This window comes from Poeciliopsis prolifica, unplaced genomic scaffold, assembly GCF_027474105.1.
Source record: "Poeciliopsis prolifica strain line A6 unplaced genomic scaffold, Auburn_PproV2 SCAFFOLD010, whole genome shotgun sequence".
In the NCBI taxonomy this organism is placed as follows: domain Eukaryota; kingdom Metazoa; phylum Chordata; class Actinopteri; order Cyprinodontiformes; family Poeciliidae; genus Poeciliopsis; species Poeciliopsis prolifica.
Window position 1 is genome coordinate 4,890,001 of NW_026562385.1, and position 212,150 is coordinate 5,102,150.

Sequence of the window (212,150 nt, forward strand, 5' to 3'; positions counted from 1 at the left end):
GACGTGTACCTAATCCAATAATACAACCTTCTGCAAGACCACTTTGTGATCATGCTCCATTGATTTCTGGTAATGTTGCATAAAGAAATTCTTACAATAAGGCTTAATTAAAACCAATCTGCAAAAAGATTCATTCGCAGTTGTCGTAAATGTTTGATGGCTCATGGCAGCACAAACAATCTAATTCTGACCATTATTGATGGACGTTTAGCTTAATTAACCACGACCGTGCTATGCTAGGTGAATATGGTCTTGGTGTTGTTAAGTTTTATGGAATTAATTGCCAGTCAAAATGATTTCCAGACTGTCCTTCAGGACAAAATGATCTCTTCTCATAAATAAAGACTCAACACTCAAGTTTCTATGAAGAGTCATGATTACTTAAAATGAAATTGAGCATTCTCCCGGATAGCAGAGAATGTCATCGAAACAACTGAAACTGAGCTGTTAAATCAAAGGAAGACTAATTTGTTAAATAAATAATGACAAGACTGTCCATTTTACAAAAAAAAAAAAATGCATTGATGAATCAAAGCATGCTAGTTTTAACAGTGTGTTAAAGTTAAAAGGAATGTTCATATTTCATTATATAATCTAAAATATTCTACCAAAATGTGACTCAACCTGACTTTGTGCACATTTTTTTTCAAGCCATGAAACTGGAGCTACCTGTGCCCCCTGATGGGTGGATTTTGTCATTGCCAAAATCGGTTTGGCAGTGATAATTTTCTCCAAACCATAATTGTATCTTACTTGAGAAAAAATAATAAATTATTTGTTTTGCAGAAGAGATCATTTTGTGCTCAGGGACAATTTGTAATATGTTTTATTTATGTGTAAAATGTTTTGTTTTTTTTTTATCTTTTTTTGCAAAATTTTGGCATAGTTAGCCGCCTGCAGTTTTGAGCATGCTCACATTTGTGCACAAATCCAGCACTCCCACATTTGTTGCTATGCCCAGCATTTTTTTTTTCTATTTTGCTTTTGATTAATCTGTCCAATGTAGCTTTGAGCAACTGTTGGACAATAGCTATTTTCTCAAACAATCATTTTACAGACGTCGACAGGTATGTTTTCTTGATTTTTCCACTTTAAAGACTGGCAAATAAAAATAGGCCTATGTTTCACAAACTATTTTTATCAGGGAAATAATTACTTTTTGAACAAAATGGACATTCCTATATACCTTTTACAAAAAGTAAAAGTATAAATTTCAAAGATTCATTTTTTTTATAGGACCTGCTCAGGAGTTTCTATAATAGACACCAGAGATTATGTAAGATTCAGCTATTTCTTCACATTAGATTAGTTCTACACCAAATAAATATACTGAAACTAAAACTGAATGTATCTATATTCAATAGTGTGAGATTATGCTTATTATACAAAAGATAAATTTATTTCAAACCATTTCAGTGATTTTTTTTTTCTTTTTTTTTTTTTTTACCAGCGATGGCATTAAATTGGGAGGATGTATGAGAGTAGGGATTCCAAGCTTTTCCTGCCAATCTGTAGGCATATATATTTATATTTGCATTACTCTTCATTACATGAACCGCAGAATGTCTTTATCCCAGTTGTCTTAGTCAAACTAATCATCCTGGTCGTGCAGCTTTCTGGCTGCTGAGCTCGTTGTTTCAGTTTCATGCCTCCCACAGTGTGAACTCATTCTCATCCACATGTGTCCACTCAGTCTTCACTGCTGGTAGCTCAGACAGTGTTTTGCCAATATAAACACATGGCCCACTTAGTAGTACAAAGAAGATAGATGAGTGAAAACTGAGTTGGTGGAATGCATAAAAATGTGCTGCTCATCACTGAGACTGCCACATATTTAACGATGTAACATCTTCAAGGTCTAAGGACTACCTACTTACAATGTAAAAATACTTAAAATTATATCTGATTTCTAAAACTAGAAGACACTACGATGGACTGCCGACCTGTCCAAGACGTGTCCTGCTCTTGGTCAGTTACTCCTGAAGTTCAGCACCATCCTAATTACCCACTAATAACATTAATGCACAAAATGTGAATATACACAATTTGTAGATAAATGTTTTACAGATAAGGTATATCTGCAACTGCAATGACTGAGCACATTGTCATCTTCCTAAAATTATTCCCTAAGTAATTTTTTGCCAAAAAAATTAAAGTGATTTGTTTTAGTAAGGTGACAGTTGTGATTTAATGTGCCTTGATTGATGATTTGTGTAATACAAGGCTACACAAACCCTTCATTTAATTGTAATCTTCTTGTTGACCTATTTATTTTTCGAAGCAACAAGTACACTTCAGATTTGATGCATATTTGCAAGCAAAACGATTTAAAATCAATGCATAAAAAGCTTTACGATGCACAAAAAGCTTTACGATGCAAATCTGTCATTGACTGCAAGAAAGGAAAATCAGGTTGTCACAGATTAGCGTAAATATCTAGCATTGTAATATTTGTCTTGTTTATTCAACAAATATGATCTGTTCGCCTCAGAATGTGGGATGATCCCGTATGACGTAAAAACAGAGTTTTTATATGTGTTGACAAAGCTAACTTTGGATCTGAAGCACTCCTTCTTGACTTTGTCTGGAAAACATTTCAATTTAGTAAAGAGAGTGAGACAAATTTTTAGCAACAGAAGCTGAATGGAGCAGATGGATGGTTGCCTGTGAGGAGCAGAGAATGCCTCCCATGAATTTGTCTGTCATGGGGGGAGGCGATATAGGCCTGCACCACTGCAGATGGAGACTGAACATCACCAACTTTGACTCTCAAGATCAATTAAAAAAGGATAAGAATAATTTGTTCTCATAGAGCAGGAAAATTAGTTTCAAAACATGTCAATTTTCTTTCTGTAGTGATAGTGATATTAAAGTCTCATTAGATTTTGGAGAACACTAAATCTCCACATTTAAATAAAAAAAGTCCCTGCTGTGAAATGTTTCACTGAATTTTATCCTCCTACTTAAATGTCTTATTTCCAAAACATCATTATCACTGTAACATTGATCCTCGGCATTTTTCATGCATTTCATACATTTTCCAGCTGTTTGTAAGTAAAGTATGGTAATTAAAAAAAATAAATAAATTGACAGAGGCACTTTTGATAAGAAGACGAACATGAAATACTGGTGGATTGTCAAGCAAAACCTTATCCCGCTAAGGAAATCAAACTATTTTGTTTAAAATCACCTGATTTTAATCCAGCGAAAAGTCCAAGGCAATTCAAATTGCACAGAGAACTCCCTAAGAAGCTTCAAGAGATGAAAAAATTTGCTTGAAGATGTCCCTGCAGAAACAAACGTTTCCACCAAGCACTTAATAAAGTGATAAAATGCATTTACTGAATAAAAGTTGACATCTTCAACAGATTTCTTCTCACTATAATGTATTTTTTTTTTCTAAATGAAAGCGTAGACACATCCATGGAGTGAAATACAACTTTACAGAGTATGAATATCTTCTTTGTGTGATCAATTTTGAGTTTTAAAGGACACCCACATAAGATCTGTAGTACTAACACTTTGTGAAATACAGCATCAATAAAAAAAAAAAAATCCTCCAACTCACCGAAGACCCGATATCACTGGCAATATGAGGAGAGTTAAAAGTAAATGACCAAGGGTTAGAGGATCAAGATATACTGTATATCTATCTATATATATATATGGATATATAGATTTTTTTTTTCACATTCAGGGAAGGTTTTTTTTATTATTTAATATCAGATGAAAGACTTCGCTCAAGGGAAATAAAAGTGGAATTAGCTTTCGGTGTCTCTGTTTGTAACTGTTTGCACCCTTTGTGAAAAAGAGATCATTGGGCAGAGGGAGGGCGCCCCCACAGTGAGTTTGGAGCAGTGGCGCTGACAGGATGGAGAAGAGAGAAACTGGGTCACAGAACAAAGGAGATGATTTTCAGGTTTTCTCAGAGTTGCACATGAACCTGATTTATGGTGAGTGTTTAACAATGCTAAAGAGTCTGGCTACGTTCTGACATGTCTTATAAAAACCCTATTTGGGACATAATCACCAGCTTGCAAAGCAGTGAATCTATTTCACACACTGCCAGAAAACAATTCTGTTCCCATCATATATTATTTTCCAGGCTGTGAATCTTCTTCTCTTTTTTTTTTTTTTTACTGAGATCAAAAGAGCTCATACTGTATCCCTAGCGTATGCCCTATTTTTCACTCTTGTGCCTCGAGCTTGATATTCCAATGATGTGTCTCGGTTGGGGATAAGGAGGAACAACTTAGCAAATCTGAAAATTCAAAGATATCTAATGACAATTAATCTGAGCTTATTTTGTTCTTGATTTGTCCCAGAAAATGGCATTATGATATCATATACACTCAGGAGTAGAAGTGATTAAGAAAAAAAAAAAAAAGAATCTAGAAGCAGAAAAACTAAAAGTTGCGATAGAAGAGTTTAGATACAGATAGTTTTTAGGTTTGTTCAGCAGACTGCTGAGGCGTCTGAATAATTTACTGGGTGCTTAAATAGCTCCTTGCTTCAGGTGAGTGAGTTTGGGCGGCATAAACTGCGAGGCATTTTTGTGGGCCTCAGACAGAGAGGCTTTTGGGATTTGGGGTAATTGGTTAAATTAACTCAGATAAGATGAATCAACTCTCATCTTTTTCATAGAATTACTCTTGACTTATTTTTTTTTTGTAACTTGAATTTGACTTTGTTTCACGTCCTTTTTTCTCTCTAAAGATCTCAGATTGTACTTTATTTGCTTTCATTCACCTTCCTTTCTATTTTTTTATTTGTTTTTTTTTTTGCATTTTTCTCACATTCTCGTCTTTCTGCTTTGTGCCTTCGTTTCTGTCTTATACTCCCCACCTCTTTTCCTCCCTACAGCACTGCTATCTGGTCTCCATGAAACCATTAATAATGCAACAAAGCTTGGGTGCACTGAAGCTCATTTTTAAGTGTTTGTTTGTGCATTGAAGTCCGAATCATAAGCCTTCCTCACAAGCCTTTAATCATGTTCAACAATGACAGCTTACTTTGGCCTCACTTTCAAATTTGTCAAGCAGTGTAAATAAAAAGACAATTACACATTCTGGTTCAATTTTTTTGGCAATTAAAAATTAATTTCGGACAGTCCTGGGTACTGTTTGTTGCATCCTTTCAGCCGGCGATCATTATTTGCTCAGAGGTTTTTGAAGTCTGGTTTCCTGATTTGCATGCAAGTGTATTACACATGAAGGGATTTTAAAACAAGAGCTACTTTGGTCAGGAGGATAAGTTTTCTATGTTGAGTTGATTAACATTGCTGCATGTATAGCATTCTTTTTGCTCAATGTAACCACTACTTAATCAAATTAAAATGAAGCCAGTAGGAAAGTTACTTACGCTCTAGAATCACACAGGAGGATAAGCACATACGTTTTAACAACTCAAGTTTATTTCTTCCCCCCACAAACACAAAAAAATAATAATCTAGGTAACATCAATTACCAACAAATAACAAAATAAATTGTTCACTCTTGTAGACATAAAATTAATGTTCAAAAATCAGGGTAGTTTTCTAAACTGTAGCTTTAAAAGTCACAATTGTTTCCCCCTCGCCCTACCTAAAGGAGAAAATTACATCTTCCAGTTAGCCCTTTGAAAAGGAAGCTGGCGTATTGGAATGACCCTTTGAAAGTTCAGACCTAAATTCAACTAGGAATGTGTGGCAAAGACTAAAAAAATACTTTTCAAAGATAATCCAGTCTTACTGCTTAAGCTGTGTTGCAAAGAGAAATGACAAATAAATTTCTTCAAGACTTAATCCTGATAGATTTCAGCTGTAATTGCAATAAAGCCTGGTGTTAGTATCAAATACGGGGCGTATGCAGCATGATTTTCAATTATTTTCCTGCCATTTCACATTTGTCCACTAATTTGTATTGGTTTGTAATTTAAAGTAAAACACATTGAAGTTTATCGTTGTAAGAATGTGAAAAAGATGAACTTGTATTTTACTGTAAGATGAAAACGACAAACTTGCTTTGGTAAATGTTATTTTTGTTGTGTTCTTTCTTTAAGATGGAACATATTTTAGATTAACAGACATAAAGTAAATCAGTTTTGAAGCAGGACTGATGTACCAAGCTGAACATGTTCATGTCTTTTGTTTTTGTTGCTTTTGTATTTATAATTTTTCATTATTTACAGTTTTTTCTGTTTTGGCGCAGTTTGATGGTATTTCAGTCATCACATACTTTCATCTAGGTTATGAAAGTATATGACGACTGAAACATCACATGATGTTTCTGATGATTGCTAGGTGAAGAACATTGTTCACCCAGTAAAAAGGAACAAAGAAAGTAAAGAAAAATTGGAAGGACAGATGGATTGCTATAAACTAACTTTTAAACTTGGTGTTGTGAGTAAAACAAAGATATTTGTTACTGTTCTAAAATATGACAGATCAATTAGCAGCCAATGACACATCCCTTGTTTGACATTTTTTGGGCCAATATTGCATTTTCTGTGTATCCACTTGAAAAAAAATGTTTAGCTCTACAACTTCACATTCCTCCACTTTCCATCCATCATGACAGATATTGGCAAGGCAAAAGAGCTCCAGGCGAAAGTCAATTAAAGCAATACTCTCCATGAAAATTTCATCTAGGAGATTGTGAAACTTTTCGTGCAGTTCGTCATTCAATGTTTGTCCTCAATTTCTTGCTTTGCCTGTTCTTCCTCAGAGTAAAATAATTGGAGCAAAAACCCTTTAAATCCCCCTTCTTGATTACAGTGTGGACATTGCACATTATACAGCACTCTCTTTTCTTTACTCCTTCCATCTCTAAATCTGTAAAAAACTAGACACATTGCTACACTTTTTATGAAAGAGTCTCATGAAAATTCATAAAATCTAAAACTGTCTTTTCACTGCTGTTTCCTATACTTAAAGTTTCTAATCCTTCTGAAGAAAAGTTTAGAGAAAGAGGTTAAAATATTCCTTGCAGTTTAGTTTCTCCACAATAATTTATACTAGTTGGCATGTGCCGTATTGTTTACATGAGTGGGAGTAAGTATCTTGTACGTAAAAGATTTGAATTTTTTTCGTTTTCATCTCCTCTTATCTCAGATAGCAGTAGCAGTTGGGTGGTATGAATGTGGTCATCTGTTCCTCCTCCATCCCTGACACTGTACAGTATGATTTCCATGAGAGCTGGACGCTGAGATGAATTTTTAGGGACATTTTTCAGATACAATACTCGGCGTGAAAAAGAACTCAGTTACTCCAAAGAGACAGAATCCGCAATAAGTCTTCTTAAAGACTTGCTTTGTCTTTGATGCTTGCGTGCACGCACAGAGAGACTTGCAGGCAGATATAGCACAGACTGTCCTCTTAGATCATCCAGACATCAGTGACCTGTCATACCGTAGTCCCTGCTGTCAGTCCGCAGCAGAGGGGGATAAGTCTTTCTAGCAGCAGGCGAAGACAATGATACCTTGCCGCCCTCTGAAAGAGCAAGAACATCAAATACACACGTATGCATGCACACATGCTGGATACACACCATGGAGCTAGTCGTTGTGAAGTCAAAGGAGAACTTCTGTCTTTAAGTTCACTCGTCACATTGCCAGATATACACGCCGCTGCACCCAGTTGGGAATACAGGAATAACACGCTGAAGACAAAACAAGAGTTCAGGAAAGAAACTAACAGTACAGACAGCCACTCTGGCAATGTTTTCTAACTTAATGATCCTCCCCCCCTTATAGTGATAAGTTTTATGCAAAAGTTTTTAAGAATGCCAAAGAATATTTCACACACAACATTCAACACTTTCCATGCCCCACTTTGAGTCTAAACTCCAAAAGAAATGTAAAAAACACACCCAAAACAATCAATGACTGACTCATCATCTGCTGAATCATAATTCCGAGCAAACTACTGCTCTGAATATGATTTATTTTAAGTGCTTTTTTCAGAGCCTGCTCAAGTACGAGCTGTTGTGTCTTTATTTTGTCTGCTTGTTTAGCTTGTAAGACGCAGAGGCAGAATGTGGGCGAGAAGAAGTAGATTATGAGCCAACAGCGGAGGTGGCCTATAGAGCTGAATCAACTCTATTGACACAAACCTAATTTGCTGATCCCAGCACTTGACACTTACAGGGGGGTAGTGCTGCAAACACTTCAGAAGACCTTCAAACCTTAAGCTGAAGTTTAGAAATTGATTTCTAAAACCAAATTTTGGCTCTTACTCATGAAGAAGCTCTAGTCCTGAGCTGTGGAAGAATGTGTGTATAATAATGGTAAATGTGTGTGTTGTTTTTTTTTTTGTTTTTTTTTGTAATGCTTATGTTTAATTGAATTTTTTTTAATTTTTTGTAATGTTTGAGAAAATGGAAAATATATTTATGCTTACACAGGCCTCAAAACAACATTTTATTTCTAGATGTACACTAAAGAATAACTTAAGTCCTAAGAAATATAAACTAGAGTAACAAAGTGTAACTAAACACAAGCAGTAAACACAAACCAGAATCACTAAGGAAGGGCTGAACGAAAGTAAGACAGAAACCAGTCTGATCTAACGAAAAAGAAAGTAAGAAAAACAGAATAAACAAAACTCAAAAACAACTCAAGATCCTCGCAGTTTTATACTGGAAAAAGATGTGTGTAAATAAAATGAAGTTAAGCAAAGTTATTACATATTTATTTAGGATAAAGCCGAGATTTTTAAAGATTTTCAAGTCAGAGAGGCAGCAAGGCTGTGCTAGCTGCTCTTGTTTGCATAAAGGAAACAAGAGCATAACATTAACTTAAGCCTTTCTGCAGCAAGGCATAAATTAATGATTTTGGTAAGAAATGTAGAGGAATAAATAAAGTTGAACTTGATGGAAACCATTGGGAATTCATGCAGAATTATGGGATCAAAAAATGGCCTTAGTATTTGCTTTATGTATGTAAAGAACCACAAATCAAGTCTTTCTAAATATGAGAAAAAATATATACCTAAAGCTTGAACATTTGCTAAATTTTCCAGATTTTTCCCTCTTCTTCATTCAGGAGAATTTGCATTGAAATTACCTGCAATATGTTATCATTGCCCTTTAAATTGGAAAGTAGCCAACATTTTGTTATTCCACAGATGCAAGAGCAACCAGAAAATGAATAGATTTATATTTTATTGGATCAATGATCCATTAAAATTTAAATCAGAGATGCTGGGTCTATACAGCTTCTCTGTTTTGCCATCTATTTGCTCTGTAATTTACTATTGTACCCAGGGGTTTTGGTGAAGTAATTACTTTACTTTAAAAAGGCTAAATGGGTAATTCTAATTCAGAAAATGTGTCCCAAAAGACACAAAAGCTTCAGTAAATGCTTGGTCTAAAGCTCAAGCTTTTCAGAAATAGGAAGAGCTTATTTTGTTAATGTTTTTACCCAAGTCTATCAATTTCTGAAGGGCCATTTAACCTGATGTGCTTACTTTTTGGACATCATTTTTGTTCATTCTTAACTTGCTTTGCAATGGCTTTTTTTTTCTGGATCTATTGTGCTCTATTTTTCAGCTAGGACAGGTGGTGATTGGGCTCTCTTTGTTCACATTGCAGGCATATATTTGTTGAATGGTTTTAGTGTGGATTAGGAACCAAATGTTATTTTCTTCCCCTTAGTTGCTGACGGATATATGAAAAAAAAAACATATTCTATATAGATGTGTAGTGATTACTGATTTCTACATTATGTTTAAATTAGAAGAGTTGTAATAACCTGTTGATGATGTATAAAATGCCTTGAAATATGTTTTTTCACTGCAATAACATAATTTCCCATTTACAAAATGTATGATTTAGACAGAAGGGACAAAGATCCTTCTCTGAATGTGCTTCAACATTGCAAAATGCTGTTCAAGAAGACTCAAGTGCTGCTTTGTTGGTAAAGTAGATTGTTAAAGTAAGCATTATTAAGAACAATTTCTTAAGATGGGATTTTTTTTTTCTTACTAAATAAATGCCCTTCAAATAGATGTTGGATTTTTCTGAATGCCTCAGTGTGTGCCGCTGCAGTAAAGATGAATATATACATTTTTAACAGGAGGGCCAATAAATGTGGCCAACACTTTATCTCTGCACATCTCTGAGCAGAAGTTGTGTGTCTAACAAATATCACAAACCAGTGTCGCTGTGACGCTTGTGAATGCAGCATAGTCAACAACTCCACTACAGTACTTAAATTAACTTAGTCTGCAAGGCATTTTAAAACAAATTCATTTGATAATCTTTACTATGCACTCCGCTCTTATTGTTTCATTCACAGCCTGCCCTTACAAAACTCAACAACACCCACTGGCAACAAGCTTCTCCATCAGTGATGAAAATATCAACATGCCTTATTCTGCCAAACCCCAAAGACTGAGTATGTTTTGTTATCCCCTAATTGGAAGAGTAATAAAAGGATAGTTCAAATTTTATTCAAGTTTTTTTGTTGCAAGTACTTGTAAGAGTTCCTTTAATTTAACCATATTTAAAAAATTAAAAAAGTCACATTGTGGTCAATTTGTAGAGGAGAGAAAATCCTTATAGCTAAAGCTAAAAAATTGTAGTTGGCATGAAAATGCGGTCACCAGGACCATATGGGCACACCTATGCCCTAAGTTTGGAGCTGATGAGGTGCAACATGAGGAATTCATTATGACTGGCAATGGTTGTATATAAGGACAGGCTATTAATAATAGCTTCATGACCAGGCTGGATACAATTGTATCACAGACCTTGAGCCTGACATGTCTGATGTAAACAGTGATTAGCCTGACGGCTCTGTAGACACCTTAGCAATTATACAAACTCAATGGGAAATCATATACGTCTACTACAGATAAAGAAGCTGTAACCGACAATAACTTCAAAGAACCTCACCTTAAAAATGTGAATCTGAAAAATTCTTTAAGATTCAGAGCATGCGGTTTTTGAGGACTAAAAGAAAAAAAAAACTCAAGTAGGCACCTGTTGATTTGTTTTGCATACATTTTATGGAGTCCCATTTCTCCAGACATAGAACCTGAATTAATAAAATGAAATAAAATTTAAAAAAAGCTCAAGGAGAAGGGTTGATTTGTTGATGATAATCAGGCAGGTGGTCAAGGACCGACTGATTGAGGCTTTATTATGCATTCCCGACAAGCAGTGGTACAAATAATAAAATAACAGCCTCACTGTATGTGGCTCAGCCATGCAGGAAAAAAAGAAGATCCACATCCTGAGGTTCAAACAGGTGAGAGTGAAGCAGACAAAGAAAATCAGCGCAGTGGTGTGTTGAGGGATGAATGCTGTGGTGAATAAAAAGAAAACCAGGCAGAGAGCGAGGGCTTTGAGCAGTTTTCATGTGTGTGTGTTTTAGTCTCAGCGTGTAATACTGTGGGTAAAATTAGGAATTAGAGCAGGGTGGAGAGGAGAGTGTCTGTGGGCTCTCGGTGTGGGTCAGTACTCAGCGCGCAGCCTCCCTCCCTGTTTCCCTCGGAGACCGCTGTAAAAGAATATCTGATGGTGATGCAGAGAGTGAGGGGAGAGGCTGAGAGGACAAAAAGAATAAGATATCACTGGCATTCAGAGCCAGTGGGTGTTATTTTATGCCAACAATCTCCACACTTTCTATTTAAGACATTTGGTTTAATGCTGTACGGTTGGGGGGAGGCGGTATAAACAGCAGAGAGAAAAAAAAAAAGTGCCAGAAAGTTATTATGACTGAGATGGGAAGATGGAAGGTTGGGATTTATGTAAAATCCATTGACAGAGTTTGTTGCCGACAGGAAGGACTTTGATTCTGAATAATTCAAGCTCTGTTTTTACACTGGTAGACTTTAGGTTTGATGAGTTTCAGCAAATAACATGAGAGGGGCATTAATATATTTCTTCTGCTTCATGAAGGGGTGGCCTAACGTAAAATTGAAAGATATCTTCTAAAAATGTAGTGTGCATTGACTGCATTCAAAGACAGACTTACACAAACAGAGTCTTTATAACATTTCCTTCAATGGCAGCTTGTTTCTACTTTTCTGGCATGCTGTTGCTCTTACTTATTCATCCCTGAAGTGCAGCCAGAAGACGATGTCTTCTGTCTCATATGGGATTAAAATACCAGTAAACACAAGTTGTAGTTGTGATCAATGCATCATTTAGATGCTGAAATCAATTTCAGGATAGACAGGCAAAATATGAATGCGCAGAATCAGAATTTTGATTAGTCACGTAGCTTGGTGATGGCATTTAGGAGATTAGAAATGAGGAGTGACAGGCGGGGTTCATACTTGCTTTGATGACGTTTTTTGATGCTTTGTCCTAGTTTGTAAATGTATGGTTCAGTTATGAAACTGAAAGTTATTATGGAAGTGAACCTGCAGTTAGTTACAAAGCAAGGAAAAAGCAGCTTTTAAATTAGAGATTCTTTGTGATCTGAATTAGACGTTTACCTCTGAAAAGCAGAGTTGACCTATTGTATCGACATTGAGCTGACTCATCAGAAAACCCAGAAGTTTTTTCACTTTAAAGTAATTTTTAAAAAACAGTTTTCTTCAGGGACATATTTTGAGTTTTATTCAAGTCTTATTTATGATCAGAATAGATGTCAAACGAATTGATCCTTTTTAGTTGAAATAATGACTTTTTTTCTTGTCGTTGGAGCTATGGCTGGAGGAACATGACAAAATGCAAATAAAAACCTTAAGAATAGCTGTTCGTCTGTTAAAATGTACATAGTTGTTAAACATGAAGGTTATTAAGTTAACTTATCAAACTCATGTTTCAAAATCTGGCTATAGTAAAACATGTATTCAAGTCCATAATTTACAGTATTAAACTTGCTTTGAGGTCAAATATTTATAGGAAAAAAATGAGGCTTCATAACAGACTTTTCACTTTTTAATGTCTGAAAATATTTTAGGTTTGCTGTCATAAATTTAAGCCTTTAATTATGATTTGTTTTGACATCCGATAATATCTAAGTTTTGTTGCTTTTTTTTAATATGTAAAATTATTCTGCACATTTTCTGAAAGACACTCCTCTGTGACCACAATGTTTTTATTTTATTCTTTATCAACAACGGCCCTAGAGTTTGTTGCATGTTGCATGCTAATGTTAGCCTTGCACTTCAGCAAATTGCTGAAAACACTTTTACCAGGACCAAGACTTTAATCTACTGACCATTGTAGCTCCGTGCCATGCTTTATATACAGTGCAGGAATATGCACAATTCAGATAACGAGGAGTTAGAAGATTATAGCCAAAATCAAATCAGTTTCACCGTGTTTTGGTGAAGTAAAACATGTTTTGGAGAAGTATTAACATAAAATTCTGCTGAAGGAAAATATCCATACCTATCAGGAACACAGGATAAAAGTGATTACAGTATCCAAAGCATCATTAGTGAGAATTTGGTACTAATAAACATATTAGTACCAAATTTTGTAAACTTGCATTTTGCTGTACTAAACTTTTTTCACTGTTCTCTTTTGAAAGTTTAAGGTCCTCTTATGAGAAATCAGAGGAAATGTTGGAGTGACCAAAGTTTACTCAAACAGTAAAAAGTATAGAGTAGTGGTGTGCCACTTCTCCTTCTTCCTTTGCTGCATAATGATGGACTTGAAAGGACAAGAAAGCAAAATCAAGCTGTTTGGAAATATTTCTCACAATGGTGTTATGGAAACTTAGGAAACAACACATGTTGTTCGTCCTAAATTAATGCTATTTTAAAACTAGAGTTAATAAGTTTACATTTGTAATAGCCACCTAAATGTGGCTATTAAATGTCTGAATATGTTATTTCATGTCATTTTTATTTGTATAGTAAATTTCACCAATAAGGCAGTTTCTTGATAAAAAAGGGAACCCGGCAAGCAAGAAACACATTACATGAGAGTGAAAACATAGAGAGTTATCAAAATATCTATGTTCCATTTATTATTAATCAAAGCCAAATCTATGTGTGTGTGTTTCGTCTGGATTTAAAGGAACACAGTGTTGCAGCACTTCTGCATCTTTCTAGACGTTTGTTCCAGATTAAAGAACTGAAATGTGTTTTTCCATGTTTGGTTCTGATTCTGGGGACTTGAACAAGAAACCTGAGTGGTCGGGAACGTTGATACAACAGCAGCAGCCTTTTTATGTATTTTGGTGTTAAGCCATTCAGTGACATAAATTGTCATAAGTTCTTTTGACGTCCATTCTCTGAGCTATAAGGAGCCACTGAAAGGACTTTGAAGTTATTGTTTGATGATAGTTTGTGCATGTGCTGTTTTAACAATATTTATAAAATTATATTATTTTCCATATCAGTCCCTTAACATGTTTGTATACATGCAGTCAGTTCTAAAGTCTTTTCAAATTACAAAGGTTTTAGCAATAATCCTTTCAAGAAATTTTAGAAGATTGTAATTTTGTACTTCTTAATCTTGATTTTTACTGTTCCTAAATAAAATACCACAGTATTCAAATCTAGTGCTTCACTTTGGCTCTTTATTTTTTAAATTAAATTATAATCAACATTCCTTTACACATGCAAGGTTTAGCCAGCCATTATTAACTGTTCTGCGGAGCACCGTAACAGAAACGTGCCCAGATAAACTGACCAGCAGTGCCACATCTGTGTCACAGCCTTATCATTTAATTTCTGGGATAAATTCTGCTCTATTTGTCTCACAGCTGTCTAAAATCCGGTCGTTGCCAAATCCTCTGCCAGACAACAAAACCCAACGGATACCGGATGGAGGGAGAGACGGCTGCACATGTGTGAGTGCAAGCTTGGGCGCTTGGGCGTGTGGGCGCGTGCGTGTGTGTGTGATGTGGGCAAAAGAATGCAGGAGCAGGAAGGAAAGAGGTTGAGTCAGCAGCACGGAGGACACAGAGGAGGTACGCGGCCTTCTGGGGATGGAAGCATCTCTGACAACTTTCAGAAACGCTTCACACTAATGATGACCACGCTGCGAGATGTGAAGGACCAATTGTGGAAGAAGAGAAGTGGAAATTTTACCACGGAACTAATTAAAATTTTGTTTTTTTTCTCTGATTAATTTTTTCATATTCAATTAGTTGCTGCTTCCAGTAGTAGATTTGCATATTTTCTCTCTGGGTGTTTAGGTTAATTGCCTGCTTGCGAGCTGCTTCAAACTTCTAAGTATAAGCTGTCACCCACACATTGACAGCATCAGGAACTGCAGTCACCACCAGGTGATTTGACTATTTGGAAGGGTGGCTACTCATCCGCAAAATGTTACAAAAGTGTCTCACTGAGTTATTTTTCACTAATTTGGAATGCTCCCTGAGTTTGCCATAATTTTATCCCAATATAGGGGATGTTGAAATGTAGTAGAACATAGTCGTCAGGGTTAGGGCTGCTTAAAACAGACCATTTCTAATTCATATGAGTTAAAATACGAAGGAAAACGCCAAAGTGTTTTAAATCTTCGCAAATCCTCCAATTATCCTTGAAACATTAGCAAGTGTGCAACCTTAATTTCAGTTCAGCGGGATAATCGTGTGCAGACACAGAATTACACATTAGTAAATACCATCCACACATTCACAGAAACAGATGCCACCACCCAAAACACCAACCACTGAGGCTGCCAAGAACACAGAGGGCTGCAGGCCAGCGCACGATGGAGAGCATCAATAATGTTCGCTCAATGACATTCAAGCTGTTTATCAGCAAAAACACCACTTGCTCTTTGTATATCACTGTGTTAACATTATATCTGTTTCTGAGTTTTTTGCTAAGCAAATCAAAAACCCCACGCTGCTTTTTCCAAGCCCATCAGTCTGGCATGTCTGGTATGCTTGAACGAGAGCCGGCCCACTGCAACTATTATATGACATTTGTTGGCAAAGCTCTGATCAGAAAAGCAAACAGATAAACTTTCTTTGCTTTTGGGAGGTAGAGTAGTGAATAGATTTTAAATATATTAGTTCAAAAAAAAACAGTACAAGTCACCCATTTAGAACAACGTTGTAAGTAAGATGAAACTAAAAATCCAAACAATAATTCTGGTGAATTGAAAATATGTCCAGATGGGAATCATTGAAAGTTTCAGCTTTGCAGGTCAGCCACTAATCAGTGATTTCTGAGAAGGGAAAATATCTCCTAGTACTGCTGATAAAACCACATCCCAGGTGCAGATGATGGATGCTGGCATACTCAAGGGAAACTTGACAGTATTTGCCATTCAGCAGAAAGATACCATTGAATACACAAAGGTAAAGCACCGCTTGGTAGAGCACAAATCTTGAAATAGTGGAAAAGCTTGACATGGCATTTTGTGGTAGGCTGTTTTTGCCCATGCAATAAATTAAATTAAAGATCTGCAGGATAAACTCTCAACATCAGTAAGTCAACAAGTTACCATTTCATCTACATAAGAATATTACTCAAACATGTTAGATTAAATTTAGTTCAAATCTTGTAATCTTAGCATGCAGTTCTGGAAAACTCACCCAAAGATACTTTTGCAACATAAATATCAGAGTTCAAGAGTCAGTTTTAAGGTGATGGGTTCGGGTTAGGGTTGAGTTACTTTAATTCTATCCAATCTTCCAGATTATCTGGCGCTTTAAGTTATCTGAAATCAAATTATTATTTCCCTAATTAGCAACAAAATATGTTGGAACTGCTGTACAGCTGGAGTCACTTCAAGCATTTAGCTCACAGAAGTGAGTTTGTCTTTATTGGTAAGGACTGAGCGTGTGCATGGTGTGACATGAGGTTAAGAAATGCTTTTTTTGTTGCATTGATCTGTGTTTGTGTGCTATATACGAAGTCTGTAACTTTCAGTGTTCATGGTGGGGATTTTGTCAATTTTTTTAAAACAATCTGTAGCCGTCCAGCTAAAGTTGAAATTGCAGCTGCAACATTGCGAGTTACATTATTTACCATAATGTGACAAGTGAGTATGTCTTACCTTTTTCAAAAAATATATTTTGAAGTAGATAACAAAAACTCAGACATCATATTAATGAGATTTTTATGACATTTTTGACTTTTTTTTTTGTCTCCACTGTGAGGTCAGACATCAGGCAGACATTCATTATATAAAACTAGGGATGTAACCTAACCTACACAGTTCAGTATCATTATGCTATGCTGCACCACTGATAAAAATGAACTATTTTCTTTTGTTAGCTAATCTCATGAGACAGATTCAAAAAATATGAATGTGGGCTGTTGGTGAAGAGAATAATGAGATTATGGTCAGTGCCTTGAAACTATTATTGTTTAATCAACAGGACAAATTGCATCTTAGAAAGAAAATTAACACAGGATGAACAGAAGATGTTGGTACCAAGAAACCTATTAATCAGTTGAAAACACTGTATGTAAGGATGACCGGAGTTTCATGGATTACAAATGCATCATTATTTCTGAAGAAATACGTTTTGCCAACTTGCGTATCCTTCAAAATATTGAATGACCTCTCGATAGTCATACAGATGACAATGCAAATAAAAATGTAAGTTATTTCCTATATTTCAGAGAGGTATAATGAAGTTCTCTTATCCACATAATTTATTCAAGCAGCTGGAGATTAGAGAGCACTTAGAAGGAGAGAGGACTCTTTCATTGTTCTTGTTGCGCAATCAACACAAGGACTCTCAGTGTGACTCTAGAGCAACTGATCACAAGTTAATACATCATTTTTAAAAGTCTGATCAGGTTTTTTTTTCAACTATCTCTTAGACATAAAAGGCTTTAATACTACAGTCCAGTTCTGTCTGACTAATTTAAATATAAATTAACAATCAAAAATAAAAAAAGATAAACTCAAGTGAAGAATTAAGTGTTTTCACTTTTATCCATCCTCAGGGATGCATCATCTTTCAGCTGAATCATCAGCAGAAGACTTCTACAGATGAGTCATGTTTTTGACTCAATTGATTGAAGGTCAATAGTAATGATTTAATCTCAAAATATTAAGACATTAAAACAAATTAGTTGTTTCTATTAAACTCAGATTGTCATACAGCACACTTGCTGTTCGAATATTTGTATGAAAATCAATTTCTGACTTCTCAGAACAATAATAAACTCCTTTTTCCTGAGGTGGATTTGACAGAACAGCTGGATGCAAATTCCACTTTGTTCTTTTAGACTCTCTCAGTATTGGAGGAGAAATGCTGAAAAATACTACCCTTGGTCTTTCTTTTACTTTACAAGAGGACATTTTACAAAGCATGTCTACTATTCTCTCCAGAAGTGCAGTGTGTACAGTGTTCTGCTCTATTTTTTAATACCAGAAAGCAAATAGAGATTTATTTTAATAAGTAACTAACACAGTACATCTGTGAATCTTGTTCATTTTGATATTTACTCTATTTGATAAAATCTTGCAGGACATATTTAAATTTGCCATATTATATTCACATAATTACCCTGCTTCACATAGAAGAATGAAAATAAAGCACCTCTAGACTATTTTTTGCCCTACTGGTGCAAGATTTGAAATATGTCTTCCCATAAATGCATCTTTCATCACAAAAGCATAATGTCAAACAGAAAATTTTGTGGAAAACACTTTCATTTTAAATGTTTCATTTAACATTTATTCAGCAGGGTAGAAAATCCCACATTGTGAAATTGTTTATTAAATAAAATAAGCAGTGATAAACTGTATTGGAGCAGGGCTGTACATTAACGATGCAGAGTAGTGGCTCTGGAGAACTGGAACTGGATGTACATGTGGGCACATGCCCAGGGCTGTGTTAATTGTGCTCTGAGCAGGTTTTCTATTGCTTTTATGCATGTGCAGTCAGTAGTGAATTGGTATCCCCCCAAGTCTTGAGGGCGCAGAAAATATCAAAACTGGCATCTGTACTTACTGCAGGACTGCACAGCATTTTATCATTGAAATGATTAAAGAGCACGAATTTACAAAAACCTTCACTGGTGACAATAACCAGTTACTAGATATGGAGTATTTGAGACAGTTAACTCAGCTGTCTTTAGTATAGAACAGCTTTTTTCATAAGATCTAATGCGGCCTCATCACTCCCTTTCACTCACCTCCCTGCCACACACACACAAATACTCACACACCCCATCCCACTGATAACTGAACAACAGGGACCAGGATAAAATAAGACACTAGCAGAGCAGTAGGAGGTCGTACAGCTAAAAAAAAGAAAAAAAGAAAAAGTAAGCAAAGAAAGTAAAAAACTTGCCTGTCAGGTATTATGTAAATCTTTTTCTCCATGGAGTGTTGCTACAAAGAACTAAACTGTGTGTAGCTATATAAAATTAAATAACTTTTTCAACCGCATAACTTTAAATGTGCACTGAAACTAGATGATGATAATCTTTGGTAAGATTCTGACCTTTTCCCTCCGATGTGAGAACTATGATCTAAGATCACAGACTCGCATCCTGTTTGACATGACGTGGCACTTACAGCCTCCTGTGATTGCAAAGCTGTGTGGCAAGAATTGCATAATCTCTCGTCAGGCAAAGTTGAGGAGTCTTGCTTGGTTGTCACAGGATAAAACATTCTTCGTTCATTCTTTGTAGTTTCTGGGGTTATGTTGAACAGGATTAACAGCAGTTGTCAGTGTGCACAGCATGAAAAGTAAGTTCTGTATAATCTGTGCGGGGGGAAAAAAGCCCCAAAAAACTTAAAATTTAATATTCCCGAAGTTATTCATGCTGCAGCGAGTCCATTCGGCAGCTGGTGTTAAAATGTGAAGCCTTTTTGGAAGACATGACAAAGGAGCGGCTGCTGCCTTTCTCTTGGCTTCCGCCTGGCGGGCTGCACTGCTTCACAGTTGGTCCGCACAACATCTGGCAACGTCACACATCCAGAAGGTCCCGTCTCAATCTGTTGTATCCCCAAGGTGTGGACTGTTGCAGGCCACTTCCGCTCCATATGCCCTTTGTCCTGTCCGTTCTGAGTCCAACTACAACATACAGCTGCTGAACCTTGGCACGCTTGATCCCCTGTGGCCAACTTCTAATCAAAAGCAGCCAGGGCTGGCAGGCAGCACCTGCAGTTAGGATTTTATGAGAATAGCAGCAGACCTTTTGGGATCCTCATAAATGTTATTTGGGCTGAGAATTTCAAGCATGAGTTAACACTTCCACAGATGTGTTAACTAAATGGCATTGTTGTTGAAGCTTAAGAGCCATGGATTAGTACCATTTACGTTGGTCCTGTGCTGCTGTGCAGTGAGTCTATCATGAATCCAGCTTTATGAAATTTTATTTATTTTTTGCTTTGGAGGACATCGATCGTGCGAATAGAAGGGGACTTGCTGCTGCAGACACTGAGAAAAGGATGACTGGAAGAAAAACACAAAATAGGATTCAGTATGCAGCGACCTGAGATTTAGACTGCTGTGACAGTTCACCTTTCAGAACAAGTTACAAGCTGAGACTTAAACCCCAGGGAACATCTGTGGAAAGACCTGATGGACATAGTGCTAGCCATCCAGTCTGACAGAAGTTGAGAGCATGAAAGGGAAAAACTTGCCAGGATCCCAGGGTGCAGAACTTGTTGAGATTCACAGGGGTGTTGATTTGACTTACTGGAGTTGGTTTTTACTTTGGTTTTGTTTACAAGTTCCACTCTGGAGTTTGTATATTTTTATTAACCAAAGAAATATACAAAATAACTTCTGTAAAAACAGTAGAAATTAGAATACATTTAATTCTAAATTCAGCATTCAATATCTTGCAAATTTAGCCCTACCACTTGAAGTTTTCTACATTTTGTTAGCACAAACTTCAATTTATTTATTGGAATTACCAATACAAAGCAGTGCTTACTTGTGAAATATAGGAAGAAAATAGAGTATTTTTCAATGCGAAAATACAAATTTTAAAAAGTACTCCTTGCATTCAATGACTTTATTCTTCCACCATTGCACCCACAAACGGTATGTCTCTGCAAACATTCACCATATAGAAACTAAAACTTAATCTTAACTTAATCTGTCACAATCAGTTTTCCATTTTTTCCTAATTTAAACTTAATTAACTTAAGTTCTGGACTTGGACTGGGCCATTCCAACACTTGCACACTTTGGCACTTTCCTCGTGCTTGTGGTCATTGTCCTTATGGAAGACCTCTCTGGCTGTCTAACTGTCTTTAACATTTACTTTATATATCCCACCTTTTTTTAACTTTATCAAACTTTTACCTGTTTATTTTTTATTTTTTATTTTTATGTTTCTGCTTAAGAAAACTTCAAAAAGTATGATACTGCCATCACCGTGTTTCGTTGTTTCAATGGCGAGAGCTACTTAGTGTTGGATGTAAAATGTTAAAATGTGAAAATGTTAAAAAGTTAAACGGTATTAATACAAGGTTAAGACAGTATAACTGGACTCAAATACATTAGATTCAGTGACTTTCCATAGAAAATACTTTTCGTCTATTTCTACGACATCTTACACTGAAGTTCAGTAAAAACCCTCAGTAAAAAAAAAAAAAAAACTGGGCTAACATGTCGTGTTTGCACCTTGCCCTGGATACTGATTTGATTTGATTCACTGCAGTGAAGTCTGTTTCAAGTGCTTAGTGCATCAGTCTTTCTGGAATTTTACATCTATCTATCTATCTATCTATCTATCTATCTATCTATCTATCTATCTATCTATCTATCTATCTATCTATCTATCTATCTATCTATCTATCTATCTATCTATCTATCTATCTATCTATCTATCTATCTATCTATCTATCTATCTATCTATCTATCTATCTATCTATCTATCTATCTATCTATCTATCTATCTATCTATCTATCTATCTATCTATCTATCTATCTATCTATCTATCTATCTATATCTATATATATAATATATATATAATATATATATATATGCATGTATCTGAGCTCATTTCACTTATCTCTTTATCATGTTTGATTGAAAACTACTTTTATTCTGTTGCAGGAGGAGAGGTCCAAGACTCATGAGGATGGACTGCTCTTGCTTTGAAGGTTAACTGATTTCCTGCAGACCGAGTTGTTTTTCTGATCACAAAGCTGCGAGACGAGGCCAGCGGTTCTCCAAGGGTTGGGAAGCAGACGACATGTGAATCCTTCTGAACTTTGCAGAGCTCAAACTAAAGAAAGGGATAAAAGTTATTTTGCAGCTTACAGGAGCACAGAGTGTTAGTACAAGGACCATATGCTTCTGATAATAACTGTGGTGATTGTGCACACAAGCAAGAATGTATTTTTAATATTTAACATTGAAGGTGCTGTCTCTTTTTCTTAACGGAACAGACTTGAGGGTACACACACACACACACACATATATATATATATATAAAAGACAAACCAAACAGACTAATGCAGGCTCATGTCTCACGGCCCGACGTTCATGGAGAACCATGTGGCATTTGTGGGCGGCCATTCCCTATAGCAGTGTGTGGATTACATAATTGCAACCTGCGCGGCTCCCTGTTTGTTTTCATTTACAAATAGTCATTAGATGCTGCACTATAGCTGGAAATTATTACTGTTTTGCATGATGCAATTCTCAAAGCTTGACAGGAGCACAGAGTGTTAGTATAAGGACCATATGCTTCTGATCAAATAAGTTCAATCAGTGAATCTTTTGGAACCATTAAAGATCTGTTTTAATGTAAACTGGGTCCCAATTTTTATGTCATGGCTATCTCATGAGCTCAAGATAAGTTTGTACACGTTCAACAGTCTTACCCACACTCTTTTTTTCCAAAGTAAGCTCTTGAACAGTTTAATAGTATTCTCTAGACAGACAGAGATTAAGTTCTTTTCAATTTGAACTGGATGAATCTCTCTATCACCTCTGGTTCAATGCCACACTTCACATCAAAGAAAATGGCAGGCTTATGAGAAAGTCAATCAGTCCTTGCCACCATTTTTTTTTTTTGCAGAAGAAATCTGCAACACATTCTAGGGCAAAACCTTGAATAAAAGGCCAACAAACATAAACAGGAGCTGAAATAATTACCTGATTTCTCTTGGATGTTCTACATGGGATTGATTTAGCAGGAAGGAGAGATTACCATGTCTATTTTTCTACGCCATATCCTCCTCCACTAGCTCATTTAAAGAGCCTTTCATGAGCAGAATGCATGTCGGTGTTACGAAACCACGCTTCAGTAAAACAAAAACAGGTTGCCTTGAGAGGTCTGCTCATCATTTGGTTTATGTAGTTAGTACTGGCTTATCATTTTTCTTTGTATAATTACACCTCCAAAATAAGAATAGGAGATAACATAAATATGTTTTTAAAAATAAACTACATTTCACAGGAAGCCTACTCCATAACATAATTTAGACAAATATACTTGATGTTTTTACACTTTCCCAAATTGTTATCAGTGATTGTGTTGTAGATTATATTGGAATTAAATAGTAAAGTAAAGAATTATTTGCAAACCTCAAACCAGGATTGTATTTTTTTTTTTACAAAAAATATCATACAACACTTTATAAATATTATATTTCTAACTATGAGTATGTAAATACACAATTGCTTGCATTTTATGATATTTCTTTAGGCAAGTGTAACATTGGTACATTCCTAGAAACTGGCGATAAATGCAAAGGACTGTTAAGTCAGTAATTTAGCTCAGTACATCAAATTATTATGGGGAAGAGTACTGCAAACCTGACCAGCATTGTCCAGATCGGTTTAGGGGAAGCCAAGAGTAAAGGAGCAAAATTCAGACTTCCAAAAATCATCAGCAAATAAACACACTTAGTAGAGCAAAGAAAACTCAAACTCAATATATGGTTACAGCTATGCACAAGGCACATTCAAATGGATTTGCTGCAAAACATTAAAGCAGTCTGCAGCATATTGTCGAGTATGAGTAAATCTGACAGATCGGCCCACAATATTCCTCTTTGTTGTTGTGGCATAAGCAGGCAACAGCTGATGTGTGAAATGAATGAAGTCATTCAATAAGTGAAGCAGCAGCAGGAAGCGTGCAGGAAATAGAATTATTTCCCTGCAAAGATATCCTCAAGCGACACCACTGTTGGCAGATGTGCCAGGTTATGAAATGCTCTGTGCTCTGGGTTCTGAGCAAAGATTTAAAAGGGGGTGGCGGGCCCTCACACAGTCACAGGTGCATTAGTCTGACAAGTATGACACATTATGTGAGTACACCCTGCGTTCTTCCTCCTTTCATTTATTTTATATTTCCCATCAGCCAAATGCATTTCACATTGTCATTTTCTGTCTCTTTTTGACATGAGGCACATAAAATGGAAGACTTTCCAAAGCTCATTTCACAAAATGTTACTTATTTTGTAATTCCACTAATCATATCTCCTCTGCTATTCCTTCCATTTACATGTGAGTGCGTGTTTGTGAGCGTGAATACACTGGGCACCCTTGTTTGTGAAAGATCTCTGCAGGCAGCTGGCAGCCGTGATGGATTCTGATTCACAGGAGCACTGGCCTCAGTCATGCTGCTGGAGGTAGCCAGCAGCAGGTGGCTCCGAATCAGGGGAAAGAGTTGGCGGCAGGAACAGAGGAAGACAGAATCATTGTTTTGAACAATGTGACCAACTGAGTGATCTGACAGCCGTTGGACTGTGTCATGCAGCCTGAGAGAGCTCCTGTGTGCTCGGCATCCATCGCACTCATGTCACACTCAACAGGTGCAACTAAAAGCGGAGAGTGACACACACACACATGATAAGTGTGTGTGTGTGTGGGTGCGCGGGGAATTGATGCTACTTAAGGTTTTTTCTATCTCTGAGGCAATGCTGCCAGAAGCAACAAGTGCTCAGAGCTGCACCTTGATTTTTTGCTGATGCAGTGGCATCAGCAAAACCTGAAATATGGTTTCATACCGGAGATCACATTTTTTAAGGTATATTTGCTTGGGTGACCCTGGAACCAATAAGGAAATATAAAGATTGTGTATAGGATGATTTGTCGGGGAAAGGCAGATAGAAATTTAGAACATTATAAATAATTTACTTTCCTCAGACGTTGTAGCAAACTTCAGCAGTCAAAGTCAAGCACTTTCATTTTCACCTATCTTCACTCTCTCATGATACATGAGTGATGGAAGACAGGAAAAGATGTGGAAGTTGAGAAAATCCCTTTGGGGAAATTTCATATTGACTTCCATGAGCTTCAGGAGGGTTCAGTGGACTTCTAAACTGCAGTGCACCATTGCAGATAAATAACTTTGTAGAAGAACATAAATACCCACGAATGCAGGACCTTTTATTTGTTTTATTTGATCATATGTAATGCAACAATAATTGATTTCAGCAGAACAGGAGCTTTGTGTATTCAGCTCAAGTGGGACACAGTAGCCAGTATTATGACATCTAATATTTGTTTATTCACTTTTATATCCGTTTACAGTTATTTTATTTTCAATCCATGTTCCCCTTCTATTTAGTTTATAGATATATTTGTTTAATTTTTGCATTTGTTTTGAACCTTTTCATCCTTCTCATTACGTCTTCCCCTGTGATCAGAGAGCACACTTCAATGTTTCTCATTAATTTAATTCACCTGCTTCCTTCTTCTGTTCATCACTCCTCCCGGTTTCTTAAAAGTTGTTGCCTAAAGGCCTGTATGTCGGGAAAAACAGAAAGATTTGATTATTTTCTTGAGGTGAAAATACACCAAATGCTTTCTTTTAGGACTTCAGAGAAGCCGACTGGAACCATAAGTTGTGATTTAATGAAAGAAACTTTAACTTTTGGCCACCCAGCTGGACACTTATGCATTTCAACACGGATCAGTTTCAGACCAAGCTGTACCAGGGAGGTTAAATTAACTGCAACCGACTGCAGTTGAGGCAGGCATTTTTATTTTTGTGTTCATTAGTAAACCAACTGCAGGCTCAAAGTGATATAGTTAAATTTTCCTGTTGATGTGAGATTTTCTCTCGATTATTGGCATTGCAACAAATATTTAGACAATTATTTTTGTAGAAAAAAGTTTTAGAAAGTAGAGAAAATTTTTAAAAAGCAAAATCAAAGCAAAGCATTAAAGACATTTTTTGTATTTATCTTTATATTTTCAAGCTACTTTTCTGAATTTGTCATTTATTTATTTATTTATTACCTCTTTGATCATTTTTAAGTGATCTTTCTTTCAATGTTATGACTACTGGTTCTCATCATAATGGGGACAATGGTGGCAAGGCAAGTAGGAATTAATCGTTTAATTGTTGGAAGGTCAGTTTGAGCTCCTGCTCTGTCGTTCTCTGTCATTGTGTCGTTGGGCAAAACACTTCATTTGCCTTATCTGTTGCTGGTGGTCAGAGGTCCCAGTGGCACCGGTGCATGGCAGCCCCAGGGCAGCCGTTGCTACAATGTAGCTTCCCTCCATCAGCGTGTGAATGTGTGTGTAAATAGGTGAATGATTGAATCCAGTGTAGAGCACTTTGGGGTCTTCTGGACCTGATAAAGCTTCATACAAGGTCAGGTCATTTACCATTTTCATCTTAATTGATTTTTTTTCTTCATGTTTTCTTTGTGGCGTGTGTTCATTTCCATTGATTCAGATACTTCACAAACTGAAAACCATAAATTCTTACTTATTCAGACTCTCAGCGGGATTCTAAAATATATAATATTTTATTTCTATTGAGTTACACTCCATTACTGCAGCTCTATTCGTCTGGATACTGTGGGAATCAATGCCAGAACCTGTTAGAGCAGAAATCACCAAACCAACCCAGTTTTGATACGTATTAATTTGGATAGTTGAAACTCAATGTGGGATAAGAGTTCAATCCCCGCTGACATCCTAAACCTCCCTGAAGCGCTTAAGAAAGTAAAGTTCCTTCTCCCCACGCTCACCAGTTGCAACATGAAAGGAAATAACTTTATCCCATCAACTTTGAAGTGAAAGCTGTCATCTCTGCTCCATCTTCAGCACGTCTCCCTCTTCACCTCTGCCAGATACTTCCTCTCCGAAGCTGGGCGTGCTGGACTTGAGGGTAACTGGGAAAGAGAGGGTGAGTCCAGGATAAGATCACCATGGTGAACGTCTGCCCCTGCTCCCATGAGACCTGCCACATCCGAAGCTATTTTCCTGGGTACTGACTTCAACAGCCATTCCCTGTCAGGTTGGACTCTTTGCGCCCCCTTTGTACGCTGGCTATGTATTAATGCCAGCTGACATTTAGCTGCTAAGGCTCTGTGAGGAGATTTTGATATGATGGGCCTTGATGGACAGCATGGTAATTTTGCACAACAAGCCAAAGGCTGTCGCAGTCACAAGGCTCCAGGTTTTAAGAAAATATATTGACAAAATAAAGATTGATGAGGCTGTTTCGGGAGGGAAAATATGTCTCTGTGCTACATGACAGCTGTGCCTAGCTTGGTTCATTCTCTGAATGAAGAGAGCATCTCACTTTGAAATTTCTTTCCACACGCCACAGTTTGTGCAAGATTTCTGACAGACAGCCGCTGCCTTGTCTCAGTTTTAGAAAACATGACTGGAGCTCAAATCAAAAGTCGCTATGATGTGTCTCATTGTGAAAGGGGCTAATGGCTTCATCTGTCACTGTCAAATATTTGCTTGCAGATTTACGAAATGCGTTGTTAGGATGCCGTCTCATCATCGTGTACATTGCATGCGCTGGCACTGCGGAGGGATTTCTCCTGGATATGAGGAGAAATGATCCCAGCTTGAGAAAAGAATTGGAAACCACAGTTTTCAGAGTTTGACATGTCTCCACACAAATGTAAGATACTGGAGTGAAAGATAGATGGTAACATGAGGTCTACTTGGTCTCCGGCTGACAGATTGAGCAAACTGAGCAAGTCACATTTTTTTTACCTGTTCAATTTTCTGTTTGTGACAGAATAACTTCCCAGACAGATGAAGATGGGCACTAAAGGATTCTTTCAAAACTACTTCTATTTTCCTTTCAGATTTTATCTTCCTGGAACAAAAACTGAACCACAGTCAAACAACACTGACATATTTTTTCACTGAAAACATTGTTTTCCGTTAAAGTAATCATCTAATTTTCTCTTAGTAATGTGAAAAGAGAAGGTTGAAATTGTTATTTAAATGAAAAATTATTAACTTCAACCCCAAATTGACACTAGCATAACAAAAAAAAAATCTTTCCTTTAAATCAAAAGTTGCATAACTCTCTCATTTCCAGTCTTAACCTGCATATTTTGCCTAATGGATCATTTGGTTTAACTCAGTGGGTCACCAGACCGAGTTATAGCTTTAGTTAAAATAATGTAGTATTCTGTCCAGCAGAATTTGCTCACTGAGAATCCAAAGAACTGTGTAATTGTGAAGTGGAATGTGACAGTTTTAATTTACAACTACAAGTGGCCATTTGCACTTATTCCCCAGAGTATTTATATAATCTCATTTTGCTATGTCTTTTCAAGTCTCCAACAGCTTTGCCCTTCGCAAAACAGCTTCAACTCAGTCAGAGTGGAGGGAGAGGATCTGTGAAGTTCAATTATGAAACATGGCACAGAAAAGATTGTATGGTTTCTTCATTTTGACTAAGCCATTCTAATGTTTCTGCTATATTTAGGATTGCTGTCCTTCTCTAAAGCGAACCTCAGTCCCAATCTCAGTTCTTCCCCAGCCTGAAAACGCGTTTCTTTCCCAGTGTCGCCTCGTGTTTAACTCCATCCGTCTTACCATCAACTCTCCAGCTTTCACTGCGCTGAAGAAGACTTACCCACAGCATGATGCTGCCATCACCATTCTGCTACCACAGAGGTGTGAATGAGGTGGAGATTGCAGCATTAATTCTCCTCCTCAAATAGCTGCTTTCTATTAGGTAATCTAAGCTGGGGATCTCTGAAGCTCTTTAGAAATTTCACCACGGATCTTCATATTCTGACTGATTCTCACATTCCCTAGTCAGTTAGTTAACATTAAGTTTTATCATATTGTTTTACGGCCTAAAATGTTCAAAGGTACGGGGAGAAGGAATTAAACATGTTCCATGAAACTTTGCATACTTTGAGGCAACCAAATAAAGGAAGCAACACTTTTCTTCAGTCAAGCTGTTACTGTGATAGACGGTAACGCTGGGAGAGAGAGAGAGAGAGAGAGAGAGAGAGAAAAAAACACCCTTGTGAAGTCCTCTTTTTCTTTGACATCTGCCATCTTCAGTACATATCTAAAGAACTCACGTATAGTCAATGAGATGTACTCAAAGCATGTCATGGCATGACTTAGATCCGCTGGGATTCGGCGGATGACGCAGGCTGAGGCTGAATAACCGGAGCGCACGAAGTGATGAGCGGAAGCGCCAGTGCGCACCTCCCCTATAATAATCTGCTGAGCGCCGTCGCTGTCTCTTCAGCATCGTTCACTGACAATTCAACGGAGCGGAGAGGAGAGACAGGCACCGCTGAGTTCTCTGCGACCTTCTGAGGATTGTATTGCTGGACAAAGCAAGCCCAACAGGGTTTAACTTTGTTTTTTCTTGATTTTTTTTTTCCTCTGGAGTAGACTTGTCAGAGTCTGAATTCACCGAGTTTTAAATGCTGGAAGATTTGGTTGTCTTTGTGTGTATGCATGTACATTATAGCGGACCGACCATGTGGTTGATGGACAAGTAATACTATGGGGTTTCATTGCGGATTTTTTTTTTTTTACCCAGATCGCTTAATAAATTTTAGTTTTTTTTTTTTTTTAACTTTGGATGTGTTAATTTATTTTTATACTAAATTTATGAAATCGGTGTAAAAAGTTTATTACATAATTTCAGGTGCTTTTTTTTGTGAAACCTTTCTGCTTTCCTGTTCCTAAAGGGAATAGTAATTCCCATTTCATCCAAGATGCTGGCTTTAGTTTTTGGACTTCTGTACCTGGTCAGCGGGCGCGCGGTGAGCAGCCAAGATGTAACAGGTAGTCGGTTCGTGTGCAACGCAATCCCCCCGGGCGCGGAGCCCGGCTGCGGGTATGGCCCCACAGGCAACCGCGTCCAGAGCAGCAGCCCCGTGGAGGACGAACTGCGCAACACCATCATCCAGCTTCGGGAGACTATCCTGCAGCAGAAGGAGACCATCGTGAGCCAACAAGGAACCATTAAAGAGCTCAACTCCAAGCTGGCGCGCTGCGAGGCGGCAGCCGATGAGATGGCGCAGGGTAAGTCCCGGGGTCAGGGCTCCAGAAGGAAGGAGTACGGGAAGAACACCATGGGAGACCTGCCCCGGGACCCCGGCGAGACTATAGACCAACTGGGCAAAACCATGCAGACCCTGAAGGGTCGGCTGGAGAATTTAGAGGTAAGTCGGCACAAACATGCAACAGCATGACACTGAAATCCACCATTTTATATCACACGTCCCTCGTGACAGTAAACTCAACTGTCAAAGGTTGCTTTTTTTCAGTAATTATGTTTAGTGAAACTCAGACTTTATGTCGATGCATTACAACCAAAGTGTTATATTACCAGCACTTATTTTAGTACATTTTGATGATTATGGCTTACAGTGAATGAAACCTGAAAATATCAGTTTCTCAGAAAATTGGAAAATTATGTAAGACAAATAGTTTTAAATACAGATTTTTAATATATAAAGAATCATCATATTATTGCCATGTTGTGGCCCATGCACACCGCTCACTTGACAGATAACAAAGGCACAAAAGATAATTGCTATAATAAGCTGTTTCTTCACAGTCTGCTGTATCCACACATACTAATTGAAAGTTTAGTGGAAGGAAAATATGTGGTAGAACATCTTTTAGATTTTTTTGGCATACAGACCACTTAATAGCTTAGGAGAGACTCATAAAAACAAGTGATGTAAGGTCACTGGATTCAGTGATTCAAGAGTAACCACACAACGACATATCCAGGACACTTCATAATTTAAGACACTACTGAACTAGAGACAACATTAGGTGTCTTGCCTGGGCTAAGGAGAAAAATAACCCAGCTGTTAATGATCTAATAGATTAAATTAATGTCATAATTCAATAAGAAATTCTAAATTCTTCTAACCTTCTTTCTGTTTACAAATATTATGACCATGCTGATGGGTCCAGTGGGAGCTAATGCTGATCTTACAGTGCCTGCTATAATGACCACGGTCTTGACTGACCGTCAAACTCACCTGACCTAAACCCAAAATGAATGAATGGTATAAAAACACCACTCTTGATATAAAATGATAACATGTCTTACTTAGACTAATTCTTTAGAATCCTACCACATTACATATGAGTTACAACAAATTTTAACTTACTGATTATGTGTCATTCATTTGATTTGTAAACATGAGTTGTAAGAATGCCTGTGCTTGGGGCCCCCTAATGGCTTGGAGGCTCTAAGCAGATTCTTTGTTTCAAATTGTAAACAGTCATGCCAATGTTACATCGCTCGTTATGGGTTATTCTGGTGCTTGGGAATTCTCAAACCAATCAGGTCAAAAGGTCAGGTTTTATGCATGTACCGTCTTGATGCTTTTATTGACCCAAAGACATCCACTGAGAAAGATTAATGTGTCAGATACTATTGAAAAGAAAAACACATCTTGTCAAAGGTGAAGTATTCCACATGATGGAGGGAATTGCAATGTATTCCTGAATAATGTATGAGTCTTTCCTATGTGGGATTCACACACTTGTTTATTTGCAGTTGTGTGACTAATTATTCTTAGCAGATGATTGAATTAATTCCCTGAGATTTTAGTTGGTCTACAGCAATAAAATTTTCAAACCAATTCAAATATTTAGCGCTTTTGTCATGCCACATCTGAGACTTTTGCTTTTGCTTATGGCACTTTATTCACTTGTTTTGCTGTTTATTATATTTTCTAGAGGGCTCAAGGGTCACGCTCAGCCACTAATGAGGTGACCTGGAGAACTATTTGCAAATAAGCAGAAGGCTTGTGTTCTGAATTTATTATCATGGACAATATGCTGCATCATTGATCAATCTCTCTGCTGCCTTAACCCTTGTCTACCTCTCTCATTTGATAAAAGTCTACCACTCTAATCAAATTAAGGATATGCTTCTAGAGAATATGCATATTTTGCTGAATTCCAAAAAGGTCTATTTTAAACACCTTTGATTGGCTGAACCTTAATTATCATTACTCATCATGTCCTGGGTTCATGTTTCCACAAGAAGTGGACAGTTTCTCACTTATCTGATTTTCAGTTAGATGAAAATTTGCATATCTCTGGAAGTTCTTTACATTTTACCACATCTGGGCCACTAACTTCAATAAATCATTGAAAAGTAGAAGAAAATTCTAAGTTTTTCTCAACATGTTTTTTACTAACAAAAATTTTAACTATGTGGCAAGCATTTGCATTTCTGCCACTAAAGGCTTTGCACATGGAAAATGTCTGGGAACATCTGCTTTCAAGTCTTGTCACAAAATGTCATAATTTTCATTTGGAGGTCGCACTGTACTTTGACTAGGCTGTTCTAACACATGATGTTGAACTGACCTCATGTACCCCATTCATTGTAGCTCTATTTGTATGCTTAGAGTTGTTGTGTTGCTGCAAGGTGAACTTCCATGTTGGTCTTTGGTCTTTTGCTACCTCTGACACATTTTCTTTCAGGATTGCCCTCTATTTTGTTCCATTCAACTTCCCATCAGCTCTAACCAGTCCCTGTACTATTCCTCAAGAAAAGCATAATCCTAGTGTAGAAGCTATGTTTTCGGGGACATGCCCAATGTTGCCCATTTCAATACCTGATCAGGGCACAGCCACTTGGATGAACTGGATTTTATGTACGAGGATATAAGCAAAAGAGTTCAAATACAAATGCACGTTGAAAGTCTAAGATTTCGATTTGCAAAAAATGCTGGAAGCATGTATGATTTTCTTCAACTCATTACGCACTTGTGTTTGATCTATCACATTACATCCCAATGAAATACATGAAAGTCTACTGTTGTGATGCAGTAAGACTATTTTTGGAAGGCACTGGGTTTGCATACACGAACAGTTGCCTTCTGGACCAAAAACTCTCTAAATGCCAGAAGCATTTAGATGGTTGAATTTTTCTGTAAAATAGTAATCAGACTGGGATGTGCTTCAGACTGCCAGCAGAGTAATATTTGTAATGGACATTTGAGGGCAGTTTTTTTTACTTGCGTGGGCACATGATGTTTCCCATGTTCCACAAAAAAAAAAGAAACAAACCATCTGTCATTGTATTGTCAACTTGGGGTGACGTCCACCTTTAATACCCTGCACACAGCCACGGGTGTTTGGCAGGTCGCCCATACAAGCCACAGGGACATGCTGTCTTCATTTAGAGATTGATGCATCAAAGACAATGCTGCCAAAAAGACAGAAGAGCTGTCTGATCAGCCATCTACTGCACTGATGGCTTGCAGGATTTAATGTCTGTCCGTCTCTAATCTCTGTCTGTGTTGTGCCTCTCAGCAGCAAAGCCTGCGCCTCCCCACCACAAACTCATCAGGAGCCTCGGCTCTGACTCCCCTGCCACCAGAGCTCCGCGAGCTGCTGCGCCAGCGTCTGGGGGCACTGGAGACCCAGCTCCTTCGTAAGGTAGCAGAGCTGGAGGAGGAGAAGAGCCAGCTCTACAATGAAACCGCGGCCCACCGCCAACGCACCGAAAGCGCTCTCAACTCCCTGATGGAGAGGATCGCAGAGCTCGAGAAAAGTAAGCATGATGCATCAGGAGCTGTGAAAAATTGTGCAAATTTTTATGCCAATTTTATAATTATATATACATTTTGCTTTACTAATTTAGCAGCAATATCTGAAAAGGTTTCAATGATGTAAAGATTTTTCTTCACTCTCCTTTTGCTCATAGAGCTATTCTGATGAATAGCTCTATGTAAGGCTCTTAAATGTAAGGCTTGGAAAGCAACTGCTAAATGTTCTTAATTAGTGTAAAAACTATTCAACAAGCGTCCGTCCTCCTGGGTTGCTCTTTGATGGTAGATGTCAAAACACTGAAAATGTTTCCACCAACAGAAGAAAAAAATGCTTAAGAAGTCTATTTCACATTTCACTGGACGTTTCTTCAAGGTTTAGCAGAATCAGTCAGGGGCTGAGGCAAGGATAGTTTTTATAGCTGATGTTAATGTCTCAGTTGCGTAGAAGAGCATGTGTACAATATCACATTTTGACACGGAAGCCTCTCAATGCAGAACCTGTTTGTGAGTTTTATTTAGTTCAATTTCTATCACATCAGTGTCACAGGTTTCCTGCTGTGAGTTTGCGGGATGGGATTTGCCGTGTTGTTCTGTGAGATAGAAAGGTAAGGATTTTACCTATAAATAAAGCTGCTGCAATGGCTTTGTAAGGCAATTTTCCTCTCCTCCCTGGACTTGCTCTGCAATGTGCAGAGACGGTGAATCTACTTTTTATTTAAAACTGACCTTGTCGGAAAATAGTATTTTTTAGAAGAGGTTGCATGATGGGAAATGCAGCACAAAATTAATATGCACATTATATCTGAGATTTTAGTTCTTGAGAGGGAAAAAGATGAACATATATGTGGCAACCAGAGCCGAACATCAAGGGTTCTCAGTAGTTTACATTCACCCATCATGCACCCAAAAACATTTTTTCTAGTATTTCTTTTTGATCCTTGTGATGATTTATTTGATATTTTCATGTTCCAGTGTGAAATAATTTATACAACTTGCACTCTCAATGAATTTTAAAAACAGGAATTAGGTTTGTTTTTATTGTAAATGTCTCCTGAATTATACACTCAGCCTCAAATACACATGCATAGCTATATGAATGATTGGTCAAAGTGGCCACTCTTCTCAGCAGATTTGGTGGAGTTTATTTGAACTGGTTGGTTTGCTGGCATGAAAGCAGATTACACAGCAGGTTGTGTGTGTGAATCTTTAGTTGATGACTTGAAAGATATGATAACAACCTCATCGTAAAACATCAAAGTAAAAAATTTATTAATATTGTGGTATAGAGTAGATGTGCACTCATGGCATTCAGTTAGTCATAAAAAAAAATTAAACCATACTTGGAAGATTTTATGTCAGACAAAATATTTTTAAATATACATTTTGATATTAAATGGAAGTTCAGATTGACCAAATGAGATTCTTATTTGTGGCCAGTGATTGTTCATGAAACAAGACCTTAATCAATATGCAGAAACATATAAATAACTGATAATAGAGAAAGCATGGAATAGCGTTGAATCTTTCTGATAGGACCCGCTGCCTACAAATATTACTTCAAGAGTTCACCAATAACTAATCCAGCAGGTCGTACAAAGGTCTTTCTCATGTTGAACAAAAAACATTTTTTATAATCCCCAAGACTTTTGGGATAACATTTCTGTGAACTAATGTGGCCAATGTGAAATTTTTATGTGTGGTGTTTTTGTATTGACTCGAAAAAAGTCAGACCTAGTCAAAAGTCTGGTCTTAAAAGGAATAGAATTACAGTAAGTAATCTGTTCATCCTTCACAAAGCTGTAATATGAGTGAAATAAAACTATTCTGTCACGTAGACAGGGTCTAAACACAGCGGCTAAACTAAATGCATCAGTTGAAGACTGATTTCCACTGTTGGAAGTTGTTGCCACCAAGTGTGAGCCAACAGTTACTATGTTTAGGAGGCAATTATTTTCTCACATGGAGCCACTTTGGAGAACTCTGTTCGCTTGCTGAATGAAACCATCATTTTAAAAACTACATTTCTTTATTTACTCACGTTAAATTTGCAATCTATAAGGTGGAGAAAAATACTTTTCACAGTATTGTATGGGGTGTGACACTGATATCAGAGGAAAATAAACGTGTTGTAGTTATAATGTGTGGTTACTGCAGCGTATTTACTTGCACTAATTTAAAACTACATTTTAAAGATGAAACGGGCATTGGAAAAACTATAATTTCTTGTACAAGCTAATAGTAATAATGAAATTTAATGATAGGTTATTGTTTTATAATGAGACAATACAAACGTAAGGACAGTAAGTGCCACATTATTGATTTTGAATGTTTGCTGCTTCTTTTTCACTTTAATGCTAATTGTTCAACAGTGGTATTTGCATGCACAAGTGCACAAGTTAAACAAATAACTTTTAAATGTTATACTTGTTCTCCATTTAAGATTAGGATTCTGCAATTAAAAATTATTTTCAGATGTTTTCAGCCACTAAAATACCAAATTATGAAAGTGTCTTAGACACACATTAAAATATTTCAGACACTTCCACGCATTCTGTAAAAGCTAGTATTAAACTAGGTCTACAGAGATCTCGGTGAATAAATTACTGAAGGTTATTGGGTTTGCAACTCACTTCAAATTGTTGCGGTAACAGAGAAATTGCAGGGAACATCAAAACAACTAGATCTCTTACATTGATTAATGTTCATGAATCTAACATCAGAAGGACACGGAACAAACAAAAGTGGATATGGCTGCAAAAAATAAATAAATATTTTTGCTAAGAGAACCTCAGGCTCATTGAAGCTTTACAAAAATCCAAAGTATGAATTTTATTAATTTAGACTGATGGTTTAAACCAGGCATACTATTTTAAAACCTATTGGATTTGTGTGATAAGATAGTTTAATAAAAGGTAGTGGTGTTAATATTAGGGTTTCAGTCTGTTCAAGGAGTAGTTATTATATCCATAAATTCTCTACTCTGTCACCATCCTAATGGTGACAGAGTAGAGAATGTTTGAAATCCCAAGCAAATATTGTAGTCGCAAAGCGATGCCATTGTCTTAAGTTGTTGTACTAAAAATGTTCTTAACCTTAAATATAGGTTAAAATGTGTTGGAGAAACATAAATTGAGAATCAAATAGGAGAAAAAATCCACTATTGTCTTAAAGTAGTGGTTCTAGCCATAGTAACAATTTACAATTCTTCCAATATTTTGGAAATATTTTGATGCTACTTTTGGCGCATAAATGATGGTTCCATTAGATTCTGAGCCCAAAAGATTCTGTTCTTTTCCAGCTTGTTGGTTTGGTTTCTTAACTTGATAATGATACATATTGATTATTTTTGGGATAATTTTTTTATTGCAGTTTGAGACCTTGTCTTTCCCTACTTTCTCACATTAATGTTGCTATATAATATTCATCATTAAGCATAAAATGAGATGAAAGCTAATCATGTTTCTGCTCAATTATATATATTTTGTCTGTCCATAGGTAATAATGCCTTTAAGTCTCCAGAGGACTTCAAGGTGTCCCTCCCTCTTCGCACCAACTATCTGTATGGACGCATTAAGAAGAGCCTACCAGAGATGTATGCCTTCACTGTTTGCATGTGGCTCAAGTCCAGCGCCAGTCCAGGCATAGGAACTCCTTTCTCTTATGGCGTGCCTGGACAAGCCAATGAGATAGTTCTGATTGAATGGGGCAACAATCCTATTGAGTTACTGGTCAATGACAAGGTAAGTCTACAAACAGAAGCAAAGTTTATTCTTCCTTATATTTTCCACACACACAGTTAAGCCTAGAATTGTGCATCCGCTTGGCAGTTTTAGATTTTAAATTATATTTTTGCATTATATCAATAAAGCACTTTTTGTAATTGCTTTAACTGGTATTTTGTTGATGCACGTCAAATCTTTAAGACTAGCAGGTGTCTTCCCCATCACTCTAATCTCTAAATCTCTCTACAAATCAGTTTGAAGTCGAGACTGTGACTGAGTCACTCCAAAATTGTACAATTACTTCCAGTCACAAGAAACACAATAAGTAAAACTAAAGCACTACTTTGATCTGCTATTTGTCCGATTATTTTTCTGGTAAACTTTACATTCTGAGCTAAAAGGGGTTGGTGGGGCTGTGGGTGACACTTGAAGGACCATTTGTAGAATATTTTAATAGACAATTATGAAAGAGATGTTCAGCTACTTTTACATTGACACAAAATATTAAATATCATCTCAATCACCATAAAAAATTTTAATTAAAATATATTTAAAGAATAAGGAATAATCCAAATATTTCACAGTCTAATGGATTAGAAACACACTAAAAATTATATTAATAATAAACTACTTTTAGCTCACTTTAAAAGCATAATTTCTTTTAAAAACCAAAGCAAGGAAGCAAGAAGGAGAGATGTTACTTCTTATGTCTATTTCTGAACTGAGTGTGCAAAAAAGCACTGTTGAGCTTATTGGTGCCTCCTGGTGGCATGGATTAAAGGAGAATCTCCTGGCAGCTGTAACACTATCAGTTTAGAATAAGCTTGCAGAGGGAGAGGATTTCTGTCTTGGCTTTGAAACGGCTGATTTTCTGTAAAAAAAATATATTTTTAAGAAAATGCTGCGTTATTCACTTGCCAACACAGTTGGTTCAGTTATGACACTGATAAAATAAAAATAAAAAAAGACAAAGTATAATTACTCTAATTTGCATCTCTGTAATGTGAAACAAGCAGGTGGTTCATGTGAGTTCATGTTGAGAAGGAAATTATTGAACATTAACTCTGAATACTAGAATTTGTACCGTATAAACATTTAATATGGCTGACCCACATTCCACTCAAACCCAGAGATAACTGTATTCATTAGAGAATAGGGGCTGCCATGTGTGCTCATTTGATGGCCTTATATTTGGACTTCATTCCTTACTCTAACCATACAGACAGTGCAATTTCAATTATCACAGCACTCAGTATGGTTAGACAAGGGACACGCATAATTTCTGACATTTGCTTTGAAGTACTTGCATTGTCACAGTAATATAAGCTGCAGCAATAAATTCAGTTTTATGCATAATGGCTCAGTTGCGCAGATTCTTCATTAAAATTATTCCAAACTGGTATTCCTAGCCGACTCTCTTGTTTACACTGGGTGTTATTGGCACAGGCAGGTCTCCCCGCAGTTTTCTTCTCACTATGCATTATACATGGGTTCACGTCAGCTGGATGAGAGAGACAGTGGAAGGGATGAGCGTGTGATTGGAAGAAAGTAGAAAGGGCTGAGAAACTGCAGTGCTTTGGAGGTTAATAGAGACCAAAAACGTGAAATACAGCAAAGACGGCACTTTCTATGGAAGGTTCCCATTGGAAAATGATGAAAATTTAAAAGGAAAAAGACAAGATTTGTGGAAATAAAATAAATTAAATTACGTTTAGTAAATTTGAGGATCGTGTGTGATCATGTCCGTGTTTTCAATTTACCTACACTGTCCAACAAGCTGCATTGTTTATGCTGCTCATGTTACTGCATGTTAAAAAGGAAGCGGAAGGTTAGCTCAACAATATTTAAAAGTGCAGAGTTGTCTTGTTTTATTTTTATGTGTTATTATGCAGTTTCAGAGTCCCACTTGTTACACATCAGCTTCTTCCCCCAGATTTTGCTTCCCTTTGCGCAAGGAGATTGTTGATGTCCCCTAATGTTGCTTCCAGCATAATCCTAAACAGACTTGTGCTTTTCCTCCAGCCCTGCACAGAACAAACAGAGAAATATTGTGCCATATTACACGTGTAGTCTGATGCTCCTATCCCTAATGCTCTTTGTGTTTTCTGAGACTGTTTTCCAAAGGAGAAAAAAACTAAACCCTCCAAAAATGTTTAAATGATTTTCAGAATCTCTGAGGCTGATGCAATTTTGTTGACATCATCAGAGATATTACCTAGATTTGCTCATACTTGCTTTAACTTACTCAAAAATTCTCATGGGAAAATGTGTTACTTACTACCAATATAAAGATGTAGAAAAACCCTAAAATTAATTCATCTCAAATTCATTTCAACACCATAGTAGAATAATCTTGCAGCTTTAAACGTCCAACTTTAATTTTGAGTATATTTATTCAGAGAAGAAAAATGTTGAATAACAATTAGATTGTTGACAACCTTGCTATAAACCGTCTTTCCCACTGAAACAGTCACCTTTTAAGGTAAAAGGTGACTCCATGCGCCGATCTTAGAAAGATCGGAGCATGGAGGGATTTCTGATTGGTGATCTTTCCACAATTTCTCTTGTTTATCCAAATTCAGCTCACTCCGCAGACTTTCACAGATTTTAAATTTGGGCACTGAGATTTCAATGGGAGAAATCTGTGTTTTGTGAACCACTTCTGCTTTGATATAGCCAGGTCTCTTGGATCAACATTCTGTGCACAGACCCAAAGTTGACAGGTTTTCAAGTCCAAGCAATTTTTATGTAAACTCTCCTGGTATCAAAAAATGTATGACACCATAAACTCTTGAAAATATTCTCAAGGCCATTAGGAGATAATTATGTCCACAGCATCAACTCTATCATAGATGTGAGCTAAATCTTTGCTTTAGGTCAGACCCTTCTGGAGTATTTGTTGCTGAAAATCTCAATCTGAAGCTCACCTGACCAAAACCTACACGTTCATTGCAAAGGCGATGAAAGATGTATTTATTTGAAGGCACTTCTGAAATCATTCCCAAGAGGATCAACATAATTGTCCTCATCTGCATCTGTCTTTGTTCTAGGCATCAATTATTTTCTGGTTTCAAGGTATGCTTATGCCATAATTTCAAAACCACAAACATTACATATCAAACATATCAGACAACACACCAATGACAGAGACATTGCAAAGTTTTCTCCGATTTACTGGACAACTGTCAGTCACCTGAAGGTCCAAGTTGCAGCATAGCAAATACAAATCATAGCTGCCATTTTCTTCATCCATCTAACTTCTTTAGTGCTAGAAATGACCTAATACAAAATTCCATTTGAGTCTCTACCTCTTCTTGAAACAGTCCAAAAAAAACCCCCAAAAAAAACAGCCATTTTCTGGCAATAATCAAATGTTTTGGTTCCTGAAAATGAGCAGTTACAAAAACCTCCCAAATATAAAGTCACAATAGGCAGATACTGCCCCTCACCTAGCAACCTTGGCTAAGCCCAGCCCGTGCCGACCGAAGCAGAATTATTCCCACTTCATTGCTGAAGATGAACATGTTTGGTCAGCTGGTTTTCCCTTTGTATGCACTGTACAATGACTACAGGAAAAGACAAGTGCTTGTTGTTGACTTACCATTCAGAAACCATTTGTTGCTTCCTTGATGGTTGTGCAGAAGGCTCCACTTCTTCAACTTCTGGATCTAACTCAGGGTCAAAGATGCACGGTTGTACCAGTGTGCATCAGCTCGCAGTCACTTTCCTATGCATAAAGTGTGAGTGTAAATACTGAGTTGGCAATGTGGCCAGCAGCAGCTTATTTACATAAAAGTGACAAGAAGTCCTAAAACAGCTCATTCTGAAACAAGCTCAAAATAGGCAGAACTGAGGGGAAATCTCATTATCCTAGAATGATTTTGTGCAAAAAATAAAATTAACATGTTTTGTATATCCCATAGATGTATGCTAACCTGATTAAAAGAAAGACCTTTTTAGTGTGCACGTCTTTCATTGACTTCTGCAACGGGCATTGAGAGTAAGAATATCTGTTTTTAAATTAAAATGCCTACTGCAGGCACAGTGCTGAGTCAATCAGTAGTTACTGCCAGGTTGTTTTGCTCTCCATGGTACATAGAAAGAGCTGACACTGTCATGAAATGTGGGGCTTTGATTTTAGGATCACAACGTTAAATCCATCCGTTCTGTTGGACACCATGATCATGCTAAAAATTGGGAACTTAATGACAATCCTAAGACGAAAAAGATGAAAAAGATTAAATTAGGCAAGTAATTTCATTTATTGATGAGGATGATTAGTGGAAGAAGGAACAGGCAATTCTGTTGTCAAAAAAGGAACAGATAGAGCTCAATAACATAACATACCAACAACTCAAAACATGAGTACCAGAGCAGAGAAGTCAGATAGAACTCAACGTCCCACAGAACATAAAAAATATACTATGATTCCAGCATTCCTGCTACAAATAGCATCTAAATGCAGCCCCCAACCTTTTTATTTTTTGGAACAATTTCCCAATGCTGGCCTGAGGCAAAGATGTTATTATTAAGGTATTCTGCTTTGGAAAGCTTTCATAAAACCTTATATGAATGAAAGCATTGTTATGAAATAATGACTCAAAAATATTATCTTTTATATTTTGAAAATGCAATCATTTAACTAAACACAAGTGAGTCATAGTTTGTCCTATGAATATGATGCGTGAATGCTGTGATATTTAAGTGATGAGGAATATTTGACAAGAATTTATTTTCCACTTTAATATCCAAAAGCTTTGGTTTGCCTGCATGATAGACACATACAACACTCGGAGCATTCCCTGTAGTCCTACTAATGAAACCACACCACCTGGTGTCTGTGATGAGGTCAGTATGCTTTGCAATTACAAGTGAGTAGAATTTTATTTTCAATCATTTCCATTTTCTCAGGTCTCTTTGCATCCAGAGCTAGATCTGCTGTGAGACATATGACTACGAATCAGTCCTTTAGGCTCATAATAAAAAAGTCTAATGAGTTACAGTGCACTCTCATGATCTTGTGCTAAGTGCCGAATCCTCAAAAGACAATGATGTCATTGGTTTGTAAAATAACTGGTTGTTTTCCTTTGATCTATGAACAAAGCAGAAACCCATAAGAGGACAGAGTTTTGCTGTTAGCATTTTGATTGCTTTGAAGGATGTTCTATCCCTTGATGTCACCTAGGTAATCTAAATTTGAAATGTCTCTCTTGCTCAGAGAGGTCTCTGTGGGGAGCTGCTTCTTTTGAAGCTGTAACCCTTCTAATTGCTGTCCTTGTTTCTAGCATGCCACATTTTAACTCATGCCGTTCCCCAACCCATCCTGCTTCCTGTTTCCCCTGCCGCTTATCATCACCATCTCTTTTGACCTGTGTCTGTGACTCACATCATCCTTTCCTCTGCCCTTAACTTCTACTCAGGTGGCCCAGCTCCCTCTGTCAGTGAGCGACGGGCGCTGGCACCACATCTGCATCACCTGGACGACCAGAGACGGCTTCTGGGAGGCTTATCAGGACGGCGAGCGGCTCGGCACTGGAGACAACCTGGCCCCCTGGCACCCAATTAAACCTGGAGGGGTGATCATCCTGGGCCAGGAACAGGTGAGCCTGAAGGCTTAGTCAGTGTGTATGTTTTTGTACCAGTAGGATCGTCTGTGTACTCTCCCTCATCCTGAGTGCCAGAGGCACAAAGCGGGGAGCACAGGGGAAGAGGCATTGAGTCTCTTCTCACGCTACTGTGGCCCTATACTATATATCATTCATCTACTCATGAACCGCTCAAAAAAACCCATGGGACATGTCACGGAAAATCTCCAGTGATTCTCGCCAAGAAAGTTGCATGTGTGTCCTTAAGGAAATTCAAAAGAACATGTGAATAAAGTGTACTGAGATATGTATACTCAGGAAGAAACAGTTCAGAGCCTGAGGGCTTGACATTGGTTTCCTTTTCACCAAGAAGCTCAATTGAGATTGCTGCAGATTGCACAAGGATTGGAGGATGATCAACACTTTACGATGGCTTAAAGCTTTAAGATGGCCATAAGCCATCTTAAAGCCACAAGGCAGACTTTTCTAGTCAACATGGTTAAACTCTCTTGACTGGACATAATGTTATTGTCACATAAGTAACAATAAGTCATGGACAGTTTTATGTTTGTTCTGCTCTTTTGTTTTCAATTCTACTTGTTTTAGGTCAAAATTGCCTTCCAAGCTTCCTCCGCTCTATACTTTTGATGACGATAGGCAACTCAAAAATTTTCACATGTTTTTGTTAATTCATTTTCTCATTATTGGTTTTTCCCATCAAATTCTTTCTTCACATATTTTCACCTGTTTTGTGAAAAGCCGTAGCAAATAGTTTGAGTCTCTTGAAATTATTCTGTTTAGATTCCATGAAAATGGAACGTGGTTACAATAAAACAGAATTGATTTGTAAGAAAAACAAGGGCACACTCCAGAGGGCAGAATGCATTATTAAAGATCTTCAGCAAACATTTCAGCTAAAATAATCATGAAGCTATACATGATAAGTGCTGGCAAATCATCTTGAAATTGACAATTTTTTTACAAGTGAAGAAATGGTAAGCAAGCCAGTAAATTTGAAGAGTCAGACCAGTTAAAGTTCTTTTGATCTTCACTGTCATCGCCATCATTTGATTCACCTTCACAGTCAACGGCAGCATCCATCAATGCTTGGAGTGAAGTCAGATTCAAATTCTTGCTCAACCTGGGAAGGTTGGCTGATAATCAATGGTGAAATCTATTCCACATAATACAAACAAAAACATGAGGTTTGTGAGGCTCAGGATTCTTCGGAAGAAATAGAAGATAATTACTTACAATGTTAATATTTACCACATGGAAGTAGTACTTGATATACTGTTCTTAAACTCTATGTAATGTAAATTTTGTTTTGTCTTTCAAATAAGGACATCGTCGGAGGGCGTTTTGATGCTACCCAAGCCTTTGTTGGCGAGCTGACCCAGTTCAACATGTGGGACAGAGTACTGCGGCCCGTGGACATCATGGGTTTGGCTAACTGTTCGGCCTACATGCCGGGGAACGTGGTTCCTTGGATTGACGCCAATGTAGAAGTGTTTGGTGGTGCAAGTAAAGCTGCTCTCGAAATCTGCGAAGACCGTGCTTTTGATTCCTAAGAATGCAATTCAAGGAGTCCTGCATGGCCAAAGGGATCTGAATTTTGAATATTCAGATATTGCCTGACCCTAAGGGTACCATTGGACCATCCACCACGGTCTCTAAGGCTTGGTGTTTATTGGATTTAAATGATCATGTGCTCATCAAATTTGAACCCTGAAGACATTCCAGGATACTTCAAATTGATTGATTCCTCTGCAGAGAAAGACACTGAACGCTGTTTAATCTGTCTGCTGTTAAGATATGACCTGCTGTTGTCTTGTTTTTATTTTTTCATTCGCAAGCTTACTTGTCACTTGACAACTCTTTGAAAGCATCTCACGGTGGTTCTGTTGCTTATTTTGACAACATTGCACTGTTTCCCTTGTTGAATGTGACCTCAAATAGGCTTTGATGTGCTGCAGAAAACTGTGGTCGAGCACTACATGCTCTGAGTTTTTTTGGCTGTTCGAAAAGCAGTGAGACGCCAACGAAAATGAGGCGGATGCCTATGAGTTTGAATTTCACTATTGTCCAAAATAATATGCATGAGGCTGAGCAGTGCATGCTTTCTGTCAACATGCACAGTGAGTATGCTGCATCAAAACAGGGCAATGCAGCGAGCTGCCAACATTATGTAAGAACTTGTATGTGTGTGCGCGTGTACGTCCCTGTGCTTACGGCTTGTCTTGCGTGTAAAACAGACCAGAAGCTTATAAGGGAGAGAGAAGGGACATTTTTTATTCTTGCAAATCTATGCTTAATACCTCATTGCCCTTTGAGCAGCTGCCATGCTCACGAACAGCTTTCTGAAAGGGCTGGCTCTGCCCAGGTTAACAGCGACATCAGACAGCTGCCCAGTCCTGGCTAAATGACAGATCTATGGATGCCAGCTGACCACTCGGTGAGGACAGAGACTTGTTCTGGCCCTCAAGGACAATCCCTATCTCCCCATGTGGGTTGTAATTATCCAAGTTTATGAATGAATGCAGCATTGAGTGCTCCTGGTCTCCTGATGTTTCTGTAAGTGTGTTATTAACGATAAAACATTCAACTGTAGGGGCTTTGTCAGATGGGAGCAGCACTCTACAAACGTTTTGAATGTTACTACTACATGAAGCTTGGTCCTAAATGTCTCATTCTTGACAGATATTAAGGTTTTGATCAACTGATATATATTTTTAAACAGAATGGAGTGTATCTAATGTATTTTGACATTAATAATGAATAAAACTCATACTTTTTGGAGCTTAAAATTTGTTGTTAATGTTGAAATGGACAGCTTTTAAGGACCCTTTTTTCCCCCACTGAAGTAGAAGGAACGTAAAGAAATAATGCTAAAGATGAAAGCCTTTTTGACTTGCAGTTTTCTTTGAGGTCTGACTCACCAATCAGCAGTTTCAGGAATCCTTAGATTTCTTTGAAGAATTTTAACACACAGAAAAGATTTTTTTAAAAATGCGTAGCAGGTGAATTAAACAGAAAATGAAGGTATTTCTGCACAAGATTACTTCAGTTTGTGGATCAAAAAATGTGTGACTTTTTGTGACTTTTTTTTATTATCAGAAATAGTTTATGTTTTACTATAGGGCACATCTGAGATAAGTACACCCCCCAAAAAATCTGTTTTTCAGTATTTGAATGGCTCAATATCAATGAGTTGAAAAAAATGGTCTTGATTCTGATCTCTGGACATCTCTTGATAAAAACCTAATTTTTGTAGAGTTTGGGATTAAACATTAAAATATTAGTTTTCTTTTGATTAAAAACAATAAAAGTAAGTATGTATTAACACCAAATGCTGAAAAATGTAATAAATTAAATCATTTTGTGAACTCTACTTTTGAATGTTTCTGTTAGCAATGCTTTATTGTAAAGATATATTTTTTTTTCTTTTTCCTGTTGAAATTGTCTGTTCTTGTTCTATCTGCAAATAACTTATCACAAGCAGTCATGCAAAACAGCAAGAATGCTACAAATGCTCTGTTGGACTGGTGAATGGCCTTTTGTGAAAACCATATGTGCTTTTTTTGCGAGTGGAGACTTCAGACTTTCTGTCAGCTTTTGTAGCACACTTTCATGACAGCGCAGAAATGCCGAAAATGTGTTTGTGTTCCGCAAACTTTAACCACATGAAATTCTGCAACTGTCTGTCATTATAACTGATGTATTTTTGCACCCAATAAAAGAATAAGCAAGCTCCTGAGAAGTGACATTTGATACAGCAATTTCAGAAAGTGACAAAACAACTCAACCGTTTTCAAAGTTGAAATAGATAAATACAAAATTCTAGGAAAATGCCAGACTAAAAATATAAATGCTGTTTTCAAAAGGATCAAGTGAAAAATCCAGACGTGACTTTGGTAGAAGGTTATACCACAGCCTGGAGGCAACAGCAAGTAATGGTTTACTTGTTTCTGTTTTTAGGCTTTTCAGGAAATAAAGGTAAAATGTTGAGTCTCAATCAAAATCTAATTTCTGCCTTCTTAAGACTTTCCTTACATCTCAAGATATCGTACTTAAAATACTCAACTCCCACTCACACAGTCTGTTGGTCTAAATCAAGGACTTTGTAAGAAAAATACTGCACAAGAACAGCTAATCGAGCTAAATATAAAACTTTTTTTTTTAATTATTTTATTTAAATTCAACTAAATCTTCCTCCCAAACACTACAACAGTCTCAAGTTATTTCACACCCAGACAAGATTTTGTTTTTTTGTAACCAGTTGTGTTTTAGATGCAATTGAAATACCTAAACTGTTGAAGGTAAAGTTTCATTACATGTTGAGCCTTTAGGTCTATACTACTTGTTTCTCAATCTTTCATGTTTAATAATTATGTGTCTGGATAGATCTTACAGATGACCTGTCCATAACAGGACCAACATATTGAGACAAAGTAATACTTATTTTATAGTTTGGCTCACAAAAAGATGATTTTTTATTTGTAGTAGTTGCTATTTGAATCTAAACAGAAAATGTTTTATTGACATGATACATTAACTGTTCAAAAACTTATGATGGTAACACAAATTTGATATTTTTTAAAGAGTGAAATACTCTCAGCACTATCCACAAGATTGTCTCTTTAACAGAGCTAACTTTTTCACACCGTTCACATTATGTTATTTAAATCAAGAAGCAACAATTTGTCCACTCAGTAGAAATATCATTTGCAGGACTGGCTAAAAATCTCATTAGATTATAGGTCCTCTCATCTGGACAATGAAATGTCAGCAGTGGAGAAATCCTCTGGACTGGCTGCCATCCAATTGGAAATGAAAAAAAAAAAAAAACCTGCCCTGTGGATTATGGAAGCTGCTGCAATGTAGGACACTGTGAGCCTTCTCCTCTCTTCGTGCTGTGTGTTGGTGTTGACGCATCAGGGTTCCCTTTATTTAAAATCTGCCTCCCCAAAGGCAACTCACAATGTCTGTTAATATTAATTCTGTAGTTCTTGTTTTCTTTTGTGTCTTAGTGTCCCTAATTTTTATTTTATTACCGCTCCAGTCATGCAGATAATAATGCTCTGAAATTTTAAGTACAAATTAAGTATGAATACATCTACGTGGTTAAATAAATGATAAACTAGTTTGATTAAAACACATGTCACCACCATACCAGAAACAATAGCAACATAATTACTAACAAATTTAGTGTGATTTATCAACTCTTTTTAACAATCTGCTGTGTAAATTGTAAAAATTATAAAAATCAATAATGCATCTTTGCATGGTGACCTTTGAAAGCTTCTGAAATCAACAAATACTTTGTTTCATTTTGCATTTACTGCATCAAAAATCTGATTTTGCAGTACAATTAGAATGCCCAACTATAGTCACAGTGTAATTGAAATTGTACAGTAATTCAAACATGTCTGTTTTTGGACTAAGGAGGTAATATGGGGACCATGAAAACCTCCACACATGCACAGGAAGAAAGCCACACATCTCAGTTACAGATTTAAACTCGCAACCTTGGTGCTGTGTTGCTAAGCACCGCTCCACTGTTCACCCTCATAATTATTTCTTTTCAAATATCGGCAGTTTTTGTTGTCACACCAATGCAGCTAGTTGAACTAAATTAAGATAAAAATTATTTTCACCCCTAACGGCAAAGCAGATAAATTATAAATATTTTCAAAATTGATACATAATGCTCTCTTCTTTTGTTAATGGTGACACTCAAACAAAAAGTTTTTCAGGCAGACTTCTTGGTTTCTGTGCTAAAATAATATTAAACAACTGTTTAAGAAAGATGTTAGAGGTAAATTAATGTTTGATTAAAAAACAGTCTTCATGTAGGAGTTTTGCAGTTATAATCTGTCTCTTTGACAGCAGAGTGACTCAACAGGATAAAACACAACATGTGTATGGATGTCTGCGTATTCAGGCTCGTGGCTGTGAGCTTTGTTTGTGTGCCGAGTCTAAGAAATGGGATTCGTTGTAGTTATTGAGTTTTTCTCCCACTGCGGTGGCGTTTGAAAATTCCTGCGGGGTTTCTGAAGAAATGATCTCCACAGCTGCTGCAGATGTAATGATAACAGTACATCACCAGAAACATATTGCCACTTTAGTACTGCTGCCAGCTTGTCTATTTGTTTATTGCATTTGATCAGATAGAGTGACAGTGAATAATTATTTGACCTATTCTTCATTAGAGCTCTTCTTCACATCAATATGTTCTTCACTCGCTGCTTTGGATTGTCTGCTTTCTGCAACATTGCCCAAGGTTGTGTTGGAGTGTGAAAACACACAATTAAAATCAAATCACTCTGAGTGCATTCGATAAGTCATTGTATACATGCACATATCTGCGAGGGGTGAAGGAGCTGGGTGTAAGGAATCAAAGTTTCGAGCACAGTGTTTGTCCACATGCAATGTCCCTGATGGAACCTAACAGGCAGCACAGAAAAGAGTCTGAGAAAAACAAGTTTTTTTTTTTTTTTTTGTTTTTTTTTTAATGAGACTAGAGGAGAACTTTGACTTTGTAATTAAAGTTTGTGCAGAAAGCAGGGCTGTCTAGGCCTTTTGGGAGCTTTGGTTTTCTACGATGTCACATACTATTACGACCCAGAATCCCCCTTCAGGTTGTATAATTTCATTTATTAAAAAAAAAAAATACACTCTGAATTTCAATAAATGCAGCTCACATCTCTGACACAAAACTACTCTGTGTGTTTTGGCTGTTTGACTGTTTGGCTTCTCTAATTAATTTTAAAACACGTTAATTCATGTCATGATTTGTTGCAGCTGTTAAGATCTCAGTTAATGAACGAGAAAATGAAATATACAGCTGGATACTGACATTCACAGTTTAATAGCTCACACAGCCTTTTTTATTCACTGATATTATATCAGACTAAAGTTATTAGGGTCATATAAGGTTACCAAAAATATTTCTATTAGCTAAATACCAAAACCAGAACAAAAACTTTAACATTCTTTGAAATTTGTTTGCACTTTCTTTTGTAATTGGTGGAATAGTCTTCAAACTTTGTGACTCGGGTCACATATTTAGGGTTTTCTCCCTCAAGCCTCTCACAAAAGTCTGTAGGAATGTTGGTCCATTTTGGTCTCTTGGTAAATGAGTCTGGTTTTTAAGCTACTTTGGCTGGCAACATCTATGCCAACATACAATATTTTCTTTGGTTTGTTGTCCTCATGCCACATGATTAATATGGTGATGTCCTTATAATGTATTGTTCATTCATAAAGCATTTCAGTCCACTTGGTTTGTTAGAAGGTAGGATTTGAAAATATGTTCAAATATATTTCAGATCAGATATTTGTGCAGACAAAAAGAGAACATCTTAAAGTGGGGCTTTTACGTTTCCCCTTATCAAGTTTTCCAGTCAAAAATCCCAGACGTAGCTGTAAATTTAAACTTTCGTTGTAGGGATATTTTATATCATCCTGTGCAAGCTTAGATAATTTTGAACAGCTTGCGCTCAGGCTACACCGTTTACTTTCTGGCTGTTTTTCATGCTCTCAGTGTGCCTATCCGAGACTGAAGAGGAGCTGGGGGATTTTTTCTGGAAAATAACATTTGTTTTTCATGACAAACTAAAGATGAACTGGCATCTCCAACCAGCATCAGCAGACTCTTTGAACCTTAAAGAGAATAGATTGCAAACCGTCATGTGCAGCTGCTGTTTTCCCTTATGTGGTGATGCATTTGTGCATACATCACACTTTTGTGCTCATTTCTTTGAAACCTACTTTATTTTTATAAAGCAAACACTGAGAACATTAGATAGAAGTAAAAGGATCTATGCTTGCTATTTTGCTATTTGAATAGGTAACAGACCAAACCAAGTCTAGTAGAAAGACACTTTATAACCTTTTACTTGAACTGTAAGATTAAATATAAGAATAATATTTTCAATTTCAAGATCAGTTATGATTAGTAAAATGTATGTTTTCTGGTTTTGCTAAATGTCAAAATAACAAGAGAGAATGCTATTTAGAGAATTTTTTTATAAGTTTATTTAAGCCAGAAATTGTTGTACAGCTTGCTGCATTAGATCATTGATCAGCACCAAGCTCAATGTTTTGGTCAAACAGTTGCATCTTTTCTGTATAAACAAACACCCTGGAAAGTTCAGACCAATCTGTTATGGGCCCATGTGGAGGGCCCATAAACAGGACATGTCCAAACTGCTACAGACAATCAGAGGATTATCAAGGCTGACAGTTCAAAGGTCAGGAGAAGGGTAGCTTGCATCCACAAACTGCTGTAAGCAGGTTAAATAAACCCAGAGAGACCATCGGAAAAAGAGACTCAATTATCCTCCCTGTGTTTAAAGGAAACTCAGCTGACTTCTGAATCTTCCTCATATGAAATTGGGTATTTGATGGATTATGCTGATGTCCCACAAGAGTTTCAATTTAATTATAACATGTAAAGTCATAATTAAACTTTAGTCTTAATAGAAAATACTGTGACGATCACTATTGATACACATTAAGGTATTTCAGCGCTGCAATATTCTGTGTCATATTCATCTAGTGATTACTCAGTGCCATAGGTCTTTTACAGACTTAAAAAAAAGGCTGAACTGATGAAAGATTTTCTTTTAAAGCCAAACACAACAACAACGTCTCAGTAAATGACTGACAGATATAGTGTCCATACATTAAGGCTGACTCACTTTATTATCTTTGGTTATAGGCAGGTTTACTGTCAGATATAATTTTGTAAACTAACCCATGCGGGACGCGTTTGTCTAAATCTTGGGATGATAGAGAACACAATGTCCTCTACAGGGCACACCAAGCTCTCCTTGCAGCTGCACAAAAAATGCAACAATTGTCTTAAGACAGGGCAGTGACTCTTGTACAATAAAAATCATATTCTGCTGTAATGGGTAGGAACACAATGTAATCCAAGAGCAGTAGGTGTGAAAATGAAAGTTTTTCTACATTTTTTAAGACATTTTGAAGCCAATTATCACTTTCTGGACTAGATGTTGAATACAATTAGTCACTGTTTTATTATGTGATGTTGATTCATGAAATAAATTCCCTCAGTTGCCCAGTTATATTGTAGACATGTGACTCTTTATGATCCTTTTATCTTTGTAGAATCTAATCTCATGTTGGTGGCTTGACTTCCCCCAGGAGGGCCCAGGATAAGTGTATTATCTAGATCATTCCACTGCTGCTAACGAAATCACCAACAGCCAACGTTTCCTTACCCAAGAGATAAACCCATCCTGCCTGCAACTAGCTGAATGAGTGTGTGCACACGCATGCATGCACTCTCTCTGGTGCGATTAAAGCCCTGCTCTCCACTGACATTAGCAGATCATGTGGCTTTCATCAGAAAAGGGATTTCAGGACAAAAAACATTAAACCTGTTTTTTTTTCTCATGAGCATAAATCCATGCAGGATCTAAATATAGACCCTGGTTGTTTGCTTACTATTTTTGAATGTGATCTCCCTGCCCCTGCTGGCTAAATGTAAGCCCTTCCTGATTCTGCACCAAATTCAAAGTTTATTGCTTCACTCAGAACAAAAGATAGAGCAGGGGCTGCAGGTTCGTAAGACAGATGGGGAACAAGGCTGAGCATGATTCAGGGAATAGTAAGAGGGAAAAAAACAATAGCTTGAATTAGACGTATGAGCTTCTAGCACTGAGGGAACCAGTGGGATCAGCAGATTCACCATTAGCATGAAAAATAACACCAGTGTGTTGGAGAGTTTTGTGAGCAGAATGGATATGTTTCAATATAAGTGAGCCAGTTTTGTTGCCTAGATCCATCACATTCTGCCTCCTGTCTCCTATGGACTCTAACCTCAAGTCGTCAATGAGGAAAAATGGACACATGACAAAGGGACAATTGAATGGTGAATGGACCAGGCTCCATACTGTTAAAACCCCTGTAGACTGCATTAACGAGTAAGCCAACTGTGTCAGGTAGTTCTATTCATTCTTCTAGCACAATTTTCTTCTGAGTGACAAATCCAAAATAAATCACACCTCTTTACATTCCATGAGCAGAACAGTGAAATGTCATTGAAATGCACAGCAGGGCAATGCATATGGTTTGACAGGCACTTGGTGAAGGGTTGGTCTGCGCTAGAGAACCCATCGGTCACCTCAGTTCCAAAGGCCATGATTGATCACAGCAACAACTCTTATGAGCGATTATGCTGATGTCCCACAAGAGTTTCAAGGTTGCTTACATCTACAGCACTAAATTTTGCATAATTGAGAACATTAAGTATAGACAAGCAGTATGTCCCAAGGACATCAACAGCAGTTTCTTTGGGCAATTTTCAGCGGTGGACAAATTTCATAAAGTTATACAGATATGGAGAAATGTTTTATTAATGAAGTAATCCTGATTCTTGATTTTATGACCTGTGGTTACGATATGAGCGGAAAGATGAATAGGAACATTATTTTAGATTTTTGGATAGAGACATAAATGATACTGTTTAGACTTTTTACTTGATAAGACTTTGAAAACAATGGACAAATAAAATAATTTCAGTTCTGTCTGATTAATGTTAAGCTGATTAAATCAAACATCAAAATGCATCACCTTATGCGTTACCTCACTGAGAATATCTAATTTCGCTGTAAAATTTAAATAAGTTAATTTTTTATAAATCAACTTCTCAAATTTTAATATGTTTAAGAAGTTCATTAATTTCAGAAACTCTATTGAAGAAATCAAATACATAATGTTTAAATTTTCAAGTCTTTTTTGCTCTTAATTATAATTTTCTGTCAGAGCCACTGAAAATATGGCATTTAAAATTAAAATATTACATCAGACCAGTAAAAAATAAAGTTCAATACAGAAAAGTGGGCTTAACAAAAAATAACTTAAGAGTTTCATTTTTAAGAGGGGCCTCATAAACATTAAAAAAAAAATTCCAAAGGTGCTTTTAATCTGATAAATTAGCTTCATCCGAAAACATCTATTTTATTCAATAAGACTGGACATTGCAACAATTCACAATGATGACAACCAACAAAGGCACTTTACTAGAAAAACTGATCCAATTCATAATTATGTAAAATCTAATTTTGTGTATTGATTCAGTTCAAAATAATACAGGTCTTTCCACAACCGATCACACAGACAGATTCAGTTACAGAAATTCCAATTTTTCATTTCTTGCAAATACAATTAAGTTAGATGGCATTGTTGATTAAAAAAAAAAAAAAGGTTGCTGGTAAAAAAGTTAACCAACTACGAAAGTCCAGTTGAGTTTAACAAATCCCAGAGTTTACACAAATTGTTTAAGTTTCACTACAAGTAAGTAGAGACGCTGGAAAGTAATGACTGTATGACTATAAACAACATGGTGGAAGCTTAGAGAACAGAACAAAGAGAGAGCATACACAGAATACAGAGTACATGTCGCTAACTGCAATAATTACTTAATCAATGGCTTCAACTAGAAAATAGACATGACTAAAAACAGAACCAGTAATTGTGTCAACAGGAAAGAGAAACAAGGAGAGTCTGAATTGGTGTCTCAGTGCCATTGTCCAGGAAGAAGAGAAGAGTACATTCAGTGAAGAAAAAAAACAGAGCATGCATGGTTAATGGCTTTAATAGCTGTTTCTATGACTTCATCCAGGATACATACAGATAAACATGGATGCACCCAGCCAGGGCAGCAAAAGACAAAAACAGAAAACCACATTAGATGAATGGCAGCAAAAGAAGCTCATAGTTTCTAAGATCTTTTGCATGATCACTTCATGGTAAAACAATTTCAGACAAATATTTAAAGGACATGTTGCTTTGTTAAAGGAACTAAAAAAATACATAAATAAAGTATACTGTGCTCTAACAGGAATGCCTTTATGTGTTAGTTTACTTCCCTATCAAAGTCAAGTTGGCTCCTTCCTTATTTTGAACTAACTAGTACCTTATTTTCAAGTCACTTTTTATATCCCCTTAGTTTTTATTTCTCATATGAGATGGCATTCATTTTATGACCCATCACATCACATGTAGTATCCCTAATGCACTCTCATGGGATTTATGGATTATTGTCACATGGTATGCAGCTGAAGGGACTGAAACGTGCTACGTTATTTCCTCTGGTGTTCACAGAGTGCAAGCAGCAGTGAGAAAGATTTGTGTAAATATGTGCACGCTCAAACTGGAATTACACATTCGGGGTTGATAGGACTTGGAAAAATGCCCAGGCATGCGCGACCTTAAACAGTCTTCACTTTTTTTTATTTTCCACATAAATTAGATATTCCACAACACATTGCTATGTCTTTTTAGTTTTATTAATCTGTAGCAAATCTTCAAATCCTTATTTAACAATACATATTAAAGTTTAACTATGAAGGACGGTACACATCCACAAGTGTTGAGGTAGTATTACACAAGCAGTGCAAAGCTTCCTTCTTCTGCCACAATGACACTTTCCAAATGAGCTGTAGATTGGGAGGGATTAGGAAGGTGTAATTAACCCACATACAAACCCGGAGTATTTAGAGAAGGCATCAATATGACAGAGACAACAACTAGCACATGCGTGTGCATGTGTCGATGTGAGGAGCTTTCAAACAGATTGAGCCAAAAGTCCTGCTTGTGCAGTGCTTTGTAGCTAAAAGTGACAGGTCTCATCTTGTTCAGACGAGAATCGTAGGCGAGATGTCGCTGTGCCGCATTACAAGCTTTCACAGCTTTGAGATGTTTGGTGTGATCAAAACTGAAATCCACAAGGGGCTCTGCATAAAAACAGTGATTATGGAATCAATGTTCATGCTAATGCCTGCTGCCACAAGGCTTGGCATAGAGTTTCTAAATGACAACTGTTTGTAACTTTGAATTATTTCCCCTGCTTGAGGCTGGAGACGGCTGTGAAGACTGCGTCAAATTCTGGCTCATCTTTTCTTGTATCTCATCTGGGAGAATAAAGTGCATTTGTGATCTGTGACATTTCTGAAACTGAATGGAGGTTTCCACAGTTTTGACAGAAGGTGATGTATTTGTCACTGTTGCAATCACGACTACGTGGCCTGTTTACTGACACAGTGTTTGGTATTAATTGCAACTAATCAGGGCGTACACTTGATGGCATTTACTGATTACATTCACCGTCTGGATACAGGATTGCAGTTCATGCATTAGCCTAAATAAATCCCATGTCCAAATGTTGAATTGTCTTAAAAAAAGATACAACTTATGACAAAACATTATTGCTGCTGTTGAGTAAATGTTTTGTGGTGGTACAGAATCAGAAAAGGGTCCGTATAACTGGAGACCTTAGATTCAACTAACATAGCTGATTTGTGAGATGTGTTGCTCTTGACATTTTGACTGTTATTACATTTTCACACACTGCTGATCACAATATTACCCAGAGCAGGAAGTCGCTGCCGTGTTTCCCTTAAGATCCTAGACCTTTTTAATCCTATATTTGATTTGTTATGGTTCCTTCCTGTAAAATTGTTTTAGAAATGTCTTGAAATTACTTTTTTCTTCAGTAAAGCAGAATAATTTCACATTTCAGCTTTTAAATTCATTAAAAGCTGAAATGTTTTATAATTGTTTTTAACAAAATTACCACATTTTTAACAAAATTGCTGGTGGCATTTTTTGATTTTATATTTTACTTCTCCCATCAGGATCTGGGTTGTGTGTCGTATGCTTTGTGCGGGTTGCACTGTACAGGTGGATCTTTTGCTTCCTGCAATTATTCAATCATCAAAAGGAGCTGCTGGACAATATCTGGATGCCTGATGATTCACCCTATAGACATCTTCCTCCTCTATGTGCCACAACAGCTGCACATCCGCCTGCATGTCCGCTCCCCAACCTCTCCACTGCTCAGAGGTCGCCACCAGTCCTGTCCACATTTGGACACGACTCCTGCAGATCTCTGTCACTAAATCGATTCCTTTACCACCATCTCACTATTTCAGCCCTAAGCCCTTTGCACTTTTTTCTTTCTTCATAAATGAATTGTTTTTTTTTTTCTTATTTTATTTTTTACATTGTGTCCTATCCATGATTATGCGTATGTGCTAGAAACCTACCTAGAAATATAATCTCAAGTGATTTACCTGTTGAATGAATATAACACGGCACATATCTTAAACATAGCCTTTTGGTATCATCGGATATTTATACAAGAACATTAAACATTACTAAAAAGCCTTTAAATCACAAATGTATAAATGTTCATTAAATTCTAGTGGGACTTTAACTGGAATCACATGTTTTGTTCAAATGTATAAAAACTTTAGCTTTTTTGCCTGATTGTCAGCTTTTTTGAACAAAACCATTGGATAAATCACAAGAAAGTCACTGATTGTTGGCAGCAATCATGCTTGGAGAAACTTAAAAACTCAATGAAGAAAGACTCTAGGCCAGGATTCAACTCCAGGATCTTCTTGCTGCAAGGCAATATCGCTACAAACTGTTCCATCATCCAGCCCTCTGGCACTTTTTTGTAACATATCTGCAAGGACAAACAGGTATAGACAATGGGTGGATCACACTACTAAAAGTTCTTTCCAGTCCATCACAGAGCCATCATAGTCAATAATCAAGCTAACATGCAAGTGTGAGGCTGATAGAAAAAAGGTGAGGAAAAGAAAAGCCTTACATGAACAAAGTGAACGTGCAATCGCCCCTCAGTCGCTCAGATTTGAGCCCAGAACTTTTGTTCTGTTAGAGAACAATGCTAACTATATAACCTTGAGGCTCGGAAAGTACATCATGTAACAAAAAGCTTCCAGGGACTAATTTGCTTCCTGCAGCATGCTTTGCATTAGATCATTTTTTGCAGTATCTAAGTATAAAACTGAAGGATACCCGGACAGGTGACTCAGCGCTTTTGAGAAGCAGAGGTTTCTCCTCGTGAGCATAAAAATTTATACCTTACTTCTTGTCAGTTCTGAATGAAAATGAGTACAGACACATGATTCTGTCATAGAGGAATGAGGGAATGGACATTAAGTCTATGTTGACCTTTGAAACCACCTTCTCCAAAGCTTCATTTCAGTTTTAGATTGATGCCCAAGAATTGTATGCTTTGGAACAAACTTTGATTCCAGGAAGTTGCCTCTGAACAGCACAGCTGAAGGAAGGCTGTTTATGTGGTAATATTTTTATCTTTTAATCATTTTTTTCTGTTGAATTTTAATATCTGAAACAGCTTATTCTTTCTGTTCAATATCAACTAGTATAGACTACATGGAGCAGTAAGCTCATTGTCTACAAAAATACAAATAAAGACAACAAGAGTTTTAGTCCTGGGTCATCACACTGTCCCAGCTGACAGACTAGATTTTACTTGAAAAAAATAATGAGCTCCAACATAGCAACCCTTTGGAAATAGGTTTTTTGCACACCAGGATGTGGTGTTGGTTGAAACTGATGAGTATAATGAGATGTTTTGTGTCTTTGCCTTCCACAGTTTCATTCTGTCCTCGCACTATTTAAAGATCAGCATGACTGACGTCAATAACTTAAGACACAAAGAGTTTCTGAGAATTATGACTGAAATAAATACGCAGGCAAAGGTGATTACATTCTCTGTGTTGTAAAAGGTAAACTCATTTACCTTCTTCAAGGGCGAAAAGCATTTTTTTTTTAACTGTTCCCATTGTCTGTTCACTGCTTCTCTGAAAATGCTGCTGTGAAAAAAAAATGGTGTGAAAAGGAGGTGGCCTTGCTGGCAGAGCATAAGCAGGCTCTGTTGAATGCGTTCGTGCACTTAGGTGTTTAGTCACAACAGATGAGGAGCTGTCCCTCAGAGCACATTCACAAGAGAGACTATAAATGACGGGAAACATTAGCAGAGAGTACAGACCAATACAACTAAAAGCTGCATAAAAAAACAAGCCTTGGGAATGGGATAGGATTTTCTCTTTCAATATAGTGACACCTATTTTTGCTAATCAGCTAATGCTGGTAATATAAATTCTCCCATTCTCATTGACAGTTTAACAAGATCTGTGATCGAACAAATAGCCAAAATCCATTCTCTGATTGGGAAAAAAGTGTAACAGTGTCGGCTGGTGAAATATTGATTTTAGTTGTTCTCAGTCAACTATTTACCAAGAAATAAAGGACAGACGGAAACCAAGATTATGCTTTGTTTAAGCACTAATGTTGGTTTAAAACACAACAAAAACATGAGGAGTAGAGGACTCACTCTCCATGAACAGCCAATATAAACTCAAACAGATATTGATAACCTAAGAAAAGTGATTATCAAGCCCAACTATTGAAAACACAAGAAACCCAGACTGGAATTTATTAAAACCATTGTTGACACACCCCAATTTTTGTGGGATAGTATCCTCTGGACAGCTGATTCAAAAAGGTCAACATCTGGAGCTGTCTCTTTATGACTGGGGTAGTAAGAAGAGTATTCATCTTGCAATGACAAGGTTCTAGGTTTGGTTTTGTTTTCAAGTGTTGGTGCAGTGATGTTCTTTAAATATCAGACTTAACTTTCCACTCTCATTCTGACTATATGACTATGCTTCTTGTTGAAAGCTGAACCTCTGCAACAGTATCAACTGTTTTCCAGCCTCAAATAGGCTTTTCTTTCTGTTAAAGAAAGGTATCCCCGCGGCCATTTTATGTTTAATGCGGTGTCTTCATTATACTGGGCAGTGTAATTTTCTCTGCAGAAATATTATCGTGCAGTCAGACCCATATTTTAATAACTTTTTTGAGGGGGAGCGGGGACTGAGGTAAAATAATCTGAGAACCTTCTTCTGCACGCTTACTATCGTTTTCACAATTTGCCCTCCTACATTTTTTTTTGTAAACTATAAAAGGGACATGCCACGTCTTTCTTACACACCTAATTTTAAAGGTGATTGGTTACATTAGGTCTTATTCAGGTATTTCAGAGTAATGCATGCCACACTTGTATGAATTTTTTTTAAAGCAGTTCATAGTTGTACACTACTTTGTGTTGATTTGTCATATAAAATGCTACAATTTCCACTGGTAATTTTAACAGGGCTATAATGAAAAATCCAAAGGGTTGTAAATACTTTTCAAGGCAGTACACTTCAATTGATTTACATTAATTCCAACTCTCATTAAACGTGGCAATCAATTTAATGAGTTACATCCCCTGGGATCTCATATACAGATTGACCAAATCAGGCTGAATGACATCATAGCTTGTACCTGTGAACATTTTCTTTCTTTGTCCTTGAGAGATGCAACTGGTTATAAATGCCTTTTTTCTTAGCTTTACATTTTGTATCGATTTACATCAACCCAGTGGGAGGTCGTAAAGACAGACACGATGCAAAGGACACCAACAAGAGAAGAAAAGAAACTTAGGCCTAACACTCACGTTGGAGCTTTAGAGACTAATTACTCTGTGTGTGCCACTTAGCAGCATTTTGAAAGCTGGGAGAGCAGCACTAGACATTCAGAGCCTCAGGGTACAGTCTCATTTTGCATTCAGCTGCTTCGGCAAGCCCCCGATGGCAGCAGAGCGCTTTCCAAAGTTTTAAACTGCGATGACATTTACAAAGTAAGGCCTTGGCATATTTGCTCTCACACTTGCAACACGTGATATTTACAAATCCTTGGTGTTTGATTTGTTGGATGCTTGGATACAGTTTATGTTAATTGAGAATGGTCTATTGGGGGATTTACTGAAACTGTTGCCATTACAGTGTCATAATACTAAGGTTATCTGAATGACAGAAACAGTCAATGTGCCTATAAAAAAATGCATGTAAAGAATAGGTAAAAATCATTGGTTATGAAACCTGTCTTGACTTGACTATGAGGGACATCTAGTGGTAGATCATTGTATTTTGATCAGAAAGTCCAACAAACTTTATTGATTTATATCCTGGAGAAAATAACAAAAAAACAATAGTGAAGAAAAAAATCACTATTTGAACAACCTGGTCATTCATTGTATATTCAGATAGTCATCGGCTCAATCTTTGGGAACATAATGTTGCTTAACCAATACTATCAAACCACATTTAATACTATTACTACCACAGGCTTGTAAAATAGTCAGAAGCATCTCTTATTCTATGTCTCTTCTTACCTTGATGTGTCAGTCACTCTGCATTGTTGTAAATCTAAGCTCATCAGACAACATAACCTTCTACCATTGCTCCAATGTCCAGTCTTTATGCTCCTGAGCAAACTGAAGCCTTTTCCCAATTAACCTCTCTGATCAGCGGGTTTCCCAAGGCTATTTAGGCCTAATGCGTTTAAGTTTCCTTGGAATTGTGAATGCAAAACACTCTCACTTTTGCTCATGAACATATCCATGGTGTTGGTTTTTATTTATTTCATCAAAACTTTTAAGTAATTCAAGATTCAAGTCATACAATCATTCATTATTTTTATCTGGCTACACTTCTTTTGCAAAGATGACTCCTCACAAACTTCACAGTTTTTTGTGTTGTGTTGAGTTTCACCTTAGACGTTTAATATTTATTGAAGCATGTTCCTTCTGGAACGGTTTAACATCCTCTCCAGAACAACAAGATTTGCTTTACAACATAGCAGTTTTAGAAAGGAGAAGCCAATCATGATCTGTTAATGCTGAATAACTTGTCACGAGCTGAAATGCGGTTATTAAGTGGAAAACTCTTAGGTGGTGCCTTTAGATATTGTGCAAGGGAAATGTAAATGCACGGCAGACTTTTAAGATTAGTAAAAAAAATGTAGTACTAAAAATCCAGTTGTAAACATGAAAAGGCTTAAAAAGGTTTAACTACTTTTGCAGGGCACCTCATATCCGCCTTTGATGTCTATGTATGTCCAACCTGCCTCAAGGGGGCGCCCGTGGCCCATAGCTTATTTGCTTTCTACTTCTGTGCAGCCTGTCGGATAAGTAAAGCTATATGCAAACAATGGATACAAAAATGTATGGAAAGCAAACAAAAATGTTACAAATGAAGCTAAGGCTAGCAATAATAGATCTACAGCTAAATGTTAAACAGATAATTGAGCAAAATTGTAAGATCAACAAAAGGTGTGGAAAGCAGTGAAAAATATATCTAACGATGGAGTCAAGTGCGTTTCAAGCTTAAATTACGTAAAACATGTCTTCCTTCAAGGATAACACACACAAAAAAAGTTAATGCAAACCTTCCCCCGAAATTTTAAAGTCAAATGGGTTTCTTACAAAATTAAGAAGCATTTTTCTGTTAAAAGTTAAAATGTGAAATGACTCTCTGGCAATAAATAATCGTTATGAAGCTTCATAAGTTTCTTTCAAAAACAGTTAAGGGTTAAAATAGGCTAATAATACCTCCCTCCACAGGTCTCCTCCCCTTCAGTGAACTAACCACCTACAACAAGTTTGACAGCTCAGCCTTTTAGTACCGAGCAGCAGCGGCAGCGACAGAAAAATTGCACTTTCTTCCACTGAACACGAGTTGTGTCTTATTTTCGTGGCTATGTGTGCGTCTATGGCTATGAGGGATTTTATACATCCGTAGGTTTCGGTCACTTCTCCCCCGGGGATTCCTTCTTTCCTTTTTTTTTTTTTTTTTGGCTCGCGTTGGTGTAGCGTCTGAGAAATAAATTCGAGAAAAACAACAAAAAACTGCTTTTTTTCATCTATCCGGGCGTCGAGAGGAGGATAAAGATGTCGAACAAGGTGGACGAGGCGAACAGGCTCACCGAAAGTACATACAAGGTAGGTAGGTGTATGGCTGCTGGTTTAGATGGGAAGCTGGGAAGACAACAGGTGCGACCAGGGGGGAAGAAAATTCCTCCATACTTAAACAGACATGGAGCACAGCAAAGCTGAACAGGTGTTAACTAATTAAAGCGTATTGCTCATTTTAAAAGCAACGTTTCATAAATTTGACATGGAAAGAGGTTATCCCCCCTCCAAAGAGTTTTCCAACAGGTTTTGCCTGAGTTCAGGGAGCTGTTTTTTTGGAGAGTTGAATCACTGGTTTTGAGGAACTAGCTCCACCCCGACTGTGTCTTTTCCATAGAAAATAGTTTCTTTTAAATTATCACCCTTATTCCAGCTAACATGTGGCTCTGACAATTAATTAAATTTTGATCCATATGTAACTTGTTTGGGTGGACTCATCTAAATACATTGGCGTGTAATTGAAAACATAATTGAAGTTATCCAAAGGAATTATTTTGTTTGAAATAAAGGTAAATTGGTTTCTTCAAAAACGTGTAACACAAACAAAGCTGTTTTAGAGTGTAATGCTATTACAAAAAACGTACTCATCAAAGTGTAATGTTACATGATACCCACCAAACAAATTTGAAAAAAAAAAAACATTGTTTGCTCATCAGCTAGCACAAAAAGCATCACAACCTATTCTTAACAATTTAATGGAAAATTTAGTGAAAGGAAAAAGTGTGGCAGAAAAAAAAGTTGAGGAAGCTATAGGATTATGCAGCAAAGACCATACAAGATGTTCGGGGAGTTTCCTGAGGTGTGAGCTGTGGTTGGGATAAATGCTTTATCAGCCGCCACACACAGAAGTATATGTAGGCCATGATCTACAGAAGTCATTAAAAATTGTCTAACAAATTCATGTCTTATGAGTTTCACTGTGAGAATTAAATTATTGAAATAAACAAACGTTTCAGTTATTGTTTTAATTAATTGGGATCGGAAGTTTAACACAGAACATCTTGACTACAAATGAGGCCTAAATGTGTTGCTTAATTTAAGCAGATTCCCTTGATATTAGGTCGAGAAAAGAGCTTCATAAAGTGGCCAACTTGCCACTATGCATTTTGTAAGCCCAACCGGGTCCCATACTGTGAGCAAAACCCACACACACATGTTGACTGGGGATTTACAGTGTAACCATTAAGCTTGAGGGTTTTATGTAAAATTATTAATATATTTTCTTTAAAGATTGTTACTTCATCCATTTTTTTTTATTTTTAAAAGGTTTTAAAATAATAATATTTAATAAAGGTACCAGATTGGCACCCAAAAAAAGAAAAAACAGTTCTTGCACTCTGCAGGCGACTCTCCACAGGTAGCCAAGTGAAGGACTATAAAGAGCTGGAGTGAGGGGGAAAAAGCAGACTCAAGGCTTTTCTCATAAGACTTTAGTCCTTTTGAACAGTTTTTATTTGCCTGGCCTCTTGTTAGGACAGCCCCCGCAGCTCATTGAAGTGGTGAAATACAGGGGAAAGACTCCAGGTTTAATAATTTAGGTGCCTGCGTGTTTTGTGTGGTAAGATTATACAGCAAGCTCCTCAGCACCCATCGCCTCTTGTTCACAGTTATGGTAACAAAGTGCTCATAACAGATATTGAAATTATATGGTTTTGCTAGGAAATTTATTGAAGGTTTACATATTTCACAACATGTCAAAGTTTCTCAGAGTAACAGCTTATCTTTCAATTAATTGATGTTAGAAATGTAAAAGCACAATTATGTCAAACTCATGAATTATATTGTGGCTTGTATAATCCCTCACATTTTTCATAATCTGAGTGATGCATCTTTATCTTAAATGTAGTTTCCTGACTTTTAAGGCGTGAATTGGAATTGGGTGACTATTATATGACTCATGAAACATTGATTGCAGTGGGAGACTTGCTGCACTTAACTGAGGTTTGATCATTTGTAAACATGGCTTTACATGCTAAAACATGTTGAACTAGCATTTTGTTTAAGGTGGGTGCCTTAAGATAATATTTATTGGTGCTATAGCGGTAAATTGAACTGAAATAAATGTCAAATGACTATTTTAACACAAAATACTTGCGTGCTATGGGACCCTGTTCACTAGTAGTGTGCAAATCTGTTTAACATCCATCCACTCATAACTACATTCATAGAACAGCACATTGATTCATGCACAAACAAGTACATCAATTTGGGCTGCACGCCATCAAGGAAATAGCTAATTGTGATTAATAATGCGTTGGTGATAATAATTACGATTGACCCACAGTTTTCTCCTGGCTCTTTACTCGTTTCTCTTCGTTATAACGCCTCCACCACTCAGTGAGGTATAGGAACTCGCTGTTGATTGTATGGATCTAGTTTTGGCATTAAGAGCAAGGAATGTCATTTAAACAAGACATTTACATTGTTGTTATGTTTCATTTGCTTTTCAAATATAATAACCTACCAAATATTGCATCCAGTTAGTTCTACATGATTGAAGAATTCCTCCTATTGATATTGCAATAATAACTCAAATCTATAGATCAGTACATCCATCTACAAGTCTGTCCATCCTTCCAGTCATCCTGCTATATATCTCCACCCATTCATTAATTAATTCATTTAGCCATTCATTCATACAGCCATCTGTCTTTTCAAACTTTGCTAAAAACCAGTTAATCCTTTGGTCATGTTAAGTGACTTTTTAATTGAACATATATATAGTTTGCAATGTAATTAGATACGACAATCATTATTAAGTGTCAAGATAAGGAGACACCTAATCTGGCCAGTGGAACAAGTTGGGCTGATCCAGACATGATTACTTTGCTGCGTCTGGACCAAAAAAAAATTGCAAGATACAAGATATTGAACTGCCTTGCCAAATAAAAACCTGGATCTGCATGTGAACACTCATTTTTTGCATGAGCTTCTTAACTTCCATCTTCTGTTGCTCATGATTAAACCTGACGCTTTATTTCTTATGGTCACTGTCTTCTTGCAGAATGTGATGGATCAGTTCAACCCAGGCCTTAGGAACCTGGTAAACCTAGGAAAGAGCTATGAGAAGTCTGTTAATGGTGAGTAGTAGTTGTTGTTGTTGTTGTTGTTTTACTGCATTTTCAGGTACACTGATAAATTATTGGGGATTTGATTTAAAAACATACTACACATCTACATCTCTTCTGTGGCCTTCAATCACAAACATTTTTATCATTTCCCCAGCTATGTCCATGGCAGGAAAGATGTATTTTGAGGCACTGTCTAAGATTGGAGAGAATGCTGCTGGATCTCCCGTCTCCAAAGATTTGGGTAAGTTTCTATGTTGCTCTCCTCTGGGATTAACAGAGAATGATCTTCACTGTGTAAAGATTTTTCCTATCTATATCTCTCTCTATCTCCATCTGTCTCTGACTCATTTTATTGCAGTTCTTTTAAGGATCTTTTGAAATCCTTAACAGGCAAAATTTGATTTTGAATATTTTTTTTTGTCAAAAAGAGGGATGATGGAAAGTTTAAAACCACAGCCTCAAATAAGGAGACATGCATAGTTCAAGCATTTCCAGTAGATTTGTTGCAACAGTGCTTCAAATTGCGGACTTGACTAGATGGATAGCCTTGAACTTACACTTTTTTGTAAATGTCCTTTGCCATCGAGCACAAAACATGTTCAATGATTAACTGGAGCATTTTCTTGTTGAAATACCCAGTGATCACTGCACAGAGGGGCACCTGCAGTCTGCCTGCTGCAACACCTCTACATATCCAGTTGCATTTTGACAACCCTACACAAACCAGACTTGGTTATTTCATCAAGATAAAATTTCCTGCACTCTGACTAAAACTTATTCAGTCGGATCATCTTGTCATACATGAAATGCTGGAAGGCTAAAGAAAAAGTCAAGGTTGTTGTTTTGGTTTTTTTGTTTCGTTTTGTTTTGTTTTTTCCTCACCAGAGAATACAGCTTTCTTTCAATGTTGATGTGCAAATTTGGACGTTTAAATTTTTCTGTCAGAAAAATTTAAACGTAAAAATGTGACGCTATATAGCTGTGCATTGATGGTGATGTTTATAATATTTGAGAACTGTGGAAATATTAATTAGTGAGACCATCCTGTTTTCTTATGTTATCAGTCCAAATTTGCACATTTGTGGAGTGGAAAGAGGTGTGGCCTTTGTGGCCAGCATGATTATAATCCTTAAATTTGGGTTCCGATTTGCCTGTGTTTTCACCAACAACTTTCTGGATACTCTGGATTTTGCGTCAGGCGGCCATATTGGCAAAAACAAGAAGAACATTTTTAAGTTTGCAATTGAGAAGAAAATAAATCCATAGATGCTTATGTTTGCCTGGTGTTAAAAATGTATGAGATTACCATGTCATTGTGCAGAGTCATTCTGCTGCTCACAGACCCCTTTGATTGTTGTGAAGGGGAGTAAAGCGTCTCCCATCCTCCATTAGCTTCTTTGCTTGGGTTGCAGAAGTAAACCTAAGCAGCGAACACACAATGTTGGAGACGTGGCACACACACACCACCTGGAAGCCTTTCGGTTAATTAAAGTCAGGCTTCTAAGTGTGTGCAGGGAAAATGTGTTCAAGGTGTTCATACTGTTTAAATGTGTTCCACTTTATAGGCACCATATTATTCATAAAATTGTGCTATTTTATTAGTGAAAACTTGTCATACTGTTTTGAAACTCTTGCTTTGAACATTTTTGGCTAAGAGGTTGGCAAATATTTAAAGTATTTTTATTAATTTGTTGTATATTTCAGGTCTTGTGTGTGTTAGATTTTACAGTTTTCTATAGTAAAAGGAATAGTATTATTCAAAAGCTTGGACAAAGCTGCACTACAATGAAAGCACAGGATGAGTGATGCTTAATATTTAAATTTATGACTGAGTGTGAAAGGTTTATGAGTAAACAGAGTTTGTTTAGTCTTCAGTTTGTTCCCGGTCAAATTCCCAAGCTTCACCTTACCCCTGGCTAATATGCAGCCAGACACAGCTGGGATCCTAACTCACTGTCACTAGTGACACACTTTGATTTAGCCACTGTATGCCTCTCCTGTCTCCTGTGGTTTTGGAGCTAAACTGCTAATTGAATTCTGCAGCACATTGGGAAGAGCCACCTGTTGCTGTGCTGTTTCCTGGCATAGAAAAAAGATCTTTATACTGCTACTTGGTCTGTAGACTACTTTTTTTTCTGAATAGTTGCAGTTCTTGCTAGCTGTATTTATGCTTCAGTATGGTTATAATTTCTTTCATTTGCCAGATTCTGTCTTGGGAAGAACAGAAACATTTATTAATTCAGTACAAAAAAAGTTAACATGAATCCAAAAACAACTCATTAAAGCACAAATGGTTAAAATATTGCCATCAAAAGTGGGTGGATGTAGTTGGAAGCATTTTAACTCTGGTTTAAAGATGGTTGATGTGGTTTTATATTTGGATGTTTATTGAAAACTACCTGTGCATTGATTGGCATCAGCTGCTGAATTTTTATTTGAATTGTCTGCAACTTCTCATCAATTGTTGCCTCCAGCATTTTTAGAATTGGTTAATGTGTCACTCTGCCAAACTTGGCTTAATGTTGAACAAGAATGGCAGTGACAGCTGCAGTCCAAGATGGTGGAGGGTTACCGGCGAGCTGTTTTCTTCAGTTTGTCATTTCTCAGAAAGTGCAAGCGTGTGTGTGTGCCTTACTTCTCAGCTTTAGCGTAAATCCTTCCAGTGGATTTACATTAGAATTGTATGCATATATTAATTTAGAACTTGCTATTGAGAAGTGCTGAAATTATTTCTCTTTAATGTCTTGAATAGCGATTGTTTGTGATTGAAGGAACGTAAACTGCTCATTATTCATAAATAAATAACAAAAACAAGTTTTATTTAGTAATGAGATGTTCAGATAAGCAGCTTTACTTTTTATATTTTACATTTAAAAAATTATCATATGTATCATCAACACACGGTCGGCTTATTAATAACATTTGAAGGGTTGAAGTCACGTTTTATCTGTGGATAAACTCCAGGACCACAAAGAGACTGTTACTGTTCTTCCATAATGGATCATTTCTGTCTGTCATTATTTTTGGATTATTTAGGAAGGTGGTGAATAAACAGAGTTGAATATCATCTAATGATTGCTGACTAAAAACCAGTGAGCAATCAACCATTGTGAGGTGGATGTGACGTCGTCAAACTCCTAAGAACAGGAATGTATGTAAATAAGAACATTGTCATTAGGAACTTGCTCATGGATGTAGAGCAGCTGCCCTGTCAGAAACCCGAGCTCCACTGACACATCGCCAGAAACCAGATACTCTTGAAAGAAATTGCAGGACCTCTGCACCTTATCTTGCTACCTTCTTCCTTACAGTCTACCCCTGATTCTTGTCATACCCAACATTTACATAATCGTCTGACCTCTCGTAGAGCAGCAGGAAGTTGTTTAGGTTCATGTAGAAATTAATTGGGATTCGGTTGTAGTTCTTTGGCAACCAACTCAGTTTTCAACTGTTCATAACTTACTAAATTCAGTAGATGTTAGGTTGTTTTTTATTTAGTTACAAATAAATTGGATCGTCTTTTAATTCGACTGGATACCTTGTGCTCTTTGAAGGCTAACTACTTCTGTCAAAACCCAATTCAAAGTTTAAAGCAAACTTTGGTTTGCTTAAACAATGAATTGATTAAGCTTTTTAATGTCTTGCAGTTTTTACAAAATCACAATTTTGGTTTACTAAATTTTTTAGTTAAATGCTGCGTTCTTGTTATCCATGCAAAGCTAACATTATCCACACAGCTGCTCAGTTGTATTCCAAGGTTTACAAGCAAATCTTTCATCCTGCTGCAGCTCTAACAGCTTTCTATCAAAATGTTCGAACAATTTTGAAATTAAACCTAGATCGACTTCCTGCTTCACTTGAGTTTTTTTATTTATTTTTAAAATCAGTTTTCAGCTCACTGCTTCACCTTATTACATAAAACTGTCATAAGATTCTCAATCAGTAAAACCACATGATGCCCAATGTTTAACTAGTACCTGATGCATTTTTGCATAGTCCTAACACGCCATGTTTACATGGCGTGCCATGTGACTCTCACTGATACGAGGATTATTTTGTCGACGGTCAAAAACAGTAGAAGAACAGTTTCCCTTTTTGCATTCCACTGGCCAAACGTCATGAAAATCAGTTGAAAGAAAGGAGGGAATTTATTTATAACCAAGGATACTTGTTATTGTTGTTTTTACCTTTTAGAGTGTTGTTTGGATTTTTGTCTACGGTGCTGTTTGCACACATTGGTAGCCTTGGTAAAGGTGTGTCTAAAGCATTAGACTAATCCTACATTACAGTAGCATAATGTGGCTTAAGTAGGAAAAAGTTGCATTTCGGTGACTGAAAATGGAGAGCCCTGCTTAAGATTTCTGTTTTATTTTTTGTTATGATTCTGTGTTTGGAAGTGAAACAGGACCACTTCTTCACAGATTCAGATTTTATGTTTCATCACCCATACATACAAAACATGGACGGATGGACGGACATTCTTCCTTGCTGCCCTCCTCATCTTGTTTTAAACTTTCCAGTTACTACACTGTAGATGTGAACAGAGTTTTCTTGCATCAGTTTCCTGAAATAGGATTATCGCCACACATCTGTCTTACTTGAATTACTTGTTCCCTTGTATCTTCCTTCATCTGTTCCCCATGGAAACAGAAACTAAAGATTAATTTGAAGGTAAAATGTGCCAGTTACATTTATCTTGTAGTCATTTTGATCAGTTTTTAAAAATGGGGCCTTGTTGGTTTAACTAAAAACGATGATCTCATACGGAAATATTTTCTTTCCAAGAGGAAGAATTATTAATTTGTGACGCATTTGGGATTTTTTATTCTATTGAACAAACAACCTGTTCACTTCATTTATGAGAAACTAGATTTTTATCAAACTGCTCCACAAAGTCAAGCCCCAATTTTACAGCCTGGGCAAACAAGCCTTCAGGAAACCCGTGGGTTTGTCACTTTCTGTATTTTCCAGTGTTTTTGTTAACTAATGGTGGTGGGTTGCTTTTTGGCGCTTTGTCATCATGACACTTTTCGCCTTCACAAACTCGCTGATTTGAGCACACCTGTTTCCTGGCAACGTTTGTTGCCGATCATGACAACAGCAAACAAATGAGTGGAGCTCTCTGGAATGAGACTGTCAGTGTCAGTGACGTTGCTGAAACCACAACATTTTTCTACGCTGTGAGCAATTTTAAACATCTGACGACACATCTCTGCTTAGATTTACAGCTCATCACTTTGACAACAGACTCTTGTGCTGTGCATAAAAATCAGATTGTCTGGTATTTGACTCAAAACCTCACCTGCTCACATTTTTTGGATAATTTTAATGTCAGGTGTATTCAGACGTTAGCAGTGATTTATTGCTGGTTTTGCTTTTAATCCATCAGAATCTGTCATGTGGTATTGACGTTTCCTGTTGTTTTCTAACATTTGTCTCACCTCATTTCCTAACAATTTCCATTCTCATTACATACACTGCATTAACACTCTTTTTGCTTCCTTTCTTACACTTCCCTAACATCTTAACACAGCCTTTGTATTCCTGTCAGCTCCTGTTCTTTTAAAATCTTTTTTTTTTCTACCAGACTGAACTTTGACAGCCAATCCCACCATCAGGGAGGGTGAGCGGGGTAGGTGTGGTTTGACAGCTAAAGGAAGTGCACTGTTTACATACTGATGCATGTACAGCTCATGGTGATCTGTTCACCTGGCAGCAAATACAATGGCTGTCAAGGATTGTGCATTTGTTTCTGGGTTTTCTGTTATTTTCTTTACAGTTAAAATGTATTTCTTCTTAGAGCTTTCAGTCTCTTTCTCAAAGGTTTTTTAAAAATGTCTTCCAAGGTATTGCACCATGTTTATAGAGTCTATGTACTGTAGCTGAACTATACAGTCAGGAAAATGTTCTGTTCATTTTTGAAAATTTTAATTAAAAAAAAAATTCCCCCAAAAAGTGTGAGTTTCAGACTCTGTAACATATTAAATTATATAAAAGTAGTTTTTTTCAAACTCATTGATATTTCACCTTTTTTTTGTGCCTTTTTAGTCAATTTGTCTCTAGATTGTAAACATGACAGAAGATGCACCAAGTATGTTAATCTTAGAAGTCAAACTAGGCTTGTAGTAGATTTAATCTACTATAAACTAGTCCAGATTTTTTAAAATAAATTTGGAATGGATTGTAAAAGTGAAATACATGTTTCTAGATTTTCCAAAAATAGAGAAATGATCATTTTGTTCACTGTCAATCAAAAACTATAGCTTCAGCACTGTGTTTCATTGTTTTCTCATCAGAGTCACATTAAACTTTTATTATATCTGCTGCTGCTGTTACATTTGAATTTGGCTTTGGTGGGACAGTAAAAGCTGTTTCTATTGTAATATATTCTGTTTTTTTGACAAATTTTTCCCCAACAATCTACAGAGGCCTCTGCAAAAAAATAAATAAATAAAATACAAAAATTTAATTTTACACAGATCAACCTTTTCAAATAGAATTGATCACCATAGATTTTATTTGGTGGTACACAAGTAAATTTTAAAATAATCTGTGCCTCTGTTTTGGGGTGTTTTTATATAAATAGTGCTAAAATTAACACATTTTTTAAACATTCGTACACTTGCTTTGGTCTGTTGTGTAAAATCCCTCAGTTAAATTGCCATTTGTGGTTATCACAAGAAAAATGAAAATGTCTTTGTGTGGAAACTTTAGTACAGCATTGTATTTAAATCTTTTGGAAAAGCGTGAACCAAATAGTCTTGTGGTAGTTATAAATCTTGTTCGATTTCCTTAAAGGCATAAAGAAATTATCCCCTGACTGTAACTGACATTTAGCTTATTTTCACCAAAAGTAAGACAAACTACAGTTTTCTGGTCTACAAGGATTATATGCTTTGGTTTTATTGATTCACTATTCTTCTTGTAATGCATACAGCAATCCCTTGCTGTGCAAAAACAGCTACACTCATGACTCTTGGATAAAGACTTTCTAAATCTATCAGCCATATTTCCAAGAATCAAAGCAGCCTGACTGCAGGAGGGCTGCCTTGAACTACTCAAGTTGTTCATTGTTTAAAGTTGTCCAGGTTCTCTTACAAAAAGCATCATCAAAAAAAGTGTTAAAGTCAACAAACATATAATTTTAAACATTTTTTTAGACTGCAAAATTTAAGTGATATTACATTTTGTAAACAGTTGCAAGGTCAATGTCAGTCTGTTCATTCAGTTTGTATTTTTAATGTTATTTAGTCAAAAAGCTGTTTGTTCTCTATTTTCAGATTAGGAATTTGGTGTGTTCAAATTGATTCTTCTCATAATCCTAATTTAGTTGGTTTGAATTCTCACTTGCAACAACAAAAGGTGATAATTTGCTGGTGCTTTTTAAATTAAATCTGTTTTGGATTACTTTACCAGCAGGTGGTTGAGTTTTTCTGGTTGAGGTGAATATATACCTTTCCTCTGATGTCATACATAATGAGCCCTTACACCTTTGGGCTCATTGGTATAAGATTTTTTTACAACTACAAGTTACTCATTTCACTTTGGTGCATAACAGTACGTTCTGTAAATTGTTGTCATTGTACAGTAAGATTAAAGACGTTTTAGGTTGTAAAGCAGGAAGGACTGAATAAAAAAAAACAAACAGGAAAATTGAGTTTCCTGACATTAACCTGAGTATTTATTTTCATCTGGCAGGTGCAGTGCTGGTGGAAATCTCCGAGGTGCACAGGAAGGCTCATCTTGAGATGGAGGAAAATGTAAGTTCCACAGATGTTTCTAGAGATTACCTGTTTAAATAGCTGCTGTTTGATCCCTTTGTGATTGTGTTACCTAATCCTAATGCATTTTGTCAGGCACACTCGCTCTGTAAACCTGTTGCTTGGTATATTTCCACAGCTACATGCTGTTTCTGACGCATTCAACCGGTAGTTCTTTCTTCTACACCCATAAATAGAAAACACCTCGCCTCCTTCCCCACCTACATGTACAGTAGCCGAACGGGCAGCTGAAATGTAAAGTGATTTAACGACGAGGAGAGCTGTTTTGTTTTGTTTTGTTTTTTCTTTTGAGTATAAGGGCAAGTCTAAACAAGCTCTGGAAAACATCAGCTGTAGCTGTTGCATTGAGATTCATTAAGCTTGCATCTGCACATGCCGTGCTTCCTACTGACATATCCAAATGTGTCATGGCTGATTCACCCACTGGTGTTTTTCCGTAAGTTTGTCATTGTAATTCAGCTTGCTTGGACCTACTAACATAAATATTCATTTAGCATTCGTCCATCTGAATGCTTTCTGTGCTTTCTAATAAAAGAATTGTACAAAATACAAAATAATGGGGATGAGTGCTGTAAGAAAAAATTATTTATTAATCTTTTGACTGAATTATGTTTTCATTATCTGTCAGCTATAATTATTAAAATGATAATACATGCCATATATATATCTTCTTCACTCTATACATTGAGTTACAGTAACAAAACATTCTGACTATATTAAAATATATATTTTTTTATGTGAATCTGTGTTCATTTGAGTCGAAGTAATGTGTTACTTCAGATTTTAGTCGGTAACGTCTCCTGACTGTGTCACTATAGGGGAAGACCGTCAGGAGAATTTAAACGTAAAAATGTGACGCTATATAGCTGTGCATTGATGGTGATGTTTATAATATTTGAGAACTGTGGAAATATTAATTAGTGAGACCATCTTGTTTTCTTATGTTGTCAAGTGACAGTTTTTACTTTAAGAAATAAACTGCACCAGTTTGAGTGTATCTCATTAAAAATGAACTTCAGGGCAGAAAAGATGTGATGCAGTCCTCTGAGACTGTGTTACTAGAACCTGTGGGTGGGTTTTCTTCTTAATAATCTCCAGCTTGCGAGTTAAAGCCTCAATTTAACTTGGAGAAAACCTTCTTGGTGCTTTGATGCTGCATGTTATACATATAATGTTTCCCCGGGAGCTGTCGCTGCATCGCAACAAGGCCTCGATGAATGCATTGACACCTGCAGATAAATGAGAGCTGCAGAGAAGGGGAGGATGTCATGGAGAACTTTGGGCATTCCCACGCTTTGTTTCTGACTCATTCATAAGCACAACCTTGGACTTGGCTCTCACCCCCTCAGACACTCACCAATCCACTCCATAATGATCACTTTCCATTTTTCTCAGAGATTGACTGCACTTTCTGTTGTTGTTGTTGACAGCAAAGTTGAAAAGTCAGTCCTTCACGCTTCTGTCAGCTTAATGATCAGTTTTCTTTTTTTGTCCCCCCTCCTCTTCACCTGAAGTTTAAGAGGTTCCACAGGGAGGTAATAGCAGAGCTGGAGAGGAAGACTGAGATGGATGTCAAATACATGACAGTAAGTAGTTTCTGTGTATATTTGCAAATCATAATGTGGATGCAGCTTCCTGCCTTCTTGCAACCTAACACACTTTTATGTAAAAGTATATTATTGTGATTTGCATAGTGACAAAATGGAGGGTAGACAAACATAATGTAATGGGGGGGAATTTAAAATTTCTGATAATGGAGATCAAGGACAGGATGAGCAGCTAAAGAGGATTAATAAATGATGTGAGGGTTTTAGTCGCCACCATAATCTGATCACATGTAGCAATGCCTAGTTATAATTATGACTGCAGGGAGGGTAATTAATTCAAAGTGGGTTATCTCAGGCACACAACACAAAGGACAAATGAGATTCCAGTTATCCAGCAGCAAAACAAGTCCTGTCTGTCTAACATATTTGAAGCCAGTTAATAAGAACAAGGAGCAAACATTAACACAACATCAAAATGTCAATGTTTTGTTGAAAATAAAAACTGTAAACCTCAGTGAAAGCAAAGAGTAATGAAATCAATAAACTGATGTGACCTGGTTAATTAGTCAGGTTATTTTTGCTTGGCAGCAGAGCTGCAATAAGCTGTTTATTCTCACTAACTCTTATAAAGTCTGTTTAAAAAAAAGTTTGGGGAAGCACTATGTTGAAATTGTGACTTTTTAAAATCATAGGAAAATACTTTTTGAAACAAGTCTTTCAAGTGTTTGGTAAAAATCAGAAATCTGCCAAAAATGCATACATTGTTTTGTAATATTTTATATTTTTTCTTGGAAGCTCGTCTTGACTAAGTTCTACTGTGACATTGGGGATCTTATGTTGCCTAGGTTTATGTTTATTACTAGACATGCTAGCCGTTGTTGTTAGCTTCAAACTTTTCTTTCAACTCACTGTCATGGCTTGGACATTTATCTGCTGATCTTAACTTACTTGCAAGAATAGGTGGGAAAGGGGACACTATTCAAAATTTTACACAAATAGAGAAAATCCTGGACTTTTTATAAAGTTATTTGAACCGTCAGAAAGCTTTGAAGCTACATTTTTTGTGATTTTTACGTCTGGAGTTTTTAATATTCAGGTCTACCTTAATACTGGCCAGTGTTTTGCTAAATAAAAGCAAGTTTTTGGAAAAAAATAAAACAACAACAATGACCATTTATAAACTGGGAAACAAATTTGGACTGGAAGTTGGTCACTGTATGCAGTGTGTATAACAAAGTCAAACTGTAATGCTTTGTAACACTTAATCTTGTTTACCTGGAAGTAGGCCTGGGAGAATATAGTCTGACTTTGGGAGGTCAACAAGGAGGATGCTAATTTAATTAACTATATGGGTTAGTCGACTCAGGAGCAAGTTTCCAGCAGGCGAGTTATTCTCCCAATAGACATGCTGGTAGTTTGTTGCAAATAAAAATGGTGTTACTTTAAAGAAGCAACAGTTGTGGAGATTTTGTGGAGAACAGAATTCAACTCCTGTTTCAGCATGGAGAAAACTTTTTTGAATTCGCAATTATCCCATTATTATTATGTGGGTTTGAGCTGATTTATAGAGCAAAGCTTTGTGTTGCTGTAATTTTTAAAGATACTAATACAATTTAAAAGTAGATCATTACAGAAGAATCAGTCTCCTTTCCTTTAACCGACTTATACAAAAATGGTATTCAGGATTTGTTCTGATTTGCGCCGCAAAGGTTTTTCTTTTTACAACCAGACTTTTTAAGGGTTTTAAAATATTAAAGGTCATCTAGAGGTTTTAGCCCTTCATGGAGATTAACAAATTTGAATGTGTTTGATATATTCTAAATTATGGTGGCACAAGTAAAGCGTTTTGCTGCAGAGCATAAATCATTAATGCCGTTTTTGTTTGAGTTGGGGAATGTGAAGGAGTCTGGATCACCTTTGAAAACCTACCCTTTAAACTTTAATGAATATTTTTGAAGTGATAGTGGCACAAAGAGAAATCTTTGTAGACAAATGTTTAACTTGCTTGAATTGGAGAATCTGGCAGGGGCTCTAATTCACTCAGGTAAAGGAGTCTGAAAACTCAAAGTAACATGTGGGGAAAGGAACCAGAAAATATCACCATCTCTTGCATTTCATTCAAAGTAATATTAAGTATATGAATGGAACAACATGCTACTTTAGAGGTCTAAAAGTTTTGACTTTATAGGGTTAAGATTGGCCCATGTCTATTTAGATTTTTTTTTTTACATTTTTGTGTGACACATATCACTAGTTTCCTGTTCCAGCGTTTACATGACTAATTTCTCTGGTTTAGGCCACATTCAAAAGGTACCAGATGGAGCACAAGATGAAGCAGGATTCTTTGGAGAAGTCCCAGGCGGATCTGAAAAAGCTGAGGAGGAAGAGCCAAGGCAAGAACGCCAACAAATACGAAAGCAAGGAAAGCGAGGTGAGATGGACACAAAAACTCCCACAGTCATGTGACACATGGTGTGTCTTTAAAGCCCCCACACATAGAGTTATGTTCATATTATGTCAACATACAGAGATTACCTGAAGGTAGTCTCTGCTCAGCAAACTTTGAAATCTGAGCTGCACACTGTCAGAGCTGGACTAACAGTAGTGTATATGGTGTTGGATCTGTGCAGTCAGGCATGAAAATATCACTGTTTACTATTGAACTATTTTTTTTCTGCCCAATTTTCTTTCCATATGCTTTATCTCTTCAGATAGCTTCATGGGCTTGACTAACGGCAACAAACCAAATCGTTTGCTTGTCTGGGGATTATGAGCTTGTATTTGTGCACACCTAAGAAAAGATAAAAGTAATCCAGAATAGAATAATTGGAACTACGTACAATAATACTAGTATTTGACATACTAACTTACAAATATTTATTTACTACTTGCATGTAGCACAAAACAGATTAGTTTGTGTTTTGTCCCCAGAATGACGATGTATTAGATCCAGTTTGGGAAAGAATATTTTCTGGTTGTATCATTATTACTGTTAGTGTTTCACCTCATTCTAGTCATTCTCTGTGGCATGTTAAATCATTATTTCAGGTTGTCTTAACATTGTGCTGCCACACCCTCTCCGTTGCTCTGCCGAATGAGAAGTTTCATTTCAAAGCCGGTTCTCCGACGGCAGGGCAGCGTCGAAATCCTACATAACCTGCTTTCCATTGATCTTGTCATGCAGCCTGTTTGCCTTTTTTTTTTTGTGAATGTAACTTTTTGTGTACTTAAGGGGGTTTGTGTATTCAATGAGCACAGTTCACCCTACCTCATGCTCGCACAGGGACGGGCTCAGCTGTTTAGTTCAATGTTTGTGAAGTATAAGACCCACAGTGTGCTAAATGTTATTTAGGTCGCAGAAGTTGTGAATATTTAAGAAATAGTTTAAGTAATTTTTTTTAGATTTTTAAATGTATATTTCAGTTCAAGAGTTGCAGCCTTTACCTATTTCTTTCATCTAATAATTTTTTTTTCAAGCCAACTTCATTCAGAAAATATGAGGAAGGCTCCGCCTCTTGCCTTTTGATTACTACTTTGACATTTATGTACATTGTTCTGTTTGCCTGTCCTTCTTCTCTCATCCTGTTTTCTTTCATCTCCTCCCTTGAGCGTCTTTCTGTTTTGTTTTCACCTCCCCACCAGGACGTGAGTGAGTTTGTTTCCTCGCTGCTGTTTTCACCTGTTTGATATAAAGCCAGTTTGTTGGATTTTGGTGACTCAGCAAGACGCTCCCCGATGGGCAAGAAGACAGGCAGACAGGACGTCAGAGCTGTAAAACTTTACTGGATGATTCACATGACATTAAAAAGTCTTCAAAGTGAGCAATCAGACAGAAGACACGGGGAACTAGAAAAGTAAAGAGGGAAGAAAAAACATAAAAAAGATGAAAGAAGTCCTTTCCAAAATAGCTGAGGTTTATGCGGTAGTAAAAATTTAAACCGATTGAGACAGGTATTGCAATCTGTCAAAGTAACGTCAGAAGAGAGTTTTTCTTTTTAGGGAGTTTGTTTTTCTTATACATTATTTTTTATATTTACTCAAGTAATTCACATGAAGTATATCATACATTAATTTAATAGAAAATGAGGGACCCACTTACAGTTCTTCATACTGTTCGTAGCAGTGAAGAACCTTTCAAATTTGTGCAGTCACCTTTACCAAATTCTTAGATTATTGGAATTTAAACTTGAAAGCACAAAAACACACATCTAATTAGAATCTCCTTGGCAACAATAAGTTAGTGTCTTCATCTCTCTTTCACTCTGTGGAGGAATTTGGTTAAATCTTTTACAGTATCATGAGTCAAATGAGGTTGCAGTCATTTGTTTTTTTGCACTGCTCTCTTGAAATCCAGTTTCAATCAGATTGAGATCTTATTCTAAATTATGTTCCTCCTCAGACATTTCTTTAGAAAAATAGATATATGACAAATGATGACAGTGTTGAACCTGATCACCCATATTTCTTATGAAAGTTCATGGGATTTTCATTCTTCATTGTTGAGAATAATTAATAAAAAATAATTAAAAAAATACTTGGGTATATTTTAATTACCTAAGAATGAGGGCAATCAAAACATCACAACATTGTCTGTCCATCTTTTCTGTGCAACGTGCAATTATAAAAGTGATCTGAAGACAACTGTGGCTTCAAATGCAAAATCAAGGTCTGTGCTGTTCTTATAATAGTCTTATTTGTAAAGATTTGTGTGTTTGCTGCAGATATTTGCTTCTGTTTGTTTGCTGACTTGTTGCCACAATCAGAGGCCTGTTCTCTGTGTTGGCTAGCGAAAGAGCTGCTGGGAGATCTGAATAGGTTGGTTCATGCAGTTACTGGACACACAGATATTTGGTGGAAAAGGAAGATATGATCAAAGATGACATCTCCTAGCTCTAATGTAGTACATCCAGTATATATTTGTTTTGGTTTTGTAAACAAAATTGCCACTTGTTACTAGAGGACATGAGTAGTATGTGGCTCGTTTTTCAGCTTTACTTTTAGGTTTATAATACAGCGACATTCTATCTTTATGTGGGCTAAAATAAGTATCGGCTTTTTGCATCTTTATCCAACTTTGAACGTTTGAGTTATCGTTTAAGACTCTGCAGTGATGTTCAATGTAAAAATATTTATGCACCTTGTACTTTTACACTTTTTATCATGTACAACTATACATTTATTGTGCCTTTTTTACATTCAGCACAAATTTGTGCAGCTTTTAAAATAAAAGGATGTTTCTTCTCCAAAATATGTTTACATACATACTTAATCCTGTGCTGCATCACTATCATTGTCACACTCCCTCAAACAAATACCACATAGTGGCCAACAGCCTACCAAAACGCATTAATGGAAATAAACATTGGTTGTCAATACAGGGCCCGCTCTCATTTATTCACATATTGCAACACATTTATTGCCAAAGAATACATCCTGCATTCTGATCGACGAGTCAGAAGCATTGACTGTAAAGTTCATGCTTCCGTCAGCTGATTATTCCTATTTGGGTTTGACACACTAGAAACGAAAGAGGTCGTGAACTGCCTCACCCTTCAAGTAAACATCATTCTTCAGCATTAAAGGAATTAGCAGATGACTGCTGCTCTGCAGCTTGAAAGGAGCAGGGGTGTGTGCCTCAGTGCCAGCAGCCGTTACAGGTGTGCCAGTTCCAGCAAGTTTGATGAGATGTGGATCTCCAAAATAACAGAGCCAATAAATCAGGAACAATCTTAACAAAGCCAGGTCCAGTCAGAGTTTTATTTGATTGTATGTATTACTATTATTTGATTCTTTTTGAAAAGAACTGAGAAATTTTGATTGAAGTTATCTCTGGAGCTACAAAATGACTTTGGATACAATTTATCTTCCTTTCAGTTCTATTCCCTAATACCTGTTCAATATATCAGCAAAACAAAGTATTCTGCTGAAACTTTATTGTGTCTATGTTATTAAAAACCAAATACTCCAGTAGGTAATGTCACAAAATGAGTTTGCTGGGTTTGCAATAACATGCATGCACAAACCAAATCCGTAAAGGGATCCCACTGACCTTTTTTGATCCCCATCTGTCAGTGAAGATAACACTGTCCCTCTGTTCATGAGATTTGTCCTGTCCTCATCTTCATCCTGCTGCTCTATCTTTTCTCTAAATACTACTTTCAGCAGAGTCTGACAATACAGGAAACGATAAACTAACAATACCTGTTCCCCTGCATGAGAGAGATTAAGATTTTAAGAAAAGAGCTGTGCTGCTTGCATGTAACACACCCTTGTTATGTGTGTGTTTGCATCAACAATGAAAAGGTTTTGGTGGCTGAAGACCAGGTGCAAGGCAAGATAAGAGAGTGTACCTAATAGATGCTGTGCTTAACTCTTTGATGCACAACCTTGGTCACAAGAGTTTTTATCAGTCAGTATTCCAGGTGTTCTTTACTTGTTTTGTTTTTGATCACCATACATCTTTACTGTAAGTTTTATTTTTTTTAATAGAAATCCTCTTGTATCACTACCCCTCTCATGCACAAATGAGTTCAAAAATGACCCATTTGTGCTAGTCCACATATTCAGTCTTTTCTATGTCTTTATTTAGCAGAAACCTTTTCTCAGATCTCCTAAAATATTGAATTATATCATTATCAAAACTAAGATATTTCAACAATACTTATACTTTGAATGCCCAATCATAAATACATGCACTGACAATACTGAACTACAGTCAGATCTGTTCCTCTGAGCATGCAAATTCATGCATGTTTAAAGCAAATGGAATTATATTGACTCTTCTTTCATATTTGTTTGCTCGTTGTCAGATCCTGGAAACACTGACAGTTCGACAGACGGAGATGCAGTTGTTCCTCGCAGATGGCTGCAAGGAGGCTTTGCTGGAGGAAAAAAGACGCTTCTGTTTTCTTGTTGACAAACACTGCTTGCTAACCTATCAGTTTGCTTCCTATCATGACAAGGTAAAATGCACAATTCAAAGTCTGTAGTTTTGCAATAAAGTCACAATTTTGACAAACATTTGTAAAGTGAAATTTTAAATGTTTTCTCTTTTGTGTGGCTGCTGGACAGACCAGAGACTTGCTGTCAACAAAGCTGAGCAGCTGGCAGGACCAGTGCAACGATGCCACCAACATGCCGCACAGCGTCTTATCCATGATTGATGAACTGCGCAAGCCGGTCGCCATTGCACCAATGCCTTCTCCCACCCCATCAAGACACAGCGTGGTATGACAGGACGAATGTGTAGGACAGTAAAACAATATCTCATCAGTGCAAAAATATAATTACACCTCTCAGTGAGGTGATTTCACCATGTGTGGGTGTACATATTAATGGTAGATGAAGTGACATAAATGCCATTATGTGTTGTGAAAAAACACATTTTTTATTAAACTGAATAATTGTGCTCGAGCAGCAGATGACAATGAGATTATGCAGCCATTTTAGTCAACACCTTCTTTGTCAAGTTGGTCAGAAAAAGGGCCTGAGTGCTTTAGTTGTTGTGTAGTTTATTGCCACAATGTTGATATTGATGCATAAAATCATTTGTTATAGCCTAAAAACAAGCATATTATTCCATTATTTACTTAATTTGTAATCCTATTGCTACAGTGCCCTGGAAATGGGTCTTTATGCTTTTACATAAATCCACCTGTAGCCCAATGACCTTGTCTACAATAGTGTTAGCCCTGCGTACTGACTTTATTCGATAACAGATACAAAAAATAAAGAAAATCATATTCCTATACTGGGGTAAATACTGAGCTAATGGATAATTGAAGGATTTTAGCCATTTCAAAATGTCAATTAATGATTAATAAATATTCAATTATGTATTGAATTTTCAGAATAACTTATTTAATGCTTATAATCAATTTTATTTATCAGATATATTCATAACAGTGCAACACTAAACATTTGATTAATTTTCTTCATTTTGTATTTGCAGAATATTTTTATTCATAACACTTTACATTTTTTCCCTTGACTTTCGTGGGAGTCATAGATGGAAAACAATACAAATTTTTATATCAATAGATTTAGAATCAATAACCTTGTATCTTGATGAGCAGTGTAAACATGTAATGTTCAAATGTGATTGCCAGAATGCAAAAGTATCATTCCAAACATCATTTTATATTTTGTTAATTTCTCAATATAGCTGAATTGTGTACTAGTTCTGTCTGAAATTAAACTTAGTTGTATGTTTAGTGTTTTATTCTGTTACAGCTGTGACTTTCTTGTTCAGCATTGGGGTCATTTTAATTTGTTGTACTTAGAAAATAAAAGTTGTTTCCTGCCTTCAAATGTCATGTTGATGATGTGGTTGATTCTCCCGTGGCAGAGTGCGCCTGTTCCCCCGGCTCCTCCTCTGAAGGCTCAAACCAGCCCTCTGGCTAATATGTTCAACCACCAAGACAACAACACAAACAGTGTGACTGCTCACACTCCTACCAAAAACAGCATAGGTAATATAGCTTTTAATGTTTAAATGTCTGTATTTTTTATTACTTTTTCAATATAGATGCTGTAATTTCCTTAAAGCAACTGTTATAGTTTTACTTGTTTTTGGATTGTTTTTTTGTTTTGTTTTTTTCAGTTTAACAAGCTTTTTACTTTTACAAGTAGTACATATCCCTTGTTAACTCTGCTTTTTTGTTGAACTAATTACTGTTAAACTTGATTCACTGGCTTTAAATGATGGACTTTGATGTTTAAGTAGTTTATGAGTTTAATAAGTGTTTTTACTTAACATTAGTGACCTGAAAAATTATTAAAAACAATTTCAACTCTGTTGAGTGCTAATTATCAACACCTGCTAAACGTACGCACCTTTAAGAGCTAATATAAGCTGCTTTTTATATTCCCGTATCTTCTCCATTTCTCACTATTCCATTCCTTTTTTTCACCAGACCATGAAAACGGCGACGAGAACAGTCTTGCCAGGTCTGTGTCCGTCGCCACTGGCCTCAACAGCATGGCGAGGAGGCCGCGGGTGCGCACCATCTTCCCCCATACTGCTGGCAACAACAGCACGCTGCTCAGCTTTGATGAGGGAGACATCATTATCCTGCTCATCCCTGACGAGAGAGATGGTTGGATGTACGGCGAAATGGAAAAGAGTGGAAAGTGAGTGTTAACAGCATGTTAGTTGTCTGTTTGGCTGATGTGAGTTACCAAATTGTTTTGGCGTAATCTAAAGCAGTATCCAAAACTGAAAGGTATGATTGAAAGGGTGTGACTCACCCAGGAACATCCTAAACGTTTCCAGGGATTCTATTAGCTCCCAACTCGACTTCTCAGGTTACATTTAAAGGCTTTCTTTTAATATTAATAAATATAAGGTTATGGCAATCACCACTCTCTGCTAGATGTGCTGTAAATGGGCATTGAAGAAGAGGTCATACCTCTAAAATAAGAGATTCGCAAGCAAAGCTTCTGATTTAATCTTGCGCTCATGATGTGTCATCATGAGCCATGATGAGGCACCTCTCACTCACTGTCATGATGAGCCACTCCTCTTTTTCTTCTAAAGGGTGGAGGAATATGGACGAATTTCCCTGCAATAATCCCAGAGCAAACATTTTCTGTAGGAGAGCAGGATTTCATGTCTTTAGTTCTCAAAATTTTTAATAACCAAGCAAGCAAAGATTTGCTCCGAGCAGAGAGGAGAGGTTTTGAGTGCAATCATTACAAGTTTGAGAAGAAAGATATGAAGTCTTACTTTCAAAATAAAAATGTATGCAAAAGTATTACAAGTTTTGAGAACAAAAGACATAACAATCCTGCTTTCAGACTGAAAATATGTGCTCTTGGATTTTCGCAGGAAAATTCCTCCACCCTTTAAAGTGGCCCACATTCATATCTGGTTCTAATCTGCATCCTAACTGATTCATGTAAAAGTAAACCAAGCAAAGTCACACCAAGTATCAGAATCCATCCTTAGTAATCAGATCTGGCTTTGTTTGTTTCTGCGTGCAGATGAGCATGATCGCATTACTGTTGTTCAACTTTCAAAATTCGAAGGTACAGAAAGAAAATCTGTCAGTTGAACTCATGGTTATATTCATCATGATGAAAGGTAGTTTATAAAATAATCCTGAATGATTGTTGCGTGTGTTCCCGCCCATCTTCAGAGTTGCCTGAACATGATCGGATCGCTCAAGATCGGTTTGAACTGGAGTTAGAGTCGTGCACCACCCTCAGTTGGCCTCTCGTCTTGTTGTTATTATCACCATGTGTATTTCCTTACATGATTTTGTTGACTTGTCTTTGCTGGTTCATCTGTAAACTTGATAGATGAGGGGTTAAGGTAAAGTTTGGCCTGAGGATGGGATGGACAGCAGAAGGTGTGTGAGGCTCAGGAATAAGTTCAGAACACCACCTGTTTGCCCCCACAGAAAATCAACAACAAAGCCTGTTCTCCCTCCAGATCTCTGACTCTTAAACAAAGATTTGTTATGAAAAGCATGTTTGAATTTTAATCACTTATTAGGCTTGATCTCAGTTACTATCATGGGAAATTACCTGAGAAAAGACGATCCTTCCAGAGTTGCTGTCAAATGTGAGGCTGCTGCCTCAAAGAAAACTTTGTTCTGGTTGCTGTTGGAGAGGCTCATCCAAAACGCACAAAGGCCTGAATGTTGTCTCTCATCATGTTTGTCAGACCAACATGTCACTCAAGATGTGTGTCATGCCTCACAGGAGGTGGTTGGCTGCTTCTTTATTTTCAGAATAAACCATTTCTGACAAATGTTTTCCACCATCTGATCTGGAGATGGCTAAAATCTCCAGATCAGCTGGACATGCTAGAGCTCCTAATGGATTAAGGAATGTGAAATTAATTAGAAACCTTCCTGCAGATACACATAGTCACATTTTTCTCATTGATGCCTGACTACTACTACTACTAATAATAATAATAATAATAATGTGTTGTGAGGTCACCCAACAGTGTTGGGTTTTTCCTCCATTGAGTGGAAACTGTTTTATAATTCTGGGACAAAATGTTTTCTTTCATTCACTTTCATGAAACACACCCGCTTTTCCTAGGTAGAGAATATATTTGTAAAGTAAGAGTGCTCACTTCATCATTTTTCTGTTTTGCAAACACTCTCACTTCCCCCCTCAAGATGAGAGTTTTCTTCTTTCTTTTTTTTTGTTTTCAGGGCAATCACGCTCTGCACCCCTTCTATTTTAGAGTGGGGTGACTCCTCAGCCTCTTTTTGTGTCTGAAACTGTTTCATCGTTATCTCTTTGTTGATTGAATATTGTTTATGTTTCATGTTTTTGATATATATGGGTTTTCTGCCTCTAAAATAGGATTGAAAACACTTTCTAATCATCTCAGCGGTGCTATTGGTATTGTGCTTATTTGTCTCCATTTGAAACAGTAAGCTGTTTCTCTGAATTTGTGTAGTTGCTAGTAGCAACACATGTCATGGAAGTGAATGTTTTATCAATTTTTTCTTTTTGTGAACACCAGACCATGAGTAAACATTAGCATTTATTCATGATTATGACTCAACAACACAGGATATCTTTGACACATAAAGATGCCCGTTCTCCAAACCTTACGCTTAAATATTAACCTTCATCCACAATGAGGGAGAGGCTAATTCACATGCTGATTAAACACAATCTTGCACAATGATGACACAATCACAAATAGACGAGCTCTGGGTTTTGTTGCTTATAACATTCAAGAGTTTTGTTAAAGCCACACTAATCTTGTTGGAGTCATCAGTAAGTTTTCTTTTTTAACTGGACAAATGAGATTTCTGATCTAAATCCAGGGTCATGTTCTATATTTTAAAAAAGAAGGTTAAATTTCAAAATGCTGCATCCTGTAACTATCCCTAGCGTTTCCCCTGGCTGCCTGTTTCAAGCTGATTGGATAATAAAGCTGTGGCTGCACTTTCTATAAACAGAAAGCTCATGTGGCCATTTTATTTACACCAGCCTTTTAAGCTTAAAGCTGACTATTTTGACCATCTTTTTCTCTTACTTCATTATTTGAGTTTATTTTAGTTTTTGTGTGGGAAGGAACAAATGCTTTTTGTGTCCTCCATTTGAAAAAAAAAAAAACATGACTTATTAAACCTATGGAAAATACATTTAGTTGATTACAAACGGTCTTGGTTTTGAAGGTTAATTTGTTGAAAGATTACAATAATTTATACAAGTGCTTCTTTGATCACTGTGTCTTTTGTTTCAAATAACAATAGAGGAAGTTCCTCAACAATGGCCCTGAGTGACATTTTGTATAACTGAGACAGTAGAGAATTCAGACATTATATATTTCTGAGTCGCCTTCCTTGTTTCTGTGTTTCAGGAGGGGCTGGTTCCCTTCATCTTACTGCCGCGCTGTCAATGAGCAGCTCGTGAATAACAACAGGTAAGGGGACTCTGCATTCCAGTCGGCACACACACACATACCGGCCGGTTTTATGTTGCAGCCGGCTGTATTGTTGGCCGCGTTTCCTCTAGTTACTCCTATTGAAGCTATAACCTTTCTAGTCCTGTGGGTTCTCACCTCTTGCTCAACTTTTGATTCCTATTTGTTTAACGTTACATTCTGGGAAAATGGATAAAAGAAAATGAGAAAGAAAGCTGGGCAGTTAATCCTTGACTGACCAACTTATTCACATATGTTGTTAGTTGGCCAGGCATTGTTTATATTAAGAACTTTTATATACTAACTCACTGTCATTATGAATATGATACTTTGAGATTTTAATGGTTTGGTTGAATTTGATTCACTTGATTTTGAAGCAAAGCCTCTTGATTGTAATCTACATAATCCATGTTGATAACTTTGCTTCCTGGTGGACTACTATGCCTGCTGATGGAGCTTCTTCCACTTAATGATAAATTAGATCAGTGGTGGTTCCTGGGTTCATCTTAGTCATTTTAAGTAATGTCCTTATATCGCATGTAGAAGATTTGGATTAGATGCTTTATCTCATGAGAAATGATTATTTTATCAGAATCCTGATCCCAAAATACAAAAATACTGCTTTTGGAAGGTCATTCCTATTGAAAAATGTGTGGACTAAGCTTAGCTGGTTTCATGCCAGGAAGCCAGCTAATTTAAATAAAGCTATAAGTGTGCAGTTTCTCTGGAAATGACTAACGGTCACGTATCCAAAACCCATGTAATTTATGATTGCATTGACGCTTCTGACCAGTTACCAATTTGATTTTATCCTCTTAATGGAAACCAAACACATATTGAAGCCACTTGGTAACAAAATTATCATCTCTTCTTGTCACATTTCTTCACCCGTTTCTCCACAGTGACACTACTGCCCCTCACCGCAGCAGGAGCGTGGTCAACCTCCACCATCAAGACACGGAGACCGACGAGGCCACCATGGTGCTTCCCCCGACGGACTACTACAACATCAAGAGCAAACCCTTGTCCACCGTAAGCGTCGCTACAAATAACCACCAGCACTCCCCCACGCCCTCGGCAGCATCCTCTACCTCCTCTGATCAGAACACGGTGAGTCAGCAGGCGGGAGCCTTGGTCGGCGGCCATTTCTCTGACATTTTCACAGCTCTTAGAGGAGTCCTTTGAAATGTCGAGTCTCGTCCAGTTAAGCCAAGAGTTTAAAAAAAGGAGAATGATACTGTGTACAGAACAATCTAATCTGCTGTGTTCTGCCAAAGCTTTCTCCTGTGCTGGCCCAGTTGGCTTTGTGAAGTTTATGTCTCACTTGATATCTGCAGCATCGTGGCTACAGTACCCTCAGCTGCACAGCCTTATCTTGACTGGTGATGAAGGTACTTGTATGTGTGTGTAGGTGATGTCAGATGAGTTTTATGTGTCTGACCAGGAAACATGAACACACACAGATATACTCAGTGTAGCATGGCGACACACAATCCAGTACTGGGATTCAGTAAGTTGTATACTGTTCAAATATTTTCAGCTTGCAAAGAGTACATATTTATTATTTTATTTCTGAGATTTTTTTTTATTCTCACTTTATTCGTGTGATAACTGCTTCTACTGCAGGTGTTAAATAAACTTTGTCACCTTCACTTCACAGTGAGCAATTGAAAAACCAAAAATCTCCACCTTCCTCAAGTTGCATTACTACAATTATTCACATTAGACCTGCACGAATCCGGTTTTTCAAGGAAAATTACAAGGGAGAACAGAGAGGGTCTGATGTCAGTCATTCATAACCTTCAGTTACTGAAATCATCAGTCTGCATGTAGATTAGCCTGTTCTGGTAAAAAGAAAGAAAGGAGGCAAAACGGGAAAGGGGACAGTGCCTTGCAAATAATAATACACCTGGAATAGTTCATTTTGTCACTTTACAACCACAAATTAAAATGTTTTTTTTGGTGGGGGTGGTTTGGGAGGGTGTATGTAATAGACCAGCACAAAATAGCTTTTTTTGTGAAGTGGAAAGGTGAAAATCAACATTTTATATATTTTGTTATATAAAATATAACTGCCCGCTCAACATTAGTGCTTTGGTGTGATGGTTACATGCTCAGGTTGTGGGTTTACTGTCTCATGTAGGCCCAAAAGGTTTGGTGTCATGAACTTCTTTCCTCTCCATACTGCAAACTGGACTTTATTTCAGGAATAGCTTTCTTCTTGCCATTCTTCCATAAGGACTAGATTTCAAGAGTGCATGACTGAGTGGTCCTCTCGACTGATTCTCAGATCTGATCTGTGGATCTTCTCAGCTCCTCTAGGTTTACAATGACTGCTTCTCTTCATGCTGCTCTGCTTGCTATCATTTACGTTCCCATATTATGGAATCAGAAGTACTGATGTGTCTGATTTGGTTCCTTGTTCTCTGGACAATCATCACAAAACAGCTGGGTCTATTGTTAGATTAAATTATACGCAGATGGACTTCATGTAATAATTATATTACCTCTGAAACATCAAATGAGATGTACAAGAGAAGATAATTAAGGCAGTGTATCCTTTGGACAGTTTATTTATCCACTGTGAGCGACCAATAGAAAAATACATTTTGCCCTTCTTTGTTTTGGTTACCAAGAACAGAAAACGCTGGGCCAGTTTCAGTCCATTTCTTGTTAATTCCTATTGTTTTAACATGGGTTTGTGAGTATTTTTTACAGAAATTAATTTTCAAGATACCATTTGAAACATCGTCGTGACTAATCCAGATCCATTTTCCTTTTAAAATAAAAATATCAGATCAATGGCTCTTTGACAGCCGTTTCTAGTTCCAGCACATTCACTTCTTTCCAAATGACCTTTCATTTGCATCGTATGCAAAGTCGCATATGATGCAAAGCTGTGGTTGTCTGTCTGCCAAAGCTTTTTAGTTTTTCTCAGCTGGACGGATGTAAATGCGTTTGCAGTACGACAGAGTCAAATGAGTCTTTATGATCACTTACGAACCATGTAAACATATAGTTTACTTCCTGCACAGCATCATGCTGCCGGTTAAGTGTTTCACACATCTTCCGACACTTTTAGATTTACATTCAGTGTACATCATTCCATAGTATATGAGAACTTTTTTTCTCATTTTATTTGCTTTGGTTATTTTATCCAGTGTTATCAACAGACCTATAATGCAGGGGACAAATGTTTTTTGTGGCCCACAAATTTCCATCACTGACTGGAAGTTATTTTGGAATTTCACCCGGATGAACCCAATACCTTTCTTCCATCTCTGCCACTCATTCCTCTTTCAGTTTTTCTCACAGCCATTTCAACATCTGACTCGCTTGTTCAGTCATCTTCATATTTCAATCTTTTTTCAGCCTAATACCTCTGCTACAGCACACACAGAGCCTGATTACGGAACAGACTTGTGTGGGAAAAGATCTCCAACTGTAGATTAGATTGTAAAACGCTTGTTTATGCCAAGTGGGTGGCTGTTGTGTTGGGAGAAAACTTGTAGCTGCAGCGATCTTGAATTTTCCTCACTTTTATAAGGTATTGTTTTCTAACAATTACCAATGTGTGCATTTTTTGTCACCTATAAGTGTAAAGTATTTGTTTTTCTTCTTTGCTGATCCTGAGCTGTTTTTTTTTTCTTTTTCTTTTTTTTGTCACATTCTTTCATCTCGTTTGAGACAAAAACTGATCCTGATCTGTATCAGTCTGATGCAAGTTGGTCCAGATCATGTGTGAAGAGAGAGCGGGGGTAGGAATGGGGAAGTGGGGGAGGTGAGATCACCCTGGAATACTCTTTCACCATGACAAAAAAAATGCAAACTCACTGTTTTTTTGAAGGGGACAGGTGGGTGGGGTGGTTGTTTTTTAAAAAAGATATTAGGTCACAGAAATCAATAGATAAGAAGAAAGAGCTACTCAAGTAATCAAGAGGAAAGACTGGAGGCAAACTTCTTTTTTGCATATGTAAGCTGTGAATTGGAGAAAACAGTATAGTTAAGAAAATGATCAGAGCCCTTGGAATTTTTATCCACTTCTGCCCTCTTGTGGACATTCTTGGCACTTCAGTCAACAACCTTTCAGATTGTTGACTGAAACCATAACTATTCGTTAAAATCCACCAACTACTTTTGCTCGGAACCGCACAATATTAGTATTCCAAAAGACTGCTTGGACAAATACTAGCTTATCACATGAGTACAAGCCAAGGCGTTCAAGTTTGGCTGTTTAATTCAGTAGAAGCACATATTTAGGAAGGCGTTAAGATGTAGCATCAAGAAGCAATAACAAATTTGTTGTCCCTTTTTGTGCAAACTTGCATGAAGGCTAACTTACAACGGAAAACATTTACGTTGGTCATTGTGGAGCAAAGTTGAATTCCACGAGTTGACTTGTGACGCAACAAAACATGCATTTGCATGCCAACATCAGACCCATTTGTCTATTGTTTTTATTCCTATAGAGTGTATTTACGGATTATTCTCTCACACAACTAAAACCCAAGTTATGTAACCTCAGAGGTTTAGCAGTAACAAAAAGTTTTCCTACTTTCCCCATTCTCCCTCAAAATAAACAAAACTGTTGTTTGAAGCTGATGTCAAAGTCCAACACAAAGTAGCACATGGTTGCCAAGTGGGAGGAAAAGGATGACCAGTCTTTAAAAAAATGTCACAAAATAAATGAATGAAAAGCAAAAATACACATTGGGATGGTTGGCAGTGTTAGCTTTCCTCCACTTATTGCTTTTTGTGTGATGCAGACGATTAACCTCTGACACCATCTGTGTTCAGACTATAGGCGGTTGGATGTTATCCTCTTGATTTTATTGGGCTAAGTGGGGCTTATTGCATACACACTTTGATTTCTCTTTCTGTTCAAGAATTTTCAAGACATTCGTCTTTCACATCTCTTAATAATTATCCACTATGTGTTGGTCTGGACAAAATCCCATTAAATTGATTGTGGTTGTAAAATGACAAAAGGTGGGAAGGTTTGAGAGAGAAAAGCTTTTTCAGTGGATCATAGAACCTAGCTTGCTACAGGAAACATTTGCATGTTCCATTGTGTAGCAGACTTGAATTTCTTGAAACTCCAGGTCTCACATGAGTCCGTGTGACGTGACAGTGTTTGCACGCTGATGTCAAACCCATTCATCCGTTCGTCCATTCTTGTGCAGTCCATGAAACTGTTTTCGGAATGTCAACTTGCCCATGTTTGGATCAGTGTAACTGTGACATCAGCACCAAGGGGTTGTCGTCATGTGCATTTTTATAATGTATTGTGGTTTTGTGCTTCATTGTGAACCTTTACATCAAGTTTGCCCAGACAATGACGTGTGTGTTTTGTCCACAGGTTGCAGAGTCTAATGGCACCTCGAGACCTCCGCCTGCTTTCCTCGCGTAGGTTGGAAAATAACGTTTGCTTTTGTTGCACTCAAACTTGTGTTAACCAGACATCTTGTCTGCTCTTCACAGTGGAGGAAATCCATTTGCCACAGTCAGGCTACGACCAACTGTGACTAACGATCGCTCTGCGCCCGTCATCTGATCTCCAACATTTCCATCCATATCTGAGCTCATCATTTGACCTCTGCCCTTCTGATCCAGCAGTTTCTCCTGGATCAGGGCGGAGGGGGGAAAAGGCCATTCGAATCCGCTACAAACTGATACGGTAAACTAAGTATTTTAGTACCTGAACTGATGTTTGTCTATTTATAATATATACATTTTCTATGTCTACATTTTAGTCGGTCTGTGCGTGTCGGTGAGATTTAAATGAACACATCTGAACTTGCACTTGCGACATAGATGAATTAAGAACTGCTCAAAGAGAATCTTGCGACATATTTATGCCGTTGATGTTGCTTGTCTGACTGTTAGGAACCATTCTGTGGTTAGAGAACAATACTGTGGAGGACTACTACATTTCAGGCTGGAATCTATAAACTGTCGAAAATCACTAGACATGTTTTGAGGAGAAAGATTGTGTAAAAATGTCCTAAAAGGCACAAAGATTTGCTTTGGTCCTCCTGTACATTTAACTGATTCTGTTATTCAATGCCTGTTGGACCTTTTTTTTTTTTTTGTAACGTGGACACTTGTGCCTTAATACCACATACATACTGTAAAGTGTATCTTACCTGTACTTTATCCCAGCTGTGCATTTCTGATACAATCAGATGGTAAAACTACATGTATGCTTTTCCATCACTCATCACATCCTTCTTATAATTTGCTATATAATAAATAAAGATTTATTTCTTCAGTTTGGTGTTTTTATTTCCAGAAGTTTTCTGAAATACTCCACAGTTCTATATGTGGTCACAGTACATCGGCTTTTTAAGTAACAGAAATGGTGCCGTTTCTAATTATTGGATTTTCTAAGGATTACAATATTTCTGTGTGCAAGTAAAACAGAAGTTTGTGGTTTAAATGTGAAGTTAAAGGGGTTTGAATAACATTGCAAGAAAAAAAAGTCAAGACACAAATAGCATTACTTTTTAATTACAGTAACTCATATAAAAAGTAAGAACCTCAATCACAAGAGCGTGCTTAGTGTGTTTTCTAACGCCATTTCTTTTTTCTCCATACCAATAATTTCAATTTTATTTCTTATTCCGACATGAACACATTTTAAGGATCCTGCAGCGGAGGAAGACATGGACAGGGACATTCTCAGCTGATTGTCTGGCTGGGAGGAAAGTTGATTTGTCACAGAAATATGGAGGTGAAACTCTGAGGATATAAGATACTTCAGGCTTCACTCAATCCTCCAGATTGAAAGAGGAGCTTGCGGTTTAACAAAAACAGTCCTCTCAAAGTAAATCCAAAGTCAAATCATAAGTTCGTAAAAGTCGAGGGCATGTCAGATTGTGTGTACCTGAGGTCTGCATTGGCCCTGGAGAAACTCAACCCAGCAGAATCATCATTGGACAAACTGTCAGTGCAAAATATGGCCCCAAGAAATGAAAAAAAAAAAAAAAACAGTCAAAATGCTTTGTCAGGCATAAGTCCACTGTTTGAGCCGGAGAAGGTAATGTCCATAAGGTGATCCTTTTTTTTTTCTTCTTTAAATCACTTCATTATCTCAATACCTACGTGGGACACACTGAACCATACATACATTTGAAACAAAAAAAGCAGAGTACAAAGTTAACTAAAATATGGCAGAGGCAAGCAAATAAAGAAAAATATCAAGACAAAAACAAAAAGTTTAATCGGCTTCAACTATAAAAATAACGAATCTGTTCAGATCCCTTAAACATCTACAAGAAAAAAAAACTGATGGCATCTGATTATTGTGTATGTAGCAAAGGCACTGACAACAGCTGGAAACTTGTGATAATACATCCTAAACCTGCAGAAGAGAAACAGATTTCATTGACTGTAATTCATTTTGTAATCTATCCTTTTTATATATATCTATATATATATAAACTATGTATGCGTGTGAATGAAGAAGTGTGTCAAAGAGCTGCAGTTTGGTCCCTCTAGCCAAAGGTGGCGCCACAGTTGGGACACCTCCTCTGACGCAGAGCAAAGCAGAAGAGGATGCCCAGAGGGAAGAAGAAGATGGCACACAGGATCCCCAGGCAGGTGAAGTCGTCCTCGAGGACTCCGACCCTGTGGAAGAGATGAGTTTATGGCTTCTGGTGTTTTGAAAGGAAACGGTTTCAGCGATCTATGCGATCCTGTGGAACAGGAGGCAGCAAACTTTACAACTCAGTGAGTCAAAGTTTTGACTCAACATCTTAATTTACAAGAGAGACTTGTTTTGATTTTTTTAGATATTATTTCATTTTCTATTCCTAATTTATTGAAATAAAATGCAGGGGAAAATAATTTCCTGCCATTCTTCTTTGTAAGTTATATTCATATACTGTGCTAAAAACCGAGTAAGATTTATGTTTGGTTTTTGTTACTTTTATTAGGTTTGCCCAAAAAGTCTTAGAATCTGACAATAGATGCCAAATTTGTAAAGAAAAGAAACATGAATTTAGCAGCAGAGTTGGGTATGCAAGTTGCAGATGTTAAAAACTTGTAAAAATAAAACATCTCGTTTATTACATATCTGTTCCTAATCAGCTTTGACCCAGAGTGACATAAAAAAAAGAAAAACATCTTATGACTGCAACAGAACAACCACAGTGGCCTGAGGCCTTTGGGAGGAATTAAAAGACAGGAAGTGAAAGGCCGAGTTTAAAAAGGTCCAACTTATAAACATAAGGCTGTTTTAACGAGAATAAAACTTTGCCTCAAGCTCACTATGAATTTAAGGATTTGTTTTGACGTTCCACTAATTCTACTTTGGCAAGCTAAATAACTCGAGCTCACTCAGGTTGGATAGAGAGCTTCTCTGCACATCAGTTTTAAGAAGTCTTGCCACAGCTGGATTAGCTTTCACTGACCTATTGTTTTGATCTGAAGTGTCCTATTGTAGCTCTGGATGCATGTTAAGGGTCTTTCTTGAGCTGCAAACGGATTTTCCTCTGACCGGCTCCTGGCTATGTGACCACTGGCTGTCAATGGCAAAAACACCAACTAACATCAGAGGAAGCTTTTCAGGATTATAAATTGTACCTACTATAAATCTGACTTCTCAGATTTATAGTTTAAAGTTATAATTATATTTATAGTTTATAGTTATAAATTGTACCTACTATAAATCTGACTTCTCAGATTTATAGTAGGTACAATTTATAATCCTACCAAGTAAAAACGTTGCTTCGAGTTGTTTAGAATTAAACTACTGCTGTGTTAAGAAAGTAACGTATGTTTGGTCTATCGTTACATCACTCCGTTTCCTCCAGTGCAATCAAGTGTTTGCACAAGGTATTTGTAACGCTAATGTCAGAAAGAAGAACTGTGACTGATGATAATTGAATAGGAAAAACGAAGCTCCACTCTAATTTTAGTTACATTAGAATGCAGAGTTTCAGTCGCAGCCAAATTGGAAGGATAGAGAGCAAATGCTGCATGTTTCCCAGAACAAACTGATTACATTATGAACCAAAGGAAGCATCCAATGTGTCAGTAAGTAATATGAACTACCACCTGTTTGGTTTGTTCCAGAAAAATTAATACCACCTTAGTCATTGTTCCATTTTACTTTCCAGACTGTGTGACTTGAACCCTTTGGCCTGTCACATGTCCGTGGGGCGAAGTCAGCTGACTGACAGGACATTGACTCACCACAGTGAAACTCCCAAAACTGAAAGTCATACTCACTCATCTTATCTACACTGATAGCTTCCCGATAGGTGAAACAGCAATAAAAAAATAAACACAAAACTCAGTGTGGCATGACGCTCTGTGACGTTCTGCATGAAGAATGGCTAGTTCTGAGTTTCAGACACTTTGTTTCTTGTGGGTCCTCACCTGCAAGCTGGGCAGCCTCCCACCACCACTACAGAGGGCTGGATGATGGCATAGGTCGATGTGTAGGGTTGCTGGGAAACAGCAGGGCCCATCTGAGCCGGTGGGTATCCTGGAAGGAACCCAAACAAAATGCGTCATGTTATCATTTTGTATCGACATGAATCAAATTAAAATAAATAAGAGAATCTGGACTCAGATCTGAAATACAGAATTCGCTTGACATTTATATATATTATTTATAAATACATTTTATATGTACATATTTATATATACATTTACATATATGCGTTACTATAAATGGGCCAATTTTTAAAAAAGTTATTCTAAAGGTTTAATCACCTATATATTTTTTTGCAGGGGTGGAAGTAGTGATTTTAATTAATTTTAGGATCATCCCCATTTTATGTCGCAGCATATCTTTTAAACAATCTAATTTTAAATCAACCAAAACCAACAAAATACAAACTGTTGGATGACGAGTTCTTAATTCTGACGCATTTCATGAATAAGAAAAATAAATTCAGATTTTTGTTACTAGACCTGCAAATGACCATATTTTGACACATGCCTATTTGTCAGCTCCTTTTCCTTTTCAAAACACATTATTATAAAGATGCCATTTAAAAAGGGGGCAAATATTAAATTCATGCTACTTCTTTATAAATTTCATAACATAATGTAGAGTTGGGTCCTATTCATAACCTTGTCAAATTTAAGGTGAAAATAATATTTTAATTTGACTAACACGTTTCTATCGTTTCTGACCATTTGTATGCAGGTCAGATTGTGCAACTGAGAACTTTTGACACTTTAATCAGCACACTTGCTGTGCTGATTAAAGTTGACACAGACTGGTTTAATCTACTAAAAAAGGAGGGATAGGGGGAAAAAAAACAAAAACAGGAAACTTCATGCCATTACAAGAACCAGGAGTTTGTTTTTTTTTTTGTTAACTTCCTGCATTGCCTGACATACAATCACAGTCAGGCAATGGCTTCCTGCCCCGCTTTAAACTAACATTTAGAAAAACAATCGCACTAAACATAATGCGTTTTTTTTCCCCCTAAGATGAGTAAATGTCATTTAATAGCAAAGTTTGCTCATTTTTAATTTGCTCTAATAATTAGCATCACAGTCATTTCTGTTCACATACTGCGCATGCGAAACTTTGAATCGCCTTGGTAACGATCTCTTCAAAGGCCACTTAAAAACTCGGTTAAACAAAACGTCTTGGAGTGGAAATAAAGCCTGCTGTGGACGCGGGCAGTAGTTAAAGTCGCCGTCCCTCCTGGAGAGCCAACCTTCTGGTTAGTGAGTGGAATAAACAGTGGTACTTGCCCGGGCCATCCGGGTAGTGGTATGGCGGCGGGGCCGCAGCGGGGATGGCTCCGTAGCCGTGAGGCTGCTGCGGCGGGCCGTACTCGTGCGCCCCCGGGACGGTGTTGTAGGCGGGAGGTCTGTCCTGAAGGAGAGGCTTGTTGTCCACCATCTCACCCGAAGGAGCGCGTGTCCCTTATCTCGTCTTTTTTTTTTTTTTTTTTATCTTGCTCCTTAAGTGAACAAAATAGGATTAACAAAAATAATTTGGACTATTCGGCTTTTTGTCAACCAAAACGCTGTGCGCTGCTGGCCGAGGCTTCGTCGCGGAAAAAGAACAAAGAAAATACGCTGCGCAAAAATGAAACTTCGTCTCTCTCCATGCGCCAACTTTGTCTGAAGCGACGCAACAACCCCCGAATCTTCACCGAATGTCCTCCGTTTCAACGGGAATGGTCCGAGTTGTTATGGAAATGGCTAACTTAATTCCATCTCGGGGTTTGAAGTTGGTCCTTCGGTGCCCAAAAAGCAGCTGCGCACCATCGTAACACATAAAAACTCAGCTAGAAGTCAGAAAGGCTTTTGCTTTCTGTCTGGATTGTCACAAGAGAAGAATCATGTGATGGGCTGCTGTTGCGCCTCTGCGCATTGAAAGGCTTCTTAAAGAGATAGGACACAAAAACAAAGTGTTTATAGCAAGCCGTGTATGTACATATTTCATGTATTTACTGTATACTTGCAAATGCAACAAAACCAAAATGCTTGATGGTGGCCATATTTATATGTAGTGTATCCCTTCGTATAGCAATACGCTGATCTCTATGCATTTCTATGGCAGACCCCAATGATACGTGTTATTAAAGTTGTAGAATAAAAATAAAATGAGCTTGCCATATCCTGCAACATGCAGCGCACTGCAGCGCCAACCTCGTCGTCACAGAGGACAACATTGCCTCCTGTCGCCAGCTGATTTTAATAATAGCATTTATTATTATCATTAGAATAATTAGCAGCTGGGTTAGCTCTTAAAACATCGCCAACTCTGTTTACTCGTTTTCATAAACCCATGATATGGAACATCGATGGGTTCGTATGGTTTATTGAGCCAGAGGATGAGACTATCAGGGAAAGAATCATTACATAACTACAGGAGAGTGTACACAAATATAATACGTTTAACCTTTATTGGCTATAATAACTGATAATGGTTACTTTTTAGAATTTTTGTTTTAATGTTCCACAAGTTATGCCGATAATAAACAAACACTTATTCCTCAAAATTCACAAAACTTACAAGTCACTTTGTCCTTTTGAAGTTATACACTAAAACGATGTTAGCCTGCTTATTGACCTACTTTATGGTCAGCAAATGTTTGGACACTTTTAAATTTCTGTTTTCAACTCAAATAAGTTCCACCTGTAGGTTCAATGGGATCCATTTATGAGAGGAAATCAAAAGAACAAAACACAGAACTTGGTTCTTTTTTCACATTTTCTGAAAGTTTGAGATGAACTATCTTAGCATGTAAATATTTCAAATAACTTAAATCTTTTGAAGTGTGGTTTCCAATTTATTTTTGCATACATATTAAAGGTTTGTGTTGATTAGATTATTTTTGCTTCCCTTTTAAATAGTTAAACATCCATCAGTTGTGAGGAACTCTGTCACCGTTCACATGATAAGCACAAAACAGTAAACATTTATGCTATTTTGAAAATGTTTCTGCATTAAGTAATATTATGGCATCATAGCGGTCATAGCAAACACAATTATTCAGTCTGCATATTGATCAGAAGATAAAGTGTTTGTTTTTTTTTTTTTATGGTGTTTTGTGACACCCTGGTGTCATCTGTCACCAAGCCTTGACCTTCAATAATTAATAAACCACCGCTGAATAAATTATTAAAGCAATCCCGCTTGTCAGGAGCGGCGAGAGTAAAACATACCAAGGGGCCTTTGGTTTGGACCAATCAGAGAGCGGGATCCCGCACTCCTGCAGCGTTGTATCCAATCACAACAGCACTTCCTCCATTTCCTGTTACGCGTCCAGAGTTGGACAGGACAATCCTCTAGTCCACAATATGAAGTAAATTCCGCTCTGTGGAATTTATTTCATATTAGTTTTTATTTGTTGTTTCCCAGGGCTGTCGTTCTTGAGCATGCGTAAGTATGTTTTGTGTTTTTCACCGACCCTGCAGTTTCGGCCGTCTGCCTGCAGCCGACTGACTGAAGATGTAAACTGCTTATAGCCCACTTTGCGGCATTTCCATCCTATCCCTGCTTTCCTGCATCTTAGCATGGCATGTGGGCGCTTAATGCTTACAAACATTGCTTCTGAATGTGTCGCAGGATGGGTCACGCCGATGGCAGCATCTGCTGTCGCACCTGATGTCATGACGCTATTGGTATTTCCCATGACAACCGCGTATCGGGTCCAGTAAATATTCAGGTAGGGCTGCTGTTTGACACCCCAGACTCCCCTGTGTGTAGACCCCATGCCTGTATAGAGAAAAACGACCTTATGGCTCTGCAGCTAAGTTTAGGATAAAGTTCAGTGGATGGTTTAATTTAAACATGATCATTCAAATAAAGGCCCGGTTGAACGGATAAGGCTAGCTTTGCTATAATGATTGTTAGTGTCCTAGCGGATTAGTGTCAGTCGATAAAGCAACTGTCAAGCGCACCAGTCAAAATAAAAGCACGATTTCCGGTTTGGACTTTCAAAATAATACCAAATTATTTCGTCCTATTTACTTAGTGCTGTCAACAAAATTAACAAGATTATTGTATTATTATTATTGCTCAGTCACAAGTCAGAATTTTTTAATAATTTGCTGAAAGCATTAAAACGCTTATGGAGCTTACACATATCCCAATGTCTCAAAGGCATTTCTTATTTTAGGTTTTATTACCTAAAATAAAACTTAAACCTAAATAATTTTAGGTTTTATTATTTTAGGTAATAAAACCTAAAATAAGAAAGGTAATAAAACATGTTGTAACTTTGATTATGTTTGTGAAATTCTGGAAGCTAAACTATGCTGTTCAGCTTGCTGATTTCTGCTCTTGTTCACGGAGGTAGATGTATATCAAAAGGAAAATAAAAGAAGAGCATTTCAGTAAATAAGATGTAAATGGATTGAAATATGTCATTCAAATTTAGTAAACAAAGTATATGAAAAAACTATTTACTCTTTAAGTTAATGAAGGTTATCTGTCAAGGAGAGCTGCCAAGCAGGGAGAGAAAGAGAGAAACTTAAAAAGTGCTACATGAAATTTAAAGGTGCTGCTGTTATCATCACATGGTCAACGTTTCTGAAGCAAAATTTAAATTGAAGAGATCTAATGAGTGTGCAACTCTCTGCCATTCCTTGCTATTATGAAACTTTAACCTCACATATTATACAGCAAAAAACCACAAGTGCTATCCTCTGTTTCCGTTAGGAGCCACCATGTCTATCACACTGCTGTGGGCCGTGGATGTGTATGGTAGAGTGTACAGCCTCTCCACAGCTGGCCAGCGCTGGGTCCGCGCTGACGACCTGCTGCTGGAGCTGAAGCGTGTCACTGCAGGCAAGGGACGCTGCTGGGGCATCGGGTGCGATCACCACATCTATCTGAACATAATGCCCAGTGAGACTTCCATCCGCTACCGGGAGGAGACTTATGAGAACCAGGTAAGCCCAAAAGATCAAGAAACAAATCCTCTGTTTCTTGACTGTTGGATTTATCTAAGTAATGCTGAAATTTATCATGTGTGTTTACTGTCAGAGATGGAACCCAGTGGACGGATTCACTGACGTCCTGCTGCCCACCGACCGCTGGCCCTGGAGCGACGTCACCGGAATGAATCCACAGCCACTCCACAGCTTCCAGCTGCCGTCCCGCAGCTGGGAGTGGGAAGGTGACTGGTATGTGGATCAGAGCTGTGGAGAACCCAGCCAGACTGGGGTGAGATATACCTTAAACTTTCATCAGCATTTTGTTTCCTCATGCATAGCTCATTTTCTTTTTTTTTTTTCTTCTTCTCTTTGAGGTTTATTTAATGGGAGTAAATTTTCGGCCTACACCAAACATTTTCTTTCTCTCCTTCTGCAGGGCTGGGAGTACGCTGTGGATTTTCCAGCCAACTTCTCCCCAGACAAGAAGTGGAACTCCTGTGTCCGCCGTAGACGATGGATTCGCTACAGAAGATACACAGCACAAGGCACATGGGCAAAGGTTAGCCAAGCACTGCTAACTCTCTATGACTGCAGTTGTTGACAATTTCCACAAAGGAGAGTATAAAAGGAAGGTAATGTATTTCCATCAGAAAACACAATTGTTAATTATCCTTTTCACATTATAATTCCTCAAATTCCTAGTTAACTTCATGCTAGCGATAAAGAACCTACAAGTGTAAATCTAACCATCACAAGCGATCATTTGCTCTAATTTCATGGGGTTTAAGTTAAAGCTAATTTGATATTTTGTAAGGCCAGTACTGTCTCCTTGCAGATCCCTTTGGATAACCCAAAGAAGCCTCCGCTGCCGCTCTGTGACATCAGCTGTGGTGGCTGGGAGATGAGTGACCAGTCAGGGAGGTACCCATACCTCTGGGGCGTGTCACAGCAAGGGCAGGTCAGTCACAAGGCTGAAGTTTTATCTTTCTGACACAAAACTGGTTCCCACAAAACCTATAACATTTGTTTTTAGTAAAACAAATAATGTTTCTTATCATCTCTGAGAATGTTTGCTTTACTAACCGTGGTTTCACTGTGGTTTGCAGGTTTTTATCAATGTATAGCGAATATTAAATGCCGGGCATCATTTTATTGAGAATGCATGGCCACAAGAGGGCAGCATAACTTCATATGAATCACAAGGCCTAACTACTAACTGTTTTGAACCCAAGTTCAAAACAGTTCACATGATAAATAGTGATTTTTTTTTTTGCTCAATTAAAAACATTTAATACTTTATTAAAATGCAACATGTAACTGTTGGAACTGAAACCTCAGATCTTGATTTAATGCCTAAATCTGTTAAAATGATGTCTGCTGCACAGGTGTGGTTCAGGGAGGGAATCCACCCGCGAGTGCCAGAGGGTACCGGCTGGGAGGAGGTGGAGGTCCCCAAAGAAGTGGCTCAGTTGTCAGTTGGCCCTGGGGATCTTCTGTGGGCATTATTGTGGGATGGAAACCTGCTGGTTCGTACAGGCCTCAGTCTGGACAGCCCAACAGGTCCGCATCACAGTGGCACACACTCCATCCCTGAGTCTAATTGTTTTTTCCCCTGTCCTTTCATTTGAGAAATAGTCATTTAAACACTTTAATTCTATTAATTATGTATTAGAAGCTCTGTTAATTATTTTTCCATTGTAAATCTCTATTAAAGGGTTGATATTGTAAGTGAAATGTGACATTTTGGTTTTATGGTACAATTTATTTTACAGAACATTGTGCGTTGTGTATGTTCTACCAAAGGTACCTCCTGGTTGGAAGTGGAGTCACCCTCAAAGGAGGTGGAGGCTCTTCACGTGGCCGTCGGAGTCAGTGTTGTGTGGGTGGTCACAAAGGACTACAAGGTAAATCTGTGATTACCTCTGAAATGACCTGATCAGGTTTGGTTTACCTGTCAGCTATGTGTGTGTCCAGGTGTGGTTCAGGCGTGGCGTGAACTCCCACAACCCCTGTGGATCTGGCTGGATCAGTATCGGAGGGGAGATGATGATGGTGGACGTGGGACTCAATGACCAGGTTAGAGGAGAATTTTTTGTTTTTACTTGGAGAATTAATCTAAAATAGTACATAATCATGATTTGAAAGAAAAATGTTAGCTTTGACATTTTTTTCCCAGTAAAAATGTGAAAAGTATGGTTCCCATTTCTAATTGGTCTCTGATACACCCTATTTATTGTTAGTCATATTTAATTTCGGGCTTGGCTGTGTGAGCTTCTGGGGAAGACTCCAGAATCGGGTGATAAGTCTGAGTTGTTGATTCCACAAATCCAGGCTTTATGGAGGAGTAGCTCTCTGATCAGTTTTCAACTTTACTGTGGAACTTTCATGGAGATTAACACTTCAACACCAAAACATAATTTTTGCAGCATCATGTAGATGCTATTCTTCAGCAGATGCAACGGAGCAGGGCAGGGTCGATGGGAACATGGATGTCACTTAATATTAGGCGATCCTGGAAGAAACCCAGTGCTGTGCCATAATTATATTCACCGTCTTTTTGCATCCTTCTGCATGAATTTGGGCCGTTTAGCAAAGAAGGAAGGAACAGAAATGCAATTTTGTATCTCGAGACAAAAGACTGTAATGGCTGTAATTGTAGCAAAATGCAGTTATGGATTCACAATGTCGAAAAATAAATTCACACCACAGTTTTCAGATTTTGTTTTAATGGAAAGAAAATGTAGCTTAAGCCTTCATCCTTGTTGTTCCATTTTACAGTTATGCACTTCTCTGTGTTGCTCTGTCACATAAAATCTTTATAAAATACACTGAGGACTGTGGGTGCAACATAAAATGTGGCAAAATTTGTCGCACCTCTTGTTCTTCTTCTCTTTGTGTGCCTCTAATAGAATAAAGCAAGCTTAAAAAAACAAACAGAGATGCCAAAACACATTATTAAAGCTTTTAAATATATATCCTACAACTTTTCTAACCTTGTTGGTTTATTAAAACTTTTCTCTTTCCACTCTGAACTGAGCCTCTCCGCTGCCTGATCCACCGTCTGCCTGGATCTGGTTTCAGGACAGCAGAAACTCTTCACTCCGCGTCTCACTGCTGAAGACTTTGCTTGCGCTGCAAACCCGCACCTCACACCTCCTCCCAGCTATGCCTCCCCCACCGCTCCCAAACCTCTCCTCAGCCCATTCCAACCCCTCTGCCTCGCTTCCCGTCAGCAGCACTGTAACACGAGCACAGCGTGTCGCTCTGGCCAATGTCCCCTCAGCAGTAGCACCTCACGGTCCGGCCTTAAATATCCCCAGACTGTATTCCCACTGGCCTTACATATGGGAGACTCCCTAATTAGAAGCTGGCCAAGGCGTCGTCATCAAATCCCATATTTCATGTTTCAGGGTTTCAGTTATGGGGATGGCTTAACGGAGCCAGAACAGGAGTTACAGTATATGGCCTTATAAAGTAACAGCTGCTCTGATTGGTCTGTTGGAAAATGGTTTGATTAAATTGTAGGTTGTGGGATTACTGGAGGTGAATTGATGAAACAGCTCAATAAATGAAGAACACGTCACTGTCTGTGTTTAACAGGTACCATACAACCTTTGCTTTGTTTTTTTGTTGTTGTTTTTTTTTTCTACTGCTGTTCTTTCACACAGATCTTTCTTTGTCTCTGTCTGTTAGGTTTGGGCCGTTGGTGAGGATCGTGGGTTGTATTTTAGGATGGGTGTGACCCAGGCTGAGCCGAGTGGAAATGGCTGGATCCCTGTTTCTGCCCAGTGGGGCACCAATAAAGAGCTTATTCCACCCAGGTTTGTAGACTTGCATCAACTAAGTCTCCACTAACTCATACCTGACCTTAATCAACCCGCCATTACTCCCTTTGTGTTTTCATAAGGGATGAGTGTGAGTTTAGTGGCCACCTGACTGAGACTTCACAAGGCTCTGCACCAAGTGGCACCGATTCGGACTCAGAGTTGGGTCCAACCAACTCAGAGCACAACGCTACGCCTATACTGGAAGCAGCAGCGCCCTCTATCGTCCCACTGGGGGGCGGCGACACATCTGCACCTCGTCAAGAGGTTAAAGAACCGTCCTCAGCCTCTCAGCAAGATGCTCCAAAAGCATTCATTCCAGCCAGCGACAGCTTCATCAACAGCCTGGTGTCAGACCGCGACAGAATCTCCGCAACGCAGCCGTCCATCACCGAGATGCCGCAGGAAAATGGCGTGGAGATTCCTCCAGCTCCGGTGCTTCCCACCCTTCCAGCCACTGGGCACGACGTCCCCTTTATGAACGTGGACCTAGAAGGGGCAGGGGCGGCTCGGAGCGCCCAAGCAGCAGGGCGTTCACTGAGCGACGTCCTGGGAACCCTGGAGAACTCACAGGGCATCGGGGAAGAGGACGGACCCGTGTGGGCTTGGGTGTCCGGTGGAGGATGCGATGTGGATGCAAATTCACGGATCAGCTGGCTCAGTTCCACAGGTACATGGATAACCAGTCTCTGAGGCTGAATGATGATGGGATTGTGATTCCTGAATAGGAATTATTATAATGATAATCTGGTGTGATTAAAAAAAATGTGCAAAGAAGGAAAACAAGAAAAAAGAGGGGAAAAAATCCTCTTAAGTTTTTCAGTATTTCATCATCTTTAAACTAAAAAGTGGGATTCCATCCGATAGACCCACAAAAAGTAACATTATTGTGGCAAGGATAGAAAAATAGGATTAAAAAAATTTAAACGGCAAGTTAATTTGTTTTCTATCTCCCTTCATTTTGACTCCCCATAAATAAAATATAAAGCATGATAACATTTACATTTAAATCTAATTTAATCTAAAATCTGATAAATAAAACATTTGTTTCATACAGACAAAGAAAAGTGTTTAAAAGAACAATAGATGCAGAATTTCCATTTAAAAAATAAAAATAAAAACAGACAATTGAGCCATTGCTTAGGTCCCCCAGACCAACAGGGGTCATCCAAGAGTTACTGACTTCTCATGTGGAATAAACAGTTCAGTCAAAAGTTTTTCACACTTGTGCTTTGATTTACATTTTGCTAAGTAAATGGCGAGTTGAAAATGATGTGTGCCCTTCTCAATAACTAATGACTTGTTAAAACAAATAATAAAATGTTGTAAATGGTAATCATTTAAAAGTAAAAACGACATTTTTTACCTTTGAATGATAAAGGTAAAAAATCATTTAAAGGTTTTTGAGCAGCTGCCTTGCATTCTGCCGATTCCCAGGTTTTGCTTTCTGGGAATCATTTGAAGTGGTTGAGTCAGTTCTTCTCAAACTGTCAGTTTAAGATTTTGATGCATTTGCTTTTTAAAAAAAAATTAATATTAAAAAAACTAAATATGTCCTAAAGACATTTGGAAGACCTTCTAAAGGTTTGAGAAGCCGCTGAGCAAGATAATCCTTTAACCTACCTGCTTTGAAGTAAAGCAAAAAGAAATAGGGGATGATTGAGGAACTCTGCAAGTGGTCACATCTGTATGTGTTTCGTCTGTCCTGGTTTTTCAGTCTTTCTTTAATACGAGTTCTTACACCTCTACATTTGTGCATCAGGTCCTCTCAGAAGTTCCCTGTCTCTGACTCCGGTGCAATCAGCAGCCTGGAGCGAGCAGCCTCAAAAGCAGCAACATCAAGAGATCACTAGAAAACCTTTGGAGAGAAGCAACGTAAGTAAAATAAAAGTTGCCTTCCTTCTTGCTATAGGGTGGACAGATTCTGATTATTTTCTCCTGTTTCCTTACCAGTCGGTGTGGGTGCGTAAAGGGGCATTGCGCTGGTGGAGAGACTGGAAGCCGCAGCGCTGGGTGGATGTCGGTGTTGCTCTTGAGCAATCCACCAAGTCAGATGGGAAGAAGGACAGCATCTTCTTTGTCTATTACACTCAATATGATGAGAAAAAGGTTGGTTTTTGTGCGCCAACCTGGTTTAGAAGGAAGACCAGAAGTACCAAACCTATAATTGCCGACTCATTGTTGATGCATGTTCAGTACCTTCAGGTGTTCATAAACGAAGTGACGGCGCTGGTACCGGTTCTGCAAGACTGCCACTTCACCTTTGCCGTGTACACAGCCGAAAGAACTAAACAAAGATGGCCACTGATTCTGGCAGCGCCATCAGAGAAGGACATGAATGAATGGGTAACACTTTTGTGATCATGTAAAAACTGGTGAACTAGATGGATGGAGCATTGCATGTGGAGTGTCACGCAGTGTGTCTTTTACATGTTTTTGTCCAACAGCTGGACCTGTTGTCAGACTGTTGCTGTGAGTGGCGAGGGATTGCTGGGGCTCCGACCAGACAGGCGCTGTGGTCCACCACCTCCAAGGGAGACATCATGGTACACGAGCCGCCCCTCTCTTTGGAGGCTGCGGCTCACCCTATGGCCTGCGACCTTATGTGAGCCAGATATCAAAGCCTGAATTCTGTTCCTCTGCTTTGCCCTGAGATTCAGTAAAATCTTCGTCGCCTTCATTTCAAGTCTTTGCTTTTTGCTTTCTTACTGATATGTTGCCAGATAACCTTTCGCCTGTCTCTTTGCCACTCTATGTACTAACTGCTGGGACTAACACTGGATGCGTGCACCTGTACGCTGCTGCAGGTTTTGGCGCCAGATCCCAGGCCACCTGCGTTGCGTAGAGTCTAACAGTCTGGGGCTGGTATGGGGCATCGGGTGGGACGGCACTGCCTGGGTCTACAGCGGGAGCTTTGGGCGACAGCCCAGCTCGGGTAACGCACGTCCTTCAGACAGGAACATTTCCTGCTGATTTATAGAAATGCTACAAATCATTACATTTAGATCATTTGCAAAGCAAAATTTTCACTTTCTTTGACTGTTTTTGTTGCGATCCTAATGAATGGAAATACTCCAGCATCCAGCTGCTGAAGTTTTAGTCTGTGGATAAGCTCATGTGAGAATGACCTTGTGTGTGTTTTCTGCTGCAGCCAACCCGGAGATTCACTTACAGACTGATGTCAGGAGTGTACATGTGTATGAGAATCAGCGATGGAACCCAATGACTGGTTACACTGACAAGTAGGTCTCCTTCATTTAACAGATGTTTCTAATTATTGACATGCATTAATATTACATCCCAGCACATTTTTCATAACAAAAAAAAAAACACGTTTCAATCCTGCAGAGGACTTCCTACCGATCGCCCCATGTGGAGTGATGAGAGCGGCCTGAAGGAATGCACCAAAGGCAGCACACACCCTCCGACCCCTCAGTGGTCCTGGGTAAGAGGACTCCCAACGTTACCTCCTGAAATGTTATCCAGTGTTTTAAAAAAATTTAACAGGTATCTTCAGCAGTTTGGGAAAGTTTTAGCAAGTTTGCAATTTTATTACAAATGTGGGGAAAAAAGAAAATAGAGAAATGGAGGACAGATGTTTTTTTTGTTTCCAATACCCAAATTCATCCATCAATCCACCTGTCCATAAAACCATTCATCTGTTTGTCTGTCTGTCCACTCCTTCATCCTTTTACTCATCCATCATCTATCCATCCTTACTAACCTAATTGTTGTAGGTTTTGTGTTTAAATCCTGACCTGTTCACATATATTTGTCGTAAATTCTTAGTGAACATTAGGTTAAATTCTTTACAAAGGAGGCAATTTAGGACTAGAAACTAATAATGTTTCATAATATTAAGCGGTGATTGCTTTGTTTGCTCTCATTTCCTGCTGCTTTAGGTGTCGGAGTGGGCTGTGGATTTCAGCGTTCCTGGAGGAACAGACAAAGAAGGCTGGCAGTACGCTGCAGACTTTCCCACGTATGAAACAATTATTTCTCAAGGTTTGACTACAGAAGAAATTTTAGCCATTTTGTCTGACTTGTCCCTTTCCCACAGGACATTTCACGGCCACAAAACCATGAAGGACTTTGTGAGGCGCCGAAGATGGACGAGGCAAGTACTCGCCTTCCTCCAGTTTGTGACTCTGTTTCCATGTTAAGAGTGACCTGTTCGTCACACAGGAGGTGCAAGATAACAGTGAGAGGTCCGTGGAAGATGGTGCCACCGATCCATCTCAGCGACATCTCTCTGATGCCGTGTCTGGCCCAGAGCAAAATGGAGCAGGTCCCGTTGTGGGCCCTCAGTGACAAAGGAGATGTCCTGTGTCGGCTGGGCGTGAGTCCCCAGAACCCCGTGGTGAGAAATCTGTACTTTTAGATCATGTTCTGAATTATGAATTATGGATTTGTGGGTCAGAATCTCTGGAAGTGTTTCTGGTCCTGTAGGGTAGCTCCTGGCTCCACGTAGGCACAGATCAGCCGTTCAAGTCGATCTCCATTGGAGGAGCCAATCAGGTGTGGGCCATCGCGAGGGACGGAGCTGTGTTCTACAGAGGGTCTGTGTCTCCACAAAACCCTGCAGGTCAGTTAGACATGAAGACTAAGCTGTTGGGTCAGACCTAATAAATCAATGAAACATAAATATAGGTATTCAGGGCTGAGTTCAGACTATCTCAGGAGCTTTTTCCTCACTCTGTAGGAGAATGCTGGTACCACATCCCCTCCCCTCCCAGGCAGAACCTCAGACAGCTCTCCGTCGGCCGGACTTCTGTGTTTGCTGTCGATGACAGCGGTGAGTCTTCATTTGATCTGGTTTGCTTTGCATCGTCAGACGAGTGAATAAAGAAATCAAACGTGTTGACTGCCGTCATTCAGGTAACCTGTGGTATAGACAGGGCCTCACGCCCAGCTACCCTCAGGGCTCTGCGTGGGAGCTCATCTCTAACAACGTCACCAAGGTGTCTGTGGGACCGCTGGACCAGGTACACACTCACATTTAAAAAAACTATTTTATCTAGAAGATGTCAAGAATACATTCATCAAACGGCAAAACATTATTTATTTATTTATTTTTTTTGCGTTAAGGTTTGGATTGTTGCAGACGGAGTTCCAGGCTTTCCTACTGAGACTCCTGGATCCGTCTGCCACAGGCTGGGTGTGGGGCCCATGGCACCCAAGGGTCTGTCTTGGGACTACGGCATAGGAGTGAGTTGAGGCTTTGTTTTTTTTGTTTTTTTTAACTTTGTAGTTCCTTGTCAAATCACTTTATTTAAACAATTGCAAAAATGAATCATATTGCAACCATAAACTTGTAACCAAGCAATATAGAGGGATACAGCAAACATGTGGAAGATGTTCTGTGTTCTGAAAAGGTTTGTCAATAATTCTCCAAGTGTTTGTCTTGCAGGGAGGATGGGAGCATATCAGTGTGAGGGGAAACTCCGCGGAGCCTCTTCGAGGGCCCGTCCCTCCTCCTGGCGGCCCCTCTCGTAGCCCCGCCCCCCAGCGACCTGCGGCTCAAGTGAACGGGAGCGCCTTGTGTGTGTAGCTGTACAGTCCCTCCTCAGCCCCCCCGCCCTCTTTGTGCCTGGAAATCCTTTTGTTTCCTCAGACCTATTCTTTCCTTTCACGTAAAGGCACTGCACAATCGTAAAACAGACTTTTTGACTGAGCATTTTGGTCAGATTTGTTCGATGGATGAATGTTGCAGCAGGGTTGATTTGCACAAGAAGAAATATTTCAGTATTTAGTGAAGATGGAGGAAAGCACGCTACAAAAACCCCCAAAAATAATAATGCTCTCTTGATGTCTCAAGACTTTTTTCTTTTTTTTTCAAAACAAAGGCAAATGCATGTCAATCCTACCACTGGACCGAAGCAATAGCTTGTATGCATATTTACAGCTTCCTGTGAAAACCTAAGAGGGTGAGATTTTATTTAAGGGCTATGCTTTGGTTTTTAACGAACATCAGTGTGACCTGGTTTTTAGTTTTAGTTTCATTTTGATTGACCTATCAAAACTCTGTTTGCATTTCATTTTAAATTATTTACTATGCATTGTTGGAATTTGTTTCCTTTCTCTTGTCCGACTGTTTGTGATTGCAGTGCTTACAGACAGCGGTTTTTTACTATACAGATTGAAACATCTCAGTCTTTACCATCAGAGAATACCTCCCCACCCTTTTGCAATAAGTACATGTTCCTGTTAATACACCAATTCATAAAACATCAACAACCGTGACTGTTAACAGCACAGTGGCTGTTGGCATCATCATGATATAATATAAAGGTTATTGAAATGTGAAATAAAGACTTAAAGTACTGTTCTGTCATTTGATGTCATGCTGTTCTTAATGGAAAAGCAACTAGATTTGAAGAGATTTTCATATTTTGCCCTTCTATTCCATGCTTATTTAAATGTAATATTAAAATACGTTTTAGTCTAGATGGTATGGGATAACTGAATGGAAATTCTATCCAGTGTCAACAAAATGTAGTCTGGTGGTATTTGAAAAAGTTGAAATAAAAGATTGTTTTATGTACAGTGAATATAAACGTGTGGCTTCAACGGTAATGAGGCCTGGTTAGAAAAAAAAATAATCTAAATGGGATTTGGTTCTGTAACCTGTTCCCAAATGTAATTCTCAAAGTCAAAAATAAAAGCAAAGAAATGCTGTACACCAATTTCACCTAGTTTCATCATCAACAGTTTTTAGTTTTTTTTTTTCAAATGTAGGATGTGTGCAGTTTTAATACCAGTAAAGGTAAAATTGACAGTGATATGAAAATCATTTTAGACTACAATACATTTAAAACAAATTTAACCCACTGTGTAGAAAATAATCTCTACAAGAAATGATTCTGCACTGTTCCATTAGCGAGACGGGCGAAAAAAAAATATGCAGGACGAAAACTTTTAGAAGTTTGTTTGCATTTATTTTCATATTAAACAGTGTAATTATAAACATTTCATTAAATTACACTAAGCATGATCAATATGAAGTAAAAATATTTAAAATCTACAGGTCTTAAAGGACAGAATGAATTCACATCTGCTTCTGCGTCTTAATTTAACCGCTTTTAGTCGACGACTGATATGTTCCTCTGATTCAACTCAGCTTGAAGTTACAAAATGAAACCTCCTATTGATAACGCAGTTATTACATCTTTTCCCTCCCCCCACATTTACAAACAGAGAAAAAAAAATCAGAATCCATATATACACATTGGAACATCTCAACATTAAGTTACATTTCTCAAATGTGCAAGATTAAGCAAATGTATACTGTGGTCAAAATAAAAAGAAATCCTTAAATATGTGTTCAAGTTTAACTGAGGAGCAGGCTGCTGGTTTAACAGAAGGTAGTGATGACTGGTATGGTGCCGTCAGGAGAGGTGGAGGTCAACTACTGTAAAGACTTAAAGTACTGTACAGCTGTTCACAAGTGACAAATATTTAAGGTGGTTTTAAGAAATAGGCGGTATAACCTACAGTTCCAAATGTAATCGTTGTAAATGAAGACAGGGCAGAAAATTGTTAGTTTTGTTTGTATTGATCGTACAAATTACATACAGCAAATGAATGCTTTTAAAGAGGGTATTGCCATTTTTGACACAATGTAGAAAAAAAAGAAAGAAAGGCAATTAACTACATCCATAACAACTTATAACAGCAGCCATATTTTTTCCATTTGTTCTAGTAGTGTCGCCAAAGAACAACCGCCGCAATCACCGGATCGTCCTATGAACACGTTAAGGAAATTCATTGCACGTTTGTTTACAAACAACTCAATTTCGACGCCATTTTCAAAATAGAGATTTCTCGCGTTATCTAAAAAGAAAGACGGAAAAAATAGTTTCCACATCTACCGGCTTGACGAGTGATTTGAGATATCCGTAGTGACGGAAAAACGGAGGAAGAGGAAGCCGACGTCGCGGAATCAACAGGCACCATGATTAGACCCGGCGACGACGAAACAACTTCCTGCATGTTTCAATTGAAATAAAGCTTTACAAAGAAAAAAAAAGTTAATCAGCAACACGTTCCTCTTCCCAACTGTTCCACAGTTGAACCTCCCCTTCATTAAGACTGATAATTAATAATAATAGTAATAACGCCGTCAGCTTACTGCAAGTGTTCCTTACACAGAGGAACTTACAGTGTGTCACCTCTACAGGTCGTTCGGTGCATCTGCAGTCCTCGTCCTTTTAATTCAAATACTGCTACAGAAGGATTAACCGCAGAATGTCATCTCCAATAAGGAGAATCACTAAACTCCACTGGAAGATAGAAGAAAAAATAAAATCAAAGGCAACCACTGAAATAATTGCACAACATGAAGGAGAGAACCAAAAAAAATGCTAAAACATTGTTAAATATTACATTTTAGTTTTATAATTGTAGTTCTGCTGAGATCAACGAGCTTATTTCTGTTTGGTTGTAGTGATTATTTGCCAGCTCAGATCTAATTTATTAATTTGAAATATTTTTGGTGAGAGCAGGCAACAAAAAGAAACAGACACACATTTGGAATGTGCATGATAAGTCTATAAAGCAGCACATTTGTCTTTTTTTTTCTTTCTTTTTTTTTAATTGCACTCGACTGAAATTATACCACTGGAAGAGCTGGACAGTTCCTGTGGCTCAGGCCGGGACTGGGACCCGTCCGAATGTCTGAAATCGGCTGCAAATCTGTTTTTAAGTCAAATCGCCAACTCTTCTGAGAACGGTTCTGCCGGAGGCAAGTGCTCCACAAACTGTCCTCATACCAACATTACCCAAAAAAAGGACGGGCGTAGCTTAATTCCTCAGTAGTGTTACAGATAACGGTTCCTTCGTTCGTCGCCTTAGTCTTTTTCTCCATCTTCACTGCTTCCTGTTGGGAAAGAAACAATGGATGATCTCACAAGAAACATCCTTCAGAAATCCTGAACATGCAGAGTTCTGTGTTCAAAAAAGCCAACACAAGCTCCCATTTCTTACCAGCGCCACTGTGAAGCTTTACAAATGATGTGACCATTACTCTAATTCAGGAATACATTCGTCAAAAGAAGTCAGAATGTGAGAAATGTAAATGAACTTTTATATTAAGATATGCAAATTATTTTGTCTTGCACCTCGCCTTTACTCCTTTGGACATCAAATACACTCTTAAGATTATCATAGAAATATTATGCATCCAAATATTGTTTTAAAGGAAATCTTTGAACCATTATTACCTTCTGTCCTCAACTTCCATAGATATTCATTCACCTTCTAAACGTACAACACTCTAAATTATGGTTTTAGTAATATTTTTGAAGAAAAACATTTCAATTAGGTTTTTTTTTTTTTTTTGCAACCTGGAACTTTTGCAAGAGTAATATCCAAGTCTGGAAATGTCAAAAATCAGTAACAATTACTTTGATCAGGCTCAACAAAAAAAACCTAAAAAAAATAAATAAATAAAATAAACCACACATTTAAGCTCAAATTTACAGTAGTTGAATTTAAATAGTGGAAGACAATGAAAAAATAAAAAAAATAAATAAAAGACTTTTTGAAGGAATGGCATTATAAAATGGAACAAAAATAACTGTCAAATCAGACAACAGTGTCATGTGAGGTTATTGAAATGTAGAAGGGACACAGATTTTTCTATTTAGGCATATGAGAGCATACAGATTTGTGTGTATATATAACATATGTATATATAACACAAGGAATTATTGCATTCAAAACTAATTGACTTGATTGCTTAGACAGGAAAGGGGCATGCAGTAAATATATCACGCTACTGTAATGCTTGGATTTATTTATTTTTTTTAATTGAAAGGAAAAAGATATTAGTGTGATTGACAAGTACAATAATTGATTATATGCAATCATCTTAATTGCTAAAGAAAACAACTTGATTAGGACTGAAAGGACTGATTAAGTAATAGATTGATTAATCAAATCACTCGTGAAAAACTGATTATAGAAATAATCGTCAACTAATTTAGTAATCGGTTAATAGTTACCTGGAGTATACAGACTCCAAGAACGCACATTTGCTGAAAGAACAGTCAGAGCAGTAAATAAGTCAAAACTGTATAAAAAGATGCATACATTTTCAATTTAAAAAAAACAAAACTTCTCATTTACTAACTCAAAACTAAACAGATTAGTAGACAGCAGTGTTTTTAGCATCAGTTGCTACAATGAATTGCAATCACTTGTTTATGTGCATGTTTTAATGTATGTTTAACGTTGTCTGAAAAAGGCTCAAGTGGTTAAATGAAAAACCTGCAGAATGTGCCAATTTTTTAAATAGAATTGAATGTCAGAATATTAGATTATTAAAATTGTTAATTCTGATTAATATTAAGTGTAATGGATGGGAAAAAGTGTAATATTTTAGGTGTTTTAATTTGTGAAAGATTTAGAGATTGACTATGTATTAATTAATCAAATATGTAGTCGATTGACTAACTAATAGTAAAAGACTTGTATATAAAATTAATGACTGAGAAAAGTCTTCAGCAATTGCTGAACTGTGTTTAGCAGGTTAGCACCTGGACACTGCACTTGCCTCCTTGTTCGATGTCGGAGTCGGTGAGATGCGTCAGGGAGAAGCTGGCGATGTTTGCCGGTGAAATGGAGAAACGGGAGTAGGTGGAGGAGCTGCTCCAGCTCGGCTGCGGCATCCGTCCCACTGATGGGGGAGTAGAGGACACGTCCTTGGAGACGGGGTCTTTGTCAATCTTGGAGAGGAAGGCAGGTCCGGGTGAGGAGAAGTCATCGTCCCACTCAAAACCACCACCTGAGAGACGTTACAGAACACGTTAACAGATTGGATTTCTGTTCTCGGTAACAGTGAATATCAGCCGGGGATTTTCGCCTCACCCTCTTCATCTGTTGAACTTTCAGAGTTAGCAAAGCGGTTCAGGTAGCTGGTTGTGGACAAGGGGCTGCTGAGCTCTGGGGACTGATTGCTCAAACCAGACAAGTGGTCTCCCAGTTCCTTAGTGGGCGTCTCCTGCAATGCAACAGGTTAGAGAACAATTAGTAGGACACAAAGGAGTGCTCCATATCTATTGGAATCTCTGTACAAGAAGTATGACTGGCTTAAACTGTTCTAGCTTTTTGTAGTAACATTAAAAATGCACAGAAATTTGTAGGAAAAAAGTACTTTGAATCTGAGAACATTTGTTCAGGGAATGTAAAAAAAAAAAAAAAAAAAAAGAAAAATTGCAAAATTAAATTTAAGTCGACATTGCCTGGTCAAAGAGGTAGACTGTGACGTCATCGAAGAACGACACCGCTCTCCTGGAGTTCTCTGCATTGCACCTGGAAGCAAACAAGGAAGATGGAGCTTCGATGTTCAGGTTTGTTGGTTTCAGCAGGCTCTTCAGGTTCTTGCCGCTGGTGTCCTCCGACACAATAATGGGCACGGCGTGCACGGCTTCATCCTCGCTGTCCTCGCTGGAGCTGTGCAGCTGATACGCGCGCATTTCGTCATCTGAGTCTTCGCTGTTCTCATCCTCCTCGTCGGCGTCGACGCCGTCTTCCTGTCCCTCTAAACCCGGACCGTCACGCCTGCCCAGGTAGCGCCCCTCCATGTCAGGCTCTTTGATTTTATGACCGTCGTAGGCGTAGGTTCTGGTCAGTTTAGCGTGAACAGCGCCCTCCAGTGTTGGCTTTATGACGGTATCGGATGGGACAGGGGCGGTTTCCAGACCTTCTGTCAGACTCGGTGTTTCAGGAAACGAGTCCTGGTAATGATGTGTTTTCATTTCTTTTCCATTGTGAGCCTCTGCCACTTCACTTCTTAGTTCCTCTCCAATCTCTGAAGTCACCTCTCGATGCAGATCCTCAACGCCAACAGGTACAGAGGAATCTTCTTGGGAAAATAAAGCATCAATATCTCTTTCCTTGTAAGCTTCCAGCGTCTGACCTTCAGAGTTTTTCATCCATGTGACTTCTGTAGAACTTCCTGCAGTCGACTCCTCTGCCTTTTTCTCTGGTTCTGATTCATTATCCGAGAAGTAGGCGGAGTCTCTGTAGTTGCTAGCGGTGAGTGGTTCTTCTGCAGGATCTCCATGGTCTGGCTGGTGATCCTCACTTGGATCCACACCACGAGTTTCGAGCATAGCCTCAGCTTCAGAGATGACTATTTTGGGAGGAACCAAACTGATAGGAGCACCAAGCTCTTCCGACTCTTCTTCGATGGAAACGCCAACGCCATTTTTCACAGGGGAGCAGTCTGCAACATTAGGCTGCGAGTTCCATTCAGGAGACTCCAGGTTCTCTGTCTCATAGCCACTGTCTGATATTTTGTACGGAGGCTGAAGTTTATTTTGGGAGATTTGAGCCTTCAGCTCCTCCGCCTGCTCCACCAGCCGATGAATGTCGAGAGAGTCGAGAGAATCTGGTGTTTCGGCTGAATTGTCCACCGTTGGGACGGTGGTGGACATGCTGTCTTCCAATAAACTATCCTGGCTTATCTGATCCAAAGAAGGACCGGATACGAGGAGAGAGGATCTAATGAGTGGATGTCCGTTAGTTTCCAGGAAAGACTCCTCCTGATCAGACAAATTTGTTTCCAGGTCTAGATCCGTGTCCTCAATCAGCTCACTCAGAAGGTCGTTACTTGTTAGGTCATCGTTCTGTCCATTTTCAGAAGGGATTGTTTGAACTTGGAGATTTTCAGGTATTCCAGATCCCATGACCTTTGAGACATCGGGTTCATCTTCAAGGCTGGGGATTTTGGCATCTGTGGACAAAGAGCCTGTAGTGGCACTGTCAGAGAAAAACGGGATATGGCCATCCATATTGTTAGTGATGTGCTCAAACCTCTGTGAGGTAGAATTGAAACCGGAGTCTGCAGTCCTGTCTGAGGACTGGAGCAGAGTGAGGTCTTCAGTGGAAGAACCATTCCTGACTGGCACCTGTCTGTCTGTTTTATCATCTGCAACCACTGTAATGGAAGGCACCAGAGTTTCATTTTCTATCAAAAACGGCCCCAAGTTGGTGCTTGGAGAGTCTAAAAAGTCCCCTCTTGAGGCTGTGCTACTTGTTGCAGGTCTCAAATGTGCATCTGCTGTGTTTAAGCTGTCTAAAGTCTCAAGGTTGTCCCAGGAGTTCATCTTGAATGTTTCCTCGGGTTCATGGACAATGCCGGGCAAGAGAAAGTTCTGCGGTGGATTCGAGAAGCTCGAGTCCTCTTTCATCAGGTTCTGTTCTCTGAGAAACACAAAATTATCAGCTAGTTTTTCAGTATCCAGACGCTTCCTTGCATCCATGTTCTCCTGCTCTCCTTCCTTAGTAACCGGCAGGTGACAGGAGTCCGCCTCCTCTAAAAAATAGCTCGGATTTGGGTTCACATCTTCGACTTCCAAAGATTCATCAAGAAAAGGGTTCCCACTGCGCTCCGGGAGCTCCAGAAAGTTCTGCCTACAGGAGGGAGAGTCTTCGTGCTTTGACCCCTCTTCAGTGAAAATGTTGGTGTGGTATGGACTGTCGTTTTCTAGAGAAGACCAGATGTGGCTGTCTGGTAAATATGAATCCTTTGAGTCGATGCTTTGGTGGAAAAAATCAGCATCTGTGCTCGATTCGTCCAGACGGACATCTTGAAGTACAACAAAATCTTTCTGGTTAGAAGTAAAGCCCATGTCCTGTGCTGCGTTCTCAACGTCCCCGTCAGCGCTCTCACCTTGCTCCTCAAGCTGAATATAGTATTCATTCCCGTTTGATGATTTCTGGGAATCAAACACTGGGACAATCCCAGGAACTCCTAATGCAGAGTTCCCACTTTCAGCTCCTCTTGCCCTGGGTAGAGGATCGGGGAAATGGGCCTGGATGTCCTCCCTCGAAACAGGGAAGAACATGCTCTGGTAGTTTAAGGTAGTGTCCATGCCTGCTCGGCCGTGGCTGCTGTCGTAGTGGTCATGCTTGGCTGCTTCCCAAACATACTCGAAGCTGAGACCTTTGCTTGTTTCTGTAATGGTTAAAACTTCATCTATCTCTTGTCGCAAAGCATCGTCAGCAAACTGGTCCAGGATCGGGAAAGAGGAGTGGTTAACAGTCTGTCGGGTGATGGGGTTAGGCTTCAGTGCATCCCAGCGTTGCTCGAAATCTTCCTCCATGTCTTTCTGGCCTTGCATTCGCAGATAGATTAGCAAACGGTGCACTTCCTCGGCTGTGGCCCGCTTCTCAGGGGAGAGCCAGCAGAACTGCAACACCTCATACCTGCAGGTACAAAAAACAAATAAATCATTTAGACTTTCTCCTAACTTTATAGCTCTTTTTCTACTCTATTTGGGAGTAAAATCTCTAAGACAATGGCTGAAAAGTCTCACCATCTGTCAGAGTAGGGAAGCTCTAGTTGCGGTTTGAACAGTTTGACTTGTTGCTCCTTGATTACATGATGTAGAACCTCCCGGTTAGACAGGTGTGGGTACGGCTGCGCAGCATTCTCAAAAAGCTCCCATAATGTTACCCCCAAGGCCCTGCAAACATGGGAAGAGCAGCAGCTACTGTTAGCCTCATAAAACACACCAGCTGCTCAGCAAATTACATGAGCAATAAACAACAAATGCATCTAAATTAATGATGCTACATAAAAACACTGGTAATTATTGGAAACATTTCCAACTGGAGCAGTATTTTAACGACACATTATCGCTGTGACGGGAAAGGAAAAACCAAGTTAATTTTTAATACAATACTATGTAGAACAAAGTATTATCTGCCAATTGTACTTTGACTCACATGTTTGCAACACTTAAATGACATCAAAAGGATCAAAAGAAGTCATGTGGTCTTTCTCAGGTTATATATCCAAACTGGTATACAGTATTTTTATTTATTTATTTACCAGGGTTGCAAATCTTACATAGGTTTGACTGATGTTAGAAAATCTTGCAATGTCGATAATAAAGGTTAATATTGCAATAAAGACATCAGCTGCTTTATATGTCTATTTTTCTTGTTCCTCTCTTACATCCAGCGATGATAACACTAGGAATAAAGTAGCAAATAATTACTAAATTTCAAACAGTCCTTTGTGATATAAATATTGCACAAACTGATATATAGGTTCCTCTATAACTCAGAAGAATGTCTTTGGCAACAAAGAGGTGATCAACTCATTATCATGCAGATGTTTTTTTTTTGGACTCGTCAAGTTGTTTTATGGTTAGCAGATGTGTGTACCTACCACACATTGCTGGCCTTGGTCTGCTCCATCGTAATCACACCCCCATGGCGCTCCGCCACCAGTTCAGGAGCCAGCCACCGCAGTGGTGAAAACACATCATCCTCTGTGATGATGTAATCCTCCTGCAGAAACGGGATTGTTTTAAACGTGGTGTCATACAGCTATGGATAAGAACCTAAATGAAAAGCATAATAAAGAGCAGAAATTTAGCAACTGTTGAGGCAGTACACCCTGCCTGACATTGCTTCTCTGTTTTCTTACAGAAATAGATTCGCTGGGTGACCTTCCCTCATGAGTATTAAATTCAGACAGCATAACTGCTGGCTAAGCTGTATTTCAGGAATGCAGTAGATCCAACTGCTGAGGACATATGCAGCACGTCAAGTTACAGAGAGGACAATCTGAATTCTGCGATGAAATGTATCCCGTGTCTGATCAAAGGGGACATTTGTTTTGTCTCAGACTGAATGCAGTTATTTTCTGTACGCTCGCCTGGGTAAAAATAGCAGAGATTGAGATTCTTCTTCAGCATGAAACTGAGACAGGTTTTGATGTAGTCATGACAGCGATTTAGCTATGAGTAAAACACAAAAACTAAACCAAAGAACAACTGGTCAACATTCTGATAATCAGATCACCTTCTAAGAACTAAGAACATTAAGATCATCAGACTCAAACCTATTAAATATACCGAGAGTCAGAAGTAAACACGGAGAAGCAGCCTTTAGTTTTTATGCTCCAACACTATGGAATAAACTTCCTGCTCATTGTAAGTCTGCGCCTACCTTGAGTTCATTTAAAACAAGGTTAAAAACCTTTTATTTGAAGTTGTCTCTTCTTAAATTTTTAATCCCCACTCATTTACTATAATTACAATTTTAATGTTTACTTTGTCTATATTTTCTTTATTTTTTTATTTATTTTTTTCTTCTAACAGTATGTATTCCTTATTTTTCTTGTACAAGCACTTTGTGTTGTCTTTGGCTGAAAGGTGCTATATAAATAAAGTTGCCTTGCCTTGCCTTCTAATAGGACCCACCAAAAAAAAAAAAAAAAACGTGTTTTTGGTATTGTATAGAGCACAATATCAGGAACTACCTACAAATAACTTCTAAATATTTGACAACAGAATACAAGTGTACAAATATTGAAACTTGGCAAAAACAAAAAAATATCACAAATATGGCCGGACCAGTATTTTAGGTCCAGCACATAGGTCGGTCACCCAATGAATCTGAGTTATTCCTAAAAATCTAGAGATATTTCATCCTTTCCAATAACATTCGGAGCAAACAAAACTGTATTTGCTGTTGCATCTCCTTTTCCGGTTTGGTTTTGTGACCTGCTCTGCGTTTTGTTCAGACAGCTGTTTGTGTAAAGGACAGCTGCGCAGAGAGCAGCTGGAACGTCGGTTGTTAAATTTTATGATGTTCAAATTCAAGCACTGAGTTCATGAAGGATAGGAACTTTTTGAAGACATTTTGTCCTTACACAAACTGTTCTGAAATATCGCATGATGAATTAAAAAAAGTCATATTAAAACAGAAAGTAAAAATGCTAGCATTAGCCTAGCATTTTTTCAAACAACTGTGAGAAAATGTAATTTGGAGGAGAAACATCAGTATATGTCAACTCAGATATAAGATATACTCAGATATAAATTTAGGACTAAAGCTGTGTGTTTTTATTCGGCATTTTCACCCTTTTTCGTCCTGAGTTTTCGCAGTACATTTTGACCGACCTTTAGAAACTACTGCTGGGACTTTAAAAAAAAAAAAATCTGCCACTGTCGAGGAAAGTCCTAAACATCACTGGTGACTGGGACACAGTGACAAAAATAATGTAAACCATGCATTATAGAGGAAATATAGTGTTTTATGTAACTACATATTAGAGTTTGGAAGAAGATCTTTATACAGCATATTTGGGACTGAATTTTAGCTTGTCGTGACAACATCCTCATTTGTGAGGAATACTAATAATAAACTGCATACGATCATAAACTCAAACTTTAGATAAGCAAAGATTATATTGCAAACAGTACTAAAAAAATCCAAGTGAACGTGTGAAAGCTATGTTTCTGTGAAAAGGAATGCCATTAGTTATCATTAGATTAAAAAAAAACAAAGTGCAGATTATTACAGTAATTATGCACAGATGATAACAAACCATGAATAATGTCCTTACTTTATATCTGTAGGGTCCGATCCCATAGTCTCCCACTTTAACAGTAAGATCTGAGGTCAAGTAGCAGTTCCTTAGGGCCAAATCACTGTGAGAACACAAAAAAACATTAAAAATTTACTAAGATCAATCTCACTTTCCTTTAAGTGTCAGTTTTATACAAGGTTGGCTCATCTGCTTGTAAGAGATTACCACAGAATGGATCAAGAGGGGCATCTCTCAAGAATCACAAATGATTAAGGCGCCCACAGGAATTTAGTAAAAGTGGCTTCTGATTTTCCACATTCTTCTCATTAAACTCTTACAGGAGCTTTTTTTTGGCTTCGCCACAGGATGTTGTTTCTGGAGAACTTTTGTTGCTCTGCCAGGAGAGGGCATCAAGCTCCGGGGTTCTGCACATTAAGCATTCATTCACAGAGAATCCAGAGGCAGGCTCCTGTTTCTCTCTGCCCCACCAGCGTTCTTGGTACACGGAGTCCTTTTTAAACCACCCAATGACAGACGCTGTGGACACCAATATCCTTGTGCGTACAAGCTTAGCCTAGCTAACCCCTAGTCCTACTGACACCTCTGAAAAGATAGATGAAGATGTATTTTGAAGCAGGTCTGTCCTCTGCTGTAGGTTAACGTGTCAACATGATAGTAACACAGTAAGGAGGGAAACAAGTTCAATATTTCACCCCTACAAGGCCATTATTTGGTGAAGAGGCGATCACTTCTATACCCATAAGGTATCTGTGGACTCATTTCAAAACCCTTCAACACACAGGTTCAGAAATTCTTGGGTCACTCAAATCACTTCTTTAAAAATAATATTAACCAAGTGGCACATTCTGAAAGAAAATTGTCAGTTCAGATGAGAATTTATAAAATTAAAAAAAGTTAAAGATGCCATCTTTTAAAACCGCAACATTAAACAGAGTGTAAAGACAACATAGCATGAAAGAAATTACTACAAAACAAATTTTTACACATACATTCCTTGTAAATAATTTGATGGGATTAGCAGTTGAGTTGAAAAGTCACTTTAAATTATGTCTAAAAACAAGTTTTATGGAATAAAATATCTCCCCATTCACGCAACACCCGACAATGCTTTCATGTAAAAACAAAACGCTCATATGTGCATCCGACTAGATGCAAGAAAATCAAGATAAAAATTCAACTGTTTGTGAATAAAAGCAATTATTTTACCTCGTCAAGTCATGTCATATTTATAGTTTTAAGAAGCTATTTCCAAAAGATCTGAGTTGAAAAAATTCCAATAAAGAAAACAAAACATTCCAGTAAAAAAACAATTATTTTGAACAAAACAAAATGATTTCATTATTTCAATCTAAAGTTTCAGAGATTCCCTTTGAACTGAGCCAAATTTAAAGTTTCAGTTGGATCATTTGAGCCAAACATGGTGACTTCTAGCTGGAAAAAAACCCAGGATGATGACGTACAAATGTCAAAGTTGAAGTTAGAAATAGCAGCTGAAAAAACTAGCAGGTGACATCGTGCTGCCTTCTCTTGTGTAAAGATTATTTTTGGGGGAGAAATGTTTTTACTGCAGGTGGAAGAGTTCTTGGCACTGGATAAATACGTTTAAGAATATTAGTCCTATTGAATTTAATGTATGTTGCCAAAGAGAAGAAAATCTATTGATTTATAAGAGATCCCACAGAAATGTACACTTAAAAAATGTTACATTTTAAAGTTTCCAAAAAGGAATTTATTAAAGACACAAGCTGCTGATTGAGTTCTGCTTTTTTGCACCTCCATTCTTATCCCTGCATAGCAAAGCTGAGATTTCAGCCTGGGACATCGGCCCACACAGCACTTGTCCCGAGGGGTTTTGTGTCTGTGTTGCTGCACCAATGCTACCCTCTTATATACAGTTTCATCAAGCAGTACACCGTGTCCTTTTTTAGTTCGCATAATGAGTTAGTTTTTTTTTTTTTTTACATTTTGAGTTGAACCTGTCAAAGAACCATTTTCACCAGTGAAAATGAAACGAGTCAACACTGAGGAAATCGTGTAGACCTCTCTGTGAGTTGTAACAAGGATTAAACCACAACGCCCAATATGAGGATATCCCTTTACATCCAAAGAGCAAAATCATCATATCCCTCTGGCAGCGGACAGCTGACACTGTGGCAATGCATTGGAGCTGTGTAATTGGAACTCTTAAAGCTTATTCTGAGCATGCAAAATAGAGCTGATGAGCTGAGCATCGTATGTTAGCCCCACCCCGCGATCCCCGAGTTCTTAACGTCTCCCTGCACCCCTGCTACCAGGGGCGGGGGGGCGGGCTATCCAACCACTGCTGGCTGTGGTAAAATGAAAACGAAACGCAGCCGCTCTGCTGTACAAACCTTTTTTGGAGAACACCGGTACTCCTGAGACTGGTTGGACAGACAGCGTGCAAGTAAAACTGACTGTTGGTCTACGTCTTCATAATCATTTCCAGCAACTTTATGACTGTGTACTTACCACATGACACTTTAAATACCTTGTAAAATTTATCATTTTAGAAATCAAAGAAGCAAAACTTACTGATTAGGTAAATATTAATATATTTCAATTTTGTTCTTTTCAAAGCTCTCAAAATAAAAGTGAATAATCACAATCTTTAAAAACTACAAAACAATGCTTACACAGCTGCTGTCATTGACAAAGTAAGCAATACCCTAAACAGTGGCTGCACAACAAACACATTGCTTAGCTTAGCGGATCAAAACTGTGCACGGTTAATTAAGTGTTGCAGTTCTGAAGTGCTACCTGTGCAGGAAGTTGTGTTTGTGAAGGTGAGTGACACCAGCAGCAATTTCGCAGGCCATCCTCTGCAGCTGCAGCAACTCAGCATTTCTGAACGTCCAATCCTGCTGAGATAGATAGCTTCGCAAATCCCCCTGCAGCAACAAGCAAAGACACACACAAAGCACAGTTAACCCATTCAAAGCAAACAACTGACCGGAAAGAGAAATATTCTGTAAATGATTTAAAAAAAAGCAAGCGGTGCCAATAAAATGCAATGTGCAGACGTTGCCACAAAGGGGCAGTAAACTCCCCCCTTCTTGTCTTTTCAGCACTTCTCACAGCCTACTGTGACAGCCAAATAAGGGTAACACAATTCAATGCTTCTCAGTGCTGTGTCACAGATTTATAAATAAGAGTGTCTTGGCCAGATCAAGAAATGACTGTGTGCTCATCTCTTCTGAGCAATTATTCACCATTAATACAATAAACTGGAAATATTCACATTTGAAATGATTTCGAAAATTGACCCTGCAGTTTGTCGAAGCGGCGTGACGACAGAGCTGTGACACGTCAATCATGAGGTGCACCGGGAACAAATAGTTAACCTCTGGGCAGTGTGCCAAAGAGCCAGTAAATCTGACTTTCAACAAGAGCTCAGCCCCAGCCTCATAACACATCTGTGTCTGTCATTTATCAAAGTATAAGAGAAAGTGACTGCCAAATTGTCAATGTTTTATTGTGTAAACTCTTTGACAATTCATTTGGAAAGTCCTGGTAAAATGCGCAAAACAATTCTCTTAAATTTAAGAGAAATACTATTAAATTAGCAAAAACATGTAAATATCTTTTCTGTTATGGTTTACATGCTTCTTTTGCCACAAGCTGTCTCTTTACAAGTTCCTTTAAAAATCAGTCATATTAGCTCAGTTCTTTAAATTATTTTAGTTAACTTCACAATTACACACTTCCTTTTGTTGGTCTGATATACAACTCTAATAAAACACATTGAATTACAACATGACAAAAGTGAAAAATTGTATGTACACTTTTGCTTGGCACTGTATACAGAGAAGATCCAGCAGGGCTCTAAAGCTGCATTCAAAGTACAGGTTATGAAGTTTGTGTTCCAGGAAATATGCTATGAGCAAAACAATAACAGCACAAGACTGTACTAATTTCAATTATAGCTTAGCTGCTACAGCATCAAGTTAAAAAATGAACATAAAAATAAATTCCAGGTATTTTCTGAGGCAACACAGGATGCTATTTTGGAGACTTGAAGGCATTTTAGAAATTACAGTAAACCTATTTTCAGTGTCAATCAGAAGGTCAGTTTTGAAATGGTGACTAATTCAATAATACCCCAAGATAAAGGACAATTAGAGATTCGCTGAATAATCAGCAGTTAGTGGACTTGAGTTAATTAGAAACTGAAAAATCTATTTAAATCAAATATGTAGCCCTATGAGGTTCTGCAAACAACATTCTTTGGTGTGGCAGTTGTTACAGAGTGAAAATATGCCTTAAAATTGCTTAGAAATAAAGTATGTAGAAGATGTTTAAACACCAACTGCTTCTTTAAAGATGTTGAGAAATTTCTGCATGGTATTCAGGCTGCTAAAGAATGAGAGTAAAATTACTAACTGACAGCAGAGAGGCAGAAGATATTACAACTCTCTTTTTTTGTAATCCTTTTGATCTTCAAGCCTCCATCTGGTATAGAACCTGCTGGTAGCATTTTGTAAATCCCCAGGAGTTAAGGTAAGGACCTCAAAGGAATACACAGAAACTGATATTTTAGTAATCATATTTCTTTAGACTGTACTAATCGCTTTTGAATAGCATTGAAAAGAGTCAAGTTGATAATTATTACCATTTTCAAGTTGTAAAACATTGTTTAAAGCCGCTGCTCTCTTACACGTGTGAGGGGATTGCTTCTTTTCTAATCTTTTTGTTTTGCATATCGTTCCCTGGCTTTTTTGACTACAGAAGACAGCCTAACTTTTAACATCATGTTTTATTGATAATGATAAACTGTGTTGACAACTTTTAAAAGCCAAACTCGGGTGCTGCTTGCCTCATGGCATGAAACACGGAGGCATTTTTGTCAAACATCCCGACTCCTGGCCACACATTTAAGACTATTACATTTTTAAATTTTTAAAGACTTAATAGTCTCAAATATCAATTGACATCACATGATATTTTAGAGCCCGCAGCAACAGTTGCTTGATGTATTTTGATGTCCAAATGCTTTGAGTTTGGGTCACCCAGCATGGTCAATGCAGAACAGAAAAAAAAACCCACCATCAATCTACTGCTTGACAGAGGAAACATCACACTCGATTGGTTTTCAGTATTCAACTTGTTCACAACACAGCTGTAGGGTCAAATTTCATGTTTGGACATCTTGATGATGACTGATGCAGCCTTAAGCAGTGAGAAGACAAATTTGCCTTAAACACTATCAAAGACCTTCAGCTCTTTATGTTCGGTGGTAACTGAATTCATTTAAAGAAAGAAAATATGCAGGGTATAATTCCAGCTCCATCTTGAAGCACTCAAAAATCTTTACCCAGCGAGGGATAACGAGTATGCACATCACTCAGTTGTGCTACCCTCACACATTATCACCCTCAACATACAGGACCTACTCCTCCTCTCCCTAATGACTTGTGGCAAGATATTCACCTTGACTTATTTCCATGTGCTGTCAGAGGGATTACTGGAGCTGGCTGAGAAAGACCACAATGCCAGAACTTCTGCCAAGTGTGGGTAGCTGACAATACCCCAGCCCAAATAAGATGACGCAACCCCTGGCCAGACAAATTCAACTGGACTCAGCTTAAGTCGTTAAACAAGTTGGAGAAATGAGAACAAGAAAAAAACAGACATCTGATTGTATTAATTTAGCAGACTAAACAGCCAGTATGCAACCCAACAAATGCTGACAATAGAGCAAACGAATGGGATGTTGATCTCCCCTTCAAAAAAAGCTACGTTTTGGAGCCAAAATGTAGCTTTTACAAAAATAAAAAAAAGAGAAATATGCGAATTTTGTAATCATTACTCCACGTTTCTTTAGCTACATCTTCGTTTTCTTAAGAATTCATTCAACAGCTGCCAACGACCATAAAGGGTTGGCCATAAAAATGCACAAACACAGCAACTGGTGGAGCTGACACTAGAGGAGTGTAAATGGAGCCTGTTGCTTTACTGGGTGAGGTGGGAATGTGAGAAGTCCAGGGCTTACTGTAACTATGTAACTGGCTGAAGGAAGGGATTGGAGAGGGAAGGGAAGGGCACTCCCCCAAGTTTGTTCAGGCTGTGTTGTGCACTCAGTGAAAGACATAAGCAAATGGCCATGAGGACCAATGAGTGAAATCAGTGTGTACAGTAGGTGGGAGGTCCAATTTGAGATTAATATGTTAAGCCTTTAATCTACATGGTCCAAAACGGCAGTCACTTCTGAGAATTTGAACAGTCTTTATTATTACTCAAGCTTGGCTAATTGGAGAAAATGCTTCAGTATGTATATATAATATATATATATATATATATATATATATATATATATATATATATATATATATATATATATATAAAGCATTGGACAAAAGTAATCACATTTTTTGTGTGATTACAAAAGTAATTACACAAAAAATCTAAAGACAAATCTAAAAAATAAACCCAACAAAACAACTACTTCAATTAAAAAATGCATATTTATCTGGATTTTATCTCATTGGGTTGCTTTTCTTCTTTAGTAGCTAATTTATGTGTTATGAGCAGAAAGCACATCTTCACTCACCATTTCACAAAACTCAAACACAAGCAGGAAGGGAATGGCCTCAACGCACTGTCCGAGGCACTGGAGGATGTTTGGATGCTGCAGCACTCTGAAAACAACCACCAAACAAAAAGGATTTAAAAAAAAAGTCTCATTAATAAGGCTAGAAAGAAATGAACAAAGAAAGAAGCTGTGCAGATTTATTTTGTGTTTTTAAATGTGATAAAATATCGTGCAATGTGTAGAAGAAAAGGCAGAGGGTGCTGCCAACACTGATATTACTGTTCAAAATATGGACAAAAAAACAACATAATCTGTAGTTTAGTATTTAAAATTAAAAAGAATGATAATTTGTCATGATTGCTTTGAGTTTATAACAGTGCATTTACTGAAACTTCTTGCATATGCTTTCCATTTTTTAAAAAAAGGGTCTGATCCTGCGATTTAAAAATTAATTCAAGAATTCAGTAGCAAAATGTCATATTTATGAAAAATCAATCAATTTTCAAGGGGTATGTATGATTATCTTTAGCCTCTAAATAATTATCTTACTTAGCCTGTGAGTAGTAAGTACATCTGGCATGCATAAAAGATCTTTGAGTGTGGAGGAGTTTGTTGAAGTAGCAGCTTCCCCTCTGTTTTGATACAACTTGTTTATGATTGGACAATTATTATTTCTTAGCTTAGATTAAAGCTAAGAAACAGTGATGAATACTTAAAAGAAAGGCGATCATTTAATTTCACAAATCGTCAATTTGTCTTCAACATCGCAGATTTTTTTTTTAGATCAAGTGAACATGCTATATTAAACTTTATTAAAAGTGAAATTATTTTTGTTAATCAACAATGTGACCACTTTGAATAAAAATGACCTAATAAAAGAAACAAAAAAACAACAACAAAGAATACAAAACCATTCGCACATAAAAAAAAAAAACAACAAAAATAAATTTTGTTTAAAATGACTACTTCATTCATTTACCTGTATGGATCCCCCTGCTGCAAAAAGTCATTTTGCTCCTTAGCGCTGGCATTTGCTTTCAACTCCTTTACCACCACTCTGGCTCCCCCAGGGTCTGTGTATATTTCACTCAATAGGACCTGACAGCAAATAAACACAAGCTAAATAATTAGGGGTCCTGTGAAACGAGCAAACATCAACTGAGAACATCTAAATTTTATTTCCTGTATTACCCAGCTCCCTACTAAATATATTAATCACCAATTAGCATGAAAAATGCTGCCTTCACAAAAATAAGAAAAACAGCAACATAAAATGCTAAGTTCAAACTTGTAAAACAACAAAAAAAACATCTTACCTGACCAAACCAGCCATTTCCAATCTCCTGGATGTAACTCAAACTGTGGCGCCCTACTTTGAAACCACTTGACGATTCTGAAACACCAAATTAAAACCAAATCAAAACTGACTGTACACAAGTTTTGCTTGTAATAGGCTACTTAAAAATGTTCATGTAAATCTGTTGAGAAATATGTTTTCAAAAGGGTTGACAAAGTCTAAGTAGGTGTAATGTCAAAAATTTGACCCTGCTTGGTCAGTATTTGTTTTTGTTTATTGCTAATTGCTGAACTGCTAATCGGACCTGTAATGCTGGCCAGAGGCTGCAGATGTGGGGGTCCTGGCAGTGGCACAGGAGACACAGCAAGGGTGTAAACCTCAGCTGGAGACTGCATAGAAGGCGTGTCCTCTGCTGGCGGAGTGAAGTCGATCTCATCATCAAAGTGGTCCTCAAACTCCTGCGTCAATAAAAAGGAGAATTTAAATGTTTGACATAAGATTTTTCAACGCATCACAAATGTACAGTTAACATCGTTGGCAACAAATGACAGTTAATTCACAAACATTGTAATCGTCATGTTAAGTTTACACTGGAGCAGGAGGAATTGTGCTCCTCTGACAACCTACCAGCCGCCTCTCTCACCTTGAAGTCGATCTCTCTTTCCTTGCAGCAGGTCACACAGTTTACTAGCACCACCACCAGAGCCACCAGCACAACTAATGACACAATCAAGGGCAGGTAGAGAGACAAGGGCAACGTGTCCCCTGTGTGTCCATCTGAAATGACAAAAATGGATAAAAGAAATGAAAAAATAAATAAATTTTTGGCTGTAATAAAAAAAAATAAAAATAAAAAAAAACAGAGCATCAAGCAGCAGTTTTCATCTAAATCTATCCACAACAAAGGTTTGCTGAAGACAAACAAAAATAGACTGATCATCTGATCACGAAACTGCTGCAGCTTCGCCACCCAATGACACGTAAAAAAGCAATGTCAAACCAAAACACTGTGCAACGCAACATATTTATATTTCTAAGTGCACTTTATGCACAAACATAAGAACTGTCAAGCTTTTAGTCCTGACCATCCAGCGATAAGTTCAGAGACATTCGGAGAGACAGTTGTGGGGGTGTCCACAGGCCCATCAGCAGCTGATGGTGCAGCAGCGGTGACAGCAGGTGTGGGGTTTCTCGAGCGAGGATGCTGCTGGCCTAGCAATTCGACTGGCAGCTTTAACAACAGCCTTTCAGCCCACCCGCTGCACTTCTCAGCCTCAAGACTGAAGCCGGCCCACATCACAAAAACCAGCCTTCCATTTTAGCACAACTGGTAAAAGAAATTTCCGCATTTATACACCAGTGGAGAATCTCAAAATACAACAAAAAACTCGTTTTATGATATATGCCTTGGAAGACTAGTAGCTGTTACAGAGGTTTGCAGTATTTATTGTGAATATTGTATGTTTAGCTACATCTCTGCAAATAGAATGTATGTATTTGATTGGAAATTTTTAGGTCTGATAGACCAACACAAAGTAGGAGAGAACTGAAAGAAAACTATACAAATAGAAACCTGGGAAGTGTGGCTGATTATTACCAGTAGAGTCTGAAATGCAAGTCTGGACTTTGATTAAGCCAGAAATGACCAATTCATTCTTCACTCTTAGTCCCAATTCTTTTCTAGACAAACAGATATTCTGCAAGGTTTCATTCATTTACCCATGAAATCCTCTACTTTTCTTTAAAAAGAAAAAGTAACATTTGTTTGTTTGTAAATATTTCCTATTTAGTAAACATAAACAAAAAAAGGCAATTTAAAAGATGGGATCGCTGTCTATTACTTTAAAATATTCTGTAGATGTTCAACCAAAATGTTTACTTGGAAAGTATTTCAAAATGTAAAAAAATTTTCATTTCCTATTTGAGATACAATTATTCAAAATGCAATTATTGTTGCTCAATTACTTTAATTTAAGAATTAAAAATTGCAAAGAGAAAAAAAAGCGAATTAGCTCATGTTATGGTTTAGTTTTAAATTTTGTGTAAATACTGATACTGTAAAGTGAGTGTATTTAACTTTGTACTATGAACTTCTAAATTATAAAGCATTAATATTTACATGAATGGAAAACCGTTTAGAACAGACCCATCCTTTCACGTGTTTGCTACATCCCATGGCTACAGAACATGGGATTTTAATGTGGTTTGTGTGTGTGTGTGTGTGTGTGTGTGTGTGTGTGTGTGTGTGTGTGTGTGTGTGTGTGTGTGTGTGTGTGTGTGTGTGTGTGTGTGTGTGTATATGTGTATTTTTTATTTATTTTTTATTCGATTGGTCATGTGTAATATTCCAATATTCTAAGAAGCTGTAACTGGGACTGTTACCTAAAACTAATAATCCTCATGAATCACAGACAAGCGCATGCTTGTATATGACACGGTTTCCGGTTTCACTTTTTCAATAGCATGACTGTAAAGAATTACTATTTCAACATCTTTGCTAGACTCAAACAACTTTAACATCATAATGAAAAGCAGGTCAGCTCGAACGTTAAAAAGAAAAAAAATGTTATAAGCATAGGAATTATTGGATTACACTGAACCTGTTGAACAAGATTGTAACATGGACACTATGTGAATACTGGATTATAAAAACAAATGCATACAATTTTTAAATGGCTATTTAATGTCACAAAGGGTTACATTCAAAACAACTTAGTGGAAAAATTGCCTTAATTGGAGGAAAGGTTTCAGTGAAAACACCCTGTTGTGTCTTCCAGCATAGCAACAAGTGACTAGGAAGTCCAGGACCCCCAGAGATGCTACAGCAGCAGTCAACAGGAGCCGGGTCGCTGCCCCTCCACATGGGATCAGTTCTTCTTTATTAGGTTTTATTTGAGTCATGGGTTCCTATCACGACTTGGCAGAGTTCTCAGGCAAGGCGTTTTTTCTAGGACCAACACAGTAGGGAGATGTCTTGTCTTATTTCAGCTGTACTGCATATTTCAGTAGTGATTCTCACGGAGGAGAAGCTGACCCATTTTTTTTAACAGCCTTTTTTTTTTTGTACTAGTGGATAATAAAAAAAATGAAACGATGTCTACAGAGAGCAGCAAACAGCACTGTCTGACTGGTTCAGGACTTGTCAGTCTGGGATCATCTGCATAAATCAAAAGCAAAGCCTGGGTACCAGAGTTAGCCAGGTAAATAATTTCTTGAAAGTTACTTTTTCAAATATTTTTCATGCTTCTGTTGCTCAGAAAAGAAGCATTCACTTCAAACAAAGTGAATGGCAGAAACCTGGTCAGCTTGTGGTGATGTCAACATCAAATTGACTCTGAACCGTCCAAAACAATGCCCTGGAAGCAAGCTAACAGACAGACAGGCCTGTACTGAAACAAACCTCCCTGACTGACTGGTGATCAAGCAACAAGGAATCCAGCCAACATTCCCTTTGGTAAACATGTCAGCATGATCTGGCTTCACACCAAAAAGGCACAAAAATCTATAACTGTACTTTTCCTTGTCACTAAGGCAATATATTTGCTAAGGAATACCTAAGCCAGTATTTCTTATTATTTTTAAGTACATCCACATCCATGTTTTTCAGCTAAATTTGAACTGTAACAATGAAGAATTGTGGACTTGTACCATTTAATTTATGCACTGGTTGATGTAGGCCAAACAGGAGTGGCAAGGCACAGGTTGTGGGTGATAAAACTATAAACTGTGGGCTCATACTGCAGCCTTTCTTTCCTGTATGCTACATTATAACTGAGCAAACAACACTGTTGCTAATCATTGATAGGGGCTGATAAGATTAGAAAATCTTGCAGTTACACATTACAGGTTCACCGTTTAACATTTTCACATTTAGATTTTTTTAATGCGGTATTCTGAGAAACTGTAGGGAATGGCACTGTGGAAAAATAACCAATGCAATTTAGAAAACCCTGAAATTACTTCCTGAAACTAGGCTCATGGGATTCTGAAGATGACCTGTGATTTTTAATCCATTTGACTTATCCTTTGAACATTCAAATCACTATAAAATCTGCAAAAGTTCACAAGTTTTGGATAGATTGTAACTTGAAAAGGAGTGTCAAGCGAATTAACACATGAAGAGATAGCAAATTAACACAGGAAGAGAAAGCAAAACATTGTATTTCATAAATAATTTAATTGACAACAGTCATATGATCTGACTCATGAAAAGACATGTGATGCAGGTAAACTATGTCAGTGCTATAAAAGTTGAAGTGATTATTCTGGAAAGAGTTTTACCAGGCTGGTAGGCAATCATCAACTCAACTCTGCAATAACTCTAGAAAAACGGGTCAGGATATAGGAACATGGAATTGCTTAATAGTGCACCCCAAAAAAATTAAGTGCGCTCCAGAATGATTTTGGATGACAAAGATCTAAATTTAGGAAAGCGTGTAAAAGATTTTAATTTTCAGAATTTTCACACAATTTTCAAATTGTGCTCCTTCAACAAATCAGTATCATCATAAATACACTGATCATTTTTATTAACATGTTGTCTAAATTCACCAGGTTTGAAGCCCATGAACATCAACAAAGAATGACTCTCCTCTATTTTGATGTCATTACTAACCTTTGCTAAAGCTGTGTTTAGTTGTTTGTATTTTGGGTCTTTTCACCTTCAGTTTTGTGTTCATTTAGTGAAATGTAAGCTCAGTCCACTAGAGACCACCTGACCAGTGGAATATTCCACTTCTTCACCTTTGAAAATAACCCTTTTGCTTTCACAGTATTCTTAGTTTGCACCATAATTCAACTGTATAATAAAGCACCCAACTATTAGTGATGGGTTACCATCTTCACATTATTGTGCAATTCAAAGGCAAGGCAAAACACACAAACTGTGATCAAACTGTGCTGTCTCCTCAAAAACAGCTTTCTATCTGCAATTGCAGGAAGCAGCTTCAAGGGTTTCTTTTTACATTTCAAGTACAAATAAGCATATAATTCACTGCCTCATATGATTTCATTCCACTTTAACATTGCAAAGCTCATCTGTAAAGTCTAAGCTGCCCACACAGTGTTAAGATGAGAAGATATTTTTGAAAGAACAACACAAAAAGTCCGTTAATGTTTTAAAACTCATATAAGACAGCAATTTACTGGTGCAACACATTAGTGAATGCTTCACTAGCCCACAAAAGGTCCAGATCGGATCTAAATTTCAAAATAATGTATGCATTCATTTCGTATATGCTGTAATATCTGGTTTGTAAGAAAAATGTCAGCAGGATGTATTTTGTTTCAACACAGACTGATGTCTTAAGGTTGAAGAGCATACAATATATAGTACCAATGAAATCTCTTGAGTAGCCATTACAAATCATTTAAAACACCATGGCTGTTTTAAATGTCAATCTTATTTGCTCTTTCACGTTGACTTGAATGTGTGATAAACTGCTATTGAAATGTTAACATACTGGACAAGATCTTTTAAGAAGTTCCCTCACAATAAAGCGACTCCTTGTTAAATGGGTAGCAGAGGTAAAAATAACCAATTTGTTTATGATTAGCTTCTCAGGAGGTCAGTTAGCAGGGTCGTGACTTTCACTTGGCTGTGTCGTTCTCGTCCTAATTTTGTTTAAATATTCACGGGTTTGTTCAACCACCGAGTAAAATGGGTTCTCTTTTAAACTATTATCCACACAATGCCTAACAATCTTCACAAATTACAGGAGAACAGTTATGCTGGCGTTAGCTTTCTAGTTGATCATTAGCAGCAGGTACTCATTCCAGAAAGTGTTAGCTGGCAGACGTGTTTACGTATAAATACAAAGTAAACAAAACCATATACCGTTTATTTGTTAATAAACTCGTCTTCAGATGCCTTACCTGTTTTGCGAGTTTCCCGAATTGGGAAAGCTTCAGAGAACCAACATCCAGACAGAAAAATCCAGGTAGCCAGCAATAACACAGACCCATGGCGTCTCTCCATCATCCAAGTTTAGCCAACGAAATGTTAGCCAACTGAAACTGTCCTAAATAAACGGCTGATATAATACCGAATTACGTGATTTAAACATTGATTACCAATTTGCTGTCAGTGTAAGCTACACATAAAAGCACATTTTGGGGCTGTTTTAGACAGATGCTACTCGCCGGGCTAACTAGCTTGAGCTAGCATGTCGAGGCTAGGAGTTTCAGCTGACGACAGCAAACGCAACTCCGACATGAAGCGTTCCGTTGTCCATAGAGACCAAAAACAGCGGCCACTTTTCGCGAACTGTCATATTTGATGAAAACGTCCAAGCGTCATTTACATAAACGTAATCTCAGAAAAAAATAAATCAACAGCCCCTCGGTATCATGAAACACCTCTCCCCCAAAGCGCCATGTTCCTGTACATCACAAAAAAGGGGCGTAAAAATCCATATGACGAGCAGTTACATACACCAATCAAAACGAAGAATGCATTTAGCTTGTACTTGTGTGGCCAATCAGCGTGCAGTTTTCTTGTCAATCAAGTGAATTCACTGATTTGTGTCAAAGCAGAGGAAAGCCTTTTACTCCCAGTCACTTGGCTGACTTGAGTCACGCAATGGAAGAAGGTATACCAGCATAACATGTTCGTTTCTGGATTTATGACCAGCTATAAATGAGTAATTGGTTTTATTTAGTGACATAGATATGTGACAAATTGAGGCTGTTTTGTTTGCAAATTTCCCTGTTAACATGCCAGTTTTCTTATATTTCAAAAACTCTGATTCGTATTTCACTTTTGAAAAATCTAGTCAGCCATTCCAAAAAACATTCTAATATTTTAAATGCTGTTGAAACTCATATTATACAAGCTTCTTCAAAGAGATGTAGGTGCTGGTGGTAGAATTTCCTGTAGTGGTCTGTCTTACAGTAAATTTAAAAGGTTTTTGACTGAAGACACTGTTGTTAGTTGGTGGTGGTAATGAAAGTCAAATAACAGTTTGTCACCCGCCAACAAACTCAAGAAGAAGAATAGAATGCCATTGTTGTATAACAGCCTCATGAAAAGGATCTTCAGGGTTGTCTGTAATGTTCTGCATTTTATGAAGAATCCCTTTTTTCACATCATCCTCAGAGCCATCAGAGCAGTTTCCAAGACACAGCCAGTCTTCTTTATAAGCTGGTTTTGCTTTTTTTGAACACTAATTCTGCTACCCCAGGAGATAATGGCAGAAGAGCAAGAAAAGAAAAGAAAATCCCAACCCTTATAGATGAAATCCTGCATCTTGTTGCACACACCAAAGGACTTGTATTGTCTTTGTCAAATCTGCCCCTTATAAAAACATGTATATAAGAGAGCCATCATTGAAAGAAAGCCACAGAGTGGTCCCATTTTTTTAGCTTGCCTCAATTAATATGGGTAACGCATCAAACAGATTTAAAAAGGCAACATACAAAACAGATTTTGAGTTGGAGAACATGACTGTGAACACATTATCTCTTTGGTGATGGCAGTATCATTTTCAGGGATTAAAATTATTTACCAGGAACAGAGAAGATGCAGGTCAGAGTTGATGAGACGATGGATGGATTGCAATAAGAAAATGCACACCACTTTTTTTCAGGTTTTTATTGCAAAAGGTTTTGAAAGTTATGTGTGACATTCTCAGTTATGCACATTTTTATGTTGGTCTGTCAGATGAAGTCCAAGAGACATTTTAGTTTGTGAATTCAACAGGACAAAATGTGAAAGAAATCAAGGGGCATGAGTACTTTTGCAAGGTTCTATATGATTCAGATTTGATACGCCAATTTAAAAAGAGAAATCAACTCTTTTTCATTAAACTGTTTTTAAATTGAGATATGTATGTTTCTATATCTAGTAAGAATCAAGAAGCTAATTGTTCTGACAGTTCATATAAATTTTTTTGTCTACAGAAATAAGGAACATTTTGTGAGTATGTGTTTTTAATATTTATCATTATGTAGCTTTTTTGCAACAATTAAATGAGCAAGAGCAATCTAAAACATGGTACTGTACAATTTGCTTCAATCAAATATCAAAGCCATTTTTTATTTCTCTTTCTTTTCTTAAACCAGTGTTTCTGATATGCCTGCAGGTTTACAAATCAGTAGGCCTATGAATGACAAAATTATCTGCTCTGATTAACTGATGAAGGAGGAGGAGGCAATGCGTGGCATACAGGGAATCTCTCTGGGATTGAGGACAGAGACGTCAGGTTGCTTCTTACACTCTAGATCACGAATCCGCAATAGAGTGTCAGTGACTCGGGCACAAAGCGAGCAAGGCAGAGATCTGCAACATCATCTGCTTGGAAAGTGAAAACATCACCCACAGCACGGTGAGCATCTTTTAGTTTCTTTGTACATAATTGTTTGGTGATGCAATTATGTTATTTCTTTGGCTTTGTATCATTTGAAAAGTGTTGTTTTGCTATAAGAAGAAATTACAGAATGTGAAACCCTATTTTTGATTTCTTGTTTATTTCAGCAACTTTCTATGTTTGCTAACATTTTCTGGACAGAGGCTGATAAGCTTAAAATCAAAGTCCAGCTTTTTCTGTTTGGCAAATTTTGCTACAATATTTATGTTTCTAACTAGTGGTATCCTTCTCATGAAAACTATACACTAAGTGCTAACCAGTGTCTTATTTTACACCACAGGGAATGAGCAATTATAGTATATGGCTTCATTCCAGCTGATTTTATCTCACATGAACCGCTATCTGACATAAAAAAGAGCACCAGATTCTGTTTCTGTCACCTTGTGTTTCTTCCATTTATGTGTTTCTGTGTCTCCCTAAGGTAGCCCCAGAGAAACATGGCATTTGCTGGGATGTTGAGCGAAGAGGACATCAAAGCTGCAGTCCAAGCTTGTCAAGGTGATTTAGATAGTATGCACAAATGTGCTTGCAAGAAGATATATTAAAAAAAGAGAAGAAAATCCTTTTTAATTTAAGGAAATACACACATATGTTCACCCAGGGACAACTGACACTCCTGAGGGGAAGCATTGCACTGTGTTGTTCACAAGAGGGTGAGGGCAGGGATCCTGCTGGTTACCAGGCAAACAAACGGCAGGAGACCGGTTACCAACCAGATACCAAAGGGTTTTCATCAGACATCCTTAACATAGCTGACCCAACAGCACAAGCTATGAAGCTCCCCGCATGCCGAAACATTTAATTATTTATCTTTAGCAATTATGTTTGCATGGCAAGGCATGCAAAGCTCTATTCCTGGTTCTTGCTATTTTTATGCTTTGCAGGCAAAAAAAAATATGAGCGAGTTTTACAAAGTAAAATAACCATAGCTATGAAATGGTTACACTAGAGGATGTGACACAATAAATTAATTTATTATTTTAGACATCCTCTTCAGCGTGAATCTTTAGAGTTATTTCAGGGTGTCTTCTTGCAAAAATAATAAGTTGAGAACTTTTGGCATTTAAGTTTGTATTAAAACCTGAGGCAATATTTGTTTTCCTTGTGCTGTTTACAAAGCATAGGAGCAAAGCCTACAATGCGCTTCAGGGTATATACTGGTAAATGTCATTGGCAGAATAATGAAAGTCATCTGAGCGAATGAGTAAATGCGACGTCTCTATTCAGACCCCCACTATTCGTTCTTTAATGTCATTCAGCGATTGACCATTCACTCACTCACTCGCTCACGCATTCACTCGTGTCTGTTTCTTGTAGTTGCTCCTTTTCATGTTCGGTCTCCTCTCTCTCTTTCTTCCTGACCAATGTACTGTAGCTCCAGGCACATTTGACTTCAAGTTGTTCTTTGCACGAGTGGGACTTACTGGTTTGTCTGAGGCAGACGGGAAGAAAGTGTTTACTGTCCTGGACCAAGACAAGAGCGGATTCATTGAGGAAGAGGAGCTGAAGTAAGGACAAATGTGTAAACATAAACCACATTTTGGGCCCCAAAGATATTGTAAAACACTTTTAAGGCACACCATGTTCTATGCATGAAGATAAGGTTTAGGAATAAGGTATGAAATTATGACTATGTGTTTATGTATTTATTCTTATTGTGTGGTCCTTTTTTAGATTGTTCCTGCAGAACTTCTGTCCATCTGCCAGAGAGCTCACAGTAGCCGAAACAAAAGCTTTGATGGCAGCAGGGGATAAAGACAGTGATGGCAAAATTGGGATAGAAGGTATCAAATGTCAGAAAAGTGGTGCAAAAACAGAAGAATACACTGTAGCAAACTAACGTCTGTCCGTTTGTTTCCTCCCTGTAGAGTTCTGTGATCTTTTGAATTGAAGATGAAAATACTCAAATCATGAATTTGGAGTTCTTCACCCGTCATTGGCTGATGGAAAAAAAGGACCAAATTCTGTACCTGCCTGCTAATTTCTTATTTGGTTTGTTAACACATGAAAAAAGATTGAAACGGCCCAACGTGGATGTCTGCATTGAATCAATCTGGTCTTCTGAATGAAATAAAAAAATGGTTTTCAGCTGTTCTACCACTGTCTTCTCTTGTTTTTGTTTTTTATCGCTTTGAAGTTATTTTAAGATGTGGTCAAACGATCTCAGGACTTCTTAATCAGAAGAGCCCAAACTCACACAATGGGTGGCGCAATTACTAGTCCTGGGTGGTCCTGGGTTCGATTCCCCAGTCCACGCAAACTTCTGCATGGAGTTTGCGTGTTCTCCCTGTGCATGCGAGGAGTACTCTTGCTTCCTCCCACACTCCAAAAATATGACTGTCAGGTTAATTGATCTTTCTAAATTCTCCCTAGGTTTGTGTGCATCGTTGTCCAGGGTGCACCCCACCTCTCACCTGGAACGTTAGCTGGAGATTAGCACCAACACCCCTCCCAACTGCACTAGGGCCAAGGGTGTAAGAAAATGGATGGATAAGTCACATAATTGCCAAACAATTAACCTGCGTTTTATTTTGATATCATTATAAATCCAGTGGCGACAGAGCGGGAGTTTGTTCTGCACTCAGTGCTTCCTCACCTCATTGGGATATGTCTTTGGGCCAGGCGCTTTACCCACTTCGCCTGCTGGGGTTGGTCAGAAGGGCTGACTGTGCAAAATGGCAACTTTGCTTCTGTCAGACTGCTGTAGCCACAGCTGCCCCAGGGTACAGACCAGTAGCTTCCCATCATCAGCATGTACTCTTTGAGGTCACAAATTATTATAAATAATTCTAAATACAATCAAACTGGTTAAGGACACAAACACATCATGCAGAAATATTATCTGAAATGGGATGTTAACATCACCCTTTGCACACCATGGCAGTATCATTCTATGAGGACTTTTCATCAGCAGCAAAACTGATCAAACTTAAAGATAGATGAAAGATAACCTCTTGACCTGAAAATGAAATGTCAGGCTGTACATTTTGTACAGCCAGAGCAACAATGGGATCGTTTATGGTAAGCTTATGGTTTCATGTCCAGTTTTCATGTCCAGGTGAAGACCAGCCCCAATTATAATTAAAAAACAAGCAAAAAAAAACATCTAAAGAGACATGTCTCATTTCAGTTTGACTGACTTTGAGCTACTGGCAAAAAACAAAACAAGGTGGGATGAATGGACTTCTTTTGTAAAAAAAAAAAAAAAAAAACAGTTTCTAATAACTTGAAGCAATCTCAGCACTGAAGCAGATGACATTTCTTGCACAAATAGTAATGAAATAGTGACAAAAGGATGCAGACATTAGCAAGGCAATTATACGTATATAATTTTATTCATGTCTTGCATTAATTTTCAAGAGCACCTTCTTATATTGTCCCGATTCTCATATTAGGGCTACTTCTGTCTGGAGGGTGACTCTCAAATTACTGCTGAGTCTGGGTGAAATATTCATCAGTATCACAAATATTTAGAAATATCTCGACTACATATTACTTAGGCGCAGATGGATGACAACTAAATTAACAGAAGGTATGAAAATAAGATTTGTCATCAAATTGTCACCTTGTTAATACACAAACCCATTTGGGATGCAAAAAATAGTCCAGATGATTGGCAGATTGCCTACTAAGGACAGAGATCTGGTGGTACAGACCTCAAAGTCATGTTCCGGTTTAGACATGTTGCTGGTACATTTGAAATGCGACCCTGCCAGTGGAGGTTCACTGAAACTCATGTAAAGATACTGTATCCTTTACTTTGCACACATGATTACATTTTGGTCTGGACGCATGGGCCAAGTGAAGTGATCAGAAATTGTACCACTTCACATAAAAGATTAAAAGTAAAAAGAAAAATGTATGACTTACACAGCTTGTAATAACGTGAAATAAAAGACACTGAATGACACTGAATGCATAAACTTCATTGCTTATTCGTGAAATGTAAAAGAAGCTGATACAAGGATGGTCCAATAATAATCACACTTCATCATAAGAAAAAAAAACCTCTCCTTTTGAGAGCTCTAAATGACAAGGTCATGTGGGGAGCAAATTCTGCCTGTGGTCTTAAATAATTATTTTGTCTCTATAGTAATCACGAAATTGAACACCAAGTAACTGCAGGTACTTGATGTTCACTTCTCATCATTGCCTAGGATAAAGTGTCTGACCGTGCCCTGCACTCTTACATATGCACATTTCTTATACTTCAATATTAAAACCAACATTTTAAATGTTGGTTGTAAATCATAATACGATTGCAACATGTGCCATGAAATCGGCGAGCTTCGGGTCTGCTCGAGTTTCCACATGTCTAGCTATAGGCCTGAGCACACATGGTAGCATCCTCATTTGTTCACCTAAAAATAGTTCCAGACTACTAGACACATTTTTTCGAAACCCATGCATCTTGGTACCTGATACTGAGACTCAAACGTCTGTAAATGGTGTTGCTCAAGGATATATAAGAGAGGGGGGAAAGAGGCTTTTGGCATTCACTCGAGTCCGCCTTGGTTTTCACTCGCCTCACTGCAGAGCAAAGGTGAGTGGGACGTGCACCTTTCTAAAAGCTACCCCGACTTCTGCAGATCATACAGCGGGTTGAAACGGATTCAGAGGAGGGGGATCTTTGTGGACTACCAGCTGTAGGGAGAAATGGAACCAACCTAGGCAGCAAATACATGGACCTCAGGACTTTTCAGTTAATACTAAAGTTGGCCAAATTGGGCCTTTTCACTTCAGAGGATCAACGTTTTTTGGAAGAATGCTGGTTGGCTAGAGCTAGGCTGACTCATGTTTTTTGCAGCAGCGAATGTTTTCAGCTGCCATTTTTAAAAAATGTTTGATAGGTATTCATGTTTGTGTGATCTGGTCTCCTGGTGAGAGCATCGGTTCTTAAGTGCGGTCACAGTTAAACGCTTTGGGATGAATAGTCAGTAGGCTCCTGCGAGGAAACATCCTGAGGAAAAGGGAAGCTGGTTAGCCAGTGGCAAACATAGATGCTTATTATGTTTAAAAGGTTTGTGAAATGAAAAAAAAGGAAGCAACTTTTTTGTGAAGCTATGAGAAGAAATGAATAATTTTTCATCTGGTATTTTAAAACCTAAAATTGATGCTTTTGTTAGACATACAAAGCCAAAGAGGATGCTGTCATAGTCATTTGGGTTGATGCTTTAAATTTTCTTTAAAATACTTGTTAGTATTTCAGATGCTCATTCTAACCTTGAGATTTGTCTTCTTTTCATCCCAAGAATAAAAAATGGCCTTCGCTGGTCTCAACGATGCTGATGTCAAGGCTGCCCTGGATGGCTGCGCAGGTGAGACTTTTCCTTCATTTTCACAAAGCACCGCATCATTTAAACTTAGCAAAGTAGCTAAGAGCAGAGAGGCAGACTTTACCAAACTTTACGAACATTCCTAAGAAATTGCCAGCCGGAGCTACCCTGAGACATCCATGCCTTGTTGCTGACGTATCAGGCACTAATGAAGATGTAATGTGCATTTTCAGCTGCCGACTCCTTCGACTACAAGAGTTTCTTCAAGGCATGCGGCCTGGCCAGCAAGTCCGCCGATGATGTCAAGAAGGCCTTTGCCACCATCGACCAGGACAACAGTGGCTTCATTGAGGAGGAGGAGCTGAAGTAAGACATCACTTGAACACTTCTTTCAAAGCATATTGGCTTTAAATGTGGATAAAATCTGACATTACTATGTGGTGTTGCACAGTCATCCTTCTGTTTGAGGGCTGGGCTTGATCACATTCTAGGAAATTCGAATACTTTTTGACCTGGTTGGTCTACCTAAAAGACCAAAAAAGATTTGAATTATTAATTAAGGCTTACTTGCATTGGTTTAATTCCTACTCTTTTGCTCACTCGTCAGGCTGTTCCTGCAGAACTTCTCTCCCAGTGCCAGGGCACTCACCGACAAGGAGACTAAGACTTTCCTTGCCGCTGGTGACAGCGATGGTGATGGCAAGATCGGAGTTGATGGTAAGAGTTCTTTGCATAAACTTTAAAAAATTTAATTACATTTTTTAAAAAATATCAATTTGACAAAGTACAAAACCTCTTTTCTGAAAAATAGTGGTTGTCTTCCCAAAGACCTAGATTGGACTTTTTGCTTCATTAGATTAATTTTTTGTCACAAGAAGTTTGCATGCAGACTGACTATAAGCAGCTTCATTTGTTCTCATCATCTAAAGTGAATTCTACCAATGAGAGAATCCTGCAGACAGAAGGTTTTGCACTTTGGCCATTGAGTTGTATAAATCGTAATTCTTGGTCAGAATCGGCTCAATGAGTCTTACACCAATAAATGTTTCCAAAGATTTTCTACTTTCTGCAACTAACAGCAGTTTCATTCTACCTTTGCAGAGTTTGCTGCCCTCGTAAAGGCATAAATTTCCACTGACCAAGATCCACTTCTTTTCATGGAACCGCAAACTCCTCAAAGATTCATTAATCACCAGCTGAAAGAATATTTTTTATACCTTATTTATGAGTTGCCTGCAAACTGTTTCTCAACATGGAAGACATATTTTGCTGTTAATGTTACTCAAACTGTGTTATGTGTTCAGAAATGATGACTTGTGCAAACTGTACAACACCATCTGCACTTTTGAGGAAGAGTGAAAAACCAGGAATAAATACTCTTTTGGTGTGAAGTCAACTTGTTCAGGTCAGTCTTTGGCTGAGTGTGCTGCATTTCCTAAAAGAAATCATTTCAACACAATGGGGATAATAAAGAGCCAGTGTCAAGTGAGTCCTCATATGCCAGAGCTTTTGAATGCTCAAGAGTCATCAAGCAATGGACTAGATTACTTGCCTGACACTTGTTCTTATAATTGGTTAATGGGAAGGGGAGCGTCGCTGGACATTGGCCAGGGCTTGGGAATTGCCCCGGGGCTGTGCTCACATGCTTCTTTAGACCCAGGGAAATCTGCAATAGATAGCTGCCAAACTTTGGGTAATTAGATGACCTAGTCCAAGATCTATTTCTTCTACAAGTGCTGCATAATCAGTTAAATGATGTGCTGTGGCAACAGGATGGCTATTAACAGTCACTGTCTCAGCAGCAGGGCTGCTTTCTGGCTCAAACCCACTGCAAATAGTTACACTGGCTTAAGGACTATTGAGCAAATAACCCACTTTATTTTTTCACTTTCTTTGCAGGAAACATCTTTTTTTAGGTGGTAAAACAGACTAAAACAGTGCATTAGCTTCAAAATGCTTATTTAAATTTTAAACTAATTTTTCCTTCTGATGCCAGATTGCAATTGCAGTGGGTTTCAAACGTCCTGGGCATTGCAAGTGAGCAAAATGTAAATCCTCATCCCTATCAGATAACAACTTCACCTAGATACAGTCAGGCGGTGGTCAAAACAGAGAGACTCAAGGGCTGCAGCTCAAAGGTGGCAGCATTATGCTGCCACCTATTGACCATGGATCTTCAGTTTTATCCTCTAGACTAGAGTTATTTAATTATTTTGTCAGAAAAAGAATGACAAAACCCTCATAAGCATTTAATAACATTGAGCAATATTTGCAGAAGTGATCTACTCTCTAACAGAAAAAGAAACATTTCCTCCAACGCTCTATGAAGATGAAATGGTCAAAATAGGGCTGACAGAGATTTTTTTTCTAAACATCATCTTCCATTTCCTTCAAAACCAAAAAAAACATTTTTTTTACAAAGAAACAAAAAATATTTCTTCAAAGGTTGGGCTACTGCTGACATGTAACAAGAAAACAACATTTCGTACTAAGTAAATTTATTTCATATTCCTCACAATATACAAATAATGCCTCAAATACATAAAACTATGCTCTGCTCAAAATGAAAGACAAGAGCAATAGATTCACTAAAAGAAGAAATGAAATCATACCTTAAAACTGGTTAGTTATAAAAGTATCAAAAACAACCAGTTAGTCCAACTCACTCCAGCTATAATGCATGCATGCCGAGTATCCTCATGAATATGGTTACGGGTTGACAGCAGCCCTTCCAATTCGCCCAGCTCAGCAGTGTGCAGGCCTATTCTTAGCAGCCAGGGACATTAAAGACTTCTTCAAACGCACCTTTTAAGCGTCTTCATTTTTGAAACTTAAAATAGACCGCTCTGTAGCTGCAGTACGAGCCCCCCCCCATCCCTTCCTTCGTCTTCCTCCTCCTCAGCACGGTGTCAGTTATCTTATGCTTCAGATTTCCACAGCGTGACAGTATATAAAAGGTCATTGGGAGCACCGGGATGGTCACTGCAGTCGACTTCAGTCTTGTCTGTGTCATCTGTACCCTACAAAGCAAAAGGCACAACCGAGGTGAGTCTGAAGGAAGAGAGGCAAGGGAAGAGAAAATGCGAGACCCACATCCAGACTTGCATCCTTGAAAAACCTTTTGGCTCTTCATTTCTTTTGACATTGGCTTTGCTCAGGACCTCACTGCATTGCAGCATCTAAAGAAACACACTGAATGCTTGTTTTTGGGAGCGGCAGCGTTTAAAAAAAAAAAGAGAGCCGTGGATTACTGGTCAGACCTCCGCATCTTGCAGTAGTTCCAAGTGTCAATCTCAGCTTCACGGAAGGAGTGAAGCGATGCAAATCCTGCACTTCAGAAAGAATTGGACTTAAGTATTTCAAATCGGAACCCTTTCTTGTTCTGTTTATTCTACTCGGAAAGCCAAAAGACAGCCATTTAAACAGCATTTTTTGTTTGCAAGACATGGTGTGAATTTTTATGGGAGTGATCAAAATTCTGTTTCTTTAGCTTTATGAATGTTTTTTTTTTTTTTTTTTTGCAATGTAGTGAGCTATAATCAAGTCCTTTATATAAATAGGGTGTTTCTTCAGGGATAATTGCTTTTACAAAAGTTAAAATTGATCAGTGTTCTGTCTCTGCAGATCAAAATGGCTTTCGCAGGTGTACTGAATGATGCTGACATTACTAAAGCCCTGGATGAGTGCAAAGGTGATTCTTCTATACTTTTTTACTTTTGCTTCATTTTTTTTTTTTTTTTTTGTAACTTTATTCTTGTTGATATCCATTGTCTTTGCCTCTGGTCTCAGTAGCATTATAAGCTCTGCTGATTTCAGGCGCGGACTCATTCGACTACAAGAAGTTCTTCAAGACTTGCGGTCTGGCCGGAAAGAGCGCCGACGATGTCAAGAAGGCCTTCTTCATCATTGACCAGGACAAGAGCGGCTTCATTGAGGAGGAAGAGCTGAAGTAAGATGCATGGCTGGGAAAAATGGGCTTCATACATTAGGTAGCATTTACTATGATGACCAACAATGTTAACTGACACAAGATACTGAGGGAATGAATTTCTACATTCACACTTTTAAGGGCAGGGTGCTCATCTTATGATGTTAAATTAAGATTAAATACTATTCAGTTGTAACAGTAGGAGGGCAGACAGAGGCAGTTATCACTAGCCTGTTCTGTATAAATTTGGTGGAGCCGCATCCAGAAAGTCTTACTTAGAGAGAATTTTTTGGATTGCAGCCTACTCACTCCTTTATGTGCAGTTGTAATCCAACAACAGCAGGCATTACATTTCTTTATGTATTGTTAAACTTGCCATTGCAAGTTTACCAGTGGCCCTCATCTGCGAAATCCTTTTAAATCTTTCTCGAGGTGACACCTGCCCCACCGAGCAAAATCTTGTCAAGAAAAGGAACTTTCCTTGAACAAAGTGGTTGCAAAGTGAGATGATGTGAATGGAAATACGTTTTTTTGGTGCCTAAATGTAGTTGGAGAGTTTTGGGGATTGATCAGTTGGGCCAAACTAGTCTGACATTCAACATTTTTGAGACGTGAGATAAGGACTGAGCGACCATGAATATCTATAAATAAAAATGTCCACGAATAAGCTTATTTAACCAACCTCTGCATTGTTTTTTTTCAGTATTGCTGCTTTATTTGGTCTATTTGCGATGTGTTTTGTTCAATAATGTTAGATGAGCACCTCTTGTATCTGGCAGGCTGTTTCTGCAGAACTTCAGCGCAGGTGCCCGTGCACTGACCGACGGTGAGACCAAGGTTTTCCTCAAAGCCGGTGACAGTGACGGAGACGGCAAGATTGGATGTGATGGTACATGCCGAGACACTGGTTGGACATTCCTTTGCTTAAACAAATGTACAACTTTCTATAATTTCCTGTCCCTGTCTACCCTGCAGAGTTCGCTGCTTTGGTAAAGGCATAAAGATGGCAACATGACCAACAACACATGCTCTGATGGAACAACAATGCCCACATCGACCTCCCCCCTTTTCATCTGAATTTAAATAATTTTTATACATTTGCTTAAGGGAAGTTTCCTCTTCTATGCAACACACTGTCCAAAAGGTGATGATTGTGAATGTCGCTCGGTTGTGTTCATGTCTTAAATATGAATTTTGCTAACTGTAAAATCTATAATGCACTTTCCAGGAACTAAAAGTAAAAGAAAATAAAATATTCTTTTACTACGGTCTTACTTCTTTGTTTTTGAGTCATTTTGCCCACATAACTTCTTTTGGGTTGGAGAAGTAGCAATAGAAAAGAAAACTATGTCAAATACATAATGATATGAGTCCTGGCTCAGAGAGTCAGGAACATTTTTTATGCAATCTATACAAAAAAGAAAAAGCACAAAAAAAACTGCTGAAAAAGAAATATGGATCATCTCCAGAGAACTTATAGTCAAAATTATTTAGATCCACTTTGCAAGGGCTAAACAGCCATATGTGGCAGAGAGACACCTGCTGCATTGTTCAAGACCTTAATCTCAAAAATATTATTTTGTCATTTCACTTGTCATTGCACTAGATTTGGAAACATCCAAATCTAGGTAGCCCTACCTACCCCATTATCCTCAAGTTTAGACCCTGAACCCAAAGTTTTAACTATCATAACAAATTAGAAAAATACATCACGACTTTTATGAGATATCCAAATAATTGTGACCCCATTTAATGGCATACTATTAAGCACATGAACTCCAGTACAAACTGAGAGAGCACATGAATTGTTTGTAGTTCCACCGTAAAACCACTAGATGGTAGTGTGGACATTCCAAGTTACCATTCAACCATATGAAAACATTAGAAAAAAATCAACCATCAGTCACGTTGATGGTTGCATTTGTTGGGCTACTTCTGATTATTTCTTACCTTCTATTTTAATATTTTTTATTTTGTTCTGTAGTTTGGACCAGCATGTTCGAAATAACTACTTCAAATATAAAATTTGTTATATTTCAATAATAAATATATATGTTCATATGGTACTTTCAATGCATTTATACCACTTTTTTTCCCCTTTTTTCACATTGCAACTAAAATTGTCACCCTGGTTTGCTGACATTTTATGTGATAGCAGATGGTTATGAAGTAGGAGGAAAGGAATACATAATTTCAATAATATCGTCGTTTAAATTTGTGCCCATCACTTATATTCACACTCTCGGTAAAAATTCTACAGAATCATCTTTTTCTGCAATTACAGTGACAAGTATTTTGGGTTATGATTTGAGCATCTTTGTGTGTCAGCAGAAAGAAAATGGTCTTGCTTTGCAAAGCAAGACCATTTAAATCTTCATTTCAATTAAATCTTACTCAGATTTAAAAGAGTGAAGGGCAATTTCATATTTGTACTTTGAGGAGGCCTGAACCTCTTTCCCATTGTTACTGTATTTGGTCATCCATCATATTGCTGCAGTCACCATATTTCACAGACAGTATTTTTTGGTTGGAGTGTTATTTTTCAAACAATTGCAGCAGTTTGCCTATATACGAAAAACATGAACTCTTGGGCTCATCTTACCAAAGCATTTTTCTACATGATTTATGACAACTTTTTAAACATTCATTTCAACAATACACCAGATTGTATTTGTTTACAGTTTTCTGTGAACACATTTCTCCACCTGATCTCTGGATCTCCTCACCCTCCCTGCATCCCTGATGCTTACCATGAGCTCTTGGCTGCTATGCTGATCAACATGGATGGCCATGTTTTAGTATTTCTACAATTGTGCCACGTTTTTCAGATGATGAATTGAACAGAAGTCTGTGAGATGTTCAAAGGTTGGGATTGTCTTTATTACATAACTCTGCTTTAAAGCCCTCCAGAACTTCATCCCTGATCTGTCTGCTGTGTTCCTTGGTCTTTATTAAAATGTTTACTATTGTTCTAAAATGGGCCAAACATATTTAAACTTAAAATTATTTTCTTTAATCACATAAATTTCTTTATCATTTAATTGGTATAGCGTATAAAATATTAATAACAAATGTAAAAATAGTAAATGTCGGTGATTACCTGTGTACGCACTTTGTTTGAGTTACTAATGATCACATGCTTTACTCTTAAATTTACCACTTGTGGGACTAACAAAGAGTTATTTTATCTTATATTTACATGAAAGATAGAGAAAAAGATTTCTTAATAAAAAAGTGATAAGGAAATTATTATAATCTTGTTTGGGAAACCGATGTGCTACCAAAATGATTACTTGTTTTTTATTATTTGCCTTGCTACACAGTTTGTTTTCTCTCACTAACATCTGTCAGTCTCCTTTGCCCCAGAGAGGTGAGAAAACACCATGTCCTGTCTCCCCATGCGTGCGCTTACAGAGCACTAGCAGATGTAAATAAATAAATGATTGGCCTGTAACAGTATAGTTAAGGTGGTATCAGCGGGGATGCATGACATCATGCTCCTTTTCCAGGTAAAGTGGCATCACTCTGCTCCGTCCTGTGTCCTTGGTCTCTTTGTCACACAGAGCCATGATGAGATGATTGAGTTTCTCTTTACCTTCTAGATGCAGTCTAACTTCACCAGCACACTTCAGCAGCTTGTCAGCTGCTAAGAAGCCTGACTGACTAGTTGGTAGCCGGATAAAACTCGAGAGGAATCAGAAAGCACAAAGTTATTTATTCATTAATGCAAATGGGCTCAATGTTGCTATAAAGTGTAACAAAGATCCAGTTTAAGATTCCTCTAGTTAAAGTTTTGTAGCTCTTGAAAGACTGAGATCGGGGTCTTGAAAACAATGTTGTAGGCACTGATCTTACAAAAACAAAAACAAAAGTGAATATTGTCACACTCAAAGCATTTTTAATGGTTGAATAGACATCAGAGGGTGTATTTTGAGCACAATATATTAATGAATCCAATACATTGAGTGTGGCACGACTAACAACATAAAAACCTGAAAAAAACTGCAATGACTAGTCTTGTGCATTCTCCAGTATTACCACGGAGAAAAAAATTTAAATCCACTAATTATTCAAAACATGACATAATTAAGTGTTAGCACAGTAAAGAAGTGTATTTAAGGTGTTGCCTTAAAATACATGCACATGTGTACCTTGATTTAACTAAAATATTGTAAATTAATCTATTTGAAGTTTATAAAGCTTCAAACTTTGCAATGTTTTGGTCAAACTCATAATTTATACATATGTATAACTCTGAGAAGAAAACTGTCCAATTATTCTGAAATTTAGCTTATTTCAGTAATTCTGAAAACGGGTGTGTTCGGTTTGATTTACACTCTTATGTAGCGTTATATATTAGGCTTTTTGATACATATTAAAAAGTATGAATTGTTGATTGTAGCATTCTTTACAAATTAACCAAGCATATTATTTCGTAAATATAATGTGTAAAAATGGTTGAACTATAATTCCTTCATCTACTAACAAATCCCAACTTGTATCTTTAGACTTTAGTGTTGCTTGACCTTAATGAACAATACAGAGCTGCTTAGGAACTGCTGACTGTGTATATTTGGTGTGCTTTTGACAGATATTCTCTGCTGTGTCTAAAGTTTAGGTCAATTTGCAACAGAAAAAAAAAATATTTGAGTGTCTGTTAATTCACATTAGTAGCAGCATCTCAAAACTGAATTTGAATTTACCTAATTTTGCAGGCACTTGTACTTAGATGTAGGACAAAACACATTCCCCATTCATTTTGTTAAGATTTATTGATTTTATAGGTTAAAATCTAACTGTTGACTTTCAGTGATGAGTGAAGCTGGCCACCGGTAAGGATTTCTACTCCAAAATATCGACTCCTAAAGAGTCGAAGGTGTCTGAAGAGATAACATTTGCAACCTAACATACAAAGAACTTACTCAGCATTGTAACATGCTTTTTTTTTGTTTTCAGACTTAAAACAAAATTCAGGTTGACCTTTACGCACAACCATGTCATTTACTGACAGAAGCGCATAAAAGTGCACCAGGACAAAGATTTCGTGTAACTGACACGGAGAGGCGGTCTTCTGTTATCAGGGACTCAGAACAAAGGGTAATCCCTAATTTCATGTATTTTGGACATGTCCTCGTGTTACAAGACTTTTGCTCGCTGTTTTTTTTTTTTTTTTTTGCCTATGGATGTGGCTTGTCTGATCAATGAATAAAAATCCCTCATCATCACCGTTTGGGACGTCAAAGTGACCTTAATCAGTACAAGTGACAAAGCATTTTCATGGATCTCCCCACCTCCCGCTCTCGAAGTCAGTGTAAGTGAGAAGGTTAGAATTGTGGGCATCCCTGACATCACGCTTTTTCCTTCCTTTTTCTCTCTTCTTCAGATGACATTCAATCTTGGGAACCTTAAGCTTTCTAAAGAGAGACTATTAGAAACAAGTTGTCATACGATCAACCAAAAAGAACATCAAAGATGGAGCTTCCCTCATTCCAAAGCATATTGCTAAGATCCTGTAAAATGATACCTATATGATGGGGGTGGTACAGTAAAAGAGGAAGAAAAGAAGAGAGAGACAGTCGCTTTTCAGCCTCTCCCAGCCTTTACTGTACATATTGGAGTTGAAAGGAAGGGGAGTGTATGATGGAGCTGAGGCTGAGTTAATGATTTTTCTTTTTTTCTTCTTCTTCTTCCAGACTTAATTTGCTATTTACAAGGGCGTTACGGAAGTCCACATGCCGATCTCTGTGCTCATGCGCGTTATAAATAGTAAAGGTTAATTAGTTAGCTGAGAAATCGGATCAGGGGCGGGCAGTCAGAATTTGATCCATAGTCAGGTAACTCAAGCGATCCCTATTGTCGCTGCAATCAGACCTATATAAATCCTCCTTGACGGACAGCAGTCACCACAGCGCCTCACCTCTCAGCCGCATCACCGTCCGACCACAGAGGAAACTTCTAACGCGGTAAGATGCGGAGGACGCACGGAGTTCACGTCAGCTTCTTTACATTAGCTAGTTTTTTTTTTTTTTTTTTTTTTTTTTTTAAGATATGTATACTCTACATATGTTAATCTTTTTTACTTCTGAAATCCTGGCTTTTACTAATTACCAACAGCATGCAGCAAATACATCAGAAATATTTAAATAATAATAATAATAAAAAAAAAACAGAGAAAGTTTTATGTGAAAGTTGCTAATTTGCTGGCTGCAAGATCAGTGACTACCTTGTCAGGTTGCAGGCTACCTATTGCCACTTTGTCTGGTTTTTGCTCTTGCGTTTACATCGCACCTGTCTAAATGTGTTAATAATTCACCGTGGCTGTTCTTCCTACAGGAATAAAATGTCGCTCTCATCTATCCTTTCTGCTGATGCCATCGACAGCGCCGTCAAGGACTGCCAAGGTATCCTTTTTCACTAATATATCTTTGTGATCTCTTTGTACACATGTACAAGGTGCCACCGCAGTCCACTGACAATGGATTGGATGGCTCAATTAAACAATTACGCACAAAGTGCTTTGGGAAAGTGCTTTATTCTATTTAGTATTAAGGATGTTTTCCTTCAGAATTGCTTTCTCTTGGCAGACTTCAGATTTGATCTTCTAGTTTCAGCACTGAATAGGTGAAACATAAACACAACGTGCCAAGTGTTCTTATTTTTTCTGAATTTTTTGTCAGAGAATATTTGAATATTTGAAGGAAGTCTGCTCTTCATAGAACAATTTTTTTTCTCTCAGAATAACTTTTTTTTGTTCCTTAAGGGGAGGGTTGTTTACACTGGTTATAAAATATAACTGAAGTAATTTCAGTGAAAAAAAAGAAGAAGAAAGAAAAAAAAGACAAACATGAGACCTTAATTAATCTAAACCAGAATTACCAAGTGTCAAATAAAGTTCCAGTATGTTTTTATTTACTGAATAAAGAATTGAACTGTATATATAAATAAATGCTTCACAAATGATGGGAGTTTCTGACTAGAATGTAAAACCTTTTTGAAACTTAACAACTTATTTATAACTTATAACTTATTTATTCTAGGCTGCAGAAGCTACACATTTTCAGCAGGATTATTAAGTCATTTAAACATGCATGTAGTTGCTTCAAGTAACCAATGGTGCATCTGCAAGGAGTCGTTAATTTTATTTTTAAAACTCTAAATATAACTGATGCAAAAATCATCCCTCTTTACAGTTGTTGCATGGCAATATTTCCAAGCCAGGACAGTTTTCAATAAAATCTTTATACCTCTTCTCGCAGCTCCGGACTCCTTCTGTCCAAAGAAGTTCTTCCAGTTGTGTGGCCTGAGCAAGAAAAGCGCCCAGGATGTCAAGAAAGTTTTTGGGATCCTGGACAATGATGCCAGTGGGTTTATTGAGGAGGAAGAGCTGAAGTGAGTCGTCAACTTTTTTTTGTTTCCTGTGAAGATTAGCTTTATCTTCTAGAAGAAATTAGATATGCATACATGTTCAAGTGACTATTGTACATCTTTGGGCATTTTATTTTTATTTTTATTTTTTTCTATCTGATTCAATAAGACATCAGTTTTATTTTCCAATTTGTCCTTGAGTGCTATTTTTACTGTTCATTCAGATGAAAAGTTTTCTCTGGCTTCATGCATCTTCTTTTCCTCCCATCAGGTTTTTCCTCCAGAGGTTCAACCCTGGGGCTCGGGTCCTGACGGACAAGGAGACCAAGGCCTTCCTGAAAGCTGCTGACGGTGATAGTGACGGGAGAATTGGAGCAGAAGGTGAGAATTTCTGTTTGGATGATGTGTCATTCCAAAATACAAATAAGTCTGAGCCCAAAAGACAAACAGTCAACTCCCTAGTCAGCATTTTTGTTTGGAGTTCTCATTAGTCTGGTTTGAAGCTAAGTGGGCTTGAACTCCAAAATGGGTTCTTGAATAGGACCTTCTTGGATTGACTGAATGCATGCTGTATTGCCAAAACCAGTCATGTCTCTTATGTTAAAATAAATAAATAAAAGCTTTGAAGCTGTGAAAAATAAGTAATCTCATCTGGGCCAATTTGTAGCACAATTTCAACATGGAGTCATAGGTTAAGGTTGGCTGGATCTGAAGACAGTTTGTTAGATCAGATGAAACATTTCTGGTTGAAGCGATTGAACAATCTTGTCATCTTGTGATAGCAAAACCATGCTGCTAAAATTTGGAGTTGCTCATAAATCTTTATGCTGATGGACCTGAATCACCTGTAATATAAATATATCTTTTTTTGCCCACAGAATTCCAAGTTCTGGTCCTGTCCTAAACTGGTGAAAAGCCCTCCATCTAGATCTCATCTTAACCTATCGCCTTCGGTTGGACACATAAAGGGCTCCTACTTTACTACCTTAGTCATTTTCAACCTAGTTAAACAAAACCCTTCCTAATGTCTTCATTTCAATGTATTCCTTTTCACTAATACCAGTCATGTTTTTAGGTTTTTGGTTCTTCATGTGCTTCAGATCATCATAAAGCTGTGTTGCCCAAACTAATTGGCACCTGTCTGCTAAAATAAAAGGATACAATCTAATCCCAAATGCTTGTCTTGCCTTCTTTATATTTAACATTGTCTTAGATTGGAATTTGAGTTAAAGTGGTTTAAATAGAAAAAAAAGTTGAAAATACAGAGAGAGAAAATTATACATATGGTAGCTCTTTTACAGTACAGAGGTGTCCTTGAATGTGCATTTTTCTTACACAGTAAATAAGATTAAATATCAGATAGTATCGGGTACAAAAGAAGTCTACTGTGTATGTGCACTACAGATGTGTGTGTGTGTGTGTGGGGGGGGGGGGGGCGTGTGTGTGTGTGTGCGTGTGTGTGTGTATTTGGAGGCAGAAAAATCATAGATCTGTGGAACTGTGGGGCCAGGGGAAAAGTAGCTGGAGGGGTGACCTTGCTGACCACCTGAGTGTCACTGTGGTCGGATCGAGTGGCTCCTGACCTCAGCTTTGTAAATAAACTCCAACACCGCTCCGGCTGGGAAAACAAAACACAGGCGCAAATAAAAACCTTTGCATTTGCAAAAATCAAATGGGAATTTCGACACTGTAATCAACCATGCAAAAACTTTCCCCTCAAAAATGTGAAAATGCAAAAAAGGCATCTATCTCTGCATTGTGCTAACTAGGAGTGGACATTCTCAAGGAGTGCTCTTAAGAAGTGTTGGTTAAGAAATCTTTGGAGAAGAATAATTGAAACAGTAGTTTATCATATCGGGCCACTCTGAAGTTCCTCCTTCCACCACACTTTCAAATCAGTACCACACTGCATTTTTACCCTCTGCACTTACAGGATTCAAGGAATTAACATTAACAACTACCTCACTCTTCTCCCATCCGACTACAGAGTAGCAGTTTTAGACCTTCCACTTTAATGTTGTTACAATTATCCCTCGATTGCAGGGGGGAACCTGACTATTAGAGCACACACCTGACATTCACAGCTACCCCACGGGATATACCCTGGCATTAGCATGAGGTCATGGTCACCAATGTAGATTCTGCAGTTATACATTTAGCCGCTCCATTAAGCTGCTTGCAAAGATATGATACTTGGTCTTGTCACTTTTATTGAAAGGATGTTTGGATTTCTTTTTAGACATTTCACAGTAAATTGTTTCACAAACATTTTAATACCTGAGGAACTATTTAACATTTTGTCACAATACAACCACAAGCCGTATGTTTTATAAACCAATACAAGGGAGTGGTTAATGTGTAAGTGGAAAGAAATCAATATATAGTTTTCAATATTTCAATATAATCTAACATCAGAAAATTGTGTGGATTTGTGACCAGCCCATCTGACTTTACAATTTGCACAAAGAATTTTGCTACAGTTTTACCTGCAAGTAATTTGGGGCACATCTTATGAAAACAAAATGAGCAAATGTTCCTGTCTTCAGTCTGATGTGCAAGACTGTATTTTTTGCTCATCCTTTTCTTTTTGTTGGTGCATCACTGGGTGAAATGCAGCAATCTGACAAACAATATGTTCATCATGGGTGAAGAGGTTGTGGAGGAGCAAAAGGGCCTCGATGTTCATCTGGTCAACAGACTGGACCGGAGATGGAACAGTGAAGCAGCATACAAGGAGGAATGGAGCAGACTGTACTGCTTAAGGATGCTTAGGGTTAGGGTTTTTCAATTTAATTTTTCTTTGGAATTAATTAAGAAATTTTGAGTCATTCTCTGAGTTCTTGATCAGTTATTGATCTCTCTACATATTCTCCACTGAAACTGGGTACAGTTTTGACTGGGCCATTCTAATATATGATTATCACTTAATCTAAATCACTCTGCTTTAGGTTCAAATGTTTTCCTGCTGGAAGATGATCCTCAGCCTTATTATCAAATCTGTTTTGGCTTCCAGTAGTTTTCCTTCTGAACAAAGGCATTTCCACAGGATGATGCTGCCACCGCTATGTTCTACAATGGAGATGGTCACAATGTTTGGTAAAAAATGTAAAAAAAAAAAAAAAAAAAATCAGTTTTAGTCTCATTTGCACAGATCACCTTCTTTCCCATGCTTGCTGCATCCGTCTCACTTGAGGCACTGTACTGGAGTAACGGTTGTTAGATATATTGTGTTAAGCACTTACTGCTCACAGACAGTGAGAACATGTATTAAATTATGAGGCATCCATAGCTGCTGTTATCAGTTTCTGATTCTAACCTGTGCTGCCGCAGCAGGGTGAGGGGTTCTTGGGGTGACGGGAGACCACTGCACTGGAAGAGGGACGAGCATGGGGGAAGCCAGACGGTAACACAACCCAAGCAACACACAGTGGATCAGTGACCCCTGCGGGTCAGGAGCCAGGAGCGGTAAACAGGAAGGAAACGTGAGCCAACAAGTCGACACTGACGGCGGGATGTGCTGGTGTGGGACAGCAACGCGAGGTAATGTGACAAGCAGTTTACCTGGACTCAAGGGCAGTGGGAGGTAAAGCAGCAGCAGAGAACATGGATCTGTTTCTGTGGAGAAGACAATGTGAGAAAAAATGACAAACTGCAGCAGTTTTTGAAGCAGGCTTTGTTTTCAGTCATCATTTGTCAAGGTCTTAAAAAATCTATTTACACCTCACTTTTCATTCGTGAAATTGTGAATAAAGCTGTAAAATAAATCTAAGTTTAAGAAAACATTGTTTTGAATACATTTATTTAGTTTAGGGAAAATATACTTTTTAGTTTGCAAAATGATCAAAAGCAAGTATGATCATTTTTTTCACAATTTAGAATATATTTTTCTCTTTATATGTTGAGGTGTACATTTCAATGTTCAGTCACCTTTTCCAATTTCGATGAGGTTCAATTATGGCACAACAAAGAGGCTCAGTTTTTACATCTACCAGCCAGTACTGTTGAGGAGAATACAATTGTCCAATAGTGGGCATCTTTACCTATTGATTTTTTGGGGAAATAAAAAAAAAGAAAAAGATATACTGCATTGATTAAGCCTACTGCAAAAATAAAAAATAAAAAAAGAAAATACATATTTACCTCTAGCATGCATTATCGCTTCATACAGTAACTTCAAGAACTAAAGATAATGACATGTTCTAAAGTTGTGTTTGATATGAGATTTTAAATTCTCAGAAGTTTTGGGCATCCTTTGTCATTTTTTAGAAATAAAGATAAACATAATATTAAGTATATGTGAAATCCGCTAACTATGAAGCATAATTTTATTCAGCTATCACTGGTCCATAGCTTTCAAGGGTTTCAAAAGAACGTTACAAACAGGAAAGAGTTTGAAATTTTGAGCAGCACATGTTTAAAACAAAAATATTCCTTCCACTGAGACAACAATCTGCCCATCTAGTAATTATGTGGACAAAAAAGTCACTATAATCCATGCAAAAGTACAGCATGAAGTCAAATTTGTATCAGTGAATACTTAGCAATACAAGGCTGAATATCATAGTTACCTAACAGCTGTACCATACGGCTCCACTGGGAACCGGATGGTATCTTCGCTCCATTCAACGTCTGGTTTGTCATCCTTGTCATAGTTCCACCACCGGCATCTTAAAAATTTTCTCATTTCTTCACAAAAGTCTACAAGTTTTCATAGAGGCTTCTTCAGAGTGACTCCCTCAGCAAAGCTGGAACGCAATGCTGCCTTCCTCTAGCTTTTCTTCTTTTTCTTGGTACTAGCCGCCGCTGGTGTTATTCCAAATTACTGGAACGACTTATTCATCTGTCAAATGTTTCTTGGCATTGTTCTTTTCAAGGAAAATTGTTATAAAATATTAAATGGTAATGATGCTGCAGATGTCTGTTACTGGGGATAATGAATTAAAAACACTAACAGATAAGTTTGAGATAAAAAAAAAAAAATCCACAGAACCATTCAATGAATTAGAATAATATTAAAAAGTGAAATGGTTTATGTAGATGTGCTGCACAGATGGATGTTTGAAAGCTCTTATTTCTGTCAATTATGATTCTGTTTTCCATGTACGGGTAATAAAAACATAACATTTAAGCTTTTTTTGAGCTTTTACATCAAACCAATAAACAATAATAATAAAAAAACAGAATCGTGGCTTAATAAAACATATGTTTAATTCCTTCTTTTAAACGTTATTTTCAAAAGATACTTTCAGCTGGAGAAGAGGGCCTCATCTGATATCCTTATTGAATATATCTGTATGTATAATTGAAAAGAAGGAGCCTTTTGAAATTATTTTATAAAAAGAACTTCATCAAACTGGAAAATAAATACTTATTAAATCCAAACTATAACTATTTATAAAACCAGACAACAAGAATCTCAAGACACATTAGAAAATCAAGTGATTTCTTTCCTGTAAATAAAAAAACAAAACAGAATGTCCAAGCTAGCAAATATTTAGACTGCATTACATTTGTTTTACACAGCTATTCCACAAAGAAAACTAAAATATAAAACTTCTGTTTACATTTTACAGTTACAGATTTTTCAGATTATGTGAAAGATTAAACTCGTGTGTGAATGCTGATTGGCATCTTAATAATTCAATAATTGCAAAAATTATCATTTTACCAATGTAATTTTAAACAACTTATTTGTATAGGCAACATGTAAAAAATGTAAGATATCTGTTCATTGACGAGTACATATTTTCTTTCATGATTTAAAATGTATTTGAATCCTCAATAAAAATCGACTTTAATAATATTTTCATTTATTTGGAAATTTACTGTCAGATAATGTAATAATAATAATAACAATAATGGTAATAATAACAATAATAAAATATTTCTCTCCTTTTGCAAAGTGTTCTTGTACTTTCATTCATGTAAATTTGTAATATGCTGTTAATAGTTGCATCTTAATTATACTTTACACATGTCTTGACATTTAAGCTGTGTTTAACTGAGCTACATAAAAGAACTCATGTGATTGTTAATAATGTAAAGTGCATTTTGTTGGAATTAGGCCTTTGGGACTGACACAAATGCCTACCCTGCTTGTTTGTGTGATACTTCAATAATTGATGACCTTGTTCCATTGTCACTAAAAACTCATATCAAGAAAGGAATGTCCAGCTCATCTTACTGATTAAGTCTGCCTGAAACTTTAATCCACATCCCATCTTCAGCTGATAACAAGCAGAGGTGCTCACACAACACTTGGGAGGTTGAAACATGTGGAGGCTCACACACATTTTCTCTCATTCCCACTCTTTTGGAGCACCCAACTATCAGAGACGTTGCTACCGGATATTGTGCATGGGAAGAATCGTTGTGAAAGATTTAACTGCCATCAAAGGACATTTGAATGGGCTTTGCAAGCTTACCTTAAGAACTCTATCCATAATGCAGAGGGTGACAGCTCTGTTACCGTTGCTACACAAGCAGAACCTCTCTATATGGCGTGTGTGTAGATTCCCTTCATTATTTATGAATGGCAGGCTGCAAACATATCGGTGACTATTCTTGACACACAGGACATTCGTGGAAGGGGATTTCTTGAAAAGCATTTTGATCCCAGTCAACTGGTTTTTTGTGGACGCAAGTGATAGGTTGCGTGATGTAATTCAAGGAGTCTCTGTTAGATAGACTGCTGCATGTTCGCAACATGAACTTTTAAGACACACCCTGCTTTAAGCCCGGAGCGGTTGTTACATGTGCTGACGCATCCTCAGACTGAGTAATGGCTGTCATGAAGCAAGACACCGGTACTTTGCACACTTTTCTAAATGAGAAGGCACAAATGGGACAAAGTGGCAATCGTCTTCCAGGATAAAGTTGCTGTGCCTTACTTACTGTATGAAGACAATTTGTTTAGTTGGAGAGGTTTGCGCATGGTTTACTTGTGGATGCTGCAGTCATAAATATTATTTTGCCCAAATCATAGCTATCATTAAAAAGTGTCTGTATGTAAATATGGAGTTTAACTTAAAACAATTTGACTTCATCATTGAGAAGTGCAGACTTCAGCAAGATTTTATCATTTTATGTACACCCATGTGAATAAATGGTCTTTATGGATTTGTCAGCTGTACATCATTAATATAAATCTTCAAAAGCCCCACATTACAAAGATGCTTTGTTGCACTGAGATGTGCACTGTGAAATCTATGCTAACACACCGCCACGTGCAGGAATGAATGTTGCAGCTGAAATCTAGACTCACAAGACTAAGTAAGAGTTTCAAATTGCTGATCCTGTGCATATTCTCGCATTAGAGATGACATGCTTTTCTGTAATATCAATTCTATTCTACTCTGACAATGAAAATAATTTTTCATTCCTAACTGCCTCTTTTTCCTTGTGGGACCATTTTCTGAAAAACCAAAGACATAGAGGTGCAAAATATTCCAAAATATTCAAATCATTAAGTCTTGCTCAAACAACTTGACAAAGTCACAAAGTCAAAATTCACTGTAGCAAATTATCTCCATTGCATCTATACATCTAAATGCATTGCCATGTTATGAGCTAGTTAGCAATCTACTGAAGAGGCATTTGTGATAAAGTGTCCATTGAGTGTAGAGTCTTTCTCTCTTCTTTTGTCATATTGACCCTTTTTAAATCATCTCTGCAGCTGAAAAATTAGATATTGAATAAATACAGCTCAGAGAACTTTAGAGCTGCTCTGACCTTTATCCTTTTTTTTGTGAAATCCTAATTTAGGAGAATAGTGTTCTGATCTAAAGGCTCACTATGTCTCATTCTGTTTTTAGGACAGAAAATTTGTTTTAAATGTAATGTCAACTGATGTAAAACAAAGAAATGAAGGTATGATATCTGCATTTAGAAGGATTCAGGTCACAATTGTAAAGAATGCACATATCAAAATCATTGTATTTTGAGAAAAGAGAAGTATCAATTGTGGAATAACATAAAAAAAAAACTATGAATCACACAGAAATATTAAACCATTTTTTATTATTTGTTTCAGGTTTGAAAGTAGCTGTATTTGCCAGTTATTTTGTAATCTCAGGTACTGTTGGTGTGCGGAAATAATCTGAACGATTAAATGGCGCCCTCTTGTGTTTTGAAAACCTAAGTAAAGATTCATTTAAAAAGATTTAGATTTTTTTTGACTCCTCTACCCGTTTCCATTCACTGAAGAAAGAAGAATCAGAATGGAACCAAATGATACACATGGTTTATAGTGAAGTAAGGTTTTTGTATACAGCCTTGTCAATATGCCGAATCCTTCTGTTGCATTAGGACTGCAAGTAAATATGCAATATACCATAAATAGGAACTAATGTCCAAACTGATGTTCAAGAACATAGTTTGTATCTGCTCTATGTATTGGTTTCAAATGCTTTGAGTTGTAAAACATTTACATTTGAAAATATGTTGTGATTTGTTATCGTGTTAATATGTATGTTCTTAATGATGTTTTTTTTTTTTAAATGCCAGAATTTACATAGTATTATAATTTGTTGATTATATCAGGTATTGCAATCAGTTGCTTCTCACTTAAGCAGCCCTTTTACCAGAAACTAACTTCAGGGGTTTTTTTCTTTCAAAGACAAAGATGACCTTTTTTGTACTTGAAAATGTTTTGTTTCTTGAGGACGAGCACTTCCTGTCTCTGATCGGTTCATCTCAATGTTTTTTTTTTTCCCTTCTGAAAATAACATTTATGTAAAGTCCTAGATGTGAATGACTCTGAGTAAAGATGCATCCAATCAAATTCTGACTTCATGAAACTACTAACATAAAACAGGGAGGGCGGGTGAGGGGGGGGTTAAGGGGGGGAATTGAATGGGAAATACGCGCATGGAAACACGTATTCTATTTTTTAGTATGTTTGGAGATTTCAAGAAGTACTTCATTACTAAAATCAAAGAAAAATAAATGTTATTACTTTTAAATCAACATTGTATACTGTTACATAAAAATTCAAACAATTTTTTGTATTTTAAAAAAGAATACATTTTATTTGTTTTATTTAATTTAATTTTATTTTTTTTCGCCGGATGTGACGACACTGTGGCCTCTCTTTCCGGTGCAAGCGTGCTAGCAGCACTTCGCTGCCTGTCAACGTCACACCTCTTCATTGGGTTTCAGTGTTTAGTGTTTTAAGTGTTTGTCCCTGGCACCGGTCCGAGTGTGCTCCGCCATGTCCATGTACCAGGTAAAGCCCGTCTCTCCGGACATAAAGATTGATTTGCCCACCTGCATGTACAAGTTACCAAATATCCACACGAGGCAAGAGAACAGCTGCAGCTCGGACCATGCGCTTCAGGTAACCGCTCACTGGTTTAATTTCAGTCAGGATTTAGAGCCGCCAAGCCTCAATAATAACACTGTCCCCCTTTCCCCCTTGTTATGTTTTGGTAAAAGTTTGTTTATTTTTAGCCATGCTAGCTTCCTGAGCTTACATGACTGTGAATATGTCAAATCTGGCTGATGCAAGCAGTGCTCTACATAGTCATGAGATTATTGAAGTATTATCAAAAGCTAAATGAATAACCTTAGAGACTGAAGGTGGTAGAAAAATCTACCTTTTAGATCAACTTAGTGTGTGGTTTTAAGACAATGAAAATGATAAACGTCACTGCCTCGATTTAACTTGGCCCACTAAGAAATAATCACTTCCTGCAAAAGGGATGCTGAGCTGCTGATGTCAAAAAGATGAGATTTTTCACAGATTGTGTTTTTTTGTTGCATCTTATCACTAAGATAAGTGCTGGCTGAGATTTTTTTTCTGCTCAATATTAAATCTCTCAATGGAAGTTTCCTGTGATCATGACTATGATTGGCGTTTATTTAAATAGTTGTAGAAATACTACCAGAAAAAAATCAATCTATATAACTATATAGATAATATAGATCGATATAATCAATCTATATAGATTATATATAATCTATATAGTTTATAGATTATAATAATAATATCTTTTAATAAAGATATTACTATTTTAATAATATATTATTAAAATAATAAAGATGTTATTTTTATATCTTTATTAAAGGATATTTTATCTTTTAATTATATATATATATATATATATATATATATATATATATATATATAATCTTTAATAAAATATATATATATTGTTTAAATGAACGCCTTTAGTGACTTAAAACCAATAGTCCATCACTAAAGACAAACAGAATGTATCATTTCTGATCTTTGGCACACTATTTAATTTGTTATTGGTTTAGTAGAACAGGTTTAGTCACAAGATGCATCTCTTAAGGTAGAACAGCTGACTTGCAGAATACTCTGAACAAGTCTCCGTGTTTCATGTTTTTTTTTTTCCTGACTTGATGGAGAAAATGTTCCAAGACTACAGTGTTGAACATTGTAATACTCAAATCTTTTGGCATTATTTTTCAAATTGTTTTTGAAACATTACCTCCCTGCTATGGTTGTTCTAATCACAGCTTTATGTAAGTATCTATTCTTTTTTTTTTCCTTAGGGAGAACACAACATTTTGTGATGTAACAGTGTGTTAAATAAAGTACTTTTATAGTTTAATTTTATTTTCACTGAAATGGCGGAGAAGCATTTATTTTTCCTGAAGCTGTTGCCACTCCTTTGATGGAATAGTTAAAGCTTCCTGTAAATGCTGCTGCGTAGTTTATCAGTGTTGCTCTGTGGAGCAGTTTACCCAACTTACTGTTGTCAGCAAAACCTCCTCAGTGCTCCTTCGCATTAATATCCAAGTGTTTCTTTTCCTTTCTGACCAGCAAATGAGTAGCATCTAAAGCTTCCCCTCAATAACTATTTAGTATTTCCTATAATGGAAACTCTAAAATGGAAATGTGTTATTTATTTAGATACATATTTCAAAAAATTAGGCCCTTACAAAATCATAAAGTATCTGGATCAGGTAATTAGCAAGGCATGCAAAAGTTGTTCTTCTTTTTATTTCTTTTTAATAGTTATGTATTTAGGGATTTGTTGTGACTGTTAGTCGTCATGTTAATGTATTAGTTAAATGCAGTCACTTCAGCTGTGTAAATCTAAACTGTCTTTCGATCTTTCTGTCTTCCCAGAATGGCGACGTGGACCCAGCAGTCAGAGCTCTGGAGGCGCGTCAGGATGAGATTATGAGGAAGCTGTACGAGTTGAAAGCGGCAGTGGAAGGCCTCACCAAGACTGTGACGACTCCAGATGCAGATCTGGATGTGACTGTCAGCAGCAGCCTCTCCTCACAGAGCTCTAGCTGTGACATCTTTAAAGCAACTAAAAACCTGGACAAACTTCTGGGGAAGGTACAGAAGTGATGCATGTTATAGCCTGTACAGCTAGGGCTTTTATATTTTGGAGAAATCGTAAGACTACTAACTAACAACCCCTATTTATATCGGAAGTAGTCTTGATATATTAGAAGATTTGGACAGACAGTTTCCCATTTGTGGTTGTTGTAATTCTTTAACTGTAATAGAGAAATCGACTTATTACACATTTTCCTTCGTCCAATTAGGACCTGGGCGCTCTCCGTGACATTGTCATAAATGCAAACCCTGCACAGCCTCCCCTCACCCTGCTAGTTCTCCACAGCCTGCTGTGTCAGCACTATCAGGTTCTCTCCACTGTCCACGTCCACTCTTCGGTCAGCAGCGTGCCGCCACAGCTCCTCTCCTGCCTGGGTCCCAAACACGCAGACAGTTACGCTCGCCATATGTTCCAGCTGGGCTTCACCCTCATATGGAAGGATGGTAAGGGGCACTGACGCTGGTGTATTATAGTTATGTTCGGCCAGGTTCAGATTACAAGATTATTCTTTTATTTGGCTAGAGATCAAAACTGCACAAGATGAATTGGAATACTATTTCTCAATGGTATGACTGCAATATCTGTCAAAATGAGCTTTTTGTTTTTCTGAACTTTAGCTTCCTCTAAAAGTGAACAACAGGTGTAGGAATAGAATGCTGTGAAAGTCTACTAAACCTGCAAAATATATTGTTGGCATGTTGAATTTGCATGCACAACACTTGAAATATTGCGTCCAAGAAAACCTTTGGTATTGCCATTTTACACTTATTGATATTACAGTAATATTACAGTTGATATGACTGCAGCACATTGTGCAGGTCTTGTAGAGATACAATGTTTAGAGATTTTGTGAAGCTCAGACCTGAAAATACCGTTTTTTTCCCCCCATTTTCTTCTTGATGATCCTGCCCTATTATCACTCAAAATCTGTTTGTGCGAGTGTTAACGGACTGAAAAAAGCTTCCTACAGACCAGCCACCAATAAAGTTTAGTTCCTTATCGTCCTTGTTGAAGACACTCACAAGCCCCTGACTTATTATTTCTTGTCATCTATGGTTCTCTTGCACAAAAATGTTATTTATGTGTTTAGGACTAAATAAATACACCATCATCCATGCAACTCTTTGAGATTTAATTTGTTTTGCTTACACGTGTTTATGCCTCTGAGGCTGTAATATTATTGCACATAGGAAACAGCTTTCTGGGTCCACGGTTTATTCACTCTATCCTTGCTGTATATTTGTTGGCTGTAGTATTCTTTTCATTTCTTGTTTCTTATTAGCTGCTACTGCTCCTGACATCTCAAGTCAACAACTGGCTCCTTCATTAAATTTAGCAAGCCAGATATTTGGTCAGAGACTGGAACTTGTCATATCACGTTCTTTGATTGTCCAAATATGATAAATGGTGAATTCTAATTTATCATGCAGCTACAAATTTTTTTTTTTTTTGCAATGTGAAGAGTTTTTACAGTCCCCTGCAAGAGTAATCATACCTTTTGAACTTCACGTTTTGTCATAACCATACATTTCAGTGTATTTAACTGTGTTGTGAAGGCCTCGCAGGTTTCTCACAGGGCATTAGGGAATAACATCACAAAGACCAAGAAAACACCAGAAAAACAAAGCAAAATGGAAGCAGGGATAAAGTTAATATTTTTTTCTGTTGCCATTTTCCATTGGGATAGGAAACGGATTTTGCAGCTCACATTTCATAAAACTAAGTTGGCAGTAAAATATGTAATTTAAATGTCAGGGCAGAAAATGTATTAAGTAAAAGTAAAATGAATAAAAACAGTGTATATGATTTTAAATTCTGCATTAATGCATGATAGTATTCCAAAATCCATCTATCTAAGCCTGCGTGGTTCATCTCAGGCTTAATACACATCAAAGCTGTTTAATTTGGATGTAATTTCATGTGAAAGCATGTGGGCAGATTGCTGCTCAGCTTGTCTGATATTATAAAACTTCATTACCGTACTATTTACCAGGTCAAAGTAATTACAAGAAACAATAAGACATGAGCTTTCAAGTAGGTGTTCAGCTGCTTTGTGGAGTGATTAAGAGGTGTAACTTTATTTGCTCGATGGCTGTAATTATCAGGAACAAAACTACCTGAAAGCAGTGGAACGAGGAAAACGGCAGAATATTGTATGTTGTTTCTTACCTATAAGTGTTGTCATTAAAAGTTAAAAAAGGGAATAGATTTGTTACTTACGGATACATTTTAAATGTGGTATTCTGGTGACTGCAATGATTATGGTTAATAAGTCCAATTTCATTTTCTCAGTTAAATTATGAAAAGAAAAACTAGGAGGAGGCGTGTTGCCTTCAGTTGTCCAGCAGACACTCATTGACGTTCTCCATAAGAAGGGTGGAAAGTTGAATGGAAGGAAAAAGTGTGATCACAAAGAGGTGCACAGGCAACATCTTGAGCAACCTGAGATTGCCTTCATGCCTTCAACACTGATGCTGGTGTTCATCTGATATGCGAACGTACATTTCAACCAGAAAGCATTTTATTTGATTTTCAAATTTTCTTTGAAACTGAATTTAGAATTTTAATGAACGGTTATCGCTCATCAAAATTAATAAATAGATATTATAATTTACCATTCTCTGTTTTTAATGCATGTGAACGTCTCTTTTTCAGTTAAATTACTGAAATTAATTGCTTTCTTGGTGATGATTGGATTTATTGAAAAGCCTGTATGTTTCTTTTTTCGACATGTTGTTTGCAGTTCCCAAACTGGAAATGAAGTTCAGCGTCCGCAACATGTGTCCCATTGAGGGCGAGGCCAACGTAGCACGCTTCCTCTTCAAGCTACTCGCCCCCTACCCCAGCGACCCCGCTGTGGCTACGCTGGTGGACAGCTGGGTGGACACGGCTTTCTACCAGCTGGCGGACGGCAGCACCAAGGAGCGGGCCGCTGTCTTGCGGGCCCTCGGCTCTGCTCTGGGTCGTGCCCCCTGGCTCTGTGGGCCGGAGTTCTCCCTGGCCGATATCGCCTGCTATTGCTGTTTGTCACAGAATGGCTCAACGTCCGCCACTGCCGCTAACGTTCAACGCTGGATCAAGTCCTGCGAGAACCTGGGCCACTTTGGTCCTGCCAAGCTCCTCCTGAAGTGACCAGGGCTTTTCTGGGACCACATGCAACATGGCAGAGGGGCATTAGAATAAAAAATTATCTCAGCTATGTCTTGAACTTCTTCTAATTCTTCCCCACCCTATTGTAGTGTACTGGCAGACTCGGTGGGTAAAGTTATGTTAAAGTATTTATTTCTGCCAGGCTGCTTTAATTAAACGGGGGAAGCATGAGAGGATTGCATAGACAAGCACTTGGTAAATTAAGTTTAATTACTGAGGGAGGTAATAAAACAAACACAATGACTACACACCCTACTCCAACTTTGTGCCTAACATGATCCTGTTCAAAAAGTGTGTTAATGTGTGGGGTGTGACTAGGTCTTTTCACAGGTAATACTTTATACTATTTGTTTTCTTAAAACATTAAAGGACTTAAATTTGGATCAAACTTTAAACTTGGCTTTGTTTTGCCTTTTTGTTCCCTTTATTTAAGTTATTAAGAAAGAAACATGTTTATTTCTGTAGTTCATATCTTTGCCCAAAAGGAGCAGAAATATAGATTGACTCAAAGTATACTTCCAAATATACTTTGTCATTTAACACCTTTATGTACTTCACAATACGCTGCTGAATGATGACCAAGGAATGAAATGAAAGGTAAGAAAATACTGAGTAGTGTTTGCTCCACCAAACCTTAGGAACTTCCAACAGTTGCAGGGGAATCTCAGTAAATTAATATCTATAAAAAGGGTATTTTATTTCAGTAATTCAATAATGTGGAACTCCTATATTTAATGCTGTGCTGAATATGCATGCAGTACTTTTTTGGGGCTCTTTGCAAAAGTCAACCTGTGGCTCTGCTGCAGTGTAAAAGTACAGGTTGACTTAATGGCTTCTTTGGCTCGGCACATATATTTATTTTGGCCTTACAGTGTTGAATCTGGTATCTTGACAAACCACTGATTCCAAATGGGGTTTAGATCAGTTCTGCTTGCTGGCCAATTAAACACATGCCATGATCATTAAACCAGATAATGTATTTTTTGGCAGTGTGGGGAGGTGCTAACTGCTGGAAAATAAAATCAGTATCTGTTTAACTTTTGTTACTTATTCAGTTACTTATTCATTTCTCATCATCTGATGTGTGCAGTAAAATCCTGCCTCACTTTCAGAAGTGGAGTTTCTCAGCAGTCCATGCCTATGTCTGTCCAATCCTCTGTGGTTGCTATATGTTTAGGGACTTATCTTGAATTTGCATACCTTAACATTCTTGTATGCAATAACACTGAAAGAAACAACCTAAAACTATGATTTCCCATTCTCTCTGTGGAATGGTTTTGGATTCTCCCCAGAGTTTTGTTTTTGACAGCTTCGGTCCGTTCAGAGCCTGCGCAGAAATGTGTTTGTATTCTCTGACAGGCTCCTGTTGGTCTCTAGGCAGCTGTCTGACAAGACGAGAGCTCTTAGCTGACATCTGGGCACACGGCATGGAATACACTTCAGACGCTGCAGCACTGGAGTTTTGCTATCTGTGAATATCTTGCTTATACATACAGGCATCTATGAACACCAATCAGTGTATGCTGATGAAGCCAAAGCTGCACAAATACAGTTCTTTACAGAAACTTTCACCATGGATATGAATGTCATGTTAAACTGGAGATTTTTTTTTTTCCAACACAATTTTAACTTTGATTTTGACATGGAAAGTTAAAGCCTTCCAAATACTCTGTCCAATGTCTCATTAAGTCACCTCTTGACTACAGTCTTTGCTCATCCATAAGTGTTTAGGGCAATTCTGGCTGAATATTTGATCGGTTTTGGCAGAATTAGCAGAGTTCATTTAAAATAGCTGCTGTCTTGGTGGAAATGCAAAACTCTTAATTCAGTCTTGTATGTGTTTATATATATAGAGAGAAAGAGAGCAAGAGAGAGTTAAAACTGAAACTGTAAGTCAACAGGCTTCATTGCTTTTTGTTAGTTCAAATGGGACAAAAAAAAGCAGAGACACATTCAAATATGTTTTGTTTGCCTTTTTATATACCATATAAAACATACAGATCAAGATGCATTCGTACTGAACAGCTGTAGAAAAAAATAGCCCAACCAAAAGACAAAATCCTTTCAGTTTAGCGTTTAGGGCTTTTCTAAAATCATAAAAACAGAACAAAAGGAAGATGCTTTTTGTGGGCTCATTCTTTCTGAATGTCAGTGGTAATGATTGTCAATCAGATATTTTCTTTTCATTAGGCCATTGTGGAGGAGCAGAAGTATGCTTCACTAATAAAAAAAACAAGGAGAGGAGGAAAATAAAAAAAAAACATATCAAGGCTAAATTGCCTGAAATGAGATGTTTTGTTATTTTCAGTCATGATTTAGCACATTATGATTTGATTTCACACAAGTTGAAAGGTCAGGACAAAAAAAAGTCATTCAGTTAGCAAAGGACACACGCTGCTGTTGTATCTTAAAAGCTGAATGCGTTCGAAGTAGTCGTCTGTTAGAAAGTTTCTCTGCGAGGTCATGAGGTTGCCCTTCTGGCTGAAGAGGCGCTGGACGGGAGCCGTCGAAGGCAGGGTGGTGTTGTATTTGAGAAATAGCTGCTTCACTCTTGGGAAATCCTGCAGACACTCGAGGCTCTTCCCCGTTCCCTCGACGTACTTGCGGATCTCCTCCGTCACTCCTCGCTGCTGGTTCTGAGTGGAGGTCTTCGCCGACCCGTAGCTGAAGAAGTCGTCCTCGGATTTGATCGTGGACAGGTTGCGGCTGGTGTTGGCCTCGGGCACGTCGCGGGGCTCCATCTGGGAGGCCTCGGTGGCCAGCAGGGAGCACATCTCCTCCCTCTCGGAGGCCGCCATCCACCACAGGCGGAATTGTGGGGTCGTTGCTGTGGCAATCTTCGCCTCGTTGTTGGAGAAAAACTCCTGAAATCGAACATCGATGGCCACGGCAATGCTGTTGACGATGTCGCCAAAGTATTTGGCTGCATCCTTCTGCTCGTTTAGCTTGTTCTTCAAGCTCAAGATGGTTGGGATGACAAGACCAAGGTAGCACTTCTGCTCCGCTTGGAAGAGTTCGAGCGCGAATGCGAGAGGGTGGAACACAGTCACATATTCTTTGAGGAAGGCCATTTCCTCCGGCTGCAGGCGGTTGACCTCCAGACGGGCACAGAGCTCCGTCAACTCCCGCTCACTGAGGGAGATGATCTTCTGCACGGCACAGTACTCCACGTTCCAGCGGACGACAGCTGGGACGACCAGCGGCATCTTTCTGATCTCCTCTGCCACTTCCATTCCCACCTGGACATGGTGGCACTTGTTCCATATGGAGAACACCTTGGTCATGGAGCTGTAGTGAAGCTGGCACATGGGCCCCTCCGAAATGCCCTGCCAAAAGTCCTCAGTGATGATCTGCTCCAGGGCGTGAGACGCGCACCGCTGCACCGGAGGCAGGAACAAGAGCATGTCCTGCTCTCGCTCACCCTCCAGTATGGTTCTCACATTCTCGAAGAACCCAAAGTCGTCATCTCTTTCCTGACTGTCCGCCATAAACTCTCTGAAGACACTGGCAAAAGGGCTGGCGTTGTCAGTGACCGTGGTCTGGACCTTAGTTTCAATATTGTACGCCACATGGGTGTCGTGTATCCGCCCAGCGATGGAGTCGTATGTGATGGTGTCCTGCAACCGCGGGAACCCCAGAGCGGCAGACTTTCTCTCCAGTGACTCCGGATCGATCCAGTGGCACGTAATGCCAAAGAAGCTCCTGTCGTTGGCCGTCCAGATGTCTGCTGTGGTGCACACGTACTGGATGCTGCTGAGCTTGACCAGCAGCTCCTCCCGCATTCTGGTGAGGCCTTGGTCCACTTTGGTGAACAGGGTCACCCTGTCCATGACCTTTAGCCCCTCTGTCAAACCTGTGATCAGCCTCTGGAAACCAGGCTGCTCCAGCACGTAGAAAGACTGGCAATCCTCCACAATGAAGCTGAAGATGAGATCATCAATCTTGGACTGGGTCAGACATTTGGAGATGATCTCTGCTTTGAGTTTTTTCAGTTGGCAGTGTCTGCTTTCCTCTCCGTTGTACTCCTCCTTCTTCCTCCCCCTCTTTGCATCAGGCCTTGCTTCACAGCCCAGATGTGTTCTCTGAAAAAAACAAAACAAAGACATGTTTCAGGGTGGGTCTAACATAACTTTGCGCAACTTTAGAAACTTGCGCAGTACAAGAACAAAACGACAAAACTATCGAACAAGGAGCCGCCTTATTGTCTTGGAGGAGTCTACAGCGCCATGATTGGACCATGTGTAATGTTATTCATGAGCAGAGCAGTTCATTCATTTACTCGGCTTTTAAACCTGAAAACAAACTGGGCTGGAGATCTTCACGCTCACGCTGCGTTTATCTAACTTACGTCTAAATGCTTCTTCAGGTTGGACGTGGAGGTTTTCGACGTGGAAAGCAGGTTGACCCTCGGCAGGCACAGATTACATTGGACGATGATATTTTTCCCCTGATCAGCCTTGTACGTGAAATGGTGGCGATAACGCCAAGTGTTGATGGCCGATTTAGTCTCCCCGCTGACATCGCACTGCTCCGCATCCATTTCAGACGCACCGTCTGCCGCGAAAGACGAGCTAAAACACGAAAAAAGTATCGTAATCCGATTTAGTAATCTTGATTACACGTAAAGTAACGCTGGCTGCGAAGAAATCCTCGTGAAAAAAGGGGCAGGCCTTTGTTTCCATGTTGCTCGGGCAAGTGGTGAAGGGGAGGACGCCGACGTCATCTTCCCGTTCGCGAGCGCATCAGCACAATGTTGAAGTGGGTTAAGTGCGCATGCGCCTCAACGAAACGGGCCCACAGTTGTTACGTCATAGTCAATATCTGTTATTTTGAGGTGCACCTTTTTTCTCCCCCCCTTATTTGTTGGAGCAACCTACTGCCACCAATAGGTGGTAGAAGGTAAAATATTACAGCGTTTGAATAAATACATGATCTATAATAAATGGATATTTGAGGCAAATTTGGTAATTGGAGAATTTTTTTTATTTGTTTTAAATTTTATTCTAAATAACACGTCACATTTTTAACCACATGTTGTGCAGAATTTGAAACTAAAGCCTGTATGTTCTTTTCTTTTAGAAAAAAAAGATGCCTTAGTTAATCTAACTTTAGTCAACCTTATGCAGTGTTTTTCTATAAGCTTTTGGGGAGATTTTTGTATTTTTGATTATGAAATCAAAAATACAATCCATTGTCTGAAAATCAGAATATTAAGATCAATAATAATAATAATAATAATAATAATAATAATAATAATAATAATAATAATAATAATAATAATAATAATAAACATTTTACAAAGAAATATATTCTGAATAATCTGCTCATTTCTGGGCACTCAGTGCCTGGTTGATCCTTCCTTATTATTGAATTATTTCATCCATATGGTGAGATGTAGAATATCTGCCTGTGGAACTGCTGAGATGTAACTAGGTTGCTTTGATTGTTGCTTTTAGTTCATCTGCATTGTTGAGTCTGGTGTCTTATCTTCCTCTTAACAAAACCCCATAAACTAAGTCTCAGGTCAGGCCACTTTGCTGGCCAACCAAGTGGAGTAAACACCATGATCACTGAGGCAGCTCTCAGATATTTAAGTAGATTTTTACTTTGGATATCAGAGGACCAGCACCAGAACATGACATCATCACTGACTGTAAAAACTTCACCCTCGACTTCAAGCAGTGTGAATTCTGTGCTTCTTCACTCTTCATGAACTCTGTGACACCGATTTCCAAATGAAATGCAAACTTTAATCACATCTGAAATAAGAAATTTGACCTCCTAAGCACGCAGTTCAGTTTCTTCTCTCCTTCTCCCACTTAAGACATTTGTGACGTTGTCCCAGAAACAGAACATGATTCGTCTGTGAGTCAGTCCTGTCTGAGAAGATGCTTCAAACCATAAAATAGATTTTGCTTGACATGTGTTAAGTCAGCAATCTTTCCCTTGACTTTGTTGCACTGAGAGACTATTCAGAGGCTCAGGAAATCTTGGCAGGTGTTTTAAGCTAAGTGGCTTATATGGTGTTCCACTGTTAGTTTCCAATATTCAACTTTCTGACAATATTCTAATTGTCAGAGATACTGAATTCTTTGTCTTTGTTATTTTTAAGTTGTGATGATTTACATTACAAGATATTGAAATATTTGTGACTTGAGTAATAACTATATGATATTTATGATATTAAAATATAATATAATAATATTTATGTGCCACAAACCATGTGGATTCTGTAAAATCTGAATCCAGTCAATGCACAAAATATTGTCAATGCTACCGACCAGTCTGAACCCACAACATGGTGAAACATGGTAGAGGCAGCACATTGCTATGGGTATTTTCTTCAGCATGGACAGGTAACCAATCAGCATTGATAGTGTTGTGGCGCAACCAGGAAACCCTGTAGATAATCTATTAGATGCTGCAAAACACCCTGTTAGACCAATGACTGAGTGGTTCAGACTAAAGTATTTGCATGTGTAAGAATGGCCCAGTCCAAGTCCAGATGTCAAGACCAGAAAATTTGCATCTAAAGAAACTATCCATCCAATCTGACTCAGATAGAGGTAATAGGAAGAGAAGAATGGGAAACAACACCAGATGTGCATTTTCTCTAGATTAAAAAAATGGATGATTTCCCTCCCACTATACAATAGATTGGAGGATTCTGATTCTAATTTGACATGATGTCAAAAGGTTTAATGTGTATGGACACTTATGGAATATTTGTTGCCTCTCTCCACATTTCAACTTTTGCTTTCCGAATGAACCCGGTGAACCCTGATGATTCCTATTCAGTACAGGAACACCGGCTGAACATCTAATTGGTTCGAACAGTCTGTTCGGTTGTTGGGCTGTTGCGCACCACAGGGATCGTTGTGTCACAGGATGCCATTCTCTCCTCCCCTGTGACAGCCGTAACTCCGAGTTTGGTAATATTCATTACACGTGAATTCATTGTGGAGCGTGGAGACGTCTCACATGCCATTGGCTTTGTTTGGATATTTACATTTGCTCATAGAATCTCCAATATTTTTAATTGGGCACAGGCTGTGACAGCAAATTTAAATGCAGATCAGAGTTCTCATTTTACTCATTTAAACGCACGTCTCATTCATTGGTTAGATTTGATGAGGGTGGGGTCTCACTAAAGAGTCTTTTGGCGTCGCGCTCGTTCAGATGGGTTTTAACAGAGACGCAATCTGTGTTGGAGCAGAAAAAAAAGTGCTCCAAGACCATAATTGAGGAGAAGAAAACAGTCTGATCAAGTGCTGATGAGGTTGGAAGTGTTTTGATGTTGCTGTCAATCTCTCCTCTGTGCTTCAAATGGGGCTTCACTAGTGGACACCACCGGTGTCCTGTCTGCAAGGTGAACGTCAGCTGAGCATCACGAACAGTGGCTTCATCAGTCTGTGGTTTCTTTCACTTTTCAACACAAGTATGACCAGAAGACCCTCGCCCTGACGCGCCCTGGTGCGTGCATGCTGCTGGAGCAGGGTGTGTGCGGACTAGCATGAAGCGCCATGGGTTGGTGCGACCGCGGGGTTCAAACGCTCCTGGCCACGGCAGGGGCTTTCGCCGCCTTCAGCTTGATGACCATCGCTATTGGCACGGACTACTGGCTCTATTCGCGGGCATACATCTGTAATGGCACCAACGCCACCACAGACGAGATCAAAACTAAGAAAGGCGATCTCACCCACTCAGGACTGTGGAGAATCTGTTGTATTGAAGGTAAGCTCCCCTCAAACTTTAATATGTCTGCACTTTTTTCCTCCAGTGAACAAGATTTTTTTTATGTCAAATATAAAATAGTTTTCGTTTTAGGATTACTTTTTTTCCCCCGGCGCGCACAAAGGACGCGCTCCTTTTACGCACGTCAAATGCCTCTAAATAGGAATAATTCCACAGCTGAAGAACCTTATAACTGTGGGGGAAAAACTTTTAAGTGATTTATACAATATGTTAGAGATGCGCAGGGGGAAGAATGGGCATTTTAAGATGAAGAAGACGGAGTAAACCTGTGCGCCAATACACCGCTTAAATCTCACACATAAAGCCTTTGCGAAAGAATGCCATGCCAAGCCGGCGCGTCTGAGCCCATTCACTCTCGCTGCCAGGAAATGTGCGCGTTATTAGTCTACTTTCATTCATGTCTTTATTGTATTCAACGCTGCGTTGCTTGGCAACATCTATGAAATCGCTATGGAAACATGCCCGGTGACTTAAAAATAGATGACTCTGAGTCCACGTCATGTCCGCGCAAAAGAGGCAAAAACTAATAGATTTAGAGAGAAAAACAAATCTAAACGGAACATCCGATAAACACTTAATTCTCTTAGGTTTTCGCTTCCTTTTTCTGGCGGAAATGTAACGGATTAGTGTTCCGGAGGTGCGCTGGCAGTGACGTCTTTCTCCAGAGGCAGACAGACGCTCATTGACCAATCTTTCTTCCGAACACCCCTTGACTTCTTGCCTCTGCTATCAATGAGAGAATCGCTGTGACTGCGTGGATTTGTTCACGACACGGATGTCTGTCATGAGGCAGAAATTGGTAGAAATTGTATTCAATAAACACAGGCAGGAAAAAGAAGTGTGATTTTCTTTTACTCGGTTTTCGATTCCAATATTGGCTTTTCAAGGCAGCTAAATTTCAGTACAAAATACTGCTTGCTCATAAACGCAGGTTAGATCAGTGAAATACAGGAGGAGGTGGAGTCAGTCCTTAACACTACAGGCAAAGGCAAAACATTTGGCAGGAACAATTAAAGATATCCATTCTTTATAGAATATTTATTATTGTGAACTTTACTTTCCTTTCATTTGCATTTTGCTGACATTAGATAAGCAGCATAGGTGAATGTGGTTGCATTGCAGTGTCATAGGTAGGATTGCTGTACAAATAAAGGGAAAACGAGATTGTCCCCTTGTTGGATAGTTTATTGAACTAATGGCACAACATATTGGAATCCTTTCAGAAAACAGGCAGGATGATTAGGATGAATATAAAGAGACGAAGGAAGGACAGACAGAAAGAAAACAAATGAGGGGAAAGAGACAAAGCAACAATACTTACATTTAATAATAATAATAATGATGATAATAATAATAATAATTATAATGATGATGATGATGATGATGATGATGATGATGATGATGATATGAGATATGCAAGATTGAAATAACTAAATCAAATCAAATCAAATTTTATTTGTGTAGCACATTTCAGCAGCAAGGCATTTCAAAGTGCTTTACATCATAAACACAAAAACACAAAGTCATGCAACATAGAATAAACAATTCATTGTTACATATTACGTTTCAAGTACAATTTTAAATGTGCTTACTTTACAAACAGCCCCTCAAGTAGAAATTATGTGTCTGTGTTTGCATGTATGCTTGCAAATCAGTTTGGGTAGAAGTTGTCTAATTAAATTGCGGGAAGGGTCAATTGGTGTCGGGAATGGAAGCACCATGTAAAACCAATGAACATGGCCATGAATGCAAACAAAACCCACAGCAGTGAGCTGACCCAATAGGCAGCACTAACCGGATCCCCAAATGTTAATGTTTCCCTCCCCACTGACCTAGAACGTCCACACAATGAAATCACCTAACCAAATTCAGATCTTTGTTTCTAATAAAGCCAAAGTGTCACAACCAGGGCAACCACCTGGTAACACCCATAAGTAGCCCTTAGATTTCCACAGAGTACTGTATGAAATTCACTCACCATCAGTGAACAAGACCTAGGTGGACTCAAGCCACTTTGCTTGACAGAATCAAATTAAATGACACCTGGAGCAATCTCCCTGGTGCTCCAGTCCAAGAGAGTTAAAGGGATTCTCCAACAACACAAAGACATTTCCACTCTGCCCTACCCTTAAAACTGAGGAGCAGAGCAGGGCCATAGAATATGGAATATGTGATCAATCAAAGTAATCTGATATGTTTTGGTGTTTGCTCCATGTAGTGTATTTTTATTTAGTACTGAATACTGTTGTACTGTCAGTGGAAAGTCTCTTAGTGTTGGAACAGTGGATATTTTCCCTTCGTTATTTCCAAGTTTCACATTTCCCCATTTCATCCCAGCCCACACACAAAGAGAGAGACACAGAGTCATTGTCAAGCAATGAAACTCTGCCGGGCTCGTCCTGTGGTGAAGGTGGACAGATGCGACGGACATCCGGGTGTGTTGTGATAAGATAGTTTCGCTTCTGTGTCTTTTGCCAAAAACTACGAGCTGCTGCAAAGTGGCTCAGTTGTCATGGAGACTCATAAAAGTAGAGGAAAAGACAAGCGAAGAACAATCCCCCACTAACGCTGCGACCACCACCACACACAACCCTGCAGTCACAAAGACAAACACAGTTATTGAGGGTTTCACAGCTACCGGGTGAAACATTGGCCTGTTTTGCAGAACACTCTAAGACATCAACACGTCTCTCGGTGACAGCGCATTGTTAGAAGACACGCAGCAGCTGTTCAGCACCACTCAGCCTTTATTCCTGTCCAATAAACAAATAGCTGCGCTTGCAGGGCACCATGCTCACATGCCGCGCCTCTTTTTCAAATGAAATCAGAAAGACAGGGTCTCTTCAGTATGAGGCCAGCACTCCATTCATATGCAGTTCACACACTTAATACTGTGAGGCCAGCACCCGGAAACTTCACCCAGTGTAAAAAATATGAATGAACCAATTCGACTATCTAATTTGCTGCATCATATTTAAAGCAAACGCCTCAGCTGGCGGTGCATTGCTGTGAGCCGTAAAGCAGCTGTTTTTCTTGGGGGCTTTTGGTTGATATGTGTGTCTTTGAGAGAAGGTGCTCAATTATATTCGATTGCGTTGGGGGCAGGAGGTGGCTGAAGGTCACTTTGCTGTTTCACCATGTTCCACGTATCTGTCATTAAAGTGTTGCTATCAAAAAGCAGTGTGGGGGACGGGGTGTCTATTTAGCCAGCAGGTGTTAACGTCCACCTTCTTCTCTTCGTCCTCACGTCCTCTGATGTGCTTGTTCTTTCTTCATCTCCGCAAAAGTTCAACCTCTCCATTCTAATAATCATTTCCTGCTTCGCCACTTTCTTTTGTGTTTCCGGTTTTCCGAAGCTGCTTTTTTAATGGCAGTTTCTGAGACAGTGCAAATTGAGACTTTGGTAGTTTGAGTTAATATTTAACGTCAAAACCAAAGTTAAGTAAATACAACCTATTGTTTTCTGCCTTACAGATTAAGTTAAAATGTTGTCACTGTGACGAGGGTATTTGAAGATATATACCACAATCAATGCTTCAAGAGAATAAATGACAAAATTTTCTATGTTTCATTATTTATTTATTCAGATAACAATTCTTTCTTTTACTGCCCTTCATAGAGCTGCTTATTTAAAGCCAGTTGCTCAGTCCACACTACATTACATACTGTGATCATGTTAAAGTGAAAATTAGAGTTACAGTGAGGTAAAATCCTGAAAACAAAGCTTTGCATTTGATACGTTGCATGTAAGCATGTATAAATATTTCAGTTACGTTTTTCAACATTTGGAGGTCACAATTTTTATTTTTGTTCTTCAATAATGTCACAGCTGTCCCTTCATTTAACTCGAATGCTGTTAATTAACTGAGGAGAAGCTTACAAAGCTATAGTGTCACTAGATGGGCATTCAGACTGTTGCTGGATTGGTAAATATTTTCCATAAACCAAATAGACACATCTATAACCTAGCCCTATTTGAAACCTAAACAACTGTCTTTTCAGAAATTATGCTGTAAATGTGCAATATAAATGTTTAACTAAAGTTGCAAAGTTGCTTGTGATTTTGACATTTTGACCTTAGGAGATGTAGTGTTAATTAGTGAACTCAAGAAAAACTAGATCATTTCTTTTGATGCTTGTTAACACAGTTGGGGCAGATCTTTCACCCTGTTTTCCTCCTTGTGAGACACAAACAAAAAGCTGAGAATGACCTTATGTCTGCCTGAATCAGAGTGGTTTTACTAGTTTGTTTTATGTTTTAAAGGAGGACAAACTGAGTCAAAGCAGCTGATTTTTCTTCTGTGTGATTTATTTTATTTCCCATGCATTTAAATTTTTTTTTATTGCCTTAAACACATTGCAAATTTATAATACAGATGCAAATATCAGCACAGCAAAGTTAAGATTTTAGATTTTTAAGGTTATTTAAGACCCAGAGCAATCTTTGCTAAATATCTAATTGGGATGAATGTAGATTATCCACAAAGCATTTCAAATGAGTGTGAAATCCCCCAAAAAACAAGAATAAAATAAAATAAATGCAGATGGAAATGACTAGTCAGACAACATAAAGCATCCCATTAAGTAGAAAACTCCTGATATATATACAAATATTTACACATTTCCAAGTAATTCCCTCATAAATATAGATAACATTGAGAATCAATTGCTTGTGCGCATTTTTAACTGACTATGCATAACAGGACTCACAACAGCTTACATGTGGCATAAAATCTCAGTTTTCTCCCAACAACTTGGATACACATGCACAGTCGAACTCAAGCTGTGTTTGAAGAAATTGCAGCCTGGTGACAATTTAATTAACCAACTGTCAGTCATATCAACACTGAATCACTGATGTCTTTGCCAAAATTGCTTTTCTCTCATCCTCACTTGGACTAAATGACAGAGAGACAGAAGAAAAAAAAATATTGGCGCAGTTTGTTTGCTGCCCCGGTTTTCTCCGCTTCCACAACAATTAATTCATGTGTTGGTGAATCATTGAAAGTTGTGGGAACATGTCTGCTTTGGACATTGAGCCTTTTAGCTATGCAAAACATAATCATTTAACTTATTGTAAACCTTTGAGTGCTCTCATCTTTGTTGGAGGTTCAGGGGTGATAAAGATTAAAGTAAAACCACAGCTGAAACACTACTTGTGTTTGTTTTTAAACTGTGTAGAAGTAATACATGTTCATCATTTACTGACTGATGGTATTGCGTAATGTAAATGCCAATTTTGATTGGGTTGATCATTAATCTATCTGCAAAGCCACTGAAATATTGAAATGAGGAAGTCAAAGCATCGAGCTTATTGCCATTACAGGACTCCAATAAACTCTAGACTGAACCAGCCATTTACCTTGAGCATTATTTAGAGGAGTCAATTTATTCTTGGCAATTTTGGAGAAGGAACTGCAGAGATCCAGAGCAGGTCAGGACAGGGCATCCATTTATCAGCTACTGTTGAAAGAAAGCAATGAGGAGAGGAGTCCTAAATACAATCTACCATAAATCTAAAGGACATGCGAAAATCCCAGACCAGATCTTACATAGTGTATGCAAATATTATATCAGTGTGATTTTGCAATGCTTCAAAATAATTGACTATTTCACAGAAAACGATTTGAGGCAATATTTGAAGCTATATTTGATAAACAATTTTTCTCTATCTCTTTACTTGAAAATTACAGTGATTGACAAAGAAAATCTCATAAAAAACCAAAACAAACATTTGCCTTCTTAAGTGGGAAAGATTTTTTTAGAAAACTATGACAGAGTTCAGATTTTCACAGGAGCAGAGCTGTCCTTCTGGACTGTGTGTGGGATTAATTACAAACTATTTGCTCAAAACTTCTATTAGGTGCACTACAATTATTTGTGAGGATATCTACCCTGTGGATCTCTTGTTATGAACAAGACACTTTATTTGTGGGATAAACTATATTTTTAATTTTGTTTGTGTCTAGCAAGTCACCATTTCTGTGCTGTGGAACTGTCAATTTAAAATGTAATAGAAAATTAAATTAAATTAAATCAGATCAAGACATTTTGTTTGTACCATCTTTCCTTCATTCTGTTGAGTCGTTCCCTGCAATTAAATATAATGAAATGAGTGCATGGTCCATTTACATTTCTTCCAACCTGAGAGTCTAATTCTGGTGCAAAGAGGATGTGGTTGCATTGTCACAAAATGTGAAAATATTGAACGGGTGTGAATTCTTTTGCAGTGCACTTCATATATAAAACAGGTTGTTTTTAAAGCATAACCTAAAGTGAGGACAATCTGAATTCTCCTTTTATTTTTCTGACTTTAAATCACGACAGAATGATTAAAACTCTAATTACAGGTAAGATCCAGGCGGTTGATTAGAGAGAGCCAGAAAATGTCTTTGCAGTATCACCTTTCAAAAAACTTTTCAGCCCATGCAGTAATGCCTTTTCCCCCAAGAGCCATTGTCCTGTGTGTCTAACGTACAAGACTCTTTTTGTTCCCTGATTGTGCATTTAGTTTACTTTGCCCTGACCTTTGAATATTTTGGAATGCTGCTCATCTGGTCATTTTATAGTAATAGGTAGTACTGAATGGACCAAAGCATTTAAAGTGTGTTAGAGTGTGTCACTGTATTCACACTATAATGCACAGATGCACCCCAGGTTCAAACTGTTGATTGTGATCCCAGAAATGTTGAAGCAGGTCATTAGAAACAAAGAAAAGTACAGAGGTAGGTTTGAGCACCCTCATCTATCAATGTGGTTATAACAATTTTTCCTTCAGGATGTGTTTGCAAATGGGTGAATTTTCCCTTTTCAAAATAAGGGCTCTTTGCTTTTCTCCTGTTGTCTTTTGCTCTATTACTGTCACAGTAATTGTACACTTACATCCACACGTGTGCCGACAAATGGACATTCTTGTTTGTTGTCTCCTACATATGTGTTGACAGTTCTGTTTAGAGGGGATGTTCGTGAAAACACTATCTCTTATTTAATGGGTATCAGAATAAAATGAAAATGTCAAAAAGCATCCTTGGAGACTATTTATGTAAATGAGCTTATTAAAGACTCAGTGGTTGCTATGGAGGAGAGAAGGAGAAGCTCAGTACGGGGCTCCCAAACTCCAGTCAGAGTCAGCGAACCCATTATTTCTTTTGATACGTTAAGTGTGCATAATTAATTTTCAGTTTGTTACTCTTGCACTTTTCCCTTCCCGATGCAAACTTTTTGTTTGCTCTTTGGCTTATAAATGTTTCCTGTGCTGCTTTAATTATGATTGCATTCTCCCTCGCTGTCACTCTCTCTCTCTTGCTAATTTGCTTCGCTTGAATGCTCACAGAAACCCTACTTACTGTGGATTCCAATACATATACATATTTTTCATTATTTTGTTTTCTGTGGTTTTGCTATTTCATTTTCTCCCATTCTCTTTTTTTTAAAGAACATGATAAATAATTTCAAAAACCTTTTCCCCATCTACATACTGTCTCTGGGGATTTATCTTACATAGTGTACTAAAAATATCAGAAGCACCATTTGATTCAGTTTCTGTATTCAGTGTTCTTTGCATGGAGTCTGTTGACATTCCACATGCAGACTAGTCAATAAATGCTCACTTGTGATTTTATCAGACCATATATAACTTACAAAATTTTGGGAGTTCCTGGATATTTTCTTTGAAAGAAAAGAATTCTGTCTCTGAGTCCCACTCATTAATCAGGACAGGAAGACAATTGTTATCAGAACAAGAACCAAACCAGTTCTTGTTGGTCAGCCCTGCAGATCCTTTAGTGTTCCTGAAAGAAGAAACTGACCAGTTTGAGTTTCATCTTTTCATCAATAAATTCAACTCATTTTTATTGTCCAATTCCTGCTGTCTCATATTTTCCCAAAAATTGCTTAAGAAAACACTGAATAACAACTGAATTAAAAACTTACACTGAATAAAATGGAACATTGTAGAGTGTAGTATTTTTGAACAGGTGAGTTTGAATGTAGAAGTGATCAGAAGGAGAATCAGATGTCCAGTGGGAGTGAAATCCAAAGTCAGGGAATTTAGCGGCTGAAAGCTCTGCTTCCCCTGGTGTCAAGGCAGACAGAGAGCACAATGAGGTGGATGAAGGATGATGCCCTGAGGGAGCATGAGGAAGTAGTGTTGTGCAGAAGAACTAGAAAATAATGATGGGTAAGTCTGAAGATGGCCTTGTATGTTTGCAGGAGGATTTTAAATTCCACTATGAATTTATCTGGAAGCCAGTGTAATGACTGCAGAACTGAGGTGATGTGTTAAAGTCTAGTGGTATTAGTGTTGATGCATGTGACTAAAATGTAGATTTACAAGCTGTACAAGATTATGGAGGGATTTATTAGGGGGACCAAAGAAGAGAGAATTACCGAAGTCAGTAGGAGAGGCGATGAGGTCACAGACAATGACAGAGGCTGTACAGGAGTTGAAGGAGGGATATTCAAAATTAATGTTATGAAAATGAAAATAAGCAGACCGGGTAATATTATTAGTATAAGAATAAAATGATGATATGCTTTCAAGGAGGTCATCCACACTTTTGGAAGAAGTCAGATCTGGCCCACATCAGATTTCTTTGGGTCAGATTTGAGACACTTCTGAATGTGGTGCTGATGCTGACATATCAAAAATTGCTCTCAACATCCTCAAGTTCTGAATGAAATCAGTCTCTGCAACATCCCTATCCCACCAGTGAAAAAAATAGTGGAACACTGTTAAAAGGAATGTGAACGATCATACAAGAAATACAGATTTCAGATAAAACTGGAATAGAACATCAAGATCTGCCACACATGCCATTGGCACACATAAGAGTAGGTGGAGTAAGTTGTTGGAACTGGTCAGGAATATAGCATGGTAAACATAGTAACAGGCTTAATAGTAACATTTTGTCTTCTCTGCTGTTAACAATTTGTAAAATCATTTAAGTTTTATTCTGCTGAGAGGACACAATGAAACATAGGAACTATTTCTGCTACACACCCTGTGTGGCATGATTTGGTGTTTGCAATTATCAGAATAAGAGAGGTGTTTGTGTTGTTGTTAGCTCACCACATGAGCAATATGTTTTTTTTTGTTTGTTTGTTTTTTTTACTAAAGTCTCACATTGTGGTTTAAAATTAGTACAGAGCCATTTTTTTTCCACCAGTGACTAGACACAGAAACTTGTGCTACATTTCCGCCGACTGATTTGACACTAATTAATTTGATGTCCCTTATTAGGCAGCAGACCTAGTTAATGAAAGCCATTGTGCCCTTAAAAGCTGTGCCACAGACAATCACAGTTCTGCAGCTTACCTTCAGACACCTGTAAAATTGAGTTGACAGATATCTGTTGAAACTGCAGTAAATGAAGGCTGGTATTTATGTGGTAGGACAGCTTTCATCCGCTGTCACAGGTAAAGTACAAAAGATGAATTTGATTTGGGAAAGTCTTTGTTAGATATAAAGATTAAGCTAAGAAAAGCTTTCTGGAAGCTCATCTAATTCATGATTGAATAAACCTTCATCCTGAATGACAACCGTGCCGTTATATATTTAAATGCAGGGGAACATGAGTTTAAAAGAAACGATTTTCATACAGGTAGTTTTAATAGGTTTTAATTAAACCACAGAGTCAGAAAACAACAATTGTTTGCACTATTACATAAATAATGTGTGAAATAGCCTGACATGTTTTTGAGAATCGGCTTGATCACAACAGCTAATTTATAGTTTTAATATTTTTGATTTCTAAAACTGTGATTTAAAATGTATCAGTCCTTGTCACCTTGTGGTAAAATAAGTGCAGCATGTGACACCTTAAATGTGTGCAGTGACTAAAAGTTTAACCCTCGCTCTAACACATGTGCAATAGTAAACTATGTAAGAAAGGGTTTCAAAACCAGACAGATACAGAAGATAAGAAGGTAGGAGATTCAATGCTTTGTCTGAGAAAAAAAAAGAAGCTGTATGTATATTGATGATTTGCAAATATGGAAGGGCCCTATGTTAGCATTAATGAGCGTGTAACACCCCTCCTTTTCACACATGCGATTTGGCTCATTCACTATGGCCTACAGCCTACGGCATATTAGTGGTGGATTATCTTCAATCCTTAATTCCTCTTTGTTTTACAAACACAGCACAGATGTGCAACAAAAGGCACATCCAGAGTGGCTTCAAAGTGTTGCGGTAAAAGGGTCACTGATCGCGTTCAATTGCCAAGCTTGCACAGAAGAATCAACGTAGTGACTCTAGTGTCGTTTGTTGAAGTTGCACATTCCAGCATACATGCTTGTTTTTCCACACATATTCACAGGGATACACCCGTAATCAAAGATGCCAGTTTAGATCTCTATCTGCCTTGGTACTTAGGGGCTTCATCTGTATCAACATATAACACAGAAAGAGATGCACAAGAAAATGTAGGATACACAAGCACATTCAATTTTAAAAAGCTCAAACTTTGTGTGTGCCTGTGTGTGTTCTTGTGCAAGAGAAAGATTTATAGTTGACATTTCAATGTGTGTCTGGAACAAATGCTTCCATACTTGTGTGTAAAGGAACTTCTGACTCTTGTGGACACATTTTATCCACATTTTATATATGAATTCTGAATCCAGGGGTGACCACATCTTTTGTTTTTCTTTCCGAAGATGCAAAATAACCATTTGAATCAGAATATACCAATCAGTTTTATGTGGACTCATTCTGATTCTTTTGTGCTGCAGGCATCAATGAAGGCAGCTGCTACTGGATCAACCACCTTACTGATGACGACGACTACGACACAGACCGCTCTGAATATCTGCTGCGTAAGTGTTGCATTATTGACACTATTATACCCACATATCTGTATTATTTTAGTATTTGATTTTAGAGACGAACCACAAGTGGATAATAATTCATATAGAATAAATTGGCATGTTTTTTGAAATGTTAATTCTGATCTTAATGAAACTAAGCTAAAGAAAATCAAAGACAGCTTGGAAATATTAAACCATGTGAGGTGGTAACAATGGTAAAATTGTCCCTAAAATAATGCTTAAATTACAATGAATTACAATTATCCTTATTCTACAATTGTTACTTCTAAAAAAGAAAAAAAAACAACTTTTCCTCTGAGGTGTAGCCACAGTGAATCATCTGTCGCCATCCTATCTCTGAAAAACACATGTGATGCGCACATAGAAGATTAAGCATTCAAATTTTATGTTTACATTCATGTGTTTCTATAGGGATTCTATTTAGGAATAGACTAAAGGTTGTAGATAATATGCATTTTTGTGTTTGCTTTCTTCCATTGCTCACCTCAGTTTTCACACACAAACCTTTGGACCCATCAACACTGAAACTGGTGGTGGGCTATTTGAAAGCTGTTCCTTTGGTTTGAACAATAACAGCGCACTGGCCTATAAATCCAATTTAAAGTTCATGCGTCTTCAACTCTCTACAGAGCAGGCGACTATAAAATGAAACAAGCATTAAAAAAATCCCCTGACCTTCACATGTTGACAGCAGCAACCTTTATTTCTACACCTGTATGGCAGCCGTCCATCCACAGGAATTGCCCCACATCACCTCCCTGTAGGTTGGGGGCGATGAGGTGGGGAGATGTAATGATGCAATTCTCCTGTGATAAAACTGTGGTCATGTTTAGTAGAGGAGACTAAGCCTTCCACAGAGGTCATCTGAAAAAATAAACAATAATAATAATAATAATAATAATAATAATAATAACAGAATATTTTTAGTATCTATCAACTTGATTAATTTCATGAGACATCATATTTTCTCACATTATCCCACAGTAACATGCAGTTGTGGTAACCACTTCATGTACTTGCTAATAGATGGGTGGCATTTCCTACCGCTCCTGTTGTTACTTGGAGATTTAGCTCGAGTTTCAACCCTACAAGTCCTAAACGTAGCAGGGAAGATCCAGCTAAATTTATGTCCAGATGAACTCTTTCTGGAAAACAAAACAAAATGGTGCAATCTTTTATTTGTGGGTTTGCAAGCAACATTACAAAATCCATTCTCTAATCCATGGGAAGAATGTTGGCAGAGAAAAGACTGCAGTGCTCCGGCTTTACCTGCAGGTCAGCTCTAAGCCATTGAGGGGTCTGCTGCCCAGCTTCGGTCTCTGTGGCCAAGTTGGCACAGAAGAATCAACTTCTAAAGTAAATCTTTAGAAGGAAACATTAAACAGACTCTGTTTAATGACTCAGACTCAATTAGCACCAGCATGTCTTGCTTACACTCTATAATACAATTTATATTAAACCGTTAAGTCTAACATCAAGATCTGTGACTGGTTCTTTGTCAAAGCTCAGACAGCCTTCTTTGTACAACTTGTTTAGTAACTGAATTAGTTATGAATTACAAGACAGTCCTTCACCAAACAAATCCTTTAAATAAAAAAGTGTGTTCAGAGTGGGGAAAAGTGTTGAATCTCATCACTTTCTATATTGATTTTTTTGCAAAAAGACAAACAAAAAAAACCTTGTTTTTCTTGTGAAAAAGAAATTTTACATTGATGCCACAGTATTCAGTCTGGAACATTTAGGTTAGAATGTCGTGTTACAATGTTTATTTTTAAGTTTATAGTTAAAATAATCACCGTGTCAGTGACAAAGTGCTATAATCAGTTTCCCAATGATGTACACTCTACTATGGTTTCTTATAATTTTTTTAATTTTTGGGCATCATTTGTGGTTTAATTAAAGGATAGTGCTAGTCTGAGAGAGAACCGTCACTCAAGCTCTAATTGTGCTATTTAAAATCAAAGAATGGTCTCACACATGGTTCCTTACTTTATTACTGGTTTTTAGATTTGACAAAAAGCTAAACAAGGAACATGAAGACAAAAAAGAAGTTCAAAATTCAAACACATTATCTTGTGTGTTTATAAGACATGAAGAGTACTGTCTCTTTTTCTATACTATAAATTTGTATTGACGGGTTTGTCGCACATGGACATTATTTATATTCAGTTTGTAAAGGATCTTATTTTTAATGAAAGCAGAATCAGTATCTAACAATGAAAGACAGATTTTGGACTCAGTCCAGGTTATGTCCATTAGTCAAACTAAATGAAAAAAGGGCTTGATGAAAGGCTACACAGCTGAATAAAGCCCGGCCAACCTTGCATGTGAAAAATGGTGATTCATTTTTTGTTGGTGGTAATTGTCATTGAGTACTCTTATTGCAACCCACAGCTGATTAGCCAAGCTTTGTCACAACAAGGACTCAGAGAATAAATGATAATGGGAGTTCTCTGGAAGTGGGAGTGAGACAGTGTGGGATTGAATTGATGAGATTTTTAAAGTTACAGAATTTTCTCTTTCTTTATCATACAAAATTATTCTGCTGCATATAATACTGTATTTAGCAAAAGAGGAAATACTCAATAATTCATAGTCATTTAAACTTTTCACATTTCATTCCAAGAAAAGTTATTTTTCTGTATTTTATGTAAACAAAAATGTCTGAAGGTCTTTTTGTGTATGTCCTCAACAGATTTATACACAAAGAGATTTTGGCTTTTCTACTTTGCGAAACTGCTTGCGATCTTTCAGACTGGATAGAAAGAGCTTGTGAACTGTTAGTTTAGAGTCTTGCCACAAATGGCTTTCTTCTTGCTTCTCATGCTTAAAGGCATCATATGCGGACACCGCAGCAAACATTTGTGCTGGGACATTGTCCCAGCACAAATGTTTTGGAGCTATAGGAATTGCCACCCATCTTGTGGATCTCTGCAGCTTCTGCAGCTTGATTAATTTCATGAGACATTGTGTTTCCTTTACATTACCCCACAGTAACATGCAATTGTGGTAACCACTTCATTGGCTGCTTCTCTCATTAATACTGTCTTTTCCTGACCTCCTGGCATATTTAATTTAATTCTGATTTATTCTGGAGGGATTTCCACATTTTCTGCCTCTTTGCAGGTGTTGTTCGGGCCTTCAGTGTGTTCCCCATCCTCAGCACCACCCTGTTGATGCTTGGCGGGTTGTGTGTCGGTGTGGGGCGAGCATACAACAAGACAAATAATGTACTCCTCAGTGCAGGCATTCTTTTTGTAGCCGCAGGTAAGCTGAATGACACACACACATGCACACTGACAGCCTCACTCTCAAAGAGCTTCAATCATCTGGGCTGTGGGCCAGAATATGAAAGTTTCTTCCATTAATAGTGATGTGGCACTAATAGACTCATGCGGTACTCAGAGATAGACACACATCTCAATCATAGGCAATGATCATAAATGTCATTTAGATTACCAGAAGTGATGAAAATCCTGCATTCACTGGTTGATAAATAATAAGTTTTGTCTTGGCTGTTAGAAAAGTTGTGATTGTTTTTAAGGCAAGAAGTAGTTATTCGTCTTTCCTTTTACCAGGCCTAAGCAATATCATCGGTATCATTGTCTACATCTCAAGCAACACCGGGGATCCAGGTGACAAGCGAGACGATGACAAGAAGTACACCTACTCCTATGGCTGGTCCTTCTACTTCGACGCCCTCTCCTTTATTGTGGCTGAAACTGTCGCCGTCCTTGTCATCAACATCTACATCGAGAAGAACAAGGAAATCCGCTGGAAGGCACGGCGCGAATTTATCCGCTCGCTGTCCTCCTCTTCGCCATACTCTAGAATACCCAGCTTCCGCTACCGTCGGAGGACGTCTCGCGCCAGTTCGCACTCTACGGAGGCCTCGAGGGAGAACTCGCCTGGAGGTGGCATGAAGGGGGCAACGTCTTCCAGCGGGCCCTTGGATGAGCTGTCCATGTATGCCCTCGCAAGGGACAGTGTGACAGAGAACACATACAGCCCTGAGCATGAGGGAAGTGCTGAATTCCTGCAGGTTCATAACTGTTTCCCAAATGATTTAAAGGATGGAGTAAATCGCAGAACCACGCCTGTGTGAGTGGGAGGATTGTGAGTTCAAAGTTGACCTGAATGATGCTGTAAAATCAGCAGTCTGATGTACTGCATGAGCTCACCCTGTGAAAAAGAGCCTCTCAATTTTCTGAAAGGACCAAAAGTAAACAGGAGGACAGTGAGGAGGAGAGCAGATGAGCCAATTAACAAAATAGGGAGAAAATCACTTGCTTTTAGAGTTCAGTGAAGCAGTACAGAGTTACCAAGGTCTGTGCTTTAACCAATTCAAGTTTTATTTTTGAACTGTTCAAATATGAGCAGTCTGTTAACACATTCAATGTTTACAAAATTATTCCCACACTTTTTAGCTAAACTTGAGAATGAAACCTTGAGGCTTGTAATTCAGATGTATCTACGTATTATTCAAACAACATGGTGCTAAATGAAACATATTCTTCAGTGTTCCATTTGTATGCGGCGTTATCTCTAGTTTCTTGTTGTATTCCATGTAAGGCTCTAAATACAACCTTGAAAGAGAGTCAGTGTCTTTACAAAATTATATCCTTACTAAACTGTGATGTACTGAATGTTTAGTATCTAGGCTAATTTTATCGCTGTATTGTTTGTTCTTTAATCCCTAACCCCCTCTAAAGCTGGACAGAAAACGGAGCAAAAATTTTACGCTTATGCAAGTGGTCGCACTTGCATATGAGCCTACCTTCTCAAATGGAGGTATCTGTCTTAAAATAAAAGACAAAAAAAATCTCTGGAGAAGCCTGAGCTTAACAAACACACACACAAAAATCGGGACTTCTTTCGGCTCCAATCAGAGTCTTGGCATCAAGTTTTTAAGAGATGATGATTAGAACCAAGCAGAGATTTCTTGTCTGTCTGTCAAAGCTTGAACGTCTGGCAGGCTTGCCACTCCACTGCCAAACAAAGATCCTGCACAGAAGCCAAGGGAACAATGTGGAACTGTATCTCCCAAGGATTTATCTCTATCTACAAGATCTGTGCTGTGCTGCAGGTTCCTGACTGCTCTGTGTGTTAGTTCTCTCAGGAAATACAGCAAAGTTGTGGCAGGTTGAATCCTTTGAGGTCTGCACGAAGCCGGACCAGTGACAAAGACAAACCTCGAGAAAAAGAAGTGAAGAAAAGTAAAAATGCCATGAGATTTTTTAGTAAATACTGTGAGCGTTGTCTGAGCCCGCTGGACTCAGTTGACCAGAGAAAAGTGTGAGAGGAGACAATACTTCATACTATGAAGAGCACATGTAAAAAAAATGAAAAAAAGCATTCAGTGTAGGTCTTTCACTTTTATATATCAGTTTGAAAACGTCAATGTTTAGAATGGAAAGCTGTAAATAAAAATATAATAAAAAAAAACATTCCAATGTGAAAAGAGAATTCAAAGCATCATTTAAGGAAAGATTGTCTCAATAATCAAACTTTGACCAGTCAGGCAATGATCATGTGATTCAACTTACCTTTTTATATTCAGCTAAGACTAGTATTTCCGTTATGAGTCTGTGATTCTATTAAGTATTTCGTTTTGTAAGGTGAAGTACAGTGAGTATGTTTAGAAAAAGAAACTATATTTCTATTCCATGTATGAGCGGCAGCTGTATTTTACTGTATGTGCTTACACTAATTTATGACTGACGATATAATAAAGCACCTTCTCTCTTGTCATTATTAGGCATTTAAAATTTGGATCATTAGGAGGGAAGGTAAAGAACTGGTTAAGTTGCACAGGTATCAAAAAGTGAAGAATCTGAGGCTCCCATCTTTTTACTGAGGAGTTCTGTTATACACTATGTTCAGTACCAAACTAATCTCTTATGTAAAGGTAATTCAGTGCCTTTTTATGATCTGCTGTGTTCCCCACTTTCAATGTTCTTGCAAAAAGAAAAAAAAGATATTTTTAACTTGTGTATTACCCCCGGCATACTGTAACCGAATAAACAAACAAAATCAGGGTCATTGCTGTTGTACTTTGTGGTGGTGATTTCTTTTCATTAGAGCCGTTTAGTGTGAACAGCCATTGTAATTCATACAGGTGTTGGAGGCCATTTGGAGCTGTTTTAGGAATCCTAAAATCAAAACAGATTCCGCCATTTAATACTAACCGTACATTTACTGAGTTTATGCCACAGAGTTTCCTTTTATTTTTGCAGTGAGGGAGAAAACACAGATTTGGTTTCCTACATAAACTTTGGTCAACTGCTGACCAGTGGAAACATGACTGCCTCCTGCTTTTTCACCATCATAATTGTTATTTAAAAACAAGCATAGAAAACAATTTGAATCATGTTACAGCTGGTGTACAAACTGGCTTTCGAAAACTTTGTTATTCATTACATGAAGGAAATTACCCACAACTTAGCTGGTAGGAAGTGTTTTTCTGTAAAGAAAGAAAGAAGGAAAAGAAGAAAGGAGGAAAGGAAAAAAGAAAGAAATCAAATCAAGACATCAGTAGATAGAGACAGGAATGGACATGGGGAAGTTAGAAACACTGGGGAGTAGGATTACAGAAATTTAGATGGGAAGAGTTGAGTTTTACATGACTGCTTGAATAGACTGAAAAGCTACTCACCACCTGATCAGGTATGAGAATTATATGAATGAACCCACCTAACAGAGGACAACAACCTCTTGATGAACATTTTTCTGTTCTTTGTGTTGCAGCTTTTACTAATCATCTCAGGATTGCTTGTCTTGCCACTAAACACCTCTGATCGCTGTGCTTTGTTCAGTTGTTGGTGGCTGACCTTTCCCTCTCTCCTGAATGCCTTCTCTGCTGCTCAAGATTAAATCGCTGCTGTTTCCATTCAAGCTACAACCCCCCAGCTGGAGTCTTTGCATTGTTTGTGCTACACTAGTGGCAGAGCTCTTTGAACAGAGAAGCTGCCACTTTCAATGTTTGAAAGTTCAAATATTTAGTTCTAATCTTACTGAATATTTAATTTACACCTGAAAAAAAGTGATTCACTTGATTTTTTTAAAATAACCTTTTTACACCTATGTCTTATTTAACTAATGATATTCACAGAAAAAAATGTTCTAGCAGAGGGAAAGGAACTGCACTCTTCTCCCATGGGCTAACATAACTTAAATAAGACACTTCTTGAAGAAATTTACCAGTTTCCAACATAAGTTTGAGGAACGTTTGCCTTATGCTAGGACATCTTTGAGGTGTTTTTTGCATTTACAATCTGTTTACAGTCTTAATGAGATCAAAATTCTACTTACTTTTACCCAGGAGGTTCCATGTTTTCTATTTCAGCCATTCATTCATAAATGTCCTGTGATATTTCAGTTTTTCTCATGTTGAAAGCATCCTCTGCTACAAAGAAGAATTCATTGTGATTTTTTTCTTTATATGGTGAGGTGGCCAGACCCTGCTGCAACAAAGTATTCCCACTCCATGACACTTCCACCTTCATGATTCACAGCTGGATTGCTGAATTTGCTTCATGCCTCGTTTCTGTTTTTACTGGTTTTGCATTTTAAACAGATCAAATCTCCCTCACTCTGTGTTGTGCCTCATGTCAAAATTAGAAAATCGCTTCACAAAATCAGAGGGATCACGCTGGTGAGATTTCATTTTCATCAACAACTGGCAATCCAACTTGGGAAATCATCCTCTGATATAAACATCCAATATTGCAGCACAATCAAGGCGCTACATCATCCCCTCATAATCTCCACCTAATTGAATTGTTTTGGGTCTCTGCTCATTAACTCACAATTCACCATCCCACATCACCTCAGCCTCATTTAAATGGATAGACGAAGCGTTTAAATGCACAGAACAAGCAGGTGAGGATGCTTTACAACTGATCCTGTTGTTCTACACGCAGAGGCTGACACGACCCTCATAAAAATGGCCTTGAGGCACGGATGGTCTAATTTAGCTGGAGCGATGTTGCCTGTCATTAGCGAATGAACACAGTTGGGTCCCTCTGAAGGCTGTGCAATCTAGTCAGCTTTGGGTAAATTTAGCCACCAATTAAGGTTGTGTTTTATGGGGGGATAAAAATTGTGATATGGAAGCTGGCAGCCACAATTAAAGAATATCTCTTTGAATCCATCTTTACTCGAAGCACATCCGTGGTTGCAGACAGCTGAAACAAAAAAACGTTCAGTTGATGATTCAGACATTCCTTCCTTGTCAGGTGTTGTTCTGTCTTTCTCCTACCAGTCGACTGACACTAGGTGATGTCTTGGGTATGATACACTGCGCTGTGGGTGGCGTGTCACTGCTGTTGTCCACATCCTCGTCTGTTGCTTGGAGACAGCTGTGAGGTGTTTGGTCTCTGTGCAGCCACAGGGGAGACTGTGAACAAATAACAGGTCAGGGGGTCAGCCAGGAAGACGGGAAAAAGTAAAGGACGTTATTATTACACACTTAGAAATGAGTGGACTCTGTCATTGGAAGAAGGAGATCTTTATTCCAAATGCAACCAGGCAGGTTGTGATAATAAACATGGATTTTTGCCATCATTTCTCAGACTTTGACACTGTTAGATGTCCTTCACCAGGCACTTTGTTTTGCCCACATTATATTGTTTTCTGACAAATCTGACATGTCAAGCTAACTGCTTTGTTTCTTTACAGATCTCCTAATTGTGCACAGATATCCTGGCCAACAGAACCAGCACTGTGATTCTCCCACAGTCCGTATTTATATGGATATCATTGAATACTTTTACGAGGGCAGTTTCAGTGCATGTATTTTTCTCACAAATGGTGCTTCCTGTGCTGCTTACCAAAATAAAACCACAAGCTTATAAATCTCTGATGCCTATTTATACAATTTTTTTTCTTTGTTTAACTATTGAAGTAATTCAAATTAATTCGGTAAATGGAAATTTTCTTTACTTGAATAGTACTTTTTCAAGTCCAAAACACTTCATACTACATTCAGTCATTCTGTGATTCACACACATTCACAAGCTGATGATGGGAAGCTACTGAATAGCCCTTGTCAGACTGCTCTGTGGCAGTCTAACAGAGGTACTACAATAGTAAAAGGGGCTGAAAATAAAAACAAATTACACTACTCTGATTTTTATTAGTAAAGAAATTATAAAAACTATTCAGCATTTTTGTCTTTTTGTCATTTTTGTTACAGCAATCTATTACATATAAACCCAGTAACAATAGATTATAGTAGAAACATTCCAAATGGTAGACAGGCTTAAGAGGTATGAATACTCTTGCAAGGCACTGCAATCCTGGATTGTATTTTTTGTCTCCTTGACTTTATGTTTAGCTTTAAATATCCCAAAGTTTAAAGTATAAACCCCCATGAGCTGTGTGAGTGGTGTCAGAGCTGAAAATGGGCCAGAGTCCCGTCTAAAGTGGGGCGCAGTGGTTTATAAAAAGCTTTCCCACTTATGCAGGGAGTTTTACGGGCAAGATGTTGATTGTGCAATTCAGATCTATCAGATTTGAATGGTTTAGATATGTTAATAAAGCCCCTGCTGACTGGTAATGATAGACAGCCTGTAAGATTTCAGTCTTTCAAATGAACTGTGGTTTTAAATACTTCCGTCAAATTAACACATGCTGAGCACTTGACATAAATACGTGTAATGCATTTTCTGATGACACATTTTTTAACAATGTCAACAGCATGTATATTCTACAGGTTTGAAGTAAAAGCCCCTTTATCTTCATAAAAATCTGGATCAGCTGCTGGGATCAGGTGAAGTCCTTGTTTCAAACCTCGATGGTTGATTGGCTGAGAAAGTAGATCAGCCATTTCAGACGCCAACTAATAAAGGAAATCTTTCCCCCTAGGAGTCCCATGACGCATGGCACCTGAGACAATTGAACGAGATTGGACTGAATAAAAAAAGAGGGAGACGAGACAGAGAATGTTCCAGATAAATGATGGATTGATAAGTGTTTGGAAGAGTGATGAAATATTAAAGTCTGGTGTCAGAGCATGACGATTGTTCCCATCTGATGGCCTTTGATGTTGTGAGAATTGCAGGGGGAAAAAATCTGAATCAACAAATTGTATTACAACTTTAAATCAATGAACTCATTCATGCGCTAACACTGGTCCCAATTGCTTCTCTCAAAAATATTGATGTCGAGAGCACAGAGACATCCAGGTACACCTTGCTCATTTAAGTGAATGGCCTTAGTTTACGAAAGGCAAGCAGGGAGGGAGAGGAAGAGAGGAGAGAGGCAGAAACTGGGGCACTGTTATCTGGCCTCTTTTTACCAACCACAAGGCACAAGGCGGAGAACGAAAAAGACAGACCCTTGAAGAGCAGGAGCGACAACAGAGGAGATCGGCGGTGTGGTGAAGGTTTGCAAAAAATCTGGAGAAAATGTCCGATGTCAAGAACTGAAATTAAAGAGGAGCAGGAGCAAATTCCACAGCAGACTGTCCAATCAGTCGCCCGGCTGACACAAACCGGTGGCAAGCACGGACGCGCACACCCACGGTTCGGCGCGCACCAACTTGAAGCCGCAACATGTTTGAGGAGCAGGTGACAAAGGTCAAGATCACGTCTGTTGTGATCATCGTCGGCATGTCTGCAATGCTGGCGGCAGTGGTGACAGATCATTGGGCCGTCCTGAGTCCCAGGGTGGAGAAGCTCAATGCCACATGTGAGGCGGCCCACTTTGGCCTCTGGAGGCTTTGCAAGAAGACCATCTTCATGGTGAAGGAAGACCCTCAGGGCAAAGGATGTGGCCCCATCAGTTTACCTGGAGGTATGGGGCATCCTAATTTTCAGTGATTATCTTTTAGTCCTAATGGTTAAGGTTCCCGTCAAGAAGTGAAGTTCAACCATTAGGTCTGTGGTGTTGCTAAGATGGTACATATTATTAATAATAGTGACTGTTAAAAATCCCTAAACGAGTTTCTCACAGGACATTAAAGAGTTTACTGAGTTATAATCTATCAGCTTTCACATTCAGGACCCTTTATAAGCCCAGATCCATCTGTGGATCTGTTCCTTCTTCTGTTGTCTTCCTCTCTTGTGGCGGCATATATGTGACCATGTGTGCAGACATTCCTGAGAACATAAACATGGATGGGTATTTCAACCAAACGCTTCTCACCTCACTATGCCCACAAACCCTGTGAACTCTCTTTGTCTTCCACAAAAGCAGTCACTGAACAGACTGCTGATTATATACAACGAGGACACCTGCAATGTGTTATGGTGAAAGAAAGTGCAAATTTTTTTCTGTTTGTCATAAAACCATATGGGTTGTTGAATTATTTATTATGGTGTAGTCTGACTCTCTTTGGGCTGAAATGTAAGATCTCAACTCCCTTATCTTGACAGATAATATTTTGACAGATTCTTTGGAGGCTTTGATCAAATCAGTCGTGAATCTTTCAAGAAAGTAGCGTTTATGACTTTTGTGGTTAAAACACAGATGGAAAATGTCAACCAAAGCTGTTTCTGTCAAATATAAAGTCAACTCTTTTGTGCAGTTGGGTGTTTTTTTTTTATGTAAGTCATTAAAAAAAAGTCAAAACATTGCAGCTTGTATCTTTAAAGGTTTTAAATTACCTGCACAGCTTTAATTACGAGGAGTCCTTTTGTGCAGAGCTAGCCCCTGGGTAAAACCATGTCTCCTGGCCCCTGGCTGTGCATGCGTGCCTTGCAGCCTAACTGAGAGATTTCACTCTGACTCTGTCATTGACTTTGCCTCTGGCTCCTCCAGCACCTCAGGATCAGTACAGGCCTTAATGAAGTGTGGCTTTCCGCCCCAGCTCATGAGTTAGAATTCACCTGGGAGACTCGGGAGGAACGAAAGAAATTGAGAGAAGAGAGCAGGAGGGTGCACGTGGGCAGGGATACCTCTGTTGAGAGTGAGACTCAGAGCACTTCTGGTACGAACAAAAGAGAGAGAGAAAGGTGGCGGAAGGGGTTCGGAGGGGTCTTCCAGTGAAGTGAGATGGTGTCGTACTTTCTTTTTTCAAGAACGTGTTGAGAGATCAGATAATGGTGTAGCCTCGACAGAAAGCCAGACGAACACACTTTCATCTTTTTCTCTGGTCCAGGCCGTCACCTGTTGGATGTAAGACACAGAAATTGTAACTGACAGACTCATAAGTCCAGTTTGACATAGTAATCATGATTATAAAGCATACTCCAGATGTATTGAACCACTTGGTAAAACTGTGTCTTGGGTTTCTCTTTCAACATGTGAGGGTTTTGAAGAAAACAGAAAAGGGGTTGTTGATCAAATCTAGACAGATTTTCACAATCTGTCTAGATTGTCTTGAGACTTTTCCTGTACACTGTTCTCATCAGCTTACCCTCCAGAGTTTCAATGGGAGTCAGCTAATGGTGGCACTGATGACCATGAAAGACAGATTTTGTATCCGGTGATCAGTTCCTGAATTTAGGTGACCACATATCATCGCACTGCTTACTGACTGAAATATGACCTGTTTGCCATCCGATAATGTTATGGTGTTACTATGGGAGTGCTATGTGCTCTAAGACAGCAAACAATCTCACATCACCGGAGATCTTCCACCATACATTACGGTGGAAATATGGTGCATTTCCATATGTTCATAATTTGTTTACTGCCAAACTCATCTGGAGTGTTTGATCAAATTAATTCACAGGGGTCGACAGTAAGGACTAAAATGTAAAAATACATTTTAAAATTTACCAGTAGTCAACAAAAGACATTAAAACACAAGTGGTGTGCTGTCTTTTTTGTATGTTGGTTAGAAGCCTTCCAGGAGCACTCCGAATTGACTGGAGAAGGTCAAGCTCTTTCTTATTCAAACAGATGAAAGGATGGTTACAGCAGTCAAGACGAGATGAAATAAAAGCATGAATAATCATGTGTAATTCAGCTTTTGACACCAGAGTTTGAGATAAGAAATGTTTCTCAGCTGCTTTTTGTTTTCTTTTCTTTGAAACATGCTAACAGTATGTTGGCTTCAGAGAAGGAAGAGCTGCTTAAAAGAACAGCAGCACTGCCACAGTTTGCCCATTGTAAGGGAATAATTGGAAGCAGTAAGTTTTTACTTTGAGAAACTTTCAAGATCTTCTGAAGCAACTTTGTATTGTCTTCAATTTCTACAGCATTTTAAAGGTGAATACAGATTTTGTACGTTGAAATGTTTTCTCCAGGAAGGTAGTATTTTTGATTTTGCCCTAAATGGAAACCATTTTGGATTGTAAATCAGTAAACTAGAGTCTTCATCCATAGTTAAACTCCTCTTCTTCTATCAACTTGTCACAGTCTTCTTGCAATAGCCTGAGGGGAAAAATGGGAAAAATCCCACTGTCAAAGTAACATTTTGAAACAGAGACCTGTATTTTTATGTTAATCTACTTGAGCTGAGCTTTTTACCTTCAGTAAGTGTCAAGCTGTTTTCTTTTATTTAATGTTGTTAGAGGGTCCATTTTGCCATCTAGTTCAATATGCTACAGTGTACTTATGGAAATCAGTCTGCAATCCATTTATTCCCATGAGAAAATCTCTGGCCTTCCTCGTGCTTGTTTAACCATTTATTCCACTTTTCTTCATCTCAAACATCCTTTGAGTGTCGCTTAAAAGCTGCTAGGTTTTTGTTGCATATTTCAGAGAGGTTGAGTTGGAAGAAAAAAAATAAATGAACAAAGTGCTCACTTGCCCAAGTGGAAACATTGAAGGCACGCTGGTTAAAAAGTAAATCATACTGATGGGCAAATGCTGGTAAAATCTTACGCTTTCACAAAAACTGCGGGTTCATTTCTTATTAGTTACATCGGATTATGTAAGACAATCTTTATGCAGTATGCTTTTATGCAATTTTACTCCTTTAAACAGGAGTAAAGCCAGGTACTTAGTTTATCTCCTTCTCAGTGCACTGTGCTGACTGCATGTAAAGCACAGTGTTGTCTCGGACCAATATGTGCCCTGGGAGATTACATCCTTCATGAATCATGAACCCAAACACACACGCAACACTGATTGAACTTAATAATGCAAATTAACATTTTCCTAAAAGACAAGGAGGTTGGATGCAAAGAGGACAGCACACAAACACTCATTTCTATCTACTCATCTGTTGATAAGCGGTTGTGTAACAGGAGCAGCTAAACTGAAACGGCTTTCGAAATTAGCTTCCCAGAAATGACGCATGACAGCTGGAGTGTTGTAAAAATCAAACAAACCCTTTATGGAGCACATTGCGCAGCACGGCTGGGAAATAAAGAGCACAAATGGACCTTTTGGGTGCACATGCATGTTCACATGCATACATGCTCAAAGAGGCAACAGAGACAGGTTTATTATCAAATATGTTCCAGAGCTTCAAGGTGGACATGAATTACGCTTTCCAGTCCATCAGTGGAAAGAAAGTATCCCCAGAGCGCATCTTTACATAAAATATCTTCCACTTCCTGCTTTTCATTTTCACTTTGATGATATTCAGAATTTATACTCAAAAGTACAAATAGCCCCTGGAACATTTTCACCTTCACTTAATTATTTCCCTCTCTCGTGTGTCGGCTTCCTGCTTGGAGTGGAAAGCCAAACAAGGCAGCAGTATATCACAACATGGAGCATTTACAGATACAAAATTTGAATAGCTCTCTTAAAATGCAAATGACCAAGAACATACAGAAAAAAATGTCCTCATGATGACGACAATGAAACCTTTGACTGCCGTCATGAAGGGTCAGCATGCTCAGGCAACTGGGATTCTGTTGTGTTGTTGTGTCCCGGTTATCAGAGCGCCTGGTGGAATAGCTGTTCAAATATCACAGTGCATGCTTTTCACACTGACCCTGAACTAGTTGGTCGTTCCGTGAAAGAACCTCAACGCAAACTGTGAGCAAAAGCCTTCAAAATAAAGACTTACAAAATACTAAAATTTATGTAGGAGTTGGATGGTTGACTGAATTTCAAACAAAAACAGAAAAAATGTGAGACGTTGTGAAACAGAGTGAGTATGGGGTTGGTGAATCAGAGGCGCCACATCAAAGAGGGAAGACTGCAGTTAAAACGGAAAGAGGTGAAACTAAAATGACAGGCGACACTTCGCTCTAATCATCCTCCCCCTGGAACTAAATCTCCCCATTAGCAAGACTGCAAGGTCGATGATATGCACCCAGATGTTCTCCTTCTAGGTAAATGTTCCCTGTTTGGAGCATCAAATGTGCCTTTTTCCACAACAGCTTTTTACCAGGTAGTCAGTCTAAAGGAGGAAAAAGAAACAAGAGTAATCAAACTAATAAAACAGACCTAACTGCAGCGTCTTACAAAAGTCTTTATAGACCTTAAACTTTTTACTTGATGTCACATTAAAACAAAAAGAATTGTAACACAACATGTTATGATTTTGAGTTTAAATCTAACAGGAAGTAGAACAAAATTGTGAAGTGGCAAAAAATAAGACAGTTTGCTTCTAATTTTTCAAGTAAAATCTGCGAGGGTGACCTATGCTTACTTTTACTTTTACTGCAGTTTTTTTTTATGGCAGTGTAATTTGCAATAGCTACTTCTGCTTTCATTCGATTTAATCTTATTTTATTTTATTTATGTTTATTTGATAGGGACAGAGACAAATAGGCAAACTGAACAGAACAGCAGTCCCATGTTTGCGTCATCAAAAATAATCAAAGCAAAAAAAGTTTTTAAATAAGTAAAAATGATTTTTTGCACCAAAATTCTATTGATTAAGATTTAATAATGAATGATTCCTTAATATATTTTGATAATAACCTATATTTGACAAATCACCTGGTTAGGATTAATGCTACCACAACAGTAAGGCCACAAACTTTAGAATTTTAAACCTGATTTTGAGTTAAATTTAAAGCAGATCTCTGGAGCTGCAGACAGAAATGTGACTTTATTTCCACCTACTTTCCCACTCTTAATCAGTCTTGATGAAAAAAATATATATATCTTCATTGTTTAAAGCTCCTCTGAACTATTATTCTTATCTCATCTTTGTGTATCAGGCAGAAAACTGTTTTCATAAAGACTGGAGAAAACAATAAAGCTCAACCCGAACTCATATTAGCGGAGATTAGCTTGGCCCCAGAGGTGCAGGAGAAAAGACGAATGAAAATAATATGTTTGCACATCTCAGCTGCACTGTGACCCTGCCTCCACTTTTCTGGGGTTCCTGTGTGTCCACTCGTACATTTTTCCATGCACAAGCACAGGCGTATGCATTCAAGGCTCTCTCCATATATGCCTTTACATGTGTAAACAGAGAACTAGCCGAGACCTGCAGCAGCCTGTTGCTAGGTAACCCCTTTTAGTGATTCCTCCTCATCCTGGTTAACAAACAGCTCCTCTGTTGCCTCGTGGACACACCTACACCATGCACAGACACCAACACGCAAACACTGTCTGTCCCTATCTGGGTAGAGAAGGGACCTGCCTGTTTTATGGGTTTAATCTCAGCAAGAAAGGATAGCGAGTGTAGAACAGAAGGAACACTTGCTCTGCCTTTAGGTCGGTGCCTTTAAAAGATGGCTCATGGATGGAGGAGTAGAAAATAATTGCTCTTCCCCAGAAACATTTCTTCACAGCGGCGGGAAACATCAAACTATTGTGGGACAGAATACTGATGGCTCAGCAAGTAAAATGCAGCAAATTCACAATTGCACTTCATGAAGAAATATGTCTGTAGTGAATTTGATTCCAAGTAACATGGATGTCAGAAAATATTAGCTTTTCTTCAAAAAAAAAATTTAAAAAAACTATTACAAGTTATAGAAATGATGCTGAGATTTGGAAGGGATATCTAACACACAGTGATCAGTCAGGCAGTCATTTATTCATGTCTTCACAATTACAACAAAGCTGTGTTTCAGTGCAGTTTGCTGTGTTTGGAAAACACTTTAAAATATACACAAAAGAAAAGAAGGAACAAAGCAAGGAAGGAGCAAACTTGCTGTCAGTTACATTGCATACATTCTCATTCTCACACGAGTGCATTGGTCACTCGTTGAATTTCTAAAAGTCGGCTTTCACCTGATGTTCTCAAAAGCAAATATTCTGTGGATAAAATCCATCAACCAGGCGTTGCGTTGAGGAAGTTACCTTTAGAACAGAAGTCTCAATCTCCTACAATGATCCAGATTTGGATGAATAAAACTTTTAACTCAACATTTTCAGTTAAGAATTTTTAGGTAAAATAGATAATGTTGCACACTCAGTGTTTTAATAGTTTTGGTATTCACCTCTGTAGCTTCTGTGTCTTGATAATGTCAGTGCAATTTTATACATACTCATGAAATACTTTGAAAGTTTATAACACAGAACAATGGCTGGTAATGCAAAGGTGTACAATCTTTTTTCTGCCTTTCGTCCCTCATATCTCTTTCTGTCTGTTCCCCCTCCTCACTATCTTTTATTCTTCAGCAAAAAACTGCTCCTACTTCAAACACTTCACATCGGGAGAAGAAGCCGAGGTTTTTGAAGTGAAGACCCAAAAAGGTGGGTGAATCTTCGCCAACTCAGACAATAAGCTACCACAGCACCACACTGTCTTTGTTTCAAAATCAACAGAAACATCTGATGATAAAAGAGAAAAAAAGAGAAGACAGTAAAGGCAGGGAGACATTGGACATATGATCGTATGCTCCCTTAATGAGACAACTGTTTGAGCATGACAACAAATCTTTATGCCACTTTTAGGAAAAACAAGAGGGCAATTTGGAGCAAATTACTTTTTACACACTTGTAATGGCAAACTTGTTTAAAATGCAATTCTTCCTGATTTATTGTGTTTAATCTTATTGCATTTGAGCGAAAGAAACAGCAGCATCGTGACAAATGTTTTCAATTAAAGACCACACTTGTAAACATACCTTTCTCAACTTCTTTTATATAATTAGGCTTGTGCAGCAGAAATGTTCCTGTTTTTAGCTATTGTGCAAAACGATAAGAGTAACATTTTAATAATGTGAAAACTAATTTGCTTTTAATAGCACAACAAATGAAGTTTTATTTCCTTCCCCTGATGCAAGGCAAAAAAAAAAAAAAAAAAAGAAATCCAATAAAAATAAAAAAAATTAAATAAAAAAATCTAAAACCAAGATAGAACAAAAACAATTGATGTGTTGTTATGTGCACATGAATTTGCAAACAAATGCTCTAAGGAATGAGAGCTTGATGCTGTAAGCCTTCTGTCTCCTATCTGTAGTCCAAAAAGCATGAAACATTAATATCCAACTGCAACGAAACTCTGAGCAAGACTTAATCATCCGACGGATTAATTCCCAGTTTGCATTTAGTTATTCATGCTTTGAACAGATAAACTGAAATGGTGGAAAATATTTTCTCGTTTTTAAGGTATAATTGGAAATATTGTAAATTGACACAATTCAGATTCTATTAAATTGACATTTATATATATAAAAAAACATACATATAACACCTGGAAGCTGGATCAAAAGTGAGTGAAATCTCAGCTGGTATACCAGCAGTATGCTGTTTTGCGCATGGGGAATATGGCTTTTCTTCATTTAATATATGAAACATATAGATTCAACTTAAATTGGGTCTGCACAGGTAAAAATGTATATGTTGCTTTAATGTTTTCTGAATAAAGTTAATAAAGAAAGAACAGAAATTGTGCACACAAAAAACTCCAATGTGCTGAAGAGCCTAAATGTGTGGAAATTTTCCACCAGGTATGTTTGAACAGTTGGGACTGTGAGGTGAAATAGGATCATTTCTGTCTCAGCTGGAGTGTTACAGAGATGCAAAAAGCTGATTATCTTCATCTGAGAAATAAAATAAGACAGAGAGAGAAGGCAAAGAGACATGTCCTAATCATCTTGTTAAAAGCCTGCAGCATCTTGTCTGTCATGCAAATGGTATTATTACGGGTTTGGATTAATATCTGTTTTTTCCTTTTTGAAGTGGGGCTAATTTAAAGGCTAATTATCCGGTTCATAACTCAGCTCAGTGCTACAATAAAACAGTTATCTTCTTACACAGTCCCAGTTTTTAATCTCCACACTGATCCTATCATCTCATCCAGTTTTCTTCAAACTTTTTGTCTTTGGTGGATTTTTATTTATTTTTTTATGTTTTCTTGTTGGCTTTGTATCCTCCTCTGGTTTCTAAATTTGGTTTGTTTCCTTTCCCTCCTAAGAGTACAATATCTCAGCTGCAGCCATTGCTATCTTCAGTCTGTTCTTCATGATTCTGGGCAGTCTGTGTGTGATCTTTTCTTTCGGAAAAGGGCGAGACTACCTGCTCCGACCTGCCGGGATGTTCTTTGCCTTTGCAGGTTAGATATGATCGTGTTATTTTTCCTCTTTTTTAGAATTTGAAATATTTATGATTTGCCGTTACAGTACTAATTTTTATAGACCTTTATTTTAAAGCTAATGCATTATTTTGTTTGATGAATTGTACAAATGGAGATCTTTCCTGTTTTGGTATGCAGGCCTTTGCATTATCATCTCCGTTGAAGTGATGCGCCAGTCTGTCAAGCGAATGATCGATAGCGATGAGACCATCTGGATTGAATACTATTACTCCTGGTCCTTTACCTGTGCCTGCGCCTCCTTCACCCTCCTCATCCTCAGTGGAGCTGCCCTTCTCCTTATCTCAATGCCCCACATGCCTCGTAACCCCTGGGAAACCTGCATGGACGCTGAGCCAGACAGCTTGGATTAGCCATGGATGATTCTCCAGGAATCAATTGTGAACAGAGATTAAAAAAATGATGGTTGTGTATCGTTTAACCCTATAATTATGTATAGCTCAAGTAAAAGACATTAAGTTTGCTTAAAATGAGAATTAACTTTTTTATCTCTTCTTTTTTTTTCTCTTTTTCAAATATTTCAAAATTTCATCTCCACGGGTTTTGAATTTAAATTCTGAATTTTGCATTATCAATATTTATAGACTTCCATTTCGACAGTGCTTTGCAAAAGTTTTCTTACCCGTTGATCTGTCTGTTATCTTGTTTAAAATTCACAAATGTTTGAGGGATTCCCTGCGATGACACCAACACAATGTAGTTGTTCTTTGAACTGTTAGATTTTGGCTATCATGTAAAATATACTGCACTCACCTGAACTCACCATGTCCAGCATGAAACACAGTGGTGCCAGCATCATGCTGTGGGGAGGCTTTTATTCTGCAAGAACAAACAGCTCCTCAGACTGAAAGATGAATGGAGCTAAATTCAGAACCATCCTGGATGAAAACTTGTTAGGAGCTGCAAAAGGTTGGAATAAGTTGACAGTCCAGTTCTTCCAGTACAACAATGACCCTTAATAATATAGCATATTTATATGTGTGAATTCTCATGACCTACATTTAGTTGTGTCATTAGAAAAGCCTCCTATTTTGGCTTTGACTGTGGTTGAAATGACTGAAGTTATTTTGTGTCAGTCATTTTCATAAAATCCCCCCAGAACACCTAAAGCATGTGGATGTAATGTGAGTTAATGCGAAAATGATCACAGAGTGTGAGTACTTTTATAAGGCATTGTATTTTCAACATAGGTGTTATTACCAACCTGTTCTAAAATTACACCTTTAGGTTTCAGTTAAGGCTGTAAAAATGCTATAGCTGTGATATATAGTATGGAAAAATTAAACTGTTTTGTTTGTCCTTCAGCTGCAAATGATGCTTCAGTTCGCCTGCAAATAGTACTGCCACTATTAGATAAATACCTAATTTAGACAAACTCCTTTTATCCAGTTGTTTCACGTGTTGTTAGTCACCTGTGCCTGATGTGTTTCCATGAGTCGGTGTGGCCCAGCAGATAGTCAGCTAATGCAGGTGCAATGAAATTAAAGACCCCTAAAGGATGCCATTTCACAGGGGAAAAAAATCAATTTTACAGCTGTAATCAGAACAAACCTGTTCTCATAGTTAACACAGTGTGACATCATTACATGGACTATGAAAAACAAAACAATTAAAGCACATTGTGCATGTCTCTTCTGCGCATAGCAGATCTAATAAATCTATTTTAACAAATGTTATCTAGTAAGAATATGAGTGGTGATGTAAAACAAAGACATGTTTTTTATTATCTGATGTTTCATAACAACAGGCCTAACGTAATGTTATTCATGTATAATTTGTATTATCATTTTTACACAATATTAATATTTGTCTTTTTCACAAGAATCAATTAAAATATTTAAATCTCCCAAACATTTGTATTTTCACTTGAGGTTTTGTCTTTTCTGTCACTTTTCTGTCACTTTAACTTCTTAGTTCAATCAGAAAATTATGTATAATAAATAATTATGGAGTGATAAACTCAAAAACCAGCTCAGAATTTATTTTTTGTTATTTTTATTTTTTCTTGGCATTTCAGGTGAACCATACAGAGAAGCAGTAAGTGAAATTTCTTTATTTAACTCTTTCCACATATAGCACTCACAAAGAACTTCAGAAGTTAAAATACATGCATATAATGATAACCTACTACAAAACACATACAGCAAAAAAAAAAAAAAGAAGAATTAGTTGGAATTTAGAAATACGCCTTAAGCTTCAAGTGGTTGAAGACATTGTGGAAGAACATTTCCATTTCAGTGCCACAGATTCAAAGAATCTTTACATTTGGTATAATGGACAATCACACCTACCTGGACATGCGAGTGAAGGAAATCGGACTGACATAAAGGAGCCAGACGTGGATAAAGACAACTGATAGATGGACGCATTGTCAGTTTCAAGCATCCAGCATGAAGCTGTCGTGTTAAGGCTGCTGTGATGGTGATTGTGGACGAAACGTCGTCGTCCCACTGAGAATGATGCAGTCTTTCAAAATGAAATGCACTTGAAATGTTTTCCATATCCAATCCAAAGTTCTGCTTATTCTCTGTCGAGGCTTTTGTACCATTCCACAATGCAATTGGAAACATTTCATTTCAGTCACTTAAGTAAGTCACTGAAATTGAACTAAATTATGAGAGACATTTTGTTCCAAATGCTCCACAGAATTTGAGTACATGAAGTCGAGGCCCCTTGGGAGCTGATGTGATGTGACAGATGAATATAGGCTGTTAAATAATTCATTACGCCTTTTTCTGTAGTTCAATGACTCCTGCACAATTGCTTATGCCTCCTATAGTACACTGTTAAATCCTGGAACTTGATCAGTATTTTGTTTTATGACTTTTGCTGAAATATCACACCTGCTTTCACAGCATCCAAAAAAATCAGGTTTGTACATTTTTAAAGCTCAGTTTTTTGCTTTGGCAGTGTCAAGTTAACACCTTGTAGGTGTCAGAACTGTGATTTCTGCACCTGGCTTCACTGCATATGTTTTACAGGGTTTTTTTTGTTTTGTTTTGTTTTTTTTTCCACAGTGAAAAAAGTTGGATTGGATATTATTTCACTGAGTTTGTTTTAGTGAGGTTTACAGAACCAAAGGAGCAACATTACCATAGTGAAGCATATTTGAAGGATTTGCACTTGCCATGGCTTTGATAGTGGAAGAATTACATGCGTTGTGCAACAGCAGGGGAGAGTGTGTGAAAGAAAACTTTACACTTTGGCACACATATAATTTTGCATACCAAAGAAAAAATATGAATCACAACTTCCTGACCTTTTCTTAGAAAAGGTACCAACTTCCCAGCAGGTATCTTCAATCTTTGTATATCTGTTTATTTGTTATATTTTAATTTGATTTATCATCTTACTTAACTTTATTTTAATTAAAACATAAGAAGCTCTTTAGCTGAAATGTCATAATCCATAATGCTACATTCCATTTTTGTCCCAGAGTATAGAAGAACATTGACGTTTGATTTCCCATAAGCCACAACTGAAACTGTAGCAAAGGACACCAATAACGAAAGGTTATGATTTCTGAGCAGCTAAATATTTTCATCCTGTTTCAGCTGGGTTTAGGACAGAGTAATACAGTCCTTGCTGCCTCCATCTATTGCTGCAGCTTCTGAAAGAAGACTACTATAAATCTCATTTACTGAGACTAAAAGTAACACAAATGTGCTGTGCCATTTGTGGTTAGGTTGTTTTTTAGAGTAAATCCATTACATTTTCTTTGTGTTTGGGTGCATGTTAAGCAATACCACTGACCCTCATCTATGTGGATGGTTTTATTCTGAAGCAAGAAAGCAGCATCTTTATTTAGACTTAGACTTAGACTTAGACTTGACTTTATTGATCCTTGGGAAGACTCCCTCAGGAAATTATAGTTACCAGCAGCTCACAGGCAAAAATGTGGCACACAGTAAGCATACACAAAATACAAATTAAATACAAAACAAAGAATATAAATACAACACAAGGAAATTATAGCAGTTTGGTGGATAGATTGACCAGTGATATGGTATTGCACTGTATGGTTTGGCCTGATAAATATGGAGTTCACATTTGTAGAAAAACTACTCCTTCTTCCTCT

General features: G+C 37.9%; 13 protein-coding genes across 20 annotated transcripts; 10 read left to right on the forward strand and 3 right to left on the reverse strand.

Annotated features, from left to right (window-relative positions):
• The first annotated feature begins 29,260 nt into the window (after positions 1 to 29,260).
• nptx2a (neuronal pentraxin 2a) lies at positions 29,261 to 46,621 on the forward strand. Of its 2 annotated transcripts, none has more exons than XM_055035991.1 (5): positions 29,261 to 30,195; positions 33,326 to 33,566; positions 37,060 to 37,304; positions 42,707 to 42,886; positions 44,215 to 46,621. In XM_055035991.1, exons 1-5 carry the CDS (start codon positions 29,746 to 29,748, stop codon positions 44,440 to 44,442), a joined length of 1,344 nt encoding a protein of 447 aa, XP_054891966.1. In that variant the 5' UTR covers positions 29,261 to 29,745; the 3' UTR covers positions 44,443 to 46,621. The 2 variants fall into 2 exon arrangements, with proteins under 2 accessions (XP_054891966.1, XP_054891967.1); XM_055035992.1 differs by having other exon boundaries at positions 33,329 to 33,566.
• A 15,620-nt stretch (positions 46,622 to 62,241) lies between these two features.
• Positions 62,242 to 93,610, forward strand: baiap2l1b (BAR/IMD domain containing adaptor protein 2 like 1b). Of its 2 annotated transcripts, XR_008606331.1 has the most exons (15): positions 62,242 to 62,570; positions 65,545 to 65,620; positions 65,766 to 65,852; positions 73,310 to 73,371; positions 74,907 to 74,978; positions 77,236 to 77,370; positions 81,749 to 81,901; positions 82,011 to 82,166; positions 83,287 to 83,410; positions 83,855 to 84,071; positions 87,277 to 87,339; positions 88,242 to 88,449; positions 88,677 to 88,730; positions 92,699 to 92,745; positions 92,821 to 92,881. XR_008606331.1 is itself a non-coding variant. In XM_055035819.1 (14 exons), exons 1-14 carry the CDS (start codon positions 62,520 to 62,522, stop codon positions 92,891 to 92,893), a joined length of 1,524 nt encoding a protein of 507 aa, XP_054891794.1. In that variant the 5' UTR covers positions 62,242 to 62,519; the 3' UTR covers positions 92,894 to 93,610. The 2 variants fall into 2 exon arrangements, 1 of the variants encoding a protein (XP_054891794.1); XM_055035819.1 differs by lacking the exon at positions 88,677 to 88,730 and having other exon boundaries at positions 92,821 to 93,610.
• A 219-nt stretch (positions 93,611 to 93,829) lies between these two features.
• bri3 (brain protein I3) lies at positions 93,830 to 98,700 on the reverse strand. Of its 2 annotated transcripts, XM_055035822.1 has the most exons (4): positions 98,062 to 98,700; positions 96,724 to 96,832; positions 95,754 to 95,864; positions 94,876 to 94,968 (listed from the first exon to the last, which is right to left on the reverse strand). In XM_055035822.1, exons 1-3 carry the CDS (start codon positions 98,210 to 98,212, stop codon positions 95,777 to 95,779), a joined length of 348 nt encoding a protein of 115 aa, XP_054891797.1. In that variant the 5' UTR covers positions 98,213 to 98,700; the 3' UTR covers positions 94,876 to 94,968; positions 95,754 to 95,776. The 2 variants fall into 2 exon arrangements, with proteins under 2 accessions (XP_054891795.1, XP_054891797.1); XM_055035820.1 differs by lacking the exon at positions 95,754 to 95,864 and having other exon boundaries at positions 93,830 to 94,968; positions 98,062 to 98,695.
• On the forward strand, positions 97,942 to 111,861 carry tecpr1b (tectonin beta-propeller repeat containing 1b). 2 transcript variants are annotated; one of them, XM_055035818.1, is made up of 26 exons: positions 97,942 to 98,030; positions 100,391 to 100,490; positions 101,486 to 101,718; positions 101,813 to 101,992; positions 102,140 to 102,262; positions 102,539 to 102,661; positions 103,089 to 103,263; positions 103,507 to 103,607; positions 103,678 to 103,779; positions 105,397 to 105,524; positions 105,611 to 106,197; positions 107,290 to 107,402; positions 107,481 to 107,636; positions 107,724 to 107,873; positions 107,975 to 108,132; positions 108,335 to 108,462; positions 108,679 to 108,769; positions 108,876 to 108,972; positions 109,430 to 109,509; positions 109,588 to 109,644; positions 109,713 to 109,887; positions 109,977 to 110,112; positions 110,230 to 110,322; positions 110,406 to 110,512; positions 110,616 to 110,735; positions 110,938 to 111,861. In XM_055035818.1, the coding sequence occupies exons 3-26, from the start codon at positions 101,494 to 101,496 to the stop codon at positions 111,076 to 111,078; spliced, it is 3,546 nt and encodes a 1,181-aa protein (XP_054891793.1). In that variant the 5' UTR covers positions 97,942 to 98,030; positions 100,391 to 100,490; positions 101,486 to 101,493; the 3' UTR covers positions 111,079 to 111,861. The 2 variants fall into 2 exon arrangements, with proteins under 2 accessions (XP_054891793.1, XP_054891792.1); XM_055035817.1 differs by lacking the exon at positions 97,942 to 98,030 and adding an exon at positions 100,089 to 100,204.
• A 582-nt stretch (positions 111,862 to 112,443) lies between these two features.
• Positions 112,444 to 137,122, reverse strand: lmtk2 (lemur tyrosine kinase 2). 2 transcript variants are annotated; one of them, XM_055035823.1, is made up of 15 exons: positions 136,605 to 137,122; positions 131,374 to 131,507; positions 131,035 to 131,188; positions 130,750 to 130,826; positions 130,413 to 130,531; positions 129,452 to 129,539; positions 125,662 to 125,792; positions 122,899 to 122,983; positions 120,712 to 120,833; positions 119,852 to 120,001; positions 116,771 to 119,741; positions 116,397 to 116,529; positions 116,083 to 116,313; positions 115,532 to 115,564; positions 112,444 to 114,405 (listed from the first exon to the last, which is right to left on the reverse strand). In XM_055035823.1, the coding sequence occupies exons 1-15, from the start codon at positions 136,708 to 136,710 to the stop codon at positions 114,377 to 114,379; spliced, it is 4,563 nt and encodes a 1,520-aa protein (XP_054891798.1). In that variant the 5' UTR covers positions 136,711 to 137,122; the 3' UTR covers positions 112,444 to 114,376. The 2 variants fall into 2 exon arrangements, with proteins under 2 accessions (XP_054891798.1, XP_054891799.1); XM_055035824.1 differs by lacking the exon at positions 115,532 to 115,564.
• Positions 137,123 to 137,270: 148 nt separating this feature from the next.
• Positions 137,271 to 141,193, forward strand: pvalb5 (parvalbumin 5). Of its 2 annotated transcripts, none has more exons than XM_055035827.1 (6): positions 137,271 to 137,320; positions 138,871 to 139,054; positions 139,518 to 139,594; positions 140,472 to 140,604; positions 140,771 to 140,880; positions 140,965 to 141,193. In XM_055035827.1, exons 3-6 carry the CDS (start codon positions 139,534 to 139,536, stop codon positions 140,985 to 140,987), a joined length of 327 nt encoding a protein of 108 aa, XP_054891802.1. In that variant the 5' UTR covers positions 137,271 to 137,320; positions 138,871 to 139,054; positions 139,518 to 139,533; the 3' UTR covers positions 140,988 to 141,193. The 2 variants fall into 2 exon arrangements, with proteins under 2 accessions (XP_054891802.1, XP_054891803.1); XM_055035828.1 differs by having other exon boundaries at positions 137,272 to 137,320; positions 139,522 to 139,594.
• A 2,315-nt stretch (positions 141,194 to 143,508) lies between these two features.
• Positions 143,509 to 145,763, forward strand: LOC129363622 (parvalbumin beta-like). The gene is made up of 5 exons (XM_055035826.1): positions 143,509 to 143,639; positions 144,349 to 144,414; positions 144,606 to 144,738; positions 144,980 to 145,089; positions 145,474 to 145,763. Exons 2-5 carry the CDS (start codon positions 144,357 to 144,359, stop codon positions 145,497 to 145,499), a joined length of 327 nt encoding a protein of 108 aa, XP_054891801.1. The 5' UTR covers positions 143,509 to 143,639; positions 144,349 to 144,356; the 3' UTR covers positions 145,500 to 145,763.
• Positions 145,764 to 147,286: 1,523 nt separating this feature from the next.
• Positions 147,287 to 149,574, forward strand: LOC129363620 (parvalbumin beta-like). Its single transcript, XM_055035825.1, has 5 exons — positions 147,287 to 147,417; positions 147,997 to 148,063; positions 148,189 to 148,321; positions 149,080 to 149,189; positions 149,276 to 149,574. The coding sequence occupies exons 2-5, from the start codon at positions 148,003 to 148,005 to the stop codon at positions 149,299 to 149,301; spliced, it is 330 nt and encodes a 109-aa protein (XP_054891800.1). The 5' UTR covers positions 147,287 to 147,417; positions 147,997 to 148,002; the 3' UTR covers positions 149,302 to 149,574.
• A 4,361-nt stretch (positions 149,575 to 153,935) lies between these two features.
• On the forward strand, positions 153,936 to 156,833 carry pvalb8 (parvalbumin 8). The gene is made up of 5 exons (XM_055035739.1): positions 153,936 to 154,263; positions 154,634 to 154,701; positions 155,557 to 155,689; positions 155,937 to 156,046; positions 156,544 to 156,833. Exons 2-5 carry the CDS (start codon positions 154,641 to 154,643, stop codon positions 156,567 to 156,569), a joined length of 330 nt encoding a protein of 109 aa, XP_054891714.1. The 5' UTR covers positions 153,936 to 154,263; positions 154,634 to 154,640; the 3' UTR covers positions 156,570 to 156,833.
• A 7,924-nt stretch (positions 156,834 to 164,757) lies between these two features.
• On the forward strand, positions 164,758 to 170,534 carry aimp2 (aminoacyl tRNA synthetase complex interacting multifunctional protein 2). 2 transcript variants are annotated; one of them, XM_055034972.1, is made up of 4 exons: positions 164,758 to 165,002; positions 166,767 to 166,985; positions 167,198 to 167,432; positions 169,733 to 170,534. In XM_055034972.1, the coding sequence occupies exons 1-4, from the start codon at positions 164,877 to 164,879 to the stop codon at positions 170,119 to 170,121; spliced, it is 969 nt and encodes a 322-aa protein (XP_054890947.1). In that variant the 5' UTR covers positions 164,758 to 164,876; the 3' UTR covers positions 170,122 to 170,534. The 2 variants fall into 2 exon arrangements, with proteins under 2 accessions (XP_054890947.1, XP_054890948.1); XM_055034973.1 differs by having other exon boundaries at positions 164,758 to 164,891.
• Positions 170,535 to 172,097: 1,563 nt separating this feature from the next.
• Positions 172,098 to 174,851, reverse strand: LOC129363133 (uncharacterized). The gene is made up of 2 exons (XM_055035005.1): positions 174,488 to 174,851; positions 172,098 to 174,221 (listed from the first exon to the last, which is right to left on the reverse strand). Exons 1-2 carry the CDS (start codon positions 174,677 to 174,679, stop codon positions 172,509 to 172,511), a joined length of 1,905 nt encoding a protein of 634 aa, XP_054890980.1. The 5' UTR covers positions 174,680 to 174,851; the 3' UTR covers positions 172,098 to 172,508.
• Positions 174,852 to 177,508: 2,657 nt separating this feature from the next.
• Positions 177,509 to 194,763, forward strand: LOC129363931 (voltage-dependent calcium channel gamma-4 subunit-like). Its single transcript, XM_055036286.1, has 4 exons — positions 177,509 to 177,873; positions 188,626 to 188,709; positions 191,848 to 191,988; positions 192,300 to 194,763. The coding sequence occupies exons 1-4, from the start codon at positions 177,663 to 177,665 to the stop codon at positions 192,824 to 192,826; spliced, it is 963 nt and encodes a 320-aa protein (XP_054892261.1). The 5' UTR covers positions 177,509 to 177,662; the 3' UTR covers positions 192,827 to 194,763.
• Positions 194,764 to 199,053: 4,290 nt separating this feature from the next.
• cacng1b (calcium channel, voltage-dependent, gamma subunit 1b) lies at positions 199,054 to 209,263 on the forward strand. The gene is made up of 4 exons (XM_055035882.1): positions 199,054 to 199,518; positions 206,155 to 206,229; positions 207,896 to 208,033; positions 208,193 to 209,263. The coding sequence occupies exons 1-4, from the start codon at positions 199,278 to 199,280 to the stop codon at positions 208,423 to 208,425; spliced, it is 687 nt and encodes a 228-aa protein (XP_054891857.1). The 5' UTR covers positions 199,054 to 199,277; the 3' UTR covers positions 208,426 to 209,263.
• Positions 209,264 to 212,150: the final 2,887 nt, after the last annotated feature.

Bases quoted from the DNA above. Each gene is read 5' to 3' on its own strand.
- LOC129363622 (XM_055035826.1), top strand. From the start codon at position 144,357: ATGGCCTTCGCTGGTCTCAACGATGCTGATGTCAAGGCTGCCCTGGAT. The intron at 144,415-144,605 runs GTGAGACTTTTC...GTGCATTTTCAG, and splicing joins TGCCCTGGATGGCTGCGCAG to CTGCCGACTCCTTCGACTAC. The intron at 144,739-144,979 runs GTAAGACATCAC...CTCACTCGTCAG, and splicing joins ATTGAGGAGGAGGAGCTGAA to GCTGTTCCTGCAGAACTTCT.
- tecpr1b (XM_055035818.1), top strand. From the start codon at position 101,494: ATGTCTATCACACTGCTGTGGGCCGTGGATGTGTATGGTAGAGTGTAC. The intron at 101,719-101,812 runs GTAAGCCCAAAA...GTTTACTGTCAG, and splicing joins AGGAGACTTATGAGAACCAG to AGATGGAACCCAGTGGACGG. The intron at 107,874-107,974 runs GTAACACTTTTG...TTTGTCCAACAG, and splicing joins AGAAGGACATGAATGAATGG to CTGGACCTGTTGTCAGACTG.
- LOC129363931 (XM_055036286.1), top strand. From the start codon at position 177,663: ATGGGTTGGTGCGACCGCGGGGTTCAAACGCTCCTGGCCACGGCAGGG. The intron at 177,874-188,625 runs GTAAGCTCCCCT...TTTGTGCTGCAG, and splicing joins GAGAATCTGTTGTATTGAAG to GCATCAATGAAGGCAGCTGC. The intron at 188,710-191,847 runs GTAAGTGTTGCA...GCCTCTTTGCAG, and splicing joins CCGCTCTGAATATCTGCTGC to GTGTTGTTCGGGCCTTCAGT.
- pvalb8 (XM_055035739.1), top strand. From the start codon at position 154,641: ATGTCGCTCTCATCTATCCTTTCTGCTGATGCCATCGACAGCGCCGTC. The intron at 154,702-155,556 runs GTATCCTTTTTC...CTCTTCTCGCAG, and splicing joins CGCCGTCAAGGACTGCCAAG to CTCCGGACTCCTTCTGTCCA. The intron at 156,047-156,543 runs GTGAGAATTTCT...TTTTGCCCACAG, and splicing joins CGGGAGAATTGGAGCAGAAG to AATTCCAAGTTCTGGTCCTG.
- pvalb5 (XM_055035827.1), top strand. From the start codon at position 139,534: ATGGCATTTGCTGGGATGTTGAGCGAAGAGGACATCAAAGCTGCAGTC. The intron at 140,605-140,770 runs GTAAGGACAAAT...GTCCTTTTTTAG, and splicing joins ATTGAGGAAGAGGAGCTGAA to ATTGTTCCTGCAGAACTTCT. The intron at 140,881-140,964 runs GTATCAAATGTC...TCCTCCCTGTAG, and splicing joins TGGCAAAATTGGGATAGAAG to AGTTCTGTGATCTTTTGAAT.
- lmtk2 (XM_055035823.1), bottom strand. From the start codon at position 136,710: ATGATGGAGAGACGCCATGGGTCTGTGTTATTGCTGGCTACCTGGATT. The intron at 130,827-131,034 runs GTCCGATTAGCA...TTGGTGTTTCAG, and splicing joins GCCTCTGGCCAGCATTACAG to AATCGTCAAGTGGTTTCAAA. The intron at 115,565-116,082 runs GCAAGTGCAGTG...CTGTTCTTTCAG, and splicing joins CTCCGACATCGAACAAGGAG to CAAATGTGCGTTCTTGGAGT.
- cacng1b (XM_055035882.1), top strand. From the start codon at position 199,278: ATGTTTGAGGAGCAGGTGACAAAGGTCAAGATCACGTCTGTTGTGATC. The intron at 199,519-206,154 runs GTATGGGGCATC...TTTATTCTTCAG, and splicing joins CCCCATCAGTTTACCTGGAG to CAAAAAACTGCTCCTACTTC. The intron at 208,034-208,192 runs GTTAGATATGAT...TTTGGTATGCAG, and splicing joins GATGTTCTTTGCCTTTGCAG to GCCTTTGCATTATCATCTCC.
- LOC129363133 (XM_055035005.1), bottom strand. From the start codon at position 174,679: ATGGATGCGGAGCAGTGCGATGTCAGCGGGGAGACTAAATCGGCCATC. The intron at 174,222-174,487 runs GTAAGTTAGATA...TGTTTTTTTCAG, and splicing joins ACCTGAAGAAGCATTTAGAC to AGAACACATCTGGGCTGTGA.
- bri3 (XM_055035820.1), bottom strand. From the start codon at position 98,212: ATGGTGGACAACAAGCCTCTCCTTCAGGACAGACCTCCCGCCTACAAC. The intron at 96,833-98,061 runs GCAAGTACCACT...GGTTCCTTCCAG, and splicing joins CCACTACCCGGATGGCCCGG to GATACCCACCGGCTCAGATG. The intron at 94,969-96,723 runs GTGAGGACCCAC...TCTCTTCCACAG, and splicing joins GGAGGCTGCCCAGCTTGCAG to GGTCGGAGTCCTCGAGGACG.
- baiap2l1b (XM_055035819.1), top strand. From the start codon at position 62,520: ATGTCGAACAAGGTGGACGAGGCGAACAGGCTCACCGAAAGTACATAC. The intron at 82,167-83,286 runs GTATGACAGGAC...CTCCCGTGGCAG, and splicing joins CCCCATCAAGACACAGCGTG to AGTGCGCCTGTTCCCCCGGC. The intron at 88,450-92,698 runs GTGAGTCAGCAG...TTTTGTCCACAG, and splicing joins CCTCCTCTGATCAGAACACG to GTTGCAGAGTCTAATGGCAC.
- aimp2 (XM_055034972.1), top strand. From the start codon at position 164,877: ATGTCCATGTACCAGGTAAAGCCCGTCTCTCCGGACATAAAGATTGAT. The intron at 166,986-167,197 runs GTACAGAAGTGA...TCGTCCAATTAG, and splicing joins TGGACAAACTTCTGGGGAAG to GACCTGGGCGCTCTCCGTGA. The intron at 167,433-169,732 runs GTAAGGGGCACT...TGTTGTTTGCAG, and splicing joins CACCCTCATATGGAAGGATG to TTCCCAAACTGGAAATGAAG.
- nptx2a (XM_055035991.1), top strand. From the start codon at position 29,746: ATGCTGGCTTTAGTTTTTGGACTTCTGTACCTGGTCAGCGGGCGCGCG. The intron at 30,196-33,325 runs GTAAGTCGGCAC...TGTGCCTCTCAG, and splicing joins GTCGGCTGGAGAATTTAGAG to CAGCAAAGCCTGCGCCTCCC. The intron at 37,305-42,706 runs GTAAGTCTACAA...ACTTCTACTCAG, and splicing joins AGTTACTGGTCAATGACAAG to GTGGCCCAGCTCCCTCTGTC.
- LOC129363620 (XM_055035825.1), top strand. From the start codon at position 148,003: ATGGCTTTCGCAGGTGTACTGAATGATGCTGACATTACTAAAGCCCTG. The intron at 148,064-148,188 runs GTGATTCTTCTA...TGCTGATTTCAG, and splicing joins AGCCCTGGATGAGTGCAAAG to GCGCGGACTCATTCGACTAC. The intron at 148,322-149,079 runs GTAAGATGCATG...TGTATCTGGCAG, and splicing joins ATTGAGGAGGAAGAGCTGAA to GCTGTTTCTGCAGAACTTCA.